This window comes from Biomphalaria glabrata, chromosome 18, assembly GCF_947242115.1.
Source record: "Biomphalaria glabrata chromosome 18, xgBioGlab47.1, whole genome shotgun sequence".
Taxonomy (NCBI): Eukaryota; Metazoa; Mollusca; class Gastropoda; family Planorbidae; genus Biomphalaria; species Biomphalaria glabrata.
In genome coordinates, this window is record NC_074728.1 from 18558672 (window position 1) to 18833555 (window position 274884).

At 36.5% G+C, this 274884-nt stretch overlaps 5 protein-coding genes across 18 annotated transcripts; 2 read left to right on the forward strand and 3 right to left on the reverse strand.

The window, feature by feature from the left end:
* The first annotated feature begins 19250 nt into the window (after positions 1 to 19250).
* On the forward strand, positions 19251 to 119070 carry LOC106062952 (unconventional myosin-Va-like). Of its 10 annotated transcripts, none has more exons than XM_056016983.1 (50): positions 19251 to 19432; positions 35366 to 35473; positions 38114 to 38155; positions 41689 to 41797; positions 42075 to 42131; positions 42753 to 42897; positions 45626 to 45782; positions 51043 to 51173; positions 51996 to 52090; positions 52595 to 52702; positions 53584 to 53690; positions 54481 to 54612; positions 56070 to 56203; positions 57773 to 57854; positions 59121 to 59261; positions 59939 to 60064; positions 60573 to 60656; positions 61460 to 61609; positions 62147 to 62244; positions 63072 to 63158; positions 63717 to 63828; positions 65090 to 65301; positions 65473 to 65587; positions 66552 to 66743; positions 68293 to 68382; positions 69500 to 69625; positions 70475 to 70573; positions 71133 to 71226; positions 71724 to 71863; positions 73060 to 73176; positions 73938 to 74042; positions 74938 to 75102; positions 76071 to 76238; positions 79026 to 79155; positions 80827 to 80841; positions 86768 to 86957; positions 104285 to 104405; positions 105277 to 105294; positions 107254 to 107331; positions 108531 to 108624; positions 109472 to 109528; positions 110509 to 110658; positions 111462 to 111613; positions 113074 to 113163; positions 114112 to 114262; positions 115106 to 115248; positions 115961 to 116032; positions 116230 to 116315; positions 116512 to 116683; positions 117803 to 119070. In XM_056016983.1, the coding sequence occupies exons 1-50, from the start codon at positions 19406 to 19408 to the stop codon at positions 118046 to 118048; spliced, it is 5820 nt and encodes a 1939-aa protein (XP_055872958.1). In that variant the 5' UTR covers positions 19251 to 19405; the 3' UTR covers positions 118049 to 119070. The 10 variants fall into 10 exon arrangements, with proteins under 10 accessions (XP_055872958.1, XP_055872956.1, XP_055872959.1 ...); XM_056016981.1 differs by lacking the exon at positions 80827 to 80841 and adding an exon at positions 81812 to 81850; XM_056016984.1 differs by lacking the exons at positions 38114 to 38155; positions 80827 to 80841 and adding exons at positions 39219 to 39230; positions 81812 to 81850.
* Positions 119071 to 124171: 5101 nt separating this feature from the next.
* On the reverse strand, positions 124172 to 134899 carry LOC106060970 (thioredoxin domain-containing protein-like). Of its 2 annotated transcripts, none has more exons than XM_056016995.1 (10): positions 134805 to 134899; positions 132747 to 132912; positions 130758 to 130838; positions 130329 to 130436; positions 129983 to 130121; positions 128805 to 128858; positions 128166 to 128261; positions 127531 to 127656; positions 126680 to 126716; positions 124172 to 125218 (listed from the first exon to the last, which is right to left on the reverse strand). In XM_056016995.1, the coding sequence occupies exons 1-10, from the start codon at positions 134826 to 134828 to the stop codon at positions 125081 to 125083; spliced, it is 969 nt and encodes a 322-aa protein (XP_055872970.1). In that variant the 5' UTR covers positions 134829 to 134899; the 3' UTR covers positions 124172 to 125080. The 2 variants fall into 2 exon arrangements, with proteins under 2 accessions (XP_055872970.1, XP_055872971.1); XM_056016996.1 differs by lacking the exon at positions 134805 to 134899 and adding an exon at positions 134503 to 134798.
* Positions 134900 to 135115: 216 nt separating this feature from the next.
* On the forward strand, positions 135116 to 151016 carry LOC106071043 (CDC42 small effector protein 2-A-like). The gene is made up of 6 exons (XM_056017076.1): positions 135116 to 135257; positions 141643 to 141777; positions 142419 to 142511; positions 143795 to 143896; positions 144313 to 144423; positions 145015 to 151016. Exons 3-5 carry the CDS (start codon positions 142455 to 142457, stop codon positions 144421 to 144423), a joined length of 270 nt encoding a protein of 89 aa, XP_055873051.1. The 5' UTR covers positions 135116 to 135257; positions 141643 to 141777; positions 142419 to 142454; the 3' UTR covers positions 145015 to 151016.
* A 412-nt stretch (positions 151017 to 151428) lies between these two features.
* Positions 151429 to 243472, reverse strand: LOC106077367 (uncharacterized). 4 transcript variants are annotated; one of them, XM_056016870.1, is made up of 49 exons: positions 243342 to 243472; positions 240370 to 240591; positions 237508 to 237559; positions 234883 to 235023; positions 232550 to 232696; positions 231232 to 231390; positions 228432 to 228476; positions 227002 to 227130; positions 225450 to 225578; positions 225230 to 225358; positions 224140 to 224242; positions 222083 to 222210; positions 220322 to 220443; positions 217494 to 217626; positions 214757 to 214952; positions 210315 to 210422; positions 208869 to 209059; positions 207956 to 208589; positions 207282 to 207531; positions 205526 to 205723; positions 203164 to 203353; positions 202023 to 202289; positions 200445 to 200538; positions 199183 to 199435; positions 195202 to 196876; positions 194261 to 194395; positions 192190 to 192273; positions 191070 to 191141; positions 190580 to 190722; positions 188436 to 188607; positions 186591 to 186725; positions 185270 to 185339; positions 184493 to 184641; positions 182785 to 182951; positions 181808 to 181938; positions 179869 to 180161; positions 176756 to 176909; positions 175758 to 175938; positions 174308 to 174516; positions 172643 to 172862; positions 164758 to 171994; positions 163573 to 163773; positions 160006 to 162051; positions 159183 to 159272; positions 158209 to 158362; positions 156409 to 156584; positions 155159 to 155314; positions 154378 to 154507; positions 151429 to 153611 (listed from the first exon to the last, which is right to left on the reverse strand). In XM_056016870.1, the coding sequence occupies exons 2-49, from the start codon at positions 240406 to 240408 to the stop codon at positions 153350 to 153352; spliced, it is 18279 nt and encodes a 6092-aa protein (XP_055872845.1). In that variant the 5' UTR covers positions 240409 to 240591; positions 243342 to 243472; the 3' UTR covers positions 151429 to 153349. The 4 variants fall into 4 exon arrangements, with proteins under 4 accessions (XP_055872845.1, XP_055872847.1, XP_055872844.1 ...); XM_056016872.1 differs by having other exon boundaries at positions 243371 to 243470; XM_056016869.1 differs by having other exon boundaries at positions 243338 to 243445.
* A 10181-nt stretch (positions 243473 to 253653) lies between these two features.
* LOC106077366 (uncharacterized) lies at positions 253654 to 264965 on the reverse strand. The gene is made up of 10 exons (XM_056016876.1): positions 264839 to 264965; positions 263066 to 263145; positions 262462 to 262584; positions 261492 to 261646; positions 260159 to 260287; positions 259495 to 259644; positions 258202 to 258307; positions 256000 to 256150; positions 255452 to 255631; positions 253654 to 253911 (listed from the first exon to the last, which is right to left on the reverse strand). Exons 2-10 carry the CDS (start codon positions 263124 to 263126, stop codon positions 253803 to 253805), a joined length of 1164 nt encoding a protein of 387 aa, XP_055872851.1. The 5' UTR covers positions 263127 to 263145; positions 264839 to 264965; the 3' UTR covers positions 253654 to 253802.
* Between the last annotated feature and the right edge of the window lie 9919 nt (positions 264966 to 274884).

Sequence of the window (274884 nt, forward strand, 5' to 3'; positions counted from 1 at the left end):
TGATGCCTTTCAGTAGGTGAAAGAGTTCTAGAGAAGAATGCAATAGGTCTTCCCTCCTGATTTAAAGTGGCAGCTACTGCGATGTCAGAAGCGTCAGTTTCCACAATTAGAGGATGGTCATACTTTATGGTGAAAATTGCTGCTTTCTGCAATTCTTCTTTCAAGTCTTCCAACGCTGTTTTTACTTCTGTAGGTACAGGAAAAATTTGATTTTTCATTATAGGATACATTTTGTCGGAGAAATTTGGTATCCAGTGAGCATAATATGCCAAAAGTCCTACAATCCTTTTCTGAGACTTCAGATCTTTTGGAGGTGGCAAATCTCGCAGAGCTTGAAATCTATCAGGGTCCGGCTTCAAATGCCCTTTGGATATTTCATATCCAAGCAGCTTTACCTTCTTAGTAGCAAATACACTTTTACTTTCGTTGAAAGTTATTCCGTATTCCAGAGCTACCTTCTGAAAATGCAACAGATTTTTGTTATGGGAGTCTACATCTGTACCACATATTGTTACATTGTCGACATAGGCAAACGTGTCAGACAACTTTTCTTTTTCTATAATAGTGTCTATGGTTTTCTGGAAGCAAGCTACACCGTTAGTGACCCCAAAGGGTATTCTGCAAAACTGGTAGAGTTTACCACAAGCTTCGAAGGCTGTGTATTTCTTTTCGCTCTGTTGGATAGGTATTTGGTGATAAGCACTCTCCAGATCCAATGTGCTAAAGATTTCATACCTGGAAATTTTCTCCACCATTTCATCCACTCTAGGCATGGGGTAAGCGTCCAGGTAAGTAAATCTATTTATAGTTTGGCTATAATCAACGACCATTCGCTTTTTGTGCCGCTCATTGGTCGTGACAAGGACTTGAGCTCTCCAAGGTGATTTGGAAGGTTCAATGATACCGTTTCGTATCAATTTCTCAACTTCAGCTTTAATAAATTGTGTGTCTTGGAAGGAGTAACGACGAGATTTAGTAGCAATAGGTCTGCAATCAGGGGATAAATTTGCAAACAATTGTGGTGCCTCTACCTTAACAGCATTGAGCGAGCAGACATGAAATGCAGGTCGACCACCGTTGAATGGAATTATCAGTTCTTTGTGTAATGCGAGGAAATCTAACCCAAGCACTACATCAGTGCAAAGTTCATCTAGTAACGAAAGTTTGAATTGATTGTAAACTTCCCCTTTGTATTTTAGCGATGCAAACGTGTGGCCTCTTGTGACGCTTGACAGTTGAGATGACGCCATAGAAATTGTGTGCTTTGAACGTGTCACTGACCAATCGTACTCTCTTGGTATGTTTGAAGAAATGTAGCTTTCCCCGCTACCTGTATCAATTAGGGCTTTTAGGTTCACGCCATTTACAGAGATGTGTACTGTTGATTTAGTTAAACCAGGTACAGACGAAGTAGCAATTAGTGATGTTAGATGTGTAGAGTCCTTAATGCAGCTACAATCTTTACAAGATTGTCTTTTAATCTCGTGGCTAGGAGATGTTTTGACTTTTGTTTTGGTTATAGGAATGTTGCGAGACCTGCAAACCTTCGAAAAATGTCCATTTTTCCCGCACGAATGACACATGCAGTCTTTGGCAGGGCATTTCGCTCTGAGATGCCGACTACCTCCGCAAAAGAAACATTTAGTATTCACTGTTGCGATTGTTTCTGAGTCCACCATTTCTTCGGTTGAGATTGCCGATGACGAAAGAGATGACTCTACCAATTGAGACGGAGTACTAAACGAACTGGATTCTTTTTGGGCCATGTCGAGAGTCTTGGCAATATCTAAAGCCATTTTCAAGTCAAGGGATCTTTTCTCAAGTAGCCTCTGTCTAATTACACTCGAACGCATGCCGCTAACAAAGGCATCGCGAATGGCGTCCTCTTCATTTTTGTCAGCACTGACAGCTCGAAACTGACAATCTCTGGCCATCACTCTCAGCTTATGTACAAATTGATCAAGACTTTGATCGACTTCTTGTTTGCAAGTTGCAAGCAAATGTCTGGCCAATGTTTCATTAGGGGCCTTCACAAATAAATTCTCAAGAATAGATTTTGCTTCTGAGTATTTAGAACAGGTAGAAATATACTGACATAAGGATGGAGACACAAAGTTGCATAGCAGGTCAAACTGTTCGCTTTCACTAGCCCCTACCTTCGTTGCGAATCTGTCAAAACAAGAAATCCAATGTTTCCATGTAACTGAAGCATTAGTTGAACTAGGATCAGCATCCAGTCTATTGGGACGCAAAAACTTGTCCATTTAAGAATGGTTTTATTGAAATAAATTGTAATATACTAAGTCAATTCATAACCTTAGAAACAAGGCTTTATTTCAATAAAACACGACTGATACACACAATAACACAGTACAGACTGGTCACGATTCACAGACTACGATAATGCGAACACGATTACAAATACTAGCACGATTACAAGCACGGGTAACACACAAGTTCATTTAACGATCACTCCATAGTGCAACACCAATAACTTTACAGTTGAGTACAATAGTTATTTTAGTCTTAGCATTTCAGGAAAACAGTTGTCTTTAGTAGTGCAACACCAATAACTTTACAGTTGAGTACAATAGTTATTTTAGTCTTAGCATTTCAGGAAAACAGTTGTCTTTAGTAGTGCAACACCAATAACTTTACAGTTGAGTACAATAATTATTTTAGTCTTAGCATTTCAGGAAAACAGTTGTCTTTAGTAGTGCAACACCAATAACTTTACAGTTGATTACAATAGTTATTTTAGTCTTAGCATTTCAGGAAAACAGTTGTCTTTAGTAGTGCAACACCAATAACTTTACAGTTGAGTACAATAGTTATTTTAGTCTTAGCATTTCAGGAAAACAGTTGTCTTTAGTAGTGCAACACCAATAACTTTACAGTTGAGTACAATAGTTATTTTAGTCTTAGCATTTCAGGAAAACAGTTGTCTTTAGTAGTGCAACACCAATAACTTTACAATTGAGTACAATAATTATTTTAGTCTTAGCATTTCGGGAAAACAGTTGTCTTTAGTAGTGCAACACCAATAACTTTACAATTGAGTACAATAATTATTTTAGTCTTAGCATTTCAGGAAAACAGTTGTCTTTAGTAGTGCAACACCAATAACTTTACAATTGAGTACAATAATTATTTTAGTCTTAGCATTTCAGGAAAACAGTTGTCTTTAGTAGTGCAACACCAATAACTTTACAGTTGAGTACAATAGTTATTTTAGTCTTAGCATTTCAGGAAAACAGTTGTCTTTAGTAGTGCAACACCAATAACTTTACAGTTGAGTACAATAGTTATTTTAGTCTTAGCATTTCAGGAAAACAGTTGTCTTTAGTAGTGCAACACCAATAACTTTACAGTTGAGTACAATAGTTATTTTAGTCTTAGCATTTCAGGAAAACAGTTGTCTTTAGTAGTGCAACACCAATAACTTTACAGTTGAGTACAATAGTTATTTTAGTCTTAGCATTTCAGGAAAACAGTTGTCTTTAGTAGTGCAACACCAATAACTTTACAGTTGAGTACAATAATTATTTTAGTCTTAGCATTTCAGGAAAACAGTTGTCTTTAGTAGTGCAACACCAATAACTTTACAGTTGATTACAATAGTTATTTTAGTCTTAGCATTTCAGGAAAACAGTTGTCTTTAGTAGTGCAACACCAATAACTTTACAGTTGAGTACAATAGTTATTTTAGTCTTAGCATTTCAGGAAAACAGTTGTCTTTAGTAGTGCAACACCAATAACTTTACAGTTGAGTACAATAGTTATTTTAGTCTTAGCATTTCAGGAAAACAGTTGTCTTTAGTAGTGCAACACCAATAACTTTACAATTGAGTACAATAATTATTTTAGTCTTAGCATTTCGGGAAAACAGTTGTCTTTAGTAGTGCAACACCAATAACTTTACAATTGAGTACAATAATTATTTTAGTCTTAGCATTTCAGGAAAACAGTTGTCTTTAGTAGTGCAACACCAATAACTTTACAATTGAGTACAATAATTATTTTAGTCTTAGCATTTCAGGAAAACAGTTGTCTTTAGTAGTGCAACACCAATAACTTTACAGTTGAGTACAATAGTTATTTTAGTCTTAGCATTTCAGGAAAACAGTTGTCTTTAGTAGTGCAACACCAATAACTTTACAGTTGAGTACAATAGTTATTTTAGTCTTAGCATTTCAGGAAAACAGTTGTCTTTAGTAGTGCAACACCAATAACTTTACAGTTGAGTACAATAGTTATTTTAGTCTTAGCATTTCAGGAAAACAGTCGTCTTTAGTAGTGCAACACCAATAACTTTACAGTTGAGTACAATAGTTATTTTAGTCTTAGCATTTCAGGAAAACAGTTGTCTTTAGTAGTGCAACACCAATAACTTTACAGTTGAGTACAATAGTTATTTTAGTCTTAGCATTTCAGGAAAACAGTTGTCTTTAGTAGTGCAACACCAATAACTTTACAGTTGAGTACAATAGTTATTTTAGTCTTAGCATTTCAGGAAAACAGTTGTCTTTAGTAGTGCAACACCAATAACTTTACAGTTGAGTACAATAGTTATTTTAGTCTTAGCATTTCAGGAAAACAGTTGTCTTTAGTAGTGCAACACCAATAACTTTACAGTTGAGTACAATAGTTATTTTAGTCTTAGCATTTCAGGAAAACAGTTGTCTTTAGTAGTGCAACACCAATAACTTTACAGTTGAGTACAATAGTTATTTTAGTCTTAGCATTTCAGGAAAACAGTTGTCCCTAGTCGAACAACCCCCACGACTTAAAAATTGAGTGCAATATTTCAGGTGAGTATGCAGACCCTGTGTAACCTAGATTGAAGATTGTTTTATCTCATATCATACAATACAGACGTTACTTCAAAAAAAGATACAGTGAGGATTCATGTTCAGTGTTTGTCAGTTATCTATTCTTATGTTTTCGTTTCGATTTGTAAAATCTGATCCACATTTTTGAATAATTACCTTAACATAAGAGGCGAGAAAGAGATATTAACAAGTGCTGGGCAGTAGAAAACAACCAATAATCAAGCAAAATGTTTTAAAATCCCTTAAGTTTTCTCCAATCAAGTTGATGCTTCAAAAAATTCTTCATTTTCTCTAACAATATATGAATCAATAAACAAAAATACTCTATTAGTCTATTAATTATTGGTACTTAATTATTTAGTTTGATATCGAATAAGAGAAATAACGTGTACATCATTGGTAGATATAGTTTTAATGATGGAGTTCTTCCCCTTTAAATAAACTGTTGTTTTTTTTTTTCATTTAGAAAAAAACGATTTTACAATTATTTTGCTCGTTTACAAACGCAGCTGGGCTTAGAGATAGCTGCTCTATGTAGATATGTTTTTAAGACAAGAGTTTCCTTTAGGTATTACATATATGTAATTTTAATGTTAATTTTTTTTTCATTTGAGCACTAGTGAGTAGTTACTTCCACAATCATTTATTAGAATAAGTCAATGACTAGATGCTATAATTATCATAAACTTAGTAAGACCGTTCTCTCAAAGGTAAATGGTTCGATCCCTGCCCCTGCAGGTATTTACTATTTATTTCTGAAAGTTTAACACAAATAAAGTCACAGTTCTTTTGGAATTATAAGGTATTTTATCACTATAAGTAATAGTATCACTAGAATCATGATAATCATTTAATTAATTTGCAGTTCGTTCTTATGTGTGGGCTTACTACATGTCTGTTCAAAAAATCTCTTCTCTTCTTATTTTTCTTGGACAATCAGTTTATTAAGAAGTAGGCTTGACTTCGCTGTTTCAAGCATGAAAGGATATATTTCCTAGCAGTGCACACACCGGCTCTGTTCGTTGATTTGTTCCCAGGCTTTATATTGTTTATAATCGTCAGGTTTGCGAATCTTACAAAACTGGGTTGTTGTTTTTTTAAAGTCTAGGAGGTAAAACGAACCTGTGTGAGAAATTTGATGAGAATCCATACGACAGTTTCGGAGATCTAGTGATCAATCAGTGGTATTTTTACAGATATATTATTAAGTTTATGAAGTAACGTTAGGATTTTGTTTACATAATTGCTTTCTATTGACAAAAACTTTTTTTTTTAGTTTTGTTAAAAAAAACATTTTAAGTTTGAGTTTAAGCTTCCAGCCGCTTTGATATATTTATTTTAAATGTATTATCCAATAAGATTTTGAATCTATATGTTCTCTATATTACGGGTGTTATTATTATTATTAGTATTATTTAATTTAGCTGCCTCCTTTTTTTATATCAACCACATGACGGTAAATTAACAACATTCAAGATTTGTTATATCTTGTGGATACAAAGATAAAATACAATAATTGAATTTTGTTTTTGATAGAGACATTTTTATTGACTATAAAATGTTTACCTTAATTTTATTTCAAGTCGTTCAATAATTGGAACATTGTGAGTTGTACAATAAAATTAAAATAAAACAATGTATACATTAAACAGAACATATGTAAAACATGGATCAATCTAATTGCTCCAATTATTTTACATTGTCTACAGTCTGGTTATTTTTAAAATATCTTTAAATATCTAGAAGTTGACAATTATTTTGTATTTTATTGCAATTTTTCAAAATTGAACCAATTTGGAGTTGAATTACATGGAAATAATGGACATAATGTTTGTTATTTTGTGACATCAGCCTAGCGTACGAACAAAGCAAGAAGTCACACAATGCAATAAGAAAGACAAGGGTCTTTTTTTTTTTGTTCTTGTTGCTTTCTAGTTCGTGATTGGAAACCATGACAACGTATACAATGAACATAACGACGCTCGGCTCTACCAGCTCAAATTCCAGTCCACCTTTTGGTTTCACCACTAAATCTACCACTGCAGCTCTCACTACCACCACAGCTCAAGCGTACTATGTGTGCTGGTCCAAAGCTGATTCACTGGAACAGCTCCTTCTGTTTCAAACCATTGAATGCTACGTCAATCCAATTCTGTCCTTCTTGGGCCTCGGGGCTAACATCATGAGTCTCGTTGTACTCCGAAAAAGCGGGATTCACAAACCATCAAATATTCTTCTGTTCGGCTTGGTCATAGCGGACTGCATGTGCCTCTTGATGACCATGGACTACAGTCTACCAATCCTTTACTTTGGACCAAACAAACTTTACCCAGTGAACTGCGGGTTTCAGTACCATGACGTTATCAACTACTTTCTAGTCATTACTGCGTTAATCTGCACTTTCTTTGGCTTCGTTGGCCGGTTTGTCAATCCTTTCATACAGATGTGTATTTCAATGGAAAGGCTTTTTGCCATTTTTGCTCCTATGGCTTTTAAAAAACTGATCACCGGAAAAAGAGCTTTCGTTTGTATCCTACTCTGTTTTTCCAGCTGGTTGCCGTGGGCTGTCTTCAAAATGTTTATCTATGAAGTTTACAAACAAAAGATTTCCAGAGACGTCAACTATATGATCATTACCGCCAATACGTTCTACAGAAATAACAAATACATCATAGACAGAATTGATCTACTTGTGGTGGACACTTTGGTGTCATGGATCCCTCTGGCACTTGTCACATCGGCGACGTTTACAATCCTGGTCAAAGTGAAAATGGTGCTTAGGAATAGGATGAGACTGACGTCATCGGCAAGCAAGGTCACGTGGTCGCCGAGAACAACGCGAACGCTCCTGGCCACATCCGTGGTGTTCATTCTCACGCGTGCTTGCGGCTCTTTCATAATCTATTTCTCGCCATGTTGTGGTGACGTTCAGACATACCTCCGTAACGCCACCTATTTCCTTGTTTATACAACCAATGCTTCTAGTAATTTACTGATCTTTCTTATTTGTAATGATAAGTTTTTCAAGATCTTTATAAATCTACTTAATCCTCAAAAATAGCTAAGATAATATTTTTTTCTATTTCCAGTAAAAAAAAGTTGTTTTTTTTAAACTAATGCCACTTACTGAAACTAATGACGGTGGTCTTGAAAGTCTCATTCTATTTCTATCATGTAGTCATTCTTTTATTATGGCAAGAAGTCCTCCCAGTGAGATGCGCATAATTAAGGTCTATCGTCACGGGCTGGCAGGGGAGAGTAGTGTCGTCTCTTAGAATTTCGTGACAAAATAGAAGATGACTACGGCCTACGCGTATCCCTTCATCAATCTAGTCATGCATGATAATCAGTGACTTAAACTCTGCCAAGTTGTTTTCCAGGCTGACTCAGGCAACCCATTCCATGCTCTAATAGCACTAGGGAAGGAGTATTTGTATAAATCTGTACAAAGAATGTCTCTTTATCTTTGTCTTTTTGAATATTGCATTTGGGATTGTTTTTGTATTTGAAGATTATGGTTCAGGATTTTGTGTATAATTTCTACTTTTCTTTTGAGTCTTCTGTCCTGAAGGCTTTCTAAATTTAATGATTTTACTAAAGGTAAACAAATGTGAAAATTCGTTTGTTATGAATCTCACTGCTCTATTTTGTGTCTGTTCCAGTTTCTTAATGTTTTCTTGAGTTGAGGGGTCCTAAACAGAGGATGCATATTCTATTATTGGCCTAACCAAGGTTAAATAACATTTTAGTTTTATTTAAGCACACTGGAGAAACAGCATGACATTTATATAAGTCCAGCTAATGATTTCTACATACGATTTTTTAAAAAAAAGGCTCCAACGGTTTTCCTTGGAATTTTACAATTTACAATAGCTACCTAAATGGTTACACAGTGAAAACTCTGGTTTGACCGTTATACATTTTTCGAAATATAATCCATTAAAAAGTTTTTAAATGAACACGGGTGCAGGAATGACCGCACTCGACTTGTACATTTCTTTGTTGTTAGTAACAGAAAAATGTAAACATTTGTAAAAGTAATTGAATTATATGTTTCGAATGTTCCAGATTCTGAAGATAATTACATCATAGCCTAAACCAACCACGTTATGGCAGCGGTCAGAATTTGACAACTGGATCTTGTAGACCACTGAACGTCAGTCAGGAGCGCAGTGTCGTAGCTAGGGATTTGGGGGCCCCGGGACTTGACCTTTTTATGGCTCCTGCATTTTGACATTCGACATCATGACGTGAAATAATGTAATTGATAAATATATGTCTAATGTCTATATTCTTATTGGTACAGTATATAAGTAAAATTAACTAAATAAATAATCATTAAGACTCTTTGAATGAATAATACCGTTGTTTATAGGCGAGATAATGCTTAAGTGACAAATCTCAATTCATATCGCCTCACGTCGTGACCTCCATGTCGAAGGTGCCGCCTCACGTCGTGCTTTCTGTGTGGCAAAGGCATCTGTAACCAGTGACGTAGCATCCATGGCGCGAAGGGGTTCAATGAACACGGGCCCACGACCATTAGGGGCCCACAGACTATAGCGTAGCAAAGGGGTTTATCGCACTTGGGCCCATGACTCTTGACCAGTTGGGGCCCTCGTGAGAACATAGGGATGACACTATAGAAGAAAACTGCCCTTTTGTAAACCAAGTATAGCATAGAATCTGAAGAGCTCCCTCAAAATATCCACAACGTTGCACGAACTTTATATCAGTTTTAAAACATTTACCCGTGGTTTAATCTAGAGTGTATGCACCAGCGGGTTGGATTGCTTGAATGTAAGGAACTGCTTTCCATCAGGTTCATTGTAATGGTGGCGAGCCTTTATTGCACATTTGAAAGGACAATTGTTGCCAGTTTGTACCCGACTTTTTTTCTCTGTATGTTCATGAACCATTGATAGTATTAGAAGTAATTGGGAAATGGGGGGGGATTGATTTAGAAAATAGTAATGCGTTATACAGAAAAATAAGAAAAGAAGTGTTGCTATAGAGATAGCCCTGTTGGTCACGAATTAATATTTCATCTGATAATTATTCAATTTTCTCAAACCTTAATTTTTTTTCTTTTATTTTTTGTATTTAAAAGTAGAAAAATTGCATCAGCCATTATACACATACAATATCCTTTCAAATTTTATTTAATCAATAGAACAAAAAATATAATAACTATATCAAATGTATTTGCTTTTAATTTTGGTTGGTTATCCTTTAGTTGTTGATATGCTTATCATTGTATCATTTTTCTGTCTCTGATGGTTTCAATAGTTAAGTAGTATTTCTTTGCTATTAAATAATATTTTCATTACTATTTTTAAAAAATCAAATGTGATTTAAAAACTTTTGTATCCGACCTAACAAAGTAGATACTATAAAATAGAAGTCGTCATCGTCATAATGTTTTGTTGTATTGTGTATAAAAAAAAATGTTAACAACAGAATTTAAAAAAAAAAAGAAGAAAATAAAATCTAAACAAACCAAATATAACATTAAATATTAAGCAAGCAAAAGAAACACCAAAGTATGTTACATAACAATCGTGCGTGTGTTATTACAATGAATGGCGAAACAGAATTGGGCAGCAGGTTTATAACAAATATTTAGAAGATAGAGAGATGTCTAATTTTTTGATCATGGAATAATGTCATTCTCTGGCCAATGCTTAGTATATATTTGGTTCATAGTTTTTAAAGAAAGTTAACACCATTATATTTAAACAAAAACATCTAAAATAGCTATGAATTTTGAAATTTGACTGGACGACAAAGCCTCAGAGATAACAGACCGTTGGACAATGCAGTTCTAACAAAAGTAATGGTATAATTAGAGGGCCAACCGGCGCCATTTTTCATTAGTGAGAGCACTCAAGACATATCAAAAGTTGATCAAATTAACATAATTTTTGTGATCTTCGATGTAGGAATACCCAAGAAAATAGAAATGACAAAGTCATTTCTAGGTTTTCATAGTTGTGAAGAATTGGCTATACAATTGCTCCAAATAATGAATAATTTATCCTTAAATAAACTGCAAGGCTAAAGCTAGGATGGTGCTTTCAATATGAGTGGATAGTGTGATGATCACACTTGCCGGGGATTATATGATCAAACTTGACAATTCAATGAAATGAAGAAAGAAACATCTCTCTGTATTTTCTTCAAACTTCTTTAATAACTTCTTCAACTTTCACATCAAATTAACTTCTTAATTCAATAACAACTTGACACTTCATAAATAAAACTTAAAGATACATAAAACTTCACTTAGTATAACTTCAACTTCAACTACTAAAACTTTACTCAATGGACCCGCTAATATCACAAAACTTATTACTAATCAAGAACTGAGCGAGGACCCCGTCTAACTGACTTTCCCTCAATTTATACCTTTCTTAATCGTACATTCCAGAATCATGGAAACTTCTCCCCTAATTATTTTAATAACTTTGACCTTCTAGAAGCTGACGTGTGCTATTTTTTTCCTTAACCCCTTTCTTTGATTGGATACCTAAAATTAACTTGTTTACGCTGGACACTTGCACTGGTTTGAACTCGAGCTTCTAGAAACTGGTCGAAATAGGTCACAGACTCGACTCGTGACAATAGTATAATGGCCTTTGAGAATCGCTTAATAAAAAGAAGCCGCTTGCGCATTATGTTCACTGTGCTAACCACAACTTAAACTTGGTCTTAAATGATTACGTCAGCTCTGTAAAAGACGTTGCAGATTTCGATGACTTAGTATGTGTTTTTGCTCACACCTTCTCAAGATGGTCGCGTCTTGAAACCAATAGGGAGAGTGTAATTTGTTGCAGATTTCGATGACTTAGTATGTGTTTTTGCTCACACCTTCTCAAGATGGTCGCGTCTTGAAACCAATAGGGAGAGTGTAATTTGTTGCAGATTTCGATGACTTAGTATGTGTTTTTGCTCACACCTTCTCAAGATGGTCGCGTCTTGAATCCAATAGGGAGAGTGTAATTTTAGGACACTCAACAAAAGTTGCCCACAAGGTGGTCATCAAGGAATGATTCTCTCTAAAAACAATGAGATGCAGATAGTTTGATGTCCTAAAGCTTTTTTAACACAAATTACTTTGTGTTCCTTTAAGGAATAAAAAAAGGGCTGGAAGCTACAGTACTTAGAGGTAAATTAGAAATATAATAATAATATAATTCTGCTTATTGTTGAGTACAAAATTGTAAGCGCGGCCAGAGTTGTGTCAAAAATGCTTGAAAGTGATCAGCTAGACATACATAAAGCAGAAGTCAACTGAACAAGATCTCGATTAAAGTAAATAATTGGAGAACTGACTTTAAGAGGGTAAGAAATGCGGCTGCTGAAGTAGCTCCATCTTGAGGTGTTGGTACAATTGTTGCACTGTATCATTGCTGAAAGTTATCAGGGAATTTTATGAGCCTACCACTAATTACTGTGAAGAAATAATTCAAATTCAAGATTTAAGAGAAGACCTTCAAAATCAACTTTCAAACTCAAAACGTATTTTACCGAACTACCATTGTCATCGTTTTACAATTACTTGACAGATTTCATGGACATACAAAATGGTCATCATGCGTTAATGCCCAGTTTAATTTCAAGTGCAAAGACAAAAGAGTTTTATGATGCCTCTATTCTTCTAGTCACACTTGACCCAGATGATACTGACTTAGACTATTGTTCACGGATTCAATGTTTCATAAAGACATATATAGTCTGTGTACGAGATTTAGCTGTTTTTTTTTTTTTAATCGTAAACAGATACATGAGTTTTGGCTGTTTTTTTTTTTATTTTAGACAACTACATATTTATCATCATGTTTCTCAGACATTGTCCCAGCATGCATCTTATTTCTCGCTTTGTCTGTATCAATGTGATCATGAATAGCGGTCTGTGACACAATATATACATTACATTTTTCCATTGAGCGAGAAGCAACCTTAAAGTCTAGAAATAGATGTACTGGTTAGTGGTTACTGACTTTGCTACATAAAAGGCCAGAAAAATGTTCGATGCAATTACTATTACATAATGGAAGTAGAATTAGAATAAAGTTTGTATTATTATTTAAAAATTATCACCTAGAAGTTTTAGGAATGTAAATGTATTGAATGTAGAACTCATAAAACATTTCTTTCTTTATTTGAAACATCTTTAAGTCGTTTAATTCTCCTAAGACATCGAACAAACATTGACTTTCAAGACACTAATACTTGTCTGAGTCCCAACTGAATCAAACGTAATGTCATATTTACTGATAAAAAAGATACTCTACTTGCATTGGAATTTCTTTCAGTAAATTTACCGATACATTCAAATTACTCAATTGTTTGATCTCACTTTACATTCATCTTATTAGGGGAAGGGGGGGCCCACCAAGATATTCTTGAACCCGGGCCCACGGGCACCTTGCTACGCCAGTGTCTGTAACATCATTTAGATCAGTGGTCTTCAACCTTTTTTGGCCTACCGACCCCTTTTTGTATTTTTTCTTTTAAAAAATCCTCCAGAGCCCCCTCTAAGAAAAACAGTTATAAAGAAGCGTGATAAGTCAAATTTTAACAAAATCTATTTATTAATTTTTAAGCTGTCAATAAAACTTATCGCGCATGGGAGACGACCTCATGCCAAAGGCGATCTTCTTTGGCGAGCTTAGAGGAGGACGGAGTTACAGAGGTGCCTCCCGTAAGTGCTATAAAGATTCAATCAGGCGCCATTTCACTCTCACTGGCATAGAGTTGGAAAGCTCTCACAAAAGCTGCGGCACAATCATTTGAGACTCAAAGAAAAGCCATTATTGAAGACAGGTGCAAAAGACGGAAAGAAGACTTAAATTGACCGCCAGCAGACAATGGCTTTGTCTGCACGAAATTCGGAGAAATATGCAGGTCGCAATTTTTTTAATTTTTTTTTTTTTTTTTTTTTTTTTTTTTTTGTAGTTATGTAAAACACAGCACGCAGCCTTAATCTTAGGAATCGAAGGCATTGCCAATATTATCATTCTACAAAAATTATGTCAAATAATTTGCACTGATTACACACAAAAATGAATCTCATCGTCATGACTTTCTTTCAAATCCTACGAATAGTCCCCTTTTAAATATTTGGGACTAATGTTTTTAGGTTCAATTGTAAATTTAGTTATTTTTATATATAAACATTATTTTTGCTGACAATATTAGAAATTTCAAGCTCTAAATTAGCAAAAGCAAGGCGAAGGTCTCCTCTAGTGGCTTCATCCAGTCTATTTCTTTGTTTGTTACGCGCTAAATCTAGGTTAACCATGCATGCTGATGAAAAAGCTGAAACATAATTCCATTTTCGACCACAGTTTTGGAATTTTACTCAAAAATTCAAATGCAAACATATCTCTGTCGTGCCTCCTATGTTAACATTCTTTTTACTGAAGACATAATTTTGTAAATTATTTTTTTCCTGCAACTCCTGCAACTCTATTTGAGCATCAGTAACAGGTGTTTAATAATTGTTGTTTATATTCATTTTTTTTAAAATTAATTTACATCATAGAAGCATAGAGCATTGTTATGTAAATTTCATAGATATCGGTGTCCTTAGGCAGTAATTCATTTGTTAACAAACGTTACGTGAGATTGTAAAACTCTTTAAAATAGATTTAAATCTCGATAAAAGAGACAATGAAAGTCAGTTTCTTTCCTTGCGGTCGGAGTTTGGTTTCATTCATTTGTGTTAGATGCCTACCATGTAAAACAATTTTTTAGCCTGCTTTAAGTCATCGCCAACCGTGGAATCTGTTCCTGAAAACAAAACGAGCAATAACAACATAGGCTGAGTTTTCAAAATAATTTTAATTTTCAAACAATTTCATAAGACTTTAAAAATACTATGTATTCTTCTAAGAGGCCACTAAAACATATCCTGCTTTGCCGTTTTTTAGCGTTCCCGTAAAGGGAAAAGCCGCTATTAGGTTTGTGCAAAATGTCCGTCTGTCCGTCTGTCACAATCAGATCTCGAATACTAGAAGAGATATGATAAATATTATTTCACCATGCGATGCGGCTTGAAAAGTTTAGTAGCAACGGATGCTTTTGGTTTTCTAAAAGCAAACCGTTTAATTTATAAAATTAATTATGCAAGCGATTTTTTCAAAAAAATTCACCAATTCTAAAACAATTGTGTAAATGTAAGGGAGGCAATGTTACAATATGCTAACAAAGATGGACAATTTCTGTGTATTTTCAGTATCACCAAGTCAAATATATTTATAAAATGTACAAGAAATGTTTACAACAAATATATATATAGTAGTTAAAGGTGTTTTTTTCTGGCCAACTAGCTGCTAAAATTAAAAGAAAACATTTATATTTGTTTATAAAGGCTAATAATGCACTTTGTATGTAAATGTCACGCACATTTTTTTTAAATGGACCTTTTATGCAGCGACTTTCGTGCAGTAGCGTAACGTCGCAACATTGAGGCATACTAAATTTTAAAATTTCTAAATAAGCAGATTTTATTTATTTTTGTTTAGGGCCACATTAGGATAAAAGCCTCTTATTTTTGTGCATTTAGTCTGTTGATCAGTCTGTCCGTCACGTTTAGATTAAAAAAAAAACAACATCACTAGAAACAATTGAAAATCTGATTTAACCTTAAATGTTCCTTTAGAAACATCTCTATAGTTTTAACTATAGATTGTTCCGGATAGTTTTGTGAAAACAAATCAATGTCAACGAATGTCTGTTTGCCTTTCTAATTTATATTATATTAAATTTCCATGCTTAAAGGATGCAAAACACTTGATCAATCATATGTTGTTCCTGTTTTTTGATGTAAATAGCATATAAATGCTAAATGAAAATCTCCATACGGGCTTATATTTCATTAGCCTAACTATAAAGTTGTTCCTGAAATTGTTATATGTGAAATCATTGTTTGAAATCGCATCATTGACTTACATTACACTTATATTCTTTGACAATACGTTACTATAGTTTAATTATCGATATCAAATCGTTCCGTATTTTCAACTTAAAACAAATGTATGTCAAATGACTTTTTTTTTCAAAAGTATCGACAATAGGTTGTTCAGGATTTTAAAATAAGAAAGTAATTTGCTAGAAAAAAATATTGAAAATCACTTTTAGTGGCCCCCGTAAGGTTTATTAGACTTATTTTACATTTAATTTTCTTGCTGAAACATATATAGAAAGTTTTTAATCGGCAAAGAATGTTCCGGATTTAGTTTTGACAAAGAAAACGACCCTAGCTACGCCACTGCCAGAATGCATCTTCTCTAGAAATCATTAACTTGTCTGTTATTAGAAGAACTTGCTCGTGGAAGGACCTCTTGTAATACCTGAAATGGAAGAAATCCTAGACCAACATCAGAGTCACGAGGGAGGAACATCGAATCTTAAATTTTGTTTCTTTTATGCGACCTGTTTCATTATTTAGTGGACTGGGACGTAATTGGGAGTTGAAAAAAAAACAACAAATCCTGTTGCTATTTATGGGGCAGGGATTTGTGTGTGTAAAGGCCATCTGTTTCTGTGGCCTACGGTTAACCGGGGTGTCATGTGGCCAGCACAACGACCAACCGCCTTTAATTTTCCCCAACTAATGTCAGGTACACATTAGAGCTGGGTGGACTCAGAGGCGCGGAAAGATCCAGAAATTAAAAATCCCAGTCTTCACCAGGATTCGAACCCCGGTCTCCGGTTCGGAAGCCAAGCGCTTAGCCACCGCGCCTCCTAGTTGTGAGTGTATGTGTGTTAATATCATCAATGATCAATCAATTTTCTGAACAAAAGATGATTATGTAATCACACATCAAAACTAAAAATTATAGAGGCATATCGAAACTAAAAGTCTACAGGCTTATGGGGGGGGGGGGGGGAGGTGGATACTTACAATGTTTCGATTGTTCATTAAAAAGTTCCCCTTTCAGACCTTGGGATCTATAAGGCAGGTGATGTAAAGGTCATCTGTTTCTGTGGCTCATGGTTAACGAAGGTCTCTTGTGGACAGCACAAAAAACAACCGCCTTTACTTTTCCCCAACACTAATGTCGGTACCCATTAAAGCTGGGTGGGCTCAGAGGCTCAAAAGATCCCGAATTTAAAACCCCAGATTTCACCAGGATTCGAACCCGGACCTCCGGTTTGCAAGCAAAGCACTTTACCGCTCAGCCACCTCGCATCCAAAAAATAAAGTTTCCCTTTCAGACCATGCGGTCTATATGGCAGTTAATGTTAAGGCGATCTGTTTCTTTAGCCAACGGTTAACGAGCATGGTGTCATGTGGCCAGCAAAACGACCAACCACCTATACTTTCCCCAGCTGAACTCAGAGTTGGGTGGACTCAGGGGCGCGCTAAAAATCCCGAAATTCACAATTCCAGTCTTCACCGAGATTCGAACCCAGAACCCCATTTTCGGAAGCCAAGCGCTTAACCATCAGTCACACCCCCTACGCTGACTGCTCATTAAATGCTGACACTCTATTTGACCTTTAAAATGCTAAATTTAGTAAATCTATTGTAAATTTTAAAAAGATGACATATTTGGGTTTTTAATTTTCGTAGTACAACAATATGGAGAACTCTGCGTGTGTTTTAATGAGAAAATTTTGCATTTTATTTCAAAATAAATTTTATTTTACAATAAATGGTGCAAATGTCATTTCAATACTAAAATGATTTATTTAACTTATCATTATAAAAAAGTTACAAGGTAAAAAGTATTTTATGCATTTATTTTCATAAAATTTAAATCTTTTGAAAATAGCACGTTTGTCTTCTAACCAATTTTACGTTCAATAGTTTAATTATATTAATAGAAAATATTAACAAAACTAGCTAAACCCGCATGTGGGCAGAAAAAAATAAGCTTTCTCTACTTTGAAATGTCTTTTTCCTGGATGTGCGTATATTATTTAAAGAAAAAAAAAAAAAGGAATGAAAAAAATAAAAACATATTCTCTATAGCAATTTAGAAGGCATTTCGTACACAACAATTTCCCTCTTAATATATTCTAACATGTTTGGCAATTATAGATGGAATAATGTAAAGTAGCCAACACAGATTTCTCTCAGCCTAACCTAATTGCAGATAAACTAATACAGGATGCTGCAACAATCTATTCTCTTCTCTTTAATATTTTTCTGTATCATATAATACCAGAATTTAAAAAAGGCTTCACCATAAACGGGAGGCTTGTTTCCAATCTTATCTTCGCACGTGATATAAATGGAAATTCATATTCACCCATACCTTACTTTAGTGATGGGCAAAGTTATTAGAGGCAAGCAAAAAAAATTATTTCAAATAAAAAGAAGTTTTGGAGGGTCATTAATTTTTTAATTTAGCAAATACAGAAATTTAGTATATGATTTAATGAATTAAAAATGAAACTAATGTTTTGTATGAAGATGCTATTGGTAAAATAACAGTTCATCATAATTTGAGTTTAATTTTAGATCTTTAATTATGCTTTATTGTGATTAATCTATCAAACACATCTTTTTGTAAACATGATTACAAAAAAAAAAAGCTGCTTTAAAATGTATAAGATGAAAACATTGCAAATATTCTCTATGCAAAACTTTTTAAATTTGGAAATTAGATTTTGCCAGCAAATGGTCTGAAATTAATTTCCTAATTCCTAGGATAGCCTTTCATAACATCATTCATTGTAGGCCTATATATATTCTGTTTGAATGCGACAGGTCATTTTTAGCTACCTAATAGACAAATAGGGCGGATGATAAAAAAAAAGTCATTTGTTTCTGTGGCCTACGGTTTCTATTCCTATTGTTTCTATTGATTTCATTTTATGATAACTTTTGCATTATTTTAGAAGATCTGGGGGGGGGGGGGGGGGAAATACCATCGCATCCGGGTGCTTTGCGGACAGCCATGTGGTCTATGGCTTTGTTGAGCTCTAACAGGGTGGGTGTTTCGTGTAGCTTGTTCAATGTGGGTAATTGTATGATAGCCTTAAGGGCTGAGGCAGAGACTGAGCTTGTTGTAGCGTAGAATTCAGAGTAATGGTCAACCTATCTGTTGGCACTTGTCTGTGATAATTTCCCCAGTGGTTGATAGAGGTGCTGACTTGTTTCGGGAGGGTCCGAGAGCCTTTTTGATTCCTTCATACATCCCTCCTATGTTGCCCACTTGCCTTGGGCTGCGAGCTGAATATTCTCACTGAGATCTACCCAGTATTCATTGGCACAGTCCCGTACTGTCCCCTGTACAGTGGCTCTAGGCTGTAATTTATAAGATAATACAAATGTAATCAAAATACAGCTACAATGAATATGAATAAAGGGTTTTAAACCAACGTTAGTTGCACTGAAAGTATTTATTTTTCTGGCTAGTCTCCCGTTATTTAGTCTATACTTTTGAGCGGATGTGACCTCTTTTGTTTCCTTCTTAGCTAAGATGGCGGTGGATTTTCTAATGATGAATGTTTCGACCCCACCCCCAAGAGAATAACCAGCCGATGCCAGTGTTTTAGATGATTTCCCATGACTGAATAAACATAAACTAAATATACTTTGGAATATAAACATGTCTTCTGCTGAACTTTACTCCAAGGTAGCATTTTTTAAACATTTAGGCTTAGGTCTAGAGGTCTAAAACTTAAACTTCAACTACTCTTTCTCTTACTCTTCCTCTTGACTTGCTTGTTGAAATTGTTCTTAGTAACTCTGTCACTGTCACTGTCTCTTCTCTAGACCTACACTCTACGCTAACTTAGTTACTTACTGAGTCTAACTCATCTAGACAAGACTCTAGTCTCTAGTTTTGACAAGTTTTGTAATTGTTTATTTATTATTTATTTATTCAATTATATTATCATTGTTAAATTTGGTGTGTTTTTTATAGATCTTGAATTTTTGTTATTTGAAAGATGAAATAAAGAATACTAGGTAACTAGATCTCTAGATCTAGATTCTAGATTCACTAAGATTCTAGATCTATATTTTAATTTAGAATTTAGATCTATCTAGATCTATATTTCTAGATCTAGTAATTTAGTCTTAGTAGTATTACTATGACTATGAGTATGAGTATGACTCTAGTACTCTAGTCTAGTATAAGTTAAACTTAAGTATTAGATTAAATATAATTATATAATAGTATTTAATAGATCTAGGTCTATACTCTATAGTCTATAATCTATAAACAACTATTAATTATCTAGTATTCTAGTTTTCAATAATCAAATCTAGACTAGATTCTAGCCCTAGACTTAGATATAATCTAGATTCTAATCTAGATTGTATACCTAGTCTTAGAGTCTAGAGTGACTCTAGACTGTCTAGATTAGTCTAGACTCTAGAGGCTAGAGTGAGTTATTAACTTATTTGTCTAGACTCTCTAGAGACTAGATCTAGCTAGGTGAATAAGCTAACTAGAACTAAATCTAGATCTATAAATTCTATATTTAACTATAGTTAGATCTAGATCTAAATCAAGAAGTAGATTCTAGACCTCTATGATTTCTATATATATATTATTATATATTAGATTACTCTAAGATAGTTATCTAGAATCTAGAATAAAATACAATCTCTAGAATCTAGGTTCTAGAGATTGCTAGATCATTTTATTTTTATGTGTATATAATTTCTGACTCTGAGTCTCTAGATTATACTACATCTAGAATTTATATATAATATATTATATTTAATGTAGATCTAGATCTACTTTGTCTACAGTGGCAGACTCTTCTAGATCTAGACTCTAGAGATCTCTAGTCTATCTAAATGACATAGAACTAGACTGTACTTACTGACTTAGTATCAAGATTATCTCTAGATTTTTCTAAATCTATCTAGATTCTAGATCTAGACTTTTAGATAGATGTAGAATTAAATGGAAACTAATGGTTATTCAAATTTGAGTAATAGACATAATATTTAAATTCTGCATAAAAAATTAAAAATAGTAATTACATTTAATAATATAATTATATTTTTTCATTTTTTGTGTGTATGCTTAGAAACATTAATTATATATATAATTTTAACACATATAACACATATAATTTTAAAATAAATTTGACACTTAATTCTTCACCTCTAAAAGACAAACAGGATTTTCATTGTGAAATTTTGTTTTTAGATTCCCCCCCCCCCTTTTTTTTTTTTCAACAGTACCGAAAATACCGGAACTTTATTCTTACACTTACAGTGACTTACAGTTACAGCCCTGGTACACAACTGCCCCCCCCCCTTTACCCCCTCCACCATTTTTTTTGTTGTGGTTGAGATTAGAGATATTAAAATTCAGAGACCCAATGTTGCGGAGCATTATGATGTGCAGGATGAAAAAAAACAACAAAACAACATAAAACCATCAACTATTTGAATTAAAGAAACTAGACAACACAGTCCAAAATTATGTGTTGGTGAATATGGTTTTCTGCCCAATAGAAAACAATATTTGAACACAGTGAAGGTAGAGAATCAGGGATACTAGAATTCATGGAGGAAGAGTATGTGTGAGGAAGTACATTTTAAATCGAGGCTTTAATTATGCTAACATTTTTTCGCTTCAACCTTTGGCAGGGCAATGCAAAAGAAAAAAAAGGGGGGGGGGAGTTCTGCTAAAGTATAGCACATATATAATACCAGTCTATAAAATATCTCAATTTAAAGGATACTAGAAATCACAGGGCCAAACTGTTGTGTTTGGAAGTGTTCTAATGCAAGCCATAATATTGGAAGTGAAAGAATGGCAGGCTGTTCCTAACCAGTTTGTAGCCTATCAATGCAGTGAAGATCAGGGATACTAGAATTCACGGGCCAGAGTAGTATAAAATAGGCTTTGATTAGGACAACCTTGTTCGCTTTACCTTTTGACAGGACATGGGAGAGAAATGCCCTTTGTTAGAATATAAAAAGAATAATCTTGCTGATCAATTACATGCTTTGTTTAAATGGACTTAAGTTGGCCTATGTTTTGAATGTAGTTTTTGGCATGCGACATCAAAGCCTAGATTCAGGTTTCTTTTTTTATGGGACATATGCTTGTTAGCGTGAGTTTGACAGTTTGAATCTTAGGAAAAAAAACAACACCCTCATCTTTTGTTATTGATTCAGAGACTAAATACCTTAATACCCAGGTTTAGGAGGACAACCAAATAGATCACATTAAACCCAAAGTGACATTTACTTTACGGAAAAAAACAACACATAAATGTACACCTTATTTTAAGCTATCCCGACAAGATCAACGTTTAATCTTTCGACTCAGGACCCAACACAACAGAATGCGACTACATATGTACCGGAAGCTCAAAATTGGAACCAGTGAAAACTTCCCATGTGGAGTGTCACCAGAGAATGCTGACCATGTCCTTCAGGACTGCACTCTCTTACCAATAAAAAAAAATCTATATGGAGAGCTCCCTGGTTTGGAAACCACTGCGCAGTTCATCTCATAAATAAAAATAAATAATGGCTTTTATATAGCGCTACTTTCATGCTTATAGCATGCTCAGAGCGCTTTGGTCCAATATCATTTGTGGACCAGTGGTGGGGGGGGGTATCTAGGAGAAGGTTTTTCCGTGCTGCCTTTAGGCGCTCAATAAACACAACTCTGCCTGATTCGGGTGTCTAACCTCGAGCCCCCTTCATAGGTAGCCAAGCCAAGTTCAAGCGCACTTAGCCTCTCGACCACGCTTCCCTCACATATTGATCCAGTCATCTGAACTCGCCAACATACAAATGAGAACGAGGAAGAAGAAGAAAATGTACACCTTGTAAGGTTCCATTTTATATTTGGTCTCCACGGCTGCCCACATTGAATATTTATAGCACAGAAATAAGGCCCACAATGGATTGGACTCAGCGATTTTTTCTGGTGAAATGACACGTGTCCGGAATTGATAATGACCACCAGACCTTGCTCGGCACCCTCTGGTCTACATATGAAAGCGATTAAAGCCAACTGAGGAGAAATGTGCTTCACATATTTGGAGATTCATAACAAACGAATATTCACATTTGACTAGAGTAACACCTTTAGTAAAATCACTAAATTTAGAAAGCCTTCAGGACAGAAGACTCAAAAGTAAAGTAGCAATTATACATAAGACACTGAACCATAATCTTCAAATACAAAACCAAAATTTAATAAAATACTCAGAAAGACGCAAAGGTAAAGGCACATTCCTCATCCCATATGCTAGGACAAATTTGTACAAATGCTCCTTCTTCCCTAGTGCTATTAGAGCATGGAATGGGTTGCCTGAGCTAGCCAGGAAAACCAGTGACTTGGCAGAATTTAAGTCATTGGTTAATATGCATGACGCAAGGGCGTAATCGTCTTCTTTTTTGAAGTAACGTCTGTATTATATAAGATAAGATTTGCAAGTAACGTTAACGTGACCTCGACAAGACCTGCGCCATCGTCGGGTGGGCGCCACGATCTATAGTTCGCTAAACGGCAATCTTGTGCTGGGGCGCGCACTTTTCTTTCTTGGCCAGGCCAGATTTGGAAATGTAATAAAGTATGGCAGTTGACTTTGGGTCCAAATCTGTATAATACCTTGTTTAAAGACTTTGCTTTGAAAAGCTTATATAAACTCACGCCATCTGTGTGTCTTGCTAAATGTGTTTTTATAGGTTAGTTATTTCTCCCACTTCCCATTCTTGGATCATATTGATTTGTACACGATTATTTATTGGCGCTAACAACACACAGATAAGTCTAAAACATTAACTAATTAAATAATTAGTGGTATTTAATTTTTGTTTGTTTGATATATATATATATATATACATTCTTACCGTATTTAGACATGGCTGTAAATGTACGGTTCTTTCCATTAAATAAGTCTATGTTTACCCCTTTCCACGAAAAAAAAAAGAAATTTTGATATTTGTTGAGGGCGCATCGGTTAATCTGGAAGACAACAACTATATGCTTGTAATACGCCTTGGCATGGAATCAAGTATCGATCTATTTTTTGCCTTTCTTGTTAAAATCACTAGAGTTCTTTAAAGGGAATCTGTGCTCGGTGTTCATTGGTTATTGTAAGTGCTGTTTACTCTTACTGAGTGCACCGATAGTCACTGTATACTAAGGGCAGGGATGGTCAGACTCACCAGACGTACAGTTTTAAAGTCTACTTCTCATCTTGGCTGACTTAAAGATGGTGTCACTGTGATACTTGGATTTAGAACTGGGTGGGCTTGACTTTGCAGAATGGAAACACAGATATATAGCTCCTCTATTGTGGTTGAAGATAGCACATTTCTCATTTCATGCGAACTCAAAAAGATGGCTAACATCACGTTTTTCATTTCCTATGAGCTCAAAATATGGCCTGTAGAGTCTCGTTTTTTTTTCTTTTGTTGTTGTTGGCTCTTGCGTTTTTTCATGATGTCTGCTCTCCTTGCCTCGTATCTTAAGACTTTGACACTCACAGCTTCACGCCACGAGGAGCGATGGAGAGCTAGTGCTTCCCAGCCTTTGATGCCAATATCACACTCCTTGAGTTCTTAAGTAAGGTTGTCTTTTAAACGCTTGGAGCGCTTTTCAGCACACAGCTCCCCATGAGGAAATTGTTTGGGACCAAAACAGAATTACTCTTTACGAAAACGAATATTTTAAGACTTTTAGTAGAAATCATTTTTCAAGCAATATTGTAAGGAATACTTATGTCTGTTTATCCCTAATAAAAAAAAATCAAAACCGTTTGACCTATCTTGATTAAACTTTGCGTAAATGTTCCTTAGATACTAACGGTAAACCTAACATACGTAAAGTAACCCTACCACAAGCAGAAGACTGTTTAAAAAAAAAGTTGCCTAAGTTTTCCAACTCTATGAACTCAATAGACTTTATTGGATTTTAGATCAAATAGCGCAATGATACAAATCAAATGAGCACGAGACGACATAACATTATCCATTGGGGCCCAAAATTGGGTGTTCAATTTTATTTTTTTACTTTAAATATTACGCCAATGCCATGTTCTCTTGCTGTTCATGTTGGTATGTAAATTAGTGACCATGCTCCACGTATTCGACACATTAGACTTATATATTTATTAATTACATCATCTCATGTCGTGATGTCGAATGTCAAAATGAAGGGGCCCCTAAAGAGGCCCCCCCCCCGGGCCCCCAGTCTTTTGCTACGCCACTGGGAAAATAACAATGAAGTTGTCTCCCTTAGCAGTGACTACTGAAGATGTGTAATATGGCGGCTGTTCCACATTAAATACGACACTTCTTCCATAAATTCAAATCTCCGAAGACGACTGTACACAGGCCTCTTGTTATTGCTTCAGATTATTTAGAAAACAACAACTAAGTTACCGGATGATGCAGCGTGTTCCCATTCAATCTCGATCTAAATCTACATGTTTAGCTTTGCTCAGCAATAGTGAATTCACTTTTTTTTTTAACAATCTGCTGAAAGTGTTTTTGTCAGTGATGCCCAAACTACGGCCCGCGTACCAGATCTTAATCCGATCTTTGATTCGGTGCTATTCGGCCCCTTTACAATTTCTGCACGCAGCGCATGATAAAGCCTCAAAGCTTCGATTCCTCCACGATGTTTACTTTAGCGGTGGCACGGCATGTTTGATGTGACCCCCCTAGGCCGAAAAAGAATGGGCACCACTGATCTATGTCAAATGTCCTTTTGAAATTTATGACTGATTCCACCGGCAGGAAGTGTAACGCCCTTCCTGTGTTTCCTGTATCTCCCCCTCCCCTATTTGTGTATACTTTTTTTTTTTAAACAAAGCTTATACCAACTCACTCTGTCTGTATGGATAAAAGTATGTACATGCCATTTCTCTCACACCTATTCTCGGATCAAATTGAAACTTTGCACAATTATTCATTAGCATAGACAAGACACGGATCAATAAAAAAAAAAGACATCTAACAAATTAATCACCGGTAATTAGTTATTTTGTTTGATATCAACAAGGGAAATTAATCCTTCAGTATTCACAAATTTAGCTAATTATGTCGTGTTTGTCCCCTTAGATAGCTGTACTCTTTATTTCTCCCACGGATCAAGTTGAAACTTAAAACAATTATTTATTGCGTTGTCACAAGCACATAAGAATGTGGCCATGACCAGGTCACAAAACATGAATCAATTAAACAAAAATTACCAACAATAGTCAATTAATTATTAGAAATTAATTTTTCTATTTGGCAACAAATAAGGGAAATAACTGTTACATCATTGAAATATATGGTTGTAAGTGCGGAGTTCTTCCATATTGAACAAGCTTCTTTTTAAATGATTTTATTCTCCAAAGGGATACAATCTTTTCAAATATGGTCAGTTTCTCTGCATTTGTTTTGGAGAAGATAATTTTTTATTTGTCACAATTTTGACACTTCCCTATAAATAGCAAAATCGGAATGGTGGTTTTAATTATATATGTATACCCCTAGTAGTTTTTAAAATCAGAACAAACTATAACAAAAATGATGACGGCTCGATATCGTTAGCACCTGGTTCATTGCGTGGCCGATATAGTCAAGCGCGCTATTTTACATGTTCGCTAATTACCGCCCGGATTGTGCTGTGTATGTAAGCCATATAGTTTCACACATTTACCATTGAAATGTGTAGGAATGTGCTGAGAGGTGGAGTAGAAAAGGGGAGGGGGGCGCTCATGTGTAGAGGAACGCCGCACACTTTTGGTGACTCATTGCAATCAACGTCCGAGACACGCACGCAGTCGCCTCCCCTCTTTTGTCAACACGCCGTCAGCGTTGAATGAAGTGTCCGCTCAGTCATGCGTGACTGGTGGGAAGATTTGAAACCAATCTAAACTTGTGGGAAAATCAACATTAGCAGAAGACTGGGTGTCCACCGAGGACACATTTTGATAGTAGAGGTCTCTATTTTGTCTTATCTAACGATATATAGATTCTCTCTATCTCTAGCGCCCTCTCCTTCAGATTGCATTATAAAGTTTCCAGTGTCATGTTTAAACCAATAGCTCATAGAAAAAGTTATCAATTATAAAGTTGTCTTTTCCTCACCATAAATTTGACATAGCTGACAAATAGGTATTCATTGTTGTAATTATTATTTGACAATGCTTACATCAACTCACTGGTACAACTTTATTATTTCTCCCACTTCCCATTCTTGGATAAAGTTAACACTGCACAATTATTCATTGTCCTAAACAAAAGACGCATCAATCAAAAAAAAATAAAAACCAATCAGTTAATTAATTAGTGATTATTAATTAATTAAGTAATTAATTTGTAAAAAAAAAAAAAATGAAAAAAAAGTTACAATTTTGAGAGATGGCTGTAAATATACATTTAAAAGAAGGAGTTTTACCAAGCTTTTATCAACTCTGTCTGGTAAAAGTTTGAACGTTTTTTTCTCTCACTTCCCATTCTCGGATCAAGTTGAAATTTTGCATAATTATCCATAGTCGATGACAATACACGAATCAATCCGAAAATTTACCGATTATTTAATCACTTAGTATTAATTTATTAATTTTAGTTTTATATAACATTAAGGAGCTAAAACCTTTTAATTTTCAGTACATGGCAATAATTAGCGGTTCTTTCCATTAGATAAACTTGGTTTCTATTTTGCTTGCTTAACGAGTGAAATTTCGTGTATTTGTTTTCACAACTTTTCTATGGCACTTTCTTCGACCGAGTTAGTCACTAAGTCAGCGATAACAGTTTTATCAGTTTTCTGCTTTTCTTTGATACGCGTCTGTAGCATTGGATTTTTTGTTTTACGAAGCTTATATCAACTCACTCTGTCTGTCTGGTAAAAAGTGTGTACACGTTATTTCTCCCACACTCAATCTCGGGTCAAGCTGAAATTTCGCTCTATTATATCTTTTACCTGACAACACAAGAATAGATAAAACAAATTAACCAATATATTTATTAACTATTGTTAATAAAATATTTTGTTTGATAGCTCGAACACGGGAAAGAAATCGTACTTGACAGATGTGGTGGTATAAATTAATCCTTTTTTGAGGACTCTTGAGCCCTGAATGAACATTTTTTTTTATGCATTTAAAAAATGATCATGTAAACATTCACCAAGATACCTACTTTTTCCCTTCCCTTTCACAACTGATCCAGACAAGTGATAGGATCATAGCGCACTGAGAAATCTAAACAATAACCATTGCTAAAAATATTTCGAATAGCACCGATTTATTATGTCTAATTCAATCATGATCCAAACTAATTGATACAAATACTATTAATATACGCTTTTTTAGCGGCTCCCGAAAGGGGAAAAAGACGCTATTAGTTTTGTGTGAAATGTCTGTCCGTCCGTCACATCTAACTTCACATTCACTTTCACCTATCCTTTGGACTGCTGGGGCACCACATAAGATCTATCAACCTTCTTTCTCCATTCTTCTCTGTCATTTGTCTTTAACAGAATTTAATTCTGATGTTCTTTCTGAAAATATTGATACCTGCTTTTTTTACCTGCCTGGGTGGACCACTTCGGGGGCCGTTTTTGAGTTTGTGTTTCTACACAAACTGTCTTTGTAACCTTGTTTTTCTTAAGTATTTTTTATATTTTGCTTAGCAAAGTGGTATCAAGGGTCATTTGGAGTCGACTCTGATCACAGGGCAACCTTTATTTCTCCATTGTCAATTTAGTTTGAGACTGGATTGCTGGCAAGACTGATAAGATCCCCCAGCTCCTTACTTCCCGTTAATCTTTTAATTTTTAAAAGTCTTTCTAAATTGATTGACGTAATGCAACTGCCAGTTATCTTACTTTACTATTCGGCTCAGGCGGAAATAAAAAAAAGTGCTATGCGGTTACTGAATTGCTCAAATGATTGAAATGTTGAAATTAGATTGCACGGAGACTAGTTGAAATTAGATTTTATAAGTTTGTATCCACGACCCCATCCCTCTCCCACTCCCCTGTGTATTTTACGAGCATGACGGTAATGACAGAATTTGGAAATCATACACTAAATTAACGAGGTCAAACAGACGAGAATCTGTTTAATCATCTTTTGACCAGCGCGTGGAACAGGGATTACATTAATAGAATATGTAACGTCCCCCCCCCCCTCAGAAGTGATTGATTGATTGAACTAGATTACTATAACTGAAATGACCGAACTGTAACTTATCAAAATAGCAGGGAATATTCAGTAATAATAGCATATATATGGGTTGGGGTGGTCCAGGGCTCCATGACTGAGACAAAGATTTGTTTAAAATTGTGTTTCCCAAGTTTGTAATGAACATTTGGGTGAACCAATCCACCCGTTGTTAAAGCTGTAAACGTTACTTGTTGTCATAGCTGTAAGCTATGGTAGAAGCTGTGGAAGGCTACTTAAAGCTGTAATAACGGCCCCCTGTTGAAGCTGTAAAAAGGCTACCTATTGAAGCTGTAAAAGGCTGCTTGAAGATGGGGATTTCCGAAACTGGATGTGTAGTTGATAGAGCATAGCTCTATTAACGATGCTGTCGTGGTTCGATCCCCATGCTGGTCATACTTTTTTTTGCAATGACTGTCCGATCAGATACGATTTTACAATTCATTGAACGTAAAGTTGGAATTTTTTTTTTAAATTCCTGTTTTCACAGGTTTAAAACTCGTTTTAAATTTGTTTTATAAATTATTCGCTGTTTTTTATCAGGATCGAAATTCGACTTTAAAACAAAGTCAACAGGAAACAGGCGTGCGATTAAATCACAAGGACAGTCAGGCGTTGTCAGCTTGGCGATAAGTATCGGAACGCTTCGGGCCAAATCCTTTGTCCACTAAGTCGTGCAGGCCTTGCCAGGCCAGTTGGTCACCTGTTGTCCACCGCTGCGTACACCCAAACGCCGGTCCTCGTTTTTTTTTCCTCCCCTCATGGCACTGGGAGACAAGTTTGACTTCACTTTGGATTACATCGTTGAGAACCGCTGGCCATTCCGAGATGGTCAGTGTTGACCCACGTCAAATCAAAGCAAATACTGTTCCCCTCTCTTTGATTTCCTTCCCTCCCCTTTCATCCAAGCTCTTGGTATTTCTTCACAGATACCAACCATCTGATGTTGTCACTAGTTCGATCAACCTAGTTCACGTATCAACTAGTGTTACAGCCTATCGCTTGCTCATTGAATGTTTCTCGTGTAATAATGGCAGAGCGAGTTTGCTCGAGATTCTGTTTTCCTCGGTGTCATCCTAATGACCGTAGCTCGGTGGTATACATTTGAGTACTGACCGACTAGGTTACGACACACACGTGTGAACGAGAATTATAGTTTGTGGATTGCAGAGGCGTAGTGGGCGAGCAAAATGTGCGCCCAGGACAAGTAATTTATTGGCACCCCCCCCTTCCACATTTTCAATGAACATCACATAGAAAGCCTATAAATAAAAAGTATTTAATAATAATATAATACAAATCACCTAATAAAAAAATCTACATGTGTCGCCCCCCCCCCCCCCCGTGAGGGTGACGCCAGGGGTACCGTGCCCCTGTTGCACCCCTCCTCACTTCGCCTCTCGTAGACTGCCCACTTGCCATTTCTGATATGATGTTCAGAATAGGTCAATGTGTGGTTGTAGAAAGCCAGAGTATTTGGATGTTGTTTTCTGGGAAAATTATAACAACCAAACCAGAGTATAAAAAAAAAACATAGACAAGCGAAGAGAACGAGAAACATAAGGAAAGAAAGAGCATTAGAAATATAGAAACAAAGAAACACACTGAAACTAAGAGATTGACGAACAAAGAGAATGAGAAACATCCATAAAAAAAAAGTAAGAAACACAGAAAGACGGAGTGAAAAAAAAATTGAAACGGAGATTGAAAGAAACATGAAGAATGAAAAGTACATTGAACCCAAATAGAAACATATTCAAGCAAGGAAACATAGAAACAAAGACAGAAATTAAGAAACATATTCAAACAAAGAGATTGAGAAACATATTCAAACAAAGAGATTGAGAAACAAAGACAGAGAATGAGAAAAATATTCAAACAAAGAGATTGAGAAACAAAGACAGAGAATGAGAAAAATATTCAAGCAAAGAGATTGAGAAACAAAGACAGAGAATGAGAAAAATATTCAAACAAAGAGATTGAGAAACAAAGACAGAGAATGAGAAAAATATTCAAGCAAGAGATTGGGAAACGGAGAGAAACTTTGATAAAGAGAAACAAAAAAAAGCAATTATGATTACGGTCTATGTTTTATGTTTTACTTCTCAGTTCAAACCAAGCACCCAGACACTAGATCCACTAATTACAATCATGCCGCGACAAAGTCCCTTCATTCCCCACCATCCACAGACCTGGTATCAATACCGAGGCCAAATGAGTTGATCGCAATAATTCAATAAACGCACGCGTAATGACTGTTCTACCTGCTGGCCAATGGCTAAACATTCTTTCTCTGGGTTTCGCAACTCAAGGGGGTATGCATACTTCAAGATACATATATTATTACCTTATATTATCCGGATGGCTGAACTAGATGACGAATAAAAAAAAAAACTGCGTGAAGAAATATTATTTATTTGTTAGATACAGGTGTACATTTGTTTTAAACATGGAAGGAATAGCTAAGAAGAAAAAAAAAGATTTTCTACAATTTATTATTTAATATTATGTTGTACTAAAAATTGTTGCCCACATTATTAAATGTATAAATGTACCTACTTGCACTTGAAGTCCTCTCTTTACTGACTAGGACAGGGCTTGTTGATGCTGACTTCTTTGAAAGTAGACCACACCTTCCTCTATCCCTTGGACCTTTTGGGCACCACACGTGATCTGTTGACCGTCTTTCTCCATTACTCTCCGTCTTTTGCCTTGAATAGAATCTTTTCTCCATGATGTCTTCCCATCGCTTTCTTTGTATGCTTCTTCTTTTTTTTCCTGGTGCTGTTCACTGGAGGAAGGTCTTTGCGAGCCCTGATATTGTCTTAAAGTTTTGGTTTGCGCTTTTGATAGTGGTCAGCAGGTCATCGGTGGGCCCAGTCGACTTTGTAATCCTGTTCTAATCTCTTCAAAAGACCGCTCGAATTGATATTGCCTCCATCTTTGTGTGTGGGACCAACATTGTTGGTAACTTATATCGCCAATAATTACATGTATGCTGGCGCCACTAGCTCCCAGTAAATTGGTGTGTTTCACTAGAGGGGTGAGTGGGGTGACAATGACACGTACATAACATGTTCACACGAAGAGTATAATGTATATGTCGCTTCGATTACGTCGGAACCCCGCCCCCTTCCCCTCCCTGGGTCATGAAAAAAGGTTGAGTATTGCTTGGACTAATCTAGGCTCACCCACAGGCACACACCCCGTCCAATTTCTCGCGAATAATTGGTGAGTAATTAAACATTCGTCATGGGCGCTGTATGATTGGTTTTCTCCATAGCCTGTCAGAGAGTAAAATCAGCAGAGTACAGAAGACTCGGCACATGTTTACGTTTTCTCAAACTGAAAAGTGATTTCATCAAGATGGGGCGATACTTAGTGTAGAGTACCATCGGCTTGTCGTTGTGCATTACTGGTTACATGTGAAGTGTAGCATTGCTGTGAGCATATTGATGATGTGTAACGATTGTGGGATTCAAATCGAAGTCCAAATGACTTCCAGAAATGCCTAGGCCTTGCTGGTTAAAACTGTATCGTTGAAAGAGGAGATATTGTCTTAATTTCATTACAATCCAAGGATTACGTTTATTGCATAGCAGCACTATACTTGACTGGAGGGTATAAATAGGGTCTGTTCTAGTACGAAGATACATATTCATATAAAGACTTATGTGACGGTTCACACATTGTGTTATCAAGAATTGTATGCACTTAGTTGCAAAGTGTATGTTAGAAGTTAAAGAATCGCCACGATTGTGTATTGAAGTAACGATTCTTTTTAAAATGGCTTTTCTACATCTTCGGTGTATTGAATGTGCCCATTCAGTTTTAGAATAATGTTCCTCAAGTATTTGTAGTTGTGTGCGTGTGTGTGCAACAATGGATAAGTTGCTTCATTTCTGGGGTAAAAAAGATGCCCCTTCTAAAGCAGGACACGAGAGTGTCAATACTAGTCAGGGGCTAAGTTGTAGTGATGCTAGTCAGGGGCTAGTGGCGGACTCTGAAAGTAGTCACGTGTCAGCTCCAGACTGTGGCTTTAGTTCTAAGGGTACTGAAGAAATGAGAGAAGAAGAAACACTGGACCATGCTCACCCACTGACCGGAAGCGGTAGGACCAGCAGATCTGAGTTCAGCTCTCAAACAGCCAGCAGAGAATACAGCTTGTCGGACTTCAGCATTCTCGAACACCTGAGCAACGCTTCTGTTGTCGACAGCCGCCGCACCAGCCAATCAGATCTCAGCTTTTACCTCGGGAGCAGAAGAGGCAGCCAATCGGATTTCACTTCCGCTGCAACCAGCAGAAGAAGCAGCCAATCGGATCTCAGTGTTGGAGGGTTTGGCAAAAATGTAGTTCAGAGGGCTGCGAAGAAGGTGCAGCCTTTGACTTATGACCCCTACAGGCGGTTCGATCTCCAATTTTTGGTTCACAATATAGAGACCTCAGACTTTTATGTCAAGGTACAATTAGTTTTTTATTTTTTTTTTTAAAGAAAAGATCACGCGGCTTTGACACCTTGTCTTCTGCGTCTTTGCAAACATTTCTATTAGGTTTCTTTAATGTACAAGATAAATTCACTACTTCATTCTCTCCTGGAGCAATTGGCGACTTCTACAAAGTTCAGAGTTGTAATCTGATAGAGCTAGATTTCTTACCCTCCGAAGTTGATTTCCCTTTTATCCTGTGATAAAAAGTCACCAAATGGTGCTTGAAGTAAAAGCACACATTATGATAAGAGCCTCAACTCCATTCCAAAAAATGTTTGTGTTACTCTTAATTCAGTTAACAAACTTAATATTACAAGAAAATCAATGCCTACTTTATTTTCCAATAATAAATAAAGTAATGCATTCATTTATTTGTCACTGAAATATAAAGAGAAACCAATGGACAGTAAAGGGGGTCGAACCCACAACATTCACGTTGGTTACAGCGGTTAGAACAAAAACATTTCGGCCATAGACTTATATATTATATCTTGACTGGAAATCGGAAACAAATTCTTATCCGCGATTGATCGATACACAGACTTATATATATAGATTTTTATGTACGTAACTCATTTTCAAGCTCTAAGGGAAGTCGCCCAAATCAATCTTTTCTGTCTTAGAAAAGTAATGATCTTTAGTTTTCAAAGTTTAGAAATAATGCAAAATCATTTCTCGGATTTTCTTTAGAATGGGCTATTAATCACAGAACTATATATTCACGCAAATATATGAAACAAAGCCATTTCCTGATAGTTTCCATTGAGATAATGTTTTAATAATAATAATAATAATTCATGTCTGTTGATTTTAATCATCTTGTGTATATTTAAATAGATTGATTACCTAGATCTTTTTAGATTATGTATATAAAAATTGCAAAATAATTATGAGACGAGAGTGCTCTTATTTTTTTATGTTCAATTGCTACATCTAGATTTAAAAATCAAATTATATGTTACATAGGTTAGGGTTAAAAAAACAACAACTTTACTTATGCTTTACAAAACAAAAACATTTTCACATTTTTTGTTGCGTTAGAAGATCTCCATGTTCAGTCTATATATAATATTTATAAGTCTATGAGTTGGGTCTCCTCCCCTGTCTTTTTTTCTTCTAAAAAAAAAATTCAACCTTCATTTTGCACCATTCCACATGCCACACCATGCTGCGCACTCTGTGTTTCCAACTTTTGACCAACTGTTGTCCATCCAGGATGACAGTGTAAGCTAGTGGTTAAATATTGTCCAAATTATCTGCCAAAGGCAAAGTCTGAAAATAGCTTTCTTCTAGGGATGAAACTCGTTTGTTTCACAGGCTTCGTATTCAGTATTAAAACAGCATGAAACTAAATAAAGTTCAGAGAGGACGGTATGAATGTTCAGTGAGAACATTATGAAATTTAATGAAAGTTCAGAGGGTAAATTATGAACTTCATACATAATGTTATGAATGTTCAGAGAATATGTTATGAAAGTTCATAGGGTAAATTATGAATGTTCAGAGATAGGGAATGAAATTTCATACACTATGTTATGAATGTTCAGAGAATATGTTATGAAAGTTCATACATTATGTTATGATTGTTCAAAGAATATGTTATGAAAGTTCATAAATTATATTATGAATGTTCAGAGAATAGGTTATGAAAGTTCATACATTATTTTATGAATGTTCAGAGAATATGTTATGAATGTTCAAAAAGATGTTATGAAATTTCATACATTACATCATGAATATTCAGAGAATATATTATGAATGTTAAGAGGGTACAGTACGAAGGTTAATTATGAATGTTCAGAAAAAGAAAAAGAGTTAATTTAGATGTTATGATTTAGTTTCTGTTTTGATCTGCAACAAAACTTGCCTACTTATCAACACCCCCTGTTCTCCGCGACTTAACAGCCAACTTGTTGTATTCGCAGGGCGCCAGGGTGTGGATACCCGACCCTGAGAAAGTGTGGAGAGCAGCAGAGCTGTTAGAAGACTACAAAGGACAGACAAGTTTGAAGATACAATACGAAGAAGCAGAGGTAGGTGACTTCCCTTGATTGACACCAAACTGTACACTCTCCATTGAGTCAACTATCGTGAGTAGGCCCTCCTTTGAGTGCATACAGGAAGAGGTGGTTGTTATTTAGGCTGATATAGCTTAACGTTTGAAAACCATAGCGCAAATACACACTCAGATCAGACCAGGTTAATGATATACAGTGGCGCGTAGCTAGGGGAGGGAAAGGGACTCAAATTTGAAAGTCCCCAATTATTTTTTTTTTACGTTAAATATTAACTCTTTCTCTCCTAACTGACGATACCAGCGTTGATTCCACCAGAATGTAGTAAATAATTACGGAGAGAAAGAGTTAGGTCACTGCCATGTTATGTTGCTATTCACATTCTTATATACGTTAGTGACAATGTTCCACACACTAGACTTGTATGTTTATTAAGTCCTTTATCTCATGTAATGGAGGCAAAGTGGTAGAGTGGTAAAGCGATAGTCTTCTGAACCGGGGGTCCCGGCTTCGAATCTTGGTGAAGACTGGGAATTTTTTTTTCGGGATCATTGGGTGCCTCTGAGTCCTCCCAGCTCTAATGGTTACCTGATATTAGTTGGGGAAAAGTAAAGGTGGTTGGTCGTTGTGCTGGCCACATGACACTTTCGTTAATCCTAGACCATAGAAACAGATGACTTTTACATCATCTGCCCTATGTCATGATGTCGAATGTCTAAATGCGGGGGCCCCTAAAGAGGCCAAGCCCCCCCCCCCGGGCCCCCAAATCCCTACCTATTCCACTGAAGATACATTTCGAGTTTGCTGCTGTAATAATGTTTGACTCATTTAGTGTACACTCACCCACTACTCGGTAGGGCTTGGCTGAGGAACCTTTTATAATATTCAAGCCAGTAGCTCAATAGGATCTCATCCTTTCTATAAGGTGGTTTTAAATACATGTTTCACAAATAACATTTGTAATGTTTCCTCTCTGTCGGCAGCAGTTTTCAGGTAGCTGCTGTTGTCTTATAAGAACACCTGCCTTCGACATTCTGGACTCCCCCAAGCCTTCCTTATCTGCTTTAAAAGATACACATTATTTTGCAAACCATAATAAATTGTCATTACTTAATCTTGACAATATCTTTCAAACTAGAATAGAAATTCTTCACCTAACCCTAGGGGGATTATGGGAACGACATGACCTAAATTGTGCCGATGTGCCAAAAAAAAAACCTAAAATATGAAATATCAAATACCTTAAAACCTAGAAGAACCTTTTTTCTTCACTTTGAAATTAAAGAATTTTGTTTTCCCCTAGATCATGAAAACTGGCTCTCACTGTAAGAACTAGAAATCTCTTTTCTCTCTCCAGCCGATGTGACGTCTCAGTATCTGTTGGTAGAGATACGCAAATTGTTTATTTGTTTTATTTTTATTTTGTTTGTAATGGCAATGTTCACTTGACATGCGCGCACACATGCACGCGCCAACACAAGACATTCTTTCATTCTTTGCCTGTCAACGTGCTTTGCAGTTTCAGCACCATGAAAAAAACCACCTTTGAAAAGAGTCCAGTTAAGAGGTTGACCTAGTGTTACATTAAAGAACCTTTTTTTTTTTTTAGATCTCAAAAACTAGAAAAGATTTTGAAAATGCGATATTATGATATTTTATTGTGAAATAAACTATTTTTGTTCTTTCTGTCCTGGTAAAAAGAATTGTAAACTGGTGAGATACTTTGCTTCCATTAGGGGCTAAAACTTTACCGTAAATAATCTGAATGAATTTTCGTCAGCTGAATGATGAATTAGGACAGAAAAGTCTCTCATTCCTCTAGCTTGTACTTTTTCAATTCTTCCCATGAGTCAGGGTTCACCATGAAAACAGTGACACATTTCTACATCCTATTTGTATTAATAATGCCTGTTGACCATTCATCCCCTTCTGTACTCTCTCTCTTCCCTGTGTCTACCTCTGATTCCTCTTCACCTCAGTCTACTTCTCTCTTTCTCTCTCTGTCTCCACAGTCTCTTTCTCCATCTCTCTTTGTCTTTCTCTGTCTCTTTCTTTCTCCAGTCTCTTTCTCCATTTCTCTATTTCTTTTTGTCTTACTGACAGACATTCTCTCTTTGTCTCCTTTCTCCATCTCTCTTCTTCTCAGTCTATGTCTCTCTCTCTCTCTGTCTCTCTGTCTCCTTTCTCCATCTCTCTTCTTCTCAGTCAATGTCTCTATCTCTCTCTCTCTCTCTGTGTCCTTTCTCAATCTCTCTTCTTCTCAGTCTATGTCTCTATCTCTGTCTGTCTCCTTTCTCCATCTCTCTTCTTCTCAGTCTATGTCTCTATCTCTCTCTGTCTCCTTTCTCCATCTCTCTTCTTCTCAGTCTATGTTTCTATCTCTGTCTGTCTCCTTTCTCCATCTCTCTTCTTCTCAGTCTATGTCTCTATCTCTCTCTGTCTCCTTTCTCCATCTCTCTTCTTCTCAGTCTATGTCTCTATCTCTCTCTGTCTCCTTTCTCCATCTCTCTTCTTCTCAGTCATGTCTATCTCTCTCTTTGTCTCCTGTCCATCTCTCTCTCCCTCTCTTCTCTCTCATTCATTGTATGCTACTAATGCTCTATTCTAACCATCGCAACAAAATTGGACCCACCCACCAAAAGTCTCCTCTGTTTACAGCTAAAGACTGTGGTGTGCCATCGTGAAGTCTATGAAGCAACGGTTGGTAAATTTGGGGGAAGAACACATTTAATCTTGGATTGAAAAACAAAAGAACAAGTCAACATGCTAGTCTCTTTAGAGATTTAAAAAAAAAGCATTTTGGGTTGTGCCTAACTAACAGCATCGACCAATTGTGTTACTATTGAGTTTCTTTTGTTTTGTTGTGGTTATATTTTTTTCCTTTGTTTTTGAGAAAATTGTTAAAAAATGTGAAATCCTTAAAATAAAACAAAACAAAATTTAATTTGAACCAACAGCAATGACTGTTTCTTCCCATTTGAGATTTTCAAAAATGGAGACCCATACATTATTGGTGTATCTGGTGTACAGAATACAGAAGTGTTGATAAGTGAAATGTTTTAATAAGCCTTTTAATCATTTTGTGTGCACTTTTTCAGCACTGTAGAATCAAAGTTCTAAGGGCCTTTGCTTGTTGCCTCGTGCATGTTTGTGTGTGTGTGTGTGTGTGTGTGTGTGTGCAGAGGTGGCCGGTTTTGAATTCGACATTATTAATTACACATTTTCTTGATTGTGTGAAGCAATATACAATTACATACATGGCTACTATGATTATAAATCTGGGGATCTTTTTTCTAGAAATCTGTCTACCAATTTTGGGCCAAAGGGTGGCGCGGTGGCTGAGCGGTAAAACGCTTGGCTTCTGAACTGGGGGCCCCGGGTTCAAATCCTGGTGAAGACTGGGATTTTTAATTTCAGGATCTTTGGGCGCATCTGAGTCCACCCAGCTCTAATGGGTACCTGACCTTAGTTGGGGAAAAGTAAAGCCGGTTGGTCGTTGTGCTGGCTACATGACATCCTCATCAACCCTAGGCCACAGAAACAGACAACCTTTACATCATCTTCCCCTATAGACCACAAGGTCTGAAAGGGGAACATTTTTTTCTAGGACTGAAGCAACCATGCCCCACACAAAGATGATAGAATTAGGAATAAAGGAAGCAGCACCTTGCACCAATATTGTCCCAACAGAAGTACTGCCTCTACAGTTAACTTACTTGCTTTATTAACCCATTCCCTGCCTTTTTTTTTTTCTCTCTTTCAGGACTTGTGGGTTGTAAGTGATCTCCCCTTGTAACCCTAGCCTAGACAATTAGAGTTAATTTACTAGACTTGCTAGTGACATAACAAACTCAACACAATTAATGATGGACAATTAAACTTTGTACAGCCATTTCAGAGTGCTGGATTTGTGGAACATTCATTTTTTTTGTGAGATAATGTGTGAGAGTTAATATACTGCTGCCAGATAGGTTGCATCGATTCTAAGCATGGGAATTGTCAGCAAATTAGGTATTAATAAATTAACAGTCACATAGCAAGTTATGAGTGTGTGATGCCAGTCTAGCAAGTCCAGTATATTAACCCAACTAATTGTCAAATGACTACTTGTTGCATACATTACGATAATTGCCTGTTTGTATATTGCATGCTGATTGTTAAAAACCTAAACGAAAATTAATTAACTCATTTTCTTGGTCAATTAATTAAAAAAAAACCACATACAACAGTTCAAACTTCAGCTTGAAACATTTGGATCTATTTATTTTTTGAGACTTCCAAATGAATCAATTCAGAGTGATTTAAATCCGACAAGCTATTTCACCAGTTGAAAAGAATCAACTTGGTGATGTTTTGGTTTCACTCCTAGCAATTAGGTTTAGTGTAGCCCAAGAACTAATGGGATATTTTGAGTTTACAAATCTTTACTAACAGTTTCTATTTTCTCAAAACCTTTTCTTGACTAATGACAGACTTTAAAAAAAAAAGAAGAGTTCTTTATGACATAATGATAATTTAAGTTTGTATAGATTTACACCAGAAGCCAGTCATCTCTGGCTACAGAAGTTGGGACTCACTTGGGACAGAATGTTAATTATATTTGTCTTTGATAGAGTTCAGTAAAGTTGTGTATATGATAGTTATGCATTGTCTATTAGCATTAAGTTGACACTATATATAAACTTGCTTTACATAACTTGAGAATTCCTGAAGATTTTTAGCAAACCTTTTTTTTTTTAAGCATCACTATTTTTGAATGCATGATGCAAGATTGCATTTTTGTAGATATAGAAACTTTATTCTACATATTAGTAAATAGCTGCCTGCTCCATTCCCCAGTCATTAAGCACCAGTGACTACAACACAATCAACAGTTTAGTGCATCAACATATATATCCCCCATTACATTTGCATTTCAGTGTTCTGTATTGAGCTAGAATGTCTTGAGAATTTTAGGCTGCTGCCAATTACCATCCATGTCACACTAATATTTGTATATCTATCTATTTATCTATATATATTTTCTTATACAGATTTTGCATCACCAGTAACATATTTCTTCGTGTAGTCTGTATTATAAAAAATATTGTTCACCTTCTTCTTCTTCTAACCCTTAGTCTGTTGGACAGTTGGGGCACCAAACAAAATCTGTTGACCCTCTTTCTCCATTCATTTGTTATATGCCTTGGATAGAATCTTTTTCAATGTTCATTCTTTTATGTTTGTCTTCTTATAAAATTGATAACGTCATAAGAACTATACCAGCTTTTCAGATATCAAATCAAATGTATTTTTGATAATGTTGAGGTTGGCCATATATGTGTTATCTGACCTCATAATAAGTACATTTATTCTTTTTAGACTATTATTTTTTTGTATCTGTCAAATGTGAGACAATGAGTTGTCTTTCTTTTATTGCTCATTGCATTTGGTCCGTATCAAAGTGTCGGATCCATAAACAACTAAATTTAATCAGCACCTAAGCTGAAGATCGATGTGCTGTTTAAAATGAGTAAACTCTGCATAATGAATCTGATCTTCCTGACCACATCATTCTTTAGATTATAAATTTAATTTCACTTCATTAGTATGACTGATCTAACACAATAACCAATGTTATTTCTTATTTATTTATAATAAAACTGGTGAACATCTTTAAAATATATATGTCTTAGGTCTCATTTCTGCTAGCAACTTACATTCATTTTTTTTAAATTCAGATTTGCAAACATTGTTGTTTGTTCTGTTATTTTGTTTCAGTTTTTTTGTTCTCATTTTTAATTGTAAAATAAGGCTATTGAATGAAAAACAAATCAGAAACATGTTAGAACGCATGAAATCAGAAGCATGAAATGAGAATGTTGTCATTTGAAAGATCTATTATTGGCAGCATCAAATTGTATAGCAACCAATTGTGCATTTCATTTTTCTACCGCATGCTATTGACACAATAATTCTTTAGAATAAATAAAAAGACAGTAAAGTTTCAAAAATATATCGTAATAAGCTTCTTGAAATGTTTAAATTATATGTAAATAAACTGTACTTGTATTATAATACACTCATCAAAAGTTGTTAATATTTAAATCATATCTCTTTTTTATTAAAGTAGAAATCAAATTCAATAATTAAATATATATTTATATATCTTTCATATATCTTTCAATGACCTAAGTCATGAATTAGATCATTATATTAAGGAAGAAAGTCATGCTTGTTTTTTATTTCTCCAGGAAGGAACTATAAATGTGACGGACAAAACACTTCCCCACTTACGAAACCCTGAGATATTAATTGGTGAAAATGATCTGACATCTCTCAGTTATTTAAATGAACCAGAAGGTTAGAGTTATTTTCTCTTATCTATAGGAAGACAAAGTTTCATGTTTGCTAGTTAGGCTTGTCCTTTTTACGATGTTTCGTTTTTTATGTCAGTTAGGCTTGTCCTTTTTACAATGTTTTGTTTTTTATGCTAGTTAGGCTTGTCCTTTTTACGATGTTTCGTTTTTTAAGTTATTATTTTATATCTTGAAAATTAAACCAAAGATTTATATGCAGAAGTTTAGATTTAAAAACCTTGAATGTAATTCTTTTTTGATTTTTAAATTGTCTTCCACAGTTTTATATAATTTAAAAGTGCGTTTTGTAGAACAAAACCTTATATATACGTACTGTGGTAAGTGTTTTTTTATTTTTTTATTTTAAGGCCTCAATCTAAAAGTATTTGTAGCATTAATTGAATTATTTGACATGTGCAAAAATTTGGCATCCTATAGATATTTAAAAGTAAATAAATTGATTTTTTAAATTCAATTTAATTGTAAATTACAATGTTTCGATATTACAAGTCTAAATTCTTAAGTGATACTGTTTTTAATTTGTAAAAAACATTTTTTTATTCAACCGTTGATTATACTTTTTTGACATAGTCATCTATAGGTCTAAAAAAAATAAATGAGTGGTAAAGTGTAAAGCACTGGGCTTTCAAATCATCTGGTCTTGAGTTCAAATCCTGGTGAAGACTGGGATTTTAGAACATCCCTGAGTCCACCCAACTCTAATGAGTACCTGACCTATGTTGGGAAAGTTAAGGGGAGTTGTTCTACTGGTCACATGGTACCCTTGACCATAAAACCGATACTCTTTACATAGTCTGCTCCCTTAGATTGCAAGATCTTAAATGACTACCATTACTTTTTTTTTCCTATTCTCTTCCTTATGCTGCAATCAAATGTTTTTAATGAAGTTTGTTCTTCAATTTTAATCAATCCTGCCATTTTTAATTTTGTTTCATCAGGTATAGTTCTAGTCGCTATCAACCCTTATGAATATCTGGATATCTACAGCAATGACATCATACAGGCTTACAGTGGACAGGACATGGGGGCTATGGACCCACACATTTTTGCTGTATCAGAAGAGGCTTTCAAACAGATGTCTAGGTTATTTTTTAAAATATATATTTAGTTGATTGTTGGCGCTTACTTTTGCTTTTGTTTTGGCTTGAAATATAAACTCACATTTTGGCTTAAGGCAAAAACAAAACAAAACAGGGGTTATATTTTCTTATGGTAAGTTTCAGGGTTAGTTGAAATACAAATGTAAACTTATGAGAAGAAAGGTCAGCAGCAAAGTCACTGAGTAAGAAGTTGTGAAAAGACATCCAAACGGTGACAAAAGGGAGTGAATCTTTCTAGGAATTTAATTTTGGTTTACTAGGTTCTAAATGAATTGTAGAACAAAACCAATGCTATTTATGTTTTTCACAAATTTAGATTATGTCTTTTTACTCAAATTTTTGGTTGTCATGTTCTCTGTTGCATAAAAATAGTGTTTTAATGGGAATGCTTATCAATATGATTCATTATGAGTATATTGCTATTTTTAGAAACCATTGTTTCTTTCTCAATGACCAGAATGAAAAACGCTTTGTCAGCTTTCAATGTCTTTGGTTTACTATTCATTTGTTTAGCTTCAATCTTTGAAACACAAAATCTCAAAAATATATTCTGTGTAATTTATTAAAACAATTTTTTTTATGGTGAAATAAAAAAAGTTAGTGTAATATGAATTACCTTATCTTATCTTATATAATACAGACGTTATTTCAAAAAAGAAGATGATTACGTCCTACGCGTCATGCATTTAGTCATGCATATTAACCAATGACTTAAATTCTGCCAAGTCACTGGTTTTCCTGGCTAGCTCAGGCAACCCATTCCATGCTCTAATAGCACTAGGGAAGAAGGAGTATTTGTACAAATTTGTCCTAGCATATGGGACGAGGAATGTGCCTTTATCTTTGTGTCTTTCAGAGTATTTTATTAAATTTTGTTTTTGTATTTGAAGATTATGGTTCAGTGTTTTATGTATGATTGCTACTTTACTTTTGAGCCTTCTGTCCTGAAGGCTTTCTAAATTTAGTGATTTTACTAAAGGTGTTACTCTAGTCAAATGTGAATATTCGTTTGTTATGAATCTCACTGCTCTATTTTGTGTCTGTTCCAGTTTCTTAATGTTTTCTTGAGTTGAGGGGTCCCAAACGGAGGATGCATATTCTATTATTGGCCTAACCAAGGTTAAGTAACATTTTAGTTTTATGTTCTTATTTGATTTATAGAAATTTCTTTTAATAAATCCTAATGCTTTGTTTGATTTTTTTGTAGTTTCATCAATATGTGGATTCCATGATAGTTTTTCATTTATTATAACACCTAGGTATTTTGCGTTTTTAGTCTGTGATACTGGTTTGCCATGAATAAGATAAGTGGAATTAATTTGTTTTAGTTTTTTTGTTACTCTTAACAACTGACATTTTTCTGGGTGGAAAGACATGCTCCAATTTGATTCCCATTTCTGTAATTCATCTAATTCTCTTTGTAAAATATCTGTGTCTTGTGTTGTTTTTATTGTTCTATATATTATGCAATCGTCTGCAAATAATCTGACTTTTGTTCCTGAACTAATGCAATTTGGTAAATCATTTATGTAAATTAAAAATAGTAGTGGACCCAAGACTGTACCTTGAGGTACACCTGAGTTTACTGTTATCGTAGTTGATTTAGAGCCATTTATTATTACAGTTTGTTCTCTCCCTATCAGAAAGTCTTTAATCCACTGATGCAGTGGACCATTAATGCCGAAATATTTTAATTTTTTAAGCAAACTATGGTGGTGAACTTTGTCAAAAGCCTTAGAAAAATCTAGTAAGATAGCATCTATTTGTTCACTATTATCTAAACCTTTTGAAAAATCATCAATTAGTCCTATTAGTTGTGTTTCACATGATCTATATTTCCTAAAGCCATGTTGGTATGGTGTGAGGACATTATGTTTGTTTAAGTGGTTTATGATGTTGCTACATATTATGTGTTCTAGGATTTTACATGTGATGCTGGTAAGTGATACTGGTCTGTAGTTCCCTGGGTCAGATTTTTCTCCTTTTTTAAATAGGGGGGTGACATTAGCTTCTTTCCAGTCCTTTGGTACTCTGCCCTGGTTAAGTGAAGCCTGAAAGAGTATTTTGAACACTGGGGCTAGCTCATTACTTAGTTCTTTGAGTAATCTAGCTGGAATACCATCAGGTCCAGAAGCTTTATTTGGTTTGGTGTTGGCTAATAGTTTTTGAATTCCATTTTCTTGTACTACTATATCTTCTATGTTGTCTACTTGGTTCAAATTCAGTAATATGTCTTTGTCTCCTGGGGCTGAGAATGCTGATGCAAAGTATTTGTTTAGAATGTTTGCTTTAGTTTCATTATCATTATGTATTATGTTATGTTCATCTTTTAATGGCGCTACGCCTGTTGTTTCCATTTTCTTAGACTTAATGTATGACCATAGGTTTTTGTTGTTATCTTTAGATATTACATTGTTTATGTATTCACTCTGCAGCTGTCTGCTTACTTTTTGGGTTAAGTGTTTAATTTTTATATACTTTTTGTAAACTCTTTCTGCATTAGTTTCTTTAAATTTTCTATAGAGGTTTTCCTTCTGTTTACAAAGCTTCTTTAGTCTATTATTAAACCTTTACAGTCAGTAGTAAGTATATTAATAATGGGCTGTCTATGTTTGAATATTTATTTATATTTTTGTGTGCCAAGCTAAACTATGTTGTCATATTTGTCTGTATTTATGTGTACTACAAAATGGATTTCTACATTAACGTAGGTTTGATCGCAACCAGTCAATTATTGTCAGTGGAGAATCAGGAGCAGGGAAAACTGTCTCAGCCAAGTTTGCTATGCGGTACTTTGCCACAGTGGGTGGTTCCCAGGCAGAAACCCAGGTGGAAAGAAAAGTTTTGGCTTCCAACCCTATAATGGAGGTATGTCCTATTTGTTGGCCTTCTTCAGTCGTAAGGACGATGGTCCATCTTGTAGAACACTTTTTCATGTGACTGTGGAGCTTTTTTTTTTTAAAGACTCCAGTCCACATCTATTGCAGGTCAAAGGGGCTTTCGCTTTGGTGGTAGATATTTTTCAAGTGGCACGCTTTTTTTCTAGAGCGGAGGCCCATGTTCTTTCACTGTCTATAGCTTTCTTGGTCACCATCTCTCTCCAGGTGGAGAGGGACTTGTTGGTTAATACGGTGTTTATACATATATATATATATATATATATATATATAAAATGCCTTTTAAACCATACAAGATAGAAAGGCTTATTGAGAGGATTATAGGAAACAGACAATTCAGAAAACTCATTCATAGTTCAAATTAATAATCTTTAATTAATATGAATGATTGGAGTGATCGTTAAATGAACTTGTGTGTTACCCGTGCTTGTAATCGTGCTAGTATTTGTAATCGTGTTCGCATTATCGTAGTCTGTGAATCGTGACCAGTCTGTACTGTGTTATTGTGTGTATCAGTCGTGTTTTATTGAAATAAAGCCTTGTTTCTAAGGTTATGAATTGACTTAGTATATTACAATTTATTTCAATAAAACCATTCTTAAATGGACAAGTTTTTGCGTCCCAATAGACTGGATGCTGATCCTAGTTCTACTAATGCTTCAGTTACATGGAAACATTGGATTTCTTGTTTTGACAGATTCGCAACGAAGGTAGGGGCTAGTGAAAGCGAACAGTTTGACCTGCTATGCAACTTTGTGTCTCCATCCTTATATCAGTATATTTCTACCTGTTCTAAATACTCAGAAGCAAAATCTATTCTTGAGAATTTATTTGTGAAGGCCCCTAATGAAACATTGGCCAGACATTTGCTTGCAACTTGCAAACAAGAAGTCGATCAAAGTCTTGATCAATTTGTACACAAGCTGAGAGTGATGGCCAGAGATTGTCAGTTCCGAGCTGTCAGTGCTGACAAAAATGAAGAGGACGCCATTCGCGATGCCTTTGTTAGCGGCATGCGTTCGAGTGTAATTAGACAGAGGCTACTTGAGAAAAGATCCCTTGACTTGAAAATGGCTTTAGATATTGCCAAGACTCTCGACATGGCCCAAAAAGAATCCAGTTCGTTTAGTACTCCGTCTCAATTGGTAGAGTCACCTCTTTCGTCATCGGCAATCTCGACCGAAGAAATGGTGGACTCAGAAACAATCGCAACAGTGAATACTAAATGTTTCTTTTGCGGAGGTAGTCGGCATCTCAGAGCGAAATGCCCTGCCAAAGACTGCATGTGTCATTCGTGCGGGAAAAATGGACATTTTTCGAAGGTTTGCAGGTCTCGCAACACTCCTATAACCAAAACAAAAGTCAAAACATCTCCTAGCCACGAGATTAAAAGACAATCTTGTAAAGATTGTAGCTGCATTAAGGACTCTACACATCTAACATCACTAATTGCTACTTCGTCTGTACCTGGTTTAACTAAATCAACAGTACACATCTCTGTAAATGGCGTGAACCTAAAAGCCCTAATTGATACAGGTAGCGGGGAAAGCTACATTTCTTCAAACATACCAAGAGAGTACGATTGGTCAGTGACACGTTCAAAGCACAAAATTTCTATGGCGTCATCTCAACTGTCAAGCGTCACAAGAGGCCACACGTTTGCATCGCTAAAATACAAAGGGGAAGTTTACAATCAATTCAAACTTTCGTTACTAGATGAACTTTGCACTGATGTAGTGCTTGGGTTAGATTTCCTCGCATTACACAAAGAACTGATAATTCCATTCAACGGTGGTCGACCTGCATTTCATGTCTGCTCGCTCAATGCTGTTAAGGTAGAGGCACCACAATTGTTTGCAAATTTATCCCCTGATTGCAGACCTATTGCTACTAAATCTCGTCGTTACTCCTTCCAAGACACACAATTTATTAAAGCTGAAGTTGAGAAATTGATACGAAACGGTATCATTGAACCTTCCAAATCACCTTGGAGAGCTCAAGTCCTTGTCACGACCAATGAGCGGCACAAAAAGCGAATGGTCGTTGATTATAGCCAAACTATAAATAGATTTACTTACCTGGACGCTTACCCCATGCCTAGAGTGGATGAAATGGTGGAGAAAATTTCCAGGTATGAAATCTTTAGCACATTGGATCTGGAGAGTGCTTATCACCAAATACATCCAACAGAGCGAAAAGAAATACACAGCCTTCGAAGCTTGTGGTAAACTCTACCAGTTTTGCAGAATACCCTTTGGGGTCACTAACGGTGTAGCTTGCTTCCAGAAAACCATAGACACTATTATAGAAAAAGAAAAGTTGTCTGACACGTTTGCCTATGTCGACAATGTAACAATATGTGGTACAGATGTAGACTCCCATAACAAAAATCTGTTGCATTTTCAGAAGGTAGCTCTGGAATACGGAATAACTTTCAACGAAAGTAAAGTGTATTTGCTACTAAGAAGGTAAAGCTGCTTGGATATGAAATATCCAAAGGGCATTTGAAGCCGGACCCTGATAGATTTCAAGCTCTGCGAGATTTGCCACCTCCAAAAGATCTGAAGTCTCAGAAAAGGATTGTAGGACTTTTGGCATATTATGCTCACTGGATACCAAATTTCTCCGACAAAATGTATCCTATAATGAAAAATCAAATTTTTCCTGTACCTACAGAAGTAAAAACAGCGTTGGAAGACTTGAAAGAAGAATTGCAGAAAGCAGCAATTTTCACCATAAAGTATGACCATCCTCTAATTGTGGAAACTGACGCTTCTGACATCGCAGTAGCTGCCACTTTAAATCAGGAGGGAAGACCTATTGCATTCTTCTCTAGAACTCTTTCACCTACTGAAAGGCATCAATCTGCCATAGAGAAAGAAGCCACTGCAATAATTGAAGCCATACACAAATGGAAGCATTATTTGTGTGGCAATCACTTTACCCTTATTACGGACCAGCGGTCTATTTCATACATATTTAAAGACACCCATGACAAGAAAATTAAAAACGATAAGATACAAAGGTGGAAATTGGAACTAGCAAGCTTCAAGTTTGATATACGGTATAGACCTGGGAACGCCAACACAGCAGCAGACACCTTGTCTAGAGGGCACTGTGCAACCATGACGAAACAAAGTAGCCTGAAGACGTACCATGACTACCTGTGTCATCCAGGTGTCACTAGACTTCTACATTATGTCAGGTCAAAGAACTTACCCTTCTCGGTTGAAGAGGTCAGACAGACCATTCAAAAATGCAGAACCTGCAATAGAATTAAACCGCAATTCTATAAGGAATTTGCAGGTACGCTCATCAAGGCCACACAGTCGTTTGAAAGAATAAGTGTTGACTTTAAAGGTCCTTTGCCATCAGCTACTCGCAACAAGTATTTGTTAACAATGATTGACGAGTATTCGCGGTTTCCATTCGCTTTTCCCTGTCCTGATATGACATCTAAGACAGTAATAAAGTGCTTCGACCAGTTATTTTTCCTCTTTAGAACACCCAGTTACATCCACTCTGATCGTGGCACATCATTTATGTCCACAGAAACTACAGAATATCTACATTCTAAGGGCATAGCCACTAGCAGGACAATGCCCTATAATGCCAAAGGAAATGGGCAAATAGAAAAGCTGAATAAAACATTGTGGCAGGCTATTTTATTAGCATTGGACTCAGGGAAGTTGGAACTATCACAGTGGGAATCTGTGTTGCCCCAGGCACTTCACTCAATTCGATCATTACTGTGTACTTCTACTAATGAAACTCCACACGAACGGATCTTCAAATTCAACAGAAGATCGCCAACGGGAACATCCTTGCCTACTTGGCTACAGAACCCAGGCAAAGTATTACTAAAATCCCCTGTAAGATCTTCAAAATTTGACCCATTGGTACAAGAGGTTGAACTTATTAGCTGCAACCCACAGTACGCCCACATACGATTTCCAAACGGCCGGGAGGAGACAGTGTCGCTTAGGCACCTGGCACCAAAGGAAAGTTCCATGAACGACTATTTCGAACCAGAGAACGGTATTCTGCCTCAAGAGGTCGGTGACTCTTTGGATCTCTCACCAGGGAGTCGCTACGGGCCTGAAACTATCAGTAATTCACAGAGTCCCACCCCAATGATGTACAACCAGCCAGAAGTCATCAGTGACTCTCAGGGGAGCCACCCAATGCCAGAGGCCAATATTGACTCGAGTCCCGTACAGGACAGTTACGACTTGCAAGGAGAAAAGTCTACGCCAGAGATACCTCCGGATCCTTCCCTTCATACGCATGGTTATAACCTAAGACCCAGAAAGAAATAAAGGAGGGGTGAATGGAGTGATCGTTAAATGAACTTGTGTGTTACCCGTGCTTGTAATCGTGCTAGTATTTGTAATCGTGTTCGCATTATCGTAGTCTGTGAATCGTGACCAGTCTGTACTGTGTTATTGTGTGTATCAGTCGTGTTTTATTGAAATAAAGCCTTGTTTCTAAGGTTATGAATTGACTTAGTATATTACAATGATAAATTAGAATTTGAAAAAAAAAGATTATTGAAATTAGCAGACTTTTTCACGCTCTGTATTGGGCAAAAGTATTGACCTATTGAAATTAGCAGACTTTTTTTCACATTCGGTATTAGGCAAAAGTACTGACTTAGCACACCAGACATTGTCAGATTTTTTAAACCATTGTGATTTAAGTTTTCAATTATGATAAGATAATTGTATTGGTCCAAACAAATGGAAATTCCATTTGACTACAACCATCCAATGTAAGAGAGCTTGCATAATGGACTTTAGATTTGTATGTGTGGTTCTTTTTTTTTTTTTTTTTGTAAAGATTTAACTTTTTATTACAATCTTTGTATAAATTAATCACCTTCACCTATCCCTTAGTCTGTTGTACAATTGGGGCATTATACAAGAACTGTCAACTGTCTTTCTCCATTCCTCTCTGTATAAATTAATATTCAACTATAAAACTATGGTTTTGATATTTATAATAATAGATGCTGGTCTAGCTAGTAAAACCTATTAATGCAAACTATTGCCAGTATAATTAATGAAACATTTTATTACAAACATTGTTACATTAATAAATAAATATTAATAATAAGGCTTGTCTTTGAGTCTGAAGATTAATGAGGAATGCAATATTTCTCGTGGCTACACACGTTTAATTACCCAACAATACAGAACCATCACAATAACTCCTTGAGTTTTTATCTCCAGGCCATTGGTAATGCTAAAACAACAAGAAATGACAACAGCAGTAGGTTTGGCAAGTATATTGAGATTAGCTTCAGTAAACAACACTCCATTGTGGGGGCACACATGAGAACATACTTGCTGGAGAAATCCAGGTAAGAAACATAGCCTCACTTTCAAGTCATTTTCAGAGTCAGATCAGTTTTCCATAATTCATGATGATCAGGTTAGAAAGACCAGAAACATGCACAGGTTTTGTTCAAGAATTACTTTGTTTGGTATCTTAAACAAGGGAAAGAAATTTTACTTGACTGAGGTGGTGGTATAAGCTGAATTAGACCCTTTTGTAGGTCACTGCTTTAAAGTAAGTTTGAAACAAACAATACATAACTATACTATCTTCTATTTTCATACTTTACATTTTAATAAGTCTTACAATGAGAGAGCTTGGGTCTCATTCCTATCTAATCTTATATGATACAGACGTTACTTCAAAAAAGAAAATGATTACATCCTACATGTGCCCCTAGGTCAATCTAGTCATGCATGTTAATCAATGATTTAAATTCTGACAAGTCACTGGGTAAAATATCTTTTAATGATTGAAAATGTTAGGGTTAGGGCATCATTCATTGTTTCGTCTTATCTTATCTTCCTATCTTATATGATACAGACGTTACTTCAGAAAAGAAGATGATTACGTCCTATGTGTCATGCATTTAGTCATGCATATTAACCAATGACCTAAATTCTGCCAAGTCACTGGTTTTCCTGGCTAGCTCAGGCAACCCATTCCATGCTCTAATAGCACTAGGGAAGAAGGAGCATTTGTACAAATTTGTCCTAGCATATGGAGGAGGAATGTACCTTTATCTTTGCGTCTTTCTGAGTATTTTATTAGATTTTGTTTTTGAAGATTATTGTCCAGTGTTTTATGTAGAATTGCTGCTTTACTTTTACTTTCTTTCATGTCACAGGGTCGTGTTCCAGGCATCAGAAGAAAGAAATTACCACATATTTTATCAGCTGTGTGCCTCTGACGATTTGCCAGAGTTTAAAGATTTTCATCTAGGTAAGTAATAGGAAATAAAAAGGAACAGATTACATTGCGCAGGTCACCTTGAAAGAATGTGAACAGAGGAGCAAAGATAGTTCAATCAAGTAAAGGATTGTAACATTAATAATTCTAGATTGTTAAAAAGTAAAAGCTCTTTGTGAGACTAACAAATGCGTTCACTAGACCCATTTGTGTTATGTGCAGATCAAAAGGTTGCCCCATTTTCTATCACTGGGCCATGTATTTGTGTTAAAACATCTTTATATCAAACTCAATTTTATTTATCCTTCTAGCTCTATTCATTCAAATTTATTGTTGATAGGAAATATTCATTAAGTGAGATATTCAATAATGAGGTTATCATTTTTATATTTAATAAAAAATAGTTTTTTTCCACTTAAGATAAATTGCTTAATTCATATTGTAAGATGGCATCGCTATATTTCATTACCAGACCTTTTGAACCATGTGATGGTATTGTTATATTTTTAACGCTGTTTTTAATTACTTTGTATCCAGGCTCACCGGAAGATTTTTTCTACACTAGTCAAGGAGCAGCCCCACAGATCAGGGATGTGGATGATGCAGAGGAACTAGTCAAAACAAGAAAAGCTTTCACAACATTAGGTGAGCATGGGTTTAGTTTAGGAATTTGGTGAGCATGAGTTTAGTTTAGGAATTGGGTGAGCATGAGTTTTTTTTAGGAATTTGATGAGAAAAATTTGTGTTTAGGTATGAGTTTTGTTTAGGAATTTGGTGCACCATAATGTGTGATGTTCATCTATTTTTGACATAATTCATAGCAGGGGATTGTCATCTATAAATCATGACTGAGTGGACTTAAGACCTCATTTCCTCTAAGATTTGGTAGCTTTAGTGACTTTGGTGACTTAAATTTAAAAAAAAGACAGCTTTATGTTTATTTCAAGGAACAGTCTCAAAGGCAATTTTTACATCAAAAAAAAAATAAATGGAAAGTTAGATGAGATGTTTTAAGAATATGATGGATCTTGAGATACTTGGATTCTTTGAATTGCAATATTACAGGCCAGTCACTGCAATATTACAGGCCAATCACTGCAATATTACAGGCCAGTCACTGCAATATTACAGGCCAGTCACTGCAATGTTCTTAAAATGTTGTTTAATGCCAAACATCATGTCATTGCAGATAATACAATGTTTTTCTTTTATACTTAATGGAAAGTATATACAATGATTTGACTTACAGGGGAAAAAAAAACAACTAATAATTTTTTATTTTGTTTATCATATTGACTTTGTTTCATTAGAGATTTTTAAAGTTCTTCTATATTTAAGAAACTCTGGATTATTTAAAAGAAAATTGTGCTTAAACATCTCTATTATAAACAGTTGTCTTTACCTTGAACACTTTTAAGTTTTGATGTTCTGCTCCAATTCATTGTCTTTTGAAAAGCTTGATATTGCCAGAATAGTGCATATGATATATTTACGTTGTTTTTTTTTTTCACTTTTATGTTTGACAGGATTCCCAGAGAAAGATCAAATGATGATTTTTCGAATTCTAAGTGCTGTGCTCCATTTTGGAAATGTTACCATTAAAGAGAAGGAAGGAGAGTCTTGTGAGATACCAGTGAGTCTGTGCTACCTTTTATTTCATATGGCACTTTGACATGTTTCTTTTTGACACTCAAAAACTGCCAGTTTGTGATTTTATTAAAGTCAGGTTCCTTTAAAGTAAAGCAGTCTGCATGAGTGTTTTAATCTGAAAGCTTAAATCGGTGGAGTGGTATATTCTTCGATGGGAAACCAGTTGCCTATCACATCTCACCAGTTTACTGAGATATGGTTCCATTAGAGTATAGTTCTCATGTTGCCTAATATATTGTATGTTTCAGATCATATACAATATTATTTGTAGCTGTTTTATGTAAATATTTTGTTTTATTTAGTTACTTTATTTAGTTTCATAATTATAGAGAATATATTTGCAAATTTTGAGTTCTAAAAAAATAAATGTATTGTTTTTACCTTTTAGATTTACATATCTATATAGAGAAAAGTGAAAAGTCATTTTTAAAATTAACATTTTGTATGTTTTTCTTGGGTTATAGATAATTTTAAACTAATATCTACAGATTTTGATATATACTTAATCATAAAATCAAAAATGACTAAAAAACAAAAAAGAAGCTGACATAAAAAACATGTACTTCTAAATGCTTGTAAAATTGTTGAATCCGAGTTATTTGTTCATGGCTTCAGTATATTGTTGCCTCTAGGTGTCTACATGACCTGACAGACATTCTATTTGTAATTTTCACTGTGTCCCTTGCTCACAGGCTTTGAAAGGGACCACCACTGCTTCCTCTACTATCTTAGTAAATTGTTGAGAGAAGCTTTTTTTCTATCCTGTACTTTAGGCAAAAGATCCATCCATCACAATCATGTGTAAACTGCTGGGCATTGAGGAATCACAGATGAGGATGTGGCTGTGCCACAGGAAGATTCAAACAGTCAATGAGACGCTGACCAAACCATTGACAGAATCACAGGTTAGTGTGTTTCTGCTTGGTTCTCTTTTTTTATATTTTTATAAAGCTTATATATCAACTCACTCGTCTGTCTGTCTGATAAAAGTGTGTAGACGTTATTTCTCCCACACCCATTCTCGGATCAAGTTGAAACTTCGCATTATTATTAATTGACATAGACAAGACATGAATCAATGAAAAAAAGGTAAAAAACTAATTAAATAGCAACAAGGGCTTAATTTGTTGGGTTTATTCACCTTAAATAATTGTTAACACTATTTCTGCCTCATGCATTCTCTGAACAAGTTTGAAACTTTAAACAATTATTTATTGTACCTAACAAAACATGAATCTATAAGCAAAAATACTCACTTAGTCAATTAGTTATTGCTGATTAATTATTTTGTTTGATATCAAATAAGGGAAATAGTTTGTACATTTATTATAGATTTATTTATTTAGATATAGTTTTTAATGACAGAGCTCTTCCTTATGAGATAAGCTTTGTTTTTTTTTTAAAAAAAGGATTTCTTATATTTTGTTTGCACAGAAATTAAGATAATTAGCACAAACCTCCTGCAGGGGGATGAAAGCTGGCAGGGTTTGAACTCATGACTATTGCGATGGCAGGCCAAAGTGCAAAGCACACAACCTGGCACCACAGTTGTGCACTTTGTTTGTTTTTTTGCCATTACTCTACACAGTTGTGCACTTTGTTTGTTTTTTTGCCATTACTCTACACAGTTGTGCACTTTGTTTGTTTTTTTGCCATTACTCTATGCCAAAGAAGATTTCCTTTAGATCACAAGGTCTGCAATATTTTAAGTTTCAATATCACTGCCTGGTATGGCAATCTGAGCATTAAAAATAAAAATAAACTTTATAGAATCCTAAATGCTGCTGGCAAAATCATTGGCAAAAAACAAAACCCATTTGGGCAGTTGTTTGAGACAAACATCTATAAAAAAGCTAACAAGATCCTCGAAATAAAGAATCACCCTTTGTGTCAGGATTTTGTGATTTTACCATCACAAAAGATATACAAGACACTGATAGCAAAGACAAACAGACACAAACACTCTTTTGTTCTCCTGGCAATCCATTAAATAAGAACAATCTGGTATAGACTTTGTCATTGTAAATTATGAGTGAGTCTGGTGAGAATGTACTCTTTGGTTTCTTATAGTTATAATGTTTTTTGTTTGGTGTAATGCACAAATTGTAAGACAGACAGTAAAGATTATTATTATTATTATTATTTATTATGAAAGGGGAACTTTCCCTTTTTTATTTACTATTCCTAAGAAGAATGACCAAATAACTGGTTGCTAAGAAAATTGCTAAACATCAGAAAAAGTACCACCATACTTCTTTTCACTATGAAATCACATAAAGTCTTTAATGAGATGTTAATGTAAAAAAAGTGTTTGTTTTTTTTTCTTCATGTTAACATAATTTTCTTTAATTTTGATGTCTAGGCCAGTTTTGCCAGAGATGCCCTGGTCAAGTATATCTACTCTAGTCTGTTTGATTGGATAGTTACACAGATCAATAAAGCTTTACAAAGTAACACAAAGACATTCAAGTTTATAGGTGTCCTTGATATATATGGGTCAGTGGTTTTCATACTTAGCATATTTCTGATTATACCTAGGTTTATTTTCACTCCATGATTCACATATTCATGGCCAACCCACTGCAAGCTTTTAAGACAATGAGTTAACAATTGTCAAATTTATTCATTGTTAGATATATTTCTTGGCTTCTTTTTTTACAATGCTTATATTAACTCACTTAGTATCTTTCTTTTATGTTCATCTCTTTTCTGTTCGTTCATATCTTTTCTGTTTGTTTATATCTTTTCTGTATGTTCATATCTTTTTTGTTTGTTTATATCTTTTCTGTATGTTCATATCTTTTCTGAATGTTCATATCTTTTCTGTATGTTCATATATTTTCTGTATGTTCATATCTTTTCTGTTTGTTTATATCTTTTCTGTATGTTCATATCTTTTCTGTATGTTCATATTATTTCTGTTTGTTTATATCTTTTCTGTATGTTCATATCTTTTCTGTATGTTCATATCTTTTCTGTTTGTTTATATCTTTTCTGTATGTTCATATCTTTTCTGTATGTTCATATCTTTTCTGTATGTTCATATCTTTTCTGTTTGTTCATATCTTTTCTTAATGTTCATATCTTTTCTGTATGTTCATATCTTTTCTGTATGTTCATATCTTTTCTGTATGTTCATATCTTTTCTGTTTGTTTATATCTTTTCTGTATGTTTATATCTTTTCTGTATGTTCATATCTTTTTTTATGTTTATATCTTTTCTGTATGTTTATATCTTTTCTGAATGTTTGTATCTGTCCTGTTTGTTTATATCTTTCTTGATGGTTCAGATTTTTGCATTTTACTAATTAAATAAACACTTAATCTTAATTGATTGAATTGTTTGTACAGGAAATATACTAAGCTAAGGGGAGATAGCCTTGTGTAGAGAAGTAAGCCATTGGAATTGAAAGATAGCTAGAGCAAAATAAAGAAATTGGATGAAAAATTTAAAATTATATCAAAGATTGTATGATAATTTAAAAATTATATTAAAGACTTTATGTATATTAATCAATTATAAAGAAAACTTTGTAATGGATTTGGTAATAAACATTGTCTTAATTACCATTTTCACAAAGGATTTTTCTTTCTACAAAAATACCATTTGATGAAATTGTTTAATTTACATAAAGAGTTCTGTAATTGATACTCTACTAATATAGTATACGGCGAAGCATGACTAAATTAATTTGCGGTTCAGATTATTATTTTTAACAAAATCAATGCTTATATTAAAATACTCTAGGAAAAAAAAAAGCAAAGCACTGGGTGTGTTTAATATTTCTGTAGAACTCTCCTGTTGAAAAAAAACAACAAACTAGAGCTTTCTTTTTATTGTACATTGGAGAAGGATTAAATGACCAGTTTCTTATGTTTAGATGAACTTTGCAGTGGTCTACATTCCCAACCACTGATGATTTTAGTGTTTTCTGAGGCTCAACTAAGCTTGCTAGTCAAATATCATTGCATTCAATGGCTACTTGCACCCAGCTTTTAATCAGTATATTTGTTTGTCTTGTTCAGGGGGATTTACTCTTTGAAAATCATTATTTGTTTCCTTAGGTTTGAAACATTTGCTGTGAATAGTTTTGAGCAGTTCTGCATCAATTATGCTAATGAAAAACTTCAACAGATTTTTAACATGGTAGGTACTAACTCTTTCTCTTCCTAATTATTTTCCAATTTCCTATGGAAGTATCCATTTTAATCATATACATTTCACTACTCTGTTATGATTAAACTTAAATAATTTTTTATTGTTATCAGGAAATTTTTTTTATTTGATATAGATTTAAATGGGTATGGATGCCTTTTTTTAGATTAAAAAAAATGTTTGAATTAAATTTTATTTTGGTAAATGAAATTTAAAAATAAAACTTACTGATTGTGGATTAGTCTCAATAGAACAAGGTATAGACTAGGTCTAGCTATATGATGATTGCTATTGATAGTTATTCATGATATCACAAAACTTAATGCCTAACATGTATCAAATAATAACATCAAATAATTGTCTTGAGCTCACTATCCCATGTTACCACCATACAGAAAATTAGTATTAAAAAAATAGAGCCTTCCCACTCTTTAAAAACATTGTTTTCGGTAAAAACACTTTGAAAATGAAAAAAAAATCTGTGTTTTCCAAGGGGAAACTATTCAAGATTTAATTTTAAGCAATTAAAAACATTTTGGGAGGAAAAAAACAAACAATTGACTTTCAAAGCATTGATGATAATATCATCGATTCAGCTGAAGGAATGGGGTCAAATCAACCATTGTATCATTGATTAGGAGAGAAAGAGTTAACATATAAGGTAAAATAAATCTTTTCCCATAACCAAGTTTGTGTATAATGTCAGGTTCTTTGCTTGGCTTATTAAGGGTTACTTATGAACAAGTACTCTAGATCTCTAATAAACATTTAATGATAACAAATATATATATTCTAAAAGAATCCAGAACAACTTTATCTCTCATGAAATTACACGTTTTTTATGTACATAGAAAACACTCTGTAATAGGAAACAAAAAATCTGTCCTCTTCTTCTATGTGGTAAACACCAGTATAGGAAAAAAAAAGACCCCACTGACTAACACACTATCTCTCACATACAAGGAAGAATAAAACATTCTGGTCACATCACAGCAGACTTTTCACATTCATAACCTGGGAGTCAATAAACAAAGTGGTATAACTCTATCGTACCTAAATATCATCAAAGAAATAAAATATTCACTCATCCCATACCTGCCCCTGACATATGTGTCTTCTATATATTGTTAGATTTAAAAGAGAATGAAAATTGTTTAGTCTGAGCTGACAAAGAAGAGGGTTATTAAATCCTAAAGAATGTGTTACTTTACTGCTGCATCAGAAGTGACCTATATTTGAACTCTTTATATTCCACAGCATGTCTTTAAACTTGAACAAGAAGAGTATGTGAGAGAAAAGATTGAGTGGTCTTTCATTGACTTCTATGACAACCAACCATGTATAGATTTGATTGAAAGCAAACTTGGCATATTAGACTTGCTGGATGAGGAGTGTAAGGTAGGAGGTGAAGGTTACTACCTCAACTCAAAAGAAGATGCCAGATATTTTACAAATACTTATGTCACTTTATCATTATTCAAGCTTCTAAATTTTAAAATACTACTTTGCTGATGATTTTAAATAAACCTTTGTGATAGGAAAATGTAAAGGAGTAAAATAAAAAAACAACAACAGTATTTTAATGAAACCCCAAGAAAACAAACAAATTAATCAATAAATTGTCTTCCATTTCAACTTGTGGAATTTCATCTTCTTGTTTTTCAAAAGACATTTTAGCAGGAAAATCCAACAAGGAAAAACAATGTGTCACTATAATGTGACTCTATAAAACATTTGAGGGATAAAATCATCATGTGACTTAATATTGTGCTTTTAGATTGAGCATCTATTAATTAAAGATGTTACAGCTCATGTTCATGTGAAACAGAAAGGTTGAGGCACATTCCTCATCCCATATGCTAGGACAAATTTGTACAACTACTCCTTCTTCCCTAGTGCTATTAGAGCGTGGAATGGATTGCCTAGCTAGCCAGGAAAACCAGTGACTTGGCAGAATTTAAGTCATTGGTTAATATGCATGACTGAATGCATGACGCCTAAGACGTAATCATCTTCTTTTTTAAAGTAACATCTATATTATATAAGATAAGATAAGGTTGGTCTCTGTTTTTCAGATGCCCAAAGGCTCAGATGCCAACTGGTGTCAGAAGCTGTATGACAAACACTTGAACAAATCACAACATTTTGACAAGCCTAGAATGTCAAGGTCAGCATTCATCATCAACCACTTTGCTGATAGGGTGAGTAACTGTTTAACAATGTTTTTTTCCTGTCTAGCTGATCATTACCAGAGATTTTTCCATGCTATGACGGCTGAGGGAACAACAGTTTAGGAAAACAATTTTCTTATAAAAGCAATGATATCATTTCATCTTCTAGTTAGTGTTCAATATTTAATAATTATTAAAAAGGCCTTGCCTATTGTAATATTAAGATCATGTATATTGGCTTTGGATCCTGTCAAATATTTGTGGAAAGCATGTGTCCAACTAAGTTCAATAAAACTGAAAAAGGAAATCTCTTTATAAAAATGGACAAATAGATGATTTTAAATAATGATAAATTTGTAGTTGTAAATTATCCATTGTCACTTAGCATACAATTACTCACTGTTTGATTATATATATAAGTTATAATAACAAGAAAGTACAGGATTTCTGCTTTGCCTGTAAACTGTTGGTCATAGGCATGTAACTGCCTTTACAATCTTTTAACAAAGAACTGTATTTTCCTATTTGATTGTTCCAGGTAGAATACCAAGCTGATGGTTTCTTGGAGAAAAACCGAGACACAGTACTGGAAGAACAAATCAATACACTGAAAGCTAGTGAGGTAAGTAGTATCCCCTTTCAGATCTTGTGATCTTTGTGGCTGATTGTTTCTTTGGTCGATGGTTAACTAGAGTGTCATGTGGCCAGGGCAATGACCAGCCACCTTTACTTTCCCTAACTAATGTCAGGAAACCATGGGTGGACTCAGGGGTGTCGAAACAAGATCAAAATGTAAAATCACTGTCTTCACCTGGATTTTAACTCAAGACCCTTCCGTTGGAAAGCAACATTTTTTATAACTGATCCACCCCTTCCCTTCTTGCTATGAAATATTAACTGTTTTGATTACTTTATACAAGTAATTATGTTTTCATTATAAATTCCCAAAACATCATATGGAGTACAATTTTTAAAAATTGAGTTGAAAGAAATAAGAATTGACTATAAATTATTTATTGATTCTTGTCTTATGTTATGGCACGATTAAGAATTAATTATTTGTTTCGTGAATAGGGTAAGTTTTTACTTAGTGACGATGACATGATATAACTTTAACAAGACAAAACGGGATATAAGTCGACATAAGTAAGACGCTTTCATAACAACATAGAAATAAAGAGCTTTTTATAAACGGCTAGAAGTAGATGACATTCGACTGTTCCCTTCATTGGTATTAAAAGTGTTTGCTGTTCAACACCAGAGTCGACTATCTATATTAATTGTTCGGCCTTTCGCCGGTGTTACTGAATTATTTTGAGTATTACCTCCAGTTCATTGTTTGTATTCGACACCGCGGAAGCGCCTTAACACTTATGATGTCAGTGTGATTGATTGATTGTATTGTTCTCTATCTTGGGTTTATAGTATGAGCTTGTGGCAGAGTTGTTCACAGAGGAGTCATCCTCCAGTGCCCAGGCTGGGGCCAAGAGGGGTCGGTCATCATCTACCACTCAGCCAATCAAAGCACAGCCTAAAGCTGGCAGCAAACAGCATAAGAAAACAGTTGGTTCACAGGTAGGTGCTATTCAAACATTACAATCATTATTTCTAAAACTCTGATCCTGAAATTTTAAGTATTTAGTTTCTTTTCGAAAGTATTTTTTTTTTTATAAATCTCTACATTCAGAGGTGTAGCTAGGGATTTGGGGGCCTGGATGCTTGACCTCTTTAGGGGCTCCTACATTTTTGCATTCGACATCATGACATGAGATAATGGTTTAATATTTAATGTAAAAACAAACTTCAGACACATTAGGGGGGGCCCTCTCAAGTGCGGCCCAGGAGGATTTTCAAATTTGGACACTTCCCCCGAGCTACGCCACTGTCTAGATTTGGAAATAGACATTTTTTTAGCTGGTTTAGTCATACTCTTTATTGATATAGATTACATATGCTGTGTATATTATTATGTTTTTTTTTCTTGAAACAGGCTTAAAAATTTTGACTTTAAATTACTTAGTTTAGAAAAAAAAAATTAAAAATTCTTAGGCTCTTAATAATTGTTTGTCATTTAAGCTCTGATTAGTTTAAAGTTATCAATTCTATTTACAGTTCCGAGATTCTCTGTGTGCCCTCATGGAGACTCTAAATGCTACCACACCACATTACATCCGATGTATCAAGCCTAATGACTTGAAAGAGGCGTTTGCGTAAGTAATTTTACATTTTAAAGGCTTTTATGTGAGTCCCTTTTTACAATACCTCTATCTTAATATCTTAGTGTGTGGAACTGGTACTTGGATCTTGAAAACGAAAAAAATAAATTTGATTTGGCTAGAGAAAGAGAAAAGATTTATCTTGAATGGATAAAAAAGTCTTCAGATATTTCTGCATGGGGGGATGTGGCAGGGTGAAAAAAGTTCCATTTTTTTAAAAACCTAACATTCATTAGTGAATATTGCTCAATAAGTTGTATAAAGGAGGTTTTATCTTTTTTAAAAAGTATTTTTTTGTGTTTTTCTTGTTTATTTTAGAAATTAAGATTTAAATTACCATCTCAATAAAATAAACTCCACACAATTCTCCCTTTGTAGCCCACTCTTATGAAACCGTAAACCATATCCTTTTTGAATGCCCCTTCCTAGTCTGCCTTAAGCAGACCCTACTACCACTCCAGCCCAACATAACCAACACCCTGTATGGCAGTGCTGAACAACTTAAGAAAACAGCACAATATTTTTCCTTGGCACAGTCTGCAAAAGAGCTTACAGTTCAGCAGCAAAAAGCTGGCGAGTAGAAAAAATTAAGATTCTTTTATCTTGTGTAAAATGATTAAAGTTGTTCAATTTTTTGTAGATCATTTTACTTTTCAATAGAGCACACCTATGTGCTGTGTAAAGGCCCAGTTTTACAAGTGTATTTCAATTTAAACAAATTAATTTGTAATTTAGTTTAAATCTTAAGCATATACATATATATTTATCAAAATAAAAAATTGCTTGAGCATTAACGGACATGTTCATTTTTATCTGATAAGATTTGACCCAAAGAGAGCTGTGGAGCAACTGAGAGCTTGTGGTGTTTTGGAGACAATAAGGATCAGTGCTGCTGGCTATCCATCTAGGCAAGTGCTTAAGGAATTGTGTTGTCACTGTACTGTGTAGTAACTAAAAAGAGTTTTTCTGTTGTCTGTGTTACACTTGGCATCACCTCACACTGTATTGAAATAAATGTTTTTAACAACCTCATGACTTAACATTGTCAATAGTCACCAAAACACCACTTTCTTAGTTTTTTCATGTTTTTTCTTAGAGGAAGTAATATAGGTCAAATGGTATTGGGGAAATGTTTAGAAGTCTTGACTCCCATCATTTTATATTTACACTCTTTTATAAAAATGTATTTCATCTTAATATTTTGTTGTTGCTGTTTTTTTTTTTAATTTCTTAAAATTTCTATTTTAAAATAAGCACAATTTTTAAGCCAGATCAAAATTGATTGCAGTCTATAGATTTTTTTCCTTGAATATTCATTAGACTAATTAAATCCTCTTCTTAATCCACATCTATTTAAATATTGTTTTTTATTTACATGTTTTTTTTTTTGTTTTGAAATATTGTTCGTGAAATAACTAGAATATATCATCTGGTGGTGATCTATAGACTTATTACTTCCACAACAGGTGGACCTACCCAGAGTTCTTTCAGAGATACAGAGTTTTGGCCTTATCAAAACACATCTTTAAAAATGACATGAGAAAGACGTGTGAAGCTATTCTACCTGCATTGATCAGTGTAAGTTGTTGTTTTGTTTGACTTTTGTCATGACATCAACTGTGTTTCCAACATAAGCTCATAAGCTTTAACTATTGTTGAAGACATAGCTCTAGACTGCACTAGATGGAGAGAGATGGTGACCAAGAAAGCTATGGACAGCGAGAAAACATGGGCCTCAGCTCTGGAAGAAAAGCGTGCCATACGAAAAATGGCCAGCTTTTCTACCACCAAAGCGAAAGCCACTTTAACCTGTGATATTTGTTGACGGGAGTGTCTCTCCAAAATATGGCTACACAGTCACATGAAAAAAGTGTTCTAGATAAACCAAAGTCGCTCTACGGCTGAAAGAGGCCAACAAAAAAAAAGGTCCTTTCTTGCTAAAAAAAATATAAATTAAATGTAAAAAAAAAATTTTATAATAAAAAATCTTTATTTGAAATAGCAATTTATAATTTAAACTATCAGATCAAGTCATAAAATGCTACATCATATATAATTTTTTAATGGATAGTATAGAATCACTAATACTAGCTTTTAAACTAAGGAAAAACTTGCTACATTCCCAATGCAAGATCTATTAGGGAAAAGTCAGAGCTCAAGTTTTCATTTTGAATTTTCAGCTCTGCCAAAGGTTTTCTTGGTGTATTATGGTGCATTTTGGTGTGGGTGATAACACTCTTCTAATGCAGAATGTCAGCCCTGTCATTGGCTTGTAGCTCCAAACAGCTAGTACAACTTTAAATAATAAACAACTTGAACAAACTTCTCTCCTGAACATTAACTTAATATAACTTTTCATACATTATTAAAAAATTTAACTTGAAATTAGATATAGATTTAATAGTAATGAACAAATGAATGTTTAAACAAAATCTTACAAGAAAACAACTACATGATGATGTCTTTAGGTCATCTGCTGTTTTACATCTGCATTTTTGCATTACACAAGAGCCTCTTTTAATTTCATCATCCTCACTACATATCCACTGAATCGCTTAACATCTCGTCACCATCACCTAGGAAACACACCAAGTATGCTGGACATGTAATCCCATTTGTGCATTCCACAATGCTCTTAAGGGGTTCAGAGCCTTCTGTATACTCTCCTTCTGAACATAGTGGTTACAAAATGATGCTAGCTCCTAGTTAATCATTGTGAACTGCTACATCATCGTATTCTAGTTGTCTTTGTCGTGATCAGCTTGGTTAACAGTTTTGGTCACTTCACATTTCATCAGCTACATTGACAACATTTGTTTGCTTTTTTTTAAACTCACAGGACAATGACAAATACAGATTTGGAAAGACTAAGATATTCTTCCGAGCAGGCCAAGTGGCATACTTGGAAAAACTGAGAGCTGACAAGTTGCGGGCTTGTGGTGTGATGATACAGAAACACATCCGTGGCTGGCTGCAGCGGAGAAAGTACCAGCGTGTACGCAAGTCTGTCCTTCTGGTCCAGACATTTGGACGTGGTCTATTGGCCAGAAGGTAAAAATGCAAAACATTTCATTTGAAATATTGCAGTATTTTGTTACCAGTAGTGTTTATGACTTCCTTCACTTAGAAGCAGTGTCTTCAGTTCTTTAATGTTTTTTTTTTTTGTGTTACAACTTTATTGAGATGGATAAAATTAATATTTCATTTAATGTACACCCACAGACATGCAGATTTCCTCCGAAAAACCAGAGCTGCTACCCGCATCCAGGCCAGATGGAGAGGCTACAGGCAACGTCAAAAGTTCAACAGCATTCATTCTGCTGTCGTTGTCTTACAGGTAATGTAGATTTTGAAAAACTAATCTTTGTTGGATGGTTTTAAATTCCATAATTCACAATTTAAGTTCTCCTTTGAGACATTTCATAATTTGGATTTCAGGAATATCTATAATATCTATTTAAAATGTAGGACTTAAAAATTAGAATGCTTTGCGTTAAAAACCCTGCAATTCCTCCATCCAATGTGTGGCTCCTTTTATCAGGATGCAACCATATTTGATACCCTTGGGCAGTTGAAATTTCATTACATTGTGCTTTCCTTGCTTGTATACAATCTCTTTTGCAATGATAAATCTGAGTGGATTCTTTGTCCATACTCAGACACTACTTGCTCCCTAATGGAATAGAAAGCAAATAAGAAATATACAAATATCCATTAATTGAAATACACAAGTTTTAATTAAATAATTTCATCTTGAATATATAATATATATTATAACATATATTAAAATCAATATTGAATTCACATAAAATAATTTTTTTAACCCAAACTATCTCTTTATATAATGGAAAGATAACTCTTTTATTTCTGCAAGTTGAACTAGAGTTACCCCACATAATTTGCGCTGTGACAGAGCGAAGCTCAGAAAAAAAATAGTCAGGGGGCGTATGCGACGCCGAGTGTCAGCTCGTTATTATTAATTAAACTAACCAACTGCATTAATGTACCCAATAAACCTTGACAATAAGCTCACTTTTCCTTTTATACTTTTTTTAAGAATGTATTAAGCAAAGTTGAAGGTTAGGTCACCAGCTCATGAATGTGACATTTACCTCTCATTAACTAACCATAGAAGTCTAGGTCTGACCTTCACCCCTAACCCTTCACCCCTAACTCAAAACATAGAATGCTAAACATATTGAAAGGAATGGTCCAATAAAGTTTTACTTGTAGCAAATTTTTACTAGTATATGAGTGTTTTTTAACAGTTTCTTAATTTTTTAATTCTGACTATATTATAGGCACACGTGCGTGCCATGTTTGCCAGGAAGCGTTACATGGAATTGCTCCGCAGGCATAAGGTCCTGATCCTCCAGAAGAACATCCGAGCCTTCACCCAGAGGATGAAGTTCAAACGAGTCATGCGAGGTATCGTGCTGGTGCAGAGTCACTTTAGACGACGCAAGGCAAAACTGCAACTCAAGATCTTGAAGGTAATTTGTTTTCTCAGTTTTAATACCCAATAGGCCTACATAAGATACAATCAAGATCTCTTTTATTAAGAATTCATGTTTTTGTTACTAGTAAAGTAAGTTAAGTAAAGGTCCCCTTTCAGACATTGCGATCGATAGGGCAGATGATGTAAAGGGCATCTTTTTCTGTGGCCAACAGTTTACAAGGGTGTCATGTGGCCAGCACAATGACCAACCGCCTTTACTTTTCTCCAACCATTGTCAGGTACCCATTAGAGCTGGGTGGACTCTGAGGCGCCAAAGATCCAGAATTTTAAAATCCTAGTCCTCGCCAGGATTCAAACTTGGGAAGCCAAGCACTTTACTAATCTGCCACTGCTGCTCCATATTTTTTACTAGTGCAGAATTAAATTTTGTTTGTACTTAAAACAAAGAAATGTTAGATAAAATGCTTTTGCCTATTTTGTTAAAAGGGACGAGAGACCACTTAGTTTGCACATGGTTAACATTTTATTTATTTTTTGCATTTATTGAGAACATTTTTAAACTACTTTCAAACTTGTCTTTCATTTTTAATTTAAGCTTGTCAATATTGTAAATGATTGTTTGATTACCTAGGAAGGTTTTTTGAACATTTTAAGTGACTTTTGGGCAGGACAGGCTCATTAATCTTGGCAGGAGAGGCTCATTTATCTTGACAGGACAGGCTTATTAATCTTGGCAGGACAGGCTCATTAATCTTGACAGGACAGGCTCATTAATCTTGGCAGGACAGGCTCATTAATTTTGACAGGACAGGTTCATTAATCTTGGCAGGACAGGCTCATTAATCTAGACAAGACAGGCTCCTTAATCTTGACAGGACAGGCTCATTAATCTTGACAGGACAGGCTCATTAATCTAGACAAGACAGGCTCCTTAATCTTGACAGGACAGGCTCATTAATCTAGACAAGACAGGCTCCTTAATCTTGACAGGACAGGCTCATTAATCTTGACAGGACAGGCTCATTAATCTAGACAAGACAGGCTCCTTAATCTTGACAGGACAGGCTACTTAATCTTGACAAGACAGGCTCATTAATCTAGACAAGACAGGCTCCTTAATCTTGACAGGACAGGCTCATTAATCTTGACAGGACAGGCTCATTAATCTTGGCAGGACGGGCTCATTAATCTTGGCTGGATACCCTCCTAGGATAAGGAAAACGCTGATTTCAAACTTCTACTGCCTTGCAGCTATACTCAAACAAGAGAAATGTTTCTGGAGTTAATCCGTGAGGAAAAATCAGGAGCTGGCGACCCTTAAGCAGCTTACAGCATAAAGTACCACACCCTGGCAGAGCATGTGAGGCCACTGATCCCTAACTGTATCTGCACTTTACGTTCTTTGGATAGATCAGCTGTGTGGAGACATTGCTCCATAGCTAATGCCCAGGCATTCATCTCATTTTTTTTTAGATGATCCATAGTCGTTTTGCAAATGAAGGAGGTTATATAAAGGACGCTTCTCAGATGACATTAAAATATGAAGGTTTTTAAAGTCTCATCATTGTTGTTTGTGTTTGCAGGTGGAGGCCAAGTCAGTGGACCACATCAAACAGGTGAACAAAGGTCTAGAAAACAAGATCATAGAGCTGCAACAGAGGCTGGATGAAAAGGTGAGACCAAAGAAATGTCATTACAATATGAGGTCTTATGAAATATGTCTTCTATTAATTTGTACTTTTACATAGCAAATGAATGTGATTTACTTTTAGGAGATAAGATTGTGATATACTTTAAGAAGATAAGATTGTGATATACTTTAAGAAGATAAGATTGTGATATACTTTAAGAAGATAAGATTGTGATATACTTTAAGAAGATAAGATTGTGATATACTTTAAGAAGATAAGATTGTGATATACTTTAAGAAGATAAGATTGTGATATACTTTAAGAAGATAAGATTGTGATATACTTTAAGAAGATAAGATTGTGATATACTTTAAGAAGATAAGATTGTGATATACTTTAAGAAGATAAGATTGTGATATACTTTAAGAAGATAAGATTGTGATATACTTTAAGAAGATAAGATTGTGCAGATGTAATTTTGGTATGACATAAGGTATTGGTTTTTCCTTTTAGTTGCACCACTGTATGTATCTATCCTTTGGTTAATGGGAATTCATGAGCTGAACACCTAGAGAATTAATAAAAAGGCAGACAACATGAATATCAGTCTCCATTGTTTTTATGTGGAAACAATATTTTCTTTATAAATTGCTAGGGATTTTATTTTATCTATACTAGTTATATAATTGATTTTGGTGTTTCAATGTTAAAATAGTTTGAAATATATCAGTTCTTTTTTTAGAAGTGTTTGGTTTGAATAAATGAATGATTGGTTTAAATTTTGGGTTAGGGAGAGTTTTTGGAGTAAGGCTGATTAATGATTGTAATTTATAGATATAGATATACTAAAGGTGTTTAGTTTTCTTCTGTCTCCTTTGTCAAAAGACAATTTATGTGCTCATATGAATCACTGGTGTATGCAGATTGTATTCACTATAAAGTTGTTCTAAAAATATCTAGGGAGCTAATTAATTCAATGAAAACAAAATAAGTTATTTAGAAATCATACTATCAAAATAAAGATAGTATTTTAAATTCTAAAAGATTAAAACTGTATAGAATGTTTTTTTTGTCTTTAATTTTTGGTGGGTAACACCAGATATTTATGAAGTATAGGATGTTACAGCTGATTAACCATGTCACATATTGCTATTCCCAGGCCAAGATCGCACATCAAGCACAAATGTACGAGGTGGAGATAGTGAAGATGAAAGAAGCCATGAATAAACTAAAGAGTACAGAGGAGGAAGCGAAGTTGTCCTCCAACAAGGTGGTGGACTTGGCCGTAAGTAGATCTTTACCTTAGAGTAGGTGTGTGCTATGTTTGTATGTAAATCTTTACCTTAGAGTAGGTGTGTGCTATGTTTGTATGTAAATCTTTACCAGAGAGTAGGTGTACTATGTTTGTAAGGAGATCTTTACCAGAGAATATCTGTGCTATGTTTGAAAGTAGATTTTTACCAGAGAATATCTGTGCTTTGTAAAGTAGATTTTTACCAGAGAATATCTGTGCTTTGTTTGTAAGTAGATCTTTACCAGAGAATATGTGTGCTCTGTTAAACATGGTTTTATCTTCCGAATTCAGTCTTGTTCACGAGCTCTGATCTCATGTATAGTAACTAGATTAGACTACTGATCTATTGTGGTTGACATTTAGCCTAAGGAGTGAAATTGGTCTGCTTAAATCCAATTTCCACCTAAAAAACACATAGGCCAGGCTGGATGTCTTGTATAGTTGCTTGTATATGTACCAAATGTGACACATTTTCTTAATTGTCATGTGAACTACTGCACTCATCTTTAACCTGGGGACTAAGACAATGCCATATTATTAGATTTGATTTGTAAATATTTATTAAGAAGCTGTTAGTAGTCACTCAGGCGGGGATTTCTGAAGTGTAATGCTTAATCTTACTTTACTTTTATTGTAAGCAATGTAGCCAACATTTGTTAGGTTTGGGGCCTTATGAAGTACAAGACCTTCTTATATCATGGCTTTACTTTTTTTTCCTGTATTTTCTTTTTGGTGTGGTCTAATTTTAATCTTTTAATCCAGTCCAGTATACAAATGTTGCATGTTAAAATACCTACTTGTATTCACAATAAAAAAAAACGTGTTGCTCTAATTGTGCAGGATGAACTAGAAAGGTTGAGAGCGGAGCTGGAGAAAGTCAAGGGAGAGAAGCAAGATTTGATCATGGAGAAAGATATGTTGGTCACACAGCATGACCAGGTAAGCAACTTTCCCAAAACTGAGTTTCAATGGGATAGCTCATTTTATCTAGACATTTCCTGACAGTGTTCATACCAGCTTTAAATATTTTTTTTTGTTGATTTGATAAAAACTTTATAATCATACCTCTATAATAAATAATTTTTATTTTCAATTTAGGGGTGAGAATTAACTGGGAAAAAAGAAAAGCTTTCCATTATTTAGGCCTTTAATTGCTGCCATCATTTCTTTAACATTTTTTGCATGTTCTTATAAATATCACCAAACATTGATATAACAAATATCTATCACCAAACATTTATATAATAAATATCCATCACCAAAAATTTATATAATAAATATCTATCACCAAATATTGATATAATAAATATCCATCACCAAACATTTATATAATAAATATCTATCACCAAATATTTATATAATAAATATCTATCACCAAATATTTATATAATAAATATCCATCACCAAACATTTATATAATAAATATCTATCACCAAATATTGATATAATAAATATCTATTTCCAGACAATGATAATTCCTTTGTTACTTTGTATGTAGGTCATTACAGCTATGGTTGAAGAGAAGATGATATTAAAAGAAGAACTGGATAAGGCACAAAGCACTATCAAGCGTCATGATGAAGAACTGGATGGTATGTTTAGTGATTGCACCTATATATCTTGTGCATACTTCAAACAAATTTCATTTATGGGAAAAGCCACACAGTTTGACAATGCTTAGCTATCTCAAAAAAAAAATGTTTTGCAACCATTCATCAAAAAGATGTCAATTATTATTAAAGACTAAAATAAAGCACTTAAAATGCACTGATGCATGCTCCAAAAATGAAATGTTTTTAAGTGCTAAATACAATTAGAGAGAAAATTATTATATATTTATATTTAGTAAGTAATTTATATTGGAAAGAAAAATTTCTGCATTTTGGTTACGTAGGTTCTATTTTGTTTTTCGTCAATTTCCTTATATTTTGATGGCTTGCTTAGCATTACAAACTGTTCAGAGTAGAAGGAAATAGATACTAATTTTTGTGTGTGAGAAGTGGTGTTGAACTTTCCTTCACCCCTGCTTTCACCACTGCAGTAGATGTGATTCTGTTTGCTGAAGTATGATATATGTCTATGCTCTTAGAATATGTGAGAGAGAAAGTTGCAGCTGCCAACAAGCTGTTGATCCAAGAGTTTGAGTCTGAGAGAGCACATCACCAGAAGCTGGTCAAGGAACATGCCAGGCTTCAACAGAGGCTGGAGAACCTTCACTCAGAGATGCAGGTCAGTCCCACGAATAATGTTTTAAGTATTAAGTCTTTGATCTAGTTTAGAGTGAACAGAATAGGTGAACACGTCCTTCACGATCTGTTGTTACAATAAGGCTATTAAGTGGTTCGGCTAATAAGTAATGGGCTCTATCTGTACTCTTATTTACTATACTATACATACCTTATTTTGTCAAATATAATCTTTGCCCAAATTGAGCTTCATTCCATATTTGTTGGATCTGAAAACGAATCAGTTCTACACATAAGTATTAAGTCTATGATCTACTTACATGTGGACAGAATATGTCATCAAAAGTACTGGTTTTTCATGATCTGTTATTTCCATAAGGTTTTAAAGTGGTTGGGCTAATATTAAGGGGCTTTATTTACTGTATTTTGTACATTGTTATAACAAATATAATCTGTGACCTAATTTAGCTGCAATTATGTTTTGGGGGTTGAAGATCTGAAAACAAAATTAGGTTGTGAGGTTAAGCTGCAGCTGCATGTTGTGCTAACAGTGCGGCGTAATGATGTCCAAAGATGCAACTCCAATGACAAGAGAGCAGAACTAAAACATGTTAACACAATCCAGTTCTTAAGTTAGTCATACAGAACACGTCCCCATCCTATTCAACTCTTCCTACTGAACTATTAGCCACTAAATAACAGTGTCATTGGCATCTTGGAGGAAAGGCTAAGAAAATGGACATGGAGTGTAGAAAGTATGCAATACAACAATGTTCAAACTATCTTATCTTATGATATACAGATGTTATTTTAAAAAGAGAAGATTATGTCCTACACCTACCATAAATGCATCAATAAGACCTGCATGAAAGTTTATTATTAGAACAGAAAAGATTGTAATGTGTTGGTTTTTAAGGTGTCATTTTAAGGAATAATTTTTAAAAAATCCCAACTCTATTAAAAAGTCTGTTATTCTAGAACTGAGCTAAAAATAGTCAGTAGAAAATCATAGTTACAAGAGTACAACAATTTATAGGTTAAAATGTGCAAGTTTCAAAACACTTCCAGAGTATAATAATAGAATGTACCTCAAATAAAAAATATATTAAATAAATGTGCAAGTCAGTCCTGTGAAACATCTTAGAATTTCTAGTTTTAAACTTCATCGTATCTCTTAAGATAACCATTCAAATGTTATCCTGTAAAAATGGACTCACATTTTGAATTCTGATAACACAGGTACTAACCAGCCCAACAAAAGGACACCACAGATCACCTTCGGACATCAGTGCCATCAGTATTGAATCCTACAGCAGCAGTGCAGCTGATAGTGAGAGAAAAGCTGAGGAAGACGAGGTAATGATTGATGTTTTTAATGTTTTAGAAGGCTGAGTATTACAAAATGTAAGCTTTGGCTACCATGATGTTTATTATCTCTGTTTCAGCCTAATTTAGCTGTTGGAACAGTAGCTTTATAGGATTCTCAGTTTGAAGGAAACAAAACTTGTAAAGAATCAAAGAGTATAATATTTTACTGATACCTGGTTTAATTTCCATGGGGGTTTTCATACTAAAAGTTAATCACAGCAATCTTCTCTTTGTTTACACTTTGACCTCTTATGCTCTGTAGGTATAAGTAATCAAAGTTTTGAGATACTTTTTATGCTCTTTAGTTTTAAACAATCAAATTCAGTTAGTGAAAAAAAGAAGAGAAAATGATCTGAAGAAATGTAGTGGCAACAAAATAGAAGCTAAATAAAAATTTAAGAAAATGAAAAGAGGCTGAAAAGATTTGAAAATAAAATAGACAAAAGTGAACAATGTCAAGGATGCCATAGTGAAAGATAGCTGTTGCCAACTCAATTAAAAAAAACGTTTTGCTACAAATGAAAGAGATTTAGAAATTTAATTCTGCAGTGCTCAAAAGTGCATAGAGATGTTTGCTCAAATATTTTGCATAGCAGTAGTTTGTATTCTGTACTTCTGATACACCAACAAACTTGCTATTCAAGGATTTGCTTCCTAGCATGAAAATCTCTAACTCTAATTTGTTTTTACATGGTGAGAATTTGTGAACAGAATGATGTGCAAAGACAATATGCTTCCTTCTTTGACAGGATCAAGGTTATGACACAACAGCCAGAAAGCATGAGGTCAAGAAGTTGGGCAACTTGAGGGCACCTGAGCCACCCTCTGGAGACATAGGAGACAAAGAAGAGAAGGTAAACTGAATGTGTAGCAATAGAAAAGGTGATCTGGAAGAAAGAACTTGTTTCACTTTGGTTAAGGTGGGGAAGAAAAAGTTGAAAACATTAAGGGAAGGACAAACGGTGTCTTTAGGAGCTTGGTGGCTGAGTGGTGAAGTGCTTTGCTTCCAAACTAAGAGGTCCCAGGTTTGAATCTCTATGAAGACAAATTTTTAATTTCGGGATTCTTAGGACACCCCAGATTCCCCCCCCCCTCCCCAACTCTAATGGGTACTTAACTTGAGTTGTGGAAAGTTAAGGCTGTTGTTCATTGTGCTGACCCCATAGCACCCTTGTTAACCATTGGTTTAGGGCTTCGGATTAGGCTTAGGGTTAGAGTTTAGGTTAGGGGTTACAGTAGGGGTAGGGCTTAGTGTCAGGGTTATCTAAGTAATTTGCACATAAATCCTTTTTTTTTTTTTTTTACTTAAATGAGTGCCTAGTAGGTAATGCTCAAGTTACCTAAGTAATGAGAAAAACAAATCAATTTTCAGCACATTATAAAATTACCCAAGTAAATCTGCACAATGCATAAGTTATGGAACTTTTGCACTTTAACAGTAACATATATGTAGGACACTGTCCCTTCTTTTACTTTTGATACTTCAAAGATTCTGAAAAAACAAGATTTTTCATTTTTCTATAAAATTGACATTTTTGAAATTTTGTGATGGCCTCATATTTTTTATTTTTTTTTTACAAAAGAATATTTATAAATATGTATAGAAAACTGGTAGTAATTATTTATTGGTAGCTATAAAGCTTGACAGGTGTATGACACAAAATTCTTGTAAAACAATTTTCTGTATTAGAATACTACAATTGTAAGTAATAATTGTTTCATAGACTCACTGTTTTTGTGCACTTGTAGAAAGCTCCAGCAGAAGCTGTGGACATTGGCCTGGTCCTGAAGCTCCAGAACAAGGTGAAAGATTTAGAGAGGGAGAAGAAGCAGCTGATGGAGAAGATTGAAAGCATGGAGGAGGACACATCAAGGGGGACCATCATCACAGACTCTGCTTTTGATGCACTCAAGGTAACTGTCTGAAAAGCTCAAATTGAGCCACCTTTTTTAAATAAGATCTTTTTAATCATAAAAACAGATGGATAACTATAACAATGGCACACGATCTAATGATAATATGGTAGAAGTGGGGCCTGACAGAGAGGCGTAGCAAGAAGTGAGACCTCCTATGACTTGTGAAACAGATTGACAAATTTGAATAGGAAAAAAATGAAACAGGAGCTCCGATGTAGACTGATGTTCTTTGACATAAACAAGGACACTTTGAGTTGTACCAATATTTATTTGCACCCCTTAAAATTAAATGCTCATATACAAAGATTCAAAGAGACTATGTCTCAATTTTGTGGTGACCATCAAGATTTGAAGAATCTTTCAAATTTGAATGACTTTCATAGAAGTGATGTCACTACATTTATTCTAGTCTGATAATAATTAAAAAATACAACACAGAAGAAGCTCATATTTTAATATTTTCTGATTCTTGGTATACCCCTTATCCTCTCTGAAACTATGTACTTAATGATGGCCATGTCACAGTTCCTAAGTTTATGTTTAGACTTTTTATACTTAATATTTATATATCTAAGCACAAGACAGCTTTTGGCAGTTTCTAACCAAAAATACAACTTCAAAGCGTTCAAAAAAAAAAGCTAAATAATAATAAAAAAAAGAGATGCAAAAATGTAAAGCAACATTCTAATACATAAATAAAACTGCTTTGCCCTTTCCATTCTGTCTTCCAGTGCATGTTTTCCAAAGTCTGATTTTCTTTGTCTTTAAACTTTAAAACACCATCGCTATGCATTTAACATTGCAACACTGCTGTCTCGGAGTTGAAGAGCTGGGAGAATGAATTCAAATAGCCATTGTTTCTTGTACAGTTTTTGTTTGAATCCATGGCTTCTTTGTGTCTGCATGTTTGTTGTCAAGAGTTCTCTCTCTTTTATGCCTCTGTGTGTTTGTGTGAAAAACAACAGCAAGAACTGGTCAGCTCTGAGGAAGTCGGCATTGTCATCAAGCTCCAAAAGAGAGTGAGGGAGCTGGAGGCTGTCAAGAAGAAGCTGACCCGGGAGCTGGACCAGCGAGAGGATGATAAGTCTGACCGCCCAGCGACGTGGACTGAAGATGCTTTTGAAAGTTTAAAGGTTGTTGAAGTTTACCTGTTATCTTGGTGTCTCTTTGGCTTGGCGCTACTAACATAACTATCGCTTCTGCAACTAGCACATATTCTTTTCTATTTAGTTGACTACAGATAATATGAGCTATTAACACAAATATTGTTTGCACAGCTAGCTTATATATTTCTTTGTTGTTGCCTTTTTTAACTGGTGAACTATTATTCATAAAAATATTTATATTCATTTTCTTTCCTGTACAAGATCTTTTTTTTTTCCTACTGTTGTCAGATTTTTTTCCTTTTTCAATCATTTTTGTGTACTTTTAATAAAAAGATAACCATTTGGGATTGATATTTTTTGGACCTTAGGAATGCACAAAATTTTGTGTGTGTGTGTAGACCTATTTAATGGGTGTGTGTCTGTGTATGGGTATATATTAACAAGATCCTATTGCCTAGTTTAGCACTAATCTTGTATCAATATCAATAAATAAATTCTCCTTAAATATGCTTATTGTTGGAAACATAGTTGAGACTCTGATGGCTTGGGTTACCATATGTCCTGTAAAAGGAAAACCTCTCATTTGCGACCTTGTCCTCCTACTGACAATCATTGGTCTAAAGAGCAAAAATGTCTGGCTTTCATTCTCTTGTTGTTTTTTTTTCAATTACATATATATATATATATATTACTGTTGACTCTTGCTATTCTGACACTTCACTATTGATGTTTTTAGGATCAGACTTCAATTAAGGGGTAATAAAAGCAAAAGCCATATTGTAAGCTTCTCTGCTGTCTTTTGATTGAAACAATAAAATCATAAAAAGCAGAAATAATTTAAGTTTTTGATACATTCCTTTATTTTTCAAAGCTTTTCAGAAGCAACTTGTTACTCAGAGCTCTTCAAGTTGTGAGCTTTGTTACTTTGTATTCCTGGACATAATGTTCACATTGAAAGAGCACTTACACTGATGAACACACACAGTGGACAAAAAAAGATGTATTTCCTCAAATCATGGTGTTCTGTGCATATATTTGCGCTAATATGTACCGTGAAATGTCCATTCGTCTGTGAAATATGATAAAATTAAGTATTTTTACAGCCTTTGATTTTCAGTTTTGATAAATGTTCTTCTTTGTAAGATTTTGTCCTTCTCTGGACTTGTTGTTGTCTGGTAACCCTACTAATGGCTAAGTGTTTGAGCATCTGACTTGAAAGTACTATTTTTCAAACCCTGGTATAGTGTGTTGCTCAGTATATCTGGATGTTCCCAAGACCATTCAAGTATATTGGCTATCTGAAATATCTGATTGATATATATATCTATATATTACTTATTATGAAAGCTCTGGCCATGACGTGTGAAACTCTAGGCTATATAATCTCAGTTGGTTGTTCTTATTTATCATTAAACTTTTCTTAAACAATTTTGGTTATGGAATTTAAAAAAAAATTTCTTTGACTTTACGTTTTACACTCTTATATGTAAGGTTTATCACACAACAATTTCTCTATTTTCTACAATATTTACTACAATATTTATTAATTTATTATTCTAGCTAGCTAAATTGATTAATTTGGTTTTCAAAATCATTTTCAATTCAGACAAAGTAGGAAACTTACAGCTAGCTATTTCAAAGTTTATCTTTAGTCTCAGGGTAAATAATTTTGAAAAAGATCATCAGTTATGTCCCATCAGCCTCAAGCACCTTCTGAGGTCATGGTATAAAAGTTAAGTAACGTAACATATAAATACCATTGATTTCAAGACATTGGTTTGAATGAAGTTTGACTGTACAAGTTGCTTCCTTTACCCAATGTTTTTGGCAGTGTCATTTAAGGCTATGCTGTTTTTTTGTATAAAAAAAATAATGAGAAACACATAAAATGATAAGATCTGTATTTTAAATAAAATCTTTTTGTTTTCAGTTGATTTAATACATTGATCAGCATATATTAACAACTAGGACTTGCCATTTTTTTTTTCTTATTTATTGCTTTCATTTCTAGGTGAATATGAGATTAAGCACATTAATAAATTAAATATTAATGTTTTTATTTTTTGTAAATTATGGTTTGTATTGCTAGATTAATTTTGTAAATTTATAATAATAATTGTTTAGAAAATCTTTTACAATGTGTGACTAGTTATAAAATTATTTGAGTTACTAAAGCCCTGACTTTTGTTACTTTTCATGTTTTCACTTATTTCATATATAGCTCTTTTTTTTTTAATGTGATCATAAAATTATGTGCCCAAATTAGCCTCAAAAACTTAAGACTTTTATATAACAATGTAAATGCCTAATTAGCATAAGTGATAAGAGAGTATAATTTTCTTTTTAAAGACTGTCTATATTTTAAGGTATTTTAAGACTAGATACCAATAGCCAATACTGAACAGTTCAAAAATTAATATAATATTTTTCTAACATATTTTATTTAGTTTATATAGTAAAATTAAAAAAAGGAGATTTCACTCAAATCCAAAATATTTATGTTACAAATTAACTGAGGGAAAAAATATTTTCACTGTATGACACCTGGATTTGAAAAAAAATTTTTTTGAGAAGTTGATAGCCCAGCTCTTTTTTCACACTATTTTTCCACACTTTATAAAAAATGCATATTTTTTCTTTAATTTGTATTTGAATACCTCCATAACTGATTTCTGTTGTTTTTTTCAACAATAATGCGGACTAACCTTATCTTACTGATTTTCAGTTGATCCATCTAGTCTGTTAGTTCACTGTAAGCAAAAAAAAAAATGTTACTAATGCATTTCTAAAGATTGTATTGTTCTATCTCCACAGATGCAGGACTTACAGAATGACAACGACAAGCTGAAACGAGAAGTGAGCAAACTGATGAAGTCTATCGCTGAGTCTGTGCCCATGGAGAACACAAAGAAGAGCAACTCCAAAGCTGGCCAGGAGTTTTTTGGTGAGTTTTGACTTGAACTTCATCAGGCATATTGTTTGTGGTATTTTTTTGTGGTTTTTACTGAGCTTACTAACTTTAGAGGCACTAGAACTAGATGTGTATATATTGTAATGGATCTAATCTAATACATGCCAAAAAAAATAAATATTTAGTTTAATTTATGTCGGTCAAATACTTAAACTTGGAGGCGCAGTGGCTGAGTGATAAAGCACTTGGCTTCCGTACCAAAGGGGTCCCAGATTCAAATCCTGTAGAAGACTGGGATTTCTTATTACGGGATCTTTAGGACGCCTCTGAGTCCACCCAGCTCCAACTGGTACTTGACATTAGTTAGGGAAAAGTAAAGGCGGTTGGTCATTGTACTGGCCACATGACATCCTTTTTAACCATGGGATACATAAACAGAAAACATTATCTGCCCCATAGATTGCAAGGTCTGAAAGGGGGAACTTTATTTTTAAATACTTAAACTAACTTTCCATTATCATATTTAACATAAAAAAAAGTGGGAATGTGTTAGCGACGTTGAAAATAAAAGTAATATTCTATTTGGCTGTTATCATCTCACCACATCAACAGTAAAATTCCCCTTTCAGACCTTGTGGTCTGAGGCTCCAGAAGATCCCGAAGTTGAAAATCCCAATATTCACCAGGATTCGAACCCAAAGACCCCGGTTCGGAAGCAAAGCGCTTTACCGCTCAGCCTCCGGGCCTTCTTATCAACGCACATTATAGCATATTAGTGTTTCCAAGTCCTAGCAAGCTACAGGGACAGTGCAGTTCACAAAGGAGTCCTAAAGAACAATATTTTTTTTGTTGTCCTCATCTCATGTCAGATACTCCAAGACCCTGAGTTCAACAGCGAATGGCTTCACTTTTGTGCCAACGCTTTATTTTAGGTTGTTTAGAACTAGCAAAGTCATGTACACATTGTCAATTGAGTTAGCCTCAAATAAAATCACTTTTATCTGTAGAGGGAGAAGTTCTTTGTGGAACTTTTCTGAATAACTGCCAAATGAGCAACCAAAGTATTGTGCATGAGTAGGTTGTCATGTGATTTGTTTCATTTCATCAATCAGACCCTACTTCTGAGTCCAGTGAAGCAGAGGAAGAAGGTATAGTCTTCTCCACCCAGCATGATCTCAACATTTCTGTTGATCATAAAGAAAATTCTTTCTTATTTATTCATGTTTGAACTCTTTTATGTCATTCACTTGTTTCTTTGTTCATTAGTTTCAAATTTTTTTTCAAAAACTAGGAATTTCTCCCTGACTGAATTGTTTTGCAAACAAATCTTAGAGTCTAGATTTGTTTTATGCTTTTCATTTAGTCTTTCTTTTGACTTCATGTTCTAACAATTCTTTTTTTTTTTTTTTGAAGAATTCTAATATTTCTTTTAGACCTTAACTTAGATTTTGATTTGTTGAAGACTGTGTTTCTCTTGTTCACTCAGCATGCTCTCTGTTTCCCTTTGTTTCAATGAATCCAGAAAGAAGTGAAACTATGGATTACAAAGTACTGTCTAAAACTAGTAGGCATTCGACACAATCATTTTAAATGCCATACTAATTTAATTAAATTAATTGGTGTCAGTAGTGCATTATTTCATACATTTGTGCAGCCCTGTATATTTTTGTTTTGCCTTTAATGTATCTGTTTTTTTTTGGTTAGCGGAGGAAATTAGTGGTAAAAAAAATAATTATTTTATTTTGATTTTTGTATTTTGCCATAGTTTTTTTTCATGGTATTTTAACCTTTTCTATTCTAGTTTATTGTACTTTTTTGTTTAAAAAGATTTATTTTTTTGAGTTAAAATCTGTTAAGACAATGCTCTTGAGTTATGGATCTTTTATTTCTTATATTTCTTTTTTCTACAATTTTTCCCTTGATGATTATAAGCACTTGGTACAAAGATCACCATTTTTAGTACTTTAATAGACAGTGTAAATTAGATTTCAAATATTTCTTGGAGTTTATATATCAATAGAACTAAAGAGTGCCCAGCTTTCCAGATAATAAATGTAATAGGAATGTTCATGTTTAATAATCTAATAGATGTTCATAATTCACATTTTTTAAAAGTCATACTTGTCCACTTACTTTATTAACATTATTGAAAAACAAGAGGTGGATCCTTGTCTATGGTGTGGTATAGATTGATTTTAGCCATTGGAACAATATATTAGCCACTTGTTAAGTAGGAATGTTCAACTATTTATTAGACCAGTAGTACAGCACTTTAAAGTACTTTACAAGAGCTAGACTACAAATGAGGGTATAATGAATGCTAAGAAAATGATTCTCTCCTTTAGTTAGTCAATGGAATGAAATTTGTCATAGCTTGAGCTGAGGTTTGCATTAGATTAATCAAGATTAATTAAGAAATACTTAATGTATTGTAACTAATTGTTATGTGTGATATTTGCAATGACTCCCCAAGTAATTGGTTATTTTAAAAGTCTTATTTTTTCTATTGATGTTCAAAAGTCTGTACAAGACTTCTTATGATATCTGTTTTTTTTTTCTCTCTCTCTTTTGTCGTCTGCTGCCTCTCTCTTGTCTCTCCTCTTCTTCCTCTCCATCTTCATTGCCGCCAATCTTCCTATCTATCTCGTCTGTTCTCTTTTCCCGAATGCCCTCCCCTGACAACTTGCAGGTTCCACCAAGATGGCTGACGAGGTTTCCACATTCAAGGGTGAGACTCTTTACACGTCTCCCTTCATTACCAACCCCTCCACCCCCACCCTTTTGCCCGGTTTCTAAAAATGACGTTCCAATAATCACTTCCCACCTCTTGTTTATTTCTTCTGGCCACACATTTGCTGTCATTGTCAGTGAAGCTGTCATTGTCAGTGAAGCTGACACACTGATGATAGCACCCTACAACATTGGATTGCTGCCTGGTTGTGCGGTTTGAGCGCTTGACTATCGTTCGGGCGCTTGGCGCTTGACTATCGTTCGGACGTATTGATGGTCCCTGGTTCAAACCCTGCTCGCTCCCATTCCACGTCATCCTGCCGGAGGTTTGGACTTGGAAGTAAATTATCTTCAATTCTGAGGGAACATCTGAAACATATTAAACATTTTACAAACACATAAACATTAATTTTCTGTTTAAACAAATGAAACACACTAGGATTAGAAACCAGTTCACAATATTTATGCCAATGCTGTTTTGAGTTGGAATGTCTGTGGTTTTACTTCTTTGACTGAATACTGTATACTTTCATTTGAAATTGCAGTTATAGATACATTGCTGGCCATCCTTGGTCTGAATAAAGTCTTAGCTGGCCCTTTCTCTATTTAAAAAATAGATTTGTCGATGGCCATCTCGGGTTAAAAAATAGATTTGTCGATGGCCATCTCGGGTTAGAAAATAGATTTGTCGATGGCCATCTCGGGTTAGAAAATAGATTTGTCGATGGCCATCTCGGGTTAGAAAATAGATTTGTCGATGGCCATCTCGGGTTAGAAAATAGATTTGTCGATGGCCATCTCGGGTTAAAAAATAGATTTGTTGTTGCCCATCCTTGGTCTGAAAAACAAACAACAACATAAGTTTCATTCATGAATTCCGTTTTGTTTACTATCATATTTGAGAAATATTTTGGATTCTCTTTAGCTGGATAAGTTGAATTTCAGCATCAAACGTATCTTCCACTGCAGCTTTGTGTAAATGCTCAGATATAAGTCGGTAGTTCGATTTTTTATAAGCTTAAAACAACAAACAAAACAAATCAACAACAAAATAGTAATACATGGTCACGGTCTACTTTGTAGGCAACAGTTGTCCCCTTACTTAGACTCCGACAAACGTTAGGCGCATTGGGCAGCAAACTGTGTCTATAGAAAACCGGCCACCAGCAATGTTTGCAGTCCAATGCCTGGAGATCATCCATGAAAGTGCTGCGCCATGTTAAACGAGGACGTTCTTTTTTGCGTTTCTTTACATATTATTAAATTATTGAGACACAAAAAAAATTAAAAGTAAATAGAAGCACTAGTGTACACTTGTTTATATGGAGAAGAAAGGGAAGCAAATATGTCGAAACAAGACTTCAACGAGGACACGTTGCAACACCGCCTTGACGTGACACAGGCACCTTAAATAAGAAAGATAGTAGCATTTCACGTTAGCTGCAGTGGTCGAGGTGCGCCTTTTTGTCTTCTGCGCCTTTCCTCTGCGATTTGTTCTCTCTGGGACTCAAAAGTACGTAGGGTCTACTATCATCTTTACAAGGGTTGGCAAGCTCAAGCTCTTTCGTAAAGCGTCTTTGCCAGTTGCTCGTTCCTCTATGCCAGTAAGAATTTTAAGAATGCGCTATTTAATATTTTCGGATTTACCCGATTGTGCAACATGCTCACTTAGGTTCTCATCGATGCACACCGCGATCTGACGTCAGCACAATGTGTGCATGTGTTTACAATCGAAAAGGAAGAGAAAGCGGCAAATTCATAACAACGCCGAGCCCCTTTTTGTCCTTTTAATGCTGGAACCACCAGCGTGATGGCGTTTATTGTCAGAGAAGTATGAGATTGAGGACACTTTTGGTGCTTTTCAAATGGCCGCCATGTTTCACCATCTCGGCCTAAGCGTCGTCTACAAGTTTGTCTTGACCAACCTGCTCAAAGCCTACGGACTCTTCTCGCCGCCCCTGTTCTTGCTGTTGGAACCCAGCCGTGGCCAGCCATCGAAGGAGCCCGGGACACCCCCGGCCGGCGTCTGCACTGCACCTCCGAAGCCCGGAGACGCTGTGATGTGCGACCCAGGTAGATCTCGTACCTTGGCTGTAGCTCCCCGCCACGGCGCCCTGCCCCCCGTCAGTGTCATCTGCTTAATGCCGATTATAGTCTGGCAGGAGAGCAAGGCGCATGGCGAGGCACCCGTGCCTCCTGGACTTCAGCCACCATGCGCGGGCGGTTCTCCTTTGCAAGTTTCAATCTACGGTTAGTTCTATGACCATTAGACAAATACCAGTTAAGACTGATTCCTCGATCCTAGACCAGACCTTGATCTAGATGAATGTTAAGTCGCGTTACCTTTACGATTAGAAATGATTAGATCGATCTATATTCTAACTATCAAAGTTTGTTTAATTTATTTTTATAGTTAGTCTCCAAAATTTCGGACCCTTTCAAACGAATTAAAAGAAAGATAACTGGAAAAGTTCAGTGGTACATTTGAGTTACACCCCTTTCAATGTTATACTACTTTGTATCTGTCTTCTCAAGCTGTATTCTACTAAAGACTTCAGATTCCCAGATGGTGGAGCTGTTAATGAATTAGATGCATTTTACTTATTTCCTAAAATGCCTTTTTATCTTTGGCAACAAAAGGTTGTTAAACCCTTAAAAAAAAGTATTTCCGGCAGTGCTCACTAGTTGTGGCTCACTTCTAGATCTACCTGCATTGGTACATACTTTTTTGTTTGTTGATACTGAAAAGAAACAGATGACCTCAACATCATCTGTCCTATAGATCGCAAGGTCTGAAAGGGGAACTATACTTCACTTTACTTTTTTTTTTTTCTACTTTACTCCACAGAGTTAACGTTTCATGTTCAAATATTGCTACCCCATTTTTACCCTCCTGCCTCCTTTTTTTCTCTCCTCTCCGATCCCCAATCCATATTCGTTGCATTCAACTTTTATTTTCGCCTCAGGTTGTCATTGCGTAGGTCAAAGTTATCTCGTCTCCAGTCTGTTTTGATCAGCAGTGGTGCCCAAACCTTTTTTTTTTAATGCCCGGTGGGCCGTATGCGTGTCGGACATATCATTGGTGTTCAATGGATGCGAACCTCTGTGGCTTCTTTATGCTGCACTGTGGTCGTAAGTTTTGAGGATTCGACTAGCACTGTTATACGGACCGGATATGTCCCGCCGGTCGTCGTTTGGGCATCACTGAATCAGAACGTTAGATCTATATTGCGTCCCGCCCCTCCCTCCCCTCACTTTCCATGTTATTCTTTTTTTTTTTTACCAAGAAGATTTAGTTGATTATTTCAACATCTAAAAGAAATATGTTCTTCAACTTGGCCACGAACCTTTGTTTGGGGAAAAAAAGTATGCGTGCAATAACTGTCAATAGCGGGCCTTTGTTTAGATGATGTTTAGAAGTGCTCTCCTGTTTTTATAGGAAGGGGTAACGATGGTGTTATGTGGCCAGCACAATGGCTAACAATTTCGAGCTGGAATGAGATCACAAAACTATATTTTATAAATGTGACCAAAACAAAATTTTTTAGCCATTAATGATGGCGTGTCCTTGGTGGAACAGCTACACGTGGAAATGATTTCAGAAAGTGTGCATTTTATAGTCTAACGATCCACCGGACTTCAATGGGACAAGAAATAATGCCTGAAATAAAACATGCCTAGAACTTGTCCAGACCCTACGATTCCTCCTCTTCACCATCTGTACTATTTGTATTTATGATGATTTTTTAAATCTTAAAGTTGGGTTGATAATGTTTCCTATCCCCCTAAACGAGCGTTCACATTATTCTCAATAATTAAAACACGTCGGAATAATAGGAAGACAAAGAAAATACAAATATCTTTTTTTCTATTTGCATTTGATGCATGTAACAGACTGGCTCTGTCCGATCAGGAAATTTCTAATGCATTTTGTTGATCTGATAGTGCAATGTTTTATGGTAAGCCTGTCACCCCTTTTACAAGTGGCACCCAAGAGAATTATAATCATAGCAGGCGATGTTATCTTTAACAACTTCATTGTGAATGATAATAACTTGGTGGGCGACTGGTTCGAGTGCCTGGATGGCGAAACGAGGGGTCTGTGATCTTATTTGGAAGGATATGAGATCTTATTTGGTCGTATTTTGAAAATCCTATAGGATTCAACCTACCTTCGCCCGCCCCCCCCCCTTTTTTTTTTATTGCGAGTAAAAATGTTAAGTCCTTGTGATCGCCACTAAACATCATTGTTCACCTTTGAAACAGGAGGCCGTAGCACTATCTGCCCCATGATTTATTATCAACTTATATATAGATATAAATGCCTGACATTAAAGATTCACACATTCATAAGTAAGCCTCATTATCAACGACATGTACTTGTATAATAGATTCAAATTTAAGATCTTTAGTTTTAAAAATCATTACATTTATAAATACGTCTCAAATTATAGTTCTATACGCATCTAAATGTCTCACATTAAAGATCTATAGATATTAGGCCCATAAGGACCATCTTATAGATATTAGGCCCATAAGGACCATCTATAGATGTTAGGACCTTAAGGACCATCTTATAGATATTAGGCCCATAAGGACCATCTATAGATATTAGGCCCATAAGGACCATCTTATAGATATTAGGCCCATAAGGACCATGTATAGATATTAGGCCCATAAGGACCATCTATAGATATTAGGCCCATAAGGACCATCTATAGATATTAGGCCTATAAGGACCATCTATAGATATTAGGACCATAAGGACCATCTATAGATATTATGACCATAAGGACCATCTTATAGATGTTAGGACCATAAGGTGTCATTTATCTGAGTAGTCCATCTCCTTGCTTTGTACTATACCACAGAATGGTGGAATGGTAGATAATTGAAAGCCTTGTTGTTTCCTCAGCCCAGTTCGAGGCCATGGCAGACGAGCTAGAGAGACGCAGGGAGGAGTGCCTACAGCTTAAGGCCATGCTAGCAGACCGAACCATCACCACGCATTCCATTGCCAGAGAGTCCTATGGCGGCAATGATGTCCTGGTGAATGAGGACAATGAGCTGGAGATGGCCTACAAGACACAGAAGGACTTGAACAGGTCAGTTGGGATAGTTTGGTCCACCTCCACTAACCTCTCTCTCTGTGTGTTATGTCTCTCTTTGTCACCTATCTCTCCTTCTCTCTCTCTCCCTCTCTTTCTCTCTCCCTCACTCTCTCTCTCCCTCTCTCTCTCTGCTATGCCTATTCTGTCACACCCTTCTCTGCGGTCAGTACCTTTACTTGGCTCCATTGGGGTACTTAAAACAGTGTGACTTTGATCACTGCAGATCGATAATATGGGTTAACTTGCATAAAGATATACACACAATGAACCACAAAAAACTATTTTGAAATAAGTTTAACTCTAGAAAAAAAATGTCCATGATAGAACACAAGTGCCTGACTTCTTCCACTCTCATAAAATAACTAAATCACTAAGTCCAACCACTCACAAAACTCCCAGTCACTCAAACTCAAAGCATTCAGTTCACATTCATGCCATGAGACAATATAAACAAATGGCTTTTAACTCTTTCATACCAGCATAACAACAAAGGAACAATGCATTCAGTCTCTCCATACATGCCCCTGACATCTGCCATGACATTTCTTCCCCAAACACACACAAGTCCCCTCTCTCCCGATATAGTCTTTGCAACAATAATGGATGTTATGCTTCATGACACGGACATACTGCTCAATGGTACCATGCTATTTAATAGAGCCCGTGCCCCACAGACACAAACTAGTGAATCAGCAGAGTCCAAGCAACGTTATTTGCCCAATGGAAAGCTCTCAGCTAACGGCCAGGAATGAGACATTGGCTTTAAGCTGACCTCTTAAAGAGATTCACTTCTACAACCGTTTCTGGGACTCGGTTTCATGCCAACCGGGCCCTAGAGGAGAAACATTTGTGTTCCTTTACTGAACCAGCCACTACGGTGAAAAATTCCGTCACAGGAAATGGAGCAACCTGGATGCTGGAGACTTTCAATTTAGTGAGATTTCTTACATTCCAGCTACATCAATCTATTTGCCCATATTGTGTGTTGGGGGAGAAGAGGGGTTCGTTTCCCTATTAGCCTATCCATTTCCTGTGTATGTGCGTTTCTGTGAGTGTGCCATGTTGATGCGGGGAAAGTGTTTTGCCCTCAGAAATACTTTTAACTTTTTCTCCGACATCTTGATATTAGACATAGGTCTGAGTTTCTCTCTGTCCATTCTGTGTTGACACCCACTGATGGATGCAGAACCTGCTCTCTCACTTCTTTCTGCAAGTCTATAGTGATAGGCCACCACCAATCAAACAATTGTGACAGCGAAATTCAATAAGGCTCAGTCCCATGCTAATTATCGGTGTATGCTAAAAGTTGGGGAGACTTGAGATATTTATACATTACAGCTAGTCCAAATCTTTTACATATAACCTGCGTTGTGATTCTCGTATACTATTTACTTAAGGGAAAAACATCACTTTGAAAACTACTAAAACATTTCCTGAACAGGGGTGGCCGTAAATTGCAAGAAAACTTTGACTTTACTTAACCATGTACACGTTTTTACTATGGAATAAAAAGAAACGACTTCTGAGAATGAGTGACTCAGAATTGAAAAGTATCCCCCCCCCACACACACTTTTTCTCTCAGACCGTGCGATACTCGGGGCAGATGATGTATTGGTCATCTGCTTCCTTGGCCAACGGTTACGAAGGATTCATGCGGCCAGCACAACAACCAGCTGCATTTACTTTCCACAACCAATGCCACACTGAGTAGACTCAGGAGCGCCATAAAAAATTCCCGAAATTCAGATTCCCAAAACTTTTCAGAGATTCGAGGCCCCAAGCGCTTGACCACTCAGCCACCACCGCTCCGTATGTTTGAAAAGAAGCAGTAGGCCTAATAGGCCTGATCAAGTAACCTTACACAGACTTCAGTGGATAGTAGAAGCAATGTATTGACAGAAGTGATTATATTTAAATTAGAACCACAATAAACTCCCGCATTCAAAAATTCTCCTTTTCCCTATTACATAATGGACAACGTTGTGACATTTCTGGACGTCTCCGCAGTCTTTTGGTGTTTTCTACAAAGTTTGTTGTTGTTTTTTTTTTTTGGAGCTTCCACAAGATTCTAAGCACCAATTGCTTTTTTTTTTTTTTTTTCTCTTTTCGTTCATCGCGTCCACGATTTGCAACTGTAATTGCATTAACAACATCGAAATCTGTTTTGATTATAAAAGAATACCAATAACAACGCTCAACTAAAGTGGTACCTACAACTTATGATTCAGATCTAGAATCTAATTATTCATAGTGTAGGTAATGAAGCAATGTAGTATTTTATAACGGTATCAAGAGAAAAGTGTAAGTGATATAAGCGTCCCTGGATGACCGCTTGTGAATACTCTCGTACTTAATTAGTCCCATTGACTTAGTCGTAGTTCCTAATGATCCCTCCACGGAAACGTTTGTTTTTTGTTTTTTTTGCTATTGCTAGTTATAAGGTCTTAATGAAGGATAAAATAGATGTGTGTCTTACATCTGAGAATCTATTTTAGGCAAGCCGTCCACTCCGATACCAAATTAAACATTTCGTTGCTACGCTGATAAACTATTTTAGTGCCGTCCCTTTTGTGACGTCACAATTCGTTTCTCGTTTGACGCTGTGGGCGTGGTCCGCGATCTAACACACAACTAAAAGGAGGATATAGTTTTTCGTCCTTTGGCACGAGGATGACAGGAAAAGGGGGACTTGAAAGGTGTGTGTGTGTGTGTGTAAAGGGGAGTAACCTGTGTGAAGTTTCGTGAACAGACGACATTGGCTTATTCTCTGGGCACTCCTGAGTCGTCACATTTCTTGAAGTGGAATAAACGTCAGGGACTCAGGAGGGCCATTCGGGAGGAGGGGGAATAGCAGAGTTGCGCAGACACGCATTCCTTGGCGACAAAGGGTCAGATCCGAACAACTTGTTGTAATCGTGGCTACTTGTCTTTTTTTTCCTTCCAATATGTTAGTTTTCGCTTAAGTCTAGTATCGATACGAACTCCGAGGGCGATACCTCCCAATGTGCTGAGATTAAACTCCGCCCCTTCCCCCAGTTTTTTCCCCCTCTCTTATTTGCACCTCTCTTTTTCCTCTCATATTTTTTTTCTGACATTAAAAAAAAGTTTTTTGGGGGGTAAGGGGAGGGGTGACGTTTGACTTGCGTGATCTCCCAAAAGGAGTGTGTTGAGGTGTCTTGTGTGTGCGCCGTGTCCCCCCCCTCTCTCTCTTGACACAATTACCGTGTTATTGGTAGGAATTCGTGTAGTGCATGGACTGTGTCTTCTTCAATATAATGTGTAGACATTCCTGGAGTATTATTTCTATTTAAACAATCGGGATAGACCTTAATATATATAATGTATTTTACTAGCGATACTATGAATCGAATAGCTATGATCTAGACTAGATCTAGACTAGGTCAATATTATATAGATTCGATATAGAATCTAGATTTGGATATCAATGACTATCATCTTAGATCTAGATGTAAATAATAACAATTATAATGTCAGTACGAGTAGGCTGCTCCTGAATATTATCTTTACATTAGAACTAGAATCTAGATCTGACAGTTTTGTGTTTACCCAGATATGCAATATATAATATATAGATTCTAGATCTAGATTTCTACATCTAGCTTAGATAAAATCTAGAGTTAAATCTAGATTGTTGGTCTATCTCTACTATTAGTGTGCATTATTTCCGTTAATTTCTTACTTGATAAAACTCGGTTCCAAACGTGTCTTCAAGCTTATCTTATGATCAAGTAATGAAAACCTTAAGATCTAGATTTTTATAAAAACTTTATCATTGTGGACACGGAATAGTTTTAAACTACAGACGGTCCTTCATAAGTGAACATTATAGCCTACGTTCTAATTTTGGACTCGTCTTAATTGTGAGATCTAGATTTACGTTCGTTGCTTAGTCAAACTGGCTTATTAAGTTAATTAAACTAACGATTATCTCTCTAAAAAAATAATACTTGTGCCTTGTTACAGTTTTCTAGATTAGATTCCAATCGACACAAATCTAGGTATTTTAAGGTTTGAACATGCCCACCAGAAACTGAGATAGATATATACTATATAGGGGTCTAAATGTTTATCTTCACCTTTAAATGTTTTGTCTACTCAGTTTTCTCGATTAGATTCCAATCGACACAGATCTAGGTATTTTAATGTCTGAACATGTCCACCAGAAAATGAAACAGATCTAGACTATGTTTATCTTCACCATTAAATGTTTTGTCTAGGGAACTGTGGACATACGTTTTCCTTACCACTCACTGCTGCAATGTTTCGCATTTGAGGTTTAATAGTTCTCGGCGTATCTCGATATTTTAATTCATAATTTACCACCAAACGAATTTCCCTTCATGATCTCGATCCAGACTATAGGCCTAGAGGTTTTTGTTGTTTGGTCGTTTAGTAATCACTAGATCAGCATTGTCCAATAGACAGGAAAGACGAAAGAATCTTTATCATCTTATAGAAAGATCCCTGCTGTTTATTTGTAATTCCCTTGGCTATTTTAAGTTCTATTGAAAAATAACTGCTGTTTCTCAAAATGTAATATGTTTATTGTCTATACCACTGTTTCCCAAACTGTGTTAGGGGTTCCGCGAGGTGTGAATAGGTGTTTCACAAAGTACTGGAGTAATTAACAAGTAGGCCACCCGTGAATTAACCTCTTTAAAAGAAAAAAAAGCAATGTGTTCCGGTAAATACTCAGAATGTGCGAAGTGTTCCGTTAAGGAAAAAGTTTGGGAAACACTGGTCTATGCAATTAAAACAACCTTGAACTTAGCTCTTGTTATTAAGTCACAGGCTGGTAGAAGTCTAATCATGGAAGTATCATTAAAAGCTGTAACCTAGATAGAGAAATTATAGCGATGTTGTGGGAAATAGAGATAAAAAGTCTTAACCAACTGAAGTTTGGGAAAAAAAAGAAAGAAATAGATATGTTTACGTCTTAAGATATGTTTAAGTCTTCAGATTTTACTTATTGTAACCTTAGATAAATAGAGAGCTTAATCTAGCAATGCCCCCAAAGAACGATGGTCTGATCATGATAACAGATCGAATAAAAAAAAGGGGGGGGCGACACAAATAGGATAGAAGACAGATGAGTGGACGGCATGTTAGTCCTTCATCAGTCATTGGCCCAGACCGTCAACCGATGGATAATAACATTTTTTTGTCTCTTCTGCTTAGTATCAGATTCAGCTTTCTCAATACAGAGACATAGATTCTATATAGGTCTAGATAGTTGAGTACAGCTAGCCACTACTCTCAATACAGAGACGTGGATTCTATATAGGTCTAGCCACTAACCTCAATACAGAGACTTAGATTCTATAAAGACCTAGCCACTAATCTCAATACAGAGACGTGGATTCTGTATAGATCTAGCCACTAATCTCAATACAGAGACGTGGATTCTATAGATTATATAAATGATGTAGATCTATATATTACAATCTAATGTTGAGTTGTTGTTGAGTTTGTTTGGCGACTGTAAGCTAGAGATTTAGGGCTTCATATATACATTGTGCATTAACAAAACTGATTGTAAGCTTATCCTATTCCGAAAACAATTTAGACGATCTTCGATAAAATAAATAAATAAAAAAAAAAATTAAAAAAAGCGGAATCCACTTGGTTTTAAAATAATTATATCTCTGACATAACCATGAGCATAGCTGACAGAAATGGTCCAGATGACAAGATTGTTGCCAAAACGATACAAATTCAATTTTCTGTAACAATGAGTGTGTGTTACTGTGGTTGGGGGGGGGGGATTTTATTTACATTTGGCTTACTATAAATTGAAAAAAAAGGGGGGGGGCATTATTTAAATAGCCTAGGCTTTGCTCGTTCAAAATAGATTTTGTTTGTTTGACTATTTAGAGGCAAACTGTGTGCTTCAAAAAAAATAAAAATAAACAAAAACAAAACGTATATCTTACTAGATTTTGGTCCTATAAATTGTATCCTAACCATTTACGAGGAAAATATACATGCCCATATTAAAAGATGGCTACTCTAAAGTGCATTGTGGAAAATCAGAACTAAAAGCCCTTTCATTCCTCTTGATGCGCCTTTCAAGACTCAGGGAACTATAGGCCTATGGTAGCTGGTCCTAAGAGTTGAGTCTAAGACTCATGGAACTCTATGCCTGTGATTGCATGTCCTAAAAGTTGAGTCAAAGACTCTTGGAACTCTGGCCCAAGGAAGCTACCTTCCATCAACAACTGTTTTGTCTGGAATTCCCATTCCAAGCAATGTAAATTTATTACATCCTTATTAACGGTGACTCGTATCCCATGATGCTTGGATTAGAGTTGAGGCTGAAGGCCGAGAACACTGAAGAAACTTATCAGCCGTGTGGGTGTCCATCATAACATTGTCTCCTTGAGGAATGACCTGTACATATTTATTGGAGCTCTCTTCATCCCAGATAGTGCAATGTGGGCGCGGTCCTAAAGCATCCCAACAGGGGTTCTGTTCTTCTTCCTTATTGACGTAATCGTTTCCACCAGGGCCCCACGTTAAAGCTGAAAAGCATTGCCCGGGCAATTCTTTCTATAAAAACTTGACGTTTCGCTCATTTAACTTTTTCGGTCAGTTAGAAGTTAATACTGCACTCGTGACCTAAGCAGACGGCATTCCCCAAGGGGCTTATCGGGAGTATCTCTTTTATCTGAGAGAACTCCCTTTTTGATTTCTTGGGCCAAGATCTGAATGTTTCTCTCGCCCCCATTAATCCCCTTCTCTTTTGTTTCTCGGTTTGCAAGATCAGACATTTTGATGTTAAGTCAATCTTCCTTGAGTTCTCAGAGCAGACGACATATGAAAAATATTAATAATAACAGGATGTTCACTTTTTTTTTTTACCGCCCCACGAAAGGGGAATAGCCTATATTAGTTTTGTGTGGTCTGTCTGTCCGTCGGTCCGCCTGTCCCGTTTATCTCAAAAAACTAGAAAAGATATTGAAAATCCGATAACACAATTTAGATCTTTCAAAGTTCTGATGCAATGTCTAAAGTTTCGAAATCGAAAAGTTAAACTTTTAAAATGAATTATGCAAGAAATTTTTTTAAATAAAAAATATACAATTTTTACAACTATTTACTATTAATAGTTCAAAAATACAGGAGACTATTTAGTGACAAAACCTAGAAATCAGCATATTTTTAGCTCACTTATGTTTAGCGGTTTATTTTTATTTTTTTTTTATGTTTAAAAACATTTGTAAGACTTTTCTATCACGCTAGCTACATATATTTTGAACAAAATGTTTACTTTTTTTAATTTTAAGAATAAATAAAGTATGCATATAAGTGGAATATAATTTAAAACAACAATTACTTAGTAGTGTTTCCTATTATACACGCGCAGTGCAACGCCTAAAAACACCAAATACACTTACACATTTAAAGTATTAAATCAAGTGCCCCTTTCAGACCATGGGGTCTATAAGGCAGATGATGTAAAGGTAATCTCTTTCTGTGGCCTACGGTTAACGAGGATGCCATGTGGCCAGTACAGCAACCAATCGCCTTTACTTTTCCCCAACTAATGTTGGGTGGTTCGGAAAGCCAAGCACTAGGCACAGCGCCTCCTATTTAGACATTTAACCAAAAGAGAAAAAATTTCTTCCTTGAATGAGAGGTTGGCCCATTTACACAACAATTAAATCAATTAGATAATCATTCAATAACACCAGTAAGGCCATGTTCACATTGAACCACATCTTCACAACTATCAGTTCACTCTTTTCGTTCTGATGGAGAGAGGATTGTATTTGTTGATAGTTTGTTGTTCATAGTTTCCGATAGTCTTGCTTAGATTTTTGTTGTTGATAAAATTGATATATAACGTGTGAAAAAAAAAAGAAACTTAGTTGGCTTCCAAAAGAAAGTTTAGTGTTTACATTTATTGACTTGCCGTCTGCTACGAGATGGCCCTATATTCACGTTAAGGCAGTGATGCCCAACCCTTTTAAGGCCGTAACAAAAAGTATTGGTCACGGGACGCATCACTTAGAAAAATTCGCAAACATTTATTAATGGGCTGTTAAAATAAAGTTTCGAATGGCCGGATAGCACCGTCTCGCAGGCCGGATATGACCCAAGGCCGGTAGGCTGGATATCACTGCATTATAGCGTTTTCATTAATTAATAATGCCATTATTAACAAGAAGGCAATGCATAAGGTGTCAAGTGAGAAATTGATATAGGGCATGACCACTCCCCCAGAAAATAAACATATTTTGAAGCCCATTTTTATAATTTTATAAGTTTTTAGTAGTTTTTTTTTTCGGGGGGACTGTGTCAACATTTGTTTCGATGATTGCTATTCTTAATGACTAGGATTGTCCCTCTAATGTCTGCTGTAATATGTCTCGGATTTAAAACAATGTTTAATATATTCCGTGTGATATTATATTAACATAGATGATGTGTATGACGACCCTAATGTGAGAGCATTGCAATGTGAAGTGTTCGTTAATATTTCGAGGCGCCTGCCTGGACATTCCTGTGGACTACACTAACAACAGAGCAGTTTTAAAACGTGTGACCTAACCATGTGGTTGCTGCTGGACTTAATGGAAAGAGCATGTTTATTCTCTATGAGGCGGTGATAAGGTTTGAGCCATTTTGTCTATGATACATGATGGAAGAGCATCCTCGGGATGCTGAAATAGTCCCCTCAGATTTTCACAACGGAGTCGAGCATCCAAATCTCCCAGGATTCTCTGTTGATGGGGATAATCCGAAGCACCTGAAAATCCCAGAAGGTAATGATGATGACGATGGGGGAGCCCACAACCGATCACACGAGAGCATCGCTAGCCGCCGCACTATCATTGAGGCGGACGACTTTGCCAGCTTCCTCGCGCAGGAGGACGAGGAAGACGACCTCGACGACTTCAAGGACGAGGATGTTGATTTTGATGTTGGCGACGGCGAGGACGGCGCCCTCGACTATGAGAGGCTGACAAGGGGTGGGAGCAACCCTTACATGCTAGACTTCACTGTCGGGGCGGCCGGGGACAGCGAATTTGAAGGTGGCGATTACGGGGACGATGATGACACTCTGAGTGATCAGGAAGGGGAAGGTCCACCTTCACTCCACCATACACCACGAGCCGGTGGCGGTGGCCAGTCACCAATAGGGGGTCAACATTATGACCCAGAGAGAGGATCTGATCCTTACTACCGCCAAACGAGGTCTTGGGTTAAACAGGCCCAAAACTTTTATAACCAGCAAACCGAAATTGAAAGGACAGCAGACGCGGGGCACTCAGACAGCGAGGAGTTTGATTCGCCTCCGCGAAACTTGCGTGAAGAAATTAATAACAATGTGAGCAAATATTTTCCTATGGGGGCTCCGCTTGGGACCAGCATTGGGAGCTCAGTCAGCGACGAAGAAGTAGTGACCAATTCCAAAGTGGGCATTCCTGGGCTAGCTAAATATTTTATAGCTACTGGTGAAGAGTATGCTGCTACAATACCGCCCGCCCCCTCATTCGATTCTTTCAAGGCTTCGAAATCCAAAAGTGGACCGCAGCTTACATCTCAGCGACAGCAACGAAGTACAACACAGCACCATTCAAAGCAAATAGATCAAGATTTTCGTCCAGCTTCTCAAAGCAGTCCCATCCAGCACCGGAAGTCTCAGGGAGATCCTTATCAGGACAGAAGAGACAGCAGTCTGGTCAAGTCCAGGCACCCTTACCAGCAGTACGCTGCTAATGAGGTGAGCACTCCTTATGGCAGACGTCCCCATAATGAATACATGGCCGCCACATTACCTGCTTACCCTGGAGGTAGGACGCCCAGCTCGTACCTCATGCAGAGCTCGGGGAAGAGTCCTCCTTACCGCACTTCCAGCATGGAGAACCTCTCTTCATCTAGCCTTATCACACACTACGCAGACGATCCTCAAACGTTTGAGTCATACCCCCAGGAGGACTTTACATTCGACAGGCTCCCTTTGCAACGAGGGAGCAGCTTGCCAGACATTTCTGGCATTTGTCCCAACTGTGCTTTTGCAAGGAGCGATTATCTGTTCAAAATTCAGTAAGTTGTATGAAATTATTGTGTGACAGTAGTATAAATCAAGTAACTGTTTTTAAATATCACATTTAATTAAACAATAATCTTTAACCTCAGTTTTTCCCAACTTAAAATAACCATTGAATACAAAGACTTTGCCAGGCTCATCTACTAATCACCTTCACCTGCTCCTTAGTGGGGCACCACACATGATCCTTTGACCATCTTTTTCCATTCCTCTCAGACTTTTGCCAGGATTAGAATTTCTTTGATTGACGGGCCCTTCTTTATGTTGTTCTTCCATCGCTTTTTTTTGTCTGCCTCTCCTTCTGTCACCTGGAAATGTCCCCTGCAGAGAAGTCTTTGCCAGAACTGTAAATCATGGCCGCACAGTCTTAGTTTAAATTTTCAATAAATGTCTTTAATCTCTTAGTAGATTCCACGTTGCTTATAATCGCTTAAATTGAGTTGTGTTGTTAAAGTCGTAGAGATGTTAGTGATCTGTTAGTCTCTTTAAAGGCTAAATAGATTTGTTCTTTTAATTCAAGACGCCCAGAGATACATCAGAGCTACCGAAGTCTTTACGATAGACAGCTTTGATATCTCAGTTAACTTAAGTGTCTCAACATTGTCCAAATCCAGGCTGCTACTTTTTTTTTTTTTACTCTCTCCGAACTTTGCTTTGGATTGAATATGCTAATAGTCACTTTAAGTTACTAAGTAAAAAGTAAACTACCCATTTTAGACCTTGCGATCTATGTACTCAGTACCTATTCAATTCATGCCGTTGATCAACCCTTAAGTGGCTCACATTGTGTTGGGCGCAATTCTAGTGGCCAGGCTATGTGAAGGAGGTTTAATCTCGGCGTCCCATTAGAGAAAGCCCTAAAACTTTGGACGCAGCAGCGATTAGAAACCTCAATATTCAGCTTCACTTTAAAGCAAGTCTTCCTTCGCGTACACAGCGTGATACGAAATAGTGTTGTGTCGTCACTCTTGGTATAGTTTGTGCACAGACTTTGTCAAGTATTCAGGCTCGCGGCTTTTGAAGTTTGAAGAACCAAAAGAAATCCCTCCTATCTGTATGCTGTGTAAGCTCAAGATCTTGACCACTGAGGAAGTTGCCGTGGCGTTAGCTCTGTGTTGTTTAAGGAATGAATGCCGTCAGTGTGCATTGTTAGTGGATTAGTAAAAAAAAAAATGAATTTATTTTGGAAAATGAGAGGAAAACATATTTTTAAAATGCATTAGAAAAAAACATTAATAGTGTATCAAAACAAGACTTCCCGCCACTCAAGTTTTTAAAGATCACACTTAGCTTATAAAGATCACCACTAACTTTATCACCACTTAGGTTATTAAGATCACCACTCAATTTATAAAGATCACCACTCAGTTTATAAAGATCACCACTCGGTTTATGAAGGCCACCACTTAGTTTATAAAGATCACCACTCAGTTTATGAAGGCCACCACTTAGTTTATAAAGATCATCACTCAGTTTATATAGATCACCACTTAGATTATAAAGATCACCACTTACTTCACCATTTAGTTTATAAAGATCACCACTCCTTTTATCACCATTTAGTTTATGAATCTGAAGGTCGCTGTTATTATATTATATTCCTTTAGTTTGAGAAAGCACTAGCACCATAGATGTTATATATTTGTCTCTATTGAATGGTTTCCTTTTGTTCTATTTATTGGTTCAACCTGACACAGATTGAGGTAAATATTGATTGAGGATGTATGGGGCTAGGATTAGGAACACAGAGGGTTCCAAAATAGATTAGGGCCCTTTCCTTTTTCTTTACATTTTCTTTACTCCTGTTCCCTCATTCTTCTTTCTCTCTCCCTCTTTCTCTGACCTTTCATCCCCTACTTCATCTTCCACTCTCTCTCTCTCTCTCTCTCTCTCTCTCTCTCTCTCTCTCTCTCTCTCTCTCTCGTTCTTTCTTATTCCAGTCGTTTCCACCCCCCCTTCTTGCTCTACCTTCCTCACTTATTACCTCTCTCATTCCCCCCCTTCTTTCTCTACCTTCCTCACTTATTACCTCTCTCATTCCCCCCCTTCTTTCTCTACCTTCCTCACTTATTACCTCTCTCATTCCCCCCCTTCTTTCTCTACCTTCCTCACTTATTACCTCTCTCATTCCCCCCCTTCTTTCTCTACCTTCCTCACTTATTACCTCTCTCATTCCCCTCCCCCCCTTCTTGCTCTACCTTCCTCACTTATTACCTCTCTCATTCCCACCCTTCTTTCTCTACCTTCCTCACTTATTACCTCTCTCATTCCCACCCTTCTTTCTCTACCTTCCTCACTTATTACCTCTCTCATTCCCCTCCCCCCCTTCTTTCTCTACCTTCCTCACTTATTACCTCTCTCATTCCCCTTCCCCCCTTCTTTCTCTACCTTCCTCACTTATTACCTCTCTCATTCCCCTCCCCCCCTTCTTTCTCTACCTTCCTCACTTATTACCTCTCTCATTCCCCTCCCCCCCTTCTTTCTCTACCTTCCTCACTTATTACCTCTCTCATTCCCCTCCCCCCCTTCTTTCTCTACCTTCCTCACTTATTACCTCTCTCATTCCCCTCCCCCCCTTCTTTCTCTACCTTCCTCACTTATTACCTCTCTCATTCCCCCCCTTCTTTCTCTACCTTCCTCACTTATTACCTCTCTCATTCCCCCCCTTCTTTCTCTACCTTCCTCACTTATTACCTCTCTCATTCCCCCCCTTCTTTCTCTACCTTCCTCACTTATTACCTCTCTCATTCCCCCCCTTCTTTCTCTACCTTCCTCACTTATTACCTCTCTCATTCCCCTTCCCCCCCTTCTTTCTCTACCTTCCTCACTTATTACCTCTCTCATTCCCCCCCTTCTTTCTCTACCTTCCTCACTTATTACCTCTCTCATTCCCCCCCTTCTTTCTCTACCTTCCTCACTTATTACCTCTCTCATTCCCCCCCTTCTTTCTCTACCTTCCTCACTTATTACCTCTCTCATTCCCCCCCTTCTTTCTCTACCTTCCTCACTTATTACCTCTCTCATTCCCCTTCCCCCCTTCTTTCTCTACCTTCCTCACTTATTACCTCTCTCATTCCCCTTCCCCCCTTCTTTCTCTACCTTCCTCACTTATTACCTCTCTCATTCCCCCCCTTCTTTCTCTACCTTCCTCAATTATTACCTCTCTCATTCCCCTTCCCCCCTTCTTTCTCTACCTTCCTCACTTATTACCTCTCTCATTCCCCTTCCCCCCTTCTTTCTCTACCTTCCTCACTTATTACCTCTCTCATTCCCCTTCCCCCCTTCTTTCTCTACCTTCCTCACTTATTACCTCTCTCATTCCCCCCCTTCTTTCTCTACCTTCCTCACTTATTACCTCTCTCATTCCCCTTCCCCCCTTCTTTCTCTACCTTCCTCACTTATTACCTCTCTCATTCCCCTTCCCCCCTTCTTTCTCTACCTTCCTCACTTATTACCTCTCTCATTCCCCTTCCCCCCTTCTTTCTCTACCTTCCTCACTTATTACCTCTCTCATTCCCCTTCCCCCCTTCTTTCTCTACCTTCCTCACTTATTACCTCTCTCATTCCCCTTCCCCCCTTCTTTCTCTACCTTCCTCACTTATTACCTCTCTCATTCCCCCCCTTCTTTCTCTACCTTCCTCACTTATTACCTCTCTCATTCCCCTTCCCCCCTTCTTTCTCTACCTTCCTCACTTATTACCTCTCTCATTCCCCCCCTTCTTTCTCTACCTTCCTCACTTATTACCTCTCTCATTCCCCCCCTTCTTTCTCTACCTTCCTCACTTATTACCTCTCTCATTCCCCTTCCCCCCTTCTTTCTCTACCTTCCTCACTTATTACCTCTCTCATTCCCCTTCCCCCCTTCTTTCTCTACCTTCCTCACTTATTACCTCTCTCATTCCCCTTCCCCCCTTCTTTCTCTACCTTCCTCACTTATTACCTCTCTCATTCCCCTTCCCCCCTTCTTTCTCTACCTTCCTCACTTATTACCTCTCTCATTCCCCTCCCCCCCTTCTTTCTCTACCTTCCTCACTTATTACCTCTCTCATTCCCCTCCCCCCCCTTCTTTCTCTACCTTCCTCACTTATTACCTCTCTCATTCCCCCCCTTCTTTCTCTACCTTCCTCACTTATTACCTCTCTCATTCCCCCCCTTCTTTCTCTACCTTCCTCACTTATTACCTCTCTCATTCCCCCCCTTCTTTCTCTACCTTCCTCACTTATTACCTCTCTCATTCCCCTTCCCCCCTTCTTTCTCTACCTTCCTCACTTATTACCTCTCTCATTCCCCTCCCCCCCTTCTTTCTCTACCTTCCTCACTTATTACCTCTCTCATTCCCCCCCTTCTTTCTCTACCTTCCTCACTTATTACCTCTCTCATTCCCCCCCTTCTTTCTCTACCTTCCTCACTTATTACCTCTCTCATTCCCCCCCTTCTTTCTCTACCTTCCTCACTTATTACCTCTCTCATTCCCCTTCCCCCCTTCTTTCTCTACCTTCCTCACTTATTACCTCTCTCATTCCCCTTCCCCCCTTCTTTCTCTACCTTCCTCACTTATTACCTCTCTCATTCCCCCCCTTCTTTCTCTACCTTCCTCACTTATTACCTCTCTCATTCCCCCCCTTCTTTCTCTACCTTCCTCACTTATTACCTCTCTCATTCCCCTCCCCCCCTTCTTTCTCTACCTTCCTCACTTATTACCTCTCTCATTCCCCCCCTTCTTGCTCTACCTTCCTCACTTATTACCTCTCTCATTCATCCCCCCCCCCTTCTTTCTCTACCTTCCTCACTTATTACCTCTCTCATTCCCCCCCTTCTTGCTCTACCTTCCTCACTTATTACCTCTCTCATTCCCCCCCTTCTTTCTCTACCTTCCTCACTTATTACCTCTCTCATTCATCCCCCCCCCTTCTTTCTCTACCTTCCTCACTTATTACCTCTCTCATTCCCCCCCTTCTTTCTCTACCTTCCTCACTTATTACCTCTCTCATTCCCCCCCTTCTTGCTCTACCTTCCTCACTTATTACCTCTCTCATTCCCCCCCTTCTTTCTCTACCTTCCTCACTTATTACCTCTCTCATTCCCCCCCTTCTTGCTCTACCTTCCTCACTTATTACCTCTCTCATTCATCCCCCCCCCTTCTTTCTCTACCTTCCTCACTTATTACCTCTCTCATTCCCCCCTTCTTGCTCTACCTTCCTCACTTATTACCTCTCTCATTCATCCCCCCCCTTCTTTCTCTACCTTCCTCACTTATTACCTCTCTCATTCCCCCCCTTCTTGCTCTACCTTCCTCACTTATTACCTCTCTCATTCCCCCCCTTCTTTCTCTACCTTCCTCACTTATTACCTCTCTCATTCCCCTTCCCCCCTTCTTTCTCTACCTTCCTCACTTATTACCTCTCTCATTCCCCTTCCCCCCTTCTTTCTCTACCTTCCTCACTTATTACCTCTCTCATTCCCCCCCTTCTTGCTCTACCTTCCTCACTTATTACCTCTCTCATTCCCCCCCTTCTTTCTCTACCTTCCTCACTTATTACCTCTCTCATTCATCCCCCCCCTTCTTTCTCTACCTTCCTCACTTATTACCTCTCTCATTCCCCCCCTTCTTTCTCTACCTTCCTCACTTATTACCTCTCTCATTCCCCCCCTTCTTTCTCTACCTTCCTCACTTATTACCTCTCTCATTCCCCTCCCCCCCTTCTTTCTCTACCTTCCTCACTTATTACCTCTCTCATTCCCCTTCCCCTTTCTTTCTCTACCTTCCTCACTTATTACCTCTCTCATTCCCCTTCCCCCCTTCTTTCTCTACCTTCCTCAATTATTACCTCTCTCATTCCCCTTCCCCCCTTCTTTCTCTACCTTCCTCAATTATTACCTCTCTCATTCCCCTTCCCCCCCCCCCTTCTTTCTCTACCTTCCTCACTTATTTACACTCTCATTCCCCCCCCCCTTTTCTTTCTCTGCCTTTCTCATTCTCTTCTTTTTATTGTCGACTGGTTTTTCTCCATTTTTACCTTTCATTTTCTTTGTTCTCTCTACCTTACTTTCTCCACAATTATCTCCAATACACTCTCTTTACTTTACTTTCTCCCCATTATTTCCTTACTGCCTCTAATAACATTCTTCCCAATTATCACCCATTCTCTCTCTCTCTCTCCTTCATTCATATTCTCTTTCCCCTTCCTCTCCACCTCATTATCTCATTCTCCATGGCTGTGTATCTTACTGGTTCCTTATTCTCTCTACTAAATTTCTCCCTGTTATCTCACATTCTCTATACCCAGTCCATCTATCATCTCAGCTTCTCCCATTCTCTATATCCAGTCCATCTATCATCTCAGCTTCTCCCATTCTCTATATCCAGTTCATCTATTATCTCAGCTTCTCCCATTCTCTTACTCCCTCCTTCCCTCCCCTTATTTCCCATTTTCTCTTTACCTTACTCCTCCTTCATGATCTCTCTACTAGTCTCTGCATTTTAATACATAGCTTATATCAGCTCACTCTGTCTGTCTGGTAAAAAGTTTGAACATGGTTTTTTTCTTTCATTTCCCTATCTCGGATCAAGTTAAAACTTTGCACAATTATTCATTGAACTCAACAAGACATGAATCAATAAAAAAAATTAAACAATTAGTTAATTGATTTTTATTGAATAATTTTTTTGTTTGATCAATATAAGGGGACTTAATGAGAGATGCTCTGAAGGAACATCTGAAACATGTAAAACATTTTACAAACATGTGGATATGTACATGAATTTAATACCATCATTACGTTTTGAAAAGTTTTTTCTCCCACTTCCCATTCTCGGATCAAGTTGAAGTTTGCATAATTATTCATAGTTGATGACAATACACAAATCAATCCAAAAATTATCAGTTATCTCTCTCTCTCTCTCTGCTTTACTTTCTCCCCAGTTGATGAAATTAAACAATTAGTTTATCATTTAGTACTAATTAATTCATTTTGTTTTATATATTGCTGAAAGGGAGCTAAACCCTATAATTTTCAGATAAATGGCAGTAATTAGCAGTTGTTTCCGTTAAACAAGCTTTGCTTTTTTTTTTTTAAAATTTCTATTGCTTGTTTTTCTTTCTCTTTATCTCAGCTTCTCTCTTTTCTTTCTCCCTCATTCTCAGTCTACACCAAGTCATTTTATAAAGACATTCTTCCCAATTGGTTCTCTCGTTTCATAGAAAGTAGGCTCACTATTTTTGTGCATTGTTTGTGTCACAGATTGCTGCAGTCACAACTTGAGAAAACTGAGAAGGACATCAAGAAAAAGGAAAAACAATATGCAGCAGACATTGGGGAACTGAAGAAAGAAAATGACAGGCAGCAGAAGATAATAAGCCAGGTAATAGTTGGTCATCTCATCTTGCCAGTTTGTCAATCAATAAAACATTATACTTTTTTTTTATTGGATTGTAATTTTCCTTTCTATTTATACTAATTTTTTTTTAAATCAAGTTATTTGTGTTGCATTTAAATCAGTCATTATATAAAATGTCTCCTTCTTCTGTTGTGAATAGTTTGTTCTAAGTTGATTGGCTTAATTTAGTTAAAAGTTTTTTTGTTTTTTTTTTTTGTATAGCCCCATTTCTTCTCTGACAATTAGATATAATCATTTTCTTTAATTTATCTCACCAAAGTATGCAGGATAATCATACTCATTCTATGCCAGTAAAAAACAGCTATAAGAGAACACTTATTCCATTTGTTTGTACATTGTTAGGCTAAACCTGATGCTGCCAAAACTTAATGCACATATATATGCAGCTATTTTGTATGTACATCAGTACCCTCTCAACTTTTTTGTTCTGTAATGTGACCCACATACTACCCATTTTTTCTTCTTTATGGGAGTTGTCTGTCATTGCCCAAATTTCTATTTAAGTATCCCCTCTGCCAGCCTGGCACAGCCAGGGTAAGCTGTTACTGGAAATTGTTCATATCAGCTAGTGGAACTGTGTTGTTGTTCCAAATATTTAACATACCTTCATACTGGAACAACGTCAACTGGATATATCGAAACAATAGGTTTTATCTCTAGCCAGTTTTCCAAAGTTTTTGTAACTGGTCAAATTGCTTCGCACAAAGATTAGTGAAAGAATGTCTGATTACGTTTATGCTGTGTTACCTTATACATTATGTATCTGTTCAGTAACTTGATACTGACATTGACCTCTTTGTTTTAAATATTCATTGTAATCTTACCCACGTTTCAGCTTCGTCGTAAAAATCATGTAGGTAAAACCAGTACACACTAGTCTGGCTCACACTTTAACCCATTAACATTTGTCTATTGTTAGAAGATTTCTGATTGGCTGGTTTTTAATGAGGGGAAAAAAATAAAGAGGGTTGGGAGGTCCACTGACTCTGCATGTTACTTTGTACTTTACTGATGCATTACACAATTGATTTGAACTTTTCTTATTTCTTACATTTTGTTTGAGTAATATTTGTTTCTAAACCAATCTTCTGTTAACTTAGTTGCTTGTTTCAATCCTGTATCTATAACAGCACAGTAATGAAACATTGTCTTCTTAATCCAAAATTGAAATATGTCTACATTGCTTTTAATTTTGTTCCAGAAGCTAAAGAAATCTATAATTATCAATATCTCAAGAGATTCTGATATTGTCAGTGTTTATTAAGCCAGTTTTTTTATAGTTGCCCACTGATCTTGTACCAATTTCTTGAGTCTTGTCACTCTATCACTTTGAGTAGGGTTTACATTATGATATGCATTGTGTATTGTTATTTATAAGAAAGTTTTGACAGAAAAACCTTCAACCCCTCTTTAAGTATGACATCTATTTTGGGGTTATTGCTAGCATGGAATGCACTTTTGGCAGCATGGTGTGTGATCTTGTTAGGGTGAATTATGGCATTGTGCTGCATAGCATGATTCAGCATGTTTTTGACCACACAGTGAAAGGAGTGAATTCTGAGGGAGACTCCATAATTCCTTTTGTCTTCTTAACCCCCCCCCCCACCACCCCCTAAATAATTTAACAATTTAATCCTAGGCATGTTTCTCTACCAATCAACTGCTGAAAAGATGTGCTTATTTCTTTAGATCAAATTATCTTATCAGATCCAGAATTCAGCAACACTATAAACAGCTATTATAGTATTATGTGCTTCTAAGCATATTTCTTTTGACACATGTTTTTATAATAAATTAGTCAAGAAAGTAAAGTTTGCCTCATCTTGCAGTTCTATAATACTGATCAAAAGTAGATATTTATGCCTAAACCAGTGTTTGTTTTAGAGTCTTGCACATTATCTCTACATGAAGAATTGTCCTAATTGAAAAAACAAAATCATAATTAAGTTTAGACAACAATTCTAACAGCAAGGTAAAGTTGACTTCCTTTGCCACAACTGATAGTTAGACGTGACACAATGATGTCATGACATGTTCTGTTCTAAAACTGTTGCATCTAATTATGACTGAAGTTGCTCTTAATGAAGGAGTTATCTCACAACCTCTTAGTCAAGAACATTAATAGTAGCACTTCTTCCCGCTAAAACAACTCTAATAAAAGTTTCTTGATTTGGAATCATAGATGCTGATAAATCTTCATTCAATATAGAATGATCAAACAATCCCTAATCTAGTTACTTTGCATGTAAACATATGATAACCCATGTTGTTTTGAATGTATATAATCTAAATTTAAAACATACATTAAAATATTTTTTTTTCTATATGTAATTAAACAACAAATATTGGCCTAATCAAAATGCATATCCTTTATTACTACTATCGATTCATTAATGTGTTTTTTGTTTTTCTTTAGTTTCTTGATATCCGGTTGAGAACAGTAAAACATTATTTGTGATACATGAATTTTTTAAATTATACAAAGTAAAAATTTTTTAGAACGATTTATAATGAAATGACCACCATAACATGGCACATTTTTGGTTTCATTTTCATTTTGAATCAATGAATCATTTGGTTGTGAATCATGCATTCTAGGTAATTAATGATTGATTTTGTAAGTGTCCTTATCCTCGTTATGGATATTTTAATTTAACTTTTAATTTATATCTAGGAGTTTCATTAAATTTCAACATTTATCTTGCTTTAGGACGAATGAGTTTTCACCCCAGTGTTTATTAGTTTTACACTAGCATTCAATGAAATCTCAAGCATGTCAGACATGTTGTATTTGTATTATTTCTCTTATCAGAGTCTAAACTTGGGTCCTGAAGCCAAGATTGAAGCTACCATGCAGCATGAGATCACAAGACTTACATCTGAGAATCTGGTGAGCCTTTTTACCATTCAATGGCAACAACATTTGACTAAATATTTCATACTACACTGGTCTTATTGCTAGGTTTTTTTTCCTCTTTCTCTTATCAGCTTGCAAACTCTTTATGAGTGGTTGGGTAAAGATTTCAAAAGCACTTCTAACAAATTTCCTAGAAATTTGAAAGTTTAAATATATCTTTGAGAAAACAATTACTAGCTCATAGGTCGCCATTGAAAACTCTGGTTTCACCATTATAATTTTTAAAAATACAATCATCTTAAAATTAAATTTTCAACATGCTCTCAGCTGGTATTCCGGCACTCAACTCCTAATGTTTTCTTTGTATTCACTGAATAGTTGAATAGAGGCTAACATCTAACCACTTTGCCACCTTTCTTTTCTAGAACATAGCTAGACTTTAATAGAAAAACTTAATTGTTAATCTCATTGGAAAGATTCCTTGCAATCTTGTTTAAATAGAATGAATAAATAAATAGAATGAAAAATAATAGACCATCATCCCTTTCTTAAAGGAGGACACTTAATTAATTTTTATTTTACTTGCTTTTAAATGTAGTTTAATGTACTTTTGATTCTTCTTAAAGAATAACTAAATATGTAAACATAACATTAGAAACTTAAGCTTTTTCAAAAGCGTAATATAAACACCATTCGTTTATTTTTTATTTAAATAATATTAATGATTAAGACACTTGAAAAAACAACAACAGATGATTATGTTTTTATGATAAAAACCATTGTCTACTTTAGTCAATCTGTATAGTCAATGTTAATAATGACATTAGTCAAATAGAAAGTTCATAGAAATGATGATTTCTGGGTTTAAAACATTCCTAAGACCAAACTGGGACTTATGATTCCCTTTCATTATTTAGAAAATGATATACATATATATATATATATATATTTAAAAATGTATCATTATTGTAGCATTAAATTTTAAAATATATTAACTTTTAAAAATCTGATGGAGTTTTACGATGGATGGAAAGTAATTTGTGAGGACTGAATAGGGACGACATGACCTGAATAAGGACTTCAAACAGCAAGGATTTACTTTGTCTTAGAATCATGAACTCACTAAAAAGTGTTGGGTGTCACCTCATACACCTCAATAGTAAATAGTTCAATGTGTATGTATTCTACACTGATTGATGTCTTATCCCACAAAATTAACTGTGTGCTTGTAGGATCTCAGAGAATCAATGGACAAACAGTCAGATCAAATCAGGAAACTGAAGAAAATGTTGAAAGTTTATGCCAAGAAGCTGAAGGATGGAGAAGGTAAACATTGAGAATCTCTCGGGCATTTTGTTTTTTAAACCCTCTTCCAGCTTTATCTTTCATTTATGTCCTTCATTTAGAAATCACTCTGATACCTGTTCTAGTTTCATCTGGAAATATATTCTTTTCATGCTGGTCATGGGAAACAAGCATTCATGAAACCTGTTATAAAATTGGAAATTTTTTTTTTTAATTTACATATGATATTTTTGGATGTCAGTGATGGCTGGAACTGGGATCTGGAAATTTCCAGATGAAAGGGACAGTCATGGATTTTTTAAAAAATTTGCCATTCTTTTCTTTTATACCACTTTCTTTAAACAATTTCCAAAACTACTTAATTTTAACAGTTTTTGGGTTATGGATTTAATGAATCCAAGACTACAATATGGCTTAAAAAAATTTTTTGTATTTATGACTTGTAGCAGTCAGGGATGTTTTGGCTATAATGTGGCTGAGGTATGCTCCTGCACCAAGAGGCTACATAGTTAGAATCTTGGAGGTTTAGAATTGTATTCAGAATTTTGTTGATATCCCTCAGTCCAGCTAGTTCTTGTTGACAAAGAAAACACTGAGGGGCTAACCATATGAAATTCTTGATTAATTGTACATGTTCTCTAAGTCCTAACTTTTCAAAAGATCAATTTTAAATGATCATAGAATGTGAACTATTATATGGCTGATTATTAGGTTCACATTATTTGATCTTAGCTTATATGCATGTAATGAAAATGAAAAAACATCTTCTATCCACTGTAGCCTATTGAACATTGAACCTTTATTTTTTTTTTACTTCTGGTGTATGGTACAACTTAATTGTTTGTGTTGCCCTGTTTTGCATATCTAGGCTGGCCAGACAAGTGGAACTGGGTCAGGCCTTCTATGTCCGTCAGTTCAGATCTGGGTACTTTTGATTGTTGTGTCTAAGCTGTTCATTCTTCTCTATGTTGATAGCATTAGTTTTTTGTTTACCATTTACTTTTTTACTTCTGTTCACGTTTTTTGGTTTTTCTGTTTTCTTCATGTGCCTTCTAGTTGTTGAAGTTTAATATCAACAACTTTACAAACTTTTTCTCAGTGTTTGACTGTTCAGTAGTAGTGTAGAAGGATATCTTTATTATTTTTTTTAAGGGAGGGGTGGGGAGGTAATTTTTGTATTCGCATGAACTGAGGGGCCAGTGTTTAACTTCTAAGTCTCAAAAAAAACAACTTAATGTTCAACAAGTTTGTTTTTTAACCGATCCAGAGCATTTTTTTTTATTTTTACATTCTTTAAATATTTTCAATTTTGCCAACATATTCATTCCTCTCACTCCTAGGGACAATTTGAAGTATCTCTTGGTGTTGTTGCTATTGTTTTATCATCAGTACAAAAAAATATAGTAGAAAGAAATTGTAATGAAATTGGTTTTTGTAATTGTGCATTTGTTTTAGTTTTTGTATTCTCCTGTTTTAAACTGATACCCAGCTGTTATGTATTACTATAGTCTTGAATAAACTCAACATATCTTCTTATTTTTCATAGAAAATAGTCCTGATGGTTTATAATCATGAATAACAATCTTTTTTAAGAAAAAGATTCAACTTTTCTTTTTATAGTTAAGATTAAAAAAAAAGTGTTTAATTGCATTGCATTATGAATATTAGTACAAACTGTGCAATATTAATTAAAGGCTCTTACAAATATAATATATATAATGTAACTATATGATATTATATGGTGATTTAATATTGCTTGAAAACATTTGATTTTTTAAGAAATAATGTATGAAAGAAAAAAAACATGAATTTGAAACAATATTAAATGAAATGGATTAGGCAGCATGTTGTCTTCTGAAGAAGCATTCTGTTACCATTGTGTTATTTTGTTCTTTCATTGTTCAGCTGCAGAGATAGCTGCTGAGATTGAGAATGAAGAGAACACAACATCTACAGATGCTATAGCTACAGTCATCCACAGGGAGCGGTCCTACATGGGCATGCTGGAGTTTAAGAAGGAGGATGAAGGGGCATTAATCAAAAACTTAATTCAAGGTTAGCCTTTACATGGTTGAATTCTGCCCCTTTTATGGTCTCTTGAATGGAAATTAGTGATGGTGCTTTTAAAAGTAAAGTACCCCTTTCAGACCTTGCGATCTATAGGGCAGATCATCTGTTTCTGTGGCCCACAATTTAATGATGGTCCTAATGTCTTCAGCAAAATGACCAATCACCTTTACTTTTCTTCAACTAATGTCAGGTACCCATTAGAGCTGTGTGGATCCCCTAAAATCAAGAAATTTAAAATCTCAGTCTTCACCATTATTCGAACTCAGAACCTTCAGTTTGGAAGCCGAGCGTTTTACCACTTACCCACCCACCTCCAATGGTGCTTTTAGTTTTCCCTAATTACTTTTTCTGTTACTTTGCTGACATTACTCAGAGTCATGGTATACATGTCTGGAAAAAAACTTTTTCAAGCTAAATAATTTAGATAAATTGGAAGTGACTTGTTACCAAACCTTTGATGTTGAGGAGTTAGGCTATTTATTCATTTAACATGCTTAAACAGTTAGATAAATAATGTTTTAATTAATTTCAAATATCTCATGCCCTTCTTTGAATCAATGTGGAATCCAAGCTAGGAAGCATTAACTATTTATGTGAGCATCTATCCTGCTTGAGTGACGGTTGATAACAACGTATTAAATTTGTTTTTCTATAGCTCAGCATTTCTTAATATTTTTGTTCCAAAAAATAGTAATAATATGTCTAGTTGAAAAAATATATATTAGAGGGCCATAATAATAATATAATAATAAGATAAAATTTATATATTTTTTCTTTGTGCCTTTCAGATCTTAAGCCCAAGTTGGCATCTGGTCTGATCCCTGGCCTGCCTGCTTACATTTTGTTTATGTGTGTCAGACACACAGATTATGTCAATGATGATGAGAAGGTCAAGTCGCTACTGACAGCTACCATCAACGGAATCAAAAAAGTTGTGAAGGTAATTGAGAAATATATTCCATTAAACTCAAGCCCCTGTTATATTCCTAAATCTGGTGCCCCTAGTTTAAAAAGTTGTTTCACATCATATAAAGTCTTGTCATTGGGAAAACATCTAAGCCTTTTAAAAAGTAATTTTTCTTTTTATGTTTCTGGTCTGTCTATGGTATAACGTACATCTAAACTGTTGACCTTGCAAGGTATATTCATACTAACAAAGGGACCAGTAGTTCAAACAGTGGAACAAAATTTAAATATTGTAAAGCATGACTTCTGTGGAATGTGGCTAGACAAGGGGAGTGTACTGGGACATCAATGAGAGTCTATACATGGGATTGAATTAATTATTTGTTTATTGAGTTAATTAGGAACTTAATGGACTGAAAATAAAATTGGATGTCTCCTTGAAGGCTCCTGTTACTTTGAAGCAAATCTAATTTAATATTATTGTCTTTTTTTGGGGAGTTAAAAAAACAAATTTAGTACCTATAGTAATCTATATTTTCACTTATACTTCAAAATTCTTTTCATTTGAGTCCTGATCTTTTAAATGCTTTTAGCTTTTATTTTTTTTAATTAACTGAAAATAACGTGTGTAATATTTTTGTTTTTAGAAATATTTTTATTTCACACACACATAGTTTCCTCTTCTCTCTCTCTCTCTGTATATAAGGCTTCTTCTGTCTTAGGATACAATGGATGTGCCCAGCTAATTCTCTGGTGTTGGTTTCATCCACTTGAGATGGTTTCAAAATCTCCTGTGGCTAGAGTTTTATTCACATCTGGTAGTACCTCATTTATGTCTTACATTGCTATTGACTTGTTCCATGAAAAAAATAAAATCATTGCATACGATGTAGTGTAATATCACCTTCACCTATCCCTTAGTCTGTTGAACTGTTTGGGGCACCACACGAAATCTGTCAATCGTCTTTCTCCATTCCTCTCTGTCCTTTACCTTGGATAGGATCTCATTTAATAAATGGCAGGCCAGTCAAATCTTTTATGTTGTCTTCTCATCACTTTCTTCTTCCTGGTACTGTTCCTTGAAGGAAGGTCTTAGCGAGCCCTGAGGACCTTGTGATGTGGCCGAAGAGTTTAAGTTTTTTAACAGTGGTTAGCAGGTCGTTGTGGGGTCCAATTGCTGTATTAATCCTGTTTCTAATCTCTTCATTTGTGATGCAGTCTTTGTAAGTCTAAAATTTAATATAATATAATTTTAATGTCACAAACGACACAAAACATCCAACAATAAGAATTTCTCTAGTCAAAGTCATTTGCAACTTTTTTGTCCAGTGTAAAAATAAAAAGACCATTCAAAAGAAATGTATGATTGCTGCTAAATAGTTTAACATAGTCAACACTTCTGCAAAGGCTTATTTGAAATGTATGTTGTATATGAAATGTTGTATGTTGTATATGAAATGTTGTATGTTATATATGAAATGTTGTATGTTATAGCGTCACAGTGATGACCTGGAGAGGATCACATTATGGCTGGCCAACACCTGTAGACTGCTGCACACACTGAAACAGTACAGTGGAGAGAAAGTAAGTTGAACCCCTTCCCCCCAACTTGTTTTTTCCAAACATGTGTAAGAATCTAAAACTACCTGCTTCTATTGTACATTTGTTGTCAGCATGTGGTGAGAATGTGATGCTTAGTGCTATCAAATACCCTAATACAAATGGTGGTGAAATTGTTGAGACTTTTATAAATTTGTCTGACAATGTTTTCATAATAATATTGTTGTCATGGTATATTTGTCACTCAGCATATCATTCAATTACAACGAGGCCTTATATTAGGCTTTTCTAATCTGTTCATCAAAATTCTTATTCTACTTCCCAAGTTAAGCTAATTGAGATTTAAATCACACAAAACTATATCTCAATGAAACCAAACATTATTCATGCTAAAAGTAAAAAAAGTAACTCTACTGAGCAAATTATGTAAAAGTCATCTGTTTTTATGGCAGAAAGGGAATGAGGGTTTCCTGTGGCCAGCACTATGAACAACCACCATCCCTTTCCCCAACTAATGTTAGGTACCCATTAAAGTAAAGTGGACTCAGTGGTGAGGGGCATCCTAAGTTCACTGAGATTCAATCCCAAGACTCTGCAGTTCTGAAGCCAAGGGCCTCACTACTTAGCCACCATGCCCCCTAGTGATCTTAATTCACATTACTAAATTACAAATCAACTTTTAAAACAAGTTTGTGAAAACAATATTTCATCCCACAATCTTCTTGATGCGCTGCCAGCTTTCCAGTATCAACTAAATCTTACACATTTAGCTCAGTATAGCTACTTAGTGAATGTTTTTCTAGTTCCTAATAACATCACATCAACAAAGTAGTTTGATAGTTTAGAGTCTTCATTCCTTTTTTAATTAAGATTTTTAAACATTTCTGTGACATTCACACAAATAAATTTGTGAATATTGTTAATGCCAGCAATTGTTTTTTTAAGTCAAATAAATTATGATACATTCTTTAGCAATTCCAAAATGAGAACACCCCTAAACAAAATGAGCAGAGTCTACGGAACTTTGACCTCTCAGAGTACCGCCAGGTGTTCTCAGACTTGGCTGTGTGGAACTACCAAGCATTGATGAAACTAATGGAAGAGCTAATACAGCCAAATATAGGTGAGTGCAGTTCAATGTTGCTCAAAATTGGCTACTTGATGCCTTTTATTTTTTTAAATTATTGTATCAGTAGATAGTCATAAAGACACAGTACAAAGTTCCTCTTAGAGTGTGGGTGTAAAGAGTAATATTTTTTGTGTTTCTTCTGACTTGAAGACCTTTGATAAAAAAAATACACAAATCAGAATTTGTAGATTATAAAATTTGAGCTTGTGAAAACGTAGACATAGAAGTGAAATCATATGGCTCAAGGTAATTTACTTTTTGTTTTCACAAGACTTGGATTTAGATTTTTTTCATTCTATTATGTCATGGGCCATTTGTTTCAAGATTCTAGGATGGCTGTCTGTGGTATGTGCTCTTGACTGTCCTTTTGGTGGTCCCTGGTTCAAACCATGCCCACTGCCATTCCCTGCTGTTCTGTGGGAGGTTATGAGTTAGGATGTAATAGTCTTCATTTCTGAAGGAACATCCAAAACATTGGGCATGTTTATATCATTTTTTTTTGCACAGAAGTCTTCTATAAAACTAGAGAATTAAGCTTATTTGTATAAATTCATAATGTAGTTTATAAAAATATAATTCTTCAAGTGTTTTCAATAAAACTTTAGAAATTAAAGTTTGGTGGTCATTTAAAACTGAGTTTAAATTTAAGATTAGTTCTCTATTGAAATGCTGGTAATTTAACACAAATTTAATTATTAATTATTTTTTTGTTTTTTTTGGCAATAAAATACACCAAAAGTCATTGTTTACTTCTATATCTGATCTAGTTGGTGACAATTATTACTGCACAATGTTTGATACTAGAACTTTAATCACTCATTTTCTTTCCATGTTTAGTTCCTGCCATTCTTGAGCATGAAGCCATAGCTGGTCTGACAGCTAGTAAACCCTCTGGCCTGCGAGGCCGGTCCTCCAGCAATGCCAGGGAGTTGGAAGATGGGAAGGATTCCCAGCATGCACTGGATGCTCTCATGAGAACAGTAAGGAAATTGATAGAATTATGTGTTACGTTTCTTGAATATGCCCAGTATATATTTGTGTGGGTATAATAATCAAAACATGCTTAATAAATAGAACCTATTAATAAATTATTTGAAATGAATTATTCACAGTCTACTTATCATCAGTAATGCTCGTTCTTAACATAGCTTATGACAGAGCCACCTATCTTGCATCTGTTCTACAAGACTAACAATTAATGCTCCCTTACTTCAATATCACCTTAGTAACACACACTCCACAATATAGACCAAATTGGTTAATAAGTTAACTTGAGGGAACAAAACATGAACTTGCCAAAGGAATGTTATTGGTGTGGAAAGTGCAGCTGTCACAGGTCACCATGTCTATATGTAATTCTTCTAGATCTACTGATTAAAATGTGCAACACACTTGTGTGTCTACAGAGATATTGCTACATTGTGGCACCACTATGTGTCAGAATCAATAAAAAATGTAATTTGAATTTTCTTAAGTAATGTTTGTGTGTCTAGTGTAAATATTCCCTCACTTGAAGTCAAACATTTCTAAAGGTTTATCCATTATGAAGTTTTTACAATTATAATACAGTACTTGTGTAATCTATAATTTTACAATACAATTTAGAAAACCGAATTGAGTACATGGTTTTTAATGTGTAATTTGATCAATGCTTCAGTAAATATATCAAATAGCATGCTTCAAATGTTGCAGCTGAACAGTTACATGAGGATAGTCAAGCAACATGCTGTGGACCCAGAGTTGGTGAAACAAATATTTAGACAGGTAAATATGTTTCACACAACTGCTTCTTTTCAGAACTTTTTTTCCCCCGTTTATCTGGTTGTTCAAGTTGTTTTTTTAAATAACTAATGATAGTCAGTTTATTTGTCAATATTGTTCTTCGTACTTGTTACTAATGAATAAACATTTCAGGCAAAATTCATAAAAAAATTTTTAACTGTATCGAAACTGTTCCTCAGCTGTTTTATTTCCTTTGTGCTGGCGCACTGAACAACCTACTGCTAAGGAAGGACATGTGTAATTGGTCAAAAGGAATGCAGATAAGGTAATTGGTCTTAAGTTATGAAGTTATGTTTGTGCTGTGCTGATTCACAGTAGGTGTTCCCCCCATAATCTCTATGATTTGTTGCTGTTAGTTTATCTATTTTCACTTATTGAATGCAAGTATTGTCCTTGTTGATTTTTTTTTTGCATTCTATGTTATTGTCACACCTCATTTATTCTTCCATCTTGGGTATCAGGTATAACTTGAGCCACCTAGAGCAGTGGCTCAGGGACAACAATCTCCATGAGTTTGGGGCCCAGGCAGCCCTGGAACCCATCATCCAAGCCTCTCAGCTGTTGCAAGCCCGCAAGACAGACTCTGATGTGGACAGTGTTTGTGATATGTGTTCTAAGCTGACCACAGCTCAGGTAAGATGACTACAGAATTGTCTTATTAGTTTGATTTAACCTGTCATCTATAGGTAAAGAGTAAAGTCCCATTTCAGACCTTGCTATATGGAGGCTAGTTGATGTAAAGTTCATGTTTCTATGGCTGACAATTAACAAGGGTTGTCATGTAGCTAGCTCATAACCAACTGCCTTTACTTTCCTTAACTAATGTCACGTACCCATTTGAGTTGAGTGGTTTCAGAGGCACTCTAAAAAAAAATCCAGAACTAGTCTTCACCAAGTGTTGGAAACCAAGGGCTTTACTTTTCAGCCACTACCCCCCACTTCCCCACCCCATCCATCAGCTTAAGATCAACTTTATTCTATACAAATGTTAAACATTAAAGGGGCACGACATGACCTAAATTGTGCTGATGTGCCTAAACTCAAACTTAAACATTAAGCACTAGACTAAAGCTTTGACTTGTGATAGTATAAGATGTTAACTTTCCCCTGAAAATTACAAAGCTATGGTTGGATGACATTGAAAGAAGTAATATGATTATTATTATATTATTAAGTTGTAAAATTCTAATAAAGCCAAGCTTTACTTTCTTTTACAAAGGTGTCTTTTGAACAAGAACATTAGTGTTTGTAAATACCATTATAATTTGGAGTTTGATAGACTAGTGAGATAAATATTTTCTTGAAGTGATTTCAATTACCTTTAAAATTACAACAACAAAAAAAAAAGAAAAATGATGTATCTGGTTAGGATTGCTGTTAAAATATGAGCATACAAACATTTTAAAGTTATTTTTTGTAAACATATTTTTTAAATTTAAGTGAAAACATAAGGGATATTTCTTACATTGTTAACTTCATAACAAGTAATTAGCTTTGACAACTTTTTGAGGTCATGCATGGGCCATATCTCATGTTGTAATGGTCAAAAATAAAGAAGACATTGTCTTCAAGTCTAAAGATTAGGAAAGTGTTTTTATTGAACTGCACAGACTCGCTGTAACATGCTTGTTGAGTTGCTTGCAAAGTTCAGAATCAAATTTTTATTTCTTTTGTTTGTGTTGTTTTGTTTTTTTTAATAAAAAAAAAGGCGTTAAATAATAATGTTAATAATTTTTTCTTCTTCGCCTGCAGATTGTTAAAATTCTCAACATTTACACCCCGGTGGATGAGTTTGAGGAGCGAGTGCCAGTGGCGTTCATCCGCAAGATTCAGTCCAAGTTGAAAGAGAGGGAGGAGCAAGGCACCGCTAGCAACACCCTACTTCTAGATACCAAATACTCCTACCCTGTCACGTTCCCCTTCAACCCCAGTTCTGTTGCACTGGAGACGATAACAGTCCCAGAACAGTTGCATTTAGGTTTCTTGATAAAACATTAAACAAAAAATGGAAGGGCACAAGACGGGTGGGAGAGGGGTAGCCGCTGGGTGTTTTGTTGAATGTGAGGCTGCGATACGATGCTATGGACAGTTTTCTTAGTCGAAAATAGTTGTTTGTTTTTTTTTAGATATATATATATATATATAATAGAATTATTTTCTAGCATGTTTCAGTACTGTGTTAAAATGAGAAAATTTGTAAAGATAATCAAATGTTTTAATATATTTCTTTGTAAAAAAAAAATTACTCGTATGTACATTGTGAAACAGAACAACATGATCAAAGTAAGCAGTTCACAATTTAGCCAATGGAACTGATTTGTTCTTCTTTTCTCTGCCATTATAAAAAGACTTGAAATGGATTAGTTGATGATAATTATGCATACATCTTGTGCATTTGTGGTGAGCTATTTCCTTCCAAAACAAATGTTTAGTATTTTGTTTGTTTTGTTTCTCTGTGAGAAGTCTTTCTTGTGGTGAGCTGCACTGACATGGGTTCACTTTGCTTTACTCTGCCTCTTAAAGAGAAGGCAGCTATTCAATGGAAATAGTAGGGGAGCTAAGTTTCAACCGCCCAGGTTGTGGTCTTTTTAAGCCAAAGGTTATCCTCCAGTTAACTAGGATTATCTTTGTTATGAAAAATGTTCAAAACTGATGTAGAATAGAGTCAGAAGCTGAACACCTTTAAGTCAAGGGAAGTAATTGTTTGTTTTTTTTTTGTCCTGCTTCTCTCCCTTAACCAGCTGACTGGTATATTCCAAAGTTCAATGTATTCATGTAGAATTCATATAGACAAGATTTTGATTTCTCTTACTGCTTATGTTTTTATGTAGTTTTTTTTTAAATTGGTGGGAGATCAAACTTAAGAAACTCTTTTATACCCTGGTAAATTTGTACAGGATTTTCTTCCTTTCTGTTTAGATTTCCCAAAGAGTCCTATATCCAAAGAAATAGAAGTTTGTTCTATTCGCAGCGAGGAAATATAATTAACACTGCTACTTACACTAATATATAACATTAAAGAAAGGAAACTTCTAGTGTAAGAAATAGTTCATGCCACAGTAACAGAATAGTCAAAGTCTATGTACTTTAGAAGATCAATAACATGATGGAGATTGAATTAGCTCCCGTGTGCTGTAAATAAATGAACCATTTGTACCTCAACATTTCTTCTTGTTATTTGTAGTTGTTGTTTTTTTTTTCAAGTTATGTTTCAGTTCACTAGTTAAGTTTGACATTTTAATTATTCTCTCCCTTTCCTCCTAGATTTTTGTTTATATAATGGCAGAGAAGCTACTTCCTTTAAATTACAGAATTGAGGGCAAAGAAAGTCCAAATCTAAACTCAAGTGTGTATTTGGGTGAATGCGTTATTGTTGTTTTTGTTGTTCAGGTCAAGAGCAGGCCATATTTGTTTAAGCACAACATACTGATATTTAGTCTCTTACCTAGAGACTTGAAGTGTACAAAGAATGAACAAATATTTTGTTTTCTTTTCTTAAAAATTGGATTAAATCAGTTATGTCATTTAACTATTTTTTTTTTAATTACAGAGCTTCAAATATATGTCTCATTGGGGTTAGAGTTCTTTAATTATTTGTTGGGTTTTTGCTTCAACTTATATAAAATATGAACACCATTGTTGGATTTTTAAAAAAAAAGGCTTCTTGCAAAAATATAATGTGAACCTATTACTAAAAAATGTGTACTTCACACTATTTGGATTTTTTTCTTCTTTGTCAAATTGATTTTTCTGTTAAAACCTTAATAAATATTGCAATTATTTATAGAAGGTTCTAAAATTAATTTAAAGTTTATCCCCAAGAACTGTAGCTTCTCTCACCATTCTTTGGTCTTGCCTACAAAGAATAACAAAATGTAATGCTATTGATGTCTTTCAAATGGCTAGTTCATTTAGTTCACTGCCGCCTTGGAAAATTAAACCTTATTCTGAATTGTCTGCTGCTCCCCTGTTTCCACTTAACCAACACTGGACACACTTGACAGCCCATGTTGTATGTTGATTTAATTGAAGAGCATGTCAAGGCAAGAAATATGCTCTGTTTCTTTTTTTAGCTGCATTTTTTTTTTTATTGCTGTTGTTTTCTGTTTTCTTAAAGAAGCAAAAATTACCAAGAACATCAAAATTTTTCATTTTATTCCAACAAACTTTTTTGAATTTATTAAAATAGTTCATTGTTGTTATTGGGTCTTATTGATTATTTTACTTGTAAATGACTGCAACATATTCCACAAAAGCCTTTATAGTTGATGGCCAATGACTTTTTTTGTTGTTGTTTTTTTTTACTATGTATCCTATTTTGATTTGTGTACAGAGTTGATAATTTCTGAACGTTACTAAAAGGTCTCGTAGACAAGGCTTCATATTGCTTTTACAAATCAGTTCCAATTCAGCCTTGATATGTCTAATAACATAAACACAACTTGCTTAGATGGAACTAACCTTAAACTATTATGGTGTTCCTGTGTAAATAACTTGGATATAATAAGGAATGACTGTATTTAATGAAATAAAATTGCAATATACCCACCTGGCAAAGATGACTGTGATAAAAGTTTGAATGTTTTGGAGTCATATAGTGGGCAAAACTGTGGACTAGAGATTGTTTCTGGCCTGTCATAAAGTATTTTGACTTTAGATTAATCTAGAGTTTATTGACTGTTGACACTAATACAGATACACTTAGTTTGCCCAAAGCTTTTTTTATAGTTAAAGTCAGTCACTATAGCAAATTAAAACCTTTAATATGAATTTTTTTTTTTATGTTAATCATTTAATTTTATCTTGCATTGCATTAGCTATAAAACGAATAGTCATTTTCATTATTGCTTGCTTGCTATAATTTTTTATTTTAAACATTGACTGCCCGCATAGTTGACATAAGGTCACTTATTTGCTGTGCTTAAACAGACATTAAATTGGTGTAAGGTTGAAGAGAACTCTTCCTTACTGGGCTGTGTCCACCTAAACAGAATCGGAAATTGAAGACTTTTAGTTTGTGTGCACTGTTTCAATTTTTTTTTATTGTGACTTGTTCAATGTTTTGATATCAAATTATGATAATAGAAATAGTTCAGACTGTGGTATTTTTTAAATTTAGTGTAGCTATTCATAAAACTTAATTATTAGTCTGGTTAAACCTGTTCGGTCAAGAAATGAGTATATTAGAATATAGATAAAATTATAGAAACATTGTTTACTTAATTGTCCAGAAATTTAAACGACACTTTTGTGGTACCAATTAGACTCTAGCTAGTGTTTACATAATTGAACATATTTGACATCGTCCAGTGTTGACATAGCTTTAATACTTTAGATATTGTAACAACTTTCTAACATTTATTCCATAAGTTCTTTTTAAATTATCTCACTTTTAGAAGCGTGTACTTTTTATTTTATACCGTATCTCAATAGCAGTGACTTTATAGTAGAAGATACAGCTCATGTACTTATTAATTAATGTTGATTAATATTAAGTGCGCATGCACAAGTATGCTTGTGGTTAAATGTAACTTATAAGAGAACAAAGACTACGGTCATTTAAAAATTGTGAAAAAAAAGTTGCAGGGTTTGCAGAAAAAAACACAACCATATTTCATATTGTATTTGTAAAATTTTGAACTTTGTTGTTCAATTTTATTGGCTTATTTATTATAAAGCTGTTTAGTTATAGTTCCTTCAAAACTATCTAGATTATTTTGAGCTTTACTCAGTCAAATGTTATATGTGAATTGTTTTTTCTCTCAGAGAGACTGTTACATACTCAAAGACCACAGCAGGATAAAACCTCATTCTATTGTACTTTAAGAATGGCCTTGACTAGTTTAGCATTAGAGAAACTATAAAGGTCAAAATTCTCACCAGTTTTTGTTTTTTTTTTAACTAGATGATATTATAAACTTTGGATATAAACCAAATTAACAGTATTTCGTCTTGTTTTTTTTTCTTTTAGTTTAATATGAAAGAATTTGAAGGCAAATGTCAAGTAGTTTGACAACTAAATACTAGATCAATGCTAGGATTAAACAAAAGCAGTGAATGACAGGCTATTCAAAATAAATATGATATAATGAAGTTTCACTTTGTTTTCTTCAGTGTCATTCTATTCCTGAGTTGAGCCTACATTGTATATATATCTGTACATTCTTTCTGTTTCCAATTTCTTTCCTATGGGGACTGTGTCTTCCCATCATTCCATTGGTCAAGTGTTGTGATCATCTCCTCCTGACCCTCTACGTTGTGCTTTGAACTTTTTTTTTTTTTTACAGTTACATTTTGTTGTATGTAAAGTGTTTTAAAATGTTAACAATATTGTGTAGAGTAGATACTAGAAATGAAGACGTTAAGGTGACTGCAGTGGGAGGTCCAATTGGTTGTTTTTAAGTGAACATGGTATAGTTGTGTTTTTAAATGAAACTGATATAGTGCAAACTTGATTTCTCAAAATTTCAAAACTTTTACTCATTATTTTCATTCTTTTTTTTAGAACTCCCATATTTATGTGTGTTTGTTTAGTTGTGCTAGATGTCTGTGCTATTTATTAAAACGTATGCATACATATATTTATATATAAATAATTTGAACTTGTATCTATTCTTCCATCAAAGCTTGTTTGTTGCTAACTGTATCTACTCTGATTTAATGCATTCAGCTGTATCAATTATAGACTTTCAATTGTTGGGGCTGTATTCATTTCTATTCTTACAGTGTTAACATCTTAGAAAGAAATGTCAGAACTTTGTCATGTAGTTCAGTGTTGATGTTTATATTGTCATTCCTACAATCATGTTAGAAATACAACTGTATGCTGTCATTTATTGGCCTTAGTCAAATGTGTATTTTTTTCTCTAGGTTTGTGCACAAAAATTCCTTGCACAAATTTAAATTTTTCTAGGACACCCTCCAATTTATTTTTTGTTTTGAAATTTAATAATTATGAAATGTACAAAGAAAAGGGGGAAGCCAAAATTAACTTTTTTTTTTTTCAATGACTTTTTGTGAAGGCAAAAGGTTGTTTGACTCTTTGTAGATCTCAATCTAAATGTTGTGATTTGATTGTTACATCGAAGTTTGTTGTTTTAAGTAACATTTCCTGGTTAACACAATGTCATCAACTTAATGCTATGGCTCTGTGTGACAGTATATTTAGTTATACATATTATGTTGGATGCTGGCCTTGTTTGGACCTTGTAGAATCTAAAAATAAACATTTTTAAAACATGGGAACCAGCTCTTGTGTGTTATTCTACTGATGTTTGGACTGCTGCCTGGGCGTGCGGTATGCACGCTGGAATGCCATTAGGTTGTCTCGAAGGTCCACGGTTCACATACTTCCCGCTGTCATCCCCCGTTGTCCTGCTGGAAGTTTTAGAATTATATTCAACTCTGAGGGAACATCAGAAACATGTTGAACATTTTACAAACAAATATTGTTTACATTTAGAAGTCATTGTTACTGGTAGTAAATTTAGACATGAAAATATGCAAATATTATCAATGAAAAGGACGAATGTGAGTAAATCTAGAAGTACTGCTTACACTGGTATATGCGTGTAGTTTCATTACTGATTTTGGTCTGCGAATGAAAAACTGAATCATTTTCAAGTCAAATAGGAACTGAATATTTGTAAATATTTCACTAAAAAGAATTGTATATTCCATTCAACTCCTGTGATGAAAATAATAACACATCTTTATTATTGAGGAAATCCATTCTTACTTCCTATCACAATTTCAATCAACCATGAAGTGAATTTTAAAATTTAAAAGTTGGATTGTTCTCAATGATTTCATTAGGAAGGAAAAGAATAGCTGTCTTTTTTTTTTTAATGGGTATCTCATTTCTCTTCTGATTAGGATTTTAGGTTTATTTTTAATTGTAATGTTTTTTTGAGCTGATCTTTCAGTCCACAATTTTGAAACTAATTTTTTGGGTCTCAACCAGTGTCATAAAAAGGTTTTATGTTTAAAATCTATACATGGTCATTACTATTCATGTATTTTTTTTTATTCAGCAAATGTTATTTAAATGTTAAGATCTAACAGAGTGCTTATAACTTAAAATGTAAAATTTCCAAATATTTATGTTAACAACAAATGAAACAAGTTAAAATATTTTAATTCTCAAGCTGTAAAACATAACATTTTATCTCAAACATTAATCCAGACAGTAAATTCACAAAAACACTTCAATAATAAACAATACCTACAAATATGGAATGCAGTCTAAATAACAAACTGAAGCTCATTCCATGGTCACTACAATGTAAAATATGAGAGATCCTACATTGATTCCATTCAAGATAATAGTAACATAGTTTAACAGTAACAAATTTTGTTACCGTACAAGTAATTGCACTTCAAATGTTTAACTGACACAAAGACCCATAACCCAGAAACAAAGAAGCTCACTACAGACAACAGGCATGTCTTTTGCACAGTAGCAGTATGATAAAGCAAAATGGTGGGACAATCACAATATAAAGGAATTGACAAAAGTAGGGGCAGTAATAATAGAAAATATTAATCGGAAATGAATAATTATGAAGCAAGAGGCTCACCCTCAGAGAAATAAATTAATATAGCAAAATAAATTGTTACATTACAACAACATACAATGTATTTGCAACCATCCAAGACAACCATATTTTTAAATGCCAAAAAAGATTAAAAACTTGAGAAATTTACATTCATTTAGTCTATGTCTCACCTTCCTCACACAATCATACATTGTCTTACAGATCTAAATAATCACCCATTTATCTTAGAACTAATCACCTACAGCTTTATTTTTATTTTTCTTTTTTCTCAAGAGGACATCAGTTCATCTAAGTCAAATAATGTCAAGTCATAGAGACAATTATTTGAGAAAATAACTACCATTTTCTTGAAAACCATCCAACAGACTAGATTCATTTTGTACAATAAAAATTCAATTGGCTCTTTCTTAAGTCACTCTCAGCTCGACTCAAAAATTACTTTTACACAAAATTAAAAACTTTTGTAATTTGTTTAATCTCTCTTCTGCTTTTTGCTCTGTCCACCAGATGACCGGCAGCAGCAACAACAAAACATCAGGAGAAATAAAACTGCAGCAACTCCGCCAGCACCTGCGATGAAAGCTGTACGGTTCTCTCCATTGAGCTGTTGCTAAAATTAAAATTAGTAACAAATAATTATTGTTGTTATGCTAGGGTGATCCATCTTTTTTTTTTTCATTCAAAATATATATTTAGATTTACAAAATCTGACTTCCTAGGACCAGTGTATGAAAACTATATCCTGGAAACTATACCTTATGGAGCCTAAAGCTTCAATAATTGTGTAAAGAGTCTTGTAAAAAAAAAAAATAGGTTTCAAAAAGAGTCAGAACTAATTAGCATTTGAAATTGTGTTTATTAGTAGGTAATAAAAAGGTGTTTCTTAATACCTGGTACAGTAAAATGCAGGTAACATTGGTGTAGTACATATTAGACCAGCACCAAGCAAGGAAGTGGATTGGTAGGCTTCAAGGGGTGTCAATCAATATGTTTTTGCCAATATCTGAACCTGTTGCAACACTCTGGGATTTAGCCAACTCTTAATTTCCCTAGTTCAAACTAGCAGTTGGCAGTAATTAGGTAAGTTACTGCTCTCATGCCAGGACTGTTAATGATGATTTAAACCCCTTTACTTTCATTATCCTGTTAGTCCACTAACCACCAAGATTTTTCTGCAAAAATGTAACCATGTTCTATCCAGACAGAATATTCATAATGTAGTGAAAACTAATCCTGACTGAGCTCAGCAGTTTCGTTCCAAGATACTAAATAACACCAGCCACAAGATAAATGATACTATCCAGCTATAACCTACAGCTATAATCTTTTTCCACTTGGAACAGAACTAATAGAATGATGCTAGTGGCCTTAGCTAGCCAAGTGGAAAAGCACTTGGCTTTAGATCTGATGGGTCACAAGTTCTACTCCTGGTAGAGACTTAATTTTGAACTTATGGATTTTCAAGACATCCCTGAGTCCATCAAACTCCAAAGATTGCCTGTTGGCGAAAGTAAAGGTTGTGCTGGCCTTATGACTCTGGTGACAATTGAAATGGATGAGTTTTACATCTTCTGCCCCCAATGTCTTAAATAAAAAGCAAGGAGGAGCTACCACTTAAAATACTGTAATCAAAATTTATTGAAAACAAACTTGAGTTAAATATTACAGAAAGCAAATTTTTAAAAATTGCACTTCAATAGTGCATCTTTGATGCTCTATCATTCAAAGTGTTCCCTCCAACATGTAAAATGAGAACCAAGAAGAATTCAAAGTATGCTCTGGACCAATATCTTTAGTGGACCAATGGGGGGGGGGGGGTATTTAGGAGAAGGTTTCCATTCTGCACAACTGATGCTCAGCAAACACAACTCAGCTGGATGGGTAGTCAAGCGATTTATACACTTCAGCCGCACATCCCAGTTATTTATCTAATAATGTAACTCTAACCCCACTATGGCAAAAAGAATTAAATGAATCCTCATGCAGATCAAGCTTAGCAGGATTGAAAATGCAGGATCTAAAATGGCTAATAGTATTCAACATGTATAAGATTTCAATAAACAGTTCATACCTTTATCAAGTTTGCAATATGTTCTGTCAGATAATCACTGAAAAAAAAAGTAATTATTGAATTGTTAATCATGCAATGGCCAAAAATAAACAAAACATCAAAACATAATTTTTAACAATCCTTGAAAAAAATATTTTTAAAATTCTTTATGCTGAATGTTATTTAAGGAAGAATTTTAATCAACAATTTTCAATAAAAACATAACTTAAAATGATATATTTTTTTTTACATTTTGATAGACTAATTTCGATACATAGGTAAGTCGCATGTTACAAGTTCTGTTTTATAGTGTCATGTGTTTTGATAATTATTGCTTCAGATTTTATCAGATAAAACACAGACCATTTCTTGAAATACACATAAATTGAGTCATTCTTGGTAAGTACAAAGTATGAAGCTAAGTGATGACTATTAGCCAACATTAAACCGAATAAAGTGTCTGGACCTGATGGTATTCCAGCTAGATTACTCAAAGAACTAAGCAATGAACTAGCACCAGTGTTCAAAATCCTTTTTCAGGCATCTCTTAACCAGGGCAGAGTACCAAAGGACTGGAAAGAAGCTAATGTCAACCCCCTATTTAAAAAAGGAGAAAAAAATGACCCTGGAAACTACAGACCAGTATCAATTACCAGCATCACATTTAAAATCCTAGAACACATATGTAGCAACATCATAAATCACTTAGACAAACATAATGTCCTTACTCCATACCCACATGGGCTGTAGCGCCACTAGGATAAATGGATGGCTTCTGTCCTGTGTATTGAAAGGCCTGGATGAACACATCACTTAACTGAACAAAAGTGTGATCTAGTTAAAGAGGAAATTAGAAAAAAACATAAACTTACAACTTAGACTTAGGTGTCGGGACTACTTCCTGCTTGACATTCTTATAAAAGCCATCAATGAAAGATTTAAATGTAGCCACATCCTGCAAGGGGAAGTCGTATCTGTACATCTTTCCTTGTTTGAAGCTGAAATGAATAAAATCGTTGAACGTGTTTAAGAACAAACTCTGTTTCAAGTCTATTTTAACTGTTTTAATCAAGAATGTTTTGTTTGCTAATTTTTTATATTTTGACCTGAATATGTATTTCTTCAGTAGTAGGGTGAAGCTGATTAATTCATGACAGCTAGAGATCTATACTAATTACTTACTAAATGATCTCAGACTTCTATACTTACTAAATGATCTCAGGAGTCTATACTTACTAAATGATCTCAGAAGTCTATACTTACTAAATGATCTCAGGAGTCTATCCTTTACTAAATGATCTCAGAAGTCTATCCTTACTAAATGATCTCAGGAGTCTATCCTTACTAAATGATCTCAGGAGTCTATACTTACTAAATGATCTCAGGAGTCTATCCTTACTAAATGATCTCAGGAGTCTATCCTTACTAAATGATCTCAGGAGTCTATCCTTACTAAATGATCTCAGGAGTCTATACTTACTAAATGATCTCAGAAGTCTAAACTTACTAAATGATCTCAGGACATTTGCTAATCTTGAATCTCTCCTCCAGTAAAGGACTCTCAGCCACATTTACTTTGGCTACGTTCATTTTGTTTCTCACTCTGAAGACACAACAAAACATGAAGTCAGACGATATTATTCTTGAGAATATTTACTAACTTCTAATCAGGATACTGCAGAAATACTATTAAAAAAAACATTTGAAAGGTTCACTGTTATTACTATTATTATTAGGTGATGTAAATAAAACACACTGAAACAATATTTATTCAAATGATAACTATTCTAACAATAATTTTTTTAAATTGAGAAACAGAAAAAGATAAATTACAATTATTTGGAAAACGGCCAATGAATGATCAACTTCTTTAAACTGTAATTAACTAAACAGTTTTTCAAATTACACCAATTAAAGTTTATATAAATATGTCTTTATGCTATGTCTATTCAAAAGTGGACTATATTTCAAAGCATTTTTTTTTTCAAATCAATGGAAACGCCTCAGAATAAAAATTCTATAGTTACTTTAAGACATAGTGTACACACATAGATCTGATAAATTTTGACAAATGATAAAGCATGCAAATGGTGCATATTCTAAATGATAAACAAAACTAGACTGAGTGGTTGGACATGAGACCTACCTCACTCCTAGACTTTCTATTGCAGGCAGCACAGTGTCACAGGAATCTTTGTAGCTAGATGTGGCAAGAAATGAAAAACATATATTTTTGAAACAGTACATGATTTATTATGATCTATTACTACAGTGTTTTCAAAACTTTTTCCTTCACAGAACACTTCGCATATCATAAGTACTTAGCGGAACACATTGCTTATTTTTTAGAGCGATTAATTGATGTGGTGACCTAATAGTTAATTATTCCAATAGTCTTGGAACACCTATTCAGGCCTCGCAGAACACTGGGGTTCCACAGAACACAGTTTGGGAAACACTGTATTACTACACTGATCTAATACAGACAACTTGTTATCATAAGCTTGTCTGTAGTGGAATAAATAAAATAAAACAAACATAAAATGAGTATAAGACATTTTGGCAAAGCCAATTCTGTGTGATGGTTTTAGACACATTACATATGTTCATTTTATTATGTCTGTTTAAAAAATTATATATATCTATGTTTTGTATGTTTGTGTGTTCAAACTTATTTTTTTATGTAAATAGTTTTTTTTCCATTACATTTGGGATTTAAGTTTGTTGTGTAATTATTTTATGTCACTAACATTATCATGTGTGTGTCTGGGTTTTAATACTGTCCAAAAACAAAATGAAAACAATGACAGAAAAAATTGTTTTAAAAAATTGAAAAATGTCATCTTGTGCATTTGCACAACTGAGCTATAATTTATGATGGTAAGGAATTCATATCAATATCATGGTGTCACATAGAAATCTGACCTTTCTTAGTTTATTTGTTTTACATTTCCAAATGTTCCCTCTGAAGATTATTACATGGCAAGAATGCATTTTCAAACATTATATTATAGCAAAAAAAAAAAAAACAATGTTTGTTATAAAAAGTTTTTGTTGTGTTTTATACATTATACTCAGAATCTTTCACACCAAAACGTTACATTCTTATATAGTTCTGGATTATTATAATTATAGCTTAGTTACTAGTAAGTGGAAATTATCAAATGTCTAAAAAAAAAAATTAATTTATCGAGCAGTTCGCAGGATAAAAAAAGCCGAGAATATAGGTAGTAAGAATATCTTTTTAGTCTTAAAAAACACAACTTTACAAAAGAAAATAATTTTTTTTCAGGATCCTCAATAGACAAGAAAACATTAACTTACAAGGCAACAAACCAATCTCCTGTGGTAGCTCCCGTAGAAGCTTGCGTCAAATGCTCAAAAGAAAGATCATTCAGTTCCACTGTTGTTTTCTGGGCAGCCAGCTGTATCCACTCCAACATTCGTTCTATCTCGAATACATCTTAAACAGCAAATTTGTACTTAGATATATTTATCATCAGATATGTATGATGGTTTGATCCTACATCCCCATGTAAAGAAATGCCACTATTGTAATATATTTTCCAAGATATAGATAAAAAAAAAACTTTTTTTTTCTTAAGAAATAGATTTTTTTTTCTTAATTCATTATAATGACGTAAAAAAAAAAAAGAAAGATTATAATTACCATCATAGACAGCATAAGAATTGTCTCTGAGAAAAACTAAGCTTGGAAATGTTACAATTTTAATCTGCTCAGCAAGTGATAGGTCTGTACTCTTTCCAATCTGGATATCTGAAATATAATGTACCAGATCCAACTAAACAGATGGTATAAAAGTTTGAAATAGTCAAAACGTGAAACCCCCTATCCCAATTCAAGAAGACTCTACAATAAACAAATTAGTGTTCGGTTGCAAAAGGCAATTATATATTATCATCTAAATCTTTACACATTTAAACATCATGAACCATAAAATTACCATAACATACCAGACCATTACCATAACATATCATAAAATAACCACAAAATGATCTGTTTTGAAGAAACACCTGAAAATTGAAGATTTAGGTTTTGAAATATTTGAAAATGAACAGTAATTAATGAAATACATGCCTGAAGGAAGCTCTGGCTGGCCAACAATCTGGTTTAGAACATTAAGAGCCACTGAGCAAGATTCACAATTTTCCGTCTGATCTAGCAAATCAAACAAAAATATTCATGAAAGTATTTATTACTAAATCTTACTGACAGGAGGTTCAACATTACATATAATTATTTCTAGTCTTATTTTACAAAGGATTTAAGACTTTGTGAAGTAAGGTAATAAAAAAGAAAAGAAAAAAAGTAAAGTTCCCCTTTCAGACCTTGTGGTCTATAGGGCAGGTGATGTAACGGTCATCAGTTTCTGAGGTGTACAGTTAATGATGGTGTCATGTGGCCAGCACAACGATTAACCGCCTTTGCTTTTCCCCAACTAATGTCAGATACCTATTAGAGCTGGATAGACTCAGAGGCACCAAAAGATCCCGAAATTAAAAATCCCAGTCTTCACCAGGATTCAAACCCGGGACCCCGGTTCAGAAGCCAAGCACTTTACCGTTCAGCCACCACACCCCCTAGTAATGTAATAATTTGACTTTAATTTGAAGGTCTCACACAAAAATGTTACCTTAATTTTTAAACCATTGATAATTACAACCCTTTTGTTAAGCCAAATGGGCCTAGTAAAAAAAAAAAAAGTGAAGTTCCCATTGTGGTTTATAGGGCAGATGATGTAAAAGTCATCTGTTTCTGTGGCCCACGGTTTACTAAAGTGTCATGTGGCCAGCTGAACTTTTCCCTAACTAACTTCAGGTAACTATTAGAGCTGGGTGGACTTAAAAATCCCAGTCATCAACAGGATTCAAACCTGGGACCCCTGGTTCGGAAGTCAATCGCTTTACCGCTCAGCCACCGCGCCTCCATCACATGGTCCTACAGTAAAATAAATGGGGTTGTATCTTATTTCTTCCATTTCACATGGTAGTGTTGTTTACATTAATGGTCAAATTGATTTCATTGAGATTTGAATATGATCTATATGGATGGCTGCCTGGTCGTGCGGTTTGCACGCTGGACTGTCGTTCAGATTTATCGATGGTCCCGGGTTCAAACCCTGCCAGCTCCTATCCCCCGTCATCCTGCGGGAGGTTTGGACTAGGAAGTAATTATCTTCAACTCTGAAGAAACATCCGAAACAAATAAAACATTTTACAAAACAAACAACAAAAACATCTAAACATCTTTAAGTAATAATGTTACAATTATTCACTAATTAATAGGATTTTTTAGTAGATCTACTTGACCTAGGCTAGTACTAGATCTAGATCTACATCTTATCATAGGAAGACATTGCCATTATTGTCATATGTAATAAGACATTAACCACCTGACTTATTTTTAAGTAGGTCAGAGATTCGGAACAACCCCTTTGGAACAACATTAAAATGATTTTTAAAAAAACAACACTTTACTGAAACAGTTAACCAATAAATAAATAAAAAAGATTTCTAATGCCAGTGAAACCAAACTGCATGTGTCTACATGAAATATTGGTTGATGCCCTCTAAAGGTATTTAGAATCTCCACACCTTAACATTTACTTCATTTATCTAGTGAAAGTTTTCAGACTTTGCAATCAATAGGGTTAGGGCGGATGAAGTGAATGTTATTTCTGCAGCCCACGGTTAACAAGGGTGTCATGTGGCCAGCACAATGACCATCCAACTTAGCTTTTTTCCCAACTAATGTCAAGTACCCATTAGAGCTGGTTGGGCTCAAAGGCACCCAAAGATTCAGAAATTAAAAATTCCAGTCTACAACAAGATTCTAACCCGAGACCCCAAGTTTAGAAGCCAAGCACTCTACCACTCAGGGATGCAAATGATCAGGGTATTATCAAAGTTACAGAAAATGTCTTTTAATAATTAACATATATATATATTTATAAGTTTAACAAATATTTAAAAAACAGAAAAAGCTGAACATTAAATATTTTGTTATATCAAGTATTGCTGTAATACAGTTTCTCTCCAATTAGTGTGGAAGAAAAAAAAAACTTACAAAATAGCACTAACAATTTTTGTTTTCCATCCAAAGATTTTTGCCATTTACTACTGTCGACATCAACAATCTCTGATACTTCTTGGCCCAAAACAATGATGTTATTTACAAATGCAAGCAAAAAAAAATTCTTTGTCCAAAACTGCATCATGGTTAAGGAATAGAACTGAAATTTAAAAAAAAAAAGAATATATTTTAATTACATCCTTTCTTAAAGACTTACTTGTCTAATTGCAGAAACCATGTAATCACACAAAGACATACAGGACATAACCAACTCTTTGCATTTAAACCCATAGTAGTCTAACTGCAGTTTCTGTGTGAGTTTAAATTTAGATTTGAAAAGCTTTTTGTAATAATATGGTTAAAAAATGTTTAGTAACTAACAGTTACTTTAACTTTTAAAGAAGACTCTAGAGATAATTTCCTATAGCCTTTTAAAGTCTATATGATCTAGATCTTGAAATACAATAGACACATTAAATTAAGCCAAGCCTACAAAAACCCATGTTTGCATGCTATTGTTCAGTTTTTGATGCATTATCAAAACTTTAATTAAAATGAGGACAGGTAACAACAGATGTACATCATCAGGTAATCAATTCGTGGGCTGGATTGTATGGTAATGCCAGGGCTGATCTTGGCACCCATTTTGCCTTTAGTTATAAAGATATATTATAGATCTATTTTGGGGGACATGATAAATCGTTCCCTGACAAATCAATCACTTTTCATTCACCCGACATATCGCTCACCGACAATTGACTCATAGACAACTTATTCACTGACAACTTGTTCACCAACCGTTGGTTCACAACAAATCGTTCACACAACAAATCATTCACTGACACTTCGTTCACGAACAACTTGCTCAATGGATAGTATGGATGTTAATATTATATATATACCATATTCTCATCGCGTGTTTAATTTTACATTTAAGTTTACATTAAAACTTTTGTAGCTACTGTTTTCAAAAAAACAAATTTAATTGCTAGAGAGTGGGCCTAATCTGAGTTTCTTTGTTAATTTTTTGTTTCATTAATTCTTTGTTAATGAGAACAGTGTGTGATAAAAATTATACTTATACCACATTAACTTATATTCTCAGTAGCGGTCCAGATGTTTAATTAACATACCTATTTCATCATGCCATTATGGTCAACACTCTTTAGGGCCTTCCTCTACCTATACTTCACCCAATTTTTATGTGTACCCATTCAGCTGGATACTCTTATTAACAACTAGTTGAGTGCTAGACAGAATGGCGGCTCTAGAATTAATAAAACTTTATCGGATAGGGAACCATTACTTATAAAAGGAGAAATGGTTCATTGACAAGACATTGTTTATTTACATTCATCTACCCGTTAGGAAAACATTGGTGAAATTTTTTTTTATATTGTTATCTTTGAGTATTTTTAAAATATTTTTTTTTAATTAATAATTTAACGAAATGTCAGGTGAACAAATTTTCAGGTGAACAATGTCAGTGAACGAATTATCATGGAACCCAACTATAAGGCTAATTAACTAGATTCTAGATTTATATCTAGAAAGTATATAATCTAGATATTTTCTGAATAATCATAATTACAAAGGATAACTCTATGTCGAGTCTGACAACACTAGTGTCACTATTCACAAGTCTACACTCACTGATTACAATTTAGATAATTTACATTGTAACACTCTAACAGTAACACAAGAAATAACACTAACTTAAGTAGCACAGTAGTTTTAACTTATGACTTACTTCTAGATTTAGATCTAAAAGTTAGTAAAAATACATGTACTTCACAAAACTCAACAAAAGAGTGACTTTACTGACAACAGCCACGTCTTAACTCTTAAACTCAGTCTGCCTCAGTTAATATAATATTCTAGCATAGTCTACATAGTCTAGAAGGATAGAGAACATTTCTTTTTAATCTACAGCTGTGCCAAAATCGATAGTAAAATATAGATCTAGTTAAGTATAAACTAGGACTTCGATTTTTTTTTTTTAAAAAGCAATGTTTTCTACGATAAACTTGTCACATAGAAACAGATGTTTACTTCGGTTGAAATCGAAAGTAGCATTCATGCTCTGTTCTTTCTACCAGATTTTTTTTAATTTATAGATCTATCTGACTATCTTGGTCTTGTGACAGACTAAAGTAATTAAAGCAATATTTTTTCTAATAAATTTATTTTATTATAATGCACATTTTACACTACAGTTGAAATCTAGAGTAGATTTTATAACAATTAAATATATTATTCAACTTAAACTATAGATCAAGATCTAAATCATTGTATCATAGACATGTCTATGCATTGTATTCAATATGTTTTTATCAGGCTTATCTGGCTAGTACAGATGTGGCTTATAAAGGGAAAAGGGATGTTGTACGTTATTTTACGAGATTAGAGCTAAGAAAAAAAAAGGTTCAAGGACGTAATATTTCCGGGTTTTCTTGTCTTATGAGCAACTTTGTAGTCGGTCTAAGAACTCAGCAACATGAATGGGTGAGTAATGATATAATTTCGAAACGTTAAGTCACATGTAGATTAGTGACAAATTGATTTAGTCATCTAAATTCTAGGTATACTCAGTATACTGCTTTATTATACTTTATAATTTATATAAAAATTACTATAATAGTATAGATCTAATTCATCTAACAGTTAAAAAGTTAATTTAATAACACTCATCATTTTAATTTTAACTTATTAATAAACCTAACAGTTGACTTAACTGATTAACACTGAAGTGTAAGTGAAGTACTGTAAGTAGTGTAAGTGTAACTGTAGTTGTACTGTAGTAAGTGTAAGTTTTTAACTTTAAACGTATTAAAAGTTATTTTAAGTGTAGTAGACTAAGACTGTAGACGTGTAGTGTATGTAACTTACTGACTGTAAGTTTGAGTGTAACACTAAGTCAGTGTAAGTGTAAGAACTAATTTAACTATGACTAAAGTAGTGTGAGTGAAGGAAAGGTAAAAGTGTAAGTCTAGAATTAAGATAGGGGCGGACTGGGTATCAAAATCAGCCCTGGCATTACCACATAAACCGGCCCACAAATGGTTTGTCATATATTTATTGGGGGGGGGGGGGGGGGGGGATTTTTACACCACTCCGCAATTTATATATATATATATATATATTAGTTTGTGTGTATATGTAATTAATCTTCATTACATTCTGATCTTTCATTCTTTCAAAAGTTTTTTTCTACCCTAGAATACTCTCTCTTCCTATAATTAGTGGAAAGACAGTAGACACCGCCAAAGGGCAACTAGGGGGTCCGGGGCAAAGCCCCTGAACCAAGCATTATTTTCATTATTTTAAGCTTTAAAGATGCATATTCTGGGGTATCTACAGTGCAATTAGCCTGCTACTCTTCTGCTAAAAAAATTCAAAAACCAAATCTGCTATTCAATGGAGTCCAGCGACTGGTAGAAAATGGTAAAATGCTTTAGTTTTTGTATTGGAGGAGAAGGGAAACCACAAAACCCCTTTTGGTTACACTCATGAAATTTGGTGACTGTAGTTTGCTTAAGTTGGCTGCACTGGGGCAGTAAGTAAAGTTTCCCTTTCAGAGGCAAGTGATGGTTTGAACCCCTCCCCTCCCGGCTACGCCCATATGTTATATTATAGGTGTAAACCTAATTCTCTTCAAAATATATAAAGTTTGATAACGCATCGAAAACTGAATGTATGCATTCGTAGGATTACACTTAATGTATTCTATTTATACATGTATGTAGTCTGAAAACTATAAACATTACAATAGCAGCCTAATGAGTTTGAAGCTTTTTGGTATTACTTAAAGATTACAGACGTTTTATAAAAAAATAAGATTGTTACGTCTTACGCATTTCGTGTGTCAATCTAGTCATGCATGTTGATCTGTGACTTAAAATATGCTAAATCAGTGATTTTTCTGTCTGACTCAGGCAACCCATTCAATTAAAAGATAAGAGAAAGCAGAACGGTTAGAGGGGCACTTACTTAATGTGAAAAGTTCTTGCTTCCTCTTAGTATTCTCAAAAACGCGATTTTACCATGACCCATTATTTAAAATATATATCTCCTTTCATTAAATATCGGATGTGACAGCGCTATATAAATTATTGTAATAATTTTCATCATTAATGACTTTATACTAATGATAAGTTTGCCATTAATTATAATAGTATAAAAATTGATTTAGGTCTAGATTTATTTTTTAATTAATTTAAACAATTTTTTTAAAGTCTTAAGTGTAGTATTTTTAGATAGACTATGTTATTAAAAATAAACAAAAAGAAACTTACTTTTCTTTTCAAATCGCAGAAAGTATAACTTTATACCCATATTGAGCTGTGAATAAGTTATAAAAGTGGTTTGCAATTTCATGGCTGTGTTTATGTGTTAAAGATAATTTCTATTAAGTTTTGTTAAAGAGCTAATTGTCGCGCCTCTTTTTTTTTTTTTTTTTTTTTCTGCCTTATATCAATGTTTTCTAACTTAACCTCTCTCATCCCTCTTTTTGGTTAAATTTTATTGGAGGAATCGGAACCATTAAAAGACGGGGGAGGGAAGGAGCCAAAAAAAATGGGATTGCCATTAAAGGCCCATGCCGACCAGCAAAATGATTAGGCTAAACACAACCACGAAGACATCAAAGCAGTCCATGCCGCTCGTGCATAGCAGAAAGTATGGTCTAACGTTTTGCAAATGATAATAAGCACAGTGTATAGTGTATTATTTTTTTTTTATATATTCTTGTTGAATTTCAAACAATATTAATTGTAATAAGAATTTTAAAAAAACAAAAAAAGCAAGGAAACGTGTTCGGGCCTTTGTCTTGCTGCTGTCACTTTTTTTTTTTAAGTTGTCTGCATTGAAATTTTTTTTTCTTTGGGCGCAACCAGACCGGCTCATTTGGTACCGGCCCACCTGGCATTTGCCCCTTTGCCCATATAGCCTGTCTGTCACTCTACTGCTACTAAAGGAGGCTCTTATATTTTGGACACCCCATCAAATTCTCCTTCATTGAACGCTTCACTTTTTTGTTTGTAGTTCATTTGTTTTTATGTTTGGAGCAAAAATCAATGTTTCAGGACTGCCCATGTCCAATTTTAGATATAATCTGGTATTTTGTTTTCCATATTTCCAAAGCAGATGGCAGTTTTTTAGATTCTCGGTAACCATGTATTACATGTAAAGCTATTGCTTTAACCTCCCCCGGCAATTCATACCCATATAAGGGATGAGGGCTATATTATGAGCCTGTTTGATTGTAGGCTGATGGATATATCAAAATAAGCTTCCAAACATCTTGAGAAAGACATTCCAATCACATTTATAATGTTAGCTGCTCTGTTAAATAAAATTAAAAAATAAGGAGCTGTCCCAATGAATAATAATGAATTTAACTCATTCTCCTTCATTGGGCACGACAAAATCATAAGAAGAAATATTGGGATTAATGAATCTAAGAATTTTTCAATGAATAAACATGACCTAGATCGAAATATCTAGAATGATAATTTATGAATGAAAGAAAAAGTGCAGTTGCTAATTTGAAGCTAGAGACCATGCCCACTGCAGGTGCATTGGCTGTGTGGAGAGGTATACACTAAGCCTGTAGAATTATAAGCATCTATGGGAGGGAGAGGGTGTTAAGGTGTAACAAAACAAAAATCCAAATTATGAAAACAAGAAGAGGGTCCATGGATGAGAATTAAAAGAGAGAGAGAGAGATAATACCAGGGGCGGACTGGCTATATGGGCAAACGGGCAAATGCCCGGTGGGCCGGTCTGGTCGCGACCAAAGAAAAAAAAATTAAATGCAGACAACTTAAAAAAAAAAGTGACAGCAGCAAGACACAAAGGCCCAAACACGTTATCTTCTTGTTTTTTTTTTTTGTTTTGTTTTTTTTTTTTAAATTATTATTACAATTAATTTTGTTTGAAATTCAACAAGAACAAAATTTAAGAATTACACTATACACTGTACGTGTTATCATTTGTAAAACGTTAGACCGTACTTTCTGCTATGCACGAGCGGCATGGCCTTCAACACTACTTTGATGTCTTCAAGACTGTTTGGCCTGATCATTTTGCTGGTCGGCATGGGCCTTTGATGGCACTCCTATTTTTGTTTTACTCCTTCCCTCACCCGTTTTTTTTTTTTTTTTTTATGGTTCTATTGAAAATTAACGAAAAAGAGGGATGGGAGAGGTTAAGTTAGAAAACATTGATATAATGCGTCAAAAGGGGAGACAATTAGCTCGTTAACAAAACTTAATAGAAGTTAACTTAAACACATACACACAGCCGCAAAATAGCAAACCACCCAACTTATTCATAGCTCAATATGGGTATAACCGTATAAAGCTCTACTTTCTGCGATTTGAAAAGAAAAAAGTAAGTTTCTTGTTGTTTATTTGTAATAACAGAGATCTAAAAATACTACACTTAAGGCTTACAAAAAAAATATTATTTAATTAAAACAAATCTAGATCGAAATCGATATTTTAAACATTATGATTATATGATTAATGGCAAACTTATGCTTAGTATGAAGTCATTGATGATGAAAATTATTACAATAATTTATATAGCGCTGTCACATCCGATATTTAATGAAAGGAGATTTAGAATCATTTATATTTTAAATAATATATTCATATACAAATCGCGTTTTTGAGAATGTACTAGGGCGAAGCAAGAGCTTTTCACATTTAGAAGTACCTCTCTAACCGTTCTGCTTTCTCTTATCTTGTGAAGGAATATATATAGTTCGTCCATCGTAGTTTGATTATGACCACTTTGTCATCCAGGGGGCTGAGGGCTTTGCACTGGGGTTTTATGTCTCCTCGTGTGCTGGTGAGACCTATGTGAGCCCGGAATGTTCGGCCGCACACTGGGCAGGTTATTCCAGCTGGAGCTAGTGTCAGTGGCCTTGCTTTTCTTCTCTGGCGTTTTTCTTCTGCCAGCTTTGTTCTCTTTTCCTCAGCAACCTTGACGCCGGTTTTCACAGTGCGACGTCATGATGCTCTGTCATGTGCCTCTGTCTCCCAGGTGGCTGGGTCTATGCTGAACCCCTTCATAGAAGCTTTGAGGGTGTCCCTGAAGCGCTTTCTTTGACAACCTTGCGAGCGCTTTCCTTCGCTTAGTTAGCCATACAAGAGTCGTTTAGGGATGCGGTGGTCTTCCATTCTGCATACATGTCCTGCCCATCGCAGCTGGGACTGCATCAGGATTGTGTGGATGCTTTGCAGACACGCTCTTTGAAGGACTTCATTATATGGTATTTTGTCTTGCCATTTGACATTCAGTATTTTTCACAGACATGTCGTGGTAGTGATTCAGTTTCTTTGCATGTTAACTGTACACTATCCATGTTTCTGAGTCATAGAGCAATGTAAGGAGGACAACGGCTCGATAGACCCCTAGTTTTGTATTTGTGGTGATACCACTTTAAAGGAATGGGTTGCCTGAGTCAGACAGAAAAATCACTGATTTAGCATATTTTAAGTCACAGATCAACATGCATGACTAGATTGACACATGAAATGCGTAGGACCTAGTTATATTTATTCTTTTGAAGAAACGTCTGTAATCTATAAGTAATATCAAAAAGTTTGAAACTCATTAAGGCTGCTATTGTAGTGTTTATAGTTTTCAGACTACATACATGTATAAATAGAATACATTATATAAGCCTACGAAAGCATACATCCAGTTTTTGATGCGTTATCAAACTTTATATATTTTGAATAGAATTAGGCTTACACCTATGTTAAAACACATGGTCGTAGCCGAGAGGGGAGGAGTTCAAACCATCACCGGCCTCAGATCTCATTGTCTGAAAGGGAAACTTTACTTACTTCCCCATTGCAGTCAACTTAAGCAAACTACAGTCACCAAATTTCATGAGTGTAGCCAAAAGGGGTTTTGTGGTTCCCCCCCCCCCCCCCCCCTTCCACCTCCAATACAAAAAACTAAAGCATTTTACTTTTTTCTACCAGTCGCTGGACTCCAATGATATAGAAGATTTTTTTAGCGGAAGAATAGCAGGCTAACTGCACTGTAGATACCTCAAAATATGAATTTTTTTAAACTTAAAATAACATAAATAATGCTTGGGTCCGGGGCGAACAGCGCTCCCCCAGACTCCCTAGCTGTCCCTTGGCGGTGTATACTGCCTTTCACTAATTATAGGGAGTATACTAGAGTAGAAAAGACGTTTGAAAGAATGAAGGATAAGAATGTAATGAAGATTAATTACATATAGACACACACTAATATATATATAAATTGCGGAGAGGTTTAAAATATATGACATGACATTTGTGGGCCGGTTTATATGGTAATGCCTGGGCCGGTTTTGATACCCAGTCCGCCCCTGGATAATACATGTAGTCTAGTTAAAAATATCACATATCTATTAAATTATAATAATTAATTTATAGATCTATATTTTTTCTGTTTCTACAATAGATTTATATAGAGGTGTATAAATAAATAAACTATAAATTATATTATATACCTCTAATGGGTACCTGACTTAAGTTGAGTAAAGTAAAAGCAGTTGGTTGTTGTGCTTGCCATGTGACACCCTGCTTGTTAACCGTTGGTCAAAGAAACAGATGACCTTAACATCATCTGCCCTATAAATTGTAAGGTCTTAAAGGGTAACTTTATTTGTACTTTACTACAATTTGTTAGTTTTTTGTTTTTTGTTTATTTTCATTTTTACATTTTCTATGCACATACTGTTGTGCAAAGGAAGACCTTGAGCAAAGCTGTAACTAGAACCATATTCTAAAGTGCATACCCCATGGAAAGTCAGCCATCCATGTATTTAATATTTAAAGTCATGCCTTTGTAATCTATTTTATAAATTTTCTTTTTATAGATCACCTTCTTTAATGGCAACATAACAGCAACATCAAACATGTTTCCATAAACATAGACAAAAATTTGAGTGGATTTAGTCAGCATCAGTTTATTTTTCTTAAAGCCACACAAGGAAGATTAAGTCACAAACACTGTGAGTATGTTTCATTGGAAAATCATTTCATATTGCTTTATAAAACAGTGTAGTGTTAAAAGTCTAGTTGATCTTTACAATAGATTTTGAAGCAAGAGGTAGGAATTATCATTCTTGCTGTAGTTCTTAGCAAGATCTTTTCTTTGAAGTAAGTTGAAATTTTAATAGGTGGTGTTGTTTTGGGCTAAATGTCTTGCTACTAAAGTTTGTGCAGGAAACAATAATAAAAGGCTTGTCTTGAGTCCAGAGAGTAGGAGAGCATCATGGCTAAATCAATCAATCTATCAAGGGTTTACAAGTAATATTCAAAATATAATAGATATATATCTATAGAGCATTGATGTTTGAGTACAAATAACATTGTACAGTTAATTTTAATACTTGTGACTTCTCAGATGATTTAAAAATTAATGAAGACATAATACAAAGCTGTATGATTAAATAGTTTTATTAATTGCATTAAAAACTCTTTAATGTTGCAAAAGAAATTTAGAAACAAAATTGTGCTTTACAGAAGTAAAAAAAAAATTTGAGCAAGATGTTCCTTTTTTCATAGACTTTTATTTGTACAGAGTAGTTAGACTCATTTTGTTTTACTATTACTTATATTTGTATTATATATGTATATTTTTTCTTTACAGCCATTTCCCTGTATATTCTATCAAGTTAATCAATAGATGATGGCCGAATCATTGTTGTGCTTTCCTTGCTGCATAGGTGGACAGCCCCAGCCAGTAAGTTTATCATTTTTCTGATTACTTTAAAATGCATTCATTTCTAGTCTCTGTCATTTCTTTGTTAAGTTCTGCCATGGTGATAAACAAATATTAGTTAAATTTACATTAATACAAGAAGGTAAAACAAAGAAGAAAAATAAGGATTTCATCACATTCGAAGAATTGAGTGATTGGAATTTTAGATGTCCATGATTTGTACTGTAGAATAATTGTATATTGTCTGAAGCTTAGATCTTTTAATTTAATATAAACATTGATAAATAGTTATTGTATTTAGTCTTGCTAAAATAATCAATTATATTTATACCTTCTGACAGTAAAAGGGTGCTTGTTTAAATATTTTAAATATTATTTTTTATGTTATTCTTTGCATTGACAATGATTTAGTTTTTTTTCCTAATATTCTCAAAGTTTTAAATTGTTCATTATACAGGTATAAAATAAACAAATAGGCAGAGGTTTCTGTTATTTTTGATCAACTTTGATGAGTGCAATGACCCATTTTCTCATTAAATATTTTTAAAAAATATCTACAGCTTTTTAACATCTTGATTCTATACATAATGCAAAGCTACATCGTAACTGCTTCTCAAGCCACACACCTTGACTGGCTTCAGTCTAAGATTCTTGAATATTTAAATTTAAAATACATCATGCCTGTTCTGAGTGTAAACTACAAGTTGACTGCTTTCCAAACATCTTGAAATATTCTTGACTGCCCATTGACAGACTAAAAATTTAGTCTTATTCTCACTATTATTTCCAGTCATATGCTTCATAATGTTCATATTTTCATGCTTTCACACTCATGGTTAAACCAATTAGCATTATTTATAATAAAGTACACCAAGGTTGGGAGGCGCAGTGGCTGAGTGATAAAGCGCTTGCTTCCAAAGCAAGGGTCCATGGTTAGAATCCAGGTGAAGACTGGGATTTTTAATTTCGGGATCTTTGGTCGCCTCTGAATATCCACCCGGTTCTATTGGGTACCTGACATTAGTTGGGGAAAAGTAAAGGCGGTTGGTCGTTGTGCTGACCACATGACACCCTCCCTCATTAACCGTAGGCCACAGAAACAGGGGACCTTTACATCATCTGCCCTATAGACCTCAAGGTCTGAAAGGGAAACTTTTTTATACCAAGGTTACTTTAATATCTATGGCACTATGGTTCTGATCTCTAGTTATTTGTATACTAGTACAGGCTCATTAAAACATTTAGTTTTGTAAATATGTAGTCAAGTTAATTGCATAGGTTTTTTTTTATTTATTTTATTGTAGAAGAGAAGACGTCCACGACTAGATCCCAGTATGATTGGTCTGCCTACCGATTTTAGACATACTGCACATGTGGGCAGCGGTGATGTCAGATCGTCTCCAAATGTAGGTATTCTAAAAATTATACAGATGTATTAGGAAATATTGACAGTGGCACCAGTAATGTGCATCGCTTATGGCTGTAGTATAGAGTCTACTTTCAGTATCTAAAGATTAACTGTCACCCCTAGTTGAAAATTTTAGAAATTACTTATTTGTTGTTTTTTTTTAAAGAAGTTAGCTATAAGAATCATGCTCAGCCAATTGTTAACCATTTCCATGAGTATTTTTAAGTTTTTAAGTTTAGATGTGTGGTTTCTATTAAACTTGTAACAGTGAAAGGGTGTTTATTATTTTTTTTTTAAGTTCATTTATGTTATCCTTTGCATTAAAAAAAAAAGAAATGATTTGATTTAGCTTTTTCTTAATGTTTAACATGCTCAGCAAGAACTAAATTTTAAATCGTTCATTTTTTTTTTCAGCTTCATTCCGTTCAAAGCCAAATGTCCTCCAAAGGAGACTACAATCACCACATTTCTCCTGGTCATCTACAATTGTCAGTTATAGACCTGCCTCCTAGGCAACTCACATAGGTAATTGAAAAGATCATTTTTTAAAATTACTTTATAACTTTTTTTTTTTGGCATAAAGCAATTTTTATTCTTTGAATAAAAAAAAATGTGCAATTGAATTTTTTAAAAATTAACCCAATAGCTCCTACCACAGTACAGTGCGTCTTTTGTGTTTACGTCCTATAGCAGTATAATGCATTTGGGCAAGTTTTTTAAAACTCTTATAGGAAGAGCTCGTTTGGAACAAGAACTAGAGCGTGATGACTATTTCTTTAGTGAAAACCGAATGTGTATTGCTTTTTTATTATGTTTTAAAGAATTTTTTTAAACAAGATGACCCGTAGCCCCATCATATAAGCCTCCACTCATGAAAAATTAGTATTTTTTTAAGCTTTTTTATTCTAAAAGTATATATTTTTTAGACTAGTATGGGAAGGATTTTTCAGACTGGAAATAGAAGCTATTGGGTTAATCCAATGCAATGGATATTTTGTTAGAAATTGTGAAGTCAAAACAATGGTGTTATATAGAAGACAAGTTTGAAACCTATTCAAATTAATATCAATTTTCATGTTTCACCTTCTTATTTTTTTTTTGTTTAAATCTATCCAGGCCCAGAAGATCTCATCATAGGCTGCCACTGTCCCCATTCCCTGCTCCCCTCGTGTTCATGAATGTTTCAATTCTTGTTCACATTTTTGGCTTTTCCAGTCTCTTTATTTTATTGGATGTCAACAATTGTGTACAGTAGACGTGCATGCAAATGTTAAGTGTGTCATTGCATGGGTTTAAAAGGTGCGAATGTTTTTTTAGCATAATTATATAAATGTACATTTTTTTATATTGAGATTCTTTCTTTGCGTTTTTTTTTTATTAATTTATTTATTTTTAAATTGTACAACCCACCGCTTGGTTCCATTTTTAACATTCTAAAAAAAATTATTTGTATCAAAACAATTTTAGTTCTTATATTTAATTGTTTGAAAAAAATATTCTTCTATTATTTTACACAATAGTAACTTGTATAATAATTTTAATTTTACATTATTTTAAATTAAAAAAGTTTAGCCATTGAAAGAATAAAAAAGATTACATTTTATTTAGTACTAAATTTGAGAATTGAGTACAATGAAAGCATAGATTTGTGATGTATGGTCTATATTAAGGATTGGTTCATTGAAATGATTTTTGTTTTTATTTGGCTGTCAAGTTAAGGCTCTACAGTGCTACCCGTGCATCAACAAGATCAGTCTAGACAAGTTTAATATGACTTTTTTATTTTTTACTTAAAATCTTTGTTTTATGGTTTCATAGTTTTGTTCGACGAGGAAAAGTTTTCATTCCAGCTGCTCTGTTGATGGTTAGATTGAGACAATATATATTTATTAAGCTCATGATTCCATGGCACTACTTGATTGCGGTGTTAAGTTTGTCATTTTTTCCTCGTATTGCCATTCGTCTCATCATACTTTGTTCAAATTATTTTTGGTGTAGAGCTTGCTTGGATGACCCACTGTAACCACATTCATCTTACAAAATGTTGCCTTCAGCTGGGCTAAGAGGAAACAAAAGATTCATTAAACACTTCATTTGACTTTGCTGCCTTTCCAGTCGTACTCATCTGTAAAATTTCAATGAGTTGATGAGAACTCTGTTTAGTAAGGATAATATCAGGGCGGGGGACACCATTGTAGTCCTTCTTGTACACAAGCTCATATGAAAAAGTAGTATGCATTCTTGTGTCTGCAGTCTTGGCAATTCTTTAAGCCTGTCAATGCCACCTATGGCTTTCCAATGTATTTGTAATAAAAAAAGGATAAAAATAAAAAACTTTTTGGTGTTTTACTGTTATTACAAAGTCCAGAAGATGATTCTTTATCCACCATCGCAGTGCCTGCATCATCTTTATATTTTCAACAACCTTCATAAGTTTTTTTTTTTAATAAGTGTTAATTAATGCATTTTATACAAGAAATATTTTTATCTTTTTCTTTCTTTGTATTTGTCATCTTAATCTTCAGTTAATTTCTCAAATTATTTGTTTACATTTATGTTATCTGTAGTCTAGACTATAATCTGTAGTCTAGACTATAATCTGTAGTCTCTGATCTGTAAAGCTTTCAGCAACAATAAGTGTGCACTCCATTGTCAAATTAAAATATTGTACACTTTTTAACCTTTTTTTTTTTTTTTTTTTTTTTTTTTTTTTCAATAAAAATCTTTCTAAAAATATTTACTTTTCTACCATTAGTATTTTTTTTTATGTATAATGTAAACAATAATTTCCTTAAGAGTCATTGTCATTTCGTTGTGACCAAGCTCACTATTCTGTTTTTTTTAGTTAAGGAAGGAATTTATTGTTAAAAGCTCATATATATTTATTGAGTTATACATTTTTACTTTGATACAATATTTTTGTCTTGACTAAAGCCTGTACTCCATGACAACATTTTTACAGCATTTTGTGTGTGCGTGTGTGTATACAATTAAAAAGAAAAAATCTTTTGTTGTTGTTGTTGATGTACTTTGGCTTATAATTCGGGAATCAAAGCTTTATTCTAATACATTATACATTGTTTGTTTTCTTTGTGACTGTGACAGGCTGAAAGGTTAATGTATGATTGGTTGAAAGCATGAGGATGTGAATGCAAAGGTGAAGGCCTCGCAATCATCTTGTCTGTTTGTTTTTAAAGGAAAAATGATTGATGTCAATAAAAATTTTTTTATTTATACTGTGTTTACGATGGTCCACTTCAGGTCAACATATTGTCCAAAGTGGCCTTGTAGTTTCCTTTCAGAGTATGATGTACGTTTTAATGTGTTTTTGGACTTCATGATTGGCTTTACATTAGTGCAATGTTTTATTTCCTTAAGTCATCATGCTAATGTTACTCCATTTTGTGTGTTTCTATGATCTATCTAATTAGAAATATTATCACAAGGGTCTATGCTTTGTGCATCATTGTTGATGCTTCCGTGCACACATCCCTAATACTGAAATGAGGAACGCGACAGCTTAGAGCTCATTTTAATTTTTTTTTTTGGTCATATTTTCAGTTTCAAGTGTGAAACCACAGTTCACCTTTGTTCAATAAAACTTGTTTTGTGTGCAATGACTGATTTTTTTTGGGGGGTTTATCTGAAAGAATTCTATGAAATTTGATAAAGTGACTCCAATTAAATGTTGTGTACAACTTCAATATCTCTGGTCCATGTAAATAAAACTACCTAACAGCAGAATGTGTTAGAAGCTTAGCTCTGAATTGGTCAGCTCAACACAAACAATATCCCCAGTGATTTCTTTGTGTACATATAATTATATGTATGTGTGTGTGTGTGTGTGTGGCTTGCTTGGTGTTGACAAGGATGTATAGCTGAGGGCTATTTTTAGATGTATGGCCCCTTTTTTTCTTCCCTAAACATTTGTTTATCAGTTCTCATTACAAATGAATGTAAAATGTCATCTTTTGTATTCCAGTTCTAAGTGTTTATTTCTGTGTTGCTTTGTCTTTTTGTATGAATTAAAAAAAAAAAGCTGCTGTCTGGTTCTACATGCTTACAATTAAAGTGGTTCTTTGACAGATAATGTTACATTAGGGGAGAGTCATTTGAATTTTAGTTTGGTCAGGTCGCCACACTTTGGCTCAATATCTAAAACTTCTCTGTCGTTAAGCAGACATTTAAACACATTCAACTTGTTTTTATTATGAGTTGTCTACAGAAATCTTCTGATTTATGAAAATTGGTGTAAGGTTGAACTATGTTTTAGCTAGTGGATAATTATGTTTCTTTAAAAAAACATTTCCTTGTACAATTAGTAGGGTTATAAATCTGAGTATCATGTAACCTGAGCCACATTTCTTATTTGTGTGCTTATAACTAGGGGTTATAGTTTAAAGTAGACCTAGAAATCTTTTGACTGTATCAACCAATCCTGTGGGTGGGGAAGAAAGTGCATCATTTGTTTTATCTCTGTGTAACTTTTGTCCATTATTTTGGCATGTTTGATGATGGCCTGCATGTTGGCAGGTGTTTTTATAATTCATGTCTTTTTATATTTTTATTTGCTGTCCATTATTTTATTAACACTTCCTTGGCTTCATTCAAAGTAATATATGAACTGGATTGATGTGGATGTTTTGATAACCACCACCAGTCTTTGGGCATCAGATTTTTGGATTATGTTAACAGGACATGCAGTGTAGGACAGACCAATTAAAAAAAAATACCACATTGGTATTAATTTTTTTTAAAATATTCTAATATTTTTTTTATTTCTAGTATGTTGAATGACTATCTCTTGGTCATTAACCATTATCTATGTAGCTTTGTGAATTTTGAGTTGAATTTTTACTACTGGCATATTTACCAATTTTTGTATTATGACACCTTTTTTTTCCTCCTCATTTAAGAGAGGAATTTTTAAAAATCTTACATTTAAAGCAGAAGTAATTCTTATGTTATCAATCATATCATAACTAAAGAAAGGAAAAGAAGGAATTCTTCCAATATTTGTGATCTTCTGAAGTCTTGGATTAACTTGGTATAACATTTGTTGTTGTTATGTATGAGAATCCTGTCATCTGATCTTTCAAGTGTTCCCTGTTGCTTTTTGAAAGCATTGGAACATTATTGGGTCTACTTCGTGGTAATGCTAGTGCCTTGAGATATTTTGTAATATATATCCTTCTGTTCTCTACTTAACCAACCCTCAGAAGTTCTATATGAAAGAAAAATATTTTTTCTATGTGTTTAATGGTATTGAGATTTTTCTCTATTTCGACTGTTGCACCTGGTACTTCAAACTTTCTTCTGTGATCTCTGTACATTTTGCCTCATGGAGAATCTGTGAACTGCATTTGCAACTTGATAGGTAAGCAACCTTCCCCTCAACCCAGCCTCTCTTACCAACTAATAAATGTTGAACAGCAGACGATGGTTCTAATTTTTTGCAAAATTTTGTTTAAATTGTTGAATTGTTTAGAAACAGCTTTATACTTCCACTTTTAAATCTATTTATAAGATATCCTATAATGCAGTTCACAGATCACTCAGCACCTATATTTAGACTTCATAGTGTCTTCCATTTCTAGTCAATCTTTTTTTTTTTTTTATCTCTTTCTGCTCGTTACATGTTGGGAGCTGTAATTCTACACCAGTTTCCCAAACTGTGCTCCACGGAACTTTAGTGTTCTGCAAGAAGGCCTGAATAGGTGTACCATGATTTGCTGGAGTAATTACCTAGAAGGCCACAAAGTGAGTTAGCCTCTCTTAAAAAAAAAATAAGCAAATTCTTTTTTGCTTAATACTCAGAACGTGGGAAGTGTTCCGTTTGGGGAAAAGTTTGGGAAAAACTGTTCTGTTCTATGCTAGGCCCTTCTGTTATAATATTATGATGGGTTGCTATTATTGAGGTACACCTTGTAATGCCCATTGTTGGAGTAACTTTCTTCCCATTAAAGCCTTAGCATACAGGAAGTGTTACTGCCCATTGTTGTACCATCTCTTCTTAAGGTAAATCCTCAGTAACTTGAGCTAATAAATAGCAGGCTACTGTAAGTGTGCTGACATTACAACTTAGATACATCAGCTAAGTCAATGTCCTCCTTTTTACAAAATCATTATTTTGTCAAATAATTCTGGAATTAATTATTGTGCCATTGAAAAATACAAATTCCTATATTTGAACTGATGTCCTTTGATATTCTAACAGTATTTGATCTTTCATAATGTGCTGATGTAGCTCTGTCTTGTTGTTCCTCCATGTTTGTCTATGATCTACTGATTCAATTGTAAAATGTCTTATTTATTTTTCTTTTCTTGTGAGCTGTAGATAACTTACACAAATATTGCTCTTTTTTTTTTTTGTGTAATATTTTAAAAAAAATATGTACACAACTTGATGTTCTGGGTACAATTTCAAATAGTTAAGGTTATGGTTTTATTATAGAAAACACTTTTTTAATCGATACTTAAAGCAGACGGCCTAAAAGGGACGGGTACTGACACAACACAAGAACAATCTTTAGTGATGCTCTGTAGTTGGCACAAGAAAATGTTGGGCATGGTATTATTTCATCACAAATCTTTGATATAGGGTAGTGTTTTACATTGATATATATACTTTTATATAGGGTAGTGTTTTACATTGTCAAAGGTTTTTTGTTTTTAAGCTTGACCAAAACTACTCTAGCTAAACATATCTAGCCTAAAAAGCTATTGTTACCTGAATTCAAGTCAAAATAGCTGAATTCGTGTTGAAAACAAGAAACTGCATTTGATGGTTAACATCTGTCTCAACTTAATGAGTAGGAACATACAGTTTGTGCATTGTTGTATTCATTGCTGTTTTTTTTTGTTGGGTTTTTTTTTTGCTTAGGTCAAAGAGAACTAAAACTAAACACTGCTTTTTTTTTTTTATTATATAATTCCAAGTTCTAATCAAAATCAGATATATCAAACAAAATGTTTAACTGTACAAAGAATTCAAAGCTGTTCTAAACTTGCTATTTTTTGTGCGCTGAAGATTATCACAAATGTAATGAGTTGTATGTTAAGTAGTTGAGTTATTCTATGCTGCTGACCTGTTAAGTGCCAATAAATACAAATATATATCAATGTGTTTTGTTTTTGTATTCAGTGTCATTGTGAGTGTTTAAAAACATGGATGTTACACTGTAAATGTGTAACTGACTTGCAATGGTAAGTCTCCTTGTTTATTGTAGATGTAGCTAAATGAGACATTCACAAAGTCTTTGAAATTGCTGATTTAAAAATATTTAATTCTAAACCATCACATATAGTCCCAGCAAGGCTTAACATGTTCTTCAGCTTTGAGGCAACTGAAAAATAATTTTATGAAAAAACCTGTATGATAGTCTGTAATGACAATAGAAAGATGCATAGAAGTTTGGGTTTAATTGGGTTTTTCCGTAGTGACAGAACAGAAATATAGAATCAACGGACAAGGACGACTGAGAGAGACGACGAAGACTGTGCTCCTTCCATCTGTATAATGGTTTTGAAGTTACCAGCAGGAGTTATTAAGTTTATCTACTAACTGTTCTGTTGTTGGTTGTATTTACAAACTCACGCCAACATCTACATTTATCAGCTATCTACAGTCTTAGCCATTACCAATGGCATGTTATTTTAAGAATATAAATTAAAAAAAAAAACTTTTATAAAAACAATGCTTGTATTGATTAAAGGGAGAGGACCCTCCAATAACTGCTGCTTTATCTCTCAATATTGAAAGTTTATCTCCCCCTTTTCTATATAAATCATAATAAATTAATTGTCAATAATTGATTATTTAATTGGTTAATTTTTTTTATTGATTCATGTGTTATCTTCGACAATAAAAATTGTGCAAAATTTCAACTTGATCAGAGAATGGGAGAAAAAAAGTTGTAGAAGTATCCTCCCATGCAAAGTGAGTTGATAAAAGCTTTGTAAAAAAAAAAAAGTTTCATACCGCCGGTACCTTTAAAAGAAGCACATACAATTTTTTGTTCCTTTCTTTCAGTATAAAGCATATAGGATTTTTTTTTTTTACATTTATCTAATCAGTTGCAAACCGTAGCAACCGTATTACTAAAGTAGTAACTTTTCTAGCCAATCCACGTCTGGCTTCTTGCACAGCTTGGCTTAAAGTGTTGATATGTTAGAGACTCTTTGCAACAAGCATTCACAAAAGTTGAAACTCCAAAATTTCAAACATTTCAACAAAAAGATTTAAAGGATTTGACTTTTGTCAAATGTTTCCAGAATTTAACTAGTATCGAATGAAATACAAACTCCAAAGACAAATTGAAGACATTTTATTGAGCATTCTGTCCAAGAACTATTTCAAGATGAACTCCATTTATGAATTGTAACATATTTCAAACATTCACTTCACACTTCTTATGTGTTTCTTGTCCATACTTTTCTTTAGAGTGTGACTAACTTACAAAGAGGTAGTACGAAGCCTGTAAGTTCTGGCTATGATGCAAGGTGAAACTCAGGTTTACCTGTACACAGGCACAAGTTTATAGTGGTCATCATAAGAATTAACATGTACAGAAATGAGAATTAACATGTACAGAAATGAAGATTTATCTCAAGTACAATAATAATAATTTTACATTTGGAACAGATTAGTTAACATATATTATGCTTTTCAGTCTTAAAAAATGATAAATGAAAAAACTGATTTAATAAAAACAAAAATAAGAATTAAATGTGAAAACTGTACATGACCATTTCATATTGATCAATTCGTAATAATGAATATTAGTACATCAAAACAAAGCATTTATTTTATTGCAAAGTGTCTTTCATATAAAAAAAAGAAATTAATAAATAAATGAGTAATTTATGTTCACCAATAATATAAACACACAGTCATTTTAATTTGTAACAAAAGTATTGAACAGTTTAACACATCATTCACATTTAGACTAAAATATATTGTATGTATAAAAATATATATAAAGAATATGTTTACAAATTAGTATATATACATACATTTTGTTAATATCTTGAAACGATGTAGTTATATAATACAAGATGAAAAACATGTTTTTTTGTTTTAACTAAATTTTTCATTTCAGATCCATCAGTCAGTGTCAGTACATGAAGTAAAGAGAGGTTTCTAAAACAATTAATGAGTTTCATGTGTCTATCATAACGAATGATCAATTGATTTTATTTTCCCCCCACAAAAAATTTGACATTTTCATGACAGCTGAGAGGGCTCAATGGCTCTTTAAAACCCAGAATTTTATCTCCAACATTCATCAACATTTGAACTTGAGATCCTTTGATTTGGAAGCCAAAGTACTTGTCCACTCACTGTCTCGGCTCCAGTAAATACAGCAAATTAAATTTGCACGCCATAGCTTATGGGTGTCAAAAAGTGTAAAATATAAATAGGATACAATCAACCCTTACAACAAAGTTCCTATAAATCTTCCTCATCCAAATTCATAGACGCACTTATAACATCCTGGCTTTTGCCACCAGCTGCCCCTTTCTTGGTTTTGTAAAACTCCATGGTCAGGTCTGACACGGGGGACTTCCCATTGCCCCCACTGTTGATGGATGGTGGTGGAGGCATGTAGAATGGGACAGCATAACCTAGGTATGGCCTCGGAGGCTTCAAAGAGCTAGTCATGCTTCCGCTGTCAGAGATTGTGCTCAGGGATTCTTCTGCTGCCTTTCGCCTGTTAAAGGTAGAAAATAAACAATTAGTGAAACATTGTGATACAGCGAAATCCAGATAATTTGATAATTTAATGCTCTTCTTGATTTAATTTTTTTTTTTAAAAGCCTTTTCACATTTTAGTAAAAAGCCATTGGTTAATCCATCTTATGCACCATCCATTGATTTCTAGCACTACATTTCGAATGTCTGCATTGTATATGGTATGTGTGAGAGACTTAGTTTTATTAGTTTGTATAGAAACGCACCATAGTCGATGGACTATTAGTGACATCACGACATAGTTGGGCTATAGATTATTGATGTAAATATAGTCAGTTGGTGTTAGGACTTCTTAGGGATAACGTGATATTTTAGACAGAGACTCAACTGTGGCCATTTCAACATTAAACCTTATCTGTATTTGAATAACGGTTTGGACTTAAAACCTTATCTGTATTTGAATAACGGTTTGGACTTAGTCTTTTTTTACTTATTGTTACATGTGTAGGTCTTGTTACTTGTTAGTTAAGTACATCGAATACAGCCATACAAGAAACCCAGACACACCTCCAGAGTAATCTGTCGAAGTCAGACAGCTATCAACAACTACAAGGGCAAGGCCTATCACTGATGTTACATAGACTGGCCTATAATGAGGTACAAAGGCTGGCTGACTAACACATCTCCTTTCCCCCTTTCTCTCCCAGCCATGCACATACCAGACAATATGCACTGTATAGTTACCATAATTGTAACTTTAAATCAACACAGATAAAGAGACTTACTTCTGCTTCCTTCTCCTGAACAAGATCAGGAATAAAGCAAAATAACAAAGAAGGAAGAGCAGGGCTGCTATTATAGCTGAAATTAAAACCACTGTCGGCACTGATGAATCCTCTATGAGGTCAGGATCAACTGAAGAAAAAAGAAAAGTCAAACAAGCTTATTACATCCGCATTTATTATCAAACTAATCAGAACATGAAACTAGCAACAAAAGATACCTTTTAAAACAACAAAGCTTATATTAAGTGTAAACTAAATTAGTGGATTGTACATCAAGTGGAGATATTGCTGCATCTAGATAATTGGTGAGATCAATAGAACCCCAAACTTAATATATTTAAGTGTAGAAAAACAATAACAGTAAAATTGATAAGAGATAGACTTCATATGCCATTGTCCATTTGAAAAAAAAAATAAATGATGTTACACTATACTTATTAATAGGGAGATAATCCAGTCAAAATACTAAAGTCACAATCATTACAATAGTTATTAAAAAAAGAGTGTTTTTAGTGAATTGACCTTATGTTAAGTACAGGAGTAGACATCACAGTGGTAAAAAAATTTTCTTCAGTGCTAGACTTGTGGTGCTATTTGCTAAGTATCTGATTAACTATAGCTTAACAGCATTAAAAGTTTGCTGTTTAGAGGTCCCCATTCGGCCCCCTTTAAATTATCAAAAATCTTTACACAATCTCTCAGTCTTAAATAAAACAGCTGCTAGAACAATTGTGATAAAATAAAAAAGGGTTTTATTTTTACACTAAACTATTTCACTTACGGACACAATATCCATCTGAGCTGACAAACTTTGTATGACACCGACATAGAATCTCATTCTTGTTAGGTTTGTCTTCAACGTTGTTTGCATCATCTTTACAGTCTGCATTTTTTGTGCACTCTTTTGTAGAGTTACAGGGTGTACCATCAAGTTTGTCTGGTGGGTCATAAATATATATTTTTAAAATCTTGTATTAGCAAGATTCTTTGTTATGTTCTACAGAACTAAAAAAATCTTAAGATGATAGTTTTTGTTTTAAAAGGGGTAAAAAAGAAACAAAATAAAAGCAAGGAATCCTTAACAGTGGAAGCATGACTAGCTCTTTGAAGCACCAGATGCTATACCTAGGTTACACTATCTACACGGAGGCAGAGTGGTAAAGAATTTGGCTTCCTGGTGAAGACAGATTTTTTTATTTCAATATCTTTAGAGCACCTCTGAGTCCACCCAGCTCTAATGGGTACCTGACATTACTTGGGGAAAAGTAAAAGTGGTTGGCTGATGTGCTTGCCACATAACACCCTCATTGACTGTGGGCCACAGAAACAGATGACCTTTACATCATCTGCCCTGTAAATTGCTAAGGTCTGAAAGGGGAACTTTACTTTTTATTTTACTATCTAAATACCTCCTTCACTATTCATCAACAGCAGAGACAAAATGGAAGATCCTAAGTAACCAATATTTGCAACCAAAGCTTATACAGAGGGTATCAAGTTTTATGTCAAAAAAATGTCAACAGATACCATTTTTTTAATCTAATATGGCACAAAGATTTAAGCAAAAAGACTATTACAGGTAGAATCAAGTTGCCAATACATAATTCTGCCAAGACAAGAATTAAATCATAAAACTGTTTTGTTTTTTTTTTTCAAAATACATTCATCATGCTTCACAAATTAAGAAAAATACCAAGAGCTAGATGTCAAAAAGGAGGCGCGGTGGATGAGTGGTAATAAGCTTGGCTTCTGAATAGGGGGTCCTAGGTTTGAATCCTGGTGAAGACTGGGGTTTTTAATTGCGGGATCTTTAGGCGCTGAGTTTACCCAGCTCTAATAGGTATCTGACATTATTTGGGGAAAAGCAAAGGCGGTTGATCGTTGTGCTGGCCACATGACACCATCGTTAACTGTAGACCACAGAAACAGATTACCTTTACAGGTCTGAAAGGGAAACTTTATACTTTACTAGATGTAAAGAAATAATGCTTAATGCCTATAGTTCTAAAGTCAAATCAACAGATAACTTACATAAGTAGCAAACTCCATAGTCATCTTGGTAATACTGCGCTCCACATGTACACACCCAACCTAGCTCAGTGCTACACTCTGCCCCACTGACACATTGGCCACGGCCAGAACACGGCTGACCAGCCTTGTGTACATCTCTACACACCTCTTTCTCAGCATAGTATCCAGGATTACACCTGGAGAATAATCAACAAAATGTTTTTTTATGAGAATGAATAGAGTGAATATCAAAAGAAATGAAAAGCACAACTAAAAAATATGTTTAAAGTAGGTTTTAAAAAACAAAGCTTATATGGAGCTTAGTTGTATCAATTAGTTTGGATCAGTCATCTAATTAAATTTGTATTAAATATAGACTAACAATAAAAAAAGCATAAAGCTCAAACCTTCTCAGGCTTCGCAAACCAACACAGTAACCACTCTGCTAGTGGGGAGCTTATGGATATGGAAGATTGTATAGTTATCTATTGTTTCTATAGTCTCAACCTATTTTAGGTTTGTCTTCATGACTCAAATGACAACCTATAAAGGGGACTGATTCAGATTATACCAGCACATCAGTAAATTATAATTTCTTTTCCTTGTTCGAGATACCAAACAAAATAATTTATTACCAATAGTTAATTAACTAATTGGCTAATTTTTGTTATTGATTCTTGTGTTGTCAGTTAAAATAAATAATTGCACAAAATTTCAGCTTGATTAGAGATTTTTGTGTCATGTACAAACTTTATACCAGACAGACAGACAGAGTGAGTTGATATAAGCTTTGTGAAAACCCACAACTATAACTTTAGGTTAAAAAATGTTTTAATCTGCAAACTTCTTTTATTAGAAATATGTTATTTTCTAACATATTTAAGTATTAATTTTATATAATAAATTACAGACAAATTTAAGACATAATTCCTCACTAGCCCAAAAGGAATAAAGGATAATAAAATATGATGGGTAATATGGCTGTCAGCATGGTCATGCTGTATGTGCTCTGGGCTGTCCACTGCTATCTTCTACAGTCCTATGGGAGGCTTAAGATAGGATGTAATTATATTGAATTTCAAAGGAACAGTTGAAATATGTAAAACAAACAACAATGTTATATTTTTTCTAAAAGCCTTGAAAAAGAATTAAACCTGACACTTGCTAGATGGCTAGAGATTATGTTCAAGATATAAAACAAGGAAAAAAGAGTTAGCAATTCAATGTATATATATAGATTCAATATATAACTTGAGGAGTCTGTGCTGTGCAGTGTTTAATTTTTCTTTAGAGAGGAGTTTCATATTAATTACATCCTAGCCATTTTTCCTAGCCTAATCCCACTGCAAGACAACTAGGAATAGAAGATAGCAGGGTTCAAACTCAAAAAAGCTTTTGTGAAAATGACAAGCAAGTCAAGGCATCTGCTGCTGATAACAGCGTGGATGTCCTGTCACCAAGCGCCCTGCTATTTGCAGCACCTCCTCATTGGTTATTTGTTTTTGCCACCTTATTTTAAAGATTCGCCTTAAGCATTTGAGGTGGAAGATATTTAGCTTTTTTCCTGCCATGAGTTAGTTGACCATGTTTCACTTCTTTGTAGCAGAGTGCTCATCACACAGGTCTGGTAGACTAAGGTTTTGGTATTGTTAGTAAGCAGTAATCAATAAAATTATAAAAGAAAGAGTAAAAGATCCATTTTTAACTCTTAACCCTACTTTATCTATTATTTTTCTTTGTCATAGTAATCAAAACGTGTATCTTAGGTTAAAGACTTCTAGTCCTAGTGACTAAACAATAATGTAGCACTAGCAGACTTACTTGCATTCAGCAGCACCAGATACATTGGATATTTTCTCACAACTGCTGAGTTCAACACATTTGTCCAAATCATCACAAGTGGCACCTGGTTTCAGCAAGTCTCTGCACACACCATCTCTAGCATAAAAGTTGTCCACACAGGTACAGATACCATCTAAGAAAAAAAAAAAACTATAATAAGGCTTCTCTTTGACTCGGAAGATGAATTAGACTAGTAATGAAGTATTTCCCGTAGCTACACAGCCCCAGCTACATGCTTTGCCACCTTTGCTCAAAGTCAAAGAATAAATATTTAGAGTTAAAACTCATAGGATCTACTATGATCTAGAAGAGGTCTAAAATCATAAATGGTAGATCTATATTTCGATATTTGATATAAAAAAAAACTAAAATCACAGGTTAAAACACACGAATTAACTTAAGCTCCTAATCCCCCCCCCCCTTTTTTTTTCCGTCTTCATGGACAATTAGTATGAATTTGGACGAGTCGAAAATAAAATAATGAATCAAGAATAAAGAAATTCATAATGTTGACGGTGTTGAGCTAATTCGATATCTACGCATTCTAAAAGGCAATTCGCTTTCTTTTGCAGAAACTAATAAAAAATTCGGTTAATGTCGAATTATCCTGGTTATTTGTGGGTTTTTTTTTTTTTTGTTTGTTTTTTTTTTTTCAATATCCCAATACAAAATATTTGTGTTCATTCTTCTTCCTCGTTCTCATTTTCGTGCATTATTTTTTTACTTTTCTAGTTGCAATAATCTCATGATTGAATTAAAAAAAAAAAAAAATTACCAGGAAGAAAGTTGGCCTCAACAGTCTCATGTGTTCGATGACCCATGTACATATCAGAATAATAATTTAAAACCCATCAAGCATTGTCTTTTATGGAATCGTTCACACCGAATACGCTGAACTGATTAAATTACTACACCGAGTCGCGAGACATTTTTTAAAAAGTAATGAATCTTACCATAACAAAGTGAGTTTGTCACGCAAGTCCCATTTGATTCGCACACACCATTGGCCTTGATCAAAGGAAGACAGGTTCCACGAGGGTCATCTGAAAAATGAAAACACAAACAATAAAACATAAGTTGAATTTCAGAATCATCTTCTTTTATGAATTAACGTCTGTATTGTATAAGATAAGATCTCATCTCTTTTATTTACAAAGTAACATCACACACTTGTTTTAAAGTCATTTCGATTAGGAATTATAGAACACAGATCTAGGCTTGAGTCAGATTTTTTTCTCCATTGGATGTTCTTCTCCCTTATTTTCTTTGACACTGTAGTCCTACTTGGCACACCGTACTTAATAGATCTGCTTGACTGTCCAGACTTCACTCATTTCATTCATTACAAATGCAGTTGTTGTTTTTTTACTAAGTTTACCCATTAAGTTTTCATCTCAATGAAACATTGTATGGAAATGAGTGCCCAGTCCAGGCACTGGACTCGATTGGTCAGATAAGTTGCATTATCTAATACTTTAAAAAAAAAAGCATGAGGTAATAATAATAATAATAAAGTCAACTCGAGAACGGAAACAAAATTCCTTGTAGTTCTCTCAATAGAGTTCAAAGGGAAATTTTCTGTAGATGAGGCAGAACTGCAGTCATATGCTACTGTCCTGTTACAGGTAATGAGACTCTTCCTACAAATGTTCATAGTTTCGATATTAATTAATTACTATTTCGAGTTTTTAACACTTTAAAATGTGTGAGTTTAGAAGTTTATTTTTAAACACTAAGTTTAACATTGCTGCACAGCCAGTGATAATTATGACTTACCAGGCAGAAAACCTGCATAGTAGCCTTTGTCACACTCACAAATGGATTTGATTGGATCACACTCGGCGTTGACCACACACTGACCAAGATTCCTGCACATCTTGGCCGGTCCGATCTTCAGGTGGCACTTGCCCATTTCCGGGAAGTATTCGGGTTTACATTTGCACACTGTGCTGTTGTTCAGTACAAGGTTGACACAGTCGGCGTTGAAAGTGCATTGCGTGGAGACCCTACAGTTCTCTCCAGGCGGCTTCAGCGTCTTACACGCGCCTCCCTCATTGAAGTATCCGCTGTTGCATTCGCAGAAACTCGTAGACAGGTTGCATTCTGCGTTAGCCACGCACTGGCCAGGGCGGGTGCATTCTCGCCCGGCCTTCTTCCTCTCTGTGCAGTTTCCAGCCTCGTTGTAAAACTCCGCATCGCACAGGCACTGCATCGTTTTGACGTCACACTCCGCGTTGTGGATGCACTGGCCTATGTTGCCGCATGGGAGCTCGGCCTTGATTCTTGGCACGCAGAGGTCCAGCTTGTCTTGGTAATAGTCTTTATCGCACACACACGAGGAGGCATTAACGTTACACTCTGCATTGGCGATGCACTGTCCCGGCGCTGAGCAGGTTCTGCCGGCGAAGATTCTTGGCGCACACAGGTCGCTCTCATTCCTGAAGTATATCTGCTCGCACTTGCATTTCCAGCCATCGGTGGGCGAGCAGTATGACCCTGCGACGCACATGCCGACCCCCCAGCATCTCTCTTCTACCTTTTTCAAAGGGATACAAGCGTTGGTAAAAGGGAAATAACCATCATTGCATTTGCAGTAAGAGAGGGAAGGGGAGTTAAGCTGTGGGTAGAAGACCATGGACTGGTCCACTGTCGGGCTGACACCCCCAGAGTTTGTTGTGCATTTTGCGTTCTCTACGCACCTGTCAGAGTTTGGATCACAAGTTGTCATAGCGGGCGTGAGCAGCTTGCATGTGCCGTGGTAGTGAAAGTAATTCAGCTCGCAAAGGCAAGTCTTGTTGGGAGAGCAGAAGGCATTCTGAACACAGGTACCGTTCGTCTCACACGGCGCCCCTGCCTCAATCACTTGGTAGCAAGTGTTTTTGCTTGCATTGTCCAACCTTACGAAATACCCAGTTTTGCACTCGCAGAGGCTAGAAGAAGGAGAGCACTCTGCATCGGCCACACATTTCCCAAACCCGGAGCAAGGCTCTTTGGCGCCTAGCCTTTCTTTACATTTCCCATTCTCAATGTAAAAGTCTTGCAGGCAGACACATTTTTTGACATACTTTGTCACAAACTCGCAAGATGAATTAAAGGTGCACTGGTTTTCGTTGTCACATATGGAGCCATGGTCCAAAAGGGTGACGCACTCTCCATTTTTCGAGAAGTACCCTAAGTTGCACTCGCAGACCCCCGTTGTCAAATTGCATTCAGAGTTCTTTATACACTGGTCAAGGGCGAGACATTTCTGGTCAGCTTTGAGACGAAGGTCGCACTTCCCGGCGTTATTGTAGTAGTCCGGTTGACACTTGCATTCCAGCTTGGACATGTCGCACTCGGCTTGGTGGACACACTGACCGATGCTGCTGCAGTTTTTCCCAGCATCTATCCTAGGGACACACCCGTCTCCCTGTCTGTAGTAATCCTTGTTACAAACACAGAGATTCGTCTGGATGTTGCACTCCGCGTTGTGGATGCACTGGCCGAAATTGTCGCAGTACTTCCCGACCTTGACCCTCACCTTGCAGACGCCGTAATCATTAAAGTAGTCCGGCACGCACTCGCATTGCGAGGTGGTCGTGTTGCAAACGGAGTGGTTTGCGCACTGTCCATTCTGGGTGCAGGAGCCACCCGCGTTGATCTTCTTGTAGCACGAGCCCCCGGCGTCGAAGTGCCCCGCAAGGCAGACACAGGTCATATTGGTCAAGTCGCATTCGGCCAAGTCAACACACTGACCCGGAGCTGTGCACGACTTTCCAGCGGGTATGCTGGTGACACACTCCGTGCTTGTCTCATAGAAGCCTTTCTTGCAACGACAGATGTCTGCGAACCAAACAAGACAGGGAAAAAAAGTAGTTAAACAATAGAAAAATAATTAATTTGGATAGTTGTGTTGCAATACAAACTTGCCGGCGGCCCTTGCTTGCAAGTCGTACTGAATTGAACTGAATTCAAGAATGTAGCGTAGGCTAGTAATGCAGTCGCGCAGATCTGTAACCCCTTAGTAGTCACGAAGATAAACCACATAAGAAAATCTATTAAAATAAAAAGAAATTAAAAGCTATACTCCCTTTCAGACTGACGATCTATAGGGCAGATGTTAAGGCCGTCTGTTTCTTTGGTCAACTGCTAACGAGCTGGGTGTCATATGACCAGCACCACAACCAACCGCCTTTAATTTCCCCAACTAAAGTCAGGTTAGAGTTAGGTGAACACCGTGAACTCAGAGGCGTCCTAAAAATCCCGAAATTCAAAATCCCAGTCTTCCTCAAGATTCGAACCCAGGACCCTAGTTCAGAAGCCAAGCGCTTAACCGCATCATTTAAAACATGTTTCCTTTTTATTGTTTTGTTTATATCTTTCCAAAAAAAAAAATATCCCATTCCTACACCTAGACCAACTACCTTGAATGTTTTGTTTGACCAGGTAGATTCTATCATTGCATTGTATTCCGATTTATCTTCGTCCTACTCCACCCTCCCACACCCTTGTTGTTACCGGTCGTTGACTTGTAGCACTAAACTGCTGGTAGACAACTAAACCGTTGTAGGCGTAATATATCTTAACTAATAAACTTGAAAAACTTGAATAACTTCCTTGTGAACAGTACTTAATATAACAATAACAATAGTATAGACTAAAATTAACTTGCGATCGAATGAGATAAATGCAGTAGGCTTTAGTAATAATATATTTCAACAAAATATAACCCACTACAATAACACAAGCTTTCAGTCTCACGTTCTGGAGTCGTCTCATTTAACTAAGACCAAATGACGACAACGCCACCTATGTTGCATCATTCACAGCCCATCGCTAACCTCTTCCCAATGTCACCATAGAATCATACACACACATCATAACACCCCTCCCACACATAAGCCCCTCCCACACACAAGCCCCTCTCACAAACCAAAAACCCATCTCACACACAGCTCCCTGCCACGCACAATAATCTCATGTATACATCATTTCTGATTACTATTTCCTTCAGCTCAAATAACCTGCCTAGGGTGTGCAGCTAAACATTCCGGGCTCACTCAGGTCTCACGTAACTCACGAGGCAATGATGAGGAGCCACAAAACTGCAGTGTATAGCTCTCAGAAAAATAGACAAAGAGAATAGATTATCTTATCTTATATAATACAGACGTTACTTAAAAAAAGAAGATGATTACGTCCTACGCGTCATGCATTTAGTCATGCATATTAACCGATGACCTAAATTCTGCCAAGTCACTGGTTTTCCTGGCTAGCTCAGGCAACCCATTCCATGCTCTAATAGCACTAAGGAAGGAGGAGTATTTGTACAAATTTGTCCTAGCAAATGATTGCTATGATTACCTTCTATTTTATTGCACGTTGAGTTGAAAACACACTGGGAGTCGTGGGTGCAAGGCATCAGGGGCGGCTTCTTCTGCGGGCACTCGTTTCCCTCCGGGTAATGTGTGTTAGAGCACAGGCAGACACCCCCGAACGGCGTTTGACATTCGGCATTGTGTACACACTGACCCAGACCTGTGCATGGCTTCCCTGGACCTTTGGCTGATGAGAATCAAAGTTAATAGTCATAACATACTTCAATTATTTAAATTATCGAAATAAATGAAAATTCTCATTTGAAAAAATTAAATTCGTATATTCATTCTCCAAAAATCTTGCACCCAACTTCTGTGGATTTTCTGATTTGTCTTTATAAAAACTGTTAGCTTTTCTTTTGACCGTGTGGTAAAGAATGTCTTATTGCAAGTCAACACTCTAGCTGGCAAAAAGAAGGACAGCTCTAGACTTGAAGAAACGAAAGCTGAGCTGGTATGGTCAAATTGTATGACATGCCTCTCTGTCTAAAGTCATCCTTCAAGGTACAGTGGAGGAAGCATGACGAAATGGTCCAAAGAAAAGCTGGCTGGACAATGCAAAAGAATGGACCGGCCTATCTCTTGATATCCTGCTAAGATCAGCTGCTGACTGGGAAAAGTGGAGGGATTTGGTTACACAAAGTGTCACAGCACCGATACGACGAAAGTTAAGGAACAGATGAGATGAGATGGTAAAGATTTGAAAGAGCTTAAGTCTACTTTTGGGCAGTCTAAGTTAAAAATCCTAAGGCATTTAAAAAAAAAAATGTTCACTGCGTCACTTCAAGGATCAATCAATAATTAATTTAAACACAAAATAAAATGAAAACAAGCAGAATATAAAAATAACAGCAACAGTATACATTATCTAAAGAGAAGAACCCCCCCCCCCCAATTTATAACTATATATCTCAGTGATGTAGAAGTTTTTCCCTTTTTCGATATCAAACAAAATAATTAATTTACCAATAATTTATTGACTAATTGGTTGTTTGTTTTTTTTTAAACTGATTCTTGTTTTGTTAGGTATAATAAATAGTTTAAAGTTTCAACTTGATCCGAGAAGGGGTGTGGGAGAAATAACATGTACACACTTTTTACAAGAGGCAAACGGCGAGACAGACGGTGTGACAGACAAAGTGATATAAGCTTTGTAAAGATGTTCACTTACAAGGGTCACATTTAGTTCCGTTTCTGAAGAATAAATCTTTACACTGGCAGGTCAAGTCTTCCCCTGCATTCACCAGCATACCGCTCGTGGAGTTAAAAATCGGCCGAGGCCTCATTTTTGGCGGGAGGCATTCGGCGTCGTACGTGCATTGGTGGGTTTCATTGCAGGACGACTCTGCGACGATGCGGACCTGGCAGAGGCCGTCTTTGTCATCGTAGTAGCCTCGCAGACACTGACACTGTCTGGCTATCAGATTGCAGGTTGAATTGAGCGTGCACTGGTAATCCTCTTTGCAGAATTGACCGGAAGGAATTCTGGGCTTGCACGCGCCGCTCTCGTTATAGAAATGGGGCAGGCATGCGCACTTGTTGACCAGAGGAGTGCAGATGGCGTTGTGCGTGCACTGGTGAGACTGCTGGCAGTTGTTTCCGATAGCATTCATGTCGGTGACTGGAATTCTCAGATGGCAGACGCCCGATTCATTATAATGGGTTTCTTTACAAATACAGCTGTGTGACGTATCATCGCAAACGGCGTTTGGCGTACACTGCTCTGTGAAGTTGCAGTCGCTGCCTATTTTGAATCTTCCCACGCAGAATCCTTCAGGCGTGTCGTAGTAGTTATCAAGGCACAGGCAGGTCGTGGTAAAAAGGTCACACAGGGCGTTGTGGACGCATTGGTGAGTGTACTGACACTTGGCGTCAGTCCGAATTCTCGGGAGGCAGTTCCCCGCGGTCTCATTGTAGTAAGCATCCAGACACTGGCAGGTTTTTTTCGCAGGGTCGCACAGAGCGTTGTGTGTGCACTGATACGTTTCCTGGCAGGCTACCTGGGCATTGCGGCGAGGTTTGCACTCCCCCGACTCATTGAAGTACTCGTGGAAGCAGGTGCAGACCTTCGTCTCCGAGCTGCACACCGCGTTGGAAGTGCACTGCTCCGTATGGTTGCAGCTCTTCCCAGCGTCGATCCTCTTTAGGCAGCGCCCGTCTATGTTGAAAAAGTCTTTGAGGCACTTGCAGACGTCGTCCAGTTTGGAGCAGGTGGCGTTGTGGGTGCATTGATATGTACCGGTGCAGTCTTTTTCTGCAAGAACTCTCTTCAGGCAAGTGCCCTTTTCGTTAAAGTAATCCGGCTGGCATTCGCAAGTGTTTGAAAGCTCGCCGCAGTCTGAGTTATGCGTACATTGGTGGCTCTCCTTACATTTTTCTCCTGCAGCGATACGCATAACGCATAGACCAGAGGAATTGTAAAACTCGGGAAGGCACTCGCAGGTTTTGTTGCTCAAGTCGCAGACGGAGTTTATCGCGCACTCGTGTGTCGACGCGCACGTGACGCCTGTTCGTTTTCGCTTGATACATCGGCCGGAGTCATCGTAAAAGTCTGGGTAGCAGAGACAAGTGTCGGTGTATTTGTCGCAATATGCGTTGGCCGTGCATTGATGAGTTAAGAAACACGTGCCTTTCACATCAACCCTTTCCAGGCACTGCCCTGATTGGTTATAGTAATCACCTAAACACGAACACAGGCTCGTGGGTTGAGAGCAGTTGGCGTGGTGCGTGCACTCGTGGCTTTCTTTGCAAGGTTTGTCTACAGGTATCCTGATCTTGCACTCGCCGCTCTCGTTGTAATAGTTGTACTGACATTTGCACACCTTAACAGTTGCGTCACAGTCAGCATGGTGCGTACACTGATGAGTTGAGTTGCACTTTCCTTCAGCCTCAACCCGCACAGAGCATGCGCCTGAACTGTTGTAAAATTGGCCGGTGCATTTACAGATTCCGTTCGAGCAGGTAGAGTTGTGAGTACACTCGTATGTCGATTTGCATGTTTTTTCCGCTTCGTGTCTCGGCAAGCATGAGCCTTTTTCGTTGAAGAAGGCCGGTAAACATGTACATTTGTCTGTATCGCAAGTTGAGTTTTGTGTGCACTGGTGCGTGGTTTTACAGGCCTCTTCTGCCGGTACTCGCTTATTGCAGACGTTTGAGGCATTGTAATAGTCAGGCAGGCATTCGCATTTTCCTGTCGCTGAGCAGTTTGAGAAATGAGTGCACTGAAGCGTGGAGTTGCAGGCCTCGTGCACGAGAACTCGCGGCAGGCACTGACCGTTGCTCGTGTAGTATTCCGATAAACATTTGCATAACCCTGGGGACTCGCAAGAGGCATTGTGGGTGCACTCGTGGCTGGTTTCACACTTGCCGTCTGCTGAAACTCTCTTGACGCACTGACCTGACGCGTTGAAGTAGTTTGGGAGACATTTGCACACCATTTGGGTGCCATCGCACACGCTAAGTTGTGTGCATTGGTGTGTAGATGCGCATGAAACATCCGTTTTGACCCGCTCTTTGCACTTGCCTGTATCGTTGTAAAAGTTTGTGCCGCACTGGCAAACTCCTTGTGCGCTGCACGTCGCGTTGAGTGTGCATTGCTTTGAATGACTGCAGGGTTCGTCCACAACTGAACGGGGCGTACATTTGCTAGCGTTCTCGTAAAAATCTGGCGAGCACTTGCAGACACCAGTATTGACGTCACAAAACGAGTTCTGGATACACATTTCACTCGACTCACACTTCGTCTTTTCCGCACCGACTCGCTCCTTGCACACACCGCTAGCGCTGTAGTGGGTAGGCAAGCACTGGCACCTCCCGTCGCTGCTGCAGTTGGCATAGTGAGTGCACTGGTAGCTGTCTCGGCAGCTCTCATTTGTTGGCAGGCGCTTGAAACACAAGCCTGTCTCACTGAAGTAGTCATGGAGGCATTCACAGAGGAGAGTGGACGGCGAGCACTGGGAATGATTAGTGCAGTGCTTGGTATCAGAGCAGCTCATCCCTGCGTCGGTCTTTTTTACACACACGCCCATGCTGGCGTAGTAGTCGCCAAAACACTGACAAGACCACTTCCCCGTGACGGTATTCAGAGCGCAGGCTGCATTGTCCACGCATTCCTTGGAGCTGTTGCACGTTTCGTCCACTTGGCGGAGGTTGGTACAGCGGCCCGCTAAACCGAAGTAGCCTTCCATGCACTGGCACGTCGCTGGCTGGCCGTCGCACTTGGAAAACTGAACGCATTGGCTGCTGCCGTTACATGGATGATTGACGTGGATCAAGTCCACGCATTTCCCGTGGATATCCTCGAAAAAGGCGTCAGCGCATTTGCATTGTTTTATACCTGGATCACACGAAGAGTTATGAGTGCACTGGTAGGTGTGGTTACAAGAGTTGGACGCAGGAATCAAAGGTAGACACTTTCCGACGGAAACATAATAGTCTTTGTCACATTCACACACTTTCTGTCCATATTTGTTGGTCAGGCAAAGAGCGTTGAATGTGCATTGCGGCGTAATGTCGCACCAATCACCAGCTTTCTTTAGCGCCTCGCACTCAAATTTCGCATTCTCGTAGAAACCTCGATTGCACTCGCAGGATGAAGAATTAGAAGAGCAGTTGGCGTTGAAGGTGCACTGACTCGACTCCTCGCACTTGGCGCCAGACTTGAGCAACGTATCGCAGAGCCCGAGTTTATTGTCGTAATATCCTGTCCGACATTCGCATTGTTTTGTTTGGTCAGAGCACTCGGAGTTATGGGTACATTGCCTAGTGCTATTGCAATCGTTTTTGGCCCGGATAAGATCATAACATCTCCCTTTTTCTGGGTAGAAATCTTTCCCACATTCGCATGTTTTAGACACGGCTGAACAGCTAGCGTTGAAAGTACACTGTCTGGTGTCGGTACATGTTTGCCCAGCGTCAATAAGCACTTTACAGTGGCCCTGGTGTTCGTAGAAACCATGTTCACAGTCGCATAGCCCAGTCAAAGGGGAGCAACTTGAGTTGAAAACACACTGGCTAGTCTCGTTACAAGCCACGCCCACAGTTATAAGCTTCTTGCACGTGCCGTCTTGAGCGGAATAAAACCCAAGGTTGCACGTGCACTGCTGAGTTCCTAGACCACATGTTGCATTCGAAACGCACTGTCTCGTCTGCTCACATCTTTCTCCTGGCGTCTTCAGCTTGAGGCACTCGTCGGTCTCGTTGTAAAAGGCTTGGTCGCATTTGCATATTCCGTGGGAAGCGTCGCACTGAGCGTGCTCTACGCACTGACCAGCTATACCCTGCTCGCAGGGCTGATCCGGTTTAATAAGGTGGAAACACTGTCCTTGTTTTTCGTAAAATCCAGAGTCACACTTGCACACTGCTGCATTATTTGTGCCTGAACATGAAGCATTTTTAACGCACTGGTCAGATGAGTTGCAAGGTTGGGAAGTGTTTATTCTTTTTTGGCAGTGAAGACCAGACTGGTAAAAATCTGGCAAACAAAGACAGGTTTTATTTGTGCATGCCGCATTGCTAGTGCACTGTTTACTTAGAGTACAATTTTCTTTGACGTTTCTCAACACGTGACATACGCCATACTGGGAGTAAAAGCCGTGGTCGCATTGACACGTCATGTTGACTTTGTCGCATGAGGCGTTGTCCACGCACTGGTCCGGTCCTGTGCAGATCCCATCTGTCTTGATCAGGTCTTTGCAATCTCCCGAATCCTCGTAGAAACCTCGAAGGCACTCGCAGACGCCGCTTCCGGTCACGTTGCACTCGGCGTTGGACGTGCACGTTCCTACCCTCGAGCATGTGTCTCCGGCGTCGATGCTCTGTTTGCACTTGCCGTTGGTCTCAAAGAACTCTTTCTTACATTGGCATGTCAGAGGCACCCCTTTGCACTCAGCGTTAGCCACGCAGTGGGCCGTCACATCGCAGGGAAGTGTGGCGTTGATCAGTGGAACGCAGCTGGGTCCCACGCGGTAAAACTCTTCAGTGCATGCGCATTTAAAGTCACCGAAACACTCACCACCCACTGCGCATGTGCCGTTCCTGTCACAGGCAAGGCCAATGTCTATCCTCTTTAAACAAAGCTCATTTTCTTCATAATAATCAGGTAAGCATTCACAGGCTGATTCTCCTGACGGCAGGGGAGAGCAGTAGGCGTTCTTAACACATTTATCTTTGGCATCACAAGTGTCCGTGACATTAACGTATTTTTTGCAGACGTTATCGTACTGGAAGTATGCTCCGACACACATGCACGTCTGCTCTTCAAAAGGTCGCAGGCATTTGGCGCCTTCGATGCACTGATAGTCCGCCTGGCAATCCACTGTAGCATTTTTCAAGGGGATACAAACTTTACCGTCACTGTAAAACTGACGGTTGCAAATACATTTGCCTGTCTGCCCCGGAGACACGGTCTGGGTCGAGTTGAGGCCGCACGTCGCGCCTGGCACGCAAACGTCATCGTGCTCACAGGTGTTGTTCACAGCAAGATGTGGGTAGCACAGATCACCTTTTTGATAAAAACCATCTTTGCAATCGCATACAAGAAGAGAATTCCCAGACGAACTGTTCCCTCCTATGCACTGTGCGCCGTTCACGCACTGTTCATCCGCACTGCAAGGGACGGACACATTTTTCAAAGGTAGGCAATTCAAGTCTTCTCGGTAATGCGTTTTGAGACATTCGCAGGTCTGGACACCTGAGCTAGATTTACCGTTGCATTCAGCTCCATCTATACACTGGCCTGGGCCGGTACAGGGCAAGGTGGCGTTGATGACCTCTTTGCAAAGGACGTCCTCAAGGTAGAAACCTTTCCTGCATTGGCATATAGACCTCATGGAAAATGTTTCTTGCTTGCATTCTGCTTCTTTAATACACTCTCGAGTGTCTTCGCAAGTCATAGTGGCATTCTTCAAAGGCTCGCATTGTGTTCCACTTTTGTAGAAATCCTCCAAGCAGACGCAGATGGTCTTGCCATTAGATCCAGAGCACTCAGCTCCGTTTATACACTGTCCTTTCGCACTGCACGGAGCGCTGGCGTTCTTCAACGGAAAGCATAAGGAGTTTTCGGGGAAGTATCCTTTGGAGCACTGACAGCTTAAGCTAGATCCATTCGTGAATACACCTCTGTCGGTGCATTCAGCTCCTTTCACGCACTGGTCAGTATTCCCGCAAGGTGCGTCAACCTTCTTTCTTACGTTGCAAACGTTGTTTTCTTCAAAGTAAAGAGTATCGATGCACTTGCACAAGGGGAAACCACTGGTGTTCGTACACTGAGATCCTGAAACACATTGCTTATCCCATTCGCACGGGGTAGAAGCATTCTTCAGCGTTTTGCACAGATTGTCTCTCGGATCTTCATAAAAACCGTTCTGGCAGGCACAGTTTAATTTCGCCGTGGTCTGGTTTTTTATGCATTCGGCGCCGAGTATGCATTGTCCTACAGCCGTGCACGGCTTGCTGGCGTTGATAAGCAGCTGGCACTTGGATGAGCTGTCTTCGTAGTAAACATTTTCTAGGCAGAGGCAGTTTTTCACCCCGCTGGCGATTTCCGTACAGTTGGCGCCTTGGATGCACTGATAGCTCTCTTCGCAAGGCTTGCCTGCATTGACCAGGACATGACAAATGTTTCCTTTGTTCTCATAATAGCCTTCCTTACACTGGCAAGACATAGAGGCAGAGTCGTTAACATTTTGTTGGCATTGAGCTCCCGGTATGCACTGCCCTTCTCCTGAACACGGGCTGCTAGCATTGATCAGGGGCCTGCAAATATTCTGGTCTTCAAAGTATTCTGGGTCGCAAATGCACACCCGGCGCCTATTCCGCACCACGCACTGCGCACCTTCAACGCACTGGTATGTATCGATGCAGGGCTTGCTTGAGTTAATGAGCTTTAGGCAGCTCAATCCTTCTTGATAAAAGCCTTGCTTGCAGACGCAGGAGCCATTGACTGTTGAGGAAAACCCGTCACACTCTGCCTCCTGAATACACTGATTCGCGCTAGAGCAGCTTTGGCTTGCATTTTTCAGAGGATGGCAGGCGAAGTCTTCATGGTAAAACTTTTCCGTACAAACGCAAGTCAGATTGCCAGGGTTGTCGCCCGTGCACTCGGCACCTACGATGCACTGTCCTCTCGCCGTACATGGTGACGTTGCTGGGATCAAAGGGTCGCAGCTGTTGTTCTCAGACGTGTAGAAGCCTTCTTTGCAGGAGCAGACAAACGGAGCCTGCTGCCGCTTGTAATCTCGAACGCAGTCGGCATTGACGATGCACTGATCTATGTAGATGCAAGGCAGAGTGGCCTTTATCCGAGGCATACATTTAGTGCCATCCTTGTAATAGTCAGCATCACAATGACATTCTTTGCCTCCCGAGACGGGCATACATTTGGCGTTTGGTACGCAGGAACCGTCAACCTGTTGGTGGAAAAAAAAATATAGCAAAGTTTGTTATTTAGTAAAACATTTATATCTAATTTAAAACAAAACAACTATTGATAACGTTCACCTTAACCTATCCCTAAGTCTTTTGAACCTTTGGGGCACCACCCAAGATTTGTCGACTCTATTTTTCCATTCCTCTTTGTCTTTTGCCTTGGATACAGCCTCTTTCAAAGGCTGGCACGTCCAGTCTTTTACGTAGTCTTAACATCGCTTTCTCTGCCTCTTCTTTTTCCTGTTACTGTTTCCCGAAGGAAGGTCTTTGTGAGCCCCGAAGATCTTGTAATATGGCCATAGAGTTTTAGTTTGCGTCTTTTATACACTAGTTAGCAGGTCATCGTTAATTATTGACTTTGATTATTTTTGTTTACTTCACGTTTGTATTCCTATTTTTTCTAAATCTCACCCTAATTCGGTTTCTTTGTCACTCTTTCCCTATGTCTCCTTTCTCACTTTCTTCTCTTTTTCTTTTTTTTTCTCTCACATTCTCCTTTCCCCATTCTCTTCTCATGTCCGCTTATGTCTTCCCACAATCCACCATAGTGGCTCAACAACTGAAGGAGGCCATTAAGTTCTCTGATTATGTGCATGCAATGCTATAGAAGATATAGACATTAAGCTTACCTGGCATGTTCCACCCGCGTCTATGAGTTTCATACAAGTGTCTCCAACTTGGTAGAAGCCTGAATTGCACGCACATACCTGGCCAGTGCCGTTTAGGGATGTCTGACACTCTGAGTTAACGACACACTGACCAATGGCCGTGCACTCCTGTGTTGGAGGGATTCTTTTAATGCAGGCCAGGTTCTCCTTGTAATATTCTGGGATACATTGGCATTCGGCCCTGATGAATAGAATAATAGATGGAACAAATCATAAATACTAGAATCGATTAAATGTTATTAATGTTAATGGTTATTAATGGCTAGTCTAGAACTTGGGCTAGATAAACTGGACTAAACAGGACTTATTGTGACCGTGGAAAAAGCTGACGTAATTTAGATTGGGGGTTAAGTTACATGCATTGGTATAGCTACAGTTGACACGGGACCATCTATGTCTACGGCATCGACTATACATCCCTTTTGATGTTGGGTTAAATGTATTCACTGGACATCATTTTCTGTTGATTATTTCAAATGTATAGTACGACCGGTATATAGTGATTTCACTCAGGGTCACTCTTTAGTAATTGCTTTAAGACTACAATAGTAAAGTAAAGTAAAGTTCCCCTTTCAGACCTTGTGGTCTATAGGGCAGATGATGTAAAGGTCATCTGTTTCTGTGGCCTACGGTTAACAAGGGTGTCACGTGGCCAGCACAACGACCAACCGCCTTTACTTTTTCCCTAACTAATGTCAGGTACTCATTAGAGCTGGGTGGCCCGAAGATCCCGAAAATAAAAATCCCAGTCTATATGGGACCAGGATTCGAACCCCGGTCCCCGGTTCAGAAGCCAAGCGCTTTACCGCTCAGCCACCGCGCCTCCTTTAATACTACAATAAGTGCATTTAAAGTGTGTATTCTTTCGTTTTTGTGAAATCGTTGGTTTTATTTGTTATTAGTTAGCAAGGTAATTGGTCTGGTTTTCTGCTACAGAAATCAAGAAAGGAGAAAAACACATTTTTTTTCCAATCATTAAGTACCGAGAATAATCTAGAATCATGTTTAAGTTATGACATTTTAACAGTAGCCTTACAATTCGCAACAAAAAAAAAAATCTTTATTATCCATGAGGAAATTCCTTTTACTAGCAACGCTTGGGTATATTTACGAAATATGTCTAGCAAACGGTTTGTGGGCCTTGTAGTGACCTAATAAAATACTACAGGAAGACATGTCTTGATGCAAGGCTTTATTAAACAAGAATGACAAAACAGTTCACAATAACACAGTACACACACACACACAAGATGACCTGGACACCATGACATTTTGACACACTAGAACAGATCAGTTCACAGCACACAACAAGAAACATAAATACACAACAGGCCTTATAAAATATAAGCATAAAGACCATTAGCTTGGAACTTGCTCCCATGTGAGAAAACAGAAACCACAAGCTTCAATGCGTTTCAAAACGGTGTGACTTAGTGAGCAAAATTCAAGATTCATCTGTGCTGATGAAGTCTTAGTCTGTTGTTGTTCTCAGGAAGGCTGTTAGAACTATGAGAAGGGAACCTGTCTGTCATTACATCAAAAGGGAACCTGTCTGTCATTACATCAAAAGGGAACCTGTCATGATATAAAATTAAAGTTAAAAGAACCTAACAAAACGAGACTGACCTGAGCCCAACGAGCTTGCACTCTGCCCCCACGATGCACTGCCCGGGTGCACTGCAGGGCACCGTGACGTTCTTTTTTCTGTCACACAGCCCGCCCCTCTCGTAGAAGTCCGCGCCGCAGGTACATGTCAGCTTGAAGCCGTTGTAAGAACAGGTAGCATCGCTGGTGCACTTGTAGTCAGCATCACAGTCATCCCCAGCGCGTATGTCCTAGGATATAGTGGGTATACAAAAATTGATTAAAGCACGCTTATTAGACTAATTACGGTAGATACTTGTTCAAAAACAAAGCTGGGTAACGTGCACAAAGTTTACAAACAAAACAAATTAAAAAAACAAGCAAAATACAAAAAAAAAATACTTTAAAAATAAAAAACAAAGCTTATATTGAGTGTAGTTGTATCAATTAGTTTGGATTAGTCGTGTAATTAAATTTGTAATAGATCTCAATTAACAATAAACAAACCTATGGGATTAGAACTACTTTTACTAATTTTATTTTAGCGTAATTTTAAGTTTTAGCTTTCTTAAATACCTTATGATCCTATCACTTGTCTGAATCTAGATTAATCTGTTTGCTATTAGAATGATTGGTCGCTTTTTAAAAATATTTATCACAAAAGTGAGCGACCTGAATTCGATTTCAAAGGAGATGCTTATAAAAATAGGTTTTATAGTTATTTATAGCTTTTAACAGATTTTTTTTCTCTTCAAACAATAAAGGGGACTAATTCAACTTATACTATTTTATCAGTCAAGTAAAATTTCTTTCCTTTGTTCGAAATACAAAACACGATAACTAATTACCAATAGTTAATTATCTACCTTGATACACCTGACTGAAAGTGGAATAAACTTAAAGGAGTTTAAAATCTTTCTGCTTAAGCATGGAGAGGAGCCAACCACTTTGTCCACACATAATTGTGGTTTAGTTCATGCAGATTCTCTTTAAGATTTCTTTTCTGTGTTTTTTTTTTGGGGGGGGGGGGGGGGGAAAGGCATCTTTGTGAAAAAAAAAATTTTTCAAGAGTTGGTAGCTGTGTTGTAGCTGAGCGATATTGGATGCTTTTTTCAATGAGTCTATCTAGACGATGTTTTAGTACGATGTATTAGTTATATTTCCAGGTTAAGGTTTTATAGAGAAGCGTGAAGCGAGGTAACTTTCATGCTGACGTACTTGATAAAAAGTAGTAAAACACCCCCCTTTCCTAACTTGTGATCTACACATCCGATGATGATCATCTGTTTCTATGGCTAATCAGAGTGTCATGCGACCAGTACAACGACTTAGAGTTGGGTAAACTATGAGACGTCTTTAAAATGCCGAAATTAAAAATTCAAGCCTTCAAGGATATTCAAACTCGAGATTTCTCAGTTCCAGTTCAGAAGCCTAGCGCTTTACCACTCAGCCCCGTCTTCCTCATAATTAGATAATAAATATTCAGTGTTACCTCTAGACATTTGCCGTTCTCGTTGTAATAAGGTAACTTGCAGGTACACTCTTTCAATCCTGAAGTAACATTCAGCAGGCATTCTGAGAAACGTGTGCACTGCTCTGTTCTCTTGCACTCCTGGCTTGCTGGGATCTCTGGACGACACAATCCAAGCTCCTTGTAGAAAGTTGGGTTACACCTGATGAGAGAAAGAGTTGGGTCACAACTGATGAGAGAAAGAGATGGGTTACACCTGATGAGAGAAAGAGATGGGTTACACCTGATGAGAGAAAGAGATGGGTTACACCTGATGAGAGAAAGAGATGGGTTACACCTGATGAGAGAAAGAGATGGGTTACACCTGATGAGAGAAAGAGATGGGTTACACCTGATGAGAGAAAGAGATGGGTTACACCTGATGAGAGAAAGAGATGGGTTACACCTGATGAGAGAAAGAGATGGGTCACAACTGATGAGAGAAAGAGATGGGTTACACCTGATGAGAGAAAGAGATGGGTTACACCTGATGAGAGAAAGAGATGGGTAACACCTGATGAGAGAAAGAGATGGGTTACACCTGATGAGAGAAAGAGATGGGTTACACCTGATGAGAGAAAGAGATGGGTTACACCTGATGAGACTTCAACTTACACCACCACATCAGTGAAGTACAATTTATCTCCCTTGTTCAATAAAAAAAATAATTACGGATAGTTAATTAACTAATTGGTTAGTTTATTTTTATTAATTCTTGTTTTGTCTGGTGAAAGAAATAAGAGTTCCAAATTTTAACTTGATCCGCGATTGGTGTGGGAGAAATAACGTGTGCACCCACTTTTTACAAGACAGACAGAGTGAGTTAATATAAGCTTTGTGAAAGGAAAATGTAAAGCACCTCAGTACCCCACTGCTCCAGTTCAAGTACTATGTATATGTATGCTCCCAAGAAGTACTCACACTCTTACCTGCTTGATTTGATTTTAGGTACATCAGCACAATTTAGGCCATTCTCTTACCTGCATAAGCTCTCTGGTATGTCAGGCGTGCATGTAGCGTTGTGGGTGCACATACTGGGCGTTGGCTTGCAGGGCAGGTCTGCTGCAACCAGATGCTTGCATTTGCCGTTGGATTGATAGAAGTCGAAGTCACATGTGCAGACTTGTAGATTGCCTTCAAGATAAAGGTAGACAATTGACAAGAAAAATATAAAAAAAATACTTTTTAAAAAAAAAGCCCAACTAAGGGGAATAACTCCAAATTTACAGCCATATATCTCAAGACTATTAAATTTATGTCCGTTTTTCGATATCAAAAATATTTACTTAAATAATTATTTTTTTTTTGTTGATGTTTGTTTTGTTGGGAGCAATGAGTAATTGTGACTTCTACTGTTGTACAGTGTGTATTTTATTAAAGTGATTCCTAGTTCCAGAATAAACAATTCACACTTATGATTGTCTGATCAACACAATCTTATTTTAACATCAAGTCGTCATTGTCATCTGGCAATTTAAATATATCGTCCCATACAGCCTCAAACATATATAAGATAAGATAATTTTATTGATCCAATCAAATTGAAATTCAGGTTGACTACAATTGACAACCTCAGCGTAACTACTTTACAAAAACATTATGGATGACAAATTCGAACATTCACTCCACGAAACACATACACAACCAGCGTTTTATGAGTTTGACTTCTATGTACTTCTCGATGACGACAGCTGATCTTGTAACACTCTGACCGATAGTGGGATAAAGGAGTTTTTAAATCTTTCAGTTTTAGTCCTAATGGAAAGGAGACGAACACTTCGTTCAGATCTGATGTAACAGTGATTTAATGGGTGCAGGTTGTCTTTAAGAATCGTCAAAGTCTGAAAGAACTTAGATTTTGTTTTTTACTGCTCCTTAAGATTAAGTTGAGTTTTATATAAAAAAAAACTAAGTGTAATACTGTTTACAAATTACAATGTTTTTGATAAGTTTCAATTAGCTATTATTATTATAGTTCGTCCATCGTGATTCGATGATGACCACTTTTGTCATCCTGTGGGCTGAGGGCTTTGCACTGGGGTTTTGTGCCTCCTCATGTGGCTGGTGAGACCTATGTGAGACCGGAATGTTCGGCTGCACAGTGGGGCAGGCTAGGAACAAAGTCTTAGACAAAGATTTACTCATATCTGTATTGTATGAATTCTTTAAAACGTTTAACCAGAACTAGAAGCACTGGTTAGATGTGCACAGTTAGAACATCAATAGATGTGCACAGTTAGAACATCAATAGATGTGCACAGTTAGAACATCAATAGGTGTGCACAGTTACAACATCAATAGATGTGCACAGTTAGAACATCAATAGGTGTGCACAGTTAGAACATCAATAGATGTGTACAATTAGAACATCAATAGATGTGCACAGTTAGAACATCAATAGATGTGTACAATTAGAACATCAATAGATGTCTCCCCCTGTCAAACAGAAGTCTCACAATGTTAAAAAAAATGTCTCACCTGTAATAGACACACTACAACAACATGAGCTTCAATAAACACAATGATTGTATTAGTCTCTATTTATGTTCTTTACTCCAGCCACTTGTTCTCTAAACTGACCTCCTTTTACAAACAGTCCTGACACACTGCTGTTCACAACTTGTACCCCACTTTCTTCATTCATGAGCTTAAGCTGCCATTCAGTTGCCTCAGCTGCCCGACATATATTTTCTGCCTTGTTAAGGTCTAGATCTGGTTCTCTCAAAAGTCTTGCTCGGGTGTTCTCATTCCTTATGCCAACTATCCTATCCTTTATTAGGAAATCTTTAAGCAAATCAAACTCACATGTCTTTGCCTTGAGTTTGATGTCAGTGACAAAGCTGTCAAATAACTCTCCATGTTGAGATCGCTAGAAAAAAACATGTCTTTCAATGGTAACATTTTTTCTTGGTAGACAGTACTTCTCGAACTTATTAAGAATGCAGTGAAGTGTATGGAAGGACTTGCTAATCTCACATTCATTAGATTCATTGTCCGTCCATTGGAAAGTGTTATAGACTTGCACTGCTTCTTGGCCAATCACATGCAATAATGTCATAGACTGTACTGCTCTGCTTTTTGTATCCAGTCCACTTGCTATCGAATATATCTGAAAGGATTGTTTGAACCTTTTCCAATTTTCTGCTACGTTGCCATTTAATTCCAGCGGTTGTGGCGGGTGGAGTCGGTCCATCTGACACCATGTAATAGACTAAAACAACATGAGCTTCAATAAACACAATGATTTGATTAGTCTCTATTTATGTTCTTTACTCCAGCCACTTGTTCTCTAAACTGACCTTCTTTTACACACAGTCCTGACACACTGCTGTTCACTCAGCCATGTACACTCAAGGTCCACTGGTCATTTCATACACAGGCACACACACTGCACTACCAGCCACTCAAAACACATACACTTATTACACAATGTTAAAATATCAATAGATGCGCACAGTTAGAACATCAATACATGTCTCCCCCTGTCAAACAGAAGTCTCACAATGTTAAAAAAATGTCTCACCAAAGACAACTCTCAAATTTGAGCTATAAAGGGAAAGTAACCCTTGAGGGCTTATGGGCACTCATGGCCTAAATTGTGCCATAAGTATGATAAGCCAAGAAACCAAAATTTCATAAAAAACAGAAGTCTCACACTGTCAAACAGAAGTTTCAAAATTCAAAGACAAGTCACGACCTGTCTAACCGAAATCTCACCCTGTCAAAGAAGTCTCATTCTGTTTAAAAGACGTCTCACACTGTCACAAAAAAGTATCACGCTGTCAAACAAATGTCTCAACATGTCAAACACGAGCCTCATAATGTCAGACAGAAGTCTGACCTTGTCAAACTTAAGTGTTCCCCTCTCAAACAAATGTCTCAACATGTCAAACACGAGCCTCATAATGTCAGACAGAAGTCTGACCTTGTCAAACTTAAGTGTTCCCCTCTCAAACAAATGTCTCAACATGTCAAACAAATGTCTTTCTTTGCCTCACCGATTATATATTTTTAGAATTAACTTGGGCTATTTCTAACCATCATGTTCCTAAATTCAATGATTTATTTTCTTTTAAATGTCCCCCATGGTTACCTTGTATCATACAATTAGCGTTGACTGTGCACTGTATGCTCTTCTCACAAGGGAGACCCGCGTCTATGCGAACGAAGCAGTGGCCATTGGAAGGGTAGTAGCCCTCCACGCAGGTGCACTTGAAGTCCCCTGCAGGGTTGTCCATGTCTGGGAGGCACACAGAGAAGTCCACACACTGCTCGGTCTCGTAACAAGACATGTCCACTTTCAGCTTGGGCAGACACTCCAGCTGGTCCTTGTAGTAGCCGTCAACGCAGACGCAGGTCCCTCCTGTCTTGGTGGAACACTCAGACCTGGTGAGAAAATAGGTTTTAATTATACCCAGAGGCGTAGTGAGATAAACGTGCGCCCGGGGCAAAAAACTTTATTGGAGCACACCCCGACCCATTTTCCATGACCATCACGCAGAAATATACGCTTAGAAATAAAACAAAAATATTTAATAATAATATAATACAAATAACCTAAGAATGTATTAGCTTACTAAAATATCTAAAACAATATTTTTTTGCTGCCTCTGTGTGTGTGGCACCCCCTGATGGGTGGCGCCAGGGGCATCGTGCCCGCTTGCCCCTCCCCCAACTACGCCTCTGTAGTTCCCTCTTTCTGCCGTGAGTAAATAATTAATTATCACAAACTTTCAGTCGTGGCCTCTTTGTAAAATATTTCCCTTTTGGTCAAGAGTGATAATAAAGCGGAAATAGACCCCTTTAGAAAAGTGAAGAGAAAGTAACAAGCGACTTTTAGCTCTCTTGAGTCGGAGGTAGTTTCACGGCTTTGAAACGAGACCAAACGTCATGCGACGTCTCAACCTGTGGGCAGTGGAGACCAATAGTTCGTTGCCACGTCGTCATCGCAGGTCAGAGTTGGGGCCTTCTATAACGACTGGCCTCGACTGAAGAGGCGGTCCGGTGTAAAGCCCATGAAGACGACTTAAATGGCCTCGTGAACGTTGCTCTAGGTGATATGAAAGATGCGTGAGTGAGTGCCATAAAACTCTTGGCTACCTATCAAGAGGACCCGAGTTTGAATCCGACTCGGGATGTGCTCGCTGAGCGCCAATGGCCTTTAAGGTAGCGACAAAACCTTCTCCCAGATACCCTCTTCCTCCCATGTCCAGACATGAATTTAAACGTTGCTTTTCTTACTGATGATCACTTTTTTTAAACTTATAGAGCGTTTTATTTTGTAATGACTAATGAATGTTAGATTAAAAACAACGAATACATTTTTTTACCATGCCCCCCCCTTTTCACCCTCGCCTCTAAGAAAGAACCCTTGGCGAATGTTTAGATCTACTACACTTTATAATATTTCAGTGATAGGCTTTTAGATCTAGACTAAGAAAACGATGCGCAAATTTTCCCTGAACATTATTAAACTCTTGAATCAACATTGCCTTACACTCGGAAATCCCGAACGCGATAGTCTTTTCAAAAGACGCAATATTAGGTCTACTTTCAAAACTGATCTAGACCTAGATCAACTTCTCTAGCCAAATTTTAAATGTATTTCTTTTTTTTTTACTTCATAAATTATAACGGTCATACTAGAGTTTTCCCTGTGTGGCCAACGAGCTTATAACTCTTTTCTCAACGCTATACATTATACACCATTTGTTAAATTTATAGGAAAATCGTTAGGGCCATATTTTGAGAACAGCGTCTGTGTTCGTTCCTCGATGAAGTTCTGTCGAATACAGGTATTACAAAACTAATAATGTCATTCATGTAGCAGAGAATCCATTATTAATTGATTTTCGCTGCACCAGCTGTATCTATATTTACCGAAGAATCGCATAATTAGCCTATAATGTATTTATGATACTGAACATCCAAAGATACAAATACATTTTTTTAAAAATATTCAGATTAAAACACAGTAGAAAAACGAAATGAAATCAATGAATTATAATAAGAAGATAAGAGAAAGTACGCACAGGTTTTTACACTGTCCTGCAGCGGTGCACGGCGTGCCCACGTCAAGCAATGGTTGGCAGTCCTTGTCGGTGGGAAAATAACCAGGATCGCAGGTGCATTGTCCAGCATTGCAAGTAGCATTCCAAACACACTGTGGAGAAAGTATTTCTTTGAGTTGATATTTAAAAAAAATCTTACATGAATCATAACTAGGGAGCATGCAGGACAAGATTCTGGCTGTTTACTTGCTAAGGTCAATCTGTGGCAGCTGGCAATTCCTGGCATAATAGTCGGCCTCGCTCTTTATCAAATAGGATATCACAAAGCTCTTTCAGACAGCAAATTAAACACGTGAATGCTAAAGCTGTGCCCATGTGCCCTATCTGTGTATATGAATGCCCTACAAGGCTAGCTATTCCCCTGGAATGTCCTTTGCCCATTATTGCCCTAAATACTCGTAAGAATGCCCTATTTGCAGAAATGATGCCCAATCTACTTGCATAAATGCCCTATCTGTATGACGCCCAATCAACTCGTATGAAAGCCCTAGATATATGCCCTATCTGTATACCTGATGCCAAGGCTACTTGCATGAATGCCTTTTCTGCATACATGATGCCAAGGCTACTTGCATAAATGCCCTATCTGCATACATGATGCTAAGGCTACTTGCATAAATGCCCTATCGGCATACATAATGCCAAGGCTACTTGCATGAATGTCCAATCTGCATTCATCTACTCGCATGAATGCCTAACCTGTATAAATGATAACTAATCAAATCATATGAATGTCCTTTCTGCATATGATGCCCAATCTACTCGCACGAATGCCCTATCTACTCCTAGAAATGCCCTTACTACTCCTTTGAATGCCCAAGCTGCACACAGGAAGGTCTAGGCTAGTCCCATAAATGCCCTATCAAAATGCCTTATCTAAATGCCCTATCTAAATGCCCTTATCTAAATGCCCTTATCTAAATGCCCTATCTACTTACTTCATCATTCGCTGCGCACTTCTCGGCGGGAGGTTTCTTCAGTGAGCACTTCGTGTTGTCCGCGTAGTACTTGCCGTCACAGATGCAGTTGCCGTTGACGTCGGAAGAGCACTCAGCGTTGGCCACACACTGGCCCTTGCCTGTACATTGTTGATTGGGCTGAATGACTAAAAGATACATTCAAAGACAGTTACTGTCTCGAAGTTTTTAATGCAACGATTTTGTTTTTCTTACAAATCTTATATAAAACTCACTCTGTCTGAAACAAATCTTGTACAATCTATTTCGACCACTTTCCAAATTCGGATCAAATTGAAACTTTCAGTGTTCATTTACTTCGATGACATCACACGAATCAATCCAAAAATTAACCAACCAGTTAATTAATTAGTGGTAATTCACTTATTTTGTTTTATATAGAAAAAAAAGGCTATCAATCTTGCAGTATTGTTATATGTGGATCTGTCCCTTGTATAATTTCTTTTTGGTTGTCTAGAGAGTTGTAGCTCTTAGTGCATAATTTAATTAGAACACTTGTTTTAGGCTATAGCTTGCTTAAAGCACCCGAGAACCTCAAAGACAGAGTATTTCTATATTGCTTTAGGTATGAATTGAATATAACTTGATTTATACTACCGCAGAAAGGGGAAAGAATTGAAAAAACATACAAGTAATGGGCGACAGTAATGGGCAACTATTACGGGCGACAGTAATGGGCGTAAATGATGATCACGACTGCACATTTGGTCCAGACGACAGATAAAGCAAAATATTTTCTTTTAAAAACTTATCTAAGGGGGAAAAACTCCGCAGTTACAATTTATCTCTCAAGAATGTAGAAGCATTTCCCATTTTCAATATCAATCAAAATAGCTAATTACCCAAAATTAATAGGTTTATGTTTTGGTTGAATCATGTTTGTTTAAGGTGAATAAATAAATGATCGAAGTATGGGTGTGAGAGGAACGTGCACAATTAAGTAAGGGGACAAAACCCGACACATTTAACCATATCTATGAATACTGAAATATTAATTTTTCAGTAATCAGGTGGCTAGTTTTGTTAATTTTGTTTTTAATGATTCGGGTATTGTCTACACCAAGGAATAATTGTGTAAAGTTTCAACTCAATCCTAGAAAGGTTTTGGGAGAATTAACGTATAACGATGTTACTTTTGACCAGACAGACACAGTTTATATAATCTTTGTAAAAAAAAAAAAAAAGGAGGTTCTAGACGAAAAGCACACAATTAAGCTGAAAGCTTGGGCGATTTTTGTGTAAATAAATTTAAGGCATCGGTACTGAGGAAAATTTGAAAAGAAGGGGTTAAAGAGTTAATGCAGTTCTGGCAATTAAGTTGAGTAAGTAAAGTTACTCTTTCAGACCTTACGATCTCAAGGGAAGATGATGTAAAGGTCATCTGTTTCTGTGGCCTACGGTTAACGAGGGTGTCATGTGGCCAGCACAACGACCAGCCGTTCCAGTTCTGGAAAGATCTTTTTTAAAAAAAAACAAGATGTTAAGGTCATTGTTGCGATGTCCGTACAGTGAGTCAAGCTCCATTATTATTAGGTCACTGACCTAGCATTTCTATTTTCTACTGATGATATTATATTGATATATATACTAAATATATATAATGAGTTTAATTTACATAAATAGTAAACATATCCTAAAGGTTCTCATGTAAAGAGACTTAACAACTCACTTCCTGCGCATCTTGAGTCCGTGTCCGTAAAGTAGCCAGCATCACACTTACAGATCCCTCCATTGCCGATGTTGCATTCTGCGTTGGTCACACACTGACCAGTGGCGTTGCAGACCTCTCCTGCCTTCTTCCGGATAAGGCAGTCACCGCTAGGTAAGAGAAAGAGAATCACTCAAAGCTTACGCTATAATGTTAAACTCAGCAGCGATTGGGCACACACAAATATGTTTAATACTAATTGATGTATCCTCAATTATGTGCTGAAATGTAAAGTTACAATAATAGTTTTTCACAATCAAATGCTTAGATTTTTTTTACCTTTTTTTTAAAGGTAATGAACGCCTAACATAAAAACAAAAGTTTAAAAAGCAAAGTTTCCCATTCAGACCTTGTGATCTATGGGGCAGACGATGTAAAGGCCATCTGTTTCTGTGGCCCACTGTTACGAGGGTGTCTTGTGGCCAACACAACGACCAACCGCCTTTACTTTTCCCCAACTATTGTCATTAGAGCTGAGAGGCGCCCTAACTATCCCGAAAAATACAAATCTCAGTCTTCACCAAGATTTAAAACCAGGGCCTCTTGGTTGGGGAAGCAAAGCGCCTTACCACTCAGCCACCGCGCCTCTAACATAAGTATTGTGGAACTTTTTATTTCTATTATTTTGGAGATTTTTTTATTTAACATTATCAGATTTATTAACTATGTTATTGTATCATTGAACAAATTCACTTAGATTACACTATTGTTACATTTCCAACTACAGCTGTAACTTACTTTAGAGCAAAATATTCCTCTTTACAGGTGCACTTGCCCTTATCACAAGCGGCGTTGTCAATACACTGTTCTGTAAATAACAACACTTAGTTAGCTTCTTACTTAGACTTTAATCCTCCCGGACATGTATATCTTTAATCTCTTGCATCAGAAACTATTTTTTTTTTATTTGTTTTATTGCGCTATTGAAAATCAGTGGACCTATGTTCCTTTTGTTTTTGTTTTTTTTAACGAAGCATGCACATTTATATACATATATATACCCTTTTAAAAAACAATATATAAATATATTTATACAAAGTTTTTTCTGTTTTTTTGTTAAAATACTTAGATAGCTAGTATGTTTACATCAGCCGAAATATGTGTAATGGCTATTTTGAAAAAAAGCATGCTTTAAAAAATATGTATGTAGATTTATAGCATATAATCCATTTTTAGAACAAGGTTTAAATAGGTGTTTCTAATACGCACAGAGTGCTGCAGTTTTCATGATTCTACTGTCGCTTTCATGTTTAAAATAGTTTCATATTTAGCCATGGTCGTTCCCAAGCCCGTAAGATAAATGGGCTAGCGCCTTAACCGTGTATAATCCTACTTGCTATTCCCGATGTCTAGAAAGAGGCTGTGGACGTTATCTGTGACCGATCTCTGATGAGAGAGTCTGGCGACCTTTGCATACAATGGCACGGGAGGACCCAAGTTAGTTTAAGATGCAACAGTCAAAAAGGTCCTCACTATGTCTGCATAAAAATAATAACCAGTCGGATATGAATCGAGGGCCTTAGTTTGGGTTTTGCTGATCTCGTGAACTGGATTTAGATCTATATCAAACATGGCGAATGTTCCCTTTTCAATATTTAAAAAAAAATATTTTGCCACTACAATGAAAGTGGAGTATGGGCATTTGTTTACAATTTACAAGTTTAGCCAAAATATTAATATCAAATATAAAATACTGTGAAAACGGGTTTACCAGATTTGTTTAAATGTTGGTCTAGGTATTTTTATTTTTAGAGCCTACGGTTGTGGGTGGGACATTAAACATACACTATGGTCTCAGCATGATCTAAGGGACATTTATGCCAAGTTTTACCAGGATTGGTCAAACCGTTTTGATTTCTATGCGGGACATACATACATACATACGCCTTACTTTTTACTTTATATATTAGACTGATGCTGATAGTGGTGATTCTGTGTTCATTGTTATAAATATGTTTTAGACGTGATTTTGCAAAGGTCGGCAACGAGTTTGTGTAGTTAAAATATTAAAATCTAATTATAGATTGCGTGTTGACTATTGAACCGTATGTTACATCACCTGTCCCTGAGCACATCTGTCCTTCTTTCCTCAGTTTTTCACAGGTGTCGTTGAATGGGAAGTAACCTTTGTCGCACGTGCACAAGCCTCCCACGTTGGCGCTGCAGTTGGCGTTTGGTACGCACTGATGGTATGCTGTGGAAACGAATTTTTTATGTGACTCTTTTTGCTACGACTATTAATGATGAGGGCAATAAAGCATAAACAAGGAAAGGGTAGTAATTAGCGTCACTAATGAGGGTTGTCTACGAGCCCGAAGGTTAAAGAGGAATTGCAGCGTTTCCCCTGGCTACGCAGCCCAAGATGTGACCTACATATTTTGCCACATCAGGGCAAGCACAGCCATTGTTCGCTTCAGTATTTCGAAGCTTAATGCATGGAGTTGTCAACCACAAAAGCAACAGCAAATAATAGTTTATGTAACAGTAAATACTCACAATTTTATTTCTTCAGGTCAGTAGATAATTATAAAAAAAAAAGTATGATTTTTTTTTTTTCAAATGAGTCGCTTTACTATTGTATCCGTTATGTGTGTATTAGGTAATTAACGATTGTTATTAACTATCAGTTGTGTAACCTTGCTACTGTTTTTAGAATCCTCCTTTGTAAATATGGTATTTTCAGTCAAGTTAAAGTTACAATGATTTTGTGGGAGAAATGGCTCATGAATGTTCTGTTTCAACGCACCGAAAACAATGTCTAGCTAATATCTGGGATTTGGCTTGGAGCAAAGCTCAACTGGCATACATCACATTAACTTTAAAATAATTGCGTCATGTATAACTCTTTTAAATAAATTACTAGTCGACCGGCGGCGTAGCATACGCCGCTATTTTGCTGGGCCGGCCTTAGGCCACTGCAACCTATGCGACCGCAGTGGGCCCCGCACTTTCATAGAACCCGCACTTTCACAGGACCCGCGCTAATTCAAGGTGTATAAATTATTAAATTAAACCATTTTATAACTTAAAACAGATTAAAACAGATTTCCCGCACCCTCTTGTCGATTTACCAGGAGCTCCTGGAAATCTCCCGAAATTGCAAAATATACGAAATAGTCCTTAAAATATACGGAAATATATAGTAAAAATTGTCATTTTGGGGTGTCATTCAATATGGAAAACGCCAATCCTACGCGCGATAAATAAAAACGGAATTATGCAATACCCGTAATTGTGAAAGAATCTTCTCGCGCCTCAAAATAATGAAGAATTATTTAAGTTCAACAATTCTCAAAGATAGATTGAAACATTTGGTAATTCTTGCTATTGAGGAATAAGAATTATTATGATATATACTGTATGACTTCGCTCGTAAAGTAGTTCTGTACGTAGTAAAGAATGAATAAAATGCAAAGACGAATTTATTTTCTAATACAAAGTCTTAAAATTTCACTTATTATCCGCTTCCCTACCCAAACTTGGCCCCGCAAAATCCGTTTCTCATAGGGCCCCACAATGGTTAAGTCCGGTCCTGCTATTTAGTGACGGTTGAATATACATAGCAGATTACTTGTTCTCTTTCCAAGACTTCTTGGTCAGAATGATCAAGTCCGGCGTTGCTATTTAGTGTTTGTAAAATGTTTGTTTGTAAAATGTTTTACATGTTCCTTTAGAGCTAAAGATAGTTTACTTTTAGTCCAAACCTCCCGCAGGACGAAGGGGGATGGGAGTGGGCGGGATTTGACAGTCCACTTCCAGACCATAGAACACAATTGAGAAGTCAAGGTTATCGAGAAATTGTCTTGTGTGTTATTGTAACGTTAAAATATAATCGGAAAAAAAAAATATGTATGCATGCGATTTTATTTCGAGTCGCGTTTTAAAACAGTATTATTAATTTTACCTAGACAACCTTGACCTGGAACTTTCCACTTGAAACAGTTTCCCGCCTCATCGTAGTACCCGTCTACGCAGCTGCAGACGCCTGCGGGAAGGGGTGTACACTCTGAGTTCTTTACGCACTGCTCGCTTCTCTGACACGGCTCGTCCACCTTCTTGAGGACGTAACACAGACCCTGAGAGCAATGAAATGTAAAACATGTGTTAAACTTACACATAAAGGTGTGTTAAACTTACACATAAACATGTGTTAAACTTACACATAAACATGTGTTAAACTTACACATAAACATGTGTTAAACTTACACATAGACATGTGTTAAACTTGCACATAGACATGTGTTAAACTTACACATAAACATGTGTTTAACTTACACATAGACATGTATTAAACTTACACATACACACGTGCTAAACTTACACATAGACATGTGTTAAACTTGCACATACACGTGCCTTAAACGTACACATACACACGTGTTGAATTTAAACATCTGTTAAACTTGCACAAAAGCACGTGTTAAAGTTACACGTTAACATGTGTTAAACTTACACAAACTTCTCTTAAACTTACGCATTAGTCTTAAACGTACACATAAACAAATGTTAAACTTATACATACACATGTTTTAAACTTAGGCATAAGCATGTGTTAAAATTACTCACTTAAATCATTTCTTATTGTAAAAACTGTATAACCCGTTTAGTAGCGTAGTGCATAATTGAACATTTAGCTTCTTGGCATAAAAATTTTAAAAAATATGAAAAGGATGTTTCGTTTATACGCAAAAACACACAACCTGTTTTATTGCATGACAATCAAACTTAAAACTGCAGGAGTGCAGTGCATATATCTCCACTGGACGCCTAACCCCAGAGTCACAAAAAAAAATCATAAGAAACGTTCGGATATTACGTAGCACCAAAAAAAAAAAAATTTTTATACTCCTCCTCTCCGCGTTATTACAAATCGTAATAAAACTCCCCCCCCCCCACCCAAGTAGAGTTTAAAAAAAACAAGAAAATTCAAATTTCACAAAAGACTTGTTTATTAATTACCATTTTCCCACAGTACATTTTTCATCACGGTTTCTATCGACAATTCGATGACATATTCAGTTGTTTTCCCAATACAACTTACAGGGCGGCCGCCAAATAATCCGTCGGAAAACCCCGTAATGTTATCCATGAATATTTTTGTAAAACCCGTGAGTGATGACTTTGTAATTGTTATTGAATAACAAACATCTCATCAAAGTAACAAGCACTATTTAATATCTACATGCAGCTTTTTAATTCACTACTAAGTTTTGATCTCACAACCTACGTATAGAGCGCATTAACAAACATAATGTAGGCTGTACGCTGTGGTAACATAACAAGCATAAACACAATAGTTAAAATGACAAAGTGAAAAGTAAGTTTTTTTTATTTCATTTGAATATGTGTTGTTGTTTTTTTCGTAACAAATCTTTAAACCCCCTTACCCCTTAGTAACTAATCGTAACAAATTCGTATACCCACTCCCCCCCCCTTGGGCCCCCCTTAGTCATTATCCGAACGTTCCCGTTTAAAGAAATTGGATCGAGGACGCTTGGAAGTCTAAGATCTTTGAAACTTCCCACTATCGGCCTGTCTGAACTGCTGTTCTGTTTGGGAGGGATCCAAGCAGATGTAAACTTGGCATATTACCGACAGCTCGTATCCCAGGACCCTCGGGCTAGAGTACACCGGAGAAACTCCTCCATATTCTTTCTTTGTGTTACATCAGCACTGCGGTTATCCGCTGTAAAAGGGACCCCCTGAGGCGGAGTGAGCAAAACGTGCTCCCGGAGCAAGGTACTTTTAGCGCCCTCCCCACCCCCCATTTACCATTAACATATATAAACGCCTCTCTGTGTGTGGCGACCGACTGAGGGTAGCGCCCGAGGCATTGTGCCCCCTCCTCACTACGCTTCTGCCCTGTGATTTGTTTGTACTCTCTTACATTCCCGCCAGTGCAATGGACTTCATCGTTGGGCGCCCCGAATGGGGGTTCTGATTTGCTTCCCTATTGGTCTAATCGTCTCCACTAACGACCGTTTCTTTATTAGTCTATGTTGAAGCATTGGCCGGAATTTCATTGACTTAAAAGTTGTAACACCTTACCGTCTCAGTGTAATATCCTCGGAGACATTCGCATATGGCCGTGGCGTTGTTGCACATTGCATTGTCTACACACTCCCCAGGACCACCGCAGGGCCGGGTAGCATTGATCACTGGATTGCATTGGGAGTTTTTGGCAAAATATCCTGTACACATGGAAATGTAATGAAATCAGTTGATATAATCTTTAAAACCAATTCAATATCCAGTTTACCAATTTGTATTTTGTACAGTAAGAAAGCAATGTCATTTTAAACATAAAAGTCCTAAAATTAGTCCACATGGCTGGGTAGCATTTAAAAAAAAATTAATGGGAAAAAAATCCGCCATTTTTTTTTATAGTATGAGCTTCGAACCATAGTCGATCATTGTCCTTGTTTAGTAAATGAATTTTTTCTTAATTATTTTTGTTTCAATAAATCCAGATTATTAAATTTCCTTATCTTTGTTTCAATAAGTCCAGTTAATTATATTTTGTAAAAAAACAAATTACCTTTGTTACATAGACAAAGTCCAGTAGGAACTGGGGACGAGCACTCAGCATTGTCAACACACTGACCAATACCTGAAACAGAAAAATGTGGACAGAACTTGAGAACAAGAAAAATGGCATTTTCAAATAAACAATATCTAATAATAAATTGACTAGTTGGTTAATTTTTTAATTGATTCGTGTTTTGTTAGCTTGAAGAAATAATTTTTCAAGTTTCAACTTGATCCGAGAATGCGTGTGGGAGAAATATCGCGTACAGTTATTAAGGGGACATAACCCTACATATTTTAACGATATCTGTGAATACTGAAAGAGTAATTTCTCTTGTTGATTTGAAAGAAAATAATAAATTACACTAAGGTTCCGCGGAACACCGTTTTGGAAACACTGATTTACGCCAATGAAGAATTTCGCAAAGTTTCAACTTGATGCGAGACAGAAAGACAGACAAAGTAAGTTGATATTAGCTTTGCAAAAAAAGTTACAATTATTTTTGTTTTAAAGAAGTTTGTTCAAGTTATATATAAATTCGTCCCCTAGAGATTAATACGCCTTTAATGGTTTAGTTGGACTAAAAGTTTGGAGCTGCACCTCAACGACCGAGTATCAACAATAATAAACATCCACTTTAGAAGACATTCATTTTTGACCATAGCAAAGTTGCGCTATACAGAAGTACACCTCAACCATCAGATTTAACATAAAGATAAACAAATCCTCCGTACTTCTGTAAATTTCATAGCAACTAAAGCAACCAGTAAGGAATCATATAAACATTTTAATTTCCAATGATACTTCCAACTCGTATTAAAATCTTGAATTTTTTTAAATTGTGAGTGAAAATGCTTATCTATTAATTCATAACGTTTGCGGGCCAGATTAAGCCTCTCTGCAAGCGAGAGTTGTACGTTGCCTACTCAATGGTCGCGTATTAGCTTTGCCAAAAAATAATTATAATAAAAGTAGTACATGTACAGTTTCAAAACGTTTGTAATTCTGGTAAATGCCTTCTTGCATTGATTTTAACAAGAATGTATCATCTTTTTTGCAATGATATGTTATGATAATCTCAAACATACTGAAATCTCAACATTCTTAAACAAACACTGGAGCATCTTACCTGTACATTTTTCCTTTGGTAAAATCAAAGTCTGGCACAGGGAATTACCGTCCACAAAGAAACCTTTTTTACATTCGCAGAGTCCTGTCGTGAAATAAAAAAGGCTAATAAACACATAAACTTCATGGTAAACCTCTTTCACCAAAATTAAAACAATTATAATTCAGCATAATAGGGTTGTTTTGATGAATACAATTAGGGGAGAAAGCGCAAATACATAAAACGGACTGTAAATATGATATCCAAGAGAGTGCTCTATTTATCTATTTACATTTAAATTCCCGAAAACACTCACCATGGGAATTGCTTAGACCACATAGATTGTTAAACTTTACACATGTAAAATATCAACAGTATCACGCCACAACAGCAAGGTTCAACGATAAGGCTGAAAATCGCCCTCCTATAAAGACAAATCTTTATGGGGAGCTGTGCCCTGGAAAAAGCTCTCCAGAGGGGCCTACATAACAGCTTTAAAGATACTCTGCAAATCTCCCTCACAGAATGTGAAATTGATATAAATAACTCGGAAACGTTAGGCCTTGATCGCTCGTCGTGGCGTGGTGCCGTGAATATCTTTCTATCAACCTACTGGGCAAAGAGGACAGCCAGTGGTGCCGTGAATATCATTCTATCAACCTACTGGGCCAAGAGGACAGCTAGTGGTGCCGTGAATATCATTCTATCAACCTACTGGGCAAAGAGGACAGCCAGTGGTGCCGTGAATATCATTCTATCAACCTACTGGGCAAAGAGGACAGCCAGTGGTGCCGTGAATATCATTCTATCAACCTACTGGGCAAAGAGGACAGCCATATTATTCTATCAACCTACTGGGCAAAGAGGACAGCCATATTATTCTATCAACCTACTGGGCAAAGAGAACAGCCATATTATTCTATCAAGGTACTGGGCCAAGAGGACAGCCATATCATTCTATCAACCTACTGGGCCAAGAGGACAGCCATATCATTCTATCAACCTACTGGGCAGAGAGGACAGCCATATCATTCTATCAACCTACTGGGCCAAGAGGATAGCCATATCATTCTATAAACCTACTGGGCCAAGAGGACAGCCATATCATTCTATCAACCTACTGGGCCAAGAGGACAGCCAATCATTCTATCAACCTACTGGGCCAAGAGGACAGCCATATCATTCTATCAACCTACTGGGCCAAGAGGACAGCCATATCATTTTATCAACCTACTGGGCAAAGAGGACAGCCATATCATTCTATCAACGTACTGGGCAAAGTGGACAGCCATATCATTCTATCAACCTACTGGGCAAAGAGGACAGCCATATCATTCTATCAACCTACTGGGCCAAGAGGACAGCCATATAATTCTATCAACCTACTGGGCCAAGAGGATAGCCATATCATTCTATAAACCTACTGGGCCAAGAGGACAGCCATATCATTCTATCAACCTACTGGGCCAAGAGGACAGCCAATCATTCTATCAACCTACTGGGCCAAGAGGACAGCCATATCATTCTATCAACCTACTGGACCAAGAGGACAGCTATATCATTATATCAACCTACTGGGCCAAGAGGACAGCCATGTCATTCTATCAACCTACTGGGCCAAGAGGACAGCCATATCATTCTATCAACCTACTGGGCCAAGAGGACAGCTATATCATTATATCAACCTACTGGGCCAAGAGGACAGCTATATCATTATATCAACCTACTGGGCCAAGAGGACAACCATATCATTATATCAACCTACTGGTCCAAGAGGACAGCCATATCATTATATCAACCTACTGGGCCAAGAGGACAGCTATATCATTATATCAACCTACTGGGCCAAGAGGACAACCATATCATTATATCAACCTACTGGGCCAAGAGGACAGCCTTTAGCAAGGAAAACAACAACTAGGAGTAAAGGCAGACAACTCCGCTACAGACCTCACTTATCAGTGCCTTGGTCGAGTTTTGCAAGCGAAGATAAGACGCCAAAGCCAACCTCAACTTAATAGGAAATGATATTGTGCTCATGTAATGCACCACGAAGGAAGACCTATATAATTCCTAAAGATCACGAGCTTACCTGTGGTGTTCCAGTTACAAACAGCGTTGTCCACACACTGGTCAAACTCTTGACAGGTGGCAGTAGCATTGACCAGAGGGGGACACTGGCCTTTCAGAGCGAAGTAGCCTTTCTTGCAAACACACATCGGCTGAGCTGAGGGTGTAAGAATTTGGACTATTTGAACATTTGGTGTGAGCTTAAACGTCAAGAATACGTAATTAGGTCATCAGGATGTAACTTTGATGATTATTTTAGAATTTAGAAGCAAAGAGTCAGTCACATGTCCAGTAACAAAGAGTGTAAACTTGTGAAGATTGTATGATGCTGGGATAACCAACGTAAATAAGAAATACAACCATTAGCATACAAGTTTCAACTTGATACGAGAATCGGTGTGGGAAAAATAAAGTGTAAACACTTTTTACCAGACAGACTGATTTAATATAACCTTTGTAAAAAAAAAAGTTAACAAAGGGAATTCCGCACTTACAATTATATATCAAAATAATGTACAAGTTATTTCCCTTATTCCATATCAAAGACTTTTATTACTTACCGATAATTAATTGCCTAATTGGTTAATTTTTAAATTGATTCGTGTTCTGTAACGTACAATAAATAATTGTTTGAAGTTTAAGCTTGATTTGAGAATGGGTGTGGGAGAGATAACGTGTTACAAGGGGACGAAAACCTACATATTTAGCCATATCATTGGCTACTGAATGATTAATTTCTTTTGTTGGTTTCAAACAAAATATTTAATTGACTAATTGTTTTTTTTTTATTGATTCATTCCTTGTTTATGCCAATGAATAATTGTGCAAAGTTTCAGCTTGATCCGAGAATAACTGTGGGAGAAATAACATGTACAACCTTTTTACCAGACAGACAGAGTGAGTTGATATAAGATTTGTAAAAAGACAATCTTCAACATTTTTAAGAAAAAAAAATCACCCTACCTCCGTTGACTTCTTGACACTCAGCATTGCTGACACATTGTCCCTTGGCGTCACAGAGCTTAAGAGCCTCTATAAGGACATGACATTTGCCCTCTTTTGAAAAGTAGCCAGGGTCACACTGACACACTCCAGAAACACAGTTGCTGTTGTTCACACACTGCTTGTCCAGGGCGCAGGGCTGGGTCACATTAACCAGCGGGTAACACTGGAGGTCCATCTCGTAAAACCCTTCGTCACACTCGCAGGCGCCCGCGAGGCTGCAGATGGCGTTGTCGACGCACTGCCGCGACTCGTCACACTTGGCTGTCACGTTCTTGAGGGGGAGGCAGATCCCGGCGTCGTCGTAAAAGTCTTCGTCGCACTGGCACGTCGCGGTGAGCAGGTCGCACTGGGCGTTGGCCACGCATTCGTTGGGAGTATAGTCGCACGGCTCCAGCGCAGCGATCAGCTTGTGGCAGAGCCCGTCCTTGCCGTAAAACCCTGAGTCGCAGGCGCACTTGTTGTTCACGCAGGTGGCGTTGTTCACGCACTCCCCGGCGGTGTTGTCGCAGTTTTTGGTGACGTTTATAAGGGGGTTGCAGCGCCCCTGCTTGGCATAGTACCAATCGTTGCACGTGCACACCCCCATTGTGCATGACGAGTCGCTAGTGCACTCATTGGGCACACCCTCGCACTGTTTCTGAGCCTCGATAATGACAAGGCAGTTTCCTGATTTGGCGTAGAATCCTTTTTCACATAAGCACAACCCGTCAAAGCAGGTTGAATTTTGTGTACACTCTCCAGCAACTACTCCATCGCACGTTTCTTCGGCCTTCTGTATGACGTGGCACAAACCAAACTTGTTATAAAAGCCTGGATCACATACACAAGAGGTGTTCACGCAGGATGCGTGCGTTGTGCACTCGCCAGCAATGCCTTCGCACCCTTGTGTGACGTTTTTCAGCCTCTGGCAAAGTCCCATTCTATTGTAGAACCCATCGCCGCAAGTGCACGCTCCGTTCACGCAGCCTGCGTTTTCAGTGCACTCGTTAGAGAGACCTTCGCAAGATTGGCTGGCATTTTTCTTGACGTTACACGCACCCTGCTTGGCGTAGAAATTGTCCTCGCATTGACAGACTTTATTGAGGCAGGAAGAGAAGCTGACGCACTCGCCGGAAATTCCCTCACAGGGAGCTGTAGCGTTGATCAGAGGTTTGCACAAGCCAAAGCGGTTGTAGTAGCTTCCATCGCACTGGCAGCTCCCGTTCTGACACTGGGCATTCTTGACACATTCTCCGGATACCCCTTCGCAAGGCTGACTGGCGTTGATCGTCTTCAGACAGCTGCCACTCTTGGCGTAGTAGTCGTCCACACAGGTGCAAGTCTTAGACGTGACCAGGTCGCAAACTGCGTTGTCCACGCACTCATCAGCAATGCCTTCGCACTGCGAAGTCGCGTTGTTCTTTAAAGTGCACTGACCGTTTTTGGGGTAAAATCCTTGGTCACACGTGCACGCTGCTGAGATGCAGGAAGCGTGGTCCACACACTCACCGCTGAGTCCTTCGCAGGGACTCAGCGCTTTTATGTTTTCGACGCACACGGTGTCTTTGGCGTAGTAGCCCGTCAAGCACTGACAAGATCCATCAGTACAGTTCGCAAAGTCTGTGCATTCACCCGCTAGACCTTCACAGGCTTTCTGTAGATGAAAACAATGTTTCTAAATGTTAAATTTCTAAGATAAGGTTTTCTTAAATTTTACAATAGCCGTATTGGTGTGAACTCCTGACATGGCTTTGACACATAAACGTAAGTCTTTCAACAATTCAAATATTCAGGGATTCATTGAGAACAGAAATATCAATTTTATAGAAGCCATCAGAATGAACTGTAACTGTAACAACGCTAACAAATGTTGAACCATTAAACATACAACAAACTATGAAAACTGCCTTCAACAGAACTTCTACTATTACTAATCTAAAATTCAGACCTCTGACAACAATAACTTATTTCAAGGGCCATAACTCTACTTTAACTAACAGGCCAATGAAATCAAACCAAATAAACATGGAGTTTGTCCTCACTCACAACCAGGATTCTCCTAACAATTAATAATACTATATACAAATGCAATCATCACACATATGAGTGACGTGAAGTGACGTATGTTACCTCTATTCAAGTCGCTCCTTCTAGGACGCGGTTAAAAATCAATGTAAAGAGACATTCACCAGAATTACAAACGTTTTGAAACAGTACATGTACTACCTCTATTCAATTATTTTTGGTACATCCCTATCCATAATGAATTGACGGGCAAAGTGCATACCGAGAGCCAACTCTGACTCGCGGAACTCAATGAGGCCCGCAATATTAACACCCACAATTAAAAAAAGCAAGGTTACTAAGACAGAAGCACAAACTCAAAATCGGCCCCCGAAGTGGTCCACCCAGGCAGGTATCAATATTTTCAAAAAGAACATAAGAATTAAATTCAATTAAAGACAAATGACAGAAATTTTTTAAAAATTTCTTTAGTTAAGTGTTTTGTATGTATATGCGGCAATTGCAGTTCACGCAATAATATGAAAAATTACTTATTAATTGTTGTTTTAAATTATGTCTAACTTTTATGCATACTAAATAGATATCTTCTCTTAATTTTAAAAAAAAGTAAACATTTTTTTCGTGTAAATGTAGCAGTTAGTATGACAGAAATTACTTAACTTAGCAATATAAATGAAAAAAAATAATTTTTTTTTTGACAAAAAATTAAAAACCGTTTGCATGAATGCGTTAAAGATATGGCAGATAGTCATTTCCCCTACCGATGAGCCTCCAGTGTTTGTTACTATTAGTTGTAAATGTGGTGTATTTTTATGAAAAAAAAAACTGCTTGCATAAGTGATTTAAAAAATTAGATTTTTCGACTTTAGAAAAGGAAAAGTAACCGTTGTTATATCAGAACCTTGAATGGATTATTTTGATGGATTTTTACTATCTTTTCTAGTTTACGAGATCTAAATGGGACGGACGAACGGACAGACGGACGGACAGACATTTCACACAAAACTAATAGCGTCTTTTCCCCTTTCGGGGGCCGCTAAAAATCAAGATTCTAATACCAGTTGACTGTATTATAGGAAATTAAAATGTTTGATATTCTGGTTGCATTAGTTGATTTGAAATTTACAGAAGCCAGTCAACAAAGTTTTGCTCTGGTGTAAAGATTTTTCCAACATCTTATTGTTGAGTTTTTGTTGTTTTTTTTTTTTTGGGGGGGTGGGGGGGACTACTTTCGTATGGCGCAACTCTGACAGTATAAGCTTGTTCAGTGTTTTAATAAGTTGATGTTTATTGCTGTTGCTATTCGGTCGTTGGGTTGTAGCTCTACTGCTCTAAACATATAGTCCATTTAAACAGTTATAGGCCTATTGATCTCTAAGTACCGAACTTGAATGAAACTACGCCAATTAACAGTTGTGCAAAGTTTCATCTTGATGCCAGAAGGGTAATTTGAGTGGATTTTAACGTAATTGGAAAAAAGGGTGGATCGACCTCAATTCGAACTCGTGGCTCAAGCCTCCATGGACTGATGTGTCAACCACTCTGATTGTGTAAAAGTCTTGACTAGTGAAGATTGTATAGTAATATATTGTTTGTTTCAGTTTAGAGCGGCGACCTATAAAGAAAACTATAATTCAGTCAATACAAACTATATCCCTTGTTTGAGATACCAAACAAAATAATTAATTACCGATAGTTAATTAACTTATTATTTTTTTTTAAATTGATTCTTGTGTTGTCAGGTGAAAGAAATATTTGTGCAAAGTTTCAGCTTGGTTCGAGATAGGGTACGGCAGGGGTTCTCAACCTGTGGGTCGCGAGGTACGGGAAAATAACGTGTACAAACTTTTTATTATTTTGTTTTGGACAGACAGAGTTGATATAAATTTTGATTTCAGTGAACAGTACAATAGTTAGTGAAAGTCGTCTACTTACCATAGCGGGGATAACAGGTAAGCATTGGCCAAGCTTGGCATAGTAGTCGTCTATACAGGTGCACACAGACTTGATGCAATTGGCGTTGGCCACGCAGCCCCCCACCAGCTCCTCACATGGATTCGTGGCATTGATCCTCCCGCTGCAGTAGCCATCTTTAGGGAAGTAGCCAGTGACGCACTCACACACTCCTGAGACGCACTGGGCGTTGGTCACACACTCCTCAGCAATGTTTTCACACGCAGTTTTGGCCCTGGGGAGAGGGAAGTTACAAAATGAATGAAACTTAATGAATCTAACATCTTGCAATGATTTTTTTTTCTGGCCTACATAACAATCTCTGCAGATCAACCACTTTTGACCCAAATTCCAATAAAGCTTTATAGTGCTCATGTGTTGTTATGGAAACTTGAAGACGATAGTTTTTGGGGGCACATGCTTTAATCTATCTACAACATCCGTAAGAAAATAAAAATATACATTCTAGCATCGGGCTATTGTAGGTTGATTAAGATATTTTAAAACGGGATTCAGGACTATCATCTAAAAATGAAACACCGAAAAGCCTTAAACTTGATTAAAGGCATTCCCCCACAAAGTGTAGCACGTAAAATACAAATCAGGTCTGAAGATTATATAGATCACAGACATATATTATACCTAGACTGAACATGGAAATCTCTAACGCTGCACAAAAATGTGAAAAACTTCCAAAAAGCTGAAACAAGGCGTTGTTTTGCAAAGCAGTTATAAGAAGTAGGTAACTTTTTAAAAAACCCTAACCTATATAACATAATTTAATGTTTAAATCTAGATATAGTGATTAAACAACAAAAATAAGAGCACCCTCGTCTCATAATTATTATTTTTCAATTTTCAGGTACATAATCTAGTAAGATCTTGGTGAGCAATCTATTTAAATGTACACAAGATGATTAAAATCAACTAACTTGAATTATTTTGATCTAGGATTTTAGAAACATTATCTGAGTGGAAACTAACAGAAATTGGTTTTATTTATACAGTTCTGTAATCAATAGCCCTTTCTATTCAATATCCTCAAAATGACATTGCATTATTTCTTAACTTTGAAAACTAAAGAGCATTACTTGTCTAAGAAAGAAAACATCGATTTTCCTAGATTCGGGGCGACTCCCCTTACATATAGGTCTGTGATCTGATTATTATCGGATAAGAATTTGTTTCCGTTTTCCAGTCTAGGTGTAATATATATAGGTCTGTGATCTAGATTTAAGACTTACTTGAGTTTAGGCTCGCACTTTCCAGATTTAGCGTAATAACCTTGTAGGCATGAGCAAATTCCAGCTTCGCAGACGGCATTTTGAGTACATTCCCCTGGTGAAAAAGGAATTAGGAATATATTCACAAGAGAGAGAGAGAGAGAGAGAGAGAGAGAGAGTAAGAGGTTTATATCTTAACCTTGGTACTATCCTAGACAATAAACTAGATTTTACTGCAAATACTGATTATATCAGCAAAAAAGACAGCAAAGATTACGAATACTAAGAAAACTGTCCTCGTTTAATGTTAGCGAAAAGGCCTAGGCTATGTTTTATCACGCTCACATCTGCAATATTTTAAGTTTCAATATCACTGCCTGGTATGGCAATCTGAGCATTAAAAATAAAAATAAACTTTATAGAATCCTAAATGCTGCTGGCAAAATCATTGGCAAAAAACAAACCCCATTTGGGCAGTTGTTTGAGACAAACATCTATAAAAAAGCTAACAAGATCCTCGAAATAAAGAATCACCCTTTGTGTCAGGATTTTGTGATTTTACCATCACAAAAGAGATACAAGACACCGATAGCAAAGACAAACAGACACAAACACTCTTTTGTTCCGCTGGCAATCAAATCATTAAATAAGAACAATCTAGTATAAACTTTGTCACATGTAAATTATGAGTGAGTCTGGTGTGAATGTACACTTTGGTTTCTAATAGTTATAATGTTTTTTGTTTGGTGTAATGCACAAATTGTAAGACAAATTTCCTTACGGATAATAAAGATTATTATTATTATTATTATTATGGCTTGCTCTTTTTATCACGGATATTTTTGTGAAATCGTTAATAGTTTGTGTAAAGTCGTGAGAATGTTCAGAACATTGATCTATTGTGTTGCTTGTTGTCTGAATAGCTTTTGTCAATGTATGTGTTGATAATGTAGCTTAATACATTGAAATGATAATAAAATAACAACGGAGAAAACTAATCTACAAAATATGTAAGAGAGAAACTGGTTGGCATCTATGACTATTGGTTTACATTAGTATTAAGGTTTCATAACAAAAAACAAGGCATTTTTATCCAGTGTAACAGTATCAAAAAAATAGGTTGATATGGCCTCCTTAAGTCGCAAAATGACTACGAATCATCTCATGGAAATGAGATGAATGCCTGGGCATTAGCTGTGGTCGGAACGATGTCGCCCACACAGCAGTTCCCCCCCCCCCTCTCCAAGCAGCTGATGTATCCAAGGGAACGAAAGTGCCGATGCAGTTTGGGGTCAGCGGGGTCACAGCCTCTGCCAGGATGTAGCACTAAGTGCTGTAAACAGAAATAAAGTTCCCCTTTCAGATCTTGAGAACTATAGGGCAGATAATGTAAAGGTCATCTACGGCCTACGGTTAACGAGGGTGTCATGTGGCCAGCACAACGACCAACCGCCTTTACTTTTCCCCAACTAATTTCAGGTACCCCTTGAGCTGGGTGGACTCAGAGACGTCCAGAAAAAAAAAGGTGCTCATTTTAATCAACAGAACCTAGCATAGAAAATCTGTTACTTCACTAAATGAGTGCAAGTATTAATTTACCTGGTACTCCTTCACAAGCGCCCTTGCTGGGTATAAGAACGTGGCACCTGCCCAGCTTAGCGTAGAAGCCTTCATCGCAGCGGCACCTTCCATTGGAGCAGGTGGCGTTGTCGGTGCACTCGTCTGGCACGTTGTCGCAAAGTAAGGTGGCGTTGATCTTGTCCACGCACTGACCTTTCTTGTCGTAGTAGGCGCTGTTGCAGGTGCAGACGCTTGCTTTACAAGTGGCAAAGTCCACACACTCCCCTGGTAGATTCTGGCAGGTGTCTAAACATGTATTGGTATCAAGGTATACAAAATTCTGAATCAAGTCATTGTTTAAAAACAAAATTTAAGGAAATTTGATGAAAGTGATGATAGTGTCGATGATAGTGTTGATGATAGTGTTGATGATAGTGTTGATGATAGTGTTGATGATAGTGTTGATGATAGTGTTGATGATAGTGTTGATGTAAGGAAGAGATCTTTTTTAAGTTATTCACCATCGAGGGGAAGCCTACATTTAGAAGCCAGGCAAACGACTTGGAAATGTCAAGTTGATCAGGTCTTTGTGACTCTAAATCATTTCATATTTTACAAGGTTACAAAGACAGCTTGTGTGGAAACACAAACTCAAAATCGGCCCCCGAAGTGGTCCATCCAGGCAGGAAAAAAGGCAGGTTTCAATATTTTCAAAAGAATATCGGTATTAAATTATATCAGAAGTGGTCCACCCAGGCAGGTAAAAAGGCAGGCTTCAATATTTTCAGTAGAATATCATAATGAAATTCTATCAAAGGCAAATGACAGAGAAGAATGGAGAAAGAAGTTTGACAGATCCTGTGTGGTGCCCCAAAGGTCCAGCAGACCAAGGGATAGGTGAAAGTGAATGTGAAGTTAGATGTGAACCTGGCCTAACTGATGTCTTATAATGAGTATCTAATTGATCTAATTGTTTTGTAAAGGGTCAATCTCTTATTCAAAGCCTCAAGAAAGAAACATTTCCGTAAAGAAAAAAAAATTCCGTTGTAACTTTATTTTTATTGATCAATGTATTGTCTTACAGAGAGACAGAGTTGATACAACCTTTCTAAGAAATGATATTCCGCGCAAAATATGCACTTTAAATGGCAGGAAGTTTTCAAACTCACCCACTACTCACCTGTAGCTATTTTCTTTAAGAAGCAAGATCCGTCTTTGGCGTAGTAGCCCTTGAGACACTCACATTTTCCGGACACGCACTCGGCTGATGGAACGCACTCTCCGGGAAGACTCTCGCAGGTTTCCGTCACTTTCCGTATGACGTCACACTTGCCGAGCTTGGCGTAGAATCCATCGTTGCAGTTGCACACCTAGAGAGACGGATATTCTATTACTAAAAGCCTAGCAGAACATGCTCGAGTGGTCGATTACTGCAAGAGCATTAGAGAAATCATTTTTGGATGTTATGGTTTTGGCTTTGATTTATTTGTACATAAATCTATTGGGAATTTTCAGGCATGGAACAAATCTATAAGTAACTGGGGTTTTTTTTTTTGTTTTTTTTTTGTTTTTTTTTTGTTTTTTTTGGGGTTTTTTTTTGTTTTTTTTTGGGGGGGGGGGTTTTTGGTGCATCCGGTGTACAAAATACAAAACAAAAAAAAATATTTTCTAAAAATTATTTTGTTTTGTTATGGAATGGGAAGAACAGAAAATCATTGCGGTATATCTCAATACTTCAGGAATAGGATCACTTTTTCTGTATAAAACAACGTCAATTAATTACCACTAATTGACTAATTGTTAGCTTTTATTTAGTAATTCATGTATTGTCATCGACTATGAATAATCATGCAAAATGTAAAATTGATCTAAGAATGGAAAGTGAGGGGAAAAAAACGTGTACAAAACGTAAAAAGGGAAATAACTGTACAAATATTTTGTCAATAAGTAACATTTTTTTCCCTCTTATATACCAATTAAAACAATTAATTACCAATTGGTAAATTAATAATTGCTTGTTGTTTTTTATTATTCAAGTTTTGTAAGGTACATCAAATAATATTGTTAAGTTTCAACTTGATCCGAGAATGTGTGGGGGAGAAATAACGTGTAAACTATTTTACCAGCCAGACAGACAGACAGAAGTATTAAATTTGAGCATTCAATACATTTCAAACACTTTTTTTTAACACCGTAGAATCAAATGTCTAAGCGCAAAGTAGCATTACCTTTTTAGTTGGCAACAAAAATCTCTCAAAATGGCGTCTTGACATTGTTAATTGTGTCTATTTATTGTTTAAATACGTGTTTGTTTTGGTTCCATTTGATCTATATCGCTATTCTATTTACAAAGCTTACATCAACTTACTCTGTCTGGTCAAATCTTTAACACGTTTTTTTCCACGCCCCATTCTCGAATCAAGCTGATACTTTGCACAAGTATTCATTGTCGACGACAATACGCGAATCAATTAACAAAAAAAAAAAAAAAATTAAAAACAATTAGTTAATTTATTTGAAGTAATTAATTATTTATTTTTTTGTATTAAAAAATAAGGGAGACAAATCTTTCATTATTGAGAGATATGACATTAATTGTGCGATTCTTTATCTTAAATAACCTTTGTTTAAAAAATAGTATTTTAAATATTTACATACTGAATTTAATTGAGTGAAAAGATTTTTTTTTTAAATCTAAAAAGTACAAAATATAATGAGTTGAACGTTATTGGCTGATAAAAGATATTTAATTCAACTGTAGTAAGATGTATTTGCCAAAGCTAATCCAATAAGCATCAAAATACAAATAACCACACCAGTACCACTAGGTTTGGTCGTATTAATCCCACAAAACGCCTTTTCTTTTTCCTTTTTTATCTCATTGAGCGGTTTGATATTTAAATATCTAAATAAAAACGCTATGTTGCACATAAACTCTACGGGTGAGTCGTATACACACATTGTGTTAAAGAAAAATGAATGCAAATACGTTGCAGATTAACATATATACTACCTTTTAAACCTTTTTTTTAATGCATGTTTTTATGTAAATGCACACAATATTCATATATATGGGTTTTAAAAAGGAAAGTTTACGCTTTTAGTGGATTAGAAATAGACTTACTATTCTCCTACCAACATAAATTTTACTTTTTAAATTCCTTTTGTTGAATTCTTTTAACGAATACCATAACATTTCCCTCTCAGATTTCACTTCTAAGACACTTAACTAGTAATTTAGGTTCGTTTTAAGAAATGTAAATGTAGCAGTTGCATTTATTTTTAGCAAGGCGAAGGTAGAATCAGTAGTGCTTTAAGATTTTTAGATAAAAAACGGGACATACGGACAGACGAACAGCACTGTAATCAGTATCGGCGATCCACTAACAATCAGAATTAAAAAAAAAAACAATGAAATTATCCAGTCCATAATTTTACACAGCCAACATCCGCAAGTGTACTGTCTTGATATTGATAATTAGTAGAATAAATGAGTCAAATAATGGCATGAAACAAAAAGTTGTAACCATAAAGTCTCGTACCGCTCCTGTGCACTGTGAGTTGTTGACGCACTCTCCTGGGGTGCCGTCACATGCTTCCGTGGCCGGGACCAGTGTGTTGCATCCGCCAAGCTTTGCGTAAAAACCTTTGTTACAGGTACATGCCCCGGAGATACAAGAGGCGTTCTGAATGCACTCTCCTGGCGTGTTGTCACAGGGTTGTGTAGAGTTGATCAAAGGCTGGGGGAGTAAGCATAGTGAAATATTTATTTTGTTCAGCTACTTGTGTTATCAGTCAAACAAATCAATCAAACATTTAATCCACCATCAGCCATTCATCAGAGGATTAATCAATCCAACAGAGAGCCAGGCAATAAATCACCAGAAAATCAAGCATCAGACATTCAATCATCAAACAATCAATCAATCATCAAACAATCAATCAACAATCTCACAATTACTGAACAATCAATCAACCAAATGAAATTAGATTTTCAAATCGATAACATTAGACAATCAATCAACCAATCATCAGATAACAATTAACCCTTAAGATGCGTGTGTTATTTTATTTATTGTATTTCCATTTTGTATGCACTCATTCTAAAATAGCTCAGCACTTAAAGGGTTAACCATACATTAAAAGAAAATGCAAATATTGCAGTCTATAATTTAAAATTAGTTAATTATAAACTATCTTTAGATTTATATTAATAACTTTGAGAAATTAATATGAAATAAAACTCTATCCGCCCCCCTCCCCCCCCCCCCCATGCTTTTTTTTACAACCATAAAAAAATAACAAGATCTAGTGGAAAATACCCAGCAATAGAAGTACACATCAAATATAGCTAAAAGTTAAAATCTATACACCGATTCTCTTAACCAGGTTACAAACTGGGGTCAAACTGGTTTAAAAACATGCCCTGAGATAACTACACAATCAGACCCAGTGGCGTAGCAAGGGTTTGGGGGCCAAGGGGGCTTGGTCTTTTTTTCAACTGTTCTGTGGGCTATGCGATACTACCATTTGGAAAGAGACATAGAAATAGGTATAGATCATTCGTGTCTGTTTCACACTTCATTCGTTTCCTAAGACTGTAACTGTGTAGTTCAATCTGGGCTTGAATAAGGAGCTAAAGCCTCACAGAACCAAAATGTAAATAGTAACAGTATAACTGAAAATGTGTTATTGCTAAGCTTTTTTTAAAAAAGTAAAGCTCCCCTTTTAGACCTTGTGGTCTATATGGCAGATGATGTAAAGGTCATCTGTATCTGTGGTCTACGGTTAACGAAGGTGTCATGTGGCCAGCACAACGACCAACCGCCTTTACTTTTCCCAAATTAATGTCAGGTACCCATTAGAGCTGAGTGGATTAAGTGGCGCCCAAAGTTCCCGAAATTAAAAATCTCAATCCCAAGAATTCGAACCCCGGACCATCGGTTCGGAATCCAAGCGCTTTACCGCTCATCCACCTCGTCTCCTCTAAGCTTTGTAGACATCCCTAAAGAGTCGAGCTTAATCCCTATTATGATTCTTGACCAAAGGAAAGGATTTGACCCATAGGCTAGGAATGAGAGATCGTCATTTCACCAACCTCCCCTTTCAGAAAATGTCTCATTAAGAAGTACTAGACGATCATGACTTCTTGAGCCAAACCCCGGTTTACCTGCACGTCAGGCAGGAGGCCGAGTCCCTCAGGGGATGACTCCATATTCCTATACTGTTATAGCCCACCGTGTTATAAATTTCTAACAGCCTTTTGACTCAAGACTCGTCCAGTTCTGGGAATCTTACCTCACACTTGCCGTTCTTAGGGTAGTAACCTGCCAAACACTGACACTGTCCGCCCAGACATGCAGCGTTCGATACACACTCGCCAGCTATGTCCTCGCACTTGCTTTTGACCTGGATGAGTGGCTGGCACTTCCCCAGCCGGTTGTAGAAGCCAGGGACGCAGAGACAAGATCCTGCGAGGCAGGCGGAGTTCTCGGTACACTCTCCTTGGATCCCGCCTTCGCACGACTGGTTTGCATTGTTGACCAGCCTGAAACCATGGCAACGTTACTTTGTTCAAAAATACGGATTTTATGTGTTCATAAAAAAATAAATCCATTAATGAAGGAAACAATTGAAGTTGATATGGGTAGATAGATTAATAGATCGATAGAAAAATGGATGGATGGATGGATGGAAAGATATATATATATATATATAGATAGATAGATAGATAGATAGATAGATATGTAGATAGATAGAAAGATAGATGAATCAATGGATGGAATAGTGAATAGACAGATAGACAGATAATTTGGATAATAATCGTGTTGATAATGATTATATTATTAAGTAATTTTAAGGTTATGTTAATAATCATTATGTTTTAATGATAATATTATGTTGATTAAGATTATGTTATGATGACAATGAAAACTATACATAATTAGAGAATATTACACAGATCAACTTACAAACACCGTCCATCCTTGGCATAGAAGTTGGCATCACATTTACAGGCATTGGTCACACAGCTTGCGTTGGCCACACACTCACCTGGGAAGTTCTGGCAGGGCGTGGTCGGGGTTTTCTTTACCTCGCAGATCTCATTCTTGGCGAAGAAGTCGGCTTCGCAGGTGCACACCGTGCCTATGCACTCAGCGTTCAGTATGCACTGCCCAGCGCCGTCGCAGGCTTTGTTAGGCTGCAAGAGAAGGTTGCACACCCCGTTCTTCGGGAAGTACCCGCTGCCGCAGACGCAAGTCCCGTTCACGCAATCGGAGTTGTTGACGCACACATCCGACGCGTCGCACCGGTCCGTGGCTGGAACGTTTGCGGGGCAGGACCCGTTCTTGGCGAAGTGGCCGAGGTCGCACTGGCAAACTCCATTGACGCATTCAGCATTGGTCACGCACTGTCCCTTCCCGTCGCATGGCTGAGTCGATTTAATCAAAGGAAAACAGCTTCCGTTTTTGGCGTAGAACCCAGCATTACAAGAACATATTCCTCGTACACACTCAGCGTTACTTATACATGTTCCTTGGCCATCGGGACAAACATCTTCAGATTTAACAAGGGGCTTACATTTTCCTCCCGATGCGTAAAATGCTGATAATAAAATAAAATTAAATAACATGTACAAACTTTTTACCAGACAGTCAGACACACAGATAGAAAGACGGACGTACGGACAGACAGACAGACAGAGTAAGTTGATATAGGATTTGTAAAAATAATTATAATTATGCTCTATTTCAATGCATTTTGAAAGCTACAACTGTTTTTAAAAAATTGAATGTTCTTACGAAATAAATTCTGCATTCTGGAGAAGTCATATCTATTTCATTTCTTCTTTCCATAAACTGACACTTTTAACTAAGCACAAACCTGTAATACATTCGCATTTTCCACCCGTACATTCAGCGTTCTGCGTGCACAGTTCCGAAATGGTACAAGCTTTTTGAACCGAGATTCTCAAAACACACTTCTCTTCCCAGGCGACATAGTCATCATTACATTGGCACACTCCGTCCACACACTCTGCGAATTTGATGCACGTATCAATAGCGGGGCATGTTCTGGGAAAGAAATCAATAGGAGAGTTTACTTCTTAAGAAACATCCGTTAATTAACTTTCAAAAAAATTAGTAAAAAATCTTGAAACTTCAGAAAACTAAGAAAGGCACGACGATACTTTGATGCAAGGACAGAAGGTGAATAAAGTTCTTAAGGCTCTATTTAATAATAGTTCATTGGGACGACTCAGTTGTTTTTATACTCTGCAGAACTGTATTGTTGACTTCATTGCCTTCATTGAAAGTCCTTGATGCTCTTTTGAAAATGAAGATTATAGCTTCCTAGTCCGATTCCAACAGAGTGGCAGGACATGACGGCAAAAAGGGTTTGAACACTAATCTATCATGACGGCAGTCTCAGACTCACACTATACACAGCCAGACGGCATTCTCTTTTCTTGATATTTAATTAATTTAAATATTTCTCAATCGTTGTTTCAAAATCATAATTTATTGACATAAGACCATGGCCTGTATCACCTTCGCAGCTATAGTTTCAAAATGGGCTTTTTAGGATGTAAGCTTTTGATATGGTAATGTTTATCTGCATATATTAGTGTTCCACGCACCGTAGATATACAAAATAACTGGATATCCATTTTTTCTTGATAACAATTTTCCTCTTGTGGTGCATTTATTTTTTTTTTATTCTGTAACGGACAAGTATTCTTTAATCAAAAATTTCAAAGTTTCTTCGTAAACGAGGATTATAATTTTTGTAGGTTTAAACCTTCTTAGCCTAAACCGCCTGTAGAAAAGCTGGGGATGACGTTGGGCAAGGTTCACGCCTGCGTCTATTGTGATGTAAACGTATCTTATCTTCTTATCTTGTAAAATACAGACGTAACTTCAAAAAAGAAAATGATTACATGATTACAGGCATTTAAATAGGTCAATTTAGTCATGAATGTTATAATCAATGACTTAAATTCTGCCAAGTCATTGTTTTTCCTGGCTGAAACAGCAACCCATTCCACTCTTTAATAGCACTAGGGAAGAATCAGTAATTGTACAAATTTGTCCTAGCGTATAGAATAAGAAGTGTGCCTTAAAATCGTGTACCAAAGGTAAAGCACCTATCTTTATCTAATTGACTAAATCTGCAAAAGTGGCTGTCAAATGATTAAACTTCAGCAGTATTAATTGGGATACAGCTTTCAATGAATTACATGTCACCTGTGAGGCTTTCAGTAGAGCGCGTCTGTTTAGAACAATGAGCGTTAAAATAAATGGTAAAGCGTTTCGACAGAGGGCTTACTTGTTTGGCTTGATTCTCGCCTGACAGTTTGTCTTCGTTGGGTAGTAAGCTGGCCCGCACTCACATACTCCCTGGACGGCGTCACTGCAGACGGCGTTATTCACACACCTGCAGATTAGTGTTGAAAATATTTTCAAGGAAAAACTCACAACGAGCACTTAGACATGTATAAGACTAAGACTAAGACTGCTTTATTGATCCTTACGGAAATTTGTTGTGATTACAAGGATTGTTTCTCATATAAAGACAACACAACAGAAAAATACATATAAATACAACAGACAACATAAAGAGTTCATTCAGCGACTACACACAGGTATCTTGGTGCATTTCATGTTCCCTAATCAATGAGTGGCGGTGATAGAGTCTGACCGAGTGAGGTACGAACGAGTTTTTGTACCGCTCCGTTCTTGTTTTGATTGACAGCAGTCGCCCACTTCGCGACGACCTGGCGTAGTTCTGATGGAGCGGGTGGATACACTCCCTTTAGTATGTAGTTATACTTCCACATTGGCTAGTCTTATTTTTACATGATGCAGTCTAAATTGTACATAGCGAACTCTTATTGCTATATTTTGTAGCCCTATTACAAAAGTTTATATCAGCTCATTCTTTCTGTCTGGATCGAATCTTTTACAAGTTTTATTTCCCATTTCCCATTCTCGAATCTTGAGGTGGCGGCATAAATGAGTGTCCGAAATTTGTTTTTACATCAAATATTACGCCATTATCTCATGTCATGATATAGAATGTCAAAATGCAGTGGTCCCCTAAAGAGGTCAAGGCCCCCAGGGCCCCCAAACGCTTAGGTACGCCACTGTATTGTGCATCAAAAGTTCTCAGTCACATACTGAGTAAGATCGCATTTGTTTTAGCTATTCTATTTTGTAGTTAAAAGTACGATCTACATATTTTACGACCTGAAAGAATTGATACACATCAAGGTAAACGTATATCGCATTTGTCTTGATCTAGCTTTTGAACTGATACATATTTTGCTGTAGATGTCACGTCTTTTCTTCTCAGATTCTCTGTTCAGCCACATTTGGCTGTGGGGGTGGATGGGATATTGCTGCATTAGGGTCTATCCGAAGTGGAGTTAGTTTGGAAATTCTAAACGATGTGTATGTAGTTAGTTAAATTGTAGGGTTCATTTTATTGAGATGATAACTGAACTGTTTACAAAAGCGTTTCGTGCGTTATGTATTGTATTTTCCTAGCGTAAATGCAATATCTTATCGCTTTGCTAAACTTTAAAGTAACGTAAGAACTAACGACCTATTGGGCAGATGAGGTCAAGGTCACAAGGACCAACCACTTTTATATTTCCCCAACTAACGTCAGGTACCAATCAGAGCTGGGTGGACTCACAGGTGCCCTAAAGATCCCAAAATAAAAAATCCCAATTTTCACCAGGACTCGAACCCGGAACCCCTCGGTTCGGAAGCCAAGCGTTTTACCGCTAAGTCTCCTTTCTGAGCTGTACCTATACAGAAAAAAAATATTTACATGTTGAACACTCTTCTTTATCTTTACGCTGCCAGATTATTGAGATATTATTGTTTTATAGTTGGCCTCCTTGTGTCGTAGAACGACTATAGTTCCCCTCGTGGGAAAACTTTTTCATGTGATTGTAGAGCGCCCTATCTGGGAAGACGTTCTCAGTCACATACTGAGTAAGATCGCATTTGTTTTAGCTATTCTATTTTGTAGTTAAAAGTAAATTACACAAAAATCTCTGGGCTAGTGGTTTCACTTTGCCATTGAGTGACCAAATAATGAAGATCTGTGACATTCAAGGATTATACCATCATCATGTATCAACGTATGCAAGTACTTTGTTCCAAGAACAAGCAATAGAAACAAAGATTTATCTTTTGTAAGCAATGTTGTAACTTTTTTTTTCTCATAAAAATGATAGAATGAAATTTAAACACTAAACCATGATTATGGCCTGATACTAATCTGTTTTTCAAATATACGATATTAGTTGACATAATGTGTACAATTAATGTGTAGCTACATGGCGATAGAAATGATCAAAAATGAACATACTTTAATAAATTTAAAAGACTGTTAACTTTTTTTTTTCTTTAGCGATATCTGGATAAATTTTTTTCCAAAGAACTTCAGCATTTTACGTGCCCTATATATAAAATAGCAATGATTGTAATACGAAAATACATTCTGTATAGATAGTTCTTGTTTACTCAAAAGCGTTGTTTTATAATCGATTATGAAATTTTAGCTTATAGACAAATGTGACGCTTCAGACTTATATATACACATTATAAACATATTACATCTAGACTGTACACGGAACCGTAGTTCTTATAAATATTTAAAGTTTATAAAGGTTTTAAGAGAAGAGATCAAATTGGACCCCTTATGATTATGTGAACTCGCTCTTTACTCTAAGAATATTAAAGATCTTTGCTTGTTTGTTTGTTTTTCAAATTATGTAACTCTCCAGTTTAGGAATTACTCTAAGTTTCAGCACAATCGTCTTCAATCACAGACCTATACATTTGTACGTGGCTATCTAGTTTTCTTAAATAGATTTCTCCTCTCAGTCATGGTCGACGTTAGACAAAATATTCGTTCTGGCCTAGAGCGGTTTTGAGTTTCGATTTAGATCACTGATGCCCAAATCTTTTCTTCCAGGGGAATGCGACCATCGTCCATAACATGCAATTCTGACGCGCTGGCTGCCTCACTGCAAATAAATCCTAACCCAAATAAACTGAACCTCTGTGTTCTCATTATGCAATGTGGGTATATATTTTAAGGAGTCGGATATGGCCCGCAGGTCGTAGTTTGAGTATCACAAGTTTATCACCTTCACCTATCCCTTAGTCTGTTGGGCCGTATTAACGACCGTCTTTCTCCATTCCTATTGTCTTTTGCTTTGGATAAAACTTCCTTCAATGACAGGCCCGACTATTCTATTATGTTGCCTTCCCATCAATTTCTCTCTCTGCCTCTTCTTCTTTTTCCTTGTTACTGCTCCCTGAAGGAAGGTCTTTGCGAGCCCGAAGACCTTGTAACATGGCCATAGAGTTTTAGTTTTTTTTTTTTGCTTTTGTTTTGTTTTTTTGTACAGTAGTTAGCAGGTCAGCGTAAGTTTCATCGCTAGTCTTAAAGCAAAATTCTGGATATGTACACACTTGCAACTCTAGATCTGTATTTACACATTTTCTACTTGTAACTGCAAATATAGATTTATTTTTACAACTTCACTTCTTAGCCAGCAACACTTCAGGGCGTTAAAAAAAACTGCGGCAAAAGGGGAAACTGGACACACGACGGGTATTTGGAAAACGGCTTTCAATAGTTTTCTAAGAATTCGACAGTTTATGTGTGGTGATTGTGTTTGTATGTGTGGTGATTGTGTTTGTTTGAATGTGTGGTGATTGTGTTTGTATGTTTGGTGATTGTGTTTGTATGCTTGATGGTTGTGTTTGTATGTGTGGTGATTGTGTTTGTATGTGTGGTGATTGTGTTTGTATGTGTGGTAATTGTGTTGGTATGTGTGGTGATTGTGTTGGTATGTGTGGTGATTGTGTTGGTATGTGTGGTGATTGTGTTTGTATGTGTGGTGATTGTGTATGTATGTGTGGTGATTGTGTTGTATGTGTGGTGATTGTGCTTGTATTTTTGGTGATTGTGTTTGTATTTTTGGTGATTGTGTTTGTGTGTGTGGTGATTGTGTTTGTATTTTTGGTGATTGTGTTTGTATGTTGTATTATGGATGGCTCTTGATAGAATCTTGGGTGTAAGAGGTAACGATTTCTAGGTTTATTTGTTGTTATTTCATTGGTCCATTGGTTGGGGTAGAGTGACGTCCCTTGAGAGATTGTGATTGTTTTCAGAGGTCTGAGTTTTGAGACTAATAGTAGAAGTACCGAATAAGACAGTTTTCCTATTTTATTTGTAGGCCTATATTTAATAGCTCAACATTTGATGGCGTTATGTACATATATAAAAGTCCATTCTGATTACTTTTATTAAATATATATATTCTGTTCTTAATATATCACCGGAGTTTCTTGAAATTGTTGAAATACACACGTTTATGTGTCCCTGTCAAATCCAAGCCAGGAGTTCAGAGTTTTTGTATATATCTTTGGGATGACTAGCTTATGGCCACACTGAGAAACGTTTTAATGTTATATTTTATATTGTATTGTATAAATGACCATCGGAACGACAATCCTGAGCGCTTACCACACGACTAGGCAGCCAACCTTTAACACAAAACAACATTCATTTGGTGCACATTTTCGTTCATTCAGAGATAAAAAGATATGCTTGTCCAGTCTAGATATAATATGTAATATAGGTCTGTGGCTAAACTATTAAAACAAATATTTGTTTCAATTGAGCCTAACGCTATTGCTAAACACAAAACCTATGCCGTTGTTACTCCGACGTGAACCCACCTATCGGTGTTCGTGCAGTCTTGGCCGGGCAGCTTGTAAGCGGAGCAGTAGCCTCTTTTGATGTCCAGTTCGATATAGCCATCGTTGCATTGGCAGAACCCTCCAGCGGGCGTGGAACATTCAGCGTTGGGCACACACTGGCCCAGGCCAGTACACGACTTGCCCGCAAGGATGACCGGAAGACAGGCCCCGTTCGCTTGAGAATAAAAGAAACAAATTAAATATTGACCTCTTTACTTATCCTGAAAGTATTACAACAATAATACTTTGTTTTTAAATTGTCAATGTCAAAATATTAAAACACATTCTGCATTTCTTAATGTAACGCATGAGTGAGGACCACAATATTTTGGTCTATATAATTAATAATGAGAAACATTTAAATAAAGGGGAACTCACTCGTATTAATTTTGGTTTGAAATATATGCAGACGATAATTGGAAAGAGGAACCCATGTGGAGAGTGTTAAACCGAAAACTTTGGCTATTGTAAAAAGAGCCTTAAGAGTTGAGTGTCCGTTTCGAAGACGGTTGGTTTGTGATTTTGCTATTTAATAATATTGTCAAAGATATCATATAATTAAAGTATCTTTGGAGAGTTTTGATGTCATTTAAACTGTTTAAAAACTAATGAATTGAGCATAGGTTGTATATAGAGTCTCCATAGGAACGCAAGTGACAATTCGTGGTAACGACATGTAAGAGTTGGTTTGAATTGAAACTTTGTAAAAATTATAAAAGACAACTTGTAAAAATCCGAAATGTTGACAGCCAATACAATACTAGCCCAAGCCAGTTTTAAAAGTTCTTTAACCGTTTTTCTTTTCCCACGTTGAAAAACAAATGTAGCCTATAAGTTGTCTACTGTAAGTGATGCATTTAAAATTTAATCAAGTCGGATGGAGACGATTATTTTATTTTTATTTGTCGGGCTACTTGATGGCTACTCTCTAAAACCCCACTTAGCTGAAACCCCTTTCCGAGTCTTTCGTGACGAGCGACGAGCATGGACTATTCCTTTAAACACTGAAAGGAATCTAGGCTTGTATTTTAAGTTCTCTCCGTTCCCGGCGTTACATGAGGTCGTTAAAGTATCCCTCAATCTACCTTGAACTACTGACTTGGTAAAAGTATCCCCCAACCTACGTTGAACAACAGACTTACAGTTAAAGTATCCCCCAATATACGTTGAACATACAGACTTAGTTAAAGTATCCCCCAACCTACGTTGAACAACAGACTTACAGTTAACGTATCCCCCAATCTACATTGAACTACTGACTTACAGTTAAAGTATCCACCAATCTACGTTGAACTACAGACTTAGTTAAAGTATCCCCCAATCTACATTAAACTACTGACTTACAGTTAAAGTATCCCCCAATCTACGTTGAACTACAGACTTACAGTTAAAGTATCCCCCAATCTACGTTGAACTACAGACTTCCAGTTAAAATATCCCCCAATCTACGTTGAACTACAGACTTACAGTTGAAGTATCCTCCAATCTACGTTGAACTACAGACTTAGTTACAGTATCCCCCAATCTACGTTGAACTACAGACTTAGTTAAAGTATCCCTAAACCTACGTTGAACTACAGACTTAGTTAAAGTATCCCCCAATCTACGTTGAACTACAGACTTACAGTTAAAGTATCCCCCAATCTACGTTGAACTACAGACTTAGTTAAAGTATCCCCCAATCTACGTTGAACTACAGACTTACAGTTAAAGTATCCCCCAATCTACGTTGAACTACAGACTTCCAGTTAAAATATCCCCCAATCTACGTTGAACTACAGACTTACAGTTAAAGTATCCCCCAATCTACGTTGAACTACAGACTTAGTTAAAGTATCCCCCAATCTACGTTGAACTACAGACTTACAGTTAAAGTATCCCCCAATCTACGTTGAACTACAGACTTAGTTAAAGTATCCCCCAATCTACGTTGAACTACAGACTTAGTTAAAGTATCCCCCAATCTACATTAAACTACTGACTTACAGTTAAAGTATCCCCCAATCTACGTTGAACTACTGACTTACAGTTAAAGTATCCCCCAATCTACGTTGAACTACAGACTTCCAGTTAAAATATCCCCCAATCTACGTTGAACTACAGACTTACAGTTAAAGTATCCCCCAATCTACGTTGAACTACAGACTTACAGTTTTAAAGTATCCCCCAATCTACGTTGAACTACAGACTTACAGTTGAAGTATCCCCCAATCTACGTTGAACTACAGACTTAGTTAAAGTATCCCCCAATCTACATTAAACTACTGACTTACAGTTAAAGTATCCCTCAATCTACGTTGAACTACAGACTTAGTTAAAGTATCCCCCAATCTACGTTGAACTACTGACTTACAGTTAAAGTATCCCCCAATCTACGTTGAACTACAGACTTACAGTTAAAGTATCCCCCAATCTACGTTGAACTACAGACTTAGTTAAAGTATCCCCCAATCTACGTTGAACTACTGACTTACAGTTAAAGTATCCCCCAATCTACGTTGAACTACAGACTTACAGTTAAGGTATCCCCCAATCTACGTTGAACTACAGACTTAGTTAAAGTATCCCCCAATCTACATTAAACTACTGACTTACAGTTAAAGTATCCCTCAATCTACGTTGAACTACAGACTTAGTTAAAGTATCCCCCAATCTACGTAGAACTACAGACTTACAGTTAAAGTATCCCCCAATCTACGTTGAACTACAGACTTACAGTTAAAGTATCCCTCCGTACAGTTGCAGACGCCGCCCCCAGTGGCCGAGGTACATTCAGCGAACTCGACACAGATGCCGAGTTTAGGGCAAGGGTAGGACGCTGGTACTTGAGTCTTGCAGTCTTCTCCAACCTGCAGATGTAGAGTAGAATTACTTTTGAACTGTTTGAAATGTTTGTTAGTGCTGGTTGAATAATAATAGTAATAGTATTAATAATAATAGTAAAAATAACTGCACGCCTCCAGCAATGAACTAGGCTCCTTCCAAAGCAACTCCTCTGAACCTAAACAATGTTCATGTAAATATAGGTTAGGCTGACACAGGGTACGAGATTCGCCGATGGAAAGAAAAACAGTCCACGGAAATTTTCCCGGCTTTATTGCATGATGACAATATTAGCAGGGTTGCTTCCTTAACATGGCTTTAAGCAGGCCATCTCTACTCTGAAACAGAAGTCTTTGTTAGAGCTATACAGGACAGAGTAATTAGGACAAAAAATTATGGGAAACATAAACTCAAAAGTTGTTGGCAAATGCCGAAAGAGCGGAAATGTGGGTGAGTCAATTGAAAACATAATGGCAGCATGTTCAGCTTTATCAGATTCTTCCTACCTAGGTCGCTATAACCAAGTTGCAAAACTATTACACGAACACTTGACTTTGAAACATAATTTGATTAATAAAGATAATCTTCCTTATTACAAATACTCGCCCAATCCTAGAGTCAAGCCATCACTTTTTATACTAGGATAGGCCTATTTTGACTATCAAAACGGTGGATTTTAATTGTCTTGATCTCCTGTTTATTGACAAAGAAAAGAAAAAAAACTGGTACAATCATTGACATCGACGTACCACTACCCTCTTCATATAAGGAAAACCGAAATGGAAAAACAAAGAAATTTTGTGAACCTAAGCGGTTATGGAAGTTGTCTAAATAACAATATATCCTGTTGTTAAATCAACTGAGGGGATAATATCAACTGAGCTCACAGATACCCTCAAGGGCCTTAACACCCCTAAGAAGATTCTGGTTGCCTGTCAGAGGACTATACTGCTGCAGACCTGCCACATCATCAGGAAATTTTTCAGTGAACGCTGTTAAAGGGAGACTACAATGAATTTTGTTTCTCTCTAACGAAGCTCGACAATAGAAGTGCCAGAGAATGAATACTAGTTTGTCACATAATAATTATTAATACTTATAACAATAATCATTATTATCCATACAATTTGTGTATTAAAAATATGTTATAACTACAGAAACATAATATACAATCAGAGGAGTCTCACTCCAACCGTTAAATGAAACCTGTGAAATGTTACATCAAAAAGATCTTTCTCTATAATGATTTAATTGTCAGGGGAACGGACCCTTATACTCTGTCTTTGTATGTAAACAGTATCTTGCATCTTCTTTGGTAAAGTAAAATCCCGAAATCTTACGAATGTTTCTCTTGAACAGTTGTCCGAATGGAGTTCTGCTGCTTCCAATGACTTTGCTTGCAGCATTTAAGATTTTCTGTAGTTTTATTTTTATTTTTAAAGTTAAGATTGCCATACCAGGCAGTATTGAATTTTTGTTTATTTCAGGCATCACTTCATCAGGGCCGAGTACCCAGGGGGCTGCAAAGAAGCAAACGTCACTTCCCTGTTTTTAAAAGGAGAAAAAATATGATCCAGCAAAAAAAACAAAAACAGACCAGTGTCATTCACCAGCGATTAACGGGTCCAGAACTTTAAATGGGGGGGGGGCGATTTTTTAAAACCCTAACCCCGTGTAAACACTAACCCTAAGTTTGGGAAAATAATAAAATAAAAAAACCCCGCATATTCAAACATTTCGATTTACAAGAACGAGAATATTCGCATTTGATTTGTGCAACACCATGAGATGAATCTGTAAGTTTAGAACCACTTCAGGACAAAAGAATAAAAAGTAAAGAAGAAATATTACATAAAACACTCAACGATAATTTACAAATAATGAAACAAAACCTAATGAAATACTCAGAAGGACACAAAGGCTCCTTCTGTATTGGAAGACAATGGATGCGTCCAGATGATTCCCTGGTTTTGGTTTCGTCTTGAGACGGGGCAGAATCTGGAGTGGCTGATCAAGCCAATTTTGGAGCGGAAGAGTTGTTTGTAAATGTTTTACATGTTTTGGATGTTCCTTCAGAGTTGAAGATAGTTTACTTCCTAGTCCAAACCTCCCGCAGGACGACGGGAGATGGGAGCGGGCAGGATTTGAACCGTCGACCATCGATAAATCCGAACGACAGTCCAGCGCGCAAACCTCACGACCAGGCAGCCATCCAAAGTTTGACACAGTTTTATCCAAAGTGAGTTAGAAAATTATTCCTGTCATTTACAATGAATGAGATGAACTGAGAACACATCTATAACACAGGAACAGAACACATCTATAACACAGGAACAGAACACATCTATAACACAGGAACAGAACACATCTATAACACAGGAACAGAACACATCTATAACACAGGAACAGAACACATCTATAACACAGGAACAGAACACATCTATAACACAGGAACAGAACACAAGATAACACAGGAACAGAACACATCTATAACACAGGAACAGGACTCATCTATAACACAGGAACAGAACACATCTATAACACAGGAACAGAACACATCTATAACACAGGAACAGAACTAATCTATAACACAGGAACAGAACACATCTATAACACAGGAACAGAACACATCTATAACACAGGAACAGAACACATCTACAACACAGGAACAGAACACATTGTCGTGTCAAGTACGTAACAATTCAAGTCTGGTTCACTTACTGGGTAATAGTTCTCATTACACTTGCAGATTCCATCTTTTACAGCGTTGCATTCTGCGTTTTGAACGCATGAGTTCTTGAATGGGCATTTTAACTCTGGGGGTATCTTTTTCTCGCAGAAACCTAAAACAAGCAAAATATTTTTTTTTTAAACTTTTGAAAAACAAAGCTTATCTAAGGGAAACAAATCCGTCCTTAAAAACATATCTGTCAATAATCTAGAAGTTATTTTTCTTGTTTAATAATACATAGAATAGTTAATTACTAATAATTAATTGACTATTTGTTTATCTTTATATTGATTTATATTTGGTTAAGTACAATAAATATGTATTTAAAGTTTAAACTTGACATGAGAATGCGTGTGGGAGAAAAAGCGTTAGCAATTATTGAATGGAACTAAACCTACAAATTAAGCGATATCTGCGAATACTGAAAGATTTATTTCCCTTGTTGGTATGAAACAAATAATTATTTACCCGTAATTATTTGAATAATATTTTTTTTTAATTTATTCATGCCTTGTCTATGTCAACGAATAATTGTGCAAAGTTTCAACTTTATCCGAGGACAGGTGTGGGAGAAATAACGTGTACACACTTTTTACAAGACAGACACACAGACAGACAAATAAGCAGAGGGAGTTGATATAAGCTTAATAAAAAGAAAATAAATATATTATAATAGTCATCTTCTATTTCACGAAAATTAAGTGTTTTTTTTTTGTTTGTTTAGTAATCAGCAGAGAATTACAGCCTTTGGAGATTTAAGCTACGATGGACAGCTATTTTGGTATATTTGATGTTTGAAGATTTAAAGCTATGATGGATAGCTATTTCGGTATATTTGATGTTTGGAGATTTAAAGCTATGATGGATAGACATTTCGGTATATTTGATGTTTGGAGATTGGAAGCTATGAAGGATAGCTATTTTGGTATATTTGATGTTTGGAGATTGGAAGCTATGAAGGATAGCTATTTTGGTATATTTGATGTTTGGAGATTGGAAGCTATGAAGGATAGCTATTTTGGTATATTTGATGTTTGGAGATTGGAAGCTATGATGGATAGCTATTTTGGTATATTTGATGTTTGGAGATTGGAAGCTATGAAGGATAGCTATTTTGGTATATTTGATGTTTGGAGATTGGAAGCTATGATGGATAGCTATTTTGGTATATTTGATGTTTGGAGATAGGAAGCTATGAAGGATAACTATTTTGGTATATTTGATGTTTGGAGATTGGAAGCTATGATGGATAGCTATTTTGGTATATTTGATGTTTGGAGATAGGAAGCTATGAAGGATAACTATTTTGGTATATTTGATGTTTGGAGATTGGAAGCTATGATGGATAGCTATTTGGGTATATTTGATGTTTAGAGATAGGAAGCTATGATGGACAGCTATTTTGGTATATTTGATGTTTGGAGATTGGAAGCTATGATGGACAGCTATTTTGGTATATTTGATGTTTGGAGATTGGGAGCTATGATGGACAGCTATTTTGGTATATTTGATGTAAAGACTATTGGAAGTGTTGATAAGCCTTTGATTGTAAAGAAACGTATTCAACCATTTTTAACACTTTTTTATCCCTATCAGATTTGTACTGCGTCACTAGAAGTACTTTGAGTAGTTTATGCTATTTAGTTGACAAATCCCTAGCTTCCTTGATTTTCTTTACTGTCATCACCTCAAAGTTGATGCCATACAGTAGAGTACCTTATTTTGATATTATATTAAGCTAAATAACATACCGTTCAAGTTGTAATAGTTTGTGTCGCAGACACACTTCAGAGTTGGGCTCTTGATACACTTGGCATTTTGGACACAATTGGAAGGGTTACACAATTGACCCACTTTTGCAGCTATTCGACAAAAACCGCTGTGAAATAATAAAGTTTGCATGGCTTGTTTTAGTGAGCATCTACCTAAATAAACCCACAAAACTGTTGTTTTTTTAAATGTTTTACAAGTCTCGGGTGTTCTTTAGGTTTGAATATAATGACCCCCATCCTAAAAACTACAAGACGACGGTGGATTGGGGCGGGCAGGGATCGTTCCCGGAAACTATCGAACCACAGACCAGAGCACATACCACAGGACCAGGCAGGCTGCATTGTTGAACATCAACATGTACTAATTATTATGATTTATGATTATATGGCGCATCTTACACTTCATCATTCATAGTATTTTGTGCATTCGTCCTTGGATGATCACGTGGGCTTTTTTTATTTTGTGATTCGGATTTGGGATATTAGCGTTCATCTTCTTAAAGTGGAGCTGTGCAAATGTGTCGTCACTTCCAGAAAAAAAACTAAGTTCGATTGTTTATCGGTGGTAATCATTTGGCAATGTCAGTGTGACAGTAAGCTTTAATTGGAACAGGAATTTGTTTAAAAAATTGCTTTTGTATAGCGCTACTTTCTTCCATCCTTCATTCTCTCCGTAAATTATTTTTCCAAGTTTTGCAGGAATTTTTTTTTATTTTGCACAATGCTGTTTCACTACCCCTGTTATGATTGGGCTTCAATAGCTTTGTTGTTTGTTATCAGAAACTTTTGTATTTGGTATAGAATTAAAGGGAAATGCATGCTCTTTTTATATCATTCAAATTCAAGTTTAAAAACAATTAAACATTAACTTAATTTAATGAGGTCAAAATAGTCAACGATGGTATCGTCGATCAGGAGAGAAAGTGTTAAGGCATGCTTATTGCCCTAAGGTCCGACTCTTTTGTCGACCAGTTAGGGGAAGGGCTGTGAGAAGGTTGCCACGCTCAGCAAACACAGGGATTCGATCTCAAGCCTCCTCAATAGGTAGTCAAGCGGTTTTAGTCACTCAGCCACACACACACATGACTGAAACACTTCAAGGTTTGGACGCCTCTGAGCTTCGAACTTAAACTTGGGTGCACCAGACTATAGAGACTATATTTTATTTTTAAAAATCGTGGAGGAGTCATTTTCGTAGGGATATGGTGCATGTAATGCCAGAGCTACCAGGCTGCTATACGACAGGAATAGCCAGGGACGAATTCATACTTAGCCCTGTTTGAGGCCTACTTTCCTGGGGACGCTAAGCTATGGTTCGTATTGCCTATAGGTAAATCCGGCCCTGATTTTTTTGGTCTTTTTTTTTTCACTTACTCTTAATGCTATGAGACAGTGGCACAGCAATGTTTTTGATAATTGAGGATATTGGATATTTCTTTTTTAAAATGATTTTGTTAAAATAAACAGTACATCTGGTCGATTAAAATAAAATCCACTGTTTTCAGTTCAATTAAGTATCCTCAAAATGTCCATTATAAACAGAGCAGACTACTTCCTGTGGTCAGTAAGAAGGCTTATTCTTCACTATCATATTATCTACCACATGACAACATCCAGCTGCTGATAGATTAGTCTTGCAACTAGGTAAAGATATCCTGTTATAATTAACAAGCAATGTAAAAAAAAATCAATTCCTAATTATGTTAAAAAAAAAAAAATGATTACCACCGATTCTCAAACTCACTAATAAGAAAAAAATACAATTGTTACTTCCCTTGAGTACTTATGCCATTAATAGCTTAACGGTAAATGCAGTTTTCTTTTTATATTCTTTTTAATTGATTGTATACTTTGTAAAGTAATCTTTCTGAAAATGTGTTGTTACGCAGTACAAGCTTAAGTGCATAATTTGACAAACATGAAAGTGGGATTGACTAGTTACTGACTAGATCTAGTAAGAATTGAAAAATGCATGTGGCCAAGAAACAAAATTAGATTGTCATCTAGAAAATTTTGCCAAACATGCTGACACTTACTTGAAGTTGAAATACCCTTTGTTACACGTACAGACGTCGTCCACGCACTCGGCGTTGCTGACACACTGACCAATGTCACTGCAAGGCTTGCCGGCATTAATGACTGCAAGATCAAATATAGCTTAGACATATTTTAGTTTTACACTATTATATATTCATCAATAATTGATTTGCATTTGTCAATATTTTCCAACCGACCTACATACAAAGACCTAAACATGTTAAGTAGATAAGCTTTCAAGCGCACCGATTTCTATAAAAAGAATTTTACATTGTATTCACATGCTTGGTTCTTTAGTGTGAGCAATATTAATACAATAAATATCTTTCCCTCTTGCAAAAAAATTAAAAAGGTATTTTAAAATCAAAAGTCTAAAAAAGAGAGGATGAGAATATAATATCGAGTTTTTAAACTCCCGTAGCTACAACATAACACGTCTGTTTAGTGGAAGGCGGATATGCGAACAACGAGAATCAAGTGAAGGCGTTCCTACAATGTGCCGGGCACCTGAAAGCATATATATCCGCAACATAGTACTACCCGACCCACTAATGATCCATGCCGAAACTTAAAAAAGATATTGTCTAGAATACTGAATACATTACATCAAGGATATTGTCTAGAATACTGAATGGATATTGACTTGATAAGCTGTTATATTTATCCTACTAGCTAGAATTGCTATCACATTACATCAAGGATATTGACTTGATAAGCTGTTATATTTATCCTACTGACTAGAATTGCTATCACATTACATCAAGGATATTGACTTGATAAGCTGTTATATTTATCCTACTAGCTAGAATTGCTATCACATTACATCAAGGATATTGACTTGATAAGCTGTTATATTTATCCTACTGACTAGAATTGCTATCACATAACATCAAGGATATTGACTTGATAAGCTGTTATATTTATCCTACTGGCTAGAATTGCTATCACATTACATCAAGGATATTGACTTGATAAGCTGTTATATTTATCCTACTGGCTAGAATTGCTATCACATAACATCAAGGATATTGATATAAAAAGCTATAACAGTATATTGAGAATATTGACAAAAAATATCAATGACGTTACCTTCAGAGCACACGCTGATGTTGGGATAGTATCCGGTATTGCATTCACAGACACCGGAAGTGCCGACCCCACACTCTGCAAAGTCCACGCACTGACCATAACTCTCACATTTGTGAAGCGGCCATATTGCTGTGTCATTAATAAATTGTACATTAGGAACATTAGAAACTACAAACCCAAATAGTAACAACTTACTAGCAATAAAAAATTGTATACTAACCTTCCACACAGATTCCTCCGCTCCCGTAGTAGCCAGATCGACAGTCACAGGTGCCACCCATTGTCGAAGAGCACTCCGAGTTGTAGACACACTGCCCGGTACCAAAGCAAGGGTCACCTGCCTTTCGTCCTAGAGTTAAAACATGTGTACATATGAATTGATTTCCTAATGCTTTTAAAATTCAATGGGCATGTACAGCGCGAGGCTGACACTAGCCCTACATATAAGAAGTCTTTCAGTCTCCAGGATGTAGTTTTCCTTAGAGCAGGGTCGGTCTTAGGCCACTGCAACCTATGTGACCGCAGTGGGCCCCGCACTTCATAGGACCGCGCTTATCTGAGGTGTAAATTATTAAATTAAACCATTATAACAATGGGCGCACATGATTATAACTTATAATGGGGTTTCCCAGGCCTCCTTATTGTCCAGAAGCTCCCGGAACTCTTCTGAAATGAAATTTACGAAAATGAATATATTATTATTTTGTTGTTATGTGCAATAATAACTTAGTAATTTATTTTTTTCCGACTTAATTTGGGACTTTCACCAGGTTTCTATGTGACATCACACAAACCTACTAATTTCACTTATTGCCATACTGTATAACAAAAAACCATACAGTAAAGTTTACATTCTCGTAAAAGAAATATATCTTTTGTCTGTGAAGTTAGATCTAGATATCGTAAGCAAAGAAAAAATGCGTGTTAAAAGTAGATTTACATGCTTGAATAACCACGGCAGTGTGTATTTTCTCGCCTGACCACTCAACACACAACAAACACTATCGCTTGGTTGTCTTGTCATGACCGACTACACGTAGTCTCGACTAGCCTTACACTGACCAGCTTGTTCGAATCAGTCAGACACACGATCTATTTACTTCTTGGGACAGAGGCTTAGATGAAAAAAAATTTGTTTCGAGTTGGTTATCCTAATGCTTTTAGATCTATCTCTCTATATATAACTGTACCATAGCTCTGGACTAGGCCGTCACTAAGCCAAACAGCTACTGTAAGAATGAGGCGATACGATTGGTTAAATCAAGTTTCTCTTTCAGTATTGTTGAGGGAAGTTTCTAAGCATTTAAATAAAAAATGGTACAATGTTTACTATTACAACTTTTTACGCAGAATTTAAATATGTCAATAACTCAAAATTTGAAAAACCATCGGAGTTTTCCCAAGGCATAAACAAAGAGCAGATTACCGTGACTGATTTTTTTTTACTTTAGTATCAAAAGCTCTTAACTCTTTCTCTCCGTAATTATTTTCTACGTTCTGATGGAACTATTCGTTTAGCTCATATGTGTTTCACTCTCATGTTATGATTAAACTTCAATAACTTTTTTGTATGTAATTGGAAAATTTTCTAATAGGTATGTAATTGTAGAAGAATGCATGCGCTTTTTATACAACACAAATTAAAGTTTATAAAACCAAAAGTTAATAAAAATTTAATGGCCTAATTCAACGTTAGTATTGTTAGTTAGGAGAGAAAGAGTTAATAAATGTTAATATGTTGGGGAAAAAAAAAGAAATGAATTAAAACTTACTTGGATAGCAAGTTCCGCCATCGTTATAGTAATCGCTGTCACACAGACATATGCCACTGACATTGGCAGTACAACGGGCGTTCACCACACACTGCTTGGGTCCCGTACACGGCTCTCCAGCGTTGATGGCTGGGGCACAGAGGGAAAAAAAACAAACAACCACATTCAAATAGAAGTACAACAATAAATAGTGAAACAAGCAAAAAACAAACTGAGTCTGCAACAAATACTGAAATAATGAAACAAAGATAAATACTAATTATGAAAGAAGCCAGAGAACCATTGAAAATGAAACGCTAATAAATAACAGATAAAAAGAAATAATTGAATAGTGTGTTGACATAGTTTAAATGATTCCCCTTCACTTAGGGCAGGGATTCTCAACCTGTGGGTCGCGACCCCCTTGGGGGTCGATTGACGATTTGCCAGGGGTCGCCAATGACCATCGAAAAAATGGATTGTTTTGTCTATTCTTCTATTGCTGTGTATGTGAGCAAATGGGGGGGGGGGTCGCGGCAGAGTGGGGCATTGTAAAAAGGGGTCGCCGAGCTTAAAAGGTTGAGAATCGTTGAGTTAGGGGGTAAATGTTGGAATGCTATGTGTGTAAATAAAGTCATTCATGAATCTGGCGTTATAGTGTTAGCGTTGTATATGTTTATTAAGTGTAGAGCTTCTAGTTAACATAGTGAACTGACACCAAATAGTGAAACAGCACTAATACCACACACACACACAATAGCAACCAACTGTGACATGTACTTACAACTATGAAGTGAAATGCTGAACCAATAGGCCTAAATGATATATACATAATACACAGAAAAAGTTCATCACTAAGGACGACATTTGTAATGAAACAAATTATAGAGAATTAAATACAACGCCCCAGTAGTCGTATATGATAGACACTGTTATGTACACTGGTCCTTTATTTTGTTATATTTAATTAATTTTACAAAGCTTGAACAGGGAGTCTTCTATTAGTCAGACAATTTGTACTTAACACCCCCCAATCCTACCTAAAATAGCTTTTCAAGCCCAGAATAAAATTAATACAACTGAGCACACAACGAAGTACAAATTGTTGTAAAAAAAAAAGAAATAAAAATGTCCCTTTTCAGACCCTGCGATCTATAGGGCAGAAGATGTTAAGGTCATCTGTTTCTATGTCCGACGGTTAACGAGGGTGTCAGGTTAACGAGGGTGTCAGGTTAACGAGGGTGTCATGTTAACGAGGGTGTCAGGTTAACGAGGGTGTCAGCTCAACGACCAACGGCCTTGACTTTTCCTTCACTAATGCCTGAGTTAAGTCCCAAAATTAAAAATCCCAGTCTTGAACGAGACCCCTCGGCTCGGAAACCAAACACCTCACCACTCGGCCACCACTCTCTTTACCTAATTAGTATAAGAAAGTAGAAAAGTTGACTTACTCACGTTAGGCGGGGTGGGTGTCACGTAGACTCCATTGCAGTAATCTGGTGGCAGACGACGAAAAATAAAATTACTCATATATCAGTGTAGCTTTATTTTCTTAAAGTTTTGAACGCTTACAAGAGTATACATGGCAAAGTGCAATATCCGGCATTCTATAGAATCTTCTATCTATATATATATAATTCTCTTCTTCCCTCAATAGTTTAAACAAGAAGTAAAGGAAAGATCACTCTCTTATTTCTGCGGATAGTCCACGAGAAAACAAGAGTAGTATTCACACTACGGATGACTGGCTGCGCGCTTGACTGTCGTTTAAATTTAACAAACCCTGCCCGATCCCACCCCCCTTTGTCCAGCGGGAGGTTTGGACTAGGAACTAATCTAAGTAAAATCTACTATGTATATATATATATGTAAATAGCAGGGCCAGACTTAACATTTTACAAACAAATATTTTACAAACACTAAATAGCAAGGCCGGACCGGACATTGTGAGGCCCTATTCGAAACGGATTTCGCGGGGCCAAGTTTGGGTAGGGAAGCGGATAATAAGTCAAATTTAAGTGTTTGTATTAGAAAATAAATTCGTCTATGCATTTTATTCATTCTTTACTATGTACAGAATTAAAAATGGTTTAATTTAATAATTTATACACCTTGAACGTGCTCGGGTCCTATGAAAGTGCGGATCCTTTGAAAGTAGGGGCCCACTGCGGTCGTATAGGTTGCAGTGGCCTAAGACCGGCTATGCAAAATAGCGGCGTATGTTACGCCGCCGGTCGATTAGTTTAAATTAAACTTAACATGGGTTATACAAACATAGGTCTACTAGGTATTTTTAGTCTTCAGAAGTCCTGTTGTTTATTTGTGTTTATTTTTTACACTCCCACAAATGACTAGTCCCAAACGAATCGATAAAAGGATACATCTCAAAGTCGCCTGCTGGAATGTCCGCACACTGCAGGACAGCAACAAAAAGGGAGCACCTGGCTGCATGCGGCGTCGGAACGAGACAGCTGGAGGTCACTCACGAAGGCCGCGGGATACCAAAAGAAAATCTGCTGCCGACGACAAACGCAGACGACGAAAACAAAAACTTAATCGGCCACCTGCGGACAATGGTTATGCTTGCCCTGAATGTGGCACAATATGTAGGTTACAGCTGGGGCTGAGCAGCCACGGGAGATACTGTATTCCTCACTAATCTTCGGACTCGAAGACAAGCCTTATCTCTATATATTATTCTCAATCGTTTATATTTAATGTATAACTATCTTTCTAAATAAGATATTTTTACTTTGCCTGACGCAGAACTAGTCATTCTATAGAATGCCTAGGCAAAGTGGGAAATAGGAATCATTTCTTACTTTGCCTAAAACGCCCGGCATGCTACAGAATGCCTGCATTTCGCAATTTTGCGGTAACATATATATTAGATGGATAGAGAAATTGTCGTGTTTTGTCTGTAGTCGAAATTTATTTTTTAAAAAATCTTTTGGTTTCCCTGCATCTATTAAAATGTTGTTTTTTTTACAATGCCTCATATCAGTCGGCAAATGTTTCATGGGGTCAAAGCACGAAAAAACAAACTGGGAGGACAAGGATATCTAAAATGGCTCTAAGGTATGTTTCTACAAATTTGACAGTTTATGTTTATCTTTGGACAAAAAAAAGCATTATTATCTAATTGGCTACACAGGAAAAACTCTGGTTTAGGCGTTATAATTTAAAAATATATATTCTTCTTAAAATCCAAATTGGTCTAGAGGCTATTGTTTGAACACACATATGTCAGCAGCGGGTATTCCCGAATGCATTCATTCAAGTATGGTTTCATGATTCAAGAGTCAACTAAATAACCAGCCGCTCAGGAACAGTTTGCGCACCATCTTCTAAGTCTGAATCTAGAAGCCTATCACCAAACTAGAATCTTCTATCTATATCTAGATCCAGTATTCTAGTCTATTATCTTGTAATGTTGCTATGTCTGCATCTCTACCACCAAACTAGAATTTTATGAGTACATTTATACATGAGCGTAACCAGAATTCTATTTCGGGGAAGGGCTTCGTGAAATTGGGGTGGGGTAAAATGTTCAATTTTTTAAAAATGTATAATTTATTAGCTATTAAGAGCAAAGTAGGTTGTTTTTTTTTGTCACATGCCAATTTGCAGGCGCATTTTTATTTACATTATATATTTGGCTAACGTACAAAGATTTTGGCTGATGTGACGTCAGTAACGTAAGTTTTTCTAGTCTTTAGTCTTTACTAAAACAAAAATTCCATGCCTAAAGGATTTGTATTAGGTTTGTTGGGGAAAATGAATCCCCTAGATTTGGTCACCGCAAAGTGAAATACCAAATGCCAGAGTGTCACGTTTATTTGTTAAACTTGATAAAAATTTAAGGCCTTAAAATATTGGGTAAAATTCCACATCAAGACTATCCCATTGAGAAAAAGTACAGCTAAATTAAACACGTTTTTATAAAATGATATAGTAATCATCAGCTAAAAATCTTACTCTGGCACTTTATTTGTCGAGATAATTATTCTTAAAGTCAGTCATGATTTAGGGTTAATGTCATGAGCTAAACGCCATGACCTAAATTTCAAGAGCTAAACGTAATGAGTTAAATGTCATGAGGAAAATATTATGAGCTAAATGTTAGAACGCAAATGCCATTAGGTAAATATCATGAGGTAAATGTCTTTTGGTAAATTTCATGAGCTAAAAGGCATGAGCTAAACTCATGAGCTAAAAATCATGATTGACAAAAACATAAAATCTACTTACACAGTGAAAAAGAGGAAATGACGCACTCATTTGTATTTTGTGGATCGACCCAGAATTCCTCTTCCGTTTTCATCCTATAACCATCCCCGCATGCGCAATAACCATTTACACAGCTTCCGGTTGGTTCTGTACAGTTATCCTTTGTGTCACAAGGCTCACCTGAGAAACATTCGGGCAGAAATGAAGCAATGAAAGAAAAACTACATAAAACTTTCATATCGCAAGAGAAATATCAATAACAACAAAAGCAACACCATAAACAGCAACAAAAACAGCAGCAGCAACAGCAACACAACATAAATAGCTACTGCAACAGCACGATAAATTGCAACAACAACAATTAATACTACTGCAACAAACATCATCAACAACAGAGAAACATAAGCAACAGCATCAGTAACATAAAAAACAACAACTGCAGCAACATTAACAACAGCATCAGTAACATAAAAAACAACAACTGCAGCAACATTAACAACAGCATCAGTAACATAAAAAACAACAACTGCAGCAACATTAACAACAGCATCAGTAACATAAAAAAACAGCAACACAAGCAACATCAGTAACATAAAAAAGCAGCTATATAAATAACATCTGCACCATTAATAACAACGTCAGCAACATAAATACAACAACAGAAGCAAGTTAAACAGCAACAGCCGAACATATACATCAACAGCAACATAAGCAGCATCAGCAGCATAAAAAAAACAAGAATATGAAAAACGGCAAAATCAACTTGTCAATAGCAAACACAGCAACAAGTGCCACGACAACAGCACTGGAAACAGCAACAATCAGCAGCATGAAGTATATCAACAATAATAGCTACAACGACCTGCAGCATGAACATTAACAACAGCACCAACAATGACATTATCAAAACGATCAGCAGCAAATACAATCTACAACCAGCAACAAATGTTGTAATTTGAATAGAAAAAAAAACATCCAAAAGTTGTTATTATTATTATTTTGGTAATTTATTTAAACTGTCTAAAAAAAAATCTAAATTATTTAATGAAGTTAAAACAAATAACATGTTCCTGGCTACGAACCATGCCCATTGGTTTCTACCTTAATTCCTTTATAAGTTAAAGCTTGGGAGCCCCACAATCTAATGTTCAAATTTAAAGTTCTTTTTAAGTTTAGTTGCTAAATGAATATTAGTTGGTAAGATCAGAAGGTAAGATTTATAGCGTAATGAAACAGCATATAAATGTCAGATGTAGGCTTACTTAACAAGTTTCTCTTAAAACTATGCTAGATCTAATGTGGATCCTAGGTAAAAAAAAAAAAAAAAAAGAAAACTTACCGATGATGTTGCCTTTTGGGAAAGAACACTTCTGAAGAGACTCAACGTAGTCAAAGTACTTGCTGCACTGACAGATACCATTCTGGCAGACGGCCATGATGGAGAGACACTTCTCCCCTCCGGTGCAAGACTCCCTGACGTTGGCAGCTAGTGGTTGAAAGATGGCAGAACACGTGAATCATGTAGACCGTTTAGAACAGGGTTGGTAAGAGTGGTTGGTTGGCAAGAAAATTGGACGCCATTAATAAGATGGTTTGCATGAACATTTCGTCCATATTAACATAATGAATAGCTTTTATATCGCGCTACTTTCATGATTATAGCATGCTCAGCGCGCTATGGTCCAATCTCACTGAAGACCAGTGTGGTGTGGGGGGGGGTATCTGGGAGAAGGTTTTCCGTGCTGCCTTTAGACGCTCTGTAAACACACGAACCTCGAGCCCCCTTTCATAGGTAGCCAAGCTAAGCCACGTTCAAGCGTAGTTACCTTCTCGACCACCCCCTCCCACTATCAAACAACATAAAAAAATTACCAATTTATAAAATTCTAATGGCAATGTCTTCGATTGCGATGATAGAAGATAAGTGCAGTGTATCCGGTTGCGACTTGCATATTTTTCCGCAACTAGTGCAGACAGAGCCGTTGTCCGCTGGTGGTCGATTTAAGTTTTCTTTCCATGTGATGCAATCAAAGCAGTAATAAAGAGGCAGGTTTTGTGTGGAGGCCCCTACATTTTTTCAAAAGCTTTAATTAAAATCCATGTATTAATAATAGTTTTTTTTATATCTAAAGGGATGCTATAATTTAGAAGAAAGAATTAGATTACTTGTAAATTAAATGTCATTTATTCTTTTTTTTTTTTTTTTTTTTAAATATTCAATATGCATATTTTAGTAAAAAAAATATATGTTTGAGTTTGTGGTTAAGGCCCTGGGTTAACGTACTGACGTACATCTGGAGCTACATATATTATACATATATTTCGAGTACGCCACAAGCTGACATCTTTTAACCACAGTGTTTTCAAATTTAAGATTGAATTGCCGGTAAAAAATGTGGAAAAAAAGGTTTATCCCGTCGAAATTTGAATATTTTTTTTTATCCCTATTGTGTCCCGCTCTTTTGGAGATCTACAAGCAGTAGACCAGCCTGCCCATCCTTAAATTCGGCCCTGTCGAATCTGAGACGCCCCTAATTTTATTATTAATATCTTATCTTCTTATCTTATATAATGCAGACGTTACTTCAAAAAGAAAATGATTACGTCCTACGCGTCATGCATTCAGCCAATGACTTAAATTCTGGCAAGTCACTGGTTTTCCTGGCTAGCTCAGGCAACCCATTCCATGCTCTAATAGCACTAGGGAAGAAGGAGTATTTGTACAAATTTGTCCTAGCATATGGGGTGAGGAATGTGTCTTTATCTTTATGTCTTTCAGAGTATTTTATTAAATTTTGTTTTTGTATTTGAAGATTATTGTTCAGTGTTTTATGTATAGTTGCTTTACTTTTAAGTCTTCTGTCCTGAAGGCTTTCTAAATTTAGTGATTTAACTAAATGTGTTACTGTAGTCAAATGTAAATATTCGTTTGTTATGAATCGCACTGCTCTATTTTGTGTCTGTTCCAGTTTCTTAATGTTTTATTGAGTTGAAGGGTCCCAAACGGAGGATGCATATTCTATTATTGGCCTTACCAAGGTTAAATAACATTTTAGTTTTAATAAACCTGATAGAAAAACTTTATCGAGATCTCACTAATGTACCAATGTATGATTCTGTGAGAGTCAAATGTCATAAGCATGATATTTTGAATGCCGTCACAAACTCCAGAATAGATTTGGTAATTTTCTCTTGCCGTGTCTGTTATACTGTAATATTTTTTTTTAAAGCGATTCCCCCGTGTCCCTATAAATTTTCAGTTAGAAGTTCAGTTAGAACCCACATAGTGAAAGTATAACATAGAAGGACAACAAAGCAGTTGGTCAAATAGTGTTGTAACCCTGCTTTGCACACCTACTTCCAGGGGGTGCGCTGTAGCTTGTGCACTGTTCGGGACTGCACTTATAATGAATCTTCAATGTAGAGACCCGGATTCCCCTTCTACGTATAAGGAAAAACGTATTTTTCTGTGTGTTTGATCTAATATGAAATCTGATATTGTTTTTTTCCTTATCGTTCAGTTACTTGCCATAGATTGATTATACAATATGTTAGAAACTGATTCTGGCGTTAAAACATTTGCTGCCCAATGTGGGCAGCTAGAGAAAAGAATGAAATGCCTGGCAGTCTTATCAAATACATGCACAAAATTTATGGATGGGACAGTGCTACCTTTCTCACAGGTGACCTTGTTTCTGTCGTAAATGTAGCCTTTGTTACAAAAACACTGGTAGCCTTGACAGCCGTCAGGGCGACAGGAAGATCTCAACACTTTGCAGTCGGCGTCGGTAGAGCATTTCTCTTTGATGCCAGCTGGAAAGACAAAGATCTAGTTAATCAATCTATTGAAGTGTACATTGGATGATTGAAACAGTAGTGAATTATTTCAATCTAGGATTTTCGAAACATTTCAATGGAAACGAACAGTAAATGGCTTTATTTCATATATTTGTGTGAATATATAGTTCTGAGATTAATCTTCAAACTCCATTTGAGTGAGGGCTTGAGAGCCTCAAATCCTCTCTTGCAAAAGCCCTGGACAGAAACCCTGCTGTTTTGCGTAGTACATACATGTCACCATACAGGTCGGGAATTTTTGATTTCCCAGACCTGTCGAGATTGAGATCAACAGACTTGCTGATATTCTGTGATTAATAGCGAATTCAAATTGAAATCCAAGAAAATGGTTTTGCATTATTTCAAAACTTTGAAAACTAAAGATCATTACTTTTCTAAGCAACAAAAAAAATCGATTTTCCTAGAGTCGGGCGACTTCCCTTACAGCTTGAAAAGAGCTACCTACATAACAATATATATATATATATAGGTCTGTGAATTGATCAATAACGGATAAGAATTTGTTTCCGTATTCCAATCTAGATATAATATATATAGGTCTGTGGTCAAGGTACAAAATATATTCTTCCTTCATTAGATTCTATCCTATATAAAGTCCACAACTCGAATGTCACCATTCACGACCATTCAAAACTAACATGGTGACAATATCCCATAGCTCAATAAACACAATATAGCACAATGAGTACCACTTAACAATGTAAGTAGCGAATAGTTCAGCTAGTTTGAGTTAGCGTAGTATTGATTATACAGTACGGGATGCATCACAACATTAACATTGTTAAATAACTCTGGGGTCAACATAAAGACCATCAAAAGATAAAGATGTTCAGAAAGTCAATGTTTTATTATCTAGTGAAGATGTTCATGATAAATTTTGTTCACGGAAGTCTGCTCTCTTTACAAACTTTATATCACCTCACTCTGTCTGTCTGTCTGTCTGTTAAAAAGTTTGTACCCGTTATTTCTCATCCATTCTCGGATCAAGCTGAAATTTAGCACAATTTTTTTTTTACCTGACCACACAAGAATTAATTTACAAAATTAACCAATTAGATAATTAAATATTGTTAATTAGTTATTTTGTTTGGTATATCGAACAAGGGAAAGAAATTGTACTTGACTGAAGTGGTGGTATAAGCTGAATTGGACACACGCATCGCACTTGCATAGGGGTAAGTATATGGGCTTGAGAAAGCGTTCTAATTCAGGTCTAACCTTCCCCCCCCCTCGTTTTGTGTAAATGCTTTTAAAAACCTATTACGGGGTAAATTCCCCCCAGATATCCCTTTCATTCTCTCCCCCCCCCCTCCTCTTCTCATTTTCCCAACTGCTCCAGATAAGTAAATATAGGATCATAGCATATCGGAAAGGTTTAAACCATGAAATCAATATTGTAAATTAGTCATGCAATTGATTTTTTTATACAGATCTATACTCTAATAATAAATTTATGCTATTGGAAATACTGTTATTAATTAATTTTTGTTAAGCGCACTGTTCATGCTCTTAGCCTACTAAGTCTAACCTGTGGACCAGTTGGGAGGAAGTGGAGGGGACTATTGGGGAGAAGGGATTGAGTCGGATTTCGAATTCAAGCACTCGAGCCTCCACTGAGCTATAGAAGTACTTATCAAAATTGAAGGTTTTACAGTCTAGAAAAACTATAGTTTGAAATGTTTCGAACGAACGACCTAATACTCTACACAAGACTTATCTCCCGTAGCTTAGTACATGATCTATATAAAACAAATTTAACTAATGACAGCTAATTGGTTAACCAATAGACCTCATTCACCAATCGTAAACAAACATCATTGAGTCATGTGCTTTTCCATCTCTTGTATACAAATTACGATCTAATTTTAATCAACAATGGTTATCACGTGACTTTTTTTTCGCTGTTTTATCAATATTATCACTTGACCGTTCATTTTGGTGAATAAAGTCCATTGAAGAATTTTTTTGTATTGATTCGTGTGTTGTCATTAACAATGGATAATTTTACAAAGTTTCAACTTGATCCGAAAATGCAAAATGTGAAAATAATAAGTACACCATTCCACCCAGTCAGACACTTAAATCTACTTCTCTAGATTGAATGCTCACAAGTGTTTCCCCTGAGGGGGGAGAATTAGACCCCCCCCCCAGCCCCCACTTGAGGAGGGGGGGGCCAAATAAGTGTTCTTTACATTAAAAATTAAATATTACGAAAATTGCAGGGGCCTCCAAAGATGTCAAGCCCCCCCCCCGGGCCCCCAAACGATGGAAAATTCCTAGCTACGCCCCTGGTTTTTTCTTCCCCATTTTATTATTAGACACTTCTTTTAAGCCAGGTACGGACGATAGATTCATAATTATTTCAGTGCATGTATTAGGTCATGACACACATAGACCATAACATACAATGTTTTAGATATAATGGTAGGAATAATTTACCTGGCTGGACGACGTCTACTAGACTTGATAGTACCAAGAGGTAACACAGCAACTGTAGAAAGATAATACACAAAGTAATTTTTGTCAAACACTAAGATAAGTCAAGTGTCAATTTGAATAACCTTAACTAATATGTAGGTAACTACTTATAATAAAAATGGGGGACATGTGTGCTCATGTTGGGTGATGCTTAAAACCCAATGGACAAAGGTGGACTCCGCGTTTGTGCCTGCCCTTTATATGGTTTTAGAACCCTTCGAGCTGGGGTAACCTGATCCAGATATGATACCATGGTGAATGTTCTCTATGTCATGCTAACATAATTCTCTCGATCCTTATTTTTTTTTTACAAAGCTTATATCTTCTCTGTCTGTCTGGTAAAAAGTGTGTACACGTTATTTCTCCCACACTCATTCTTGGAGCAGGCTGAAACTTCGCACAATTGTTCATTAACATAGACAAGACATGAATCAATAAAAAAAACAATTAATTAAATAATTACTAATAATTCATTATTTTGTTTGATACCAACAAGAGAAACTAATTATTCAGTATTCACGGATATGGCTGGATCTGTTGGGTTTAGTCCACTTAAATAATTGTTAACGCTATTTCTCCCTCACGCATTCTCCGATCAAGTTGATACTTTAAACAATTATTTATTGCATCTAACAAAACATGAATCACAAACAAAAATACTCAATTAGTCAATTAATTTTTGGTAATCGTTTATTTTGTTTAATATCTAATAAGGGTAATAACTTGTAAATTATTGATATAGTTTTAAGGATGGAGTTCTTACATCACTGAAAAAAAATGGCGCTCCCACTCCTCGTCGTTACCTTAGAAACATACAAACACGTTCCACTACAATCAATACTATGTTTATGGGGGCCCAGCAGGTCTCCTTTTTGCTAATACAGTGCCCTAGGCCAGCCTTAACACGGGCAAACTAAGCAGCCGGTTAGGCCTAGGGCCTCCAATTGGTGGGGGGCCTTGCACAGGATTCAAATAATTGTTTTAGAGAAGAAATAGCGAAACTTTTTTCACGATAATTTTTATAGTATAATTTATGTTTTTTCGTTGTTTTTTTTTTCATTTTGGGCCCCTAAATTCACTTTGCCTAGGGCCTCCAATTATATCAGGCCGTCCCTATGGCGTGCCGACTCCCCCCCCCCACCCACCCTTTTCTGTTTTAAAATTAAACATAGTTCAGGTTTACCTTTTAAAAATAATTTGACCTACTTTGAAGTGCACGCTCCCACACTTAGCTGATGTGTAGAGTTGGCATTTTGCATTTATGTTAATTAAGTCTTTTAACACTGTAAACACAGACACATATGTAAACACAAATACACACACACACACCAATCCACACACATACAAACATGCACACACACACACACACACACGATAAATGACACGCATTCTAATTTAAAACAAAAGGTCGCCCCAAAACATTTTTCAAATAAAAGCAGAGCCGGGAAAAGATGTTTAGTTTAATTAATGACAAGCCAACACGTTTTTGTTTGTTTGCGTTGTTGACATGAATATTTCTCTCTTTGTCTTGATGTGTAGTCCATGTGTGTGTTGGAGACACAGACTTGGCCTTGTCCTAGCGTCAATATTTCGAGTTTAATTTAAGCTAAAATTACTTTTTTTTTTAAACCCTAATCAAGGTGTTATAGTCACGACCTTTAGCAGATACACATTTGACTTAAAAAGCTTTTTTTTTTTTTTTTTTGACAAGCCATCAATATTATTACAAAATTCCAAAGTAAATGAGGGGCTTTTTTTTTTTTTTTTACGTAGGTGTCACGTGATCAGCACAGCGTATAGCAGGCACCAGTTTAGTCTTCCCAGAGACTCGAACTTACGAACGTGAGATCAACAGATCGGAAGTCAAGCGCCTTACATACTCAAAGTTGGTTGCATCTTTGAATAAAAACAAACTACCAGAATAGAGTTATTCGTTACCCCTCCAGCCCCCCCCCCCTATTTTATTTTTCCACACTAAAAACTAGAAAAGTTTTTCTTTCAGATCTTGCGATCTCTAGGGCAGACGATGTAAAGGTCACCTGTTTCTGTTGCCCAGGGTGTCATGTGGCCACACAACGACGACATAGTATTTCCTGACTTACAGTTATTGTGGAACAGTGGTGCCCGGACTAAGGCCTGTGGGTCACATCCAGCCCGTTACTCGATTATTTTCGGCCCCTCGTAATTTCTACCCACAGTACATTAATCAATCCGCAGTTGACCCGCTCCAAGTGTCACGTTACACACGCGTGGGAAATATTTGAATGGCTCCCATGTCGTAAAGGATTGAGTATCACTTTTGTATAAGAAAAAACCATTACAAGTCATTCAGGTTTAGTAAGTAAAGTAAGGTCCCCCTTTAGACCTTGCGATCTATAGGGCAGATGATGTAAAGGTCATCTTTCAGACCTTGTGATCTATAGGGCAGATGATGTAAAGGTCATCTGTTTCTGTGGCCTACGGTTAACGAGGGTGTCATAAGGCCAGCACAACGACCAACCGCCTTTACTTTTTCTAATGATCTCGAAAAAAAAAATTTGGAAGGCAATCGCTCTACCGCTCAGCCACCGCGCCTCCCATTCAGGTTTGGAGGTACATTAATTTCCAGGCTGCTATATGACCCTGCTATATCACCCTGCTATATCACCCTGACATTGACCTAAGCTTTCACTATGGCCAAAATATAATATGTGGACATCAAGAGGTCAAGGAGCTACACTTATAAATGTGCATTCTTATTTGAGAGTTGTTTTTGTTGACATTAAGTGCATATTTTTTACAGAACAAATTATCACAATCTCGTATCGTTAACCTGTCGCTTACCTTCAAGGCAGAGAATGCAAAAACTGGATTTGAATTCATTTTCAGTCACAGAGAATAGTATTTACACAGTAGATATCACAGGAGTATAGTCCAAATGTATGACCAAACTTAGTCTTTGAGTAAACATCCGCGAGATTCTTGTTCAATAATTCAATCACCAGTTAAGTATTTGTCCATGAATTCTACATTGCTCTCGCTTTCACAGTATTGTACAGATACATACTTTATTGACCAGATTAAAACATACATATTAAAGAAGAATATAAAAAAAAATAATTTTTGTAAAGTTAAAAAAAATCATTAAAAGAAAAATACATTTGGATGAAATCCTATCACAATTAAAATTCGAAATATAAAATAAAAAATATATTTTCCTTACACTTTTTATTTTTTATTATAAAAATTAATAAAAAACATTAAAATTATTTTAAAAAATAACTATGTTCAATAATAAACGCAAAAGCTCAAAAGAAGCGTTCTATTTTTAAGTACCAAGCAAAGTTACGTAGAGTTAGGCTCCATAAATCATTTGTTGACGGCTACACAAAGCCGGACAGACTTAAGACTAAAGTCTTCAGAACGTGAATTAATCCCCCCTTAACACGATTTCAAAGGGTTTTATAGGTCCGTGAGATCATAGTGTAGCTCTTTTGACATTTTGAAGTAATTAGGCTGCACAATAAGAAGGTGTTCCCATCAAACACAAAAAAAGCGAAACCAGACATTCATACAAGTAATATTTCGCATTTTACATGAATTCATATAGTTTAATTGCATAACAGCTATTGACTTTTATTTTAGATTTTTTTTTATTTCTTAGCTTAACTCTGTTTCTACCAATTTATCTATATTATAAAGGAGAATGTGAGGTGTATGTATGTATGTATGTTACTTATAGACATTAAAACCGCTTGACCAATCTTGATAAAACTTGGCAGCAATGTTTCTTGGGTACCAACTTAGACCTTAGTGTATGTATTGTAGCCCTAAAACAAACTTAAGACCCTTAAAAAAAAAATTGTCCGACTCTATTAACCCTTAAAGTGCTGATCTTTTTTACAACGAGTGCATACAAAATGGATTTACAATGCTAGTGTTTAGAGGCTAAACTACCACACGCGTCTAAAGGGTTAAAGCTATAGTATTTTATGGATCTAGGTCATGTCTACAATGTTGACATGAGAAAAGATCGAAAGGATTTAGACCTAGATCTAATTTAAGAAATACACTTTGCGCAGGTAGTTTTTTACTTTGACACATGAAAATGCAAAAGAAGATCCTTTGATTTCATTATATAATAAAATTAACCTTCAATTTTGTGTTTCAAAAGCATTTTTTACACTAATTAGCTCCTTATATATGTAACTACAGATTTCCTGACGAGCATTCTTTCATTAGACAATACCGTAATGAATCGCTTACTAAAAATTAATTCGTTTAATTGTTTACTTTATAATCCCATCTTTAGATCTAAAACTCTAATTCAACTCTAAGATGATAAAACTTTTCTTCGCACATATAGTTTTATAGTTTAACACATGAACATACTAATTATAGTCCATTCATTTCATATTTTGTTCAAATAAACATTCAAATTTGGTTTTCTAAAGCATTATTTTTAAGAGACTACATTCATTTACAAAAGCTGCGAAGCCGAGTTGAGATAGGCCTAGATCTATATTCATTCATGAATCGCGTACTAAAAATTATTTCGTTTAATTGTTCACTTTATAATCCCATTCATTTAACGAATCTATCGCTCTTTTCGTTTTTAATAGATATGAATGTATCGACTTCGGGTAAACCCATTTTCGCAAAATTAATTTTATTTTCGTAGCGAAAGAGAAATAACGTGAAAGGATCATTAGCTACGTTTAACATACATCTAAATCCAATCCACTAGATTATCCAAAAGCATTTTTTTTACATAAATTAGTTCCTGATATCTGTGACTACAGATTTCCCGGCGAACATTATTTCATTAGACATTACCAAATGGTTACACATTAATTAACACATCTCTCTACTGAGTCTATTCCTAGGCCTAGGTCTAAAACTCTTATTGAACTCTAAGATGATAAAACTTATTTTCGCAAAGATAGTTTTATACTTTAACACATAAACATACTAAATATTGTCCTTTCATTTCATATTTTAATGAAATTAACATTCAAATTTGTTTTTCTAAAGCATTTTTAATATATTCGTTCGCTGTTCGCTAAAGCTGCGTAGCCGTGTTGAGATAGGCCTATATTCATTCATGAAAAAAAGTTCACGCATGCGCAGCACAGAATGAACTCAATAGTCTATTAAAGCCAATTTTTAACTCTAGATTAGTGTAGATTTAGATCTATGTCTACCTCAAGATCTACTTTATACTTTATACACATGAACATACAAAATTTAGTCTATTCATCTCAAATTTTAATCAAATATATGTAGGCCTACAAGCAAATGTTTGAATTTGAACAAAAAATGGATTTAAGCCTATAGCTTCATTCACACTATTTTTACATTGACACATTCGCTTTCCTTATTACATTATAATTTCGTTTAATTGTTTACAAAACACACAGTGACTACATCGAAAGTAATGCGCAAATAAAGATCCGCGGGTCGCGGGTAACATATGTCTAGTAATTTATAAACAACAAAAACAATTAGATTATAAGCTAACGCTAGTAGTGTTATATTGAATATCTTAATAGTATATAAAAATGAAATAGTACAGCATTTAATAAACTAAACCGTTTATATAAATTAAAAACAATATCAAAGAAATATTTAAAATAATATCATTTAATCTAAAAAAATATAATATGATAATGTCAAAAACAATGCGAAATATTTATTTACGTGTCGGAGTTTATGAATAAATAAAATGTATAAAGTTTGTTTTGGTAATTAGTTTATTTGTTCCGTAGATGTAAAACTTTAATGTACAAAATGATCCTAAACGTACTATTACCTACGCGAAGTAAAGTAATTCAAAAACATCTACCACTCCAGAAATGTGTAGATAAAACAAGTAATCCGTATTTTTAATTTCGGTTATAAATGGCCAGAAAATGCAAGAAGTAAATTGTTTCACAAACATTTTCTCTTCATGTATGTTTTTATTTTTCCCCCCCCCCCTCCCCCACCTTCGCCACCTATTACCTTGTCTTATTTAAAACCAACCAACAAAGAATGTATATATCATTTATCATGTAAGCTGTCCTGGACGTCACAGTCCCAAGGAGGGGGTGGCGGGGGGGGGGTGCATACTTATATAAACTGTGTCCCTACTTGGAGTGAAACGCCCAGTATGTATTACAGGAGTCCCGACGCAGAGCTGGACATTTTTATGTCACCAATATTACATTCTTAATGCGGGGATTTCCCTTTTTAACAAAAATAATTGTTTATGCATGTAGCTATTGAGCGAATTTATGAATGGACTCGACTTTGAAAAAGGTTTCCAGGATATAGTTTTGTCATCCTATGGCATGCAGTTTCACGAGAACCATGGGCTAAACAACACAGCCATTATTTTTCTCAGCTAAAATAGTAGCAATGTCTAAGACAAAAAAAGAACCAACTAGTTAGTTAGCTATGGGTAATTAATTATTGTGTTTTGTATCGCCAAAGAAAAGAAAATGTACTTGACTGATATGGTGGTATAAGTTGAATTAGCCCCCCTTGTACTTTGTAGGTCGCCGCTATAAAGTTTGAATCTAACAATAGATAACTATAATAAAAAACGTCTATTTTCATAAGCGATTCGCTGGCACAGTGGCTAGTGTTTTGGCTTAGGAGATTTAAGAAGGCTTGAGCCTTCGTTCGAATTTAGGTCTTTCAATTTTATTTTTAAATGCATTTAAAAAGTGATCACGTCAACATTCACACAGATACTCCCCTATTTCCCCATTCCTTTTACCAACTGGTTCGGGTAGGATCATTAGAATCAATTAAAGCAGCCTTCGTCTAAGATTTAGTTTTACTGCACTGGGCCTGGCATTAGTTTTACTGCACTGGGCCTGGCTTAGTTTTACTGCACTGGGCCTAGAATTAGTTTTACTGCACTGGGCCTGGCGTTAGTTTTACTGCACTGGGCCTGGCGTTAGTTTTACTGCACTGGGCCTGGCGTTAGTTTTACTGCACTGGGCCTGGCGTTAGTTTTACTGCACTGGGCCTGGCGTTAGTTTTACTGCACTGGGCCTGGCGTTAGTTTTACTGCACTGGGCCTGGCGTTAGTTTTACTGCACTGGGCCTGGCGTTAGTTTTACTGCACTGGGCCTGGCGTTAGTTTTACTGCACTGGGCCTGGCGTTAGTTTTACTGCACTGGGCCTGGCGTTAGTTTTACTGCACTGGGCCTGGCGTTAGTTTTACTGCACTGGGCCTGGCGTTAGTTTTACTGCACTGGGCCTGGCGTTAGTTTTACTGCACTGGGCGATATCTCAGGCTTCGATTCACAAAATTTTGCTGTGGACAAATTAAAAGGATTTAAATATCTCTGTGGCATTTTACGTCTAGAGGGACAATCTTTTCCTTTTGCAACTTCTCATGTGACTAAATATTCCAATGCATGATAATCAGCTTGGCATCGGTAATCACCAGGCGCTGTTGCACTTTCACCCTTCTTTCTACTTCTGGTGTGTAAGCCATCTGCAACCCAGGACCCTTTCGTTATGCTTACTCTCCATGTGGATCTATCCAGTGCCTCTTTTTCCTAACTGTTGGTGTCGATTTTGAAGAGCTTCATGTCATGTTTGCAAACATCAGTTTAATAAGTGGGCGACCAGCGGCTCTCCTGCCTTCTATTAGATCACTATACAGAATGTCTTGAGGGAGTACACCTTGCGGCATTCTGTGAACATGACAAAACCAGCCAAGGCGTCTGCTGTTGATAACAGTGCGGATGTCCTGGCACCCTGCTCTTCGCATCACTTCTTCATTGGTTATTTTTTCTTGCAAACCTAATTTTTAAAATCTGCCTTAAGCATCCTGCCAAGAGTAGGCTGACCATGTTTCACATCCGTTTAGCAAAGTGCTCATCACACAGGTCCGGTAGACATGGTGCCCATTGCCTTGGTTATTCCGTTGTAATGTCTTTATCCAGTGGCACTTCGTTGGAGATGATGGAGCCAAAAAAACAAAAATGGTCAACAATTTCCAGAGGTTGGCCGTTAATGGTCACGTGAGGTGCAGTGCTAGTATTTTGATCTTGCTTTCACTATTATATAAGCCAAATTACAGGCATGCAGAAGCTTGTCAAATCAAAACTTTCTTGAGTTTGATGGATGTAGTTTGCTTTAGTTTTTTTTTAATTGAAAATGGGGGTTTCAACCTTTACCCCCCCCCTCTCCCTGGCTTTGCTCATGAAATTTGGTGACTTTATCTTGCTTTAGTTAGTTTTTTTTTTATTATTGAAGAGGGGTTTTTTTAACCACAAAACCCGTTTGCATCTTTAAAATCTCCACTCCAATAAAAAAAAATTAAAGTAAAACATCAGTCACACAATTCCAAGATTTCATTTCGGGTGGAGGGGGCTTGAACCCCGAAGCCTCCTCCCCCTTCCGACCATGCCTAAATAGAAAGTACACAAAATAATTAACATGATAAACACGACAGATTTAATAATTTTTTTTGAGGCTGCAAACATCTAACATGCACGATAATGGTCAAAAGATAATTTAAAATTAATTTAAAAATTGGTAAAAAAAAAAATGATTAGGCATCCAACATCAAAAGCTTGAGCAGACGCCTGACGTCTTTATTTCGAGCAGACGACACAAACAGGAAGTGCAATGAATGTGGACATGCGCATTTCTGTCGTCATACAGCTGCTTGTAAAATTAACCGCCTATAAAAGGCGCTTTCGCTTGTTAACCTTTGTTCACACCAGGCGAAGTTGAAGCAGAAAGATAAATAGTATGTGTTTGGCGTAGTCTGTCTCCCTTCTTTCAGTCTATGTAAACTGAGTCACACGTCATGCTAGACAATATCTAACAATAATCTATTGACAATAAATGTTTTGACCCACGATTTTAGCCAAGCTTATAAACATGATTTAGACCTACGCAGTAGTCAGAACAGTTTCTATGTAAGCGGTTCTCTAGCCAGTGGTGTAGCTAGGGTGGGGGTCAAAATTTGGAAATGCCCCCACTTGAGGGGGCCCCCAAATGAGTGTTCGAAATGTGTTTTTGCATTAAATATTAAATATTACTTCATTATCTCATGCCACAATGTCGAATGTGTGTCGGCAACAGAGACGTAATAATGTAATCTGATTAGATCTTTCCCAGACAGACAGAGGCAAGCTACAATAGGCCTAGAGTGACTAGAGTCCCAAGTGTCCTACACTCAGCTCCTAGTACAATTACAAATAAGAAGAATGTGGGTTTATAAATCGAAATCGACCATTTAGTTTTAGTTGTTTAACCCGCTATAGGCCAACATCAGGCTGGTGGGAGCATATATATATGGGCCATATAAACCGTTGGCCATAGAAACAGATGACCTTTACATCACCTGCCCTATAGATCTGAAAGGGGAACTTTATTTTTACTTATATAAAATATAAACTATTCCTTCACCTGTGTCTATGTCTGTTGGACCGTTAGGGCATCACACAGCCCAATCTCTCTCTCTCTCTCTCTCTCTCTTTCTCTCTCTCTCTCTCTCTCTCTCTCTCTCTCTCAGTGTTAGAGTCTATTCCATAGACGTGAATCATCCATTACATACTGTTTTGCCATTGCTTCCTCTGTTTGCCTCTTATTCTTTCCCCTGGTACTGTTCCTTGCAGAAAAGTCTTTACTAGCCCTGGCGATCTTATTAAACGGCCTTACAGTTTTATTTTGTGTTCACCATGGGTTACAATCGTCATTGTGATCCTGCCTCGAACTTCTAAGTTTTTAATGCGGTCTTTGTACGCGATCACATTTAAAAGCAGCACCAAAGTATAAAATCTATTGAGAGATGAAGGTATCAAAATTATGGTTAAATATAAATAAGATCCGACAAGGATTTTTAGCCACGGAACTCCGACCAAGCCTCTCTGAGTAATAAAAAGAAAAAAAAAAAACTCATCACGTTTAAGGCATTCTGTATGCGGAAACTTCGAAAAGGGCCATAAGGGATTTGAAGCGTCTATGCGTCTGTTGACTGTTGGGAAGAATTTCTCCTAACAGACAGGCGTGGACCTGGAAATTGTCACCCTACGATCTCTTTCAAGGCTCCACAATGACAACGACTGTTACTTCGGTTACCTTGCGAACACATATGTAGCGCGCAGTTCTCTGGAACGGGACCTCTCACCAGAATCGGCCAAAGGATGTGATGATTACGGTTAATTTCTTCATATTCTCATTCGGTAAGAGTCCACAAAATCGTTAAAGGGCCGCCACTCTTACGCTCTTTTTATAACAACCCCCTTGTGCAACGGCGAGCCTGACTTGTTGTGCTGGGTCATCAGGCCTCTCTTTCATCCCCACCTGAGAGAGAGAGAAAAAACAACCTGAGGGGTCCCAAGTTTTCTCCTCGTTGTTTGCCTATCTACCTCGACTTACATATGTCTTGGCCGAGGTGTCTCAATGGAGTTTGAATCCACGGCTATACGAAACCATTTTTGGACTAAAACAGCTTTCATTATTGCCCTGAACTAATTGGCTCATTAATGTCTGCACAAGGTGTACACTATAATTGAGCACACTGCCATTGTATTGAAAACGTGAGCTAAACCAGATCCTCCTAATAATCTTATAGTGGCTTCAACAAATCTGATATGAGTTCTCCACTTCTAGACTAGAAGCAGCGATGAAAATTATGTCAGGGGACATCATCAATCATTTTGTAAAATAAAAGATGTCAGCGGCAGACAACTCCAGGACATTTAAAGGGATAATTAGAGGTATACCAAAATGACGGTTCTCACACTATGACGCACTTCCAGAAGTAAACATTATTCAAAATCATTCACCACTAACAATAAGCAATATAACAACTAAGCTTTTAGATCTCTCTCTCTCTTTCATTATTTGGCATGTAGCTTAACAATATAAAGGCTATTCTTGTGTGGCTCTAGAGTGGTGCCCACTAAGAGATGAAAAAATAAGACCTTGCGATCTATGGGTCAGATGATGTGAAGGTTATCTGTTTCTTTGGCCAACGGTTAAAGAGCAGGGTGTTATGTGGCTAGCACAATGACCAGCTGCCTTTACCAATTAAAGTCAGGTACCCAATACAGTTGGGTGGACTCAGGGGTGACTAAAAATCCATGAATTCAAAATCCCAGTCTTCACTGAGATTCGAACACAGGACCCCAGGTTCGGAAGCCAAGCGCTTAACCACTCAGCCACCGCGAGACCCTAAGAAATGAAAGGTTGGAAGAAAAAATCAAACATGGAAATCAGTGAAACAATAAGCAACAACAGCAGAAGATATACTAAGAACAGAGTCCGATGAGAGACGTATATACTAAGAACAGAGTCCGATGGGAGACGTATATACTAAGAACAGAGTCCGATGAGAGACGTATATACTAAGAACAGAGTCCGATGGGAGACGTATATACTAAGAACAGAGTCCGATGGGAGACGTATATACTAAGAACAGAGTCCGATGGGAGACGTATATACTAAGAACAGAGTCCGATGGGAGACGTATATACTAAGAACAGAGTCCGATGGGAGACGTATATACTAAGAACAGAGTCCGATGGGAGACGTATATACTAAGAACAGAGTCCGATGGGAGATGTATATACTAAGAACAGAGTCCGATGGGAGACGTATATACTAAGAACAGAGTCCGATGAGAGACGTTTATGCTAAGAACAGAGTCCGATGGGAGACGTATATACTAAGAACAGAGTCCGATGAGAGACGTTTATGCTAAGAACAGAGTCCGATGAGAGACGTATATACTAAGAACAGAGTCCGATGGGAGACGTATATACTAAGAACAGAGTCCGATGGGAGACGTATATACTAAGAACAGAGTCCGATGGGAGACGTATATACTAAGAACAGAGTCCGATGGGAGACGTATATACTAAGAACAGAGTCCGATGGGAGACGTATATACTAAGAACAGAGTCCGATGGGAGACGTATATACTAAGAACAGAGTCCGATGGGAGACGTATATACTAAGAACAGAGTCCGATGAGAGACGTTTATGCTAAGAACAGAGTCCGATGAGAGACGTATATACTAAGAACAGAGTCCGATGGGAGACGTATATACTAAGAACAGAGTCCGATGAGAGACGTATATGCTAAGAACAGAGTCCGATGGGAGACGTATTGTTGAGGCCGTATGTTCAACTGGGAATGAAGTAGATTAAGTACGTTTCTAAACGTGGCGGCAATCCGAAACTCATTTTGCAGTTAACAAAGTGTCTATGATGTGGATGTATTTAGTGCCATGGCAGTAATTGTGATGTCATTTAGTTTCGTTCAGTAATTGTCAACTGATTGTTATGTCATTTAGTGTCATGACAATAATTGTGATGCCATTAATTGTCATGGCAGTAATTGCGGTTTCACTTATTGTCATGGGCAGTAATTGTCATTTCGTTTGTAATGTTGATGTCACTTAGTGTCATGGTTGCGAATGTGATGTAATTTCGTGTCATTGTATTAAATGTCCTGTTGGTTAGTGTCATGACAGTAATTGTCATGTCTGATACCAAAGTATATCTCAATCAAATACACACCATGATTACTTTAAAGAAAAAATTGTTTTTTTTTGTTTTTTTAAACCCAGCACAGACCAACATCTTCCTTATTATTTTATTATTTATGATTATTATTTGATCCTTATTATTTCACCCCACCTCCTCATCCCTTTCTTTTCAAATGTTAAGTACTTAAAAAAATTCGTAGCTAGACTTTAAGACTCCAGCCCGACTTAAAAACAAAAATCCACGAAACAAACATGGCTATTTTTTTTTTAAAACCACCTAAACAAGACGGTCCCCCACCCGCCCCTATTTTTTTTCTACTAGTTTTGAGTCCCCCATTGAGATGTTAGTCTGTTGTAGTTCGGCACAGAATGACAAGTTCTGAATGCATAATGTGCTCCGACATCTCTCTTGAGCATATCTTTGTTGAACAGGGAAACGTGACATCAACAAGTACATGAGGGTTCTGAGAGGCAGCTTGTATGCAGCCCGAGAATATAGGAATAGTGTCAGGCCCTAGAGAGGAAATCGTTATCCTTAATACACAGGTATAGGGTATATTGGCGGAGGGCCGGTCCTCACGATTGCGGAGCCCTAGGCGAAACTGCCCAGTCTGGGTGGAGATAAACAGAATGTCTAAATTAAGATTTTGTATTGGAAAATAGATTCGTCTTTGCAGTACATTTTTATTAAATTAAAAGCTGGCAAAGCCGTTATTTATTATCGCGCGTGGGATTGGCAGTCCAAAATGACAATTTTGTCTATTTTTCAGGAGATTTTAATAATTTCGGTTATAATGTCTTAATTTAATAATTTACACCTAGAATTAGAGCGGAGCCCACTACGGGCGCATGAGTTGCGGTGGGGTAGGGCGGCCCTGTAGTGGCGAGTCGAGAGACTGTCATCAGTATCATCGGAAGTAATTCCCGAGAAAATGGAGTGACGTATAGTTATTTATTTATTGTATGTTTTAAAGTTGGTAGATAGTTCGAATCCCTACGAAGACTGGTTGTTGTTTTTAAGTGGCCTACGCACGAAGATTAAAACATTATTGGTCTGTCAGTCTGTCTGTCAAGTTTGAATCTCATTAGCTAAAGGCATATTCCGATTTAACCATCAGCTCTATTTCAAGATAGATGCAGACAATATTTCCTACTTATGAAAGCGTATCCTGACGTTACTTCGAAACAGAAGATAACTGCGTCCTATGTTTATTCATGTGTCAATCTAATACATGTTAATCTTAGACTTAAACTCTTCTACGTTGTTGGTTTTCCTGGCTGATACATGCAATCCATTCCATTCTCTAATGACACCAAGGAGGAAAGGGCATGAATTTGTCCTACCAATTGAATATGAAATGTGCGTTTATCCACATATGAATACAAGTGTTTAAATATTTGAAAGTGTTTTTATAGTTAGTAATACTGCATAAGGAAGGTTTACTAGTAATTTGTTTTAAGTTAAAAATATAATACTGTGATATATTAGATTCGGCTTAAAATTGTTTGTTTGCTTTCATTTTTGTGTTGACATGCTTCGGGTTTTCCCTCAGATTATTACATCCTAGTCCAAACCTTCCTCAGGTTAACAGGGATAGGAGTTGGCAGGATTCGGATATTGGAACACCGAGATGACAGTCCAAAGCGCATACCATACGACTAGGCATCTATGCATTTATATGGTATGGATACTATATAGGCCTATACATTATTTCACCTTCCTTCACCTATCCCTTAGTCTGTTAAATCTTGGGGCACTGCACATGATCTTTCGACCGTCTTTCTCCATTCCTATATGTCTTTTGCCTTGAATAAAATATATTGCAATGACAGGCTCGTCCATTCTTTTATGCAGTCTTCCCATCGCTTTCTTTGTCTGCCTCGCCTTCTTTTTCCTGGTTATGTTTCTTAACAAATTTTTTTTTTGCGAGCAATCACGACATTTTTAACACAATTTAAAAGAAAATTCATATTAATACTAAACTACGTATTTCAATCAAAATGTGTCTATGACTAACGTAGCGTGTGAGTACAAGTGACCCATAGGAGCCACCTATGAGTTTGTGTACAACATGAACGTCTTTATTATAGGATTTTGGGGGTTTCTTGTCAAACAACTTTTCTGTTTTCAGGACTTATCACGGCACGCCTAACTGAGCACGTCTTCTGACTGACATCTACATTTGTCACTGGACACGTTGTCTTGTTCTGCACTTTTGAGTTGAAAAAAAAAAAGCAAAACCATAAAAACTCTGGTTCTATAGATCTAGTTGGGGCGTGGTGGCCGAGTCGTCAAGGGGTTGGCTTCTTAAGTGCCTCGGGCTCGAATCCTGGATTTTTTAACTTCGGAATTTAATTTTTAAAAAAATACAACTGAGTCCTCCCAACTCTAAAGGGTACCTTACATAGGTTGGGGAAAGTAGGTTAATTGTGCTAGCCACATATAAGGTTAATCTCTGAGATTAGTGATGAGTGCAGTATTAAGCGTGGCTACGCAGCCCCAGCTGCGACCTACATATTTGGCCACAAAACATAATTGTAAATGTTCATTATAGATCATAAAGTCTGAAAAGGGCAACTAATTACTACAGATTACAGATGCCCAACCGGTGACCGCAGCTGTGTATCAAGGATTGGCCTTTTTAGTCACACAAGAAGTTTCAAAGGGAAAAGATGATGTCTCGAGACCTAAAATGTCACACTCTGTTTTAACTTTTGATCTTTTTTTTTCAAAGTCGTCTACAACGCCGAATATTCTTCTTACAAAAGCAGCCATGAATGTGTAGCAGCTGAAAATCTAAATATGTGTGAAAGAGAAATAGGGAGTTCACCTGCCTGGAAGTCCCACTGAGAGCAGCAGAGTACTGAAACTGAAACTAGTAAGTTCTAAAAAGGTCAGCATTGGTGCCCTACAGAAGCCTCCACGTAATTTTAACATTGAAACAGGAAAATATATATAAAAAAATCATTTTGTACGAAAAAACAAAACAAAGCTTATCTAAAGTGGAAGAACGCCGCTCTTAAAACTATATGTATCAATAATGTAGAAGTTATTTCCCTTATTCGATACCAAACAAAATAATTAATTACCAATAATTAATTGACTAAATGAGTATTTTTGTATACTGATTCTTGTTTTTAGGTACACTAAATAACTGGACTCGATGACAACTCTTATTATAGATTATTATATAAATAACTATTTAAATTATTAACTTGATCGGAGAATTCTTAAGTGAGAAATAGCGTTAACAATTTTTTTTAAGGGAACTAAACCCAACAATTTTAGTCAAATCTGCGAATACTGAATTATTAGTTCCCTTTGTTGCAATTAAACAAAATAATGAATTACCAGAAATTAATTGTTACATTCCATAGTGTTTTTTATTATTATTGATTCATGTCTTGTCTATGTCAATGAATAATTGTGCAAAGTTTCAGCTTGATCAGAAAATGGGTGTGGGAGAAATAACGTGTACACACTTTTTACCTGACAAGCAGACAGACAGAGTGGGTTGATATAAGCTGTATAAAAAAGTGCAGATTCTACATATAAAGCGCTATACCGCAAAGACATTAAATAAGCTTTAGAATGTAAACACTAAAACCTTTGAAATATTAGAAATAAAAATTTTATTACTAATGAAGAGAAAATAGCATTTCAAGGATAAGGCATATTTTTTTTAAAAGCAATTACATTTAATACAGTATCATTTTCATAGGACCCAGTTTCCCATTGACACCCTTTCCTAGCGATGGAGTAGTTTAGTATTTGCAGGTGGAGCTGAGGATGTTGTCCAGGTGGTCGTTGTGACAGGAACACTTGCGCAGCTCATCGCACTGATGGAACCCATCACAGTAATGTTCAATACACCTGCAGTACAAGACAATATTATAACGTAAACAACAACAGCATCAGGAGAATAGAAATGTAGAAATGCCATGAATTGTAAGTCGTATCTTGACACCCAGAAGAAAGCTAACAAAAGCCGCTTGAGACAGATTTGAAACCGAAAGGAAAACTAAGGCTAAAGACAGGCGAAAACGGCGATAAAAAAAAAGTTAAACCGACCACTGACAGACAACAGTTGTTAACTCTGCTCTGGTTGTGGCGACAGATGTGTTGATGACAGCTGGGTCTGCACCATGAGCGTAGCCTATAGATGGCAAGGTCTAAAAGGGGGAACTTTTACTTCTACTAAGTACACACATGGGTGGCTGCCTGGTTGTGCGATATGCGCGCTGGACTGTCGTCTCTATGGTACAGGGTTCATTCCCAGCCCGCTGCCATCCCCCATCGCCCTGCGGGAAGTTTGGACTAGGAAGTAAATTACCTTAAGCTCTGAAGGAACATCCAAAATATGTAAAACATTTTACAAAACGAAAGAGTACAATCCCAGCCTCCGTCCATTAGACCTACCCCTCCCAGAGCCCCATGACTTTAAAGCAAACTGCTTGGGAGCAAATACTTGTTTGTAAGAACACTTCTTTGGGGTATTATCTCTTTTAAAGCTTCAGGTAATTTGCTTATTGAAATAGAACTGGTTTTCTGTATCGTTTATAATTGAAATGCCATAAACAAATTTCACGCTGGATGTATTTTGAAGAGAGTATAACACTGTTGGCCTCCTTTAGCCGTGAAGTAATGAGATGAATAACGCTGAGGTTAAGGTATGCTCGGAAAGTTGTCCCCCACGGAGCAGTTCCCCGTGCTTCTTTCAGATGATGCGTTCAAAGGAACGGCGTGAAGCCGACACAGTCTAGGATTGGCAATGACGCAAGTTCTGCCCGGATTTAGCACAGTGTGACGCAAGCTGCCTATGGGTCACCGTTTCCTATTTTTTCTCTCTCGAAGAAGGAGACAGACAAAGCGACAAGAAGGCAACATAAATGAACGGACGGGCCTGTCAGTGATTCTATCCAAGGCAAAAGACAGAGAGGAATAAAGAAAGAGGGTCAGCAGATCTTGTGTGGTGCCCCAACGGTCCAACTTGAACAGAATAAAAGGATAGGTGAGTTAAGGTGAGCTGACTCTCCAAGTCTTCACTAGGTATAGTTATAACCGTAAGCCAGTCAGAGTTTTTGTTTTCCTAGGCTCCAAGTACTGTTATCAGTGACAGAACGATAACATTAACTAGTCATATAATACTAATTACTACTTTTTGTAAGGTCGGATCATGCTAGTAGGTCCAACATAATGAACAACTTCTAAATGTGAATAATTTTATATAGCAGTGAATGTTTTCAGGGGAATATTTTTAGCTGTTTTGGAATATACTGACCGCGTCTAATGATTATATCTAGATAAATAACACAAATGTTTCCTACACCGAGTAAAGACAAACTTAGATAAAATTAAAAAATCGATATTAATAATCAATAAATCTACTTAGTTTTGAATGTAAACTACATACGTAGCGAAATAGGAAAGATGCGATTCTGAGGATGTATTTGGGTAGTCTTTGGAGAGGCATCGAATGAAACTGGGAGTGTCTAGTATCCAGTAGCACTTGTCCCAAGCAACAGACAGCTCATGATCGCTGCACTTCTTGAACGAGTCAGCCACGTCGGTACATTCTTGACAACTGTCAGGCCTGAAAAAGGTATAATTGGTCTAATCATAACATTAATAGCAGCTGTTAGTACCATAATAATATAACCGTCCACTTTAGGCTGTTTAGGCCTGCAATAATACTATCTACGACATTAGAACATTATATGCAACTAGTAAGACATCTAGTAAAAGTTTCCCTTTCAGATCATGCGGTCTACAGGGAAGAATTTGTGAAAATTCATCTGTTTTTAATGGCCGACGGTTAACGAGGGTGTCATATAGACAGGACAAAGATTATAGTAAAACGTAGAAGTTAAAAAAAAATATTCTCTTTTTATTTATTTTTTTCCTCTTAGTTTAATAAAGAATAATATTTATCTGGCAACAAATCTTTAAGATCCTACTCACTGAGATTGTTCCACGTGGGCGGTGAAGGCTCTGTAGGCCATGGCCTGTTGTCTGGTCAGTCCAACCTCGTGAGCGATGGATCCAATGGTTGGGCCTCCCTGACTGGCCGGTGGGAGAGCCAAAACTTTGTGTGTGTTCAACCATTGTGGATCTGGAATTGATTTGTAGCGAAGCTCGTCATGACATTAATTCATTTGAGTAGATGTACTAGCAGTAATTAAAAATCCTTTAAAAAAAAAAAGCTTATTAAAAGGGGAAGAACTCCGTCCATAAAACAATATCTATCAATAATGTACAATAATTTACCAATAATTAACTAGTTGAGTATTATTGTTTATGTGTTTATTGATTCATGTTTTCTTAGGTACAATAAATAATTGTTTAATGTATCAATTTGATCGGAGAATTCTTAGGGAGAAATAGCATTAACAATTATGTAAGGGAAATAAATCCAACAAATTTAGCAATGTGGATACTGAAATGTTAGGTTTAACTTGTTAGTATCAAACACCACATAATCATAGTAGTAATTTATTGACGTATTGGCTATTTTTTTTTTATTGATTCATGTCAGATAGACAGACAAAGTTAATTCATATAAGCTTTGTAAAAAAACAAAACACATAAAGACGCTGAAATGTGTATGTAAACACTGTGTACAAATGTGGCTCATCCGTAACCACGAGTTATTCTTGCATTTCATGTGTTATATTGTTCTATTATTGTTTGTTTGTTTGTATATTTTGCAAGAGCTATGTACCAATTGTTTTTGTTAAATCACAAAACAATAAAAATCGAGACAAAAGGAAATGACTGCTTTCAAAAATTAGAAAACATTTGCTCTTTTATTATGTTGGTGAAAGGGACATTACTCATTTTTAAAACTAACTGATCATTTACATGTGTTTTGACTCTTGACAGTGACTCCTAAGTTTTTTCTCCAACGGAAGACCTCGCTCATGAATATTTATCGGAACACTTTGCCTTTTTTTTTTTTTTTGGTGAGATTAATTATTTCAGTAGTTCGTGGAACACTAGGGTTCCGCGGAACACAGTTTGGGAAACACTGACTTATAAAAGTACAACACCCAATTACATCACCAAAATAAAACATAAATCGAAGAGCTATGCAATTTAGAATCATAATTAGCAATCTCCTACAAATAGTAGAATTGCACATCTTAAAAAAAAGAGACGGATATTTATCGATTGCTACCTTGAACTTTAACGTCATTCACAACTTATGTAAACTTGCAACTTTCGAATACGAATACATTATGCAGTCATAAACCAATGTATATATGCAGCACAAGTTCGAATAACCTTTATGAAAGAATCAAATTAAATAAAGATCTTGTCCTGTGTACAATGATTACCTCTAAGCCTAGCATTCTGTATTATGATTACCTCTAGGCATTGCATTTTACATTGTGATTACACTAGACCTCGTCTTCTGTACCGTGATTGCCTCTATGTCTTGTTTTCTGTACTGTGATTGCCTCTATGTCTTGTTTTCTGTACTGTGATTGCCTCTATGTCTTGTTTTCTGTACTGTGATTGCCTCTATGTCTTGTTTTCTGTACTGTGATTGCCCCTAGGTCTTGTTTTCTGTACTGTGATTGCCCCTAGGTCTTGTTTTCTGTTGTGTGATTGCCCCTATGTCTTGTTTTCTTTAATGTGATTGCCCCTAGGTCTTGTTTTCTGTACTGTGATTGCCCCTAGGTCTTGTTTTCTGTACTGTTTTTGCCTCTATGTCTTGTTTTCTTTACTGTGATTGCCTCTATGTCTTGTTTTCTGTACTGTGATTGCCCCTAGGTCTTGTTTTCTTTACTGTGATTGCCTCTATGTCTTGTTTTCTGTACTGTGATTGCCTCTATGTCTTGTTTTCTGTACTGTGATTGCCCCTAGGTCTTGTTTTCTGTACTGTGATTGCCCCTAGGTCTTGTTTTCTGTTGTGTGATTGCCCCTATGTTTTCTTTAAAAGAATTTCAGCGTTTCTATATTCAATGCCCAAGCCAATTGTTGACGAATATGGATAGAGATAAATCCCGCGATGATGGTTTGCCACCATGTCTCATATCCTCCCAAAGCCGCCGCTGCCCCTTATCCTTATTGAATTTATCTATTTTGGAAAAAGCTCTACGATTTATTAAACTCATCCGAACAAAAAAAAATGCTCTCAGACTGACTCAGAGTACTCACGGTTATCGCAGTCGACAGCGACGGAGATGCCTGGTATGTAGGCACTCTTAATCCCGTCATGCAGATCGAAGGGGACAAACGTGGATCTGAACCCGCATCCTTCAACCTAAACAATTGAAATGAGAGAAAAAAACATAAACAATATCTATAATTCCATCAGCTTGATCTTAATGACTATTATTATTATTATTATGTGAGAGACGAAAGAGTTTTCATTCTCTGGCACTGGCGTGGTCGTGTTTCATTAGAGAGAAACAAAATTCATTGTAGTCGCTTTGTCAGTGTTGAAGCCATAAAGAGAAAGTTTAAAGTTTCCTCCGTGTTGAGATTATTTCGTGCCACAAACGAAAGAGATTTGATTCTGCACTTCTCATAATGTGCCCAACAAATGATCCAATAGAGCTCTCTTTAAAACAAAAAGACATAGCTTAGCAGCACCTCCTTTATTTTGTACACCAGATACACCAAGACTCTTGCTATTTATATCGTTTGTCCGCCATGTATGAAAATCTCCAACATGATTTTCTAATGAAAGTAATCACCTCGAAGACGTTAGAGCCAATGAAAGTGCTCACCTCAAAGAGGTATAAAGTTCCCCTTTTAGACCTTTTAGACCTTATAATCTATAGTGCAGATGAGTTAACGGTTAACTAGCAGGTTGTCATGTAGTCAGCAAAATGACCAACCACCTTAACTTTCCCAAGCTAAGGTTAGATACCCATTAGAGTTGGGTGGACCCAGAGACGCCTTAAAAAATCCCGAAATTCAAATTCCAGTCTTCAGACCCCAGATTCGGAAGCCAGACGTTTAACTACTCTGCCACCGCGCCCACCCCAAGACGTATGAGTCATTGAAGGTACTCACCTCAAAGGCACATGAGCTAATTGAAGTACTCACCTCGAAGGCACATGAGCTAATTTAAGTACTCACCTCGAAGGCACGTGCGCTAATTTAAGTACTCACCTCGAAGGCACATGAGCTAATTGAAGTACTCACCTCGAAGGCACATGAGCTAATTTAAGTACTCACCTCGAAGGCACGTGCGCTAATTTAAGTACTCACCTCGAAGGCACATGAGCTAATTGAAGTACTCACCTCGAAGGCACATGAGCTAATTGAAGTACTCACCTCGAAGGCACGTCAGCTAATTTAAGTACTCACCTCGAAGGCACGTGCGCTAATTTAAGTACTCACCTCGAAGGCACGTGCGCTAATTTAAGTACTCACCTCGAAGGCACGTGCGCTAATTTAAGTACTCACCTCGAAGGCACGTGAGCTAATTTAAGTACTCACCTCGAAGACGTACTGCCTGTTGTGAGAGTTGAGGTAACGCTTGACGTGGAGGTTGCTGTCCGAGTCGGAGTAGATGACCGGTCCGTGGGTAAGCTCATCGTCGTATGGCCCGTTGTCAAGGTAGTGATTGTCAGTTCCTCCAAGTGTCACCTGCAATTAGGTTAGAATAATATGAATGAGACAATCAAGCAAGCGGCGGCCCCTGCGGCTTGGACCCAATTCCACATTACGTTTCACTTCTGAAATTTACACCAACTGCATATTAAGCTTCTTTTTGTGGAGATTTTCACGATAAGTTGAAACAAGGTTAAGGACGCTCAATAGGACTTCAGTGTTACCAACTCAAATAAAATTAAGCTACCAACGGAAGAGTTTAGAAAATTTGGTTCTACAGTGCTCAAATGTCCACAGAAATTATTAAATAACTTTTAAAAAATACAACAACATAGCTAATCTACACTTTCCTTCTTCTGTACACCGGTTACGCCAAAGCAAAAGTTATTTATAGTTTTTCCGCCATTTAAAGATTTAAAGTATTGTATGTAAAAAAAATGCGAATATTTTTTGTGGCGGGTCCCTTTCTTGTTTACCCCGGGGCACTAGTCCCACATGCCCTCCCTTAAATCCGGCCCTGCTGGGGGACAGACATTGACGAGCTACTTACGTGTCCCTCCTGGCCATACGTGATGATGGACAGAGACTTCTCATGATCGTAGCCCACCAGAAATTTGGCAGCAATCTCAAGGCCGTCAACAACGATCTTTCCGTTAATTCTCTTGTGGAAAGCGTGGACCTGAAAGAACATGAGGGACAACATCATAAGTTTAACAACTAGATCGAGTGTCAACATCATTTGTACAACATATAGATCATCTATGAATGGAGCAGGAAGCTGTACTAGGAACAGCACTAACCTAGATATATGGTTAAATGTTGTTTGTTTACGATTGATGAATGAGCTTCATTGGAAAAAAAAGCAAACGATTATTTGGGGATTTTCAATATAAAGTTTCGCTTCTAAACCATGTTAAGGACAAACATTTTTGATGCATATTTGACCAAATGATACATTTAGGCCCCACACATCTACAATTAAAAGATGAGGCAAATAATTTCTTGTTTGAATGATTTAGGAGACTCATAGAATGGCGACTTCATGTCAATTATTTTACAATTATAGGACTAGATAACTTATCTATTGGCCTAACGATGCATTTAGGTAGCACATATAAGCAGACAGAAGGCAGGAGAGCCGCTGGTCGCCCACTTTTACGTTATACGGATGTATGCAAACGCGACATGAAGCTCTTCAAAATCGACACTTGCAGCTGGGAAGAGGTGACACTGGACAGATCCACATGGAGAGAGAGCATAAAGGAAGGATCACAGATTGCAGATGTCATACACAACAGAATCAGAAAGAAGGGTGAAAATGCAACGGCGCCTGGTGAGTACATATTCCTAACCTGCGATCGCAGCTGTGTATCATGGATTGGCCTCTTTAGTCACACAAAAAGTTGCAAAGGGAAAAGATCGTCTCTCGAGACGTAAAATGCCACAGAATAAGCAGAATACTCACTGTTTGGCCGAATCGCATACTAGTAGAGTAAGTCGGTAAAGTTCCCCTTCCAGACATTAGGGTCTATGTAAAGGTCATCTGTTTCTGTGGCCTACGGTTGACGAGGGTGCCATGTGGCCAGCACAACGACGAACCGCCTTTACTTTTTCCCCAACTAATGTCAGGTACTCATTAGAGCTGGGTGGATTCAGAGGTGCCCAAAGATTCCGAAATAAAAAATCCCAGTCTTCACCAGGATTCGACCCCCGAACACCCGGTTCGGAAGCCAAGCACTTAACCGCTCAGCCACCAAGACTATAATGGCAGACTAAATAACATTAATTTACTTTTTAAATTATCATTCATCGTGATTCGAAGTTTAAGCGGCAAAAAAAAATTGTCCAGAAATGGACATCATGATTGAAACCAAGTTTCGTACCTTAAAAAAACACTGTCCAATCTCTTTACCGTGGGCATTCTGAAGCTGAAGTTCTAGCTCGGTCAGCAGGTACCGACATGGGTATTGAAACTTGACGGTGTCGTTGTTAAAGGTGGTCAGTTCAGGGTCATTCTTCACCTCAGCTGAGATCTCGTCTACATAGATCAATCAACGCGTAGAATAATTAGCACATCATAAGATAATACTCTTAGTTCTTCCAAGCGTGTACTTTTGATCATATCTAAGTTTTTATTTCAGGCTATGTTTAAACTCAACAATCAAGATTTTTATTGAGAGCTGAAAGATGTGTTAAATAAAACCCAAACTAGTTTTTTTTTAATCAGTCTGGTTTCTAAGGCGTTATAACAGCACTATCTTTCCACAATGTGAAATGTTAAAACATAGGTCATTATCGTTTAACTCCATTCACTGATCGCCCTTGTGGATTAAACCCTCCCTAAAGAGTATGTTAAAGATATCCCTTTCAAACCTATCTATAAAGACAGAATGTAATGATACTATGTTTCCATGGTCGAAGGTTAACGAGGGTATCATGGGGTAAGCACAACAACAAACCGACTTTACTTTCCCGCCAAATGATAGTAGTGTGGACTCAGGGGCGTAGTAAACATTACAAAAGAAATTCAAAAAGCTCAAACTCGAGACCATTTGGTTCAGTAGTTATGAGCTCTAACTCTTGGCCACCACCAAAATGCTTGTATAATTGTTCTGTTAATTCAACATGGTGTTTACTTTTGTATATATAAGTCTCTTTGTGCTTTTAGTGAATAAAGTCAGCGTTCTTTTGTTCTCTCAAAGGCATAACAAAACTCAAATCAATTTGATAGATAGATAGATAGATAGATAGATAGATAGATAGATAGATAGATAGATAGATAGATAGATAGATAGATAGATAGATAGATAGATAGATAGATAGATAGATAGATAGATAGATAATCACACTTACTGTCACGATAACAACCGAAGTCTCCACGTCCCCAGCTATAAGGTTTATAACAGACGCAGTTTGATCCATAGTCCTGACAGTAGGCCTGCCCTGCTATACAGTTGTGGGGGTGACATGACACAGCTAGAGACAGGAATTAAAGTGGTTTCATTCACTCGGTGAGGAATTAATGTCCAGGCATATTTATATTCCAACAGAGATTCAACAAAGTGATACTTGGTAAGATGCTCAGAGAAAGAGAAAGCAATCATCTGTTTTTGTTGATGAAAAGGAAAAGAAATAGTGAGCAAGAGAAAAGTAGAGAAAGAAAGAGAGAAATAGAGAGATAAAAAGAGGAATAGAGAGAGAAAGAGAGAAATAGAGAGATAAAAAGAGGAATAGAGAGAGAAAGAGAGAAATAGAGAGATAAAAAGAGGAATAGAGAGACTCCGATTATAAGCTCATTCTTTCTTCATAGTAAAAAGTCATATTGTGGAAGGTGGTCAAAATGACGCAAGTCAGAAGACCGATTTCAAAGACGGACAGACGGACAGAAAGACCACATAAAACTAATATCGCTTTTCCCCTTTTGTGGACGCTAATAATAAAATGACTTTTTACTTACATCCGGTGTAGACTTTGTCTATCAGAAAAGCAAAGACCAAAGCTTTAAGAATGACAAACATTTTCGGTTGAGTAAGAGACCTGTAAACGAAAGATACAGTACAGAAGTAGTGAACTTTTTTCTGAGAATCATCAGTTTCATACATTCTTGTTAGTTACGGTATTATGCGGTGATAATCTTACTTAACATGCTACACGAGAGTTGTAACTTGACAAACAATGAAACACCACAATGGTCAGTGGTCACATCTCCTTCAGTGGCGAAGGGACTCATTGAAATATATGAAAACCTAGACATTAACAATGTCGGAACAATGTCGCCCACACAGCTGCGCCGACCCCTCTCACACCCAAAACCTCTTCTCAATTTGTGATCAGGAGCGTCGTTTGATCTACAAGCTGCCTACATGTCAGGAGCACAAGATTTTTCCTAAGGGCTGACTCCCCGAAGCCTTTGGGTATATCTTCAAGGCTGCAGAGGTTTGTGCTGACGAGAACTCCTGGCCGAAGTGTACTGGTGTAGCCGCCTGTTGTTCGTCTTTGCACCTTCTCTTGTCAGTGATAACAGTTCCACCGTAAAATTGGGGGGAGGGGGGGGGGTTAAGTGAGGAGAAAGGGATATCTGTGTCAATTTTACTTAATCATTTTTTAAAAGCATCTATAAAAAAGGGGGCACGTTCTGAATTGGAACTGATGCCTCCTCAAGCCTGTCAGGGTTCATTTCTATTGCTTTGCTTGTCTTGGCTCCTTAGGCTCGCTAGGGGTATGAATACTCAATTACAATGTACTCACAAGCAAGAACAATCAACACTCAATATACTTCAACTCTAACTCCAGCTCTCAATGAATACCAAAAACTCTTTAATATCAAATAAAGCACACAATTATATCACTCTCAAGAAATAATACAAAACACTAGTCTATCAGCTCTATGAAACATATATACATAACACCAGTCCAGGAAGCAACGTCCAACCTTTCTGGACCGGGAGCAAGACCCCACTGCTAACACACTCTCTCGCACATTCAAAGAAGACTTAATCATTCAGTTCATAACACGTGCAAGACTATTCACATGACAAAGGGATATAACTTACATATCAAAATATCAAAGAAACATTCTTTCTCGCCATACTTCCCCCTGACAAAGCCGACATTCTAACCACTCTGCTAGTGAGGTGTGTGAGAATAAAAGATTGTATAATTATCTTTTTTTTTTTTTTTAAACTTGCTTTAAAGTCGCGATTTATAAAGGAGACTAATTCAGCTTATACCACCACCTCAGTCAAGTACAAATTCTTTCCCTTGCTCGAAATAACAAAGTAATTAATTACCAATAGTTAATGAAGTAATTGGTTAATTTTTGTTTTATTGAGTCTTGTGTTGTCAGTTAAAAGAAATTGTTGTGCAAAAGTTCAGCTAGATCCGAGATTAGGTGTCAGAGAAAAAGCGTGTACAAATTTTTGGACAGACAGACAGACAAACAGAATGAGTTGATATAAGCTTTGTAATAAAAGAAGGGGGAAAAGTACACATCAGAATATCTAGTTTAAACAAGTTTTCGTAATATTTGTTCTGCATGAGACTAACTTATCAGCCAACGAAATTAAGCTAGTAAATTAAGACAATCAAACAAGTCCATGAGCTGACAAGATCAACGACTTAACTTGAGACAGTAGCAACTTGATGTGATGCAACTGAGAAATAACAACAGATGAAACTTCAAACAAACAAACAACAAGTTTAAAAACACACAAAAGTCTTGACAACATACCCGATGTCGTGAACACTTCAGATGCCCAATGCTGCAAGTTGGCGTGTTGTCGCTTATATAATGTCTAGGTGGTCTAAGGCTGTCCCATTAATGTCATCATATCTAAAAGTCAAAACCTTTTTCTTTTTCTTCCGTATCACGTGCAGCTGGGGGTGAGTTTTTTTGTGTGCACTCAGCATGTTCTCACACGTACTAGGTATTTTTATATGGTCACTTTTATGAGTTGTCTAGGTAGCAACATTGGAAATCTATCACTATCTAACTATCACTCTATCCATTTATCTATCTATCTATCCATCTATCTATCCATCTATCTATCCATCTATCTATCTATCTAAATATCTATCTATCTATCTATCTATCTAAATATCTATCTATCTATCTATCTATCTATTATCTAAATATCTAAACATCTATCTATCTATCACTCTATCTATCTATCTATCTATCTATCTATCTATCTATCTATCTATCTATCTATCTATCTATCTATCTATCTATCTATCTATCTATCTATCTATCTATCTATCTATCTATCTATCTATCTATCTTTGTACTTAATAAAGTTGCAATTGAAGTCTTGTGCAATCTATCGCCTTATGTTTCTATCCCTGTTTATTGAAACAATAAGAGTTTACTAAGTTTACAAAGTTTAAAATTTACTTAAAAATACACACACACACACCAAAAGGTGTTGTTTTTTTATTACTTGGAAGTGTAAATTGAAAGTAACTTATTTGATTAATATTCAGTTGGATATGTCATTATGTGTGCGTTAATAACTAACTTAATTGGTAAAGGTATCGCTGAGTCAGATGGATATAGAGGTGTGATTTTTGACAAGCTTAAATGACAATAAATGGTCTAATAGACCAGAAACTTCTGTATGTTTATTTACTTAATATAAAAATTATCTTAATTATCTTAATAATGATTACACTTCATGGTTTTATTGAGGAGACATTAAGTCTATACTTTCAAATGTATTCGCTTGACCTTCTTCTGTCAGAAAACGACTGTCTATCTCGTAGATAGTGAAGTGAAAGCCTGGGCGTTAGTTATGGTTGGAATGATGTCGCCGAACCTATTCAATAGGATGTAGTGATGTGTGCTGCAAAATGCCTATGGGTCACAAGCTCCTGATTTTTCCTCTGGATTGACTTCCGAGGCCTCTCCCATGTTTGGTTTCAGTCACTAGTCAGCAGTGATTCTGGATTTAGAGTTTTCTTATGTCTGGATATAGTCTCAACGTCCCCAAAGGTCTACAGAAGTTTGGATCGAGAGTTTTCTTATGTGTGGGTATAGCCTCAAACCAACGCGCGTTCGGATTCAGTTTACCTACTCTTATTATTCTAAACAACAAATTAGCAGAACTGTTCTGTTGATCTAAGTACAAATAGTTTTGTTTTTTCTCTTATCGTGACCTTTGATTAAACCGTATCGCTTGAACATAATAAGAACATAATAAAACATAATAAGAAGCACTTTACATTTTGCAGACACACTTAATTCAATCGTACGTGTGTTGTTGAGGGTCGTTGACTTGTAGCACCTTACTGCTGGTAGACAACTATTGAAACTAATAAAACTTTAAATAACTTGAGTAACTTCTTTATGAACAATACTAAATATAAATTTATTTATAATGTAAGACAAAATCAACTTTTGATAAAATGAAATAATTATAGAAGAATTTAGTAATAATATTTTTTTAACAAAATCACGCACTACAATAACACAACTTTTCAGTCTAACGTTCTGGGGTCGTCTAAGACCAAGTGACGACAATGCCAACGAAATTGCATCATTCAGAACCAATCGCTAACATCTAGCCACCGTTGCCATAGAAACACACACACGCCATAACGACGTGTTTTTAAGCTGATATTTTATTAACCCATAAGTGAACAAATGCAAACTTCCAAAAAAAAACAGGTTTCTTTAATCAATACATAACTACGCACAAACTGTGTATAGCGCCACGCTTCTGTCCTGGTCAGCTAGGGTTAAGGCTAGTGTATTTGTGTTATGGTCGTGTTAAAAACTCGCGGGGTTACAACAGTTCGACTGTTGATATCTGTCTGCTCCTCACATCTCTTTGGCTTGTAAAGTCATAAACATTTGAAATTTAAAGCTGTCACCGAGCAATCACAATTCCCTTAGGACATTTATTGTTGGTAGTTGCTTACTCGGCGAAACAAAAAAAAAAGTAGACAGAGAAAAAATTGTAGATATGTCATCAGTTTCTGACTCCTTACCTATCTCATTTTCTTATAGAAGGAAGATGTCGCGTTCATGTTGCGTTTTTCTTTCTTTTATAGGGGAACACCTAATATGCGTTTTTGTGACTACAGGAAATCTCTGGGCCAGAAGTTCTCAATATCACCATTAACAATCTGACTCGATAGTTTTATAGGAAGTGGTAAGGTACAGACAAAAAAAAAAAAAAAAAAAAATCTCTAGACCATAAGTTTAAAGAACACAATAATTGATGACGCAACAGTTTTAACGCATTGAAAAAATATAATAGATGAATTAGATATGGATACCCTCTGGACTAGAAGTTCACAAACTGATGATGCGATAGTTTAAGGAAGTGATAAGATAAAGATCATCTCTAGGCCAGAAGTTGAGATTATGTGAGTAATTGAGTTATTACGCATTGAAAAAGATAAAGATATTCTCTAGACCAAAATTACATTAAAAAATACTATGAATTGGGGTCTGGGGATCGGATCCTGGTGAAGCCTGGGATTTTTTATTTCGGGATCTTCGGGCGCCTCATCCATCTCTAAATGGGTACCTGACGTTAGTTGGGGAAAGTAGGGACTGCTGGTCGTTGTGCTGGCCACATCACACCCACGTTAACCTGAGGCCACAGAAACAGATGACCTTTACATCATCAGACCACAAGGTCGGAAAGGGGAGCTTTACTTTTTTTTCTATGACGAGATAGCCATTCCTTTGCAGCAGTGCTAAATAAAATGAGACGACGCCTGCATGAGAGCATCTACATCAAGTTCTGCATCGATGGTAGCCTACTTAACATACGGCGCTTGCCCTCCCGTACTCAAATTCTGGAACTACACAAGGCGGAACAACATTCTTTCGAGACTGCGATTATACTTACACTGCACTATTATAAATTTGTTTTGAGCAAAACAGAATAGACTTTTACTATTTTTTTCCCTCAAGTATTCTTGACATTTATCCAGCCTTGATCGCAGGATCTTTCATGTTTTTTTATTCTCTTTCTCCTAGCTTCGACTAACTTCTCCTAACTTCTACTAGCTCCTTCTAACCTCACCTAACTTCTCCTTAACTCTCCTAGATTATCCTAACTTGTCCTTACTTCTCCTAGCTTCCTTCTAACCTCTCCTAACTTCTCCTTACTTCTCCTAGCTTCCTTCTAACCTCTCCTAACTTTTCTTTAACTCTCCTAGCTCCTTCTAACCTCTCCTAACTTCTCCTTACCTCTCCTAGCTCCTTCTAACCTCTCCTAACTTTTCTTTAACTCTCCTAACTCTCCTAAAATCCCCTAACGTCTCCTAGTTTCTCCTAACCTCTCCTAACTTCTCTTTAACTCTCCTAACTCTCCTAAAATCCCCTAACCTCTCCTAGCTTCTCCTAACCTTATCCTAACTTCTCTTTAACTCTCCTAACTCTCCTAAAATCCCCTAACGTCTCCTAGCTTCTCCTAACCTTATCCTAACTTCAATATATTTGTCAAGCCGTATTTATCATTGAGAAAATACAATTTGTTAACTTTTAACACTTATATTACTCACTGTATGAGTATCTCACTAAATGTTAAACAAATTCGCTAGAAAACAAAGAATTTATATTGCGTACTGTCCCTTTCGTGCTATTTTCATAACTACATTATGGGTCATTTCTGGCCCAAGCTTTTTACAGCGTAGTGAGTGAGTGGGCTAATGCGCTTGGCTTTTGAACTGGGGATCTCCCTATTTAGGAGGCACCTGGTTCTAAGCCATTTCCCGACATCTGTTGGGTAAAGTAAAAGCGTTGTGCTGGTCACATGACAGCCTCGTTAACCGTAGGCAATAGAGCTTCTTGCATCATTTGCTCCATATGTCCGTGAGGAAATATTGGATGTGTGCAGGCAGGTCAGGCCCTACAAAGTCTATAGCACCAATGGAATTGAGGATAAATAGATGTAGCGGCTGGTTGCTCGGACTAACGAAGCAGAAATAAGGGGTCTTAGCCTCCTCCAGTCGTGAAACGACAATTGTTCATCTCGGAACTTTATCACGTGACTTTAGAGCCCTATTCTGAAGAGACATTCTCGTCCGTATGTAACGAAGGTAGGGGTGACATTGGCTTTGGTGGTTGAGGACAACAGTAACAGTGTTACATACAAAACAACTCAGTAAATGTGTAAGTGTTATCTTTATTAGAAATGGAAGTATCGACCAGACGAATCACTCTGTAATAAAGCGTTATAACACTATCAAAATGAATTATCATTGTACTCATAGTTCGCGACTCGACTCTGACGATTGTCATCACGTGTTTAGACTCTATAATAACATTTTGGACAAGACAGAAAGGAACCAATGATCACAAAGATAAACTACCAAGAAGCATCTTCCAATACCAAAAAAAAAAAAAAACAACCTCAAATACAAAATCAACATAAACATTTATAAAGGACAAGCTATTATTTTCCCTGTTTTTTTTTACCTGGGCTTTGCTCGGGTTTCTTTCGTTCTATTTTTTACCTGGGCTTTGCTCGGGTTTCTTTCGTTCTATTTTTTTACCCGTGCTTTGCTCGGATTTCGTTCGTTCTATTTTTTACCTGGGCTTTGCTCGGGTTTCTTTCGTTCTATTTTTTACCCGGGCTTTGTTGGGGTTTCTTTCGTTCTATTTTTTTACCCGTGCTTTGCTCGGATTTCGTTCGTTCTATTTTTTACCTGGGCTTTGCTCGGGTTTCTTTCGTTCTATTTTTTACCCGGGCTTTGTTGGGGTTTCTTTCGTTCTATTTTTTTACCCGGGCTTTGTTGGGGTTTCTTTCGTTCTATTTTTTACCCGGGCTTTGTTGGGGTTTCTTTCGTTCTATTTTTTTACCCGGGCTTTGTTGGGGTTTCTTTCGTTCTATTTTTTTTACCCAGGCTTTGTTGGGGTTTCTTTCGTCCTATTTTTTTACCCGGGCTTTGTTGGGGTTTCTTTCGTTCTATTTTTTTTATCCGGGCTTTGTTGGGGTTTCTTTCGTTCTATTTTTTTTACCTGGGCTTTGTTGGGGTTTCTTTCGTTCTATTTTTTTTACCCAGGCTTTGTTGGGGTTTCTTTCGTTCTATTTTTTTTAACCCGGGCTTTGTTGGGGTTTCTTTCATTCTATTTGTTTTACCCTGGCTTTGTTGGGGTTTCTTTCGTTCTATTTTTTTTACCCGGGCTTTCTTGTGGTTTCTTTCGTTTTATTTTTTTTTACCCGGGCTTTGTTGGGGTTTCTTTTGTTCTATTTTTTTTTACCCGGGTTTTGTTATGGTTTCTTTCGTTCTATTTTTTTACCCGTGCTTTGCTCGGGTTTCTTTCGTTCTATTTTTTTTACCCGGGCTTTCTTGTGGTTTCTTTCGTTCTATTTTTTTTTACCCGGGCTTTGTTGGGGTTTCTTACGTTCTATTTTTTTACCTGGGCTTTGTTGGGGTTTCTTTCGCTCTATTTTTTTACCCGGGCTTTGTTGGGGTTTCTTTCGTTCTATTTTTTTACCCGGGCTTTGCTCGGGTTTCTTTCGTTCTATTTTTTTACCCGGGCTTTGTTGGGGTTTCTTTCGTTCTATTTTTTTACCCAAGCTTTGTTGGGGTTTCTTTCGTTCTATTTTTTTACCCGGGCTTTGCTCGGGTTTCTTTTGTTCTATTTTTTTACCCGGGCTTTCTTGTGGTTTCTTTCGTTCTATTTTTTTTTACCTGGGCTTTGTTGGGGTTTCTTTCGCTCTATTTTTTTACCCGGGCTTTGTTGGGGTTTCTTTCGTTCTATTTTTTTACCCGGGCTTTGTTGGGGTTTCTTTCGTTCTATTTTTTTTACCCGGGCTTTCTTGGGGTTTCTTTCGTTCTATTTTTTTTACCCGGGCTTTGTTGGGGTTTCTTTCGTTCTATTTTTTTTACCCGGGCTTTGTTGGGGTTTCTTTCGTTCTATTTTTTTTACCCGGGCTTTGTTGGGGTTTCTTTCGTTCTATTTTTTTTATCCGGGCTTTGTTGGGGTTTCTTTTGTTTTATTTTTTTTACCTGGGCTTTGTTGGGGTTTCTTTCGTTCTTTTTTTTTTTACCCAGGCTTTGTTGGGGTTTCTTTCGTTCTATTTTTTTTACCCGGGCTTTGTTGGGGTTTCTTTCATTCTATTTGTTTTACCCTGGCTTTGTTGGGGTTTCTTTCGTTCTATTTTTTTTACCCGGGCTTTCTTGTGGTTTCTTTCATTTTATTTTTTTTTACCCGGGCTTTGTTGGGGTTTCTTTTGTTCTATTTTTTTTTACCCGGGTTTTGTTATGGTTTCTTTCGTTCTATTTGTTTTACCCTGGCTTTGTTGGGGTTTCTTTCGTTCTATTTTTTTTACCCGGGCTTTCTTGTGGTTTCTTTCGTTCTATTTTTTTTTTTACCCGGGCTTTGTTGGGGTTTCTTACGTTCTATTTTTTTACCCGGGCTTTGTTGGGGTTTCTTTCGCTCTATTTTTTTACCCGGGCTTTGTTGGGGTTTCTTTCGTTCTATTTTTTTACCCGGGCTTTGCTCGGGTTTCTGTCATTCTATTTTTTTACCCGGGCTTTGTTGGGGTTTCTTTTGTTCTATTTTTTTACCCGGGCTTTGTTGGGGTTTCTTTCGTTCTATTTTTTTACCCGGGCTTTGCTCGGGTTTCTGTCATTCTATTTTTTTACCCGGGCTTTGTTGGGGTTTCTTTCGTTCTATTTTTTTACCCGGGCTTTGTTGGGGTTTCTTTCGTTCTATTTTTTTACCCGGGCTTTGTTGGGGTTTCTTTCGTTCTATTTTTTTACCCGGGCTTTGCTCGGGTTTCTTTTGTTCTATTTTTTTACCCGGGCTTTCTTGTGGTTTCTTTCGTTCTATTTTTTTTTACCTGGGCTTTGTTGGGGTTTCTTTCGCTCTATTTTTTTACCCGGGCTTTGTTGGGGTTTCTTTCGTTCTATTTTTTTACCCGGGCTTTGTTGGGGTTTCTTTCGTTCTATTTTTTTACCCGAGCTTTGTTGGGGTTTCTTTCGTTCTATTTTTTTACCCTGGCTTTGCTCGGGTTTCTTTTGTTCTATTTTTTTACCCGGGCTTTCTTGTGGTTTCTTTCGTTCTATTTTTTTTTACCTGGGCTTTGTTGGGGTTTCTTTCGCTCTATTTTTTTACCCGGGCTTTGTTGGGGTTTCTTTCGTTCTATTTTTTTACCCGGGCTTTGTTGGGGTTTCTTTCGTTCTATTTTTTTTTACCCGGGCTTTGTTGGGGTTTCTTTCGTTCTATTTTTTTACCCGGGCTTTGCTCTGGTTTCTTTCGTTCTATTTTCTTTTTGCTTTGTTATATTATAAAAGGCAACTTTTCGGCTGTGCGGGCCACATGACACCCTTGTTAACCATTGGCCATAGAAACAGTTCACCTTTACATCATCTGCCTTTTAGATCGCAAGGTCAAAAATGGGAGCTTTAATTTTTCTATATATACTATGCAGTTGTAGTAGATAAAACCCATTTCGACCAGATTCTAGAAGCTCGAGGTCAAACCAGTGCAAGTGTCCAGCGTAAACAAGTTAATTTTAGGTATCCAATCAAAGAAAGAGGCTAAGGGAAAAAAATAGCACACGTCAGCTTCTAGAAGGTCAAAGTTACTAAAATAATTAGGGAGAAGTTTCCATGATTCTGGAATGTACGATTAAGAAAGGTATAAATTAAGGGAAAGTCAGTTAGACGGGGTCCTCGCTTAGTCCTCGCTTAGTAATGGTTATAAGTTTTGGGATATTAGCGGGTCCATTAATTAAAGTTTTATTAGTTGAAGTTGAAGTTATACTAATTGAAGTTTCATGTATCTTTAAGTTTTATTTATGAAGTATCAAGTCAAGTTATTGTTAAATTGAGATGTTAATTTTATGTGAAAGTTGAAGAAATATTATTAAAGTAGTTTTAAGAAAATACAGAGAGATGTTTCTTTCTTCATTTCATTGATTGTCAAGTTTGATAATATAATCCCAGGCAAGTGTGATCGTTACAATACCTTACATTCTACTTTATATATTAGATATAAAAAATATGTACACATAAATGAAACTTTCAAAAAGAAAATTTAATAATAAATGACATTTGTTCAGATTTTTGGCTTCGAAAAGAAATAATTGCAATGCTGATTAAAGGGAACGGTCGTTAGGGACGCTCTTCTCCCTAATTACTTTACCACCTTGGCATTGCAATGAAAGAATTACCATGTAAAACGTGCAAGTGATCAAAGTCTTTGAAATATATGAATTATTATCAATATGTTAAAGTGCATTCAGTGTTGAATACATAAATACTCTTCAAATGTGTCGGAAAGGAAAACAATAACTCTACAACAGCTAGCTAAAAAATGTGGTGGGGGAAGACTATTGAGAACAGATGGAATTCTCCAGCCTAAAGTTGGCAGGTGACCCTATAAAATGTGGTAGCCTTTATGGGGGAAGACCATGGGCGTAGCCAGGATTTTTTTTCGGGGGGGGGTTTGGGGGGGGTATTTTTTTTTCTCCCCCCCCCCCCGCGCATTTTTTTTTATATGTATTTATGTTTGTGTGTGTGTGTGTACATAATCTTTATTGCATTCTGACCCTTCATTCTTCCGGAAGACGTTTATTGTGCCCTAGAATAGGTTCTTCCATAAGTTAGTGGAAAAATTGTAGATTCCCCGCCAATACTAGCTAGGGGGTCTGGGGGAGCGCTAGGAGCTCCCCCAGCGCGGGGCGAAGCCCCGCCGCCAAGCACTATTTCTGATATTGAAAGCCAACAAAATGCATTTTCTGAGGTATCTACAGTGCATTTTCCTGCTATTAAAAAGTTTTATTACAAAAACCTAATCAGCTATTTTTACTGAATTAGACCCTCCGCGCAGTTTGGCGCATTAGCCGTCAAGCTGTTTCCATAAAATTGTAGATTCCCTGCCATTACTAGCAATGGGGTCTGGGGAGCGCTAGCGCGGGGCGGAGCGCTAGCGCGGGGCGAAGCCCCGCCGCCAAGCACTATTTCTGGTATTGAAAGCCAACAAAATGCATATTCTGAGGTATCTACAATGCATTTTCCTGCTATTAAAAAGTTCTATTTCAAAAACCTAATGTGCTATTCTTACTGACTTAGACCCTACCGCGCCGTTCGGAGCATTTGACGTCAAGCTTTTTCCATAAAAATCTGTCACTGGTAATGTCTGAAGCCTCTTCCCACCTGCCATTAGGACCTCAATGAATGAGTGGCGTCAAGTTGTACTAGGATATCATTGCAACTCTTCTTATGCGTAATTCATTTTGTCGGAGAACATGTCCCGCAAACCTCATGCGTCGCTCTCTCACAATCTTACTAAAGGGTCGACTCCCAGTTCGGCATAGGATTTCTTTGATTTAAACCCGATCTCTATAACTGACTACTAAAATCTGTCTTAGCCATCTTTGTTGAGCCACATTTAGTGTTTTTCAATTTCGGAAGATGACTATTCACTACAGCTTATTAAGGGAGCCCTGCCACTGGTAAAAATGTGTAACCACTCTTGAATACGCTCTTGGAATTAAGTGACTGTAGTTTGCTTTAGATTTTATGTCGAAAAGAGAAGTTTTATCGTCAAAATCATCTGTTGGGGGTTTTCCACCTCAAAATGCTCTGTAGGGGGATCTTAAACTCAAAACCATCTGGAGGGGTTTTAAACTTTAAACAAACGCCATCTGTAGAAGAGGGGTTTAAACTCAAAACCCCCGATTGGATTGGCTACGCTCAAATAATTTTAGTGTGTAATTTGCTTTTTTTTTTATATTAAAGAGGTATTTTTAGCATTAAACCCCTCTGAATGGGGGTTTAAACTCAAAACCCCTTTTGGCAACG

Bases quoted from the DNA above. Each gene is read 5' to 3' on its own strand.
- LOC106077366 (XM_056016876.1), bottom strand. From the start codon at position 263,126: ATGTTTGTCATTCTTAAAGCTTTGGTCTTTGCTTTTCTGATAGACAAA. The intron at 260,288-261,491 runs GTACGAAACTTG...ATGTTCTTTCAG, and splicing joins TTGGACAGTGTTTTTTTAAG to GTCCACGCTTTCCACAAGAG. The intron at 253,912-255,451 runs GTATGTAGTTTA...CTTGTACTGCAG, and splicing joins CATCTTTCCTATTTCGCTAC to GTGTATTGAACATTACTGTG.
- LOC106062952 (XM_056016981.1), top strand. From the start codon at position 19,406: ATGTCTTCTGCTGAACTTTACTCCAAG. The intron at 70,574-71,132 runs GTAAGCAACTTT...CTTTGTATGTAG, and splicing joins TGGTCACACAGCATGACCAG to GTCATTACAGCTATGGTTGA. The intron at 116,316-116,511 runs GTAATTGGTCTT...CTTGGGTATCAG, and splicing joins TCAAAAGGAATGCAGATAAG to GTATAACTTGAGCCACCTAG.
- LOC106071043 (XM_056017076.1), top strand. From the start codon at position 142,455: ATGATGGCCGAATCATTGTTGTGCTTTCCTTGCTGCATAGGTGGACAG. The intron at 142,512-143,794 runs GTAAGTTTATCA...ATTTTATTGTAG, and splicing joins TAGGTGGACAGCCCCAGCCA to AAGAGAAGACGTCCACGACT. The intron at 143,897-144,312 runs GTAGGTATTCTA...TTTTTTTTTCAG, and splicing joins ATGTCAGATCGTCTCCAAAT to CTTCATTCCGTTCAAAGCCA.
- LOC106077367 (XM_056016870.1), bottom strand. From the start codon at position 240,408: ATGAATTCAAATCCAGTTTTTGCATTCTCTGCCTTGAAG. The intron at 175,939-176,755 runs GTAAGAGAATGG...TTCTCTCATCAG, and splicing joins ATACCAGAGAGCTTATGCAG to GTGTAACCCAACTTTCTACA. The intron at 171,995-172,642 runs GTAAGCTTAATG...TTCCACCAACAG, and splicing joins ACGCGGGTGGAACATGCCAG to GTTGACGGTTCCTGCGTACC.
- LOC106060970 (XM_056016995.1), bottom strand. From the start codon at position 134,828: ATGCTACTTTCGATTTCAACCGAA. The intron at 130,437-130,757 runs GCATGTATTTCA...ATTATATTTCAG, and splicing joins CCAGCCAGAGCTTCCTTCAG to ATATCCAGATTGGAAAGAGT. The intron at 128,262-128,804 runs GTAGGTCTCATG...TTGTGTCTTCAG, and splicing joins ATAGAAAGTCTAGGAGTGAG to AGTGAGAAACAAAATGAACG.